The 288,358-nt window shown below is 40.8% G+C and overlaps 1 protein-coding gene, 1 non-coding gene and 1 pseudogene across 7 annotated transcripts; 2 read left to right on the top strand and 1 right to left on the bottom strand.

The window, feature by feature from the left end:
• Window positions 1–71,288: 71,288 nt before the first annotated feature.
• On the bottom strand, window positions 71,289–280,766 carry Plch1 (phospholipase C eta 1). Of its 6 annotated transcripts, XM_085835856.1 has the most exons (24): window positions 280,471–280,766; window positions 252,930–253,048; window positions 158,169–158,315; window positions 155,554–155,797; window positions 147,903–148,032; window positions 141,709–141,879; window positions 129,986–130,079; window positions 127,908–128,111; window positions 119,216–119,336; window positions 115,292–115,463; window positions 107,740–107,847; window positions 98,565–98,726; window positions 96,966–97,037; window positions 94,968–95,062; window positions 91,741–91,838; window positions 86,230–86,409; window positions 86,026–86,133; window positions 84,584–84,708; window positions 82,797–82,881; window positions 79,571–79,717; window positions 79,181–79,260; window positions 77,610–77,669; window positions 76,828–77,182; window positions 71,289–74,508 (listed from the first exon to the last, which is right to left on the bottom strand). In XM_085835856.1, the coding sequence occupies exons 2-24, from the start codon at window positions 253,006–253,008 to the stop codon at window positions 72,443–72,445; spliced, it is 5,103 nt and encodes a 1,700-aa protein (XP_085691982.1). In that variant the 5' UTR covers window positions 253,009–253,048; window positions 280,471–280,766; the 3' UTR covers window positions 71,289–72,442. The 6 variants fall into 6 exon arrangements, with proteins under 6 accessions (XP_085691982.1, XP_085691978.1, XP_085691979.1 ...); XM_085835852.1 differs by lacking the exon at window positions 77,610–77,669; XM_085835853.1 differs by lacking the exon at window positions 77,610–77,669 and having other exon boundaries at window positions 94,968–95,059.
• On the top strand, window positions 144,456–144,558 carry LOC147005628 (U6 spliceosomal RNA). Its single transcript, XR_015046803.1, has one exon. It is a non-coding gene; the product is annotated as a U6 spliceosomal RNA (small nuclear RNA).
• A 5,901-nt stretch (window positions 280,767–286,667) lies between the features above and the next one.
• Window positions 286,668–287,270, top strand: LOC110290580 (non-histone chromosomal protein HMG-14 pseudogene; annotated as a pseudogene).
• The last annotated feature ends 1,088 nt before the right edge of the window (window positions 287,271–288,358 follow it).

Here is a 288,358-nt window from a genome sequence, read left to right as displayed (position 1 = left end):
ACTAGAAATGCTTATTTCCTAATAGAGATGCAATCTCTTGAAAAAGAAAGATTAGAACTGGACAACAGTTTCCAAAAGAATCTGCATTTTTAAGAAGGAGGTCTAAATATCCTTCTTTCCCTTTAGATGTTGTGCTTTGCCTAGATTGAAAACATTCTATCTTGATGAAGCAAAATTCTGCACAGAAAATTCTACTCAATAGTCTCAAACTACAGAGCTCATCTGGCTAGGTAATTAGAGATAGTCTAGTTGTCTAGTAGCCTGATTTAATAAGTGAAAGAAGTGGTAGGAAGGCTAGTGCCAGGCTTTTAGAAAAACAGGCACATCTCTAGTGTTGGAAGTGCAGCTGTTGCCATGGTATCCAGCCAGCCAAAGCTTGGATGCTGCAGAGGTTCCACAGAGACCAGAGCTTCAGAGCTGAGGGCAGTCAAAAGATGCAACCACTAATTATGTATTAAAGCAACAGGAAACCACCCTGTCCCTCTGACATGCTACAGATGATGTCATGATCTGGGGTAGGCTATGGCTAAATTCCATAATTGACCTTCAAAAATTCATAACACAGGTCATGTCTGGGGGAACAAGTCCAGCTTATTGGACCCTGAGTGTGTCTTTCTCTGGTTGTCCCCACAGTGTACACTGTAATTCTACTACCACTTCACTGTTCTTTAACTTCCAACACATCTGGACATTGTTTTTGGTTGATAACCTTTACACCTACTTGTTTAACTCCATCACTTGACAGATAAGGAAATCCATGTAGTGAATATTGTCTTGCCCATGTCTACACAGCTAGCAATTTGAAAGAGCCAGAATCTGAACTCAGTATGACCTGATTCTGAATAAAATCCAGGCTTTCCCCAGCAGTCTACATTGTTTGTCCTGCACGAATGAAAAGTAAACCAAGTCCCGTGTCAGTTAGAAAAGATTTTTGGTTGTAAGTAATAGCAACAATAAAAAACAAAGAATATCTTAGACTATAACAAAATTAATCCAGGATCTAAACAGGTGCAAATTGACCAACAACAAGCTTAGGGTCAGGGCCCTCATTGTCTGCAATTCTTATGAACTTTCTGAGATCTCAAATGGCTATAAAAACTAATATTAGTTTTTATAGCAAAATTCTGCACAGAATTACCTGCACAGAAATACCTCTAATTACCTGTCTATCTGAGAATGCCCAAAGCCAGGCCTATGGTCATCTGCACATCCAAGGAGGAAAGTAAAGACCCACTGGTGGGTGGTCTGTTGTCTCCTCAGTTTTTCCATACTCTCAGCCCACACCTCCCATTCTCCACTGATGGCTTTCTATTCTTTTCTTTCCTAAGAAATCAATTAATTTCTTAATTTGCTTACTTTGTGGTAGTATGTGTCTCTTCACAGTACAGGCTACCCTCAGTCTCATGATCCCCTTGCCTCACCTTACAAGGACTGAGATTACAGATGTGAGCCACTGTGGGAGTTCATTTGACTCTCACAAGTCTCACTGGCAGAACCAGGTTACACAGTCTCCTGTAACTGGAAGAAAAGCTGAAGGGGTGAACTCCTGGCAGTTCTGAGCCTTGATAGCAGTTGGAAGCTAGGAGAGGAGAAATAGGAAGACAGTACAAAGCTCTCCCCACTCCCTTGTCCTCACAGCTTCCTAGTGAACCATTACTTTACAGCAGCAACCTGGTTCTATGCACATCATCTTTTCCAGCATTACTTTAAAGGCCTCCTACCCAGTGTCTTGTCCATGATCTGTCTCAATAGTGGAAAGATTTGACAGTCTCTCAAATTGTCTTATCCATACCCTGGAGCTCTTTGCATCGCAAGACTGAACTAACCATCCATGCAGTTAATACACGAGCATTTTGCAAACTGCTGTTTAAATCTTCTATTCTTTGTGTAATTGGAAAATGTTCCTAACACACACACATACACACACATACAAAGAATCTGTTATGGTTTGGATGTCCCTCAAAGTCCCATGTGCTAAGGCTTGGTCCTGAGCTGTAGTGATATTGGGAATTGGTAAAGTCTTTAGGAGGTGGAACCTAAGGGTTAGAGACTTTCATTGGAAAGAGCACTGGCTACTTTCCCAAAGGACCTGGGTTTAATTCTCAGCTCTCACGTGGTAGCTTACAAACATCTGTAACTCCACTTAAAGATTACATCCTCTCCCAATCTCTGTGGGCATGCAAATGGTACACATACATAAATGCAGACAAAGCATTCATTCACAGAAAATAAATATATAAATCTAATAAATTCTGGCCACAATGTAAATAGCTTTGTTTTGACACATGGTATCAAGCATGTTATGCTGTTCTGCAACAAAACCAAACAATGGATCTACTAGCTATAAGAGGAAACCTCCAAAGGATGACAACATTTATTCCATTGTCTCTCTTTTCCTCCTTCCCTTAGTCCTGGAATTCTCATTCCAATTAAAGACAAACCATCTCATGTGAACTTTTCACATGAGTGAACTTTTCTCTATTAGTTTTCATTGCTGTGTTAAAATATAACCACCCCCCCCCCAAGTAAAACAGGGAAGGAGGGCTTTACCTAGACTTCTTATTTGGAGAATAGCATTATAATACTGCAAAGCTTCTTCCTTCCTAGCAACTAAGGACAAAGCCAAACATAGAGAACACAGAGGGTACTGGTATCAGATGTAGCCCTCAAAGATGAGCGGTCAGTGAACTACTTCCTCCAAGCTGGCTTGTGTCTGGAACTTTCCATCACTCTCCAATCCTGAATCCAGCTGTGGTAAGGTCAGAGTTATCATGTTCCAATCCCCTCTCAGTGGTTAGGTTTGGGGACAAAAATCTTCAACACATGAATCTTTTGGAGGAGGCACTTCATTTAAAACTAAAATATGATCTAAATCCCAAACTTCAAATTCTGTTAGAAAGAAGAAATAAACACACACACACACACACCGAAAATCTAAAATCAAGGGGAAGATTTTAAGTTACCTACATATTTATGAGTTGACTACCTAGGAACTTAAGGATTTGTTTCTTTCTTTTTAATATACTGTTTTGATATATTCCAGTACACTTCAGATGTACTGGAATAGTGTATGATTAGCACTCCATAAAAGCCCACACTCAGACAATTTCATTTTAGAAGCTGTAGGACTTTGCAATTTATTGTTTTATCCTCTAATAAGTTGGAATGATATACCAGAGAAAAGGCACAACACGGCCCCCTCTGCAGTGCAGACTTAAGAAGAAGCTGCTCACAGCGTTCTACATAACGGAGCCCCTGGAGCTGTCCTGACAGCAGCTGCCATGAGAAACAGCAGATGGCACACCGGTTAGCCTAACTGCTAGCTGCCTAAGCCCCTTGCTCAAAGTGATAAGACAATCTGTTCAGCCTCTCTGGATCACAGCATTGCCTAGAAATTGCCATGCCTACCCACAGCCCCCTAGACTGCACCCTGAGCAGAGCAGTCGTGCTTGACTTTTATTTTTAACTGTCCAAAGGGATGGCAACTTCAGTTCCCAAATCTCCCCGGACCCCCATAGTGAAGAAAAAACAGGATAGATTGGAGGAATGAGGATCTGGAGAGGGGAAAAATGCCCATTATTGTAAAACTCAGGGGCTAGAAAAAGCATGTACATGCTAGGTTGCAGAGAAAAATGCAGCTTATTTTTTTATTTTTAGGGGGAAGAAAAGGCAGTTTGGGTGTACCTGAGTAGAATGTGGTTGCACAGAGGCAAACATATGTTGTGTATTCACTGCCCCAAGCACTGAGCCGATGGAACTGAGAGGGAGACAGACATGGCCCTTGCCCTCAGGAAGCTTACAATACCAAGAGTGAAGTGTATGTTATTAAACAAATAGTACACAAATCAGTGTATGGTTTAAACTGTGATAAGCATCACAAAGGAAAAATGCAGAGTTGCAGAAGAGTGGGGAGAGAGGGCATCCTTAGACTGAAGATTCTGACTGTGTCTGCAGTGAAATGATGCTAAGGCCCTGGAGGGATGAGTAGTCAACCCATCTGAAAAAAGACAGGAACTCCAGGCAGAGTAATGCACATCTGGAGGAACTGAGTGCTAGAAAATTCTGTTTGCTTCCAAACAGAGAAGACCAGCCCAATCGGAGCAGTTCCCTCTTCCAAGACAACTCTATTCATGTCAAGCAGATGAAGAAAAGGTGGGGGGAGGGAGGCAGCACCCTTGACCCTTTGGACTTTCTCAACTCTGTACCCTCTACCACACAGCTGCTTGCCAACCTCCACCTCCATTGCTGCCCATTTTCCTGGACCCTAATCCAAAAGGCATGGCTACCTGGCTCTCTTCCTCCTTTTCACCTCTGTCCTTCAGCAACTGCAGGGGGGTGGGGGGGTTATTTTGCTTACCCTGATGTCTTCCTTTCAAATTCTAATGAAACTATCCTTGAGCTTCCTTAGCTAAACTCCTATTAGTAGGACTAAGAACCCAATAGAGAAACCCAGTCTTAGTTCAGGTTACTATGTCTGAGATGAGACACCATGACCAACAGCAACTTGGGGAGGAATACAGTCATTTCACTCATAGTTCCATGCAGCAGTTCATCATCAAAAGCAGTGAGGGCAGAAACTCATACAGGGCAAGGACCTGGAGGCAGGAGCTGACTCAGAGGTCATAAAGGGGTGCTGCTTGCTCTTTGTGGCTCTTTGTGGCTTGTTCAGCCTGCTTTCTTATAGAACACAGAACCACCAGCACAGGGATGGTACCACCTGCAATGGGCTATGCCCTCCCCCATCAGTTACTAAGTAATTAAGAAAATGTCCTAGAGTCTAATCTTATAGAGTCATTTTCTCCATTGAGATTCCTTCCTCTCTGATAACTCTAGTTTGTGTCAAGTTGATATAAAACTAAGCCAGTACACACAGTTTCTCCAGAAACAGCATGATCAAGAATTACGACCAGAGAGCTCTTCTGAGATTCAAAACACAATGACAATCTATTATACTTTGACATACTAAGAAGTAAGGGAACTGGACACTTTAAAAATTGCCTTAGAATCATGTTTCTCTAACCTCCCTAGGTCCTCCAAGCACAAAGGATTAGGGAACATTTACTGCACTTCCCTTATCCAACTGAAGAAGAATATTCTAAAGTAAATTCATATGTTATAGACTCTTTTCTTAAAAATCCCATTAACCAAGGATAAGGCAAAGAAAATAAAACCAGAAGCTTTCTATCTATTTATAATGATAAAATTTATGCTCGTGAGGATGTTACCAACATACTTTGTCTTAGCTACTTTTTTATTGCTGTGACAAAACACCATGGCTATGGCACCTAATGAAAGAAAACATTAAATTGGGGTTCAAGGATGAAGAGAGTTAGTGTATGACCATAATGAGGGGAGCCTGGCAGGAGGCAAGCAGGCATGACATGATTGGTAATCTGAAAACTTACATCCGAAAACAGCCACAAGCCAGAGAGAGAGAGGGGGGGGGTGGGGGGAGAATGAGTTAAGGGGAATGGTTTGAGCTTTGAAATTTCACCTCCAATTACACGTCTCTTCCAAAAAGCCAACACCTCTTAATCCTGCCCAAACAGTTCTACCATGCGAGGGCCATATATTCCAACTATAGGGGCCATTGTCTTTCAAACCACTACATATCTTATCTGAAAAATAAGACAAATTCTCAGTAATACCTAGCCACATATGCCTTAATTGCAGCCCAAGGAAGATTGGAGCTGGAGAATCTTAGGTTCAAGGCAAACCTGAACAGCAAAATCCTATCTCGATAAAGTTAAAAACAAGAAGACACTTTTTGTTCTTAGTAGAGTCCCGTTCTTCACCTTCCTGTGTCTTATTACCATATTGTTCAAAGCCCGGTACTTTGTCCGTCCCCAGATACTATCTATTCTTTGAGACCATTCACTACCTCTAAAATTTACTTAATATACATTCTAAAGGTGCCTACAATCCTTCCTATGATGTTTTGCTCTGTCTTATATAGCAGGTAGGACAGAGAAACAGCAAAAACTAGTCAGTGCCCTAACCAGGATATGTTGGTAACATGTGCGGACTGCTCTGTGTCTTTCTTCGATGTCATAATTTATTGAGAACGTTTTAATAGTTTTAATCATCAAATGGACATAATCTGGAATCACCTGGGAAGGAACTATCTAAACAAGGGATTATTTAAATAAGGTGGGTCTGTAGGAGATTCTCATGAATTCACTGCTTGAAATGGAAAGACCCACCCATTTTGGGTACCATTCCCTATGCAGGGGATCCTGAACTTTATAAGAATGGAAACTGTGAGCTGAATGTAAGCATGCATTCATTCATTCACTCTTCTCTGACACTTGACTGTGGATGCAATATGACCAGTGAGTTCAAGTTCTTGCTGCTTTGACTTCCCCATCCATGGGCTATGCTTAAACTTTGAAGTAAAACAATCCCTTTCTCCTTTAAGTTGCCCTTCTCAGGATTTTGTCACAATAATAAGAGAGGAAACTAAGTCACAAGTGAAGTCAGTTCCACTGGCTATTATTCACCAAGTACCCTTGATTTCACTTGGTACTCATAACTGTTGGCAACAAGGTTTTTTAATTCCATCGTAATTTAATGCTATGTCAATAACTCTTAAATCAGATGTTATGATTCAAACTGTTCTAGGTTTCAATCAGAATACATCAGGCACTTGTTGACATTTTCAGGATTTTATGACCTGGGACAAAAATTATACCAAGGGCACATGAAGTACTAGACATAGAGGCAGAAAAGGAAAAAAGCACTCTGAAGAAAAGCAAACTTATAAGCTGGGAAATGGCATTCAAATGCTCTTATGCAGGCATACCTCAGTCCTGTATAAATCAATTAGATAGTATTCATCTTCTTCTAAATTTTTATATCATGGACTTTTTTCTCACCTGCTCTGTTCTATGTGGCCCAGGCTGAGAAAGGACTCCAATCTTTTACTATTAATCTGCTCTTTCCATGCATAATACTTAAAAATTACTTATTACATCTTATTTATCTGGGGAGGGAGTATGCCTGATTCAGCACTAGGAGTGAAATGGAAAAATCCAGATGCCAAAAAGCACCACGTTAGTAGTTGTGATGGTTTATTGGTCGTTTACATAACACCCAACCCACATTCTCTGCAAGATCTAACAGGTCCTATCACACACATGTTCTGTTACATGTATCCCTTGCTTGGTGGGGAACTCTGGTCTTTCTGTCTATCAGTTTATTTCAGGGGTTAATCTTGATATTGCCCCTCCTACCTTCTGCCACATTAGCACAGTGAACTCTAAGGTGGGATAACATTCTATGCCTCAAGGGTAGGACATTTTGGGTTGTGTGCAATGTGGAATTGGGTACACTGAAAATGTCCTCCCTTCCCTGAAAAAAGATCATGAATATTCAAAACATCAAAACTTTCCCCAGACAATATATAAACATTTAAAATCTTCCTCCTAAGATGCAATAGGAATGTCTGTTCTAAGCTGTTCTCCCTGTGCAGTGGCCAGCTGTCCTCTTTGTAATAAGCTTTCACCTTGTACTGGCTTATATGTGATTTCCATCTGATACAAGACAAAGAATCCACATAGTCAGTCACAAGGGCACGTGCTTCAGTGATCTCGCCCTTCTTTGAATTTTGTATTCTGTGTGGTTCCCTTGTTCATGAATGCAGTAATGAATACAGCAATAAATTTGTACGCCCTTTTTTTCTAAGACATCTATTGTCAGTAAGATTTCAACAGATAACCAAGCCTTCAGAGGGAAATGGGACTTTCCTTCAGTTAGGATTGGAAACAATACATAGAGGCTTTTAAAGAAAAAAAAATCCTCTTTTCAATTCTAAAGTCCAGTTTTGTGCCCTGTCTATTTGCAATGTATTCTCACTGGACAACTCACTGCCTTCAAACTCCAACAGAGTATAAATTTGTATGCCTTGAAGTAATTCAGGCATTGAGTGGTGCAGCTCAGAGAGGACGTATGGCCGCTCTAACTGCCTGTATGTGACATGCTGTGTCAGGTCACTAGGGCCTTCCTTTAGCCACACACTGGAAACTGCTGATATCATCGGGTAGAGAATCTGGAGAGAAACACTGCTAGCTGGCACTGCATCCAAGCAGGTCCTCTACGGAGAGCTCACTTCCCTTGTTTTATCTTCTGTTAGCATCAGCACATAACCTAAGGCATCCTGGCACTCATGCTGTTGTTGTTGTTGTTATCATTTTTAATCTCTTTTGTTTTCTTTTCTGACATTTGCAGAAGGCAACAATTTTTACAGTCTGGGTTTTCAGGCTTCTCATTGGTCAAGTTACCTGTTGCACTGTAAACCCTCTTCAGCAGACAGAAGATGAAAGAAAGATGCTCGGAAAGAAAGCTGCATTCTTGGTTTTTTTTTTTTTTTCCAGAGGCACTTGATTGCCACCAAATAACAAGGTGTCTCCTGTGATCTCGAATTTGCATTGCAAATTCAGAATGTGAGGAATGAACTGTCAGCTAGGAAGCACAGTCCTGTACAGCTGAGTCTGGAGTTCCTCAGAAATAGGGTGGAGGCCTGCTTATTCCTCACATTCTAAGAGGCAGACAACAGGCTTGGCATTCATTCTGTAGCATTTCTTCCACCCAGTGTTTTCCTAATCCAGAGTGAGCATGGATCTGGGGAGAGCTCTGCAGTCAGTGTGCTGTAAGAGGGGCTGCGCCAGAGAGTTCTGGAATATTTGGCAAAATGGGAATGCAAGCAGCATAATTTTAATCTTACTTTTCAAAAAGGAAATGGAAACCCAAACAAAAAAGTACTCAGTAGTGAGAGAATAAACACACATATTGACCACAGCCAGATCACAGAGGAAATGGAACTCTGACCCCAGCTAGTAGCAACCAGATACAGACGGCCACCTACAATGCACATTGCCCAGTCCACAAGCCGGCCTGTTAGCATTTAAGTCAGATTTTTTTTTTTACTGAATATTTTATGTATTTACAATTCAAATGTTATCCCCTTTCCGGGTTTCCCCTCAGGAGCCCCCATTCCATCCTCCCTACCCCTGCTTCTATGAGGGTGCTCCCCCTCCTGCCCACCCACTCCCACCTCACCACCCTAGTAAAGGCTAGACAAGCTTCTCTACCAAAATCCAGAACGACAAAACATAGCCCCTGTAATCTTGACTTCCCTGCTTTTTGTTGCTGCCTTCTAGTTAGGGCTGGCATGCCTGCTACTGTGCTCCCTCTAATCTCTACAACATAGTAGACTAGGAAGGAGAACATCAGAAATTAAGTAATGGTATTACCTTCAAGGCATACTTTTAGTTACCTCCTTCCATCATCTACTCTCCATCCCAAGGGTGAGAACACTTCCTGTTCTTTCAGAGGAAGTGAGTGCAGTTCTCAGCTCCCTTAACCTCCATAATCCCAAAGCCCTCCAGTGGTCTCTGCAGGCATCTGAAGTCATGTGGAAGGCACGAGTGGACGACACACACACACACATGCACACACTCAAATAAAAATAAATCATAAAAAAACCCATAGTGCCACCAGCTGCATAAATGAGGGAATTCTGAAACAACTTCCCTTTTTCCTACAATAAAATATTCCTTCTCTTCTGTCTGCCTATTATGCTGTCAAAATACATGCAGTGGTGCTAAGTCCTTTGGTACAACACCTCAGTAAATACCCTTTGGGCAAAACATATACATGTCCTTTCTGAGAACATTACCCAGTGGCATTGGTTCAAATGACATGGGTACCTTTGAAAATCACAGAACTTTCTTAGAGAACTGGCACCCCAGCACCTTGATATCCATAAAAGCTGCACTGAGGCCTTGGCTTTTATGTTCTTGTCGCTCAAATTCAAACAATGATACAGTTTACAGAGTGAGTTTAAGAAAGAGAATTAGTATAGATTCATAGGTGGCAGTTCAAGATGGAAAAAAAGAAAGAGCTATGATGTTTGACTTAGTCACGGAGGTCACCCACATGGTAGATATGCAGCTGCATGGAAAAGCAAAGTGACTTCAGAGAAAGAGGAAGGGAAGCTCAGAATTCTATAAAAGGTAGACTTAAGCTCGGGCAGCAGCTGAAGCAAAGAAGAAAGAAAAACGATGCGCTTATTTTCTTCTGCATGGGGACTCATAAAGGCTGGCCAACTTAGCAGAAGCTCATGGTGGCTCCTAAGGACTGCTTAGAGGGTGAGAATTTGGAGGATTCCAAATTAAGTTATCTCATTAAAATGCTAAACATGGCTTAAAGGGAATGTGTTTGCCTGGCATAGCCCCCCCTTCCTGGGGCCTTCGCCAGTTCATTAACCTGACCAATCAGAATGTTAGGTCTTCCCATCATTAATGTGAAGTCTCCACCCAGACCAGACACTTCATTCTCTTAAGCAGGAAGAAAATGTTTGCCCTTAAGTGGTATTTACTGCTACTGTGGCAATCCTCTCTCTGAGAAGGCAACCCTAAAGTCACTTAGGAGTTGTGCTAAAATGGAGGATAAATATAACACATTTTGCCATGACAATCTAGGGATCCAGAGCCAAACCTGTTCCCTAGTAGCGATTAATGTCTAGACTAAAGTTTTAACATCTGCTCTCATGTAAAGCTTCCAGGCAGGGTGTTAATTGAGGTCCTTTGGAAAGGGATAAGAAACCAGAGTGTCTTTCCAGCATTCCGACCAGAGTTTTTGGGTTTGTTTATTTGTTTATTTGTGTTTTTAGGGGGATGGGGGTGGGGTGGGGTGGAGGATAGGATAGCAGATGAAGAAAAGCAGCAGATACATACCAAAATATCATCAAACTGATGTTTAAACACCCAGGAAAACTTACCTTAGGAAGCCCTGTTAAAGCTACAGTGCTGGAGTTATTGACTAAGGATTTTTACATAGAGTCCTCTCTATGGATCTGCTTTCCAAAAGCTTTTAAATTATTATTGGTTTTAGATTAATTAATTAATTAGTATATTACATGCAAGGGTATTTTGCCTGCATGTATGTCTAAGTACCAAATGTGTACCTGGTCCCACAGAATCCAGAAGAAGGCAAAGATCCCTTAGAACTGGAATTACAGCTAGTGTAGTACTGTGAATCAAACTTGATGGCTGCCGAAGACTCCCCCCACCCACCTGTGACTTTTGGGTTCTTGACTTATACATACATAGGATGAAATTTCATAGACCAGGGAGGGTTTGTTTTAGGGAGTTTATTGTAGATTTATAGGTGAAAGCTAAAGAAGGAGAGAGCCATGGTATTTAAGTTAGGCATGGTAGAAAGCCACATGATGATAATAACCACATAGCTGGGTATGGAGCTTTTGAGAACCTGTGGAAAAGCTCACAGTACCAGGGAAAGTATTGCTCTAACCAGCATCTAGAGAGAAGACAAAAGAAAGAGGAAGTTAAGTTGCTCTGAGTCTAGATTCAGAGATGTAGACAAATGCAACAGAACCTCATGGTAGCTTAAAGGAACTGCATAGGGGAGAGGATTCTGGAGAGATGGCTCAGCAGGTAAAGAGCTCTACAATAAACTCCCTAAAACAAACCCTCCCTGGTCTATGAAATTTCATCCTATGTATGTATAAGTCAAGAACCCAAAAGTCACAGGTGGGTGGGGGGAGTCTTCGGCGGCCATCAAGTTTCAAGACCCTAGCTTGACAAAAAAGACATTATTCTCAAGGATACCCCAAGATTGCAGTATCACTGTTCTGGAAAAGTTGAAGAAATGTGAATACATAGACCAGAGTTCTGTCTTCCTGCTTTGTCTTTGTCTTATTTTCCACCCTCCTCATTTACATTCAAGAGGCACCAGCAGCTCTATCTCCTGTTTCTCTTTCTTCTTTACATAGCCCTTTTACTCGAGACCTGAATACATTCATTTAAAACTAGGTAGCTGTCTCTCATAAGGCGTTGCCAGTGCCTGGCAAATACAAAGTGGATGCTCACAGTCAGCTATTGGATGGAACACATGGCGCCCAATGGAGGAGCTAGAGAAAGTACCGAAGGAATTGAAGGGGTCTGCATCCCTATAGGTGGAACAACAATATGAACTAATCAGTACCCTCAGAGCTCGTGTCTCTAGCTGCATATGTAGCAGAAGATGGCCTAGTCTGCCATCATTGGGAAGAGAGGCCCCTTGGTCTAGCAAACTTTATATGCCCCAGTACAGGGGAACTCCAGGGCCAAGAAGTGGGAGTGAGTGGGTAGGGGAGCAGGCCAGGGGGGAAGGTATAGGGGACTTTGGGATAGCAGTTGAAGTGTAAATGAAGAAAATATCTAATAAAAAATAATAATTAAAAAAAAATCTAGGTAGGCAGGTTTCTGCAGGAAACCTGAACTCAGGTTGCTGAGTGCTAGGAAGGCATCCATGGCAGGAGCAGCGTTGAGAGCCACGAAGGAGGAACAACAAATGGCTTCAGAACTCATGGACTCTGGCCCACCAGTTAGCACAACCACAATCGGTTTGTCTAGGAGAGGCAAGGCACAGTGACCTGAGGACTTCACGTTGTTGTGGAGTTTTGTTTTGCCTGCTGCTCTCACATCCCTCTTAATCTAAGAATTGTATGAAAACTCTAAGGGCGCTTCTAACCCCTCAATGAGCAGTATCACTGGCACTCACAATAATAATACTAAATCTTTCTCGAGCATTGCTGCTGGAACAGATTAATGATTCGATCAGCACCCTAGGAAAGAACTTAGAAGTGTAGATTGCCATCTATGACCACCACACTTAGAAAGCCTTTGGAAAAATAAACTTTTAGAGAAGTTAGGTAAAATTGTTTTTGCTAGTGGCTCTGATGCAGAAAATCTTAGGGAACAATCTGACGTTCAGAAAAACACACTCTTAAGAGATGAGCTAAGGGTTTTTTAAGGTCAGGGAACAAGAACAATGGCAGCACTGGAGACTGGACTCTGTTATTATTATGATTATTATTATTATTAATTACTTTTATTTTTTTGCTGTCCAGTCATTGTCTGCCCCCCCCCCGCTTCCGGTCTGCCCTCCCACAATTCCTCATCCCATCCTCCTCCCCCGTCTCCAAGAGAATGTTCCCCCTCACTCCACTAGACCTTTCCCCTTTCCACTCCTAGGGACCTCAAGTCTCTTGAAGGTTAGATGCATCTTCTCCCACTGAGGCCAGACCAGTCAGTCCTCTGCTTTATATATGTAGGACTGTACTCTTTTGCTGAAGCTGGGCTGGGGATTGAGGTAATGGATTTCTTATACCCATTTTTTCCCTCAGATTCATGATACAATTTAATAAAAATTGCTGATGAGTAGATATGCATTCTGTAAATTTAAAGTAAATATGACTTTTTATATAAAAGTTTAAATTTGTGATTCTTTTAAGATTTTTATAAGATTACTTTTTAAGGTAGATAATAAAATAGTTGATCCTTGCTTTGTAACCACAAACTGGTCCCTGCCCTTGAGAAAAGCTGGTTGAGAGAATTACCTTGCTTGCTCACACTTAGTCGGTCTATAACAAGTTGCTTAGTCATTGCACGTGGATTCTTAAGAATAATTTGTTTTCTTTATCTGTACTACGTAATGTTTTTCATGTAAAGGTATTGGGGGACACACTGTTTTTCCATAGCCATACACTAAAAGAAAAACAGAATTAATAACATTGTAACTCTATACTGCATGAGAGATTTTGCAAGTGTATAAGCTGTGGAGCAAAAGTAAGTTGTTAGAACTTAGCACCATCCATCAAATATGTATGTATGTATGTATGTATGTATGTATGTATGTATGTATGTATGTGTGAGGTTATGGGATCCAGCTCTTTAGAGTTTGCTCCATCCACCAAATGTATATATGTGTGTATGTGTACAATGGTTGGAGCCTGCTTATTGAAGTTTTGCTCATCTATTCAATATATGAATGTGTATATGTATGTATGTATGCATGTATGTATGTATGTATGTAAAATGGTCAGAGCATGCTTGTTGGAGCTTTTCTCCATCCATCCAACATGTCTGTCTGCCTGTACATGTGTATGTAAAGTTGTTGGAGCCTGTTTGGCTTCATTCACTCAGTGTGTGTGTGTGTGTGTGTGAGTGTGAGTATGTGTGTGTGTTTGGTTTTCCCCCTATTTCTTTTCTCTAATCACTGGCCATAGGCAGCAGCACCTATTGGTTACTATATGAACCAACCCCTGTCTCTCCATAGGCTGCTATTATCACTGACCCCAATCGCCAACTCCACACTCACTGCTTTCCTCAGACTAACCCTGTGGTGTCAAAGCTAGCTTTTGACAGAGCAGCACACTTGAGCAAGAGGAAAAAACAAAAAACAAAAAACAAAAACAAAAACAAAAAACAAAAAAACAAAAACAACCAAATAAAAAAGAGCTAGATTCCACAAGGTTCAAAAGTCTGTCATTTCGAATCAGCTTGGCCTTCTATAAGTTCAGGTTATTATGTACCCAGGCTTTTCTCCTTGGGAATATGACAGTATATTGTTAGCCTACAACTCTCTCTCTTTGAAGAGGGCATGTAATCGTTAAGTTTTTCAGCTTCTCTATTTTTACATACAGGCACACACTAAATAGTTGTGGATACAAGCTTTCAACAATCACCTCAAGTATGGACAGAGAGGATCTTAGGTGAACACTGGTAAAAACTGTCATCTTAAGCTTCTTTGATCTTGAAGTGCTGACTGCCCCACACTCATAAAATTATAAAGTTTAAAGATATCACAGGGCCATCTTGGTTCCGGGACTCTGCCGAACTTAGGAACTTAGTCTGCACAGGTAAGAGTGTGCACCACAGAGGCAGACAGCTTCTGGGACGGGCAGGAGCCACAGAGCCACTGAGCCAGCACCCTTTTGGGGCCGCAGACATCCGGCACCCTCCCAGCCGGAGGACAGTGGCCCACCCTGCACGGGAACCCTCTGCCTCACGGGCAGGGAGCGCCATCTTGGATCCGGGACTCCACCGAATTTAGGAACTTAGTCTGCACAGGTGAGAGTGTGCACCACAGAAGCTGACAGCATCTGTGACTTGCCAAAGCAACACAGCATCTGGGAATGGTCCTGTTTTGGGCATTCTTCTTCGGCCAGGAGGAGGTCCAAACACCAGATATCTGTGCACCTTCCCTGTAAGAAGAGAGCTTGCCAGCAGAGAGTGCTCTAACCACTGAAACTCAGAGGAGAGAGCCTGTCTCCCAGGTCTGCTGATAGACAGTAATCAGAATCACCAGAAGAACAATCTCTAAACAGAGACAACTATAACAACTAACTCCAGAGATTACCAGATGGCGAAAGGTAAACGTAAGAATCTTACTAACAGAAACCAAGACCACTCACCATCATCAGAACCCAGCACTCCCACTTCGCCCAGTCCAGGGCACCCCAACACAACTGAAAAGCTAGACCTGGATTTAAAAACATATCTCATGATGATGGTAGAGGACATCAAGAAGGACTTTAATAACTCACTTAAAGAACTACAGGAGAACACTGCTAAACAAGTAGAAGACATTAAAGAGGAAGAACAAAAATCCCTTCAAGAATTGCAGGAAAACATAACCAAACAGGTAGAAGACATTAAAGAGGAAACACAAAAATCCCTTAAAGAACTGCAGGAAAACACAACCAAACAGGTGATGGAATTGAATAAAACCATCCAAGACCTAAAAAGGGAAATAGACACAATAAAGAAAACCCAAAGTGAGGAAACTCTGGAGATAGAAACCCTAGGAAAGAAATCTGGAATCATAGATGCGAGCATCAGCAACAGAATACAAGAGATGGAAGAGAGAATCTCAGGTGCAGAAGATTCCATAGAGAACATCGGCACAACAATCAAAGAAAATGGAAAATGCAAAAAGATCCTAACCCAAAACATCCAGGAAATCCAGGACACAATGAGAAGACCAAACCTACGGATAATAGGAGTGGATGAGAATGAAGATTTTCAACTCAAAGGACCAGCAAACATTTTCAACAAAATTATAGAAGAAAACTTCCCAAATCTAAACAAAGAGATGTCCATGAACATACAAGGAGCCTACAGAACACCAAATAGACTGGACCAGAAAAGAAATACCTCCTGACACATAATAATCAGAACAACAAATGCACTAAATAAAGATAGAATACTAAAAGCAGTAAGAGAAAAAGGCCAAGTAATATATAAAGGCAAGCCTATCAGAATTACACCAGATTTTTCACCAGAGACTATGAAAGCCAGAAGATCCTGAACAGATGTTATACAAACACTAAAAGAACACAAATTCCAGCCCAGGCTACTATACCCAGCAAAACTCTCAATCACCATACATGGAGAAACCAAAGTATTCCACAACAAAACCAAATTCACACATTATCTTTCCACGAATCCAGCCCTTGAAAGGATAATAACAGAAAAAAAACAATACAAGGACAGGAACCACGCCCTAGAAAAAACAAGAAGGTAATCCCTCAACAAACCTAAAAGAAGACAGCCACAAGAACAGAATGCCAACTTTAACAACAAAAATAACAGGAAGCAACAATTACTTTTCCTTAATATCTCTTAATATCAATGGACTCAACTCCCCAATAAAAAGACATAGACTAACAAACTGGCTACACAAACAAGACCCAACATTTTGCTGCTTACAGGAAACTCATCACAGAGAAAGAGATAGACACTACCTCAGAATGAAAGGCTGGAAAACAATTTTCCAAGCAAATGGTATGAAGAAACAAGCTGGAGTAGCCATTCTAATATCTGATAAAATTGACTTCCAACCTAAAGTCATCAAAAAAGACAGGGAGGGGCACTTCATACTCATCAAAGGTAAAATCCTCCAAGAGGAACTATCAATTCTGAATATCTATGCCAAAATAAAAAGGCAGCCACATTCATTAAAGAAACTTTAGTAAATCTCAAAGCACACATTGCACCTCACACAATAATAGTGGGAGACTTCAACACACCACTTTCACCAATGGACAGATCATGGAAACAGCAATTGAACAGGGACAAAGTGAAACTAACAGAAGTTATGAATCAAATGGATCTGGCAGATATCTACAGAACATTCTATCCTAAAACAAAAGGATATACCTTCTTCTCAGCACCTCATGGTACCTTCTCCAAAATTGACCACATAATTGGTTCCAAAACAGGCCTCAACAGATACAAAAATATTGAAATTGTCCCATGCATCCTATCAGATCACCATGGATTAAGGCTGATCTTCAATAACAAAATAAATAATAGAAAGCCAACATTCACATGGAAACTGAACAACACTCCTCTCAATGATACCTTGGTCAAGGAAGGAATAAAGAAAGAAATTAAGGACTTTTTAGAGTTCAATGAAAATGAAGCCACAACATACCCAAACTTATGGGACACAATGAAAGCATTTCTAAGAGGAAAACTCATAGCTCTGAGTGCCTCCAAAAAGAAACTAGAGAGAGCACACATTAGCAGCTTGACAACACACCTAAAAGCACTAGAACAAAAGGAAGCAAATTCACCCAAGAGGAGTAGACGGCAGGAAATAACCAAACTCAGGGGCGAAATCAACCAAGTGGAAACAAGAAGAACTATTCAAAGAATCAACCAATCAAGGAGCTGGTTCTTTGAGAAAATCAACAAGATAGATAAACCCTTAGCCAGACTCACTAGAGGGCACAGGGAAAGCATTCTAATTAACAAAATCAGAAATGAAAAGGGAGACATAACAACAGATCCTGAGGACATCCAAAACACCATCAGATCCTTCTACAAATGGCTATACTCAACAAAACTGGAGAACCTGGATAAAATGGAGAAGTTCCTAGACAGATACCAGGTACCAAAGTTGAATCAAGATCAGGTTAATGATCTAAACAGCCCTATATCCCCCAAAGAAAAAGAAGCAGCCATTAATAGTTTCCTAACCAAAAAAAGCCCAGGACCAGATGGGTTTAGTGCAGACTTCTATCAGACCTTCAAAGAAGATCTAATCCCAGTTCTTCACAAACTATTCCACAAAATAGAAACAGAAGGTACTCTACCCAACTCATTCTATGAAGCCACAATTACTCTGATACCTAAACCACAAAAAGACCCAACAAAGATAGAAAACTTCAGACCAATATCCCTTATGAATATTGATGCAAAAATCCTCAATAAAGTTCTTGCTAACCGGATCCAAGAACACATCAAAACAATCATCCATCCTGACCAAGTAGGTTTCATCCCAGGGATGCAGGGATGGTTCAATATACAGAAATCCATCAACGTAATCCAGTATATAAACAAACTCAAAGACAAAAACCACATGATCATCTCGTTAGATGCAGAAAAAGCATTTGACAAGATCCAATACCCATTCATGATAAAAGTCTTGGAAAGATCAGGAATTCAAGGCCCATACCTAAACATGATAAAAGCAATATACAGCAAACCAGTAGCCAACATCAAAGTAAATGGTGAGAAGCTTGAAGCAATCCCTCTAAAATCAGGGACTAGACAAGGCTGCCCACTTTCTCCATACCTATTCAACATTGTACTTGAAGTCCTAGCCAGAGCAATTCGACAACAAAAGGAGATCAAAGGGATACAAATTGGAAAAGATGAAGTCAAAATATCACTTTTTGCAGATGATATGATAGTATATATAAGTGACCCTAAAAATTCCACCAGAGGACTCCTAAACCTGATAAACAGCTTCGGTGAAGTAGCTGGATATAAAATTAACTCAAACAAATCAATGGCCTTTCTCTACACAAAGAATAAACAGGCTGAGAAAGAAATTAGGGAAACAACACCTTTACAATAGTCACAAATAATATAAAATATCTTGGCGTGACTCTAACTAAGGAAGTGAAAGATCTATATAATATAAACTTCAAGTCTCTGAAGAATTAAATTATAGAAGATCTCAGAAGATGGAAAGATCTCCCATGCTCAAGGATTGGCAGGATCAACATTGTAAAAATGGCTATCTTGCCAAAAGCAATCTACAGATTCAATGCAATCCCCATCAAAATCCCAACTCTATTCTTCAACGAATTAGAAAGTGCAATCTGCAAATTCATCTGGAATAACAAAAAACCTAGGATAGCAAAAACTCTTCTCAAGGATAAAAGAACCTCTGGTGGAATCACCATGCTGGACCTAAAGCTTTACTACAGAGCAATTGTGATAAAAACTCCATGGTACTGGTATAGTGACAGACAAGTAGACCAATGGAATAGAATTTAAGACCCAGAAATGAACCCACACACCTATGGTCACTTGATCTTCGAGAAGGGAGCTAAAACCATCCAGTGGAAGAAAGACAACATTTTCAACAAATGGTGCTGGCACAACTGGTTGTTATCATGTAGAAGAATGAGAATCGATCCATTACTATCCCCTTGTACTAAGGTCAAGTCTAAGTGGATCAAGGAACTTCACATAAAACCAGAGACACTGAAACTTATAGAGGATAAAGTGGGGAAAAGCCTTGAAGATATGGGCACAGGGAAAAAATTCTTGAGTAGAACAGCAATGGCTTGTGCTGTATGATCGAGAATTGACAAGTGGGACCTCATCAAACTGCAAAGCTTCTGCAAGGCAAAAGACACCATCAATAAGACAAAAAAAAAAAAAAACACCAACAGAGTGGGAAAGGATCTTTACCTATCCTAAATCAGATAAGGGACTAATATCCAATATATATAAAGAACTCAAGAAGGTGGACTCCAGAATATCAAATAACCCCATTAAAAATGGGGATCAGAAATGAACAAAGAATTCTCACCTGAGGAATACCGAATGGCAGAGAAGCACCTGAAAAAATGTTCAACATCCTTAATCATCAGGGAAATGCAAATCAAAACAACCCTGAGATTCCACCTCACACCAGTCAGAATGGCTAAGATCAAAAATTCAGGTGACAGCAGATTCTGGCCAGGATGTGGAGAAAGAGGAACACTCCTCCATTGTTGGTGGGATTGCAAGCTTGTACAACCACTCTGGAAATCAGTCTGGCGGTTCCTCAGAAAATTGGACATAGTACTACCGGAGGATCCAGCAATACCTCTCCTGGGCATATATCCAGAAGATGTCCCAACCGGTAAAAAAGACACATGCTCCACTATGTTCATAGCAGCCCTATTTATAATAGCCAGAAGCTGGAAAGAACCCAGATGCCCCTCAACAGAGGAATGGATACAGAAATTATGGTATATTTACACAATGGAGTACTACTCAGCTATTAAAAAGAATGAATTTATGAAATTCCTAGCCAAATGGATGGACCTGGAGGGCATCATCTTGAGTGAGGTAACACAATCACTAAGGAACTCACACAATATGTATTCACTGATAAGTGGATATTAGCCCAAAACTTAGGATACCCAAGATATAAGATGCAATTTGCTAAACGCATGAAACTCAAGAAGAATGAAGACCAAAGTGTGGACACTATGCCCCTTCTTAGAATTGGGAACAAAACACCCATGGAAGGAGTTATACAGACAATGTTTGGAGCTGTGATGAAAGGATGGACCATCTAGAGATTGCCATATCCAGGGATCCATCCCATAATCAGCTTTCAAACGCTGACACCATTGCATACACTAGCAAGATTTTGCTGAAAGGACCCAGATATAGCTGTCTCTTGTGAGACTATGCAGGGGCCTAGCAAACACAGAAATGGATGAGCACAGTCAGCTATTGGATGTATCACAGGGCTCCCAATGGAGAAGCTAGAGAAAGTACCCAAGGATTTAAAGGGATATGCAACCCTATAGGGGGAACTACATGATGAACTAACCAGTACCCCGGAGCTCTTGTCTCTAGCTGCATATGTATCGAAAGATGGCCTAGTCGGCCATCACTGGAAAGAGAGGCCCATTGGACTTGCAAACTTTATATGCCCCAATACAGGGGAATGCCAGGGCCAAAAGAATGGGAATGGGTGGGTAGGGAAGTGGGGGGGGGTGGTATGGGGGACTTTTGGGATAGCATTGGAAATGTAATTGAGGAAAATACATAATAAAAAAATATTAAAAATTAAAAAAAAATATATCACAGAGTGATCCTTCAAAAATGAGTGTTCTATGTTGGTGCTTAAAAGGAAAACATTTTTTTTTTCTGTCATTTGCCAATCACTGTTCCCAAGGCACAACCCAAAAGATGATAAGAACTCTTATGGACAAATCTATGCAGGTTATAAGGGGAGCCTGGCCAACTGGAATGTTAGTCCCCCACCCCCTCCATGCCCCACACCCAGGCCAGAGATTTCCTTCTCTTGACCAGAAGAAAATAGTTTTCCATAATGGGCCTTTACTATTACTGTTACACAGTTCTCAATGCAGTCCTTACACAACCAAACCCTTACCCTCATTAAGTGCTAAATGTATTGTCCTATATCAGCATCTTATCAAGATCACTCACTAAGCTTTGCTTACAGCATTCTGAGGCCTCTGTAACTGTAGCGCACAGCTCACACTTTTCCACATTCTTCCCACAAATAAGTTCCAAAAGCATAAGAACAATGGGATCAAGGTTAGTCACAGCAATGACTCCACTTTTCTGAATCAGTTTTCCCAGTGGAGAATTACTGACTGGAGAGAAAGTTATTTTTCTTTCATTACAATGTCTATGTTGCCCCTCTATTATTTTTTTTTCTGCTCTCATCCCTTCTATTCTCAATTTGCAAATCACCTTCATTTTACACTTTAATTTATGATATATAAAACATGGAGGAAGCCACATACATAATTTTATTGGATATTTTATGTATTTATGTATTTACTTTCTGGTTTTCCCCTCTGGAAGCCCCCTATCCCATTCTCCCCTCTCCCTGCTTCTATGAGGGTGCTCCACCCACTCACCCACTCCTGCCTTCCTGTTGTTCTTCCTATGGTGTTGCAAACCCCTCAGCTCCTTCAGCCCTTTCTCTAACTCCTCCACTGGGGACCCCTTGGTCAGTCCAATGGTTCGCTATGAGCATCGGCCTCTGTATTTGTCAAGCCAAGTGGCTTATTTCTCCATAGCAGTATATCAGTGCCTGCTGTGTTCTATGGTGGTATATCTGGTACATCTGCTCTGCTCTGCCCACTTATGCAGGTTTCTTCTCCACACTATGGCTTTTGAATGTTGAGAATCTCTCTTCCTTTCCTCCTTGTTGACAATTCTTGTTTTATTAGTCTAGATCAAAAGAATTTCAATGTTATAAAATTCCACAAGTTTTACCCTATTGAATAGCAAGTGCCAGTGTGATGGGACTGAGGACATCTTTTAAAACATTCATTACTTCCAAAGACACCTCTATAACACCATAACACTGGTTGGGGGGTGTGTGTGAATGTTGTGCTTTAATGGATAAGAATTATAATTAGCCTATTCATTGTTGGGATGTGAATTTAGACTCACAAAAAAGCAAACATTTCCCTTGTTTGTGCCCTTAATTCCACCAGTAAATCTTATTTTCTTAAATGCATAACATCCCATCTCAGGGTAGTATTCATCCCCCAAATTAATCCCAGATTCTCATATAATTGCAAATATTAATCCCTGGGACCAGTGCAGTGCTTTGTTGATGCTATTACCACAGATTTTATACACATAATGACTGCAGACCTGGGTTGTCACAGCACAGGCGCCTTTGTGACCCCCCAGAGATGCATCCAGTACCATGCTGCTCAGACTAGAACATTCCTCAGAACCCCCGGAGGGCTCTATAGCACACCACACTGTCTTCAGCACATCATGAAGCACACAGCTCTGACCTGGCTGGGGACGTGGGAAGGATTTGCTTTTCTGAGAAGTTCCCTTAGGTTGCTGTGCTGCTCCAGAGACTAGGCTTGTGGAATTAAAAGATTGAATAAACCTGAGCCCTGTCAAATCAGCCCTCACTAGCAAATTCTACCGCAGTGGGAGACTTAAAATGGCAACTATATTTCTCTTCCAAAAGAAAAGGAAAAATCCGAAAGCCAGAAGGTACTAACAGCCTTAGCAAAATGTCAAGCTACAAAATTACCATTAAAACCTCAGTAGTTTTACAACATACTAATAGAAACAGGAAAGGGGAATAACATTTGAAATGTAAATAAATACAATAACCAATAAAAAAAATTCTGAGAAAAAAACAGGGAAACAACCCCATTCACATTAACAATAGTTTTAAACTTAATTAATTATAAAATACTTTGAAATGCATTTAACCAAGTAACTGAATGACTTCTATACTGACAACTTTAAAACACACACACACATGGAATTGGAGAAGATCCTAGAAAATGGGAAGACACTGCACATATATGAATTAGAGGAATTAAAATGGCATTCACCAAAAGTTATCTAGAGATTCAGTGTAATCTCCATAAAATTCCAGTATTATTCTTCACAGAAATAGGGAAAATACTAAACTTATATAAAAGCACACACACACACACACACACACACACACACACACAAATCAGAAACCCAAAGCAAGGCTGAATGAAAAGAAAAATGCTGTTTCCTCAATAACTAAGGATATTGAGTGTGTTTTCATGTCCTTACTTGATATGTGTACATGTTCTTAATGGGAAAATGCCTATCTAAGCCTTCTACCCACTAAAAATTAAGTTGTTTGTTGTTGTTTTATATTGTTGCATTTTAGTCTGGATACCAGAACCATATCAAAGATGATTTGGAAATATTTTCTCAAAGACAAAACCAATGCTGGTGGTATCAACATACCACAAGATCAAAGACCCTGGATGTCCACCCCAGAAATCAAGCTCTATCTCCTGAAAACCCCTTCGCCAGAGGGAACATCTCTGTTTGGCACAAGATTAAGAAACTCTGCTGTATTGTGGCATTGTAGTCCCATCTCCTCGAAGCCAGCCATAAGATCAAATTATGATCTACCTACCCAGTATCTCCCTCCCTATTATATAGGTTATTTCTCACTAAATCATGCTGTGTGAAATTTCCCACCAGCGTCTCTAAACTTTTAAGTCAGACATGCTTTTAGTTCAGGGTATTTCTCCTTCAGACTCTGGTCATGTTGCTTACGATGACACCCTTTCTCAGTCTGTAAGTTATCTCTTGCAATGAAGCTCTTCTTCGGGCTCCCAAGGATGGCCTTCCTTTCCCTTTAAGACCTTAGAGATAATAAGACCATAAGAGATATGATGCCCTATCTCTCCTAATGCTCTCCTACCTCAAGGCCCAATCATGGCCCCATGTCCCTGAGGCTCCCTCTCCTAATAAAGCTGATTCTGAAAGGTAATTGAGCTCATTTTCCTTTCTACCAAACCTGTCATCTATTCTCTTTGTTGTAAGATATAACCCATTTCCAGTTTGGTTATCAGAGCCATGGTGACAAAAGCAACATGGTACTGGCACAAAAATAGACTCATAAATCAACAGAATAGGACAGGGATTTCAGACATACACCCATGCAACTATAACTTAATTTTTAACAAAAGGGCTAAAAGCATTCATTGCACAAAGCACAGTGTCTTTAACAGTGGTATCAAGTGAACTGGATAGCTACATGTAAAATAATAAAACAAGACCGCTATTTCTCACTTCACTTCATATAGAAATCGCCTTCAAAAAAATTAAGGATTTTAAAACCGGAAATAGTAGGATGAGGGAAAATTTTCAAAATTAAGACAATGAAAAGAGTTTTTCAATACGACTCTAGGTGCCCAGGAAATAATGCATTATTATATATATAGCATATATATATGAAATTAAAAAAATTGTCCTAAGAAAATAATCAAATGAAAATACAGTGTACAAATTTTTTGTTAGATATACATCTGACAGGTTATTATCTATAACATATAAGGACTCAATTCAATAACAAATCAAACCGCCCTATCAGTGAATATGCTAAAGAATGAACAGAGAGTTCTCAGAAGATAAAATACATGTATCCCAAAGGAAAAAAATGATCAATATCATTGGCCTTCAGAGGGATGCAAGCTTAAAATACATCGAGATTCCTTCTTACACAGAATGGCAGTCACCAAGAAAATGGATAGCACAAGTCAATACTGTTGTGGACAAAAAGGAGCTCCATGAACTGCTGACAAAGACAATAAGTAGTGCTGCCACTAGGGAAATCAATACACAGTTTATTCAAAAACTAAAAATAGATCTACCAGATGGCCTAGCTACTATTTTGGGGTATTTGCCCTAAAAACTTCAAGCCAACCTATTACAGAGATATTTGTACATCAGCGTTTATTTCAGCTCTAGTCTCTATAGCCAAGTCATGAACCCAACCTAGGCAGCTATCAACAAAGAAATTGGTAAGAAGTTACATATATGCCATGGACTTGTTTTTCAGCTGTAATGATTAAAGTACTGGTATTTGTAGGTAAATGGATGCCACTGCAATTAATCACACTAAGTGGATTAACTCCATCTCAAAAAAACAACAAAAAAAAAGCATCAAACATTTTCTCTCATTTGTGGTGTAGGAATTAAGAGTTTATGTTGAAAGGAGTGAATTGGTGAACCAGGCTGACTTCATGACAGGCAGTTCAGGAGACCAGGCCTGAGTTTCTACTTCCCAGAACTGGGCAAGTCAGTTACTCGAACAACCACAGGCTTATGTAAAAGGGACCCCTCACCGGCTTTCAAAAGCACAGTTAGCCAAGCTTTCGGACAAGAGATCAAAAGCTACTCTTTCTTGGCTTGAAGCAAGACCATAACCAATCATAGCATTACCTATTTCCCCAGAGATAGAACCCACCCAAGATCTAGATCACCTACCCCTCCTAAAGTCCCTCTTTTTGGCTTTAATATTGAATCTGCAAATTCATCTGGGGTTCTTCCATCCTAATAGAATTGGGCTCCTGCATGCAGAAATTTGTTCAATACACTCTCTTGAGTCTGGGGCATCATTCTTCAATGATTCATGGATCCTACCAATGTAAATGCAAAAAAAAAAAAAACATGTAACTGTATATGTAACAAAGAGAAATTGTTTGGGATCAAAGAGGATTGATGGGTAAATGGGAAGAAAGAAATGGCAAGGGGATGACGGAAATATATGCCCAGAGCACATTATATATTTGTATGAAAAATTAATCCACTATAAAATGCAATGAATACATGCTCATAGAAAATAAAATAAACAAACCCAGAGGATAAGCAAGGGCTTAAGATTATGCTAAGGTGGGAGTGAGTCAACTGAAATAGTAAGACCAGTAGTGGAGGCAGAGATCAGTGAGCACTGAAGCCTGCACACCGTTTTATGTAGATCTCCACAAGGAAAAGTGTTTCTATTGCCATTACTTAAAATTAAATCGGAGCATAGAAGTGACTAGATAAATCCAGACCCTCAGCGCACCAACCTACCAGTCCTCTTAATTACCTGTTAGACTGGGCGTTTTTATAGTTCTGCCTGTGCTTATCTTCCTCAGAAATAATAGATTGAGAAATGAGGAAAGACATATTTGACAATCAAGTATGTTTTTGTTTAAACATTAACATGAACTGGAAAGATTTGCACTGGCTCCCTTGACCTGGAGTTCTAAAAAGGCTTTGATTCCTAAGTATCATCCAGCAGAAAGCACTGAGCACAATAAGGCAGTTGAGCTGATTGAAATTAGGTTCTCACTCCTCTGAGCAGTCTGCAAAATAAGCAAGAAAAAAATAAGCTAGTGTTGATGTAATGACTTCAGGTAGGAGGCCTGAAGAGAAAAACATTTATCAGGCTTGATGCAAAGTGTGTGTGTTGGAGGGAGCCCTAGACAGAAAGTTGAGTGTCCTCAGGAAAGCCCTCTTTTCAGATGTTGATTTGAGCCCCCAACTGTTGAATGTCACTGACCAAAGAAAAGCTAAGTCACAGATATATTGGCTCAGAGGTAAGTCCGGCCCCAGAGAAACACTGTGGGGATGACAGTAGCAGCTGACTGTTGTGCTGCGGGCAGAATTGCTACCTTAGCTGCCATCTCCAGAGTCAGAGTGTCAGAACACCTTATAGTGGATGGAAAATGTGAATTGTTGTTAGAACAATGATAAAAGTATTTTAAAAAATGGCAGCAAAACTTTCTGTAGCGGGCTCAATCTATTCCTTGTTTGCAAGTCAGCTCAATATAGAATAAGAATAGGTGCTAAATCCCCTTTTAAATATTGGTCATGGGGAATGCCCAAGATCAGTGGTGCAAAAGCCCAACTTTAATGCCAAGCTGTAAATGATCACATTCAGGTTGGAGTAGACTTGATTCTATTGTGATGATGCTTAACTGTGGTACCAAGAATGACATAGTTACGGACACAGAGCGGTTATGTCAAAATAGCTCATTTACACCGGCTATACTGCGACTACTTGAAAAAAGGTCCACAAATCCACACGAAGAAATACAACATCTACACAGAGTTTTAGCAAGCAGTTTCAAACCCAAACCCCTAATTCATCGGAAATGCAATTTTACTTGATGTAAAAGGCATATTCTGGGGGTGGGGGTGGCGCAGAGGGTATTTTGAGAGATGCTTCCTTGGTTAAGTTCCCCATGCTATCTCCCAGATCTGCTCGTGTAACAAACTAACTCGGCTAGCTGTCTCCTAGACAAATCCAAAGAAAGCATGGTACAGGAAGCAACACTAGCAGCAGAAATGATAAGCTAAACTATGGATGTGACCTTAAGGACAAGCCCATTGTAAGATGCTGTGGGTGTTAAGATATGAGCAGGCTTAAAATGTGGTTTAATTCTTCAGTGAAGAAGTCCTTTTATTGTCTTAATATCTATCAAGGGACATATTGAGGCTTTCAGAAGATCAGTAGGAATGATATATCCCAGGTATCCACAGAGGAGACATCACAGCTCTCCAGCTCACCCTTCTCATAATTCTTCACAGATCTCCAGAAACTTTCCCCCAAGATGTTAAGAGATGCATGAGAAAAGAAAAAGTGGGGTTTTTTTCCTTCCAGAAAGCCTACCAAGTTGTTATTTTTGCATAATCTATTCTGCATTTCTCCTCCCTCCCTCTTTTCCTCTCTGCTCTTAAAGAAAGAAAAAAAAAAGCTCTACCCACTCAAAATAAAATCACAGGAAAGTTCAAAGACTTAATGAATGACAGGTGTTATCTGGGAAAAACTGAATACTCAACTGACCTTTTACTTTTAGGAAAAACTTATTTTGATTTTTTTATAAAATGTGTTTCCTGAAGAAAATAAATAAATTATGTGCTTTGCAGAACCAAAGTTGTTTGTCTCGTTCCTCCAAGGTGACCCATACTATTTCAGTCATTTCAGACTAGCAATCATGTGACATTTCAAAATAAAATGTATTGCTGAAAGCTGAAATGGAGCTACGAGACAGGAAAAGCCACAGTGGTCACCAGCTTTCATGGCCCAATTTGCATCTGCTCATCCTGCTTATGTCTCTTCTTCAACTGATTAGAATGAGAATATGTTGTACAAGAGGAGTCTAGCCTTGGGGCTATCTGTCTCAGTTATATTGTGCATGGCAACAAATCAGGAGTAAAATATCTCAAATGTTTCCCTTCTACTCTTTACCCCCACCTTAACATCTCAGGACCCTGAAGAACAGCCAGAGCCTGAATCTTGTCTTTATGATAAGCACAGTTCTAACTGTGAGAAGTTTGCTTACTCCAAAGTGCTACCATGTAGCACTTCCTTTGACTGTCTGAACATCCTGTAAAAATAAGTAATGCAGATCCCATCCTCTCATTCTGAAGATATAGAAGAATGCACTGGACATTTTTAGCCACTAGATGATTTAGTGGCTAAATACACTGTATTTTCTAACTTTCTTATGCAATCAATTTAAAACTTTTTTCTTGAGCTTGTTGGTGGTGCCACATACCTTTAATCCAAACACTAAGGGGGCAGAGTCAGATGGATCCTTGTGAATTCAAGGCCAGCCTGGTCTACAGGGTGAGTACCATGACAGCCAGGCCTATGCAAAGAAATCCTGTCTTAAAAAGCAAACAAGCAAACAAAAAACAAATAAACACAAACAAACAAACAAACACACCCCAACAGCTTTCTTCTGTTCTCTTTTATTCCACAATAATTCATGAAAGCTTAGTTTACTTGTGAGCTCTAATCATTCTCTTTTCCTTAAGCAGGGGGTGGGGGTCGGGGGGGGGGACTCTGTTACTGATAATTAGAGTCTGGGGTCCCTCTATTATTGATGGTTAGAGCCAAATATTTCCAGGTTCTTGACCCTTTATCCAAAGTAGTGAAAATAAGGGTTCACCTAGATTAGTAAAAGAAGCAAGGTAATTTTATTTGAAGCTAAGCAATAATGCAGAGATTAAAGAGGAACTGGCAGTGGGCCATAAGTTTAGACTCTTTAGCATAGAGTCTAAAGGAAAGAAGGACTTTATTAAGAAGTATAGTTTGGGTGGTCCTCTATTTTGATTGATAGATTAGGTTATTATTTCTCTACTGTGCATGATCATTCCAATAATGCATCTGATTTTAATGATATATATGTATAGGAATGTATGGTAAATAGGGGTTCTCCAAAATAGGTTACTGGTTACTAGAGGAAACAGTTTTGTTTTATGGCACAGACACCTACAACAAGTTCAGACCACACTGGTCCTTTTATTTTTCATACCCAGATATATAGGGAACATGCTTGAATAGAAATTGTCTAAACCAGTTGTGGAAAACCTTAAACCATTGTTCAGAAAAGAAAGTATATACGACTTGATGCAAATGTTAGTGGAGGTGTTTTGAAGTTGCTAGGTGCATGCTTTGAAGGGGGGATGTGGGCACATAGCACATAGAGGTAAAGCAACTAGGCTTCCAAGTGCTTTATTACAGGAAGAGAGAGGTGTGTATAACCCAAAGCCAAATGGGTATCCAACAGTCCTAAACTATCTCCCGTGCTTCCCCTCCTTACCTCACTGTGCGTCCCTGAGCACAACACAATATTGTAGCTGTGTTAAGTAGCTATAGGGTTACACACTGGTTTTTATACTAGTAGCTTACAATTTGAAGGAAAAGAAGAAAACTGAAGAAATATAATTTCTTCCCATCTGAATTTTATTTATAGATCAAAAGTAACAGTTATTCCTTTTTTTGTTGTATTTTGAGTTGTTTCAATGAGATGATGTACATGAGACTGCTGCAGATGATGCTTCAAATATGATGACTGCCCAAATGTGAAACTTATTGATACAGCTATTGGTATAATACATGTCAGTATTGTACTAATACATATTAGTATATATACCATCAGATAGTCAATACTGATTGGTAACCTCACAGGATCTAGAATCACCTAGAGACAAGCCTCCATGCCTGCCTGTGAGAGATTAACTAGACTACATAGCCTTGGAGCATACCTGTGAGGGACTATCTAGAGTAGGTTAGGTAGGAAGATTTACCTTGACTCTGAAGTCTTGAAATAAATAAAAAAGAAGAAAGTGAGACAAATACTTGTATCCATCATCCTCTGCTTCCTGGCTTCAAATGCAATGTGACCAGCTGCCTCAAGCTCCGGCTGCCATGGCCTCCCATGCTGATGGACTGTACCGTGGAAGTGTAAGTTAACATAAACTCTCCTCAACTCACTTTTGTCAGGATAGCTTCTCAGAGGACAAGCAAGCAACTAATAGAGTGCATACTATACCATGTACTTCTTAAGGATAAGGAACATAATAATTTAGTCTGGACCAATTATGCTCATAAATATATAACTCAACAAAGTCTCTGGCACAGTTAAATTTTTAAAGTATTGTAGCAGAATGAGGGATCAGAGAGACTAGATATAGTGCCATATCTATGGTAGAGATGTTTGTTCTCTAACCTCTGACTTAGTTACAACAAAAACTTTAAGATAGCTTGCAAAAGTTTTGAGACATTCAGATCATTTAAAGACCCCAAAAAACATATTTTTACCAGCTTGGCGACTCATTATACTCTAGACACAGTGATAGTGACATTATTAAAAATAGGACTTCAAGAACAGATAGTGGGAATTTCAAATTTTAGTTTAGCCATTCTTTGCTTATCAGTATAATGATAATTCATACCACTTCACTGATTTCTTATGGGAAGTTACAAAAAGAATTCACAAATAATGTTTTGCATGAATCTTTGCATATATCTAATGTTTAACACAGAAATGAAATTTACTGACAGTAAATTCTGACTTGTATTTACCTTAGATTATTTCACCCTTATTCTTTCTGCTTACATACAAAACTGTAGGCTGACAAAAGCATTTTGTCTTTCAAAAAGCCATTAAATGGCCCTCAGCTTTTATTATTTCTGCTGCAAAGTCCGATGTAGTTTAACTCTTGATCTTTTGAAAGAAACATCATTGTTTCATGATTTGAGGATATCAATCTTTGAATTTAGAATTCAGCTATATTCTTACTTGACTGTAAGAGGTTTGAAGGTTCTATATTTCATTTGAAGTTGATGTAACTTTATGAATAATAAGCTGATTTTGTTTAGTAGCTTCTGAAAACTCTTACTCCTCATATTTTCAAATTTATTTATTTAATGCAAAAGCAAGAGGTTTATTTTCTCACAAGTTGGGGTTGACCTTCAATTAGCCCCTCAAGGGGAGTGACTAGAAGGCAGTGTGACAAGCAGTTTTTATACTTTTTAGGGGCACAGGTCACATCAGCAAGGTTACAGTTCAAACTTATTGGCTAAGTATATTGACCTTTAAGTCAATTGGCTAGCAAACATGACACACATTTGAACTCTACCTGGGACTTTCCAAAGGGTCAGGTGATTATCAGTCAGTACATTCTGAGAATTTTTTTTTAACTCAAGAATATTACTGTGAGTGAAGAATAGAACTTGGCCTAGCCTTGACACCAGGTGGGATGGGGAAGCTATAAGCAGGTTGGGGGACTCCTTAGAGTCCCTCATTTCCCCCATTTTTTTTGTACAAGCTCCAATCCTAGAGCTATGTTCAGGGGTCTTGAGTAACTAACTCAAATTCTTCAGGTCCTGCTGTCAGGGACTCATATTGTTGGCACAGGACCATCAGTTGTACTGTTCCTATTCTCTCTTTTATGAAGGCTATAAACTTGTTCAATATGCAGGGTTCAAAGGTCAAATTGCAGGAGAACAATTAGGGATCATAGATCAAAGACAAGGTCTGGCCACTGGGTATAAAGCAGGTGTTCCTCTGTAATGGACCAGGCTACATCCTCAATGGCTGAGAGTACTTGCCAAGTCACTTTGGTAGGGTTGAGGCGGGGGTGTGGTTCTGAGACTCAGCAAGGGAAGGAAGATACACCATAGCCATCTCCTGGTTTCTACAGTTAGCTACAAATATCTTATGAAGGATGGGTAATTACAGGACAATTTGTCTTTCCTAGGTGAAAATTTATATCAATATCAATTGGCTCTGGGTAAATTGTGTAGATATTTTGTGGAGTGAGAATTTACTGATATAAATATCTTCTTACTTTTTAAATATTTCCCAAAATACCCAGGCAGTTACTCCATTCATTTTAATGGCGGTTGGGGTAGTCAACACCAGGAATGGCCCTTTCTACTTTGCTTCCAAGTTTTCAGCATGATGCCTCTTAATATATACCCAGTCTCCAACTTGGCATTGCTGTGGAAGTACTCTGGGGTACCTGCATTATACAGGGCACTAAGCATAGAACACAATTCCTGGTGGCTTATCTGGAAAGCTTGCAATCAAGCTAGCTATAAGATCCTTGTCAGCCTGAAAAGTCACTTGGTAGGGGGAGGAGGGTGTCAACAGCTGGGGTCAAGGGAGTGGGGGCCCCATACAGGATTTCAAGAGGGATTAGGTTAAAAATGGTAGGGGTGCTCCAGGCTCAGAACAGGGTCAGGGGAAGGAGCTACACTTAGCACCAATCTCCAAGGATAATTTATTTAAGGTCTCTTTTAGGGTTCTGTTCATTCTCTCTACCTGCTCAGAGCTCCGGGGATGGTATGCACAATGGAGCTTCCAATTAGTCCCCGATATCCCTGCCAATCTCTGATTTACCTTAGAAACAAAAGCAGGATCATTGCCTGATCCAATTACCTTGGGCACTCCAAACCTCAGGAAAATTTCCTCCAATATCTTCTTGGCTACCATGGCAGCTGTTTCCTGATTGGTGGGGAAAGCCTCAACCCATCCAGAGAAAGTATCCACAAACACTAGAGGGTATTTGTAACCATAACCATATTTCCCTGGAGTAACTTCTACAAAATCAACCTCTCAATATACTCCAGGGTGTTCTCCCCTAGGTCTTTTGTCCTGTTTACTCTTGGCTGCATAAGCATTCACCTTACACTCTTCTACTATCTCTTTGGCCCAAAACCTGAGTTCCATTATATATATTTTAGATCCCTTAACTGCCTGGACAAGCTTTTTCTCCCCTAAATAAGTCCATCTGTGCATTTGGCCTAGTAAGTCTTTTGCTTGGTTTCTGGGGAGCATAGTTTTCCCTTCTTGTGTGTACCATTGCCCTTCCTTCTCTAGATAATAGTTGGTAGGGTGGCTAGCAACCTGAGTCCTGTTTTCTTCCATATATTTTAAGTGAGACCATCCCTTAGTCCAGACCCATCCCCTAGCAGGTGTCTCTTGCAGGACCATAACCAAGATAGGCTCCTGCATAGCCACTTTTCAAGTCACTTGATCTGCCTGATTATTGCCTCAGGCCACAGAGTCTCTTCCCTTCTGATGTCCTGGGCAATGGATAACACAGTTGCATGCTTCATCAGGGCATCCAAGAGATCCAAGATTTACTGCTTGTTTTTTATTTCTTTTCCCTCTGATGCAAACAGTCCTCTCTCTTGGTATATAGCCCCATGTACATGGGTTATGGCAAAGGCATACAATTGAAAAGCAAGGCTGTGTAAGATTTGGTCTTAAATTATACAGTAACTGGTTTTGTATAAATAATACACTACTAAATGTGTCATTAGATAGCCCTCTCCTGGTGGTATTTTCAATAGCCACTAATCTTACCTGGCACTATGGGATTGTAAATTGGCATGGAAATTTAAAGCAGGTTCTTGTTGGTACACAGCACAAATTAGTTATATATGGGAACAGTAGCTTGTTTGGTTGTTTGGTTGTTTGGTTGTTTGGTTGGTTGGTTTATGTTTGTTTTTTTCATCTTCAGTTGTCTGTGATGCAGCTTATATAAAGATAATTGTTCTGCTAACTGAATACCACCTTGTAATTGAAAAAAAAAATACAGCCACTGGCATTCTGTATGCTTGTAGGTAAATGCAATTATTTTTTAATTAAAAAGGAATATTTTTCAAGAATAAAAAGAAATGAATAAGATGTTAAAGTTTGTAAATTGCACTTGGCAAAAGTGTCTGTGTAAATTGACATTTTTTTTTTGGTAGAAGCTTGCAAATCCATTTAGTCCCTTATTAAATTCTTTCAGCATTCTGTATATGAATACACTCAGAAGAATAATACATTTTAAAAGTGGCTTAGGTGATAAAGATAATTAAATAAAATAATTCCACTGGAAGCTTTCTGCTTGAAGATTCATTAAACTTTCAGCAAAGAGGCAGGGGGTCCATTCTTTAAAGCTGCCATAGTGAAGCCAAGTTTGTTTGTTTGTTTGTTCTTTCTTTCTTTCTTTCTTTCTTTCTTTCTTTCTTTCTTTCTTTCTTTCTTTCTCTCTCTCTCTCTCTCTCTCTCTCTCTCTCTCTCTCTCTCTCTCTCTCTCTCTCTCTCTCTCTCTCTCTCACACACACACACACACACACACACAAACACACAAACACAGCCTATCTGAGGGTTTTATTGCTATGAAATGACATCATTGCCAAAGCAACTCTTATAAATGCAAACATTTAACTGGAGCTGGCTTATAGTTCCAAGGTTCACTCCTCTTTATGGTGTGAAGCACGACAGCATGCATGCAGACATGGTGCTGGAGAACAAATTCTATATCTTGATCCTAAGGCAGCCAGGAGGAATCTCTGTTCCTCACTGGGCAGAGCCTGAGCATAGGAGGCTCAAAGCCCACCTACATAGTGACACACTTCCTCTAACAAGACCACACCTTCTCCAATAAAGCCTCACATCCTAATAGTGCCACTTCTCATTTGCCAAGCATATTCAAACCACCACACAGCCCACGGAGATATTGTGAACAGAACTAAGGTAGGGTTGTGGCGTAGGGAAGAATTAAAGGGAAATCTAAACTCTTTACCTTGTTCAAATCAGGAAATCTTATTGAGCTTCAATACCTTCAAGATCTTCATCAAGAGAGAGAGAGAGAGAGAGAGAGAGAGAGAGAGAATGAGAATTACTTGAGGAGTTACACGAAGATCCATACTGTACTACAGATATGTAAACACTCACTGGTAGTCATCACACTTTTATCTTTGTCTATTTCTCAGCTGAACAAAAAATAAAAAATATATTGTGTCTTTCAAATATATACTTCTGTCTAGAGCTTTAAAAAGGGGTATATATGTTACATCCAACCAATGGACTGAAGTTGGGGACCCCTATGGTTGAATTAGGGGAGGAATGGAAGAAGCAGAAGATGAAAGCAACTCCATAGGAAAACCAGCAGTCTCAAGTAACCTGGACCTCTGGAAGCACCAAGACACTGAGCCACTAACCAGGCAGCATAAATGGGCTGGTCCGACCCCCTCTACCCTACCCCCACCATCACATATATAGTAGAGGATTTCCTGGTCTGGCCTCAGTGGGAGAAGATGTGCCTAATCCTCCAGAGATTTGAGGCCCTAGGGAGGGGGAAGGCCTGGGGATGGGAGGAGCACCCTCTGGGAAACAAGGGGAGGGAGGAATGTAATTAGGAACTGTGGGAGGGGAACTCGGAAGGGGGCAATGACTGGATTGTAAATTAAAAATGCTATTTTTAAAAAAGTGTGTGTAGTGTGTGTGTGGTGCTGAAATCTTTATGTTACTGATTTCTGGTGGGGAGGGTGAGTGTAGATTCAAATTGCCCCTATAAATTCGTCAGATACATACAGTTAAGAGCATCTAGCTAGTTTGTTTTCTGCTTTGTACTAGAGTGTACACTTGGTTCTTAATTTCTGGCATATGCACATGACCATCTAGGAGACCATGGAGAAGAAACTCTCACTCAGGTTCTTGATTCTGTCTTGATCATCTCCAAGATTCTTTGGGCCCTAATGGGGCTCCTCTTTGATCCTGAACAATTGGCACCATACATTTTCTTTGTACCAGTGTTCATCTGTTCACTCTATCAGATGCCATCTCATTAACTCTTTGAGGTAAAGCGGCCTTCACAAATAACTTATTTGGGATACAGGAGCTTCCCAGTGATGAGAACTTTCATGCTGCTCAGAAATTCTGTGGGAACCTACAATGAGTTTTCTCATCAATGAACATAAGCAAGGAGACTCATGACACTATCTCTTCTGTGGAAAGGCTCACACTCTCACCACCCCACTAAAGTATCTCCACTCACACTGTCTACCCAAAGTCTTTCAGCTTGCAGCCAGCTTCAGAGTTAACAGCTTATACAGAGCGCAGGGTTGCCCATCTGGACAATGACTACTATCATGGACACATACACCATGGTATCCATTTAAAGGAACCATTAATAGCCCCATGTGGGCACTGATATCTCAAGGTTAAGATCTTTATAGAGGGGAAACTTTTTCCCCATTTAGGAATCACAGATTCCACCTAGATACATATGGGTGGAATGGGTGGAGTAATTATTGGATTTTCAAGTTTCCACTTTTGAGATTCTTACCTACCCTGACCCACTTTTCTCACTCCTACCAAAGCAAAGATGGGTCCCTGGCTTTGAAATCTAACCTACTGACCTCCACCTAGATAATAGGTTCAGGCTTCCAAGACATGACAAATTTCTCCCCATCAGCTCCCAGATAAACAGCAGGACCATGTGCTAAGCTCCAGCTTGGCTCAATCTTCAAATATGCTTTATAAACTTGGGACCTTCTTTGATCTGTTTGAATGTTGAGTTCAAGTCATATTTAATACGCAGCTGTCAAGTATTCTGGATTGTTCATGCCTTTGTGAGTGATAATGAGATGTTCCTAGACTTTCTGAATATATTCCCAAATAATTCAAACCTTTTTGGTTTTTTGGTTTTTGGTTTTGAATAACTCTTAAATCTTATACCTTGATCAGAGTTTTTAAACTCTGAGGTTTGTTTTTATGAATTTATAAGATATGTGCTCACATTCTACTGTCACCAGGCATGTAAATTTGAAGAGGAAAATCAACGGTGAGCTAACCTAGGACTTTGTGCCTACTTTGCATGCGGGCTACTTTGGAGAATATTTTCCTTGAGTTATCAGGCCCATTGGTCTCATTTTGTTGCCAGAAGCTCCACCATCAGGATTTCCCAAACATCTCTGGTGCTTTTCTCTTCTACATGTGGCTGGCATCACTGTGGTGATCAAGTATTCTGTTTCCAAACGCCCCTGTAGCCCATTTTTGATGCCTTCTTATGACACTCCATTTCAGGAGCAGAAACTTCCCCACAGCCCTATAGCTTCTTTCCCCCAGGGGCAGCAGTGAGAAGCTTTACATTCCCAGCCAAATGTAAGCATCTCTACATGGACAGGGAACACTGTGAACTGTGCAGTGTCTGCCAGTAACTGTCTTTCTACTGTCCTTCTCAAACAGTTGTCTTCAATAATACTGTTCCTGCACGCACATGGTGTGTAAAATGCATACATGCAAAACACTCATAGACATAAATAAATCTTTCAAAAAATACCTATTGTTCCAATAAAACCTTAAAAATAACTACTTATCCAACAGTCTACAATATTTAAAATACAGTTTCATGTGTAAAAATTTGTTTTTATTCATTTGTTTAAGGTTACTATATGTAATTTTGGTTTGTATGAGAATGTCCCCCACAGGCTCATATGTTTGAATGTTCAGTCCCTGCTTGGTGGAACCATTTTCAGAAGGACTAGGACTAAGAGGTATGGCTTTGGAGGGATATGTTGCTGGAGGTAGGCTTTGAGGTTTCAAAAGCCCATGCCAGACCCAGTCTCTCTCTCTCTCTCTCTCTCTCTCTCTCCCTCCCTCCCTCCCTCCCTCCCTCCCTCCCTCCCTCCCTCATGCCTGTAGATCAAATATAAACACCCAGGTACTGTTGCAGAGCTCTGCTTGAATGCTGTCATGTCCACAATGGTGGTTATGAACTCACCGTCTGAAACTATAAGCAAGCCTTCAAATAAAGGTTTTCTTTAATAAGTTGCCTTGGTCATGGTGTCTCTTCATAGCAATAGACTAGTAAATAAAACAGTAATGATTTATCTTTGTTAACCTGACTGGTTTTAGAACTACTTAAGACATATTTCTGGGCATTTCTGTAAGTATGTTTTTAAAGGTTTGAGGAGGGAAGACCCACCATGAATATGCATGGTACCAACTCAAGGACTCAGAGCCCTGCATGAACAAAAGGAAGAAATCCAGTGCCATCATCCATCTCTTTCTTCTTGACAGTAGATACAATGTGACCAACTGCCTTGGGCTCCTGCTGCCATACTTTCAGTCTTCAATGACCGTACCCACAAACGATGTGACAAAAGGAACCTCTCCTTCCGTATGTTGTTCTGTCAAATATTCTGTCACAGAAACAAAACAAGTAATGGATGCAATATTCTTTCTCTAACAATCTTCTTTCTGTGTTCAAGGGAAGGAAGAAGAAGGAAAAAAAAAAGAGAACATTGAGAAAAGTGCTTTTTTCCCACTTAGACACAGGATCTAAATGGAACATTATATATAATTTTAGAATACTACTTTTGGACAATTGCTGTAACAGAATTTCATTAACGTGGTAGCTTTAACAACAGTTCTGAAGGCCAGAATTCCCAAGGTGACAGCCAGTAGGTTTCTTTTGAGATCTGTGAGGAAGGATCTGCTTCATACCTCTCCCTATGCCCCCCTCTCTCTTTCTCTCCTTCTCTGCGTTATAAATGAAATTTCCTCATTGCCTCTTGGTATCATCTCTCCTCTACAAATGATTATCTTTTAATCCAAGTCTCCATTTTAATAAGAATATGGTCAAATATATGGTCAAATCTTCTGAGGTTGTGTTGTAACAACATCACTTAATTTTCCTATAAAGACTCACTGAAGGATATTATTCTTCGGGAGAAATGAATAAAGCTTTTTTTACCTCAGATAGGAACCAATAATATTCCAAAGTAAAGATACCACCTGTCTTAATAAATGTTCTATTGATAAGAAGAGATAACATGACCACAGCAACTCTTATAAAGAAAAACATTTAATTGGAGCTTGCCTGTAGTTCCAGAGGTGTAGCTTTATCACCATAGCAGAGAGCTGCCACATCCACTCCAGTAGTGACCCGAGTGACAGGCCTGGACACAGTCCTGAGGCGAAAAATTCACAGAAAATTAGTTTCCTGGAATCTTGGCATTCCCATAGCACAACTGCTCCGAATTTGTCCCTGCGATAATGTGGAGGGTCTTGCATACTTTCTTACAGTATTTTACTGGATAAGAGTTAGAAATCTCAGGGCAAGCTACTCCCATATGCAAGAATTTACCATGGCCTAGGAAGAAGGAAGGTTGTGGTCTAAGAAGGAACTAGAGTAAATACTTAGAACTATAGATAGCTGAGTCACTCCCATACACAGGAATTTACAATGGCCTAGGGGGAAGGTGGACTATACAATAGATTAGAATTGGAACTATGGCAAGGGCATGAAGCCCTTGCCTCTGACTTCTAAGATTAAGCTGACCTTAGTGGGGCTGCTTTTGATCCCAGTTGTTAACATTAATTTTTATCCGAGTTGGTTCCTGTTAGATTTTTTGGAAGCATTCCTGTTTTGTGTAAAAGTAATTTATAAGACTGGTGCTCATTTTGAGACAAATTGCATTCAGACACCACACTCCATTGTGTCCTTGTCTGTTTGTTACCCCCTTCTCCCCAACTACTTGCTCGCCTGTAACCGGAACCCCCGTTTTCTTCCGCGGATTGAGGGGGACCGACTGAGGCTGGTCCACCACAGAGAGCATGCCATCCCACAAGCAGACATAATGTTGGAGGAGTAGCTGAGAGTTCTGCAACTGAATCCATGGGCTGGTGAGATGGCTCAGCGGGTAAGAGCATAGACTGCTCTTCCGAAGGTCATGATTTCAAATCCCAGCAACCATATGGTGGCTCACAACCATCCGTAACGAGATCTGATGCCCTTTTCTGGAGTGTCTGAAGACAGCTACAGTGTAATTACATATAATAAATAAATCTTAAAAAAAAAAAAACAAAAACAAAAAAAACAAAAAACTGTATCCACAAGCAGCAGAAGACAGAACAACACTAGGTCTGGCCTGAGCATATTGAAACCCAAAAGGCCACTTCCAGTGACATACTTCCTCCAACAAAGCCACACCTCAGAATCCCTGTCAAGTTACACCAATCCCTAATAACAAAACATTCAAATCTATGAGTCTATGGGAGCCATTCTTATTCAAACCACTGTCAAACTCCAACTTGGTGAATCAGTGAATTTATTGAGTCTACTTACAGGAGTGTAGATTATGGGTTACTCACAGGAGCAGAAATGACTCAAAGACAGTTAGCCATCAAAAGTCCAGTTTAGCATGGATGATCACTCACAAAAACTGGAAACCTAGAGTGAACTGCATAACTTGAAGGTATAAAATAAAATAGAATAAATAATTATCTCAACAGGTTAGAAAGTATCTTTCTCTGACATCTTAGCTGCTCGGTAACTCTTTGTGTATTCTAAAAGTGTCTTCAACCTGTCATTACTACTTATGTAGGCTTAGTGGATCTGCTCAGTTTCAGGAACATCCTGAGTTGCATACTTTCTGACTTCAATTAGCTTCCGTGCTAAATGATATGCACTCATCTTTCTTTAAACACCCTCTGTTTTAAGAAGCTTCCCTCCTCTTAGATAATTTATCTAAGAGGAAATTGCTACACAAGACTCAAATAAAGACATTGTGTAAAGCTTGAGTTAAGACTTTAGTCTATATTTTTTCACACATGGTTGCATGCAATCTCAAACATAGCACTAATATTAACAGTACAAGAATATTTGACTAAAACAATAATATGATATACCAGTATATTAATAAGCTTTTTATTGTTATGATAAAATACCAAAGAAATAAATATTAAAAGGAATATTCTTTGACAACCATTGTTTCAAAGATATTAGTCTATAATAATAGCAATCCACTTGCTGTGAGTCTGGGTCAAGACAGAGCATATGGGGAACTTGCAGGAACAAATGAACTCACTTCATTATGCCCAGGAAGTAGAGAAAGGGCAAGAATCTCAGCCTTCAAGGACACAGTAACCTGCCTCCTCTACCTAAATTCATGTCCAAAGGCTGTACTGCTCCCCAGTTCTGCCACAAGTTGGCAACCCAGCCTTTTAGCACATGGCTTTTTGGTGACATTTCTGATCAAGACTATAACAATCTGAGACTCTAGTCCATAGTTAGAAAATTATTTTGCCTGAATCTTAATGCTGACTCTCAATCAACAACAAAAACAAAACAAAACAAAACAGTATTTCATACTGGATCTTAGCCAGAGGCAGAGAAGATACTGAACTCATGTTTGACACACAGCCCATCAATGTACTGATCTCTTCAGTTACACAAACAATAAGCAAGTTTTATTTGCAATTTTTATATTAGTTGTAGACATTGGCACCTTAAAAAATCAAGCATTCAAGCTGGGCAGTGGTGGCACATGCCTTTAATCCCAACACTTGGGAGGCAGAGGCAGGTGGATTTCTGAGTTCGAGGCCAGCCTAGTCTACAGAGTGAGTTCCAGGACACCCAGGGCTACACAGAGAAACCCTGTCTTGAGAAACAACAAACAAACAAAAAATCAAGCATTCAAATGAGTTGAATTTAGAAGTGCCCTGATACTTTTCAATTATTTTGTTCACAATATTGTGTGTAATGTTGGAAATATTTTTTATTAACTAATGAATTGGTGTTAAATGATAAGCAAGTGCTGGTGTGATCAATGCTGCACTGGTAATGACTTACCCACTTGCAAATGCTTTTCTACATTGTGATACCTTAGCATTTTCCTACTCATTCTTATATTCAGACAAGATCTTTTCATTGATCTACCTGCCTCTGAGTCATAGAAACAGAGAAGCATCTCTCATTGGCACATTACCTTATGTAGCTTTCAGTAAACTAACAGTTATTAATAGTTAGCGTCACTGGATACCACTCCATGTTCCCAGTCAGCAGTCATAGCTGCATTGTCCTCAGTGGAATGTGCAGCAGATAACCCTTAATCACTTCCTTATGTTCTACATTACAACAATGGAGAAGAATACCAATACACTCATGTTCACATAAAACTTTCAGTAACAAAGGAATGACAGCACTGCCAAAATAAGAGAAATGAAATGGAATTAACGAACTAGGAAGCCAAACTCTGGCTGAAAGAGAAACAATTGCCCTCCTACAATTGTGTATAATTTTAAATACATCATAATATATATATAAATGTTAATATTAAAGATATATACCAACTAAAACTGCTGTATTAAAACTATATGACACATGGCATGGAATATACTTTCTCTGCCTTTAATTTTTCTGTTTTTGTTATTTTCCCTCTTGGTAATTCAGGACAATGTGTTATTAACTTTGCAACAAAATATACCTTTATGTTCCATATAGATGACTGTAAATGGAAGAATCTTACATACAGGATTTAAATCAGCAATAATGGATTTAGTCAATTATAATGGATTTCATGTATTCTTTCTCAGAATATTTACATTCTCATTAATATATAAGAGCTATTTACATATTACCAATAACTTTTTTCTTATACATGTAATACTTTTTTTAGTCTAGAAAATATCTTATATTTTGGAATATTTTTAATCCTGCAGATTAAAATTTTTACTACAAGTACTATCTTTCATTACAACAGTCTATTACATTCTTTGGAAGTGGTAAAAAAATTTTAAGTTACATTTTTAAAGTACTTTTTCAAATTTCATGTGATATATTTTGAGCACATTCTTTCCCCTCCCCCAAGTCCTTTCAGTTTCTCCCCACCTCCCTACCTAAACAACTTCATGTTCTTTTTCTCTCTGGGGCAGGGGGTGGGGGGAACAAACAAGCAAAAATACCAGTGCAACAAATGAAAAAACAATAAAATCAAATAACCTCCTATAATGTCCCCTTCAAAAAGCATACAAAATATATTGAATCTGTTTTGTGTTGGCATGGGGCCTGCCCTGAAGTGTGCTTAATATACTCATGACAAGCCTCTGGAGAAAAGTGACATTCTCACGCCACTATGTACCAACTGCAAATAGCTGCTTTGTTGTGGTCTTTGTGCCTACTTCTTCTCCCTGCTAGGATGATTTTGGTTTGACTTACAGGTCCTGAGTATGTGTTCATCAGCCCTGGTGTTAGGAAGGCACATTACCTTGTATTGTCCACCACCTCTGGCTGTTAAAACATTTCTGCATAGATCTCTGAGCCTTGAGGGGAGAGATTTGATGACGATATCTCCTTTAGGACTGTGTGTTCCAGAGTCTTTTATTGTCTTCATGTGGACTAGTTGTGGGTCTCTGTGTTAAGGGCTCATGTAACTTAACACTTCATCACCAGACTATAGCACAACTTCTTCCAAAGGGGTAGACCTTTTGTTTTGTTTTGTTTTTTTGCAGTTAAAGTATTTATAGGAAGTAAGGAAACACACAGGTACAGCAGAGACACAGGGGAAAAAGACCCTCTGAGAAACATAGGAAGAAACCAGGAAGCCCAAAATCCAGAAGAGTTCTCCCCTCCTAACTAATGGTTGGTCAGTTTCAAGAAAGCTAGAATGATGTGTTGGCCCAGAACTGTGGGGTGACATATCCTGACCCAGCCTCAGACTCCTCTGAACCAGTCTATCAGCAGGGAGACAAGTAGTAGGAGACGAAAGCTGCCATCAGGAGAAAGGGACCACCTTGGAATGCTACCACCTTTATCACCTAGCCCTTCTCCCTATCTCTGGCTGTCAGGGAATCTGTCTAATACCTGGCCTCTCTTTCTCTCCTCTCAGAGGTCACCCTGACTGCTGTTAGGGGTTTTAGGTGCGACAACCCTTCTTAGCTGCTTTGAGCTGACAACAGGTTGTTGATATATAGGGGCAATAATCACAGTGCCTCAGAGAATTTAAGGGGTCACAATAAAACTGAACTGACAGGGATGATCCAGAGCATAAGACAGTCATTTGTTAATGGTGTTTATCTTTGGAGTTTGTCATAGGAGTGAGGTGGCTTCTGTAACATATGAAAAATGAGACTGTTAGTAGTCCTATAATTGCTCTTGAGAACATCCCTAGAAAAATAGCTGGGAAAGCTTTCCCCTTATAGAAGAGAACGGACTTTGTCATGGGTAACAGTGAGATGGATGATTTCTATACCACATTGTCTACTGAAAAACACATACTGTGGGGGAGGCCATTTGTCTGATCCAAGGGTTCAAAAGCCTTTCATTAGCCAGCTTAAGTTCAAAAGTCAGTTATTGAGTTTCTGCCACAATGAAGTCATAGGAACATTAAGAGACAGGTTAATGAGGAAAGTTCCTCGACATCATGATTAACATAAGTTTTATTTAATAAGGTAAAATATAACTACATGGCTAGATGAGCAGGGCACCAGAGCCCTGTAGGATTGAAGGAGTGTTTGGAAACCTCTCATGAGAAACTGATAAGAGTAACTGTACTTTTAGTTTTTCCCTCCAAACATTATATCATTTCCCATGTGCCATATAAATTTCTGATGGGAATGAACACTAGAGGCTAAGGTGGATGAAGTCTGGTTCACATTTCTGCTAAAGTTAGGCCCTGCTTCTTGCTCCCAGCTCCATACTCCCAGAAATAAGACTCAGACTCAAAATGCATTTACAAAAACCTTGGCCATATAGCTAGGCTCTTCTCTGACTAGATATAACTTAAAATATCCCATTTGTTCTAGCCTACATTCTGCTATGTGGCTGGTTACCTGTGCTCAGGTACCACAGTTACAGCTTTCTGGAAAATCTCTCCACCTTTTTCTCTCCCCAAATTCTTTCTGCTCCGATGTCTCACCTTCTATCTCCTGCCTAAACCATAGGCCATAGGGTTTTTAATTGACACACCATACAGTACATAAGATCTTCTCTCTACACATTCCTGTTACGGGCAAAGCCAGATGGCATTTTCCAGTTTATACTCTGAAAAGAAAACTGTTTTGTTCCATAGAATTGGCCATCAATGGGTACAACACATATATTTTGAATACTCTCTCCTAATCCTGTGAGTTTAGCAATAGGATATTCAATTGCCTTGTTTATCTGGGGAACATGGGTGGGTGGGACACAGCATGCTCATTTCGGTTATGAAAGGTCATTTTCCAGAGGAGTGGGGTACCTTAAAGCTGTGAAACGTGGTGAGATTTAGCCTCAGCACTGAGAAGAGTGGGCCATTGGCCCACACTTAGTTCAGTTTCATTTCTCTAGAATGTCTAGCAGACCCCGTTGGGCTTGTGTATGAGCTACCTCCCAGGTCATAGTGGAGACATGTCTCTGGAAAAATCCATTATTTGGGTTCTATCCCTTTTTTTTTAAACCCCAAATTTTCTTCTGTTTATGTACTCCACCCTTTTCCTTCTTCTTGGAATAGTGTTGCAACCCTATGGTTCTATGTTAGACAGTGAGGCCTTTTCTAATGAGTGTTTCTTTTTTGAAGCGCCCCATTGCAATTGTCTGACATCCCCAAGCCTATGCTAACTCCCCCAAGTAGGTCTCTCCTCTTGTGAAAGGAGGCTATAGCCATAGAGGGAATCTCTTCTTTTAGGCCAGGTTTGAGATAGCAACCAAAGGTACTGGGTCTGCTGGAGGAGTATGGCTTGGGTACAACTGGGATAAAATTGATGGATCCAGAATCTGGAAATGTTCCATTGAAGGGTGAGAGTAGTCGAGACCATTTCCAGGTATGCAAAGTTTTGGGTAAGCCACAGGCACTGGCAGATCCATCCAGCCCACAGGGTGTTAGAGGTCTTTTGGGTCCTTTTAGTCAGGGCAGACTCAGCTTGGAAAGTGAGATTAGCTCCAGAGGTCCAGTGGGATCACCGGGTTATTCGTAGTAGCTTGATTGTTTATTAGAGAACTCTATAACTATACCACAGGTACAAGACAGGGACCTTTGGGGACAATATTCTAAGTTAGAGAACCTTACATATCTGGTCAGCCTCATGAACATTGCACATAGAAGTTCCAGATTGGGAGTGAGCTTTGCAATTGTTTAGTTATTCTTAGCCAGAGGCATTTATCATATTGATTGTGACACAGATTTGCCCCTGACAATTTTGTTTTTCTACACAGGTGTCAACTAGAAAAAAAAAAGTAAAAGGAGAATTTTATTAAGACTAGGGCTCAAATATGAGAGTATTCCCTAAAATATTACCTCTCACCTAAGAATAAGTGGTCTGCCTCAAGAGTGAGGGTGAAGGGACTGTCCAGTCTGTGCCCTTTACTGGATATTGGTATTGAAATGCATCTTTCAACAACACCAGCATCAGTGCTGGTGCAACGGACCTCCTTTCCATCTATTCTTTTTTAAAAAAATCTGGTCCAAAGAACTCTGGAGTCCAAAAGGGGCACTGGGCCACAAACAGCTCTATTAATCATATAAAATGATTTTGATTAAAAATAATGTCAACAGAGACACCTTAACCATCAGAGAATGGTACCTCAACAAAGTGCCTCATTTATGGGAACTTATCTAAATCCTAAGAGTGTTGACACTAGTGGCACAGTTGACACTAGTGTCCCCAGTGGAGGAGCTAGAGAAAGGACCCAAGGAGCTGAAGGGGTTTACAGCCCCATAGGAGGAACAACAGTATGAACCAACCAGTACCCCCAGAGCTCCCAAGGACTAAACCACCAACCAAAGAGTACACATGGAGGGATTCAAGGCTCCAGCCTCCTATGTAGCAGAGGATGACTTTGTGGGATATCAATAGGAGGAGAGGCCCTTGGTCCTGTGAAGGCTTGATGCCCCAGTGTAGGGGAATGCCAGGACAGGGAATTGGAAGTGGGTGAATTAGTGAGCAGGGGAGGGGGGATGGTATAGAGGGATTTTCAGAGGGGAAATGAGGAAAGGGGATAAAATTTAAAATGAAAACAAAGAAAATATCTAATATAATAATAATAAAGAAAGAAAAGAAAAGCACCCTGGTATTCCTAGTACTTCACAGGTGTACCTGGGACCCACAGTTTCTGAGAAGTCATGTACACTATAGTCTCACATGTGTCAATAACCGTCCAGGGCTTGATATGACCATAATGGACCCAGGCATCTAATCCTGTAACTTGAACTTCATTAGTTAGTACCCCTCAAAAAAATCCCAATTAGGTCCTAAAATGACACTCATTCTATGAAGAAGTGTGGAGACAACCCCACCCCCACCCCCACCCCAGATGATGCAATCTAGAAGTGATAAGCCAACAGGTCTTGATTGAGTTTGTTCCCTCTGCCAGTTAAAAAATTAAAAGTCAGGAAAAACCTGAAGCATAAGGGCACAGCAGCAGACAAACCTGCACTGCTGCCAGAATTAGCAATTAGGAAATGCATTCATTAGAAGTGAGAAAAAACACACAAGCAGCAGACACACAGAGAAAAAGACCCTTGAGCAACTGACGTGGGGTCTCGAGAAGCTGAAAAATTACAGGGGTCCATCTTTACAGGACAGACTTGCTGAAAGCTAGCTTTAAAAAAAAAAAGTATGTTGTTAAAAGGATGTTGGTCTCTTTCTCTCTCTCCCTTTTCATCCTCCCAACACTCTCTCCCAGCTGCTACGTGGTGAGCATATTTGCTTTATCCTGCGTGCACACACTGCCAAGATGCTGTACCTTGGCACAGACCGAAATGCAAAAGGCTAACCAACCATGAACCAAAACCTCCCAAACCAGGAGCCAAACATTTGCCTCTGTTTAAGCAGCTACTTCAGACATCTTGTCACTGACCAACACAACCTCACATCTTTCTCTTTTTAACTTTGGTATTTGCTTCAATGAGATTCCCCCCTTCCCATCTATTCAAATGTCTGATTGTGACATCTTCTGTCTTTCTGTCTTTATTTTAACATTTACTCCATCTGAAAATTATTTAAACTTAAAGTGTACAGTAGGAAGGTAGCGTTCTCTTCCCTAGGCTTGCTGTAACACATTAGCCCACCATGAATCATTCATGAGCCTAACCTAGATTTGACCCTCCTTATAACTCCTGCTTCTTAACAAAGCTAAACAGATGTCCTTAGTCATGGATCCTTTGTAAAGACTGGGGTGTGGTTCCTCTTCTTCCCGATTGTGTTTTACTTAACACCGTTGTTACATTATTGAAACAGTATATTTTCAGTTTCTATGAGGAAAGAGTCTGAGGGTTCCTCAAAACTGAATCTTCTCTTCAACAGTTCCTTCTGACTGCATTACATGTCATTTAATAGGATATTTGTGCTTCTTATATGGGCTAATTTATATTCCCAGGGATTGTTTAGTGTTGGATCACCTGTCCTCTTTTACTTTTGACCTGATTGCTGTCATGATTGTGGGTGAGTCTTTTGTTGTTTCTTTCATTTTCCTGTCTCAGAAAAGCTAGACATCTTCCATTTTAGGAGGAGGGGTGGCCATACTAAGGAACTCAGAGAATGATCTAGCTACTATGGTTCACTGCCAATGATAATTGGAAGAAATACTAGTTTCCCGTTTCAGACTTGTGAGACTAAGGATATAATTGTTTTTCACTCAACATATTTTTATTAATTATTTGGGAATTTCATACAATGCATTCTAATCACATTGGCTTCCTCCCAGGTCCATCTTCTGCACCCACAAGTCCATCAAGTCCAATTTGTGTTGCCCATATTCTTACTAGAACATGATCAAACTCACAATGGCCAACCCCTTAAAGAAGACTGAGTCTTCCCTCCCCATTCATCTGATACCATCAACTGTGAAGAGTTATACTTCAATATCTTTATCACAAATTTTAAGGACTCTCTTCAATAGCTGCCTATATGGACTCTTTGTTTCTTTGCCTTTCTCTCTCTCTCTCTTTCTTCTTTCCCTCCCCTCCCCTCCCCTCCCCTCCCCTCCCCTCCCCTCCCCTCCCCTCCCCTCCCCTCCCCTCCCCTCCCCTCCCCTCCCCTCCCCTCCCCTCCCCTCCCCTCCCCCTCCCCCTCCCCTTTCTTTCTTTCTTTCTTTCTTTCTTTCTTTCTTTCTTTCTTTCTTTCTTTCTTTCTTTCTTTCTTTCGGGGGTGGGGTGGTTGGGGTGGGGTGGAAAAGGTTGTTGCCAGAAGCCATCAATGTCTCTCATTCTCAGTTACTAGCTTGCAAAAGGAGATTCCCTGCCAATAGCAGCCGGCAGCAGCAGAATCACAGACATTAACCTGTTCCCACTGGCAGCAAGATCATAGACATCACCATGTCCTCCAGAGGCAACAAGGACTATGGAGATCAACATGGCCTACAGCGACTACATGGACCAGGAATACCAACATGGATCTGGTAGAAGCATGGCCCTCAGAAGTCTCTAATAGAAGTCTCCATCCAGAAAATGAACTGGTCATCATCTCAGCCATCCTGCTATTGCTCAGTGTCAGAGCAATCCTGCAGCTGGGCAATGTGTCCCGGGCAGTACCCGAGTAAGCTCCGGGAACGATACACACTACTCGACAACACATCCCAGCTGCCCTCCTGGCACATCCACAGCACCATTATGTCTGTAGCCCTTGGGCAATCCCGTAGCCCCCATGTTTCACCACCCTCTCCCAGCACAGGGAGCAACACAAAAGGTAGGAGAAGCAGCAGCAACTCTGTGCCTCGGTTCTAGGGAGCCTGGAGATGGTGCGAGGCAGCCTGTGTGGCCTGAACCTACTGGGGGGCTCTACCTGGTAATGACATGTTCCGGTATTTACTGCCCCACCCCCGCCCCCTGCTCCCGTGTTCCCATACTTGTTGCAGCTGGCATATCTCTAGTTCTCCATCTCTCTGCCTCCTGTGCTTCTCCATTGCTCCACCTTTCTCATCTCGCTGTCTTACATTCACTTATTAAAGTGGCTTTGCAATATGCGGGGAGTCACACAGTATATTATTTTGCCCAGACATCTTTGCATGCAAATGCTTATTGCAACGAGTCATTGTTCTGGCTCAAGGTTTCGGGAGCACCATAAATATCGGAATACTGATTAGACTCGGCTTGGATAACCTGTTGTTGCTCAGTCAGGTGACTGTGCATCTGGACAGCGTGATCTTGAATCTCTCCACACAATTGTTTTAAATGCCCTCTCCAGCCCCCGGTTCCTCAAGCTTTAGCTGAAGCAGATGAAAAGAAGCAGGGACATGCTGTACATTCCTTCATTTTGTGGTTTTTCTAAGTCCCGTGTTTGATAGCTCATATATACATTTTTTATGTTAATGTAATCTGAGAGTCACCGGTAATTATAGCATTCTGGCTTACCTTCACATTGCCCTTTTACCTTTTCTTCATAGTCTTCTGCTCTGTTCTTAGTATTGTAACTTATTTTTTCCTCTGCCCCATTTTTTAAATTTTATTTTTTGATGGTTTTTATTTATTTACATTTCAAATGTTATCCCTCCCTTCCGGGTTTCTCCTCCAACAACTCCCTATCCCACCCCCCCCCTCCCTCTGCCTCTATGAAGGTGCTCCTCTACCTAATCCTGCCTCACTAGCATTCTCCTACAGTGGGGCATCAAGCCTTCACAGGACCAAAGGCCTCCCCTCCCATTGATGCCAGATAAGGCAATCCTCTGCTACATATGTGGCTGGATCCATGGGACCCTCTATGTGTATTAGTTTAATCCTTGGGAGTTCTGGTCTCGTTGGTTGATATTGTTGTTCTTCCTATGGGGTCGCAAACCCCTTCAGCTCCTTCAGTCCTTCCCCTAACTCTTCCATTGATGTCCCCTTGCCCAGACCGATGGTTGGCTGCAGGCATCTGAATCTGTATTGTTCAGGCTCTGCCAGAGCTTCTCAGGGGACAGCTTTACCAGGCTCCTGTTAGCAAGCACTTCTGGGCATCAAAAGTGTCTGGATTTGGTGGCTGCAGAAGGGATGGTTCCCTAGGTGGGGTAGTCTCTGGATGGCTCTGTGCCTCATTTTTAAATCTTTCCCTTTTGTAAATGTTAAACATTTTGTAGCACCAAATTTCTAGAATTTGGTGAGGTTTACAGGACGAAGGGCACAAGCTGATGTGCACATGCATGTAATCACACACACTCTGTGTGTGTGTGTGTGTGTGTGTGTGTGTGTGTGTGTGTGTGTGTCTGTGAACTTGAGATTATCTCTGGGTTAACTGTTAGTAGCTAATACTCAAAAAGCACAAGTGAATTGTTAGACAAAATTCTGTTTTAATATTTTATTTATTTTATGTGTATTTTATGTATTTCCAATCCTTTCAGGATTAGATTTACATATAATCTAACTCTCAAGAGTTAGAAATCCATGGGAGCTTATATTTTTCTGTTGCTGTTACCAACAGTATTGGGAAGTACAGGTAAAGTGAGGTGTGTTTGACAGAGTGATTGTCTCTGTTTGTACATAGAGCTCCCACTGATCTATGAGGAGGAGAGCCTCTGGCAGCTGGCAGAAGCCCATCCTGTCCTTTCTGGCTTGGCAGCTGAGAATTTACAAGCACTAGACAAAGCAGGTTTGGTTACATTCCTTTAGAATTCCGGGAGCTTTACAGTCACTGACATACTGACAGCAGGGTGCTTCCCAGCAGACCCCTGCTGGCTGATGGGAAGACCTTAGTGCACTGCATTCCAGACAGTGGCTGTCATTCTCCTGGGCTATGTCTCTTGACCATAGGTCAGGGTAGAGATGGAGGTTGGGATCTCTGGAATAGTCTGGAGAAACAGGCACGGAGGAAGGCTTCTTAGAGAAGGCAATCTCCATTGTTTGGTCAGTGCAGACTCTGAGTCCCAGAGGCAGGCAGGAACAAAGTGTGCCTGAGTTACCCCACACCCCGAGTAAAATAATAGGACATATTCCCCTCACGTCCACTCCATTCACACTTCAAACATTTCTTTCCTATTTATCATAATACATTTAAGCTTTAGCTTTTGATTGCATTATAATCTTATCCCCTTTTGCTATGTCAATTGAAAGATTAATCATAACTGCCATCTTTTCTATTTTAAACTGTTATTAAAATAACTTATCTGATATATAGTAGAAGGTCATTTACTCTTTATTTATATATCTAGAATTCAGAAGTTAAGGCTATGCTGTCCTTCATTTTTCAAGAAGGCAAACTTTTACAAGCTGGACTCACTTTCTTATTTGTAGCCTACCATTTTGCATATATGTTCTGAAAAACTTGGTGTAGTGGAATCTTCTTTTAAATTATTCTGAATTTGAAAAGCCATGATTTTTATTTAATCAACCAAGTGGATAATCTGAGGTTGCTTTGATTTATGGAAATGAACACTCTTAGGAGTAGGATGCTCTGGTTCAATACAACTATTCTACCAGGTATTATAGTTTAGAGTTCCATAAAGCGGAGATTCAGTGCAGTGAGCTTCAGCAATATGGCAGGCACAGCGCATCCTGCTGACTTGACCTGGAGCCCCTCTGCCACCCCTGAAGAGGAAATTTTATATATATATATATATATATATATATATATATATATCCTTATATAAGCATGTAACAAAATCAAATTACTACTTTAAGTTATGATAGCTTAAGAGAAAATTTTGCCTAGAAACTATAGTTATGTAGAAGTTCATGAGTTAAAGTCTAACTTAAGAATGCTGATTTTTGCCTATGTGTTGAAGGGTCTATTACCTTTTATCTTGGGAAAGCAAACACTTGCTGTTCTTAAAGAACACATTACTACAGCTCTCTGGACAAAAGGCATACTGGATAACTTGTTTGCTAAGAAAATAACCTTTTTATTGCTACCAGCAAAATAAATAAATAAATAAAAATAAGAATCCTCCAACAAAATGTTTACCCCTGCAATTTCTGTCTCTGTAAACATGCCTGTGACAAAATGCCTTTTGGTGAGCATAAGACTCAGAAAACACCTGTTATCTGACCTATAAAAGCTGCAGGAGATTGTACCAGGCTGCTATAAGTTTGCAAAGAATTAGCTTGGGTTCCTGTGGGTAGGAAATAAAGAGCTGCTCTCCCATCTCTGCAAGAACATTGATTCTTTGCTGACTGAGATTATCATAACACCCTTACCTCTTTGAAGGTGACAGAACCTTATCTTTCATGAGTGAAAACGAAAATGTCACATCTTTCCATGTGACCCAATCCTGACTAGTGGTGTATAATGGAAAATCTGGTGTGAGACCCACGGGAGAGGCAGATGAGGGAAGAGACAGATGAGGGGAGAGGCAGATAAGGGGAGAGACAGATGATGGGAGAGAAGGAAGAGAGAAGGTCAGGGAGAGGAAAAGAAAGTCCTGTGCCGCCTGTCAAGAAAACAATGCAACATAGAGACCCCAATCTCCTCTTCTAGATTTTGGATACCGATTTAAGGGAAAGTGACATTAGTCACTTTGTGACAAAAAGATGTTCCTGACAAATCTGAGATGCCAGATTGAAATGACAGAACCAGGTAGAAAGGGGTGAGTCCCTTCTTCCCCATCACAAGGGTAACAGATAAAACTCCTGTAAATAAAAGACAAGTTAGCAAGAGAAAATCAAAACACATTCATTTGATTGTAGTTTTATGTGACATGGGGAAAAATACTTATTTAAGCTTAGGTTCAATGAAGCAGGTGCAACCAACCACGTGGAAATGTGATTGGACAAAAAAGAATACAATTTAATGGTAATAGCCCAGCAAGTCCACCTGTCAAAATTCTTCTGGACCTTTTGAGTGGTAGCAATTATTCTTCTCAGTCATGAGGCAGGACCCCTCAGAGAAAGGGTCTTGTGGCCTTTTATGATACAATGATGTGCACCATACAAAACTTTCACTGTCCATTTGATAGGACCTAGGCAAGGATGGGTGTCGTATATAACCTTCATTGCCCACTTGATGGTATCTATAATCTCCATAGAAATGAGTCTTTGGGCAAGTCTGTGAGGGAGTGTGTAGATAAGTTAATTATGGTGTGAGGTCGACCCTAAACGTGAGCAGTACAATCCCACAAGCTAGAGTATTGGACGAAACCTAAAGGAGAAAGGGAGCAAAGCACATGCGTGTACTGCTCTCTGCTTCCTGTCTGTGGCTGCACTGTGGTCAGCTGCTTCAGGCTCTGCCGGAAGGGACTGTACCCTTGAACTATATACTAAAATAAATCTTTTACCCTTTAAATCACTTCTTGTTCAGTTCTTGGACCACAGCAACATGAAAAGTAATTGATGCAGCGAGTAATTAATTCGGTAAGAAAGTAAGTAATCCAGTAGGCATGTCAGAGAATTTCCTTCTGGCCAGGGCTTAGAATGTTGAAGGATAATTATAATAATTGTGACTGACTTTGGAGAAGGTTGGTTCTGGATTTATAGTTGCCTTTGAGAAGAGGAATTTTGGCTTCAGAAAAGGAATACTGCTTCAGAGAAGATTAGGAGCCAAAGATAGAAGGGCAGGAGGGTAGAGAGACCTTCGATCCAAAGCTGCTCTTGAGGTTTCTCAGACCCTTTAATTCAGAGCCCTCAGCCTGGAAGGTTCTGTGCTTTGAAGTGTATTTTCCTGGTCCTCAACTCTAGTGTCCGAGTCTCTAATAACTGCTAAGCCACTGCAACAATGCTAGAAACATGGCTATTTACTACTTCCCCCAGCTTAAATATTCAGTTCCCAGATACCTAGAAACAGCATTTCAGTCTCAGCAAAGTGTGGCTACATGACTGTAAGCAAACAAAGGCCATGTTCAGCGAGAGAGTCCTTCATGCTTTCTTTTGAAGTCGTCGGAACTTAGGTCGGCTGACTTTCATAAGTGAGAAGGAAGGTTCTGCTATTGTTACTACATAATGTAGCCTGTCAATGCTTGATTGCATCCCTTGCCTTTTAGCTCTTATGGCTTGATAGCTTCCTACTTGTAGCTGAAAGATGCTGATTGAATGCAGACCATGACAACTTGACATGCATGCAAGCAAGCGTTTCTGTCAAATGAGAGTTGCCCTCCTGACCAAATGAGGATCGTCTTTGCCAGCTCAGCCTCCAGTCTCCTTGTTACCTTCTAAGTATTCTCAAGAAAACCACGACGAGAGTCAGCAAGATGGATTAGCAGGTAAAAGCACTTGCTCCCTAGCCCGATGACTGAGCTGCCTCTAAACACAGAGGCTGCTCACCCATAACTCCCAAGATTCTCTTATGAAGCTCCTTTGTCTGGCTGGGGTAGCACACTGATCTCACACAACCTCAAGTGTCCTGGGGTTAATGGCCCAGAAGTTCTTAACAAAATTCATGCAGGGATGAAGATGGGAAACAGAGTAGCTTCCATACCTGTCCAATTTTGACGTATATTCTAGTCTGTCTACACTAAGCACCTTCATCTAGACTGTGAAATGCTCAGGGAACCACATTTATTGGCTGATTTCCCTGTCTCTCTTCTCCACTGCCTTACTGAAGTTTTCAGATTGTCTCAGTTAGAATTCTATTGCTGTGAAGAGACACCATGCTCAAGACAACTCTTATAAAGGCAAATATTTAGTTGGGGCTGGCTTACAGTTTCAGAGGTTCAGTCCATCATCATCACAGCAGGAAGCATGGTATCATTCAGGCAGGCATAGGGCTGGAAAAGAAAGTGAAAATAAAACGTCTTGATCTGAAGGCAGCCAGGAGGAGGGCCTCTTCTGCACTGGGAGGCACTTCAGCATAGGAGGAGATCTTGAAATCTACCCTCACAGTGACAGGCTTCCTCTAACAAGGCCACACCTCCTAATAGTGCCATTTCCTGTGGGCCAAGCATATTCAAATTTTCACACAGATTTTTCAGTCCTATTTACTCTCTCCTCAGGAAGAAATCCATCTGGTCCTTTTTATTTATTTTATTTTGAGACAGGGTCTTTCTATTTGTCCTAGCCACCCTGGAACTTACTATATAAGCCAAGCTGGCCTTGAACTCATGGAGATCCTCCAGTCTCTGCCTCCTGTATACCTTGATTAAAGGAATGTGACACCATGCTGGGTCATATGATTCTGAATAATTGTTTCAGGAACTAGACGTTATACCTAAAGAAACCCTTACTTTATTTTTACTTTTTTTCTCTTCTCTTCTCTTCTCTTCTCTTCTCTTCTCTTCTCTTCTCTTCTCTTCTCTTCTCTTCTTTCTTTCTTTCTTTCTTTCTTTCTTTCTTTCTTTCTTTCTTTCTTTCTTTCTTTCTTTCTTTCTTTCTTTCTAAGGACCTTGCTATGTGTTGGTGTTCCTGCTTGGGTGGAAAGGTATCCTGGTACTTACCCCAGCTGAACCTGAGTGCTACAGAGTAACAGTTCTGCTCTATTGCTCCTCTTGCAGCTCCTAAACAAGAGTATCCCCAGCTGAGGTGAGGAGCTCAGTGCTGCTCCACTTCTTCACAGCAAATCTCAAAGAAGAGATTTATTGGTGAGTACAAATCCAGAGACAGCTGCCTCTGCTCCCGAGAGAAGACATCAGCAAACTGAACACAGGGCAAGTCTCTCAGCTATTAAAAACAATGACTTCATGAAATTTGCAGGCAAATGGATGGAACTTGAAAATATCATCCTGAGCTAGGTAACCCAATCACAAAAGAACACACATGGTATGTCCTCACTGATACGTGGATATTAGCCTAAAAGTTTAAAATATCCAAGATTCAATTCACAGACCATATGAAGCTCAAAAAGAAGGAACACCAAAATGTGAATGCTTCCACACTTCTTAGAAGGGTGAGCAAAATACTCAGAGGAGGAAATATGGAAACAAAGTGTGGAGCAGAGACTGAAGGAAAGGCCATCAAGAGACTGCCCCACCTGGGAATCCATCTCATATACAGCCACCAAACCTGGTTGCTATTATGGATGCCAGGAAGTGCTTGCTGACAGAAGCCTTATATGGCTGTCTCCTGAGAGGCTCTGACCGAGCCTGACAAATACAGAGGTGGATGCTCATAGCCATCCTTTGGACTGAGTGTAGGTTCCTGATGGAGGAGTTGGAGAAGGGACTGAAGGAGCTGAGGGGGTTTGCAGCCCCACAGAGGGAGCAACAGTGGCCAGACCCCTTGGAGCTCCAGGGGACTAGAACACCAACCAAAGAATACACATTGAGGTACACATGGCTCAGGCCCATATGTGGCAGAGGATGGCCTTGTTGGACATCAGTGGGAGGAGAGGCCCATGGGCCTGAGGGTATTGAATGCCCCAGTGTAGGGGAATGCCAGGGAAGGAAAACAGGAGTGGCGGGTGGGGCACCGAGCACCCTCATAGAGGCAGGGGGATGGGGGATGGGATAGAAGGTTTCCCAAGGGGAGACCTGGAAAGGGGAAAACATTTGAAATGTAAATAAAGAAAATATCCAATAAAAAAACAAAAACAGAAACAAAAAAAGAATTCTTCCGGGGGGGGGGTGTTGAGCTACTCAAGGTAGCTTGGGATTGGTGGGCTCTTGCGGCAAGCTCAGAGATTGGTGGGGTTTTATTCAGACTTTTCCTCTAAAACTAGTATAATTTGGGGAAGGTCCTTTTGAGGGGCTGGAGATGACATTTTTGACAGACAGACGCTAGAGATGCTGTTGACAGAGCGGTCTGGGGGGAAGGCTATTGACTCATGTCTCAAGGAGTTTATATAGACTTCAACTCCAAGATAAATTCTGAGGTAAAACAAAACAACTTTCCTCAAATAAACGGTGATTTTATACTGAGGATCCAGATTCCTGGTCCTGGTCCCTGTCTTACAGTGCCAGACCAGCTAAAACTCCCTTGGGGGAAAGTGGCCAGTTCTGATGTTTGCTTTGGGGGCATGGCTAGTTTTGATACTGTTACTACAGAGTTGACTCTGAAACTCACAGAGTGTTTTGAATTGAATACATCTCTTCCTCTTGAGTCAGTCATGACAACTGAGGCTTTTGGGTACTGCTGCCTTCTTCTGAGCTTCAGCTTCTTCGTTTCTCCGGGCCGCTGACCTAAGCTGTGAGGGTTCAGCCTTAGCAGCTCTGGAGTCCTGAGGTGTTGCTGTCCCGAGATGTAGAGAGGACAACAGTACAGGCTGAAGTCCCAGAGCCTTTCTCAGGAACCGGAGCCAAAAGTTGAGTGAGGGCACCAGAGGAGGGGGTGGCACCCAGGGGAGCTGAAGAGGAGGGTGCAGGGTTGGGGAACCTGAGGGGGCATCCAGATGCAAAACTTGAACCCACCTGGCCTGGCAAGGCCAGACACTCTGCAGTTAGGTGTGGTGCCAGTGCAGGAGCTGTGGTCAGGTGTCTCTAAGTCCACTAGGCATCTGGAGCCAGGGTCGTGGGGGGTTAGGAGGGGGTGATGGTGGGTTGGCTATACTATGTAGTCTTCAGCCCTCGCTGAAGGAAACTTCTCTTTGAAATAGACGAGATCATTTCAGAAAACCACTACCAATCAAAATATAGAGTCCTCGAGCCTAGTCCAGATGAGTACATCTTGTTGGAGTAGGTGTAGCCTTGTTGGAGGAAGTGCGTCACTGTGGAGGCAGGCTTTAAGTTCTCATATGCTCAAAATAAGCCTAGTGTGGCAGTCTCCTTCTGCTGAAATTGGATCTACATGTATAACTCTCAGCTTCTTCTCCAGCACCATGCCTGCCTGCATGCTGCCATGATGATAATGGACTAACGCTCCTAAACTATAAGCCAGCCCCAATGAAATGTTTTTGTTTATAAGCGTTGCCACGATCATGGTATCTTTTTACAGCAACAGAAACCCTAACTAAGGCATCAACTCAGGAAACTTCTTGTCATACACCAATCATACAGAATGAGCACATTATATTTAGGAATATATATCTATATACATATGTAAAAATTAATGAAGAGAGAGGCAATGAATTTGAAAGAAAGCAAGGAGAGGCAATGGGAGGGGCAATGGGAAGGAAAAATGGGGGAAATTATACAATTACATTATATTCTCAAAAAGAAAAGAAAAGGGGCTGGCTTCAAAACTGCTAGCCTCCTGCTATAGCTTCCCTACTGCTGAGACTATGAACATGCATGTGTTCATTCTTGGTTTTATATATATATATATATATATATATATATATATATATATATATATATATATATATATATTTTTTAAACTCCAGCCTTTTTATAGCTGTCAATCAAGGTACAATGCTTGCTTTGTCTTTGGTACTTGACTCTTGAATGGAATCACACTGAGACTTTTCATACTCTTCTCATTAGCCCTTCCTTTATGGATGGATGCAGAACTTTCTAATGGAAATGCCTTTTCTGAACCAGATTCTTTAGTTGTTCACCTCTTTCTTCGGGTTATCACATATCTATTCCATAAACTCATTTTAGAATGAGAGAGCTAGAGTGGCTTCCTGTGATTTGAAGTAAAAATAAAAGCAATGAATATAGATGAAATATTAATGCCTCTCTCAGCTACTAAGGCTTGGTGATCAAAATGAATGAGTTATAAAAAAAGGTGAGCATTAAATGCTACATATCTGTTATTCATAAAATCAGTCTATACAAATTACTTTAAAATGTCAATATTTTCTATTTTCTTCATACATTACTTTGAAGCATCTTTTTTCAAAGTGGTGAGAACATCTTTAGAACATGTCAACCCAAAGCCATAGGATCCAAGTGGTTATTGACCTGAAGAACAAAGTAACTTGGTGGTAAGAAAGGGTCACTCTGTGTGTGTGTGTGTGTGTGTGTGTGTGTGTGTTTTGGCTGTTAAATTATAATCACCCAGTGTAGTACTTTAAGTAAACTTTTTAGAAACAAAATATTAAAAGATTTCCATGCAAAGAAAGCTGTAATGTTGTAATCATGAAGAAACCTTGCTTATTTATAATAATCTTTACATGACCAAAGTAACTCTTATAAAGGACAACATTTAACTGGGGCTAGCTTACAGGTTCAGAGGTTCATTCCATTATCTTCATAGCAAGAGCATGGCAGTGTCCAGGCAGGAATGGCACTGGAGGAGCTTAGAATTTTAAGTCTTCATCCAAAGGAAGCTAGGAACAGACTGTCTCCATGAGGCTAGGAGGAGGGGTTCTAAACCCATCCCTGACAGTGATATACTTCCTCCAACAACGCCACACCTCCTAATAGTACCATTCCCTAAACCAACCATATTCCAACCAACACAGGTGCCCAAAGAGTTTATTAAGCCTTATTTATGGAGTGTTTCTGTGGTGTTTTAAAAGGGAATGTCCGAAATAGGGTACATATATTTGCATGGTTAGTCCCCAGTTGATGAATTGCTTGGAAAAGTTACAAGGTATGGATGGGATTATCAGGGAAAATATGGCCTTAAGCAAGGAGACATAGCACTGGGAGGGGTGGCTTTGAGTTATCAAGAGCTCATGCCAGGCCCAATGTCGAGTCTCTGCCTGCTGTGTGGCTCAGAGTGTAAAGTTCTCAGCTACTGCTCCAGTGCCATGCTCCCTGCCATAATAACGGACTACCCCATGAGATTGAAAGCAAGCCCCAATTAAATGCTTTCTTTAGAAGCATTTACCTTGGTCATAGTGTCCTTTTACAGCAATAGAGAGACAGTTTGTTTGCAGATTTCTCAATAAGGTTAGCACTTGCATTAACAGAATAAATAAATAAATCCTGACCATGTGGATGGCCTTCTGTCTGTCAAAACCTTAGGTAGAACAAAAGGCTAAGAGAGAATTATGCCTATCTTTGCTGTGGCTATGGTCTTCTCCTGACTTGACTCAGATTCACACTGGGATTAAGACCATTAACTCACCTCTATCTTAGGACTTCAGACTCAGGCTAGAGCAGTTACCACCAGCTCCTTGTGTCTAACATAAGTCAATCATTTATAATCTATGTCTGTCTGTCTGTCTCTCTCTCTCTCTCTCTACACACACACACACACACACACACACACACACACACACTGCCCACTAACTATGGTTCTCTTAAGAAATGTGGCTAATAACTTTCAACCAAGAATAATTGGTTCAGATGTCTCCTGGATTTTCTTACCAGTATATATAAAGAGAATACTGATAGACTGTGCCATGTTCTGGTCATAGAGATATCATACATGTCTCCAGTGGATAGTCCTAGTCAAGCAGTGTAGGAAGCAAGGACTTGAATATCACATCTATAATTTTGAATAGTTTTGGAAGGTGATAAATACAGTGAAATTGGTGACTTGTTTCTAATGTCACCAGGTACAGTGGGAAGACAAGGTAAAAGATCAGTGAAGCAAACTCCTACCTTGAGTGCTAGATGACTGACCTTCAGTCTAATATGTGTGTCATGGGGCAAAGATTGACAAATATTAATCCAGAATCTGTCATTCCATAATGAGTGCAATTATGAATTTCAAGAGTCATAGAGATGTAACTTAAAAGTTACGGCATTGATGAGGAAGTAACTGGCTTTTTAAAAATCAGAATGGAAACATAGAGGTAAAGGTGAGGCTATAGAGCCACTAGAGAAGTCTACCTCTGCCAATGGAAAGCCCTCCCGACTCCTGGTAGACATGATATTGTAGTACATATATGAGAATTTGGCCCATGCTGCACATCTTGAATTGGATCATGAAGAAATTACTGGGCAGTAGTTTTCAGAATTATCACAGTCATGAAATGCAAGTAAAAGCTTTTGAATTTTCTCAGAGTAAGGAAGAGCAGGAAGACACATCAATTAAGTACCACGTGAAATTCTGGTTTAGACAAAGAGTAGCAGTTGAACAACTGTAAAAGATGAGCAGTAACAAATGAGTTAACAGGACGATTTGAATCTTAACTTCGTATTCCTGATGACTGTGCTACGATCATGTAGGACGTTAACATTTAGGGAGACAGATGAAGGGTGTGCAGGAAATTTGCTGTGTTTGTTTTAAACCATTTTGCAAGTCTGAATTTACTTTTCAATGAAAACATTGAAAGTAAGAAATGAGCTAATAAAACTAATTAAATCAAATTGCACAGGCTACAGGGTTTCAGTAGTATGTAACTGTAATCCGAGCTATACGCGATGCTGAGCCAGGAGAATGGTAAGCTTGAGTCCAGTCCATGCCTCACAAGCAGCATAGCAAGATTCTGTCTTCTGTAACAAAAAGCTAGAAAACACTGTATATTGCACAAACCTGTGATAAAACAGCAACTGAAAGTAGAAGCTACACAGAGGAAATACATGTGGAAAATATCCAGAATACTGGTTATGCCTTCTCACATTACATTGTGTTCAGAGCAAGCCTTGTTTATTCTGAGAAAACCAAAAATGTGAAGGAAAAGTAAGTTGTAAGAAAATAAACCACAAGCCAGCATGAAGAATGGTGTAAAATGACCACTTATTCAAAAGAACCTCTGGGTAGGGAACTGACTGAAGAAGAGGCTGGAAGTATTAAAAAATATATAAAATACCGAGTGTGGTGGTGCACGCCTTTAACCCCAGCACTTGGGAGGCAGAGGCATGTAGATTTCTGAGTTCCAGGCCAGCCTGGTCTACAAAGTGAGTTCCTGGACAGCCAGGGCTATACAGAGAAACAAACAAAAAACAAAACAAAACAAAAAAAACCCCAAAATAAAAAAAAAACAAAAACAAAACATATAAAAGAAAATATAACTTCCCACAAATCAGCCATTTCTTTTCTCTGTTAATTTCTTTTTTTTTTTAGATTTATTTATTTATTATTTAAGTACACTGTAGCTGTCCTCAGATACTTCAGAAGTGGGCATCAGATTTTGTTAGGGATGGTTGTGAGCCACCATGTGGTTGCTGGGATTTGAACTCAGGACCTTCGGAAGAGCAGTCGGCGCTCTTAACCACTGAGCCATCTCGCTAGCCCCCCTCTCTTAATTTCTAACAATAAAGCCATTCTATTTCTTCTAACAAGAATTATCTATCTGTAACTTTTAAGTAGGAATTTATGTCTTCTCTTCCAAACAGGAAAGGAAAAGTAAAGGAAATTGTACATAAGTCAAAAGTATCTACAGAAAAATTGAATTGTGCCTCAAAGAAAAGGAAGGTTGGTTGGTGTATACCAACTACCCAAGAAGCTAAGCTAGGGCTAGGACATCATTTGAGTGCAAGCAGTCATGGCCAGCTCAGGTAATGGAGTAAGTCTCTTAAAAATCAGAAAGAAACTGGTAACTGGTTATAGAGTAGCTAAATGAAAAGACCCTTCTGTGTATCATAATAGTAATGATGATGGTGTATAGGAGCAGAATTTGAGCATTCAGTATATGAAAACCACTATTAAGAATTTCACGTGGGAATCTGGGTGATACTGCATATGAGGCAGGTGGGCTATTTCCTTTGTACAGATTGTGGGAAATGCAAGTGTTAAAACATAATATGAACACAAGCAATTAGGTGCAGAGGGGAAGCTTTTAACCACAAGGTTACTACTCTGCCTTGAATGTATAAGAAGATGATGAAACAAAACAAGGATTTTTCCCTTTTCCTGGGAGATGGTCCTTCTAATTTATAGTATTTTCACATCTTCATAAATGTACTGCCTAATGACTGAATGTTCCTGCCATGGCTCTCAGGGAGAAACTGGATATAAAGAGGGCATGTGGAACACTCACGCCCCTTGCCTCCTCACTGAAACTGAATGCGTCTCCCTGAAAACCAATGCTCTTAAAGACACTGCAGAATGATCCCTTCCTGCCACCCAGACACCACTTTGTCCTCAGGAGGGACTCCTTCATGCAAAATGCTTGGAGAGTGATCTATCAGGTAGAATTTGATTCTCTGCTCCAAATTGGCCACTGGGAAGACATGCTGTGGAAGATGGGGGTGCCAATAAATGCTTCAAAGTGTAAAGTTCAGAGACTTTAAAATACCCCTATTTCATAGTTTGTGTTCAGAAAATATGGACACTAGCATTCAAAACTCACTGATATTAACTGAACATGAAAAATAGCATGATGGAAACGTTGGAAAAATGTATCCTGGAGAATGGAATTTGCAAGTGCAAGTTGAATAGGGTTAACTAGAAAGTCTACATCAGCACATGTGAAATAACCCTGAGTCAGGCTGTTGTCATTGGAAGGGTCTTTATCTCCTTATACTAAGGCCATAGAATTTTCTCTACTTCAACAGAGGCTAGGTTCAGCGCTGTTTGAAAATCATAGGCTACCTTTTATTTCCTAGCCTTGATGGAGAGGTATATGTACAAACAATGGCATACAATGATATGACATGATGTCAAATGGCACCCACAAACCCTAAATAAGTAGACAAGAGTGAGAACACTGAAAGCTAGAGCAGGTGCTTAGCAAGTGTCGTAGTCATTGTTCTGTTGCTGTGAAGGACACCATAACCATGACACTTCCTATAAAGAAAAGGATCTAGTTTAGGCTTGTTTATAGGGTCAGAGGTTTAGTCCATTGTCGTCATGGTGGAGAGCATGGTAGCATGCAAGCAGACATGGTACTGGAGAAGCAGCTGAGAGTTCTAATCTAGAACTGCAGGCAGCAGGAAGAGTTAGACACTGAGCCAGGCATGGGCTTTGGAAACCTCAAAGCCCCATTCCCAGTGTCCACTTTCTCTAACAAGACCACACCTCCTCATCCTTACAAGTAGTACCATTACTTGGCAACCAAAAGCATTCAATTGAATCTATGGGGGTCCTTCTCATTCAAACCAGCAAACCATGTGGACAAGACTCTAACCTACTGCAACTAGTTGTTGCCATGAGAATGAGGGCTACACTTCTTTTTTCCATTCATCTGTTGATGGGTATCTAGGCTGGTTATATTTCCTGGCAATTGTGATAATGTAGCTATAAACACGGGTATGTGAGTATTTCTGTAGTATGATAGTGCAAAGACTTGAGTGTTATAGTTGGGTCAAATGGTAGTTCCCTATTAAAGTTTTTGTTACTGTTGTTTTGAAGAGTCCCCATGGTGACTCCCATAATTGTTGCATCAATTTACACTCTCATCAGGATAGATTCACATGAGCCCACCACCTGTGTCATTTCCCTGGAGGACCCTTCACTAAAAAGGACACCATCAATGAGGATGCAAGCAGCAAAAGGAACTTATTGCTTACTGTCTATTTGAGCCAATGGGTGGTAATGAATTAGCACTGGGCTTCCTAATACTCAGGGGAACATAGAGGTTCTAGCAAAGCAGAAGTCTGTTGGTTATAATCACCACAATGAACCATCAAGGTGCCTTGTCCCATGCTCATCTCTTAAGATGACTAAAAGACAATGCTTCCCCAAAGGTTCCACTAAGGTTTGAGACATCGAACCAGAGTTTTGCCTGATCTGAACAGTGAAAAATAGCATCACTGATGAGGAAACTCCAGTCACTACAGTGAAAAGTACAACTTCTAGTTACAAGATCTAAAGCAGTTCATATATCCAGAGCCATTACTTGAACGGGAAGCTTGTTTCCACAAGCCTGGTATATATTTCTCTACTATTGCTCCACTTGTCACAAAAGTATGCCCTTTAAAGGAACTGCCTAGAGTTAGTGTGTTGTGTTTTAAAGCCTGCCACACTAGACAGTCAGAAGATAATCTTGGATATTCGTCCATGACCCTTTTTTGAAACTCCTTAAACATCAGGATGACTGGTCCACAAGATTCTGGACTATTTCTGTCTATAGTTTTCACTTCCCTGTAGGAATGCTGGGATTACAGACACACACACCACCACCACCACCACCACATCTAGTTTTTGCATGGGTTCTGGAAATCTGAAGACATATCCTCACACTTACATGGTAAGTGCTTTCCCTGCTGAGCCACCCCCACCCCTAATCTCAAGCACCTGTTTGGGTTTTATACAGAAGATCACTATGTAGCCCAGGCTTGTTGAAAGTCTATAATACTCCTGCCTTAGCCTCCTGAGTTATGTGTTCAAGACCCCTGCCTAATATCTAGAAGTCAGTGAGAATGAGGTCACAGCTGATACAAGTACTAGGGGTCCCAAAGGATCACCATAACCTTCTAACTGGGAATTATCTCTAACATATCCCAGAGCATAACAAAGGTTTAGGCTAAAGTCTATCTCATAATGGATCCAATTTATCTAAGGGTCCACCTTGTGATTATTTTTCTCATCTAGTTTTCCATACATAATAGGATAGGCATATTTGTAAGTTGGCTTTTGGCTTCCTGATACATGAATTAAATGTTGTGATAGAGAAGACTATTAGCCTTTTAAAAAGTAAAGCACTTTCTATCCAGGCCAAGGCAGCAAATCCGAAGCATTACCTCCTCCCCGGATACTACAGAATTTAGTATCTAAAGGAACTCGAAAGCATCCTATGTCTCCCATATCATTCATTTGTCTGACTTTCCCATATAAAACATATAGCTTATGGTCTGTCTTAGTTAGGGTTTTATTATTGTGAAGAGATTCCATGACCAAGGCAACTCTTACAAAGGCAAACATTTCATTGAGGCTAGCTTACAGTTTCAGATGTTTAGTTTGTTATCTTTGTGGTGGGAAACCCGGTAGCATGCAGGCTGATATGGTGCTGGAGGAACCAAGAGTTCTATGTCTTGATCTGAAGGCAGCAAGGAGACTCTGATTCCATACTGGGTAGAGCTTGAACACTAGAAGATCTCAAAGCCCATCCCTACAGTGACACACTTCCTTCAACAAGGCCACACTTCCTAATAATGATACTCTCCGTGGGCCAAACATTCAAACACTTGAGTCTATAGGGGTCAAACCTGTTTAAGCCACCACATGGTTGTTATCAGTGAACTACTGTGAACATAACCAGAATCCTCCAATTACAACTTCTGTGCCAGATTAGAGTCTTATTGCAGCAAATCAACCCAACTTCTGTCACTTAGTTTGTGGCTATCAATCTGCCAAATCCTTTTTCCTGGCTCTTATCAGTTGAGAATATCAAGAGCAACGCATCTTTCCATTTAAAAAGCATGAAGTAACCCTCACTACTGTGCTGTCCAGGAGCTGTTTATTTTTCTGCTACCTGGAAGAAGACATTTGTAGTGAACGCAGTCATCTTCAAGGTGCACATTAATTGTGTTCTATATTGACTGACAATTTTTCTAATTGGATTCAATACTGAGGCTATGTTAAGTGGTCTCAAATGCCCAGATAAGTAGTGCCTGGTAATTCATCAGTGACATCAGTGAAACTCATAGGGGGCTGTGGTCTGTATCATGCAGGAGCATATCCTATAGAGAGAAGCCTATGGCACATCTTATAACTATTGCCGCCCTTGATGAGTACGGAATCAACAGGAAATGGTTAAGACGCATAGGGTTTGGCAGCTGGCTCAGCTGAGTAAGCAAAGTGCTTGCTATGCAAGTTTAAAGACCTACATTCTCATTTCAAGGATACGTAGAAAAGTATGCTTTGCTATGTTGTGTACCTATAATCCCAGTGCTGGAAGACAGAAACAGTAGGTTTACTGGGGCTAGCTAGTCAGCCAGTCTGGCTAATGGGTGATCCCTAGATTCAGTGAGAGACCCTGTGTCAAACAATAATGTGTAGTGTATTAGAAGAAGGCATGTTCTAATGACCAATAGGCCCCACTTCCCAGATGAATTCTACCTTCTTTTAATAATTCCATAGGCTAGGGACCCAGCTTCTAATACACAAGCTTGTAAGAAGCATCCCAGATGTTTATGGTAGAACTCATATATATCAAGGATAAGGGACTGTGTCAAGCCGTCAGAAAACTAACTTAGGGAGGGTAAAGTATTCCGTGCAAGTGTGAGAAACCAAATATGTGACAAGAGAAAGACATCGTCTATGGCTGTGGACTGGCTGCAGCAGCGAGAAGGACAGCAGCTCAGATTGGAAAGGATGAGACTGACCACCATACAGTGTGGAAGAACTGGCCATCTACCTCTTTTCTTGAGGTAGTGAAGGTCTCTTGTTCTTATATAAGATCTAGGTCAAGAAAATCCTGGTGAAAAGGTTACTGTAAACCAGACCCAGGTGTGATCACTCTAGCTCTTTTTTACCCCATCCCTCTCAATAACAAGTGTTTGCATGGCTTTTGGCTAGTCAGCTGTTCCCACAGCTGTTGAGGACAGACTATTGCAGCTGAGACTGTCATTGCCATCACTGAGCTGTCCCCATTAGCAACACCAGCTGAGGTCCAGTCCAGTACACCAAAGGGGCTCCAGCTCTGCTGGAGATGCCTGGAGGAGCTGCAAAGCACCAGTTAGAATCATGCAAGTAAATGCCTCGTGGGACCTACCGAAAAGTGGATAGAAGGACACATCGACTTCAACTTCTCACCTTCCTTCCCTACTGCAAACTGCTCTCAGGTGCAGCCTTTTTTTTTTTTTAAACCAGTCTGCACTACAGAACAAGATATTATTTCAGAGAGGGGAGGAGAGAGGAGAGGCAAGGGGAAGGGCGTAGAGAGGAGAAAGATTTATTTATTGATTTTGTGTATATGAATACATTGTTGCTGTCTTCAGACAACCATCAGATCCCATTACAGATGGCTGTGAGCCACTATGTGGTTGCTGAGAATTGAACTCAAGACCTCTGGAAGAACAGTCAGTGCTCTTAACCACTGAGCCAACTCTCCTAACCTCAGGTGCAGCCTTTATGAGACATCTTTGGAGAAATCCCATACCCTCACAGATGGCTGATCTTGTAAAGTAACTTATGCCCTTGTATTCTTTTTTCCTTCCCTGCCTAATCCTGTTTTCTCCCTCATACTCACTTCCCTGGGAATGTTTCCTCAGCTCATGGGTTGGTAAGATGGCTTTGAGGGTAAAGGTTTTTTTGTCCTGCAAGCCAGGAAAACTCAGCTGGATCCTTAAATTCCCCATAAAGGTGGAAGGAGAGAATTAATTACATAAAGTTGTTCTCTAACATCTTCAAAGGCAATGTGGCATGCACACACAAGGCAAAAAATTTAAAACAGTTCTGATTCATACATAAAGAATATATACCTTTTTTTCCCTATATCTTTAACTCCAGTATGTGGTGCTGCTAGTCATATAAACATGAAACAGAACCAGCTCACCTTGTCACCTCAACCAGCTGGGGGCCCCATAAAGACAATCTTTGCCCTCATATCAAGCGAGACACCTGCCTAGAGTGGTTCTTTACTTCTTGATTAAAGTCTCTTTAAAGGGCAGTGTGTGAAGGGGAAAAAGGCTCATGTGAGAAGAGATGGAATAGTCCTGCTCAGCTTCTCCCTATCCCACTAGGACATTAAGCTAATCACAAATGAGACTCACTTTTCTGAGCCTATGAATGGATATAACATCATCTCTTCACAAGTCTATTATGACCATATAAGATGCTCCCAAAGTAAAACATCCTGGGATGCAGAGTGCTGTGTGATGTCAGCTACCTGACCACAAGCAACTAAGTAGTCACTAAATTAAAAGGGGATTTAAAAAGCTGGGCTGGATAGGAACAGGAAAAGTAACTAACATGTAGAAAGATCAATGGTTGTAACCACATGGAACCACTTGGAACAAGGTCTTATGAGAATACAATCGGCAGATATCAGGCATGCTATTTTCTTTCCCATTTTACTTAAGCTTCTCATTCACCAATTTACTAACTGTACATATATGCTGGATCCTAGGCTAGGAAAAGGGCACAAGGCATGGTCACTGCCTATGGCTAATGGAGGAAACAGAAGTGTGAATATACCAACATAATACAGTGGAATCTAAGGTTCTGCAGTACATTGGAGGCTTGATCATTTTAGAAGAATGGGTCAAAATTCTATGCAAAGTTATAGGACCTTACTTTGTTCAGATAAAGGATTTTAAGTGGGAAAGTTGCTTGATCAGATTCACGTTAAGCACCGTTGCTTCTGTCCTCTGTGTTTGTCTTTACTGTTAAACTCTTCCAGCCACCTCATTGCTTAGACTTGGAACCTCAGTGCAGCCTCTAAGGAAAAAGCCTCAAGGAAACCAAAACTCCACAGGGCTTGTCCCAAGTCAGAGTTGCAGAAACTAGCAGCTCCTCACACATTCAGCACTGCAAAGCCTGCTAGCATCTTGATAGAGATGTCTCTTGTTTGGTTTCCTTGGGACTGACTCAGTCCCGCACCTGTCCTCTGAACAAGAGAAATCTTAATGAGCAGGATCTGAACATCAGATGCTTTTTATTAAAACGAAGCTTTACTGTCTCTTCTTGGTTAATACAGAAATCTCAAATGACTATCGTGAAACTGGTTTCTCTTCTTTTCCTGTGATCTGTCTCTTGGGAGATTGTAGTATATATATGGCCAAAAACATGGACACTGAAAGAACCCCTGTATTACCTAGCTCCTGACTGCAAACATTCATCTTATGACTGGATACATGAGTTTTCTTTCCTATTTTAATTTTTAGAGTAAAGAGTGCTTAAATCATAAAACACAGCTAAATTTTCTTCATAGCCATGTAGTTTCGAAATCTCTGTGTTAGATCAATGGTTTCTAAAATAAAAATGGTAACAGATGAACCAAGGTCACAAGAGAGAACATTAGAGGTTCAAAGGCCACAAGACAGAAGAAATGCTTCAAGCTCATTAAGAGAATTGAAATGAGTTTTGGTCCCTTCCCCCTTGATATTTCTTCTTCCAACAAATTTCTAGGTTTATGAATGATGACTCCTAGCATGGGAGAAAAGCTAAGAGTTGGGACTGAAAGGAGCAGGGACTGATGGCCTAATGGCTTCTCTCCCCATGACAGACACACACACACACGACAAGCAAAGCATCTCCTATACTTTCCTCATGTTTGTTCCTCCATAGCCACCTATTACAATCTCTGCCACTGGAGTAGTTGCCAAGAATTATTTTTAAACTTGCAAATCCATACTAAGTGCAGAAAAATAATTCCATTTGATATCTGTTTAAGGATCTTACAAATATACAGGATCTTCAATATAACGATGTCACTGGATAGATGCTTCAGTGGTTAAGAGCTCTTGTTGCTCTTGCAGACCACCCAGGTTCTGCTCCCAAAACACACATAGAGCAGCTTAAAATTGTGTAATTCTAGTTCCAAAAGATCCGCAGCTCTCTTCTGACCACCTCAGGCACTAGGCACATACATGCTCTACATATATATATAAGCAAAATATGTATGTGCATGTATATATATATATATACATGTATATATATATATATAAAGTATATACAATACTTTAATATATGTTTAAAACAAAAAATGAGTATAGTATTCAACATAATGAAAAAATTCAGACACATAAACTGCTGCATAAAACCATCCCTGACAATAAAAGTCCCCACTTTTGCTACAAGCACATAGAAAGGAGGACATAGCCTGGTCCCCCATTCAACAGTTATCACACACACTCCAGCTGCGGCTTTGTTTTTGTTTTACAAACAAAATCATCAAGTGTTCAAAAATCTGCTTTAATTATATTTTTATGAGGTCCAGGAAGAACATCATTGCAATTCATGGTACAAAAAGCAAATGACATCTGAACATGCAATAAAAAATGGATCCACAATGAAAATAATATATGTCGGTACTAAAATAGAGTTACTTGGTTCCCTAAAGGGAAAAGGCTTCTTTTAATTATCTATTCACTTGGATTATGAGAAAATACTTTTTTTCTTGATTGCTTTGGGGAAGTGTCTGTTTGTACTACTTTGGGTTTTAAGTTTAATGTAAGTCTCTCACTATCTTTTCGTTGTTGGGACTTAGTACATAGCTTTGATTGGCCTGGAGCTTACTATGTAGATCAGGCTGGCCTCAAACTCATCTGCTTCTACTGGGATTAAAGTCGTGAACCACCATCCCCAGCTGAACGTCTCTCATTCTGAAAGCCATTATTTTCAATATTCTATAATATTACATCATCCAAAAGAATGACAGATAGCTTGGCAACTGGATTCTTGTTACATACAAAGCCATTAGCAAAAATATGTAACAAAATTTCATGCAAAACAAACTAATTTGGCCTTATATACAGAAGTTTGCTTTCTTCCTCATAGTCTATTCTAAAAGGGAGTTGGGGTTGGCGAGATGCTATCCATCTTCATGGAATTCCTACTTTGGGTGGCACGTGGAAATCATAAAGGGCAATGTAACCACTTAAAACATCTCTTTTAAATGGATTATAAAACTGAATCTGGGTCTCTCAGTTCAGAAGGAAAATGTAACTTCAAATAAAGAATCCATCCCTTTATGGTTTTCAAAGTTTAATCTTAATGAGCTCAACACTTAGTGAGTAACGGTGACAGCCTCTGGGACTGTGATCGGAGGACATGGGGAAACACATTTTTTTGTGTGCAACATATGCACTCTATGACCCAAGCTGCTGAGAAGTTTCACATAAGGGCATGCACACATTTCATACTAACATAGTTTATAACACCTTGGGGGAAAGATCATGGATCCCTGGGAAAGGCCACAGAATCTATATACAAATGCATGAGGCAAAGGGAGACCAAAATACAAGTTTAAAAATACATTTGGAAATCATTTCAAAGCCCAGTATCATATTTCCTGACAATGGAAAAAATCTAACATCCTCTAGAGTATCATGTAAACAATGAAAATGCAACTTTATATAATTCAAAGCCTCAAAAGAAAATAAATTTCGGGTTTATCTTCGCTGCTTGGCTCAGTCTGCAGAACTGAATTATCTGAACAAAACTGGTCCATGTAGCCATAGCGAAGGGCCGTGCACGCTCCCTCTGGGATGCCTCGACCCTCTAGGCCACCAGCTTTCATGTTCCTCAGGTAGCTTGCAATGTATGAGCCTGTGGAGTGACGGTTCACGGCCAGAGCAGGAGCGGGCGGTTTACTTCTAAGGACCACTCCTCCTCTGGTGCTCTGGGCCATAGCTTTTTGCTTGCCAGCTTCCTGCTTCTCCTTGGCACGGCTAGCAATGTTGCGCACTCTGCTCTGACTTCTAGACGACAACTTTCTGACTAATGCCCTGGGACACTGATTGACATCCTGCTTTGCGTAGAGCACTTGACAGCTGTCTTCTTGGTCAAAGGACACCAGCTTCCGGAGCTGTTCAGTCAGGGCATCTAAAGGCTCTAATGACTTTGTCTTCATAGTCACACTCTTGTCTCTAATGCCGTTTGTCACAAAGCTCCTACTAATACATTGATATTTGCTTTCAAAATTGCAGGCGATGTCCTCTGATGTTAAGTCCCCCAGACTTTTGGATTTGCATGGGCTTGGCAGTTTCAAAGCAGCCAAAGGGGCATGTGTTGATGGTGTGGGTGTAGGGGCATGCATATCTGGAGCCCTAGGCTGCTGGGGCTCACAGATTTGGTTCGTTTTTGCATCTGAACTTGAGAAATGGTTATACACAAAGCCAGCACCCTGATAGGTTAGATGAGAAATACTGTGATTTTTGACACCTGGAATATTTTTGAATACTTCAGAAGGGAGGAGAGTCTCTTTACAGTAGCCATTCTTCAAGCCCCTCTGAATGTGTTCCACCATCTCCTGGCTCTGCTGCAGTTTTAGTGGAGAAACAAGTTGACTCGGAGCTTCTTCCCCGTAGTCACAGGTGGTTAGAGATAGGTTTTCAGATTCTCCATCAATTTCCACAAGACTGCTTTCTGCAGAATTTATAGAGAGAGCAGGGTCTGCAATTATATCTTCTATGGCCAACTCCATGGAGAGAGCAGGACTGTTCATCACTTGACTATGGTCCTCTTCATGGGTGGGGCTTTTGGGAAATTGACCAGGAGAAGCATCAGGGAACCCAGGCAGGTTGCCTTCAATGACTCTTGTCTTGGCCTTATCTGAAGGGTCATCACCTGGCTTTGGTGTAGAGATGGGAGAACCAATCACTCCACAAGGAACTGCGTTATTTGCCAGTTTGGTGATCTCAGCGCTAGAGAGCTTGTTCAGCTCAGGAGATGAGCACAAGAAGGAGGCCTTCTGGTTCCCCTGGGAAAGACCATGCTTGAAGGGTGTTTGGAGGCCCAATGCGATCGGCAAAGGAGAACTTCCTGATGCCCCACTGGTGCTGAGATGAGAAACCACAGTAACGTTAGCCGGGTGGTTGCTTTCTTCAAACTGGCCAATCAGTGCCGAGATGGAACTTCCCGACTGATTCTCATTTGTTAAAGTCACGTCATCAATGAGATTGGAAATGTCAGTGTCCTGTAGAATGGCAGTTGAATGTAAATCAGGGATGTCAGAACAGAGCGCGCAGACGTCTGAGAGAGAAAAGGAGGTTGCAGCTCTGGCCTTGGCTCTGCTGCCTTCTGGGTTCTCTACCTCCAGAGAACTTTGAGAAAGAACGCTTCCGGTCAGCATGCTTTTCCCTCCCGAGAAGCCCTCGGCATGCTCCTTCTCATTGGTTCTCATTCCATGCAGTCTCTCTTGCAGTCCCTTCGTTGCAGGATCCAGTGCCAAATGCTTCCTTGGAGAGAGGAATTTCGGGGGATTGTGGTTTTCCTGGCAATCATTTGTCATATTTGGTTTGAGCCTCTCACCCTTTGCACCTCGTCCTCCACACTGTTCTGGGTTTGATACACTGGCAGTTGGCCCTTGGTTGGCATCTTTGTGGAGGAGTGCACTGGAGGAGGAGGATAACTTTTTGTTGAAATTTGAAAAATGTGAGTCTTTTCTAGTTGCGGCTCCCTTTCTTCTGTCATCCTTGTCCCCTGCTAAATAAAGCAAACAGCATTTTAGGTCAAGGGTATCACTTTATGTAGGCCCTGGGACAGTCATGTTTGTCTTGACACAGACAAATGGAGAATGTAAATCTGAATTACATTGTGACAGAATATAATTATGGATAAGCAGAAGTTTGCAACACAGTGTCTGCGTGATGGATAAATGGTGAAATATATTTACAGGAACTTGGCTGAGCTTACTTTTGAATGTCTATTACATCAGCTGAGGATGTAATATTCATTGTCCAGATAATGTCAATGAGTTACTATGCTTTCAAGGTGAGGATTACCTTACGCTGCTTCCTATTCAGATCTGTACTACACAGAAGCATGGCAACAAAAACAGAACAAGACAGCTCTGTTAAACAGTGCACTATGGTACCTGTAAACAAGACACTAGCAGCTTTCAAAGTTACACATGTATTAGCAACAGGCAAACCACAGAGGATAGAATTTTAAAAAGACATTTTGGAAAACTGTTTACCTAACCAGCTAATTTCTAACACAATTGGAAGGTACAATATGTACACAAAACTATTCATATCTATCGGCTTAAAGTGAAAAGGTAATCAGTCATCAAATCCAAGTCACTGCTGATATTTAATATTCTCTTGGTAATATTTTTTTACTTCAGTACAAAAATATATGTTGCACTCTTCCCCCCTCCCCCTCCAAGGTGGTAGTAAGATGTTAAATAAGGAAAACTGTAAAACATACAATTCACAGCAGTCTAGAATACTGTATCCCTTTTGATGTGTGCCGAGACCATGCTCAGCATTTAATTATTTTTATCTGATTATTTGTCCTTTAACTCTTTCAAAGTTATAGTGTGTGGATAAAGAATTTTTTACAAAAATACTTTCTCTTCACTAAAATTTTATTCATCATCTAAAAAAATTAAGATTCCCAAATTGTAAACCATTAAATATTCCATGACATCATTTTCAGAGGCAGCTACTTTTGTAAAGACAGACTATTAAGAACTTTGTATTCTGATTTCTTCTCAATTGCTTTTTCTGTAATGTATCTGTGATCAGTGCAATGATGATGTATCATTCCATATTTGCTGCAAATTTAATGCATGTGTTAGTCCTTATATCTTTTTAAATGTAGGAAAGAAGTATTTTCTTTCTCTTGCTTCCCAGTTCGTGTCTTGGCTTAGCATCTTCTGCAGTTAGAAGACTACTTAGTATAGATCTCTACTGAACATAACTTTACTTTGCTGAAGCAGCTTTTTAAAATAAATTTAAAGCCACATATATCCTCTCTTCTCTGACACTACACTTTACAAAACTTTGAACATGTTCCCAGTGCTAGATAGACTCCAGGGCCATGCAAACTAGGAAATTTTCAAGCTTGGTTTCTCCCCTTCTAAAAAAGTATTAAAGAACTACCTTTTCTTTTCTCAGTAGAACACCTTACAATAAGAACCAATACAAGCAAAACAGCATTTGTGGAAAAACAAGTAGCTGAAGTTATGTCGTTCAGATAAAGTCTAATTTTGCTAAAATGCAAAAAACAAGGTATTACACTCTACTTGTTTGAGATAACTTCAGAGCCAGTCAGTCAATAGACACAGTTTTGGAATAGGAAAAGGAGTCAGTGAAACAGATTAAAGAGCTCCTTGTCACTTTGTAAAGTGGTCAATGCTCATCAGTAACTTGCTCAAATGAGTCCTTCATAGTCCAAGTTAAGGAGAAAAGATGGCTCCTAAGTCCTATACTACAAGAGTATACAAGCCTACAAGCAAGCCATAACCTTGGGCATGCCTCCTCCCCTGCCACCATCCAGAGCAGGGAAGTGAGATCACAGTGCCTAAACCACATCCTAAGGAAGAAAAATAATTCAAGTAGGACAGATGATGACTGGCTTTAACCGTGTCTGTTCACCATTAACACTTCCAACCACAAGAGTTCTTAATAGTGAAAAGTAATGCAGCTGTATTAAATGCCAGAAATGCCCATTCAACCCTGGGACAAACTCAGTACGATACCTCTTTAAACTCCTTGTTCTTGTTCTAACATCCTGCCTCTCCTCTCCCCAGGACGTGGAGAAAGAAAAACCAACACTATTTATATTTTGTCATTTCCTTCTCCCTCTCAGATTGCCATGCTCTAGGCCATTCTACGTGGTGTTCTCATTCCCCATGCATGGAAATGGTAAGGCTATTTTTCACTCTCTTACCCAAAGATTAAAATCTTCCTGCATAGAATTAACATTTTTTTCAGACACTTTACTTGTACAATGGTAGCACTGTCATAATAGAAAAAGGAACCAAACTGCAGCTTAGAGAATCTGAAAGCACCTTACCCAGACAGTTTTCTTTTCCATCCGTGTCTTTTGCTGCTTCAGATATGGGCAGCGACAAAGCCCCCAGAAGGCTCTTGTCAACAGGCATAGAGACAGGGCGTACTTGCAGACTCCGCGTGGTCCTCCTCAGGACACCATCTTGATCTCTTGCAGCCTCAGAGACAGAATCTTTTATCTCAACCATTTCTTGGAAGCCCACTTTGCTCTTTTTCCTGCCTTTGGCTGGAGCACTAGCTGTACGTCGCAGAATCCTATCTCCAATTGATCGCTTCCGAACATAATGCGAGTTGTTTTCTGAAGAAGCGTGCCTGGGATTCTTATTGAACAGCCCCTTCAGGCCTTGGAGCTGTCTGTTCTGAGGACACAAAAGGACCAACCACAAGTTAAGCACATGCTATCATAAGAAAAACTTGTGTTTGAAATGACAGCTCCATGAAGAATGACTATGAACTGAAATTTTATTGCCATTGATTGAAGGATGTTCAAAATAAGAAAGCAACTCACAGTGGGTCCATACATGCACACATCTCATCAGCTTTATTATGGGAGGAGTGCAGTCTTTCAATTTCATGGCCAACCTTTCCAGAACGTTCCTACCCAGAGATTAGATAAGATGGTGGAGAAGTTTCCATGGTAACAAACGCATAGGACTTTAGCAGCCTTGAAGCAGCAAATGTGTGTTTCATGGTAAGCAGTGGATGGGAAGATGTGAGGAGGCATGCCATCACAGTCATTTTAAAAGAACACACTATTGAGAGTGCAGGGCCATGCTGAGAAACTACCTTTGTAGCTCCTAGAAAGTGCAATATGGTATAACTGGGGTTGAGGATTAAAGGACTCCACTGCAGGGGAGAAAACAAAAACACAAGAGAACACAGTTTGGGCTCATTCAAATAGGCAGTACCAATAAACATAAAAGAAAATGTGCATACCTGTATAAACCCCTCCTCCCATTTCTAATAATTTTCTTTTCTGTTCATCCCTTATTCAACTCAATGCTGTCACCTTATGGTATGAGCATCCTAACTCATACATATGTTGAACATAATAAATGACTCAAAATTGGTCATTTATTTAGGAATGAAACAAAAATTATATAGAATATTTGTATTTTATTTCTTGGCTAAGTTTTAAAGAAATCCTGGTTTTCTGCCACCCTGGTGAAAGTTAAAGATATTATATGGTTATACTGGACTTTCTAGAATCCAGGCATTATCTTCAAATCATTTATATATGTCTCTATTTAGGTTAACAGAAAGAGCCCGACAAGCTGTGTAAATTGGAACTCAAGTTTGAAAGGCTTTACCTTCAGCATATTCAGAAATACAAACCATTTGTTCCCTTCGGTTGACTGGGCTACACCTACACTCCCAGCTCAAGTCCCAGGTGGTGGTCACAGAGATACTGACATTAGCCAATGCTATGCTCATTTACTCCAAGGCAGGCAGCTTTCAGAGAATAGCAAACTTATTTCTGAGGCAGGTCCTGTTTGTACCTCACAGTTACACATGGAGAGCGAATTCAGAGAGAAGGCCAATACTCTGGAGAAGCTGAAGGCAGCACAGAGCACACCGTAACAAGCAGCATGGGGCAGTCTGGGCACTGTTCCATTCTATAATCCCTCCAAGCCACACCTAGTCCTGAAACTCCATAACACTTGGCATGACCAGAGGACCACCTGCTGGTGTGCAAAGCACCCTCTCCCTCTATAGTGAAAGGAGAAAGAGCGAGCAGAACTAGACACCTGTTTGTGATCCTCTGTCTCCCTTCCCTGTGATTTCACTTTTCTATCTTCCTCTCCCTCTCTCTCCCCACTTCCCTTATCTTCTTCCTTACATCTTAACCCCCCTTCTATAGCCCTTCTCTTTTCCTCTCTCAATTTCTTCTGTAGGTACTTTTAAGTCTATTGATACTTTATTCATTGTTTTCAATTTCCAGTTGTTCCATATGAATGCTTCTTGCCTAGACACAGCTAGGATTATAGCTAGATTAACACAGGCCTTTCAATAAACCTCTGAGGTTCCACATTTCCGTCTGCAGAAAGTGCACCTTTTTTAGAATTACAATAAAACTCAAATTGTATTGGCCTTCATTCTTGCCATCAAAATGATAGCCTGAAAGTGTGACAGGCTTCTGAATTCTAGTAAACGTAGAGAGCACCCCTAGGAGGAAGGAACGAACACACCCCTGAGTTGACACAGGAGTACAGGTAGACATGGCTGGAAGGACGCCTGAGCTCACTGAGCTCCTGATGGAAAAAAATACTTGGTCAAATGTACATTCCTTTTATGGAATCAGTAACTTCCTTGAGGTCCACATTGTTGTTATATGCCTATGATCTGATCTTTCTCACCTTTCCAAAGATCTCATTGATTGTTATGTGAACGAAAATAGATGCTTCTGTGAGTCCTTCCAGGTAGACATGCCGGTAGCCTGAAAAAGTGAAAAGAAATGGCTCCTTCAGTTGAATTTCTATTTGGCTTTCTTTGCAGAAAGAAAGGGCAAGAGTATTAAGTACTGTCTTAACTATCATCCTTCACATTTTATACACCATATTACATCACATGTAACATGTCATATAATGAATTTGATGAATGTCCTGTTTGCCCTGGGTCATGTATTAAATCTTCCACAAAGAAAAGATTAACCTAGGATATGCTAGAACCTAGATACTCCTCCCCCACAGTAGAAAACAAAGAGACAGAACAGCCAATCTAGAGATAGAAAGCTAGCTTATACCTACCGGGCACGAGGCTACTGAAGGTCACAGTCCTTTGTCCGACAAAGTCTCTTCCAATAGGATCATGATCCCACACAAGGAACCGAACCAAAGCTATTTCTGGCATGTGAACTGTAAAAGTTAGGGTTTCTTCCCACACAGGGTTAAATCCTAAGAGAAATGGGAAAAAGAAAAATCAGAAAGAGCAAGGGGCTTAGCCGGAAATGATTTAGCAGCAATATCTGTAGAGCAGAGAGTGAAAATTGCCTGCAATGTTTATTAAACTCATGAAAACGCCTGAACCTCTCCAGGATGCCCTGCTGAAATAAAGCCTCTGAGTTTACCCCACTGTTAGAAAATAATTGGTAAAAAAATTGCCTGTAAATTATCACATCAATTCTATTAATCCCCAAAGCCCCATTGTATCAGGAAGCTTCTTAATAGTCATTAAAATGCTTCAATAAGCTTAAAAATTATAGTTGTATTCTAAGAGTATTTTAGTAGAAATGTTACAGAAAGTTGCCTCCTCATAGGATTGTATCTCTCAGCTACCAAAGGGTCTCCTCCTATTCACAAGGTGCCTCATAGCTTTCTATCCTCTGGTGTACATACAGTCCTCTTTAATTCCTACAGAGACACTTTAAGAGCAGCATGTCAAGGGCTTGTGGGTTTCCTTTGGTTTGATTTTTTTGGGGACAGGGTTTCATTCAGTAGTCCAAGTTTGCTTTGAACTCACGATCCCCCTAGCTCTACCTCCCATGCTCTGGGATTAGACAGGAGCCACCACACCTAGCTTGCTTTGTCTAAGTAAGAAAAACATTCATACTTTATCAAGTTTCAAACTAGAATTTTTCAAATTTGTACAAGCAACACATGCTTATACTTTTGAAAGTCCAAAAGTATTTGTCACTCACTATATAGTTTGGAGAATTGCTGTTCAAAGAAGTGTGTCTGACATCATAGAGTGAACAAGAGTCCCAACCTAGACTGTGTGCTACAGTTTAAGTGGCTTTCACGAAGCAAGAAGTTTATTTCCAGAGGTATTGAAAATGAACAAGAAGGCACATTCCTTTCTTCAAAGACTGCTATAGTTTGATTGTGGTTTGTCCCCTAGTAATTTTAAGTGGCAATCTTCACACCCATTGTGACTCTGTTATGGTGTAGAGCCAAGAGTAAAGCTGTCTTGCCATTGTGGTCCTATGCCAAGGAAACTTTGATGACTCCTTACTGAATGCTGCTGAGTTCTCACTAGAGCTGTTACAAAGTAAGTCTGTCTACCTCCAAGTTCCTCAGGTTTCTGGGTTGCCATGTGTTCTCTTACACATAGTCTTAACAGGATATCACCGGCCATGATCAGAATCAGTCAAGGCAGCCCTCACCAAAGCCAGTGCCATGTTGGTTAGACCTCCAGCCTCCAAAACCATGGGCTCTTTTTATAAATCTATTTCCTTCATAATGACTCCCCTCAAGTACTATGAACATAAGGGAAAATGCACAAAGGCTAAATACTAAAGGACAAAAGGTATTTATTTCTTAGTAAAATTTTCTCCAGCAAAATAAGTACAAAAACTACTAAAAAGTCTACCACTCTGAAAAGTTCTTTTCTGAAAGAGGAAAGTAAGTTCTACCAAACATACACACTCAGGAGGAGTCAACCACTTTCCTCTATAAAAAGCCTCAAGGTCATGAAATAATGGCAGACTGAACATCAGAGCGTCTCCCAGTGAACAAAGGAAACTCTCTTTTCTGTGACTTTGTAATGAGCTCTCAGTGACTTCTGCAACTAAGAAAGTGAGGAATAATTCCTTAAGTCCTGAGAAAATCCAACAGTAGAAGAACTTCTTTAAGAATGTTATATCCTAGGGCTGGAGAGATGGTTCGGAAGTTAAAAGTCCTGGCTGTTCTTCCAGAGGTCCTGAGTTCAATTCCCAGTAACCATATAGTGGCTCACAACCATCTGTAATGGGATCTGACGCCCTCTTGTGGTGTGCAGGCATACACGCAGCAGAACTCTGTATACATGATAATTCTCTCTCTCTCTCTCTCTCTCTCTCTCTCTCTCTCTCTCTCTCTTAAAGGATGTTATTTCCTCATAGGTTCACACCACTTTTGAACAACTAACATTTCTTCAAGGTCTCCCTATGAACCACTGATTTTTCTAATGTTTTGGTAACCATGACTTCCAATTATTTTTAGACTATCCATTATTCTAAATGAAGAAAATATGTATGAGATAAAACCTGTCACATATATGACACACAAATATAAGTCTATAAGATTATCCAGAAAAATATGCTAGACTTGGGGAAAGGTAATGCCACTATTTTTTTGCCACTGTTGAAATACTGGCCTCTCACCATATTTAAGAAATGAATGTGGCAGCACATTCAGGCCAAATCTTTAGCTATTTACATGCTCAAAAAGACAAACAATGACAGGAACAAAAGCCAGGAGGAATTAATTAAACACATGGACTTCACAAGCAAAAGCTTTGAGGAGACTTATTTATGAGAACACACACCTCACATAATAAGTAACACACTAGGAAGAATTTCCCTAGGTGAGTTCTGAGCCGAGGTCTTTAAGATGTCATGCACACCTTTCAGTAGAAAGACTTAGAAAGAGTCCCAGGAGTCTTGATTACAATAATGTCATCAAAATAGACAATGTATCAATCCCAGTTCATCAGTTGTTAAGTTCAGTAGCTTTTGTTCTTGTCCATATTTGATTGTTGTTGTTGTTGCTTATTTGAGCATAAAAATAGCTAAAGATTGGGCCAGAATGCCCTGGCATATTCATTTCTTAAATATGGTGAGGGACCAGTATTTCAGAGGTGGCAAGAAGGCATTACGTTTACCCAGTCTAGCATATTTTTCTGCATAACCTTTCTCTCTTAGTTGTAGACATCACTGAGAGCTCATTACAAAGTAATCAGAAAAGACAACCTCCTTTGTTCTCCAGAAGACTCTGATGTTCAGTCTGCCATTATTTCATGAGCCTAAAGCTTTCTATAGAGCAAAATGGTTGACTCCTCCTGAGTGCCTACGTGTGATAGTACTTACTTTCCTTTCTCAGAAAGGAACCAGAAACTTAGAAAGCGACTGACTTTTTATCAATGTGTTTACCATACATTCAGATGGCAGTTACAATTCAGCCGTCTTGCTGTGCTAAACACTACACTTGTCCCTGTCACTGCACACTGCAGCCGTAGCGCACATCCTCAAAGGGTGCACACTGACTGCCACCTTACCGTTATCATCCACCACACGAGTTTGGTCCTTGCAACAGTCTACTGGCAGCCCAATAATTTCAACTTCAACAAAAGGGTCAATGATCTGTATTAAAAAAAAAAAAAGAGGAAGTGCCAGTGTTACCTGCGCTCACGTGTTAATTACTCTGAGAGTAAACTAGCCAAATGTTCATATTTCAGCAACACTTGATTTTTACTACATGCTTACGAAAAAAAATTATAGAAACAGGTGATTTAGATATATGAGTGAAGGGTGGCATTAAAACTTTAAATTCCCTTCGCTAATGCTACCAAAACTCTCACTCAAAGAACCTACAATTTCAGTTCAGGGAGCATACCTAACTAAAGTGAGAGGGTCACCCATGCTCAAAACCTCAGAGAAGTTGCAATCACAATGGTCAAACACTGGAAGCAACTTAAATGTCTACCATGAGGAGGAGGGCTACATCATGCCAATGTCATAAAATCAATTTGATTTTGGAGAACTATTTTGTATCACAGAAGGCTAAAGAAAAATGGCAATAAAAGTTGCATGTGATTCACTTGAAAAATAAAAAAATAAGACAATTTAAGGATACTAAGAAAAGATTGGATTATAGGTGTTATATTAGACAATATTGCATTTTGCTATAGTTTTATAGGAGAATGCCTTTGTTCTTAATCAACAAAGTGCAATAGTCACAAATGACTGCAAAGGAAAGAAAACATATAACCCCCAACATACTTAAAAGATATGTATATATGGGAGCACAGCACAGTACATGCTAAAAAATTTACTAATTGAGTTAGTGAATTGAGGAGAAACAGTCATTATATTACTCTTGGAACTTTATAAGGGCTAAAGACTTCTCAAAATGAAAAGCTTTACAGACATAGGAAATGTATGTTCCTTTCGTCAGACATAAAGAAGTAAGCATAAACTTTCTGGCTATACCAACTAACTATTCCTGCTGTTGAACACTGGGCAGAAGGTAAAAGCAGGAAAGAAAAACAGTGATGAGCCCATAGAAGGAGGGACAGCAGACATGGAGGCAATGACCCTGTCCGATGCTTTCCTGTCTGAGAAGTAGGGCACTGTGCTATCTGTTAACAAGTGCAGAGAGATTGGAGAGAGCCAATACGAAGAATGTGATGAGGCCAGGAAGGTGAAGTATGTGTACTTTAGTACTACACAACACAGCACTGCGTACAGGTCAGATGAAGTATTCACAGAGGTTTGGACATGCAAAGCTGAGTGGTTCTAACCATGAGATCCAGATGTGAATGTAGAGAAGGTGAAAGTGAAGAGAAGGTGAAACACATTGAGACACTGCTGACCATGGGGGAAACAAAGGCTACTGCATCCTGCAACAAGGGGACAGAACTGGTGAGAGTGGCATGACATGTTACAAAGCATGAAGCAAAAGAGCAGGCAGCAGTGAGGAAGACTGCTGGACATGTGGGTTTCAGAAGTATGCTTTTGGCCATGTTTTTGTCACTAATGACCTTAGCCTTTGTTCTTTACATCCTGACGATAGTACTGCCAGCTCCACTCTTGAACTGTGCACTAGGATCACGCCCTCAAGCCTATAGTACTATGTAGAGACAAGAACTCCGTGTGACTGACAGAAAACCAGCTCCAGTCTGATTAGTGGAGGTCAGTGCTCACTAATAAACTCCCCCATCCCCTAAACATCTATACACACAACACACAGAGGCACACATACTACTAAAGACACTGAGATGATTGCTTAAACACAATCAAAGAATCTCATACTTAACTAGATGGGCAGTCGGGTGTAGCTTACCTCGCCTCGGTCTCCAAACATAGAGTCGGGAGGTTTGGGGAGTTGCTGTCCACTGATCACTTTCAGTATGAGCTGTTTTTTGGGGTTGGCAGGAAGTGGATCACCAGATAAAGGGTTGAATGTACCTAGGCCAAGGAAAACAGAGGTCAGTAGCATAGGAACACATATACAAATATACACAGGCATATACATAACCATACAAGTACCCACACTCAGCTTAGGTTTGTCAAACAGAGGACCAAGCATATCAGTTATCCCAGGGCTTGATAGAACAAAGAAATTCTCATGTAACCACCAGTATCACTTTCTGCAGAAGCAGCAGCAGCAGGTACTTCCAGAGTGTGGTTTCATTATTCTCTCTTCCCAAAAGCCAGGGGATGGGCCACTTTAAAGTAAATGTCTAAGGTGTAGTTGTGACTCAGATAAATAATTTATTTGAATGCCTGTGGTATCAAGGAGGACAGTTGTATCAGATTCCAATAATTGGCTAAGCTATCTCGGATCTAGAAAAAAAATACAAGGAACATAAAGAAAGAAAACCTGAAATTAAGTGAAGAAGAGAAACTTTATTGAAGTGGAAATTTCTAGTTTCTTTGGAGACTCAGTTGTGTCATGTGATGTGTTTCTGGCAGTCTCATGAGAAAGCATGTGGTCTTTTGCTGAGGCAGACATGTGAGAAGATGTTTTGCCGAAACAGGTGTGTGAGATGTCATGTGATGTTTTTCTGGAGCTGATGCTTGAGAGGGCACGGGATATTTGAAAAGAGTATAAATGGAACCCTCTAAACCATGAGAGGATGTGCGTGCATTGTTGGGCATTGCTGGGATTCACTAGCCATGCAATGCTTCACTGGTCTTGGCTGGTCTTCACTTCATAGAGAGAAACGCACCAAAGAACTTCTTGTTCTGTCTGATTCTTGCCACTTCCACTGACTCTTGCCAGTTTGGCAGAGCCTTGCGCCTTCTGCAGGATCAAGCCACTGCTACTGATTTGTGCTTGGTGTTTGCTATTGTGCTGGACTGCTGGTATCCTGATAATGAATAGTGGAATCATCCCGAAGAACTACTTCTAAACAGGTCCACACCCCCTTTCCTATTAACCTTCTTTCTCTTCTACCTCTGATCGGTGCAGTAGAAGGGAGGTTGAAGCATTTAAGAACCCTAAATAAAATAGGTTTAGAAAAATCTAAGCCTAAACTTTATTTTCTAACTCAGTGGATAATGTTCTTGCCATGAGTCTGATTAACTAAGCCCATCCCTGGGACTCATAATGGTGGAAGGAGAAAAAAAGACTCCATAAATTTGTCCTCTGACTTCTACTTACATACATATAAACATACATGCCTACATTAATAATGATGATGATAATAATAAATTTAAACATGTACATAGTGGAGTATAATCTGTTGTTTATGACAGATGCAATTAGAAACCAGTATTTACCTTTGCACATTTGCTGGGGCTTGAGAATATAGCCACAGTTGCCATTTGCCTTGAATTTTGCTCGATTGATCTGCATCATTCGCCCTTCAGACTGGTAGTTCAGAGCCACTGTGAAAATTGAACGTTTGAGAGGATTAGAAACAACTGACAATTGGCCAGGTGGAGAGAGAAGGCAGAGCACCACTCCTCTTGGGTCATACACACCGAGCTGGCAGCCTGCATTCCAGTAGGGCAGAGGGTTGAAGTTACTGGAATCGATGCGGTAGGCAGAGGGGTAAATCCTTGTGAGCTGTTTTTGGTTGTAGATCATGAACTGCTCTGACTTCTGCTGAACCACTTGATGGGCTCTTGTTTCGCTGAAGGACAACACATTCCCTGTGGTTCCTGGCAGACAAAGAAATAGGGAAAGTGGTAAATGCATCAAAGCCAACCCTCTCACAACAGGCTGGATAATGCCAGAGCCCACCCTTGGCCCAAAGAAGTGGCTCCAATGTGTTAAGTTCAAGACTTTAGACATTAAATCCACCAAGACCATTCACAAATTAAACCACCCCAGAACCAGAATGGGTTCAGTGACTCACCTACTACGTGGCAAGTTATATGTAGAGCCACAGAAAGAAAGTGACAAGAATGCCAGGCGTGGTGGCACACGCCTTTAATCCCAGCACTTGGGAGGCAGAGGCAGGTGGATTTCTGAGTTCGAGGCCAGCCTGGTCTACAGAGTGAGTTCCAGGACAGCCAGGGCTACACAGAGAAACCCTGCCTCAAATAACAAACAAACAAAAAACCGCAACACGTCCCCCCCCCCCAAAAAAAAAAGAAAAGAAAAAAAGAAAAAGAAAAGAAAAAATAGAAAGTGACAAGAAAAACAGAACTCAGAGGCATCCTGGCTGGTGGCTGGTGTATGCTGTCTGAACCCTCGTTAGGACAAGAGCCACTGTAACTGACTGACATTCTGCTACTTATTGGAGCAAGAGGGTAGAGCATCTTTGCCTATCACGGTATGCTGCAGCTGGCTAAAGACAGAAACTTTTAGACCAAACTTAAATAGGTATGAACAAAATTTTCAACAAAATTTGCTATTTAAGAAAGCAGAGTATAACCAACTCCTGACCAAGAAAGTCCTGAGATTCCACTCAGGACTCTGTTAACCAATGCAAGGCCATATACGAACTTCATTTGCTAAGGTGCCCCATTGTGAGGTCCCAAATTCTCCCAGAATTCAATTGTTTCATTGATTCATGTCTGGTCAGCAGGAAGAGGCAGGATGAAAAGTCATTTATGCATGAGGTAAACAACATCTTTGGCAAAGAGACAGATAACGGTGAATAAACCAACCTGCATATACAACTTACTCCTGACAAATATTAAAGATGCTCATTAAAAACTCACATGCAGGGCTGGGAGCTCTTCCAGTGACTGACTGCACACTTGCCATGCAACTCTGAGGGCCTGAGTACAGATACCCAGAGCCCACACAAATGCTGAGTGGGTGTGGTGGCCTGCCTATAACTCCAGCTTGAGAATGTGGAGACAGAGGGGCCCCACAGTAATCTAGCCAGCAAAACCATCCTTACTGGTGGGCCCTAGGTTTGACCGAGAGACCCCACCTCAGCGAATGAAGTCGAAAGGCAAAGGAAGATGCTTCCAACATCAACCTCAGGCCTCTCTATCCTTGGGCCTTGGAACTCCCTATGTGTGCCCAGCACTATGTGCATGCTCTACACGTACAAACAGCAACACATATGCATGAAAATGAAAAAATATAAAAAGCACGTACGAAATACATGTACTAGATGACAACATTAGGGGTCTAAGAAAATGAAAGAAAAAGAGCATTTTGATTAAAAAAGAAAACATTTGGATTTTGAAGGTCATTTGATTACTCCTGGAACCAATTAAAACCTACTAGGAAGAGGGGCGTAATGCAAACTTTATATGCCTCAGTACAGGGGAACACCAGGGCCAAGAAGTGGGAGTGGGAGGGGAGGAGAAGGGGGAGGGGAGGGGGACTTTTGGGATAGCGTTTGAAATGTAAATGAAGAAAATTCCTAATTAAAAAAAAAGAAAACAAAACAAGAGAGAGAGGGAGAGAGAGAGAGAGAGAGAGAGAGAGAGAGAGAGAGAGAGAGAGAGAGACCCTGTGGAATAGGCCTATGATGCCAGCAACTTGGGAGGCTAACTTTAAGGATTTCTTGCACTAGCAAGTAAGTTCAATGCCATGTCAGACAACCTAAATACTGTCCTAAAATCAACATAAGAAAAGATGCATGGACATAATTCACTGGTAGAGCATTTTCTTAACACACACACAAGTCCCTATTCCCAGTCTCTAGTTACTATTAAATAAATAGATTTCTTTTAAAATAATGTTTCGTTTCAGGAACAAAGAAGACTGTCCATACATGCAGGCTTATAACATACTAAAACGGAGAAGAGTAAAAATGCATGGGGCCTGCGCGTGGGTCTCTGCTTGGACTACAAAATATTGCCAATCCAGAATCTACAGATGAGATTATGGCTACAGCTATACGTTCAACTCCAGTCAGCCAATCCCTGTATTAATCTGAGAGCCACAGGCAGTCATCATTAGCAAAAATAGCTTGCTAATTGAGAGTCTGAAGGCTTCTCTGATTCTCACAGATGGTGTTCATTTAAATTTTATATAACAGCCATTGTTTTAAGAAGGAATCCAAACCCAGGTGGAAGAAAAGCCATGCAGAGTAAAACTTCAAACATCTAACATTCCCCATTTTGTCCCTATGCATCTCTTGAACCATCTCTACAATGCCACCGCTGCTACAATCCTACACACTTTTATAAACCTCATATCCTGGGCTCCAAATGCCTATTCCCATGTCCACTGGACCTATTGCAAAAGGCCATCTGGAAAAAAGAGCAGGCTTGCACAGAGCTTGTTCTCATTCAAACAAGGGGAGTGAGTGCCTGAATCCGTGGAAACAAGGAATAGAATGTAGGTTGCTGCGCTCAGACCATATGTCTGCTAAGCTTGCTGGCAATGTGGTTTGTCAGGTACTTATTGTCCTTGGGGCTACACGCCCTAGGTGTTAAAAGCCAGCCACTGAGTTGGTGGCACTCCACAACTGGAACTTGGATTGGTAATGGCTCAGAAGGAAAAGATAGGAAGACTATAGTTCTTAACCTAGTGATTTATCCAGTATGGACCCTTTCCTTGGAAATCATTATTAATATATATTACTGACAGAATACATAAACAGAGTTTACACATCTCCACAAAACTAAAACTCATTGCACGCCCAAAGTTCTGATGGAGAATGCTTTGCATAGAGTTGGAGAAAGTATACTTACCGACAAACCTAGTTCATATGGAGCACCACTGTAATCAATATCTGAGTTATTTTTCTGATTTTCCACATAAACAGATGTACCATGCTATCATTAAGATGAGCTTGCTTATTAAGCTCACATCAATTAGTATTTTGATGAGAATGAGTTGTTTTACATAAAGATAAGCAACATATTCATTAAGTACTGCTCATTTTGTGTCTTTTTAAAAAGTAAAAAACAAACCAGGTAAATTTAAGAGGTAAACAGTACTCAATATTATGTTCCCAAAGTTACTAGGCTTGTGATTTCCAAAGGTACTTATTAGTCAACATTGTCATTCTGCTAAGCAGCTATACCTTCAACTCCATTCAGACAGTCCCTATATTAATCTGAGAGCCACAGGCAGTCATTATTAGAAAGCACTGTTTGATAGTTGAGAATCTGGAGGTTTCTCTCATTCTTACAGATGGTGTTCATTTAAATTTTGTATTATAACTACCATCACCATAAGAAGAAGGAATCCAAACCCAGGTCGAAGAAAAGTCATCTTTCAATAAATAGAAGAAGATGTACTTATGGACTGTTGCTGGTAAAAAGAACTGAGTGAAGAGTCTGAGGTCTGTGAGGAGGAGGGCCTTGTCCCACGCTGCCTGCCATCTTTGTGCTGACATCACTGAAAGAGTGGACATTCTGATTTCCATTCCACTTCCACTAAAATTAACATTGACCTAAGTGCTGCAGGACTGTGGTACCTCAATCAACATTTGGTAAAGGAATAAAACTGAAGATGAGGAAAGATGAGCATGGCTGAGGCTGGAGCCTCTCTGCTTGATGTAGTTGATGTGGTTGGAAACAGTGAGACGGGACTGGAAGATGACTGAGTCAAGAGAGCTTGCCAAGGGTCTGGGCTTGGTTCCCGGCACCCACATGGTGGCTAATAATCAATCACCTGTGATTTCCCTTCCAAGGGATTTAATACCCACTTCTGGACTCAGCAGGCACCAAGCATGCATGTGATACCCATACATATGTGTAGGCAAAACACATATAATAAATACTCTTTTTTAAAAAAAAAGAACAAAGAAAAAAATCTATGAGAAACAGTGACAATGAACTATATCTATTCTTTTTTTTTCTCTATTTTTTTTATTACATATTTTCCTCAATTACATTTCCAATGCTATCCCAAAAGTCCCCCATACCGCCCCCCATTTCCCTACCCTCCCATTCCCATTCTTTTGGTCCTGGCATTCCCCTATATTGGGGCATATAAAGTTTGCAAGTCCAATGGGCCTCTCTTTCCAGTGATGGCCGACTAGGCCATCTTTCGATACATATGCAGCTAGAGACAAGAGCTCCGGGTACTGGTTAGTTCATCTTGTTGTTCCAACTATAGGGTTGCAGATCCCTTTAGCTCCTTGGGTACTTTCTCTAGCTTCTCCATTGGGAGCCCTGTGATACATCCAATAGCTGACTGTGAGCATCCACTCCTGTGTTTGCTAGGCCCCTGCATAGTCTCACAAGAGACAGCTATCTTTGGGTCCTTTCAGCAAAATCTTGCTAGTGTATGCAATGGTGTCAGCATTTAGAAGCTGATTATGGGATGGATCCCTGGATACGGCAGTCTCTAGATGGTCCATCCTTTCATCACAGCTCCGAACTTTGTCTCTGTAACTCCTTCCCTGGGTGTTTTGTTCCCAATTCTAAGAAGGGGCACAGTGTCCACATTTTGGTCTTCATTCTTCTTGAGTTTCATGCGTTTAGCAAATTGTATCTTATATCTTGGGTATCCTAAGTTTTGGGCTAATATCCACTTATCAGTGAATACATATTGTGTGAGTTCCTTTGTGATTGTGTTACCTCACTCAAGATGATGCCCTCCAGGTCCATACGACAATGAACTATATCTATTCTTTTGTTAAAATTCCAGTCAGTAAAATAAATAGACCTCTTTATTCAAAGGCAAAATGTTTAATGAGAAAATATGGTCTCTCCAGGGTATTGTTGTAGTGAATTAATTTACTCCTTCTTCTGGTCATTCACATTTGAACAGGCTGAACCATCTGTGACCTGGTTAGGAAGGTAGGTCAGGCCTCGACAGTTTGAGTCTGGGAATAAGACCTAGCTCTGATGCCTTTGACTTTTCACAATAATAAAATCTTCCACCCTGTAGGAAATTTCTGCAACCTCCAAGCAATCAGGCACCTACCAATAATCAACACAGCCCCACATGTGAGACATGCGAGCTCTGAACCATGTGAGCTATCATTTTTCTGACAAATGAGATTCCACACAGTCCCAGACAGCCCCACAGATCAGGAATGACCTGATCAGTGAAAACACGAGCTAGCAATGACGTAGGAAAGTCAAGCGTGTGGACCAGGGTGAGCGATTCTCAGGCCTTACCATCATCCACAATATCCTGGGCTGCCACGGAGTTTGTGTACACCACCAAGTCCGAGAGCTCTCTGCAGAGTTTCATGGTTCTCCTTCGGCGGCCCAGCCTGCAGAGCACACACTCACGTTAGTGAGTCTAGAGATGGAAGGGTTGTGAGCCTCTGGCTGCATCACTTTCCCTTTTAAAAGGGTGAGTAAGTGACTCTCCCTAGGACTTAATGAAAGCAGGTCTGGAACCCAGGTCTGACAGAGTGAAACAACCAACAGAGTGAAAGCTATCAAAAAGTTTTCCAACTACTGAATAATATGTAGAATAGTCATATGGCAGGTAGTTTAGCAATAAAATCAAACAAAGTACACATATATGCTACAATGGGAGTGAAGCTTGAAAACACAAAACTGAAAGAAAGAAGCCAAATATTGGTAAAAGGTCAAATATTGACAAGTATAAAGTCTACCCAGAGACAGGAAGTATACTAGAAAAAGGAGAGGAGAGTGACTGTTGTTGGATAAAAGATTGTATTCTTGGGATGATGAAAATGTTTGAGAACTAGATATTAATGATAAAAGTTGATCAAATCAGAAAGAAATCCTTACCTTAGTGGTGACATGAGATGTCAAAGCAAAGAACTATGGACAAAATGTTTCTTACACAGTTCATTTTGTTAGAGGCATGGACGCAAGCATGGATAAAAGCAGTTGAATGAATGTCTGTGTATTCTTTATTACAGAATTGGGAGACCCTATAGCCATTGGTGGACCTGTGAAAGGCTGATGATTATGAGTATGTGTGAGATCATGCTTAAAATTCATAAGTAGAATCCCTAAGACATGGGGGCATGGAGACATTCTACATTGTTATTCCTTTCTACTCTCCACCCCAAGAGTGAACTGGATTAACCAAGTCCCAAGGTGGCCATCTGAGACTCAGGCTCTCACAGGTATTATGGGCAAATCTCTAACTGACTCAAGAGCAGCATGTTACCTGATCTCTGATAACACCTGTAAAGGCATCTCATTGAATGCATGAAGAATAATGTGCCTTTTCAAACACTGTTCCCTCCTTAGCTATGTGTCAGACACTTTGATTTAAAAATTGTAAGTAAAGGTCTTCTGAAAGGTGTTCCTATCGCTGCTATATCTTTTACTGTAACTAATATTCAAATTTTCTATAATTTTCTTATCTGTCCTTACTAGCCAGTGTATGATACAAATACATCCCATTAGAGCTTAAAGAAAACCCTACCTAAACACTGATGCTGAATTTCTAGAAGGTCTCTGTGACTTTAAGTTCTCTGTTCAGTAAAGAGACATAGGTGTGTGTGTGTGTGTGTGTGTGTGTGTGTGTGTGTTTGTATATGCCTATGTGTGTACACACACACGTGTGCATTTTCTCACACATGTTTGTTTGTCTGTTAGTCTGTCCACCCACACCTATTAACCCACCCACAACATAGCTTTATGTTCCTTTGTGACTGTCAAGGAGTCCTGATCACACTATAGATCACAACTAGGTTCTGAAAACCATCATCATGAACACTATTGACAATAGCTTAATAAGGGGAGCAGGATCCTTTACACACCTAGTATCCCCCTCTATTTTCAGATCGTGTGTTTAGTTTTGCTTTAGTGCTCTGAATATTTTGGTTATTATTCTTCTGTCACATGAATAGCTGGCAAAGAGTTTCTCCAGACTCTGTTACTGAAGACACCTGGCTGTAGGGCGTGGAGAAATTAAGACACTGACTAGAAGCTTCCTTCTTGCTGAATAGCTTCCATAGTGCTAGTAGATGCTCTATAGGCCACTGTGGGAAAAATGTCAATACCAACTAAGGACCCTGTACTAGGCAAGATATGCTCACTGGTGCAGTTACTTGTGTATGGCATTACCAAGTGTGGGTAACTAAGAGTGCAGGTTGCTTCCTAAATAGCTTTGAGGACTATTTCATGAAAGGGAATATGTGTTGGCACTATAAATGTAATGGAAACTGGATAGCCGAGGAGATCACAGAACTTGCAAGAACACTACTCCTATTGTTTTGCTAACAGGACAAGTAGCCAAATTGCTATCTAACTATTCATGTTTCTAAGCATAGAGTATTGCTGCTCCCAGCCTTGAGGAGAGACGATTCCTTATGTAATGGTTAACAGTTAATAGAAAGACTTACAACTGTTAAGACCAGGGAATTAATGGCTGTTGAGGGTTCTTCTCTAAATGAAACACCTATATCACTTCCTCCAAGGCTTAGGGAACACCATGGAAGGCAGGGACGGAAGAATATAAGAATCAGGATTAGGATAATCAGAACAAAGAATTAGGAGGAGAGTTATGAAACATTGTGTTCTGCCTATGAGGTGGCCATTGCAATTATAAGCACACAGCAGTTATGGATAACAGCCAAAGACCTGCACTAGGCCTTCAGCATTCTGTTGTCATAGGCAAGGGAGGGGATCAGGAGGTCCTACCACTCCCTGAGGAGCAACTGGCAGTCAAATGGTTCTGGGAAGAAGGGAGTACCCCCTTTGTTCAGTGGTGGAGCAACTGACAAGTCTCCCAAGATTCAGCAAATGACCCTCTACTCATCCTCATGTCAAAAATCCTAAGTCATCTCAGTGGGTATAAAAAAAAAGACCTGAAAGCAGGAGGAGGCCAGGTTGGGAAGAAATGAATGAGCAGGAGCTGGATAGGGCTGAGAGAAGTCAGTTGATGGGTAGATATCACCAAGATGCAGTGTATATTGATGTAAAATGGTCAAAACTAATGAAGCAGTAACTAATATATTTGACCAGTTCATTACTAGAGTTGGAACCTACCATGCTAATATACAATTCCTTTAATGCTTTTGAGTCTTTAAGAGATGGAAAGCTTACCTTTTTCAGTACTAATGATGGTGAATGGAGGACTAAATACCTCCATTCTGGCTCATTACGTGCATATAAGTTATCCTGTCAGTCCCTCTGCCAGTCCTCTGTACATCGGCATGGGCATCTTCCTCTCTCACGACACCTTTCCCCTGACACCTACCGCAGCTAGCGCTTATTCAGGACCCCACTGGTGCCATGTTTGCTCTGTATAGTATCGCTAGCTTGATCTTCACATTTCCCTCCCACACCTTACCATGTACACCTCATTCTCTAGGCACACAGATACTAAACATACACAACTAAAACAACCAGGATAATGGAACGGGGAGGGTGTGGGAGTCTGGGCAATAAGCATGAAGATGCTTTCTTACCTGTACAGCTGGCCTCCCTCCTTGCCAGGATTCTGAAGGCTATCGTCCTCATCATCAGTACTATAGGATTTAGAACGTGATTTTGTAGCTTTCTGCTGGAAAAATCACAGTAAACTTACTAACTCACCACATTAGGCACATTCACAATATACAGAGATTGAATTGGATTTTAAAACATGAATGCTCATACACACACACACACACACACACACACACACACACACACACACACACTAGTGGGATGGGGTGGGAGCTATGTATACAGAAGGAGTGACCAGTTACTTGTTCAACCATTAAATTAAAGAAAAAAAATCTATAGACATCCTGTAACTATGTAAAATTTAGAATTTCATGTCCAGAAGCCAATTTCTGAGCCATATAAGATTGAGAACTTAGGAAAATTTTAGTTGTGTACTTTGAAGATGTCCACAAGAGAGAACCAAAATTAAATTATCTATTTAAACAATTATCAGGGGAAATAAGCTTTTGAATGGAAGCTTACTGTTGTGTAAGTGATAAAAGGCAACTTTGGTTCTGAAACCAGATTTGTACTAAGTTAAGAACAGAAGGACAGCACACACTCAAATCATCATCCAAATCAGATTGCTTTTTTCTGAGTTTGGGACCCATTTTCAGTTCTAATCATAAAATAAAAATTGCTACTCATAGGCCATAAGCTAAAGTCTCCTCAATTAATCTCCTGTCTTCTGGACAGGTGTTTTAGGGGGATGTCGTTTCATCTCCATATTGGAGACTGCTCATTATTTAGGTAGCTAAAAACCCAACAAAGCAAACACTGTCATTGAACCCAGTCATTGTGGGAAGCCTCGGGACCAAACATGTAGCTCCTAAAAGGTTACCCTTCTGGAAAGTACACTTTGGACATCTGAGCAGAATACCCTGAAACACATGACCTGCTGAGCCATCTCACTGACCCAATGGCTGATTTCTTGTATAACATTTTCACCTCTATTGAGGTATCACGGATATTTACAAAGGTACACAGTTTTAAGTGTACAAGTGTACAAAATGATGACTTCCGCATTGTGGAAGCACTCAAATAAGGAAGTTGAATCTTACCTGCACCCCAGAATCCTTCTGCTCTTCCCACTTAGTCCTTACTTCCTTCAAAGGTACTCACTATCCTCAATCACACGCTAACTTCTACCCTAGAGCATTTTTACGTGGTTTTGAATTTCATACAAAGATCCTCAGAGTGCACGCACTAGGGGTCTTACTTTTCTAGTTCAAATCATGTTTGAAAGATTATATCATTGCAGATAGATATATCTGTGTCCTTCTCATGGCTGTTCAGCACTCCAGATGTGTATATACATTTTCATTGATTCTATAGTTGATGAGAATTCGGACTGTTTACCACTTGTTCCATTACAAATATCAGTGTTCAACTGTTGCTTCCATCTTTGTCATAAACTTAAGAGTGAAGCTGCTAGGGAGAAACTGTCACACTGTGTGCTGGAGTGGTTTCTGTCCCCCAGTAGAGTACAAACATGTTGATCCTGATCCTAAGGCTTGGGTTCTGTGGTCTTTTTATGCTGTCAATCATGGTGTCCATGGAATCAAGGAATAATTGCGACTTGTACTTCCCAGATGCCTCCAAAGGTGAGTGAGTTTCTTCCCCTGCCATGTGTTATCTTCTTTTGTAATGGGTGCTTTTACACTTTTGATTTTGTTTTTTGTTTTCCCTAGAAATGTGAGCTGCCTGTCTTATTTATTGAAATGATTCAAAAATTCAGAATATGAATTTTATGTTGGACATGTTTATTTCAAAGACTTCAAAATGCAACTTGAATTCTGATACTTTTGATTAATAGCGGTACTAAGTTTCAAAGTTGTTCAAATTTCAAACTTTTCTCTTTCTGATGTCCTGAAGTCATCATCAGCCATTTCAAGATCATCACAATACAATGTTGCCCTGTTACTGACAGGATCTTCAAATTAACTGCAGTAGGCACATTTAACACTCTTAGTTTATACCTTGTGTTTCCCAAAGTTGGCCATCAGGGATCGCCCATGGGACTTCTTTCCACTTTCCTTCACATCCAGGTTCTGCATAAATAGAAGCATAACGTTAAGGGCTTTCAGACATTTTGTTCTGCTTAGCTCTGGCCGGTGGCAGGGGACCCTCTCTTCTCTTTCCCTGCTTCATTTCTTTCCACTTCCCACCTTGGATATCTCAAATATTGCTGTGTAGGATGCCAGAAGAGGGACATTGTCAGGGATGCCAGGACACAGCAGCTGTCTATGGCATCCCAAAGCTGGAGCCTAGCTCTCAGAACAGCCAGTTGTGCCAGCCCTCAGTTCCTATTTACCACGTGCCTAAAATCAGAAAGTGGTATTTTGAACATCCTGCATTGAGATAAATCATCCAGTTAAGAGGAGTTTAAATTTTGGAAAACAGCCAGAAGTAGGTAAGAGCCATATCTGCCAAGTCCAGAAAAGCCTCACAGCGAATACTGCTGTTTGGGGTTTTAAAGCATTATAAATAAAACCCAGTCATATCCCTTTCATTCACTTAGGGAAATCACTGTGAAGCTTATCTGTGCATTGAAACCATTGCCCTGGTGCCAAGCATCAGAGAATGGAATTTCAGCCTTTGAAGGCTTCTCACATGGGTGAATTTCCCAGGTAGAGATGGTGAGCAAATCTCCTTTTGTGCTAGCCCTTGTATGGGGCTGGAGGCAGAAATGTCCCTGCTGAAAGGGTTAGGATGCTTTTTCAGTTGTCCCTAAAATTCACTGTGTGGAAACCTGCAAACCCTACCTACCAAGGGCACTGGCTAAACAGAGAGAAACCTGTGAATACAATAAGGGTCCATAAGCAAGATGCAAAGAAGCTACAAGAAGTACCTGCTGAAGCCATAGACAGATATCACAAGTGTGATTCCTGGGAGAGATGGTAAATAAAAACTCGAGAGCTGGTTGGTGATAAAAAAAAAAAAAATCCAAAAATCGGTAAGGGGTAGGGGCTGGGTCTTACAGGGTTGTTGACTCATTTTTGCCTACTTTATGTGTGTGTGCTGCCTATGAAGACCTATTAATACTGATCACTAACTGTTCAAACCCTATGGGATTAGAAAGCTAGCTATATTGGACATTGGTCATGGGGATGACACTTGTATCCCTAAGCTAGGAGAAACAGTACTGCCACCAAAGCCACTACCCTTCTTTTGGCTCAGTTTTCTCATCTGATAAACAAAAGAAGAACGAGCCAATTAACCTGTGAGTTCCTTAGTACTTCTTCGAGCATGTCTATTGCTAGAAGGACTATGTCACTTATTGTCCCAACTAGAATGATTTAAGAGTAAAATTGGGCACATGTAATAGGATACCAGGACAACAGTACACAGCAGAGCTGTCTCATGCCATCTGAGAAAGGAGCTGACTTGAGTTGGAATGACTACCCCAGGGAAGCAGTACGGTACTGCGTACATTCTCACTCTGTACTAGAATTTTGTTTCTAAAACTTTATGAGGATAGATACAGAAGTTTGAGAAGCACTCCAGAAAGGAAAAATGCTCAGAAAGCAAAGAAGAGGGTATGTTTTGTCTTTCCTTGTTCAATAGGAATTGTCTACCTGCTTCAGGTGTGCATTTAAGCCTTCATGTGTAGCCTTGAGTAACGCCCTCACTGTGAAACTGTCTGGATCTTCTTTGTCTCGAATCTGAGACTCCTTCAACAGTGACTCCAGCTTTTTCCGTATGAAAGACTCTACCTGGTGCTCAGTGGTCCCGTTACTCTGCAAACAATCAAATCATGCAAAGAATCCCCTGAGAAACAGACTCACAATACTGAGTTTATAATCTCAGGATCTCTCAATAACCTGTAAGAAAATAAGATATTCATTGAACAACTTTGTTTCCTCCAGAGTGCCTGATTATCAAAAGCTCACCCTCCATCAGCACTGTTTACCTGGCTGTATAGGTCCTCACTGCAAATTCACATCGTTCACACTTACAAAGTTTTATTCTATTTCATTTCACTAAAATAGAGTCTGAAGCCTTGAGAAATTAAGCCAATTGCTTGAGGTTTACAGAGCTAGCAGTAACTGAGGTAAGAGACTAAAACACTCCTCCCTGACACTTCAAGATTTCACCAGAGGACAAGTCAGCGAAAACTTCTGGAGACTAAGCTTTCTAATTCTACCTAGTTACATTAGAGTAAAAAAAAATCTATTTTTAAAAAATGACTTCCTTCATTGGGAGGCAAAGAATGCTATGAAGTTCCAAGGCTGCTGGCAATTCCGGGACAAATTTTCTCTCTGGTTTCCAACTCCTTGATGTCATTAGAGGGCATACAATACTGACGGGGGCTATGACCTGTGATTATGATTATTTTTAAAATCACAACCAATTGCAAGGCTTTCAGAAGCAAAGCAATGCCAGATTCTCACACAGTGTTTAGATGGTCAAAGCACATCCCTTCCTGGAAGCCCATGCTGCACAGTGTCTAGCCTCTGTGTCTTCTCACAGACCAGCGGCCCCAGGCTCTGTGCACTGCCCTTCTGCTCTTTAGCTGCTTTCACTTCTCCCTTTGTCCAGATCTGCTGCAGTTGCCAACTGGTTATTCAACCTGTTGCCAAGGAACATCCCACCAAAGCATTCAGTGACAGTACCATCCCACAGAAACAAGGCCCACATTACTTATTACTAGGAGGCCTATCTATCTGACCCCTGTGGAATAGATGGCTCTTTAATTCTCAATATATTTCACAAAATCCTATAAGAACAAGGCACTATAAACATCATAGGATTTTTTTTTTAAAGAACACCTATGCCATCAGGGACTGCTATATTTCCCTACTTATATCACATACATTAATGTGTTTAAGATATTCAATCAGCAATGCATAACACCCATTATAGAATCACGCTCTGAAGGAGACACAAAGATGAAAAAGAGCATGCACTTGATCTTGGAAGCGAATGTGCACAGCCCACCAGTCACAGGGATGCTGGGAAGGACATACCATTCCTGCTAGATATGTTTTTGTGTACTTTGTATCAAATACTGATTTTTGTACCCAGAGGTCTGGTTGCAGTCTGGAATTTGGTATTATCATTATTATGTAGCATCTCCTGACTCAATATTCTGTAAACATTGTTCTGCATCATCTTCTGATTAGTTAAGCAAAGAGCTGAACAGCCAATAGCTTGACAGGAGAAGGGAGTCACCATCAGAACATAGATGAAGGAGGAGGTCAGGGCAAGACTAGGATGGCAGGTAATGACCACATGGCTGGGAAGTAGGCCAGGCCAGCATTGTCAGATTAAAATAGTTCAGAATCTGCCCAGCTATAGTGCCTGAAGCTTTTCATATAAAAATATAAAAGTCTATATGTTATTATTTGGGGGCAAGGGTGGGCATAGAAAGTCTAACTTGTACAGCTGGGGGACTGAGAAGTCCCCAGAGCAAAGGCTGACCAGAGAGCAAAGTGTTTAGCAGTGAGGAAGAGAAGGGCTTCCCTGAACAAAGGAATCAATCATGCCCTTTGGCAGTTCTAAAGAGAAGGACTTTGGTGGCTGAAGAACTTGAAAGCTTAGAGATGAGGCGACTAAGAGTCCCACATAAATACTACTTTAGGAATAACAGCAATATGGAAACATATATCAAAGGAGGACAGGGGTCTGCAGATGAAATTCCAGACATGCCAGTTGCCAAAACAGGTACTAAACAGTAGCCAGGCTCGGGTTCTGGGGAATGGAATAAGGATCAGAGAGAGTTTTGGAGGCAATTCACTTTGACTGAAACAAACTTGTACTGAATTTCTGCCATATGCTTGGGGAGAAACACTAGCAAGGGTGAACCCATGGTCTCAGTCCTTGATGTCATAAAGAATTGCTCATACAGTATGCGTCAGGCATATGAGTACCACCGGTTCACAGAGGAGAGACACCTCACCTGCCTGGGGAATTCAGCTTCTTGGCATGAAGAAACATGAAGTAAGCTATCTTAAAAGAGGAAAACATTGATATCCTATGGCAGCTGAAACAAACGACTCCAACTTAGCAACTGGAAACAACAAATTCATAATAATATTAGTCCAGAAGACAAAAGTTTGCAGCAAAGTAGGGCCACAGTCCCTTTGGAGTTCAATGTCCCTGAGCGGCTCCCTACAACCCCTGGCTTGTGGGAGGAAGCATAGCAATAGGTACCGAGGTCTTATGTTGTCTTCACCTGTGTGTACCCATCTGTTGGTCTTCTCATTTTAAAACATTTGCCATTGGATTCTGGCAAACCAGGTTATACCCAGGACATTCTCTTCTCAAGATCGTTAACTGAAGAGAGTTAGGACTTTGCTCTTGATTGGTCTTCAGCATACAGGAATGCTCTGGCTAGTTTATCTTTTATCCAGACCTCTAAAGCTTTCTCCACTATCAGCAGCAAGCCTGCTTCATTTTCTTTCCACCTGTATATATAATAGACTAGCACCCCAATGTCCTTCAACAACCTTTCCTTTGTATTTAAAACTTGGCCAACTGCTTAGTGTAGGAGGCCTTGCTCTTGATATGTCTGTTTCTGTGCCTGTTTCTGTGCCTTTATCCCTGAGATTCATCATCTCCTGCTTCAATTTGAAGAGAGAGGCATGCAACTCTTCCTTTTGCCTGAGCACTTGGGGGGGGGGGTATTGTAAGGCTGTAATTAACCTACTTTCGATACCAATGTGTATCAGGGAAAGCCCTAGCAAAGCCCCAAGCAGAATAATAAAGCTGGGGAATAGCCAGTTTGTGAATAGTCCAGAATACACATATTAACAAGTCAGGTGAGTTTCTGGTATCACCAAAACAATGCGAATACTAACATCAAATATCAGAGATCACCACATACGATGACAACATAGTCATCAAGCTTAAAATATTGTGAGAATTACTAAAATGTGCCTCAGAGACACCATGTGAGCACATGCTGTGGGGAAAACTGGGCTGATATGCTTTCTCAGTGCAAAATTGCAGCAAATCCACTTGTAAAAAATGCAGTATCTGTCAAACATAACAAATCGAAACTCAAAATATAGTATGATTGTCTGGAAAGTATGATCTGTACCAGCATACCTTACAAAGCAATGTCCTTTAACAGCACATTATCCAAACCACCCTACACCCTCCAAGGTAAGTACTCAGGCCTGCCAAGACCCACTCATAATGAATGACACAGATAAAAAAAGACTCAGAGCTCAACCAAACACAGCTCCGTGAGTGATGAGCCTGGGATAAGCTGCGATGCTTCCCAAGCAATGCAGCAGCCGTTCCTTTTACACCGCGGCAGAAAGAGATGAATACTTGAGTTGAGTTGATGTTGAGTTGGCTCATATTTTTTTAACAACCACAATTCCTATTGTAAAACATGGGAAATAGTCTGAAACCCTCTGCAGGAATCATTGAACATATTTCACTTAAGGTCATGAGTGGACCCAACAAAAGAGCTGTAAGCTCTCTAACTCCTCGTGTATTTGATCAAGTGCCCTGGAGCTGGAGGGGAGGTTTATAGAGACAGAAAGGAGAAGCTTGCAAATAAAAGCTTGCAAGAACACCAGGAATGCCTAGAGCCAGTCTATGAGTGCTCTCAACACCGTTTTCTTTCTTCCCTTGCTCTGGGCCTCACAGAAAGCTGGATACATGAGGAGCTGGACTCTGGGCATATCAGCAGAGTGGTACTAAAGGTACAAAGCCCAGGATGGTGGTAGCCGGAAGAATGATGACCGGCTAACTAACACAAGAGCTATCATTATTCGCTTCACATCCTCTAATCCTGGGGATTTGCAGAAGGAATGAGAGCCCTGCCTGGTGATCTTCTTTTCTTTCTGTGATTTTCATCACTACGAAATTTTCAGCCACAAGGAACAAAGAAATACGCAGCTGAGGTTTCATTACGGTATTATCATTCAGTCCTGGAAGCCAGCAGCACCACTAAAAGAAAATTCAGGCAGACACCTGACCTCCAGACCTATCTGCCACTGTGCAGCTGTGGCAGAGACCAACACCGAAAGCTGTGTGTCTTGTTCTTTTGTTTCCCTGGGCCTGAGAAAAGGATGCTGCAGTGGCAAGAGGGAGAACAGTCATTTAATGTGGTCAGGAGCAGTTTCTCCCAGGGTTATAATGAGGGCCCCACATTTAGTTATGAGAGATCTAGGAATGTCTTTCATACATACATATATACATACATACATACTGATAATAATAAAAGCAAACAAACACATTCTCATTTTCCCATAGCACATCTTTTCTAAAGAGTCATTTGGAAAGGAGAATTTGCCCCACACAAGACTAGAAAGCAGCAGGAGAGAGATTGAGCTAGAGACTGCTGATGTTTCACTAAACATGGAGTTGCTAGGACAGTGGGCAAGATTCCCAGGTACCACCCAGACCAGTATCAAAATGTCTGGGCTGGGACATAGGCACTAGGCACTTCTGAAAGCTCCTTGTCATACCAATATGCAGCTGAAGTTGGGGACCTTCTCTAAAAATAAAACCAAATGCCTTTTCTTCCATTTAGTGCTGGACATTGGCAACAGGAAGAAAAACATGTCATCTTCCCCTTCAAATGCCTTATAAGCTTCAAAGCTGTTTCCTTAAGGCTCGGGTTTAAGTACAGCTGCTTTTCAGCCATCTGAGTCTGCATTGACCTCCTCATACCAGTTTCATAACTTCCCATAAAATATGTTCTCCTTTTCAAGGATCATATCATAGGACAGAAAGAATTAGAAGCATGCAGGTCCCCTTCTCTAGTCCTTGTAATCGTTGCTAGGATATGACCTGCTGAGCATGTGACATTTTGTCTCAGAGTGGACACAGGGGTAGCAAGATCTCAGAGCCCCAATGGAGGACTCATGCATTCTACAAATGCTGTTATGTTGGAGACTGACAACGTTCATAAATCTTCTTAAAATGTCTCAAAGGCAAAATGATGAAGTTGCAACTACAGTCATGGGAAAGGGAAAGTGATTAAAATGTTCAGTGGGAGTCAGAGTGAATTGTGGTGTATAGTATAACGGAATACAATGGCTATCACATGTGATAGGTGCACTGGGGCTCAATTCGTGCTGGAAGGCTTGGGTTTGTGGGATGAGCTTCACGCAAGAGATAGCTGATGTTTATGATCAACAGTCTGGCTAAACACAGATTCAAAGAGTTTTAAGAAAAATGCAACTGAAAAACTCAACAAAAGAAGAAGAAGAAGAAATAATCAATGAAGTTGAAATTCAGATTTAGGAGTGGGAGGTCTGTGTGGCCCACTGGCATGGGCACAGAGGATCCCATAACTGTGAATAATGGTGAGCTGGCTGCCTGGAATCAAATCTGCTAGATGATTACACTGTGGCAGAGAGGAAATTGCCCCTTACATCTCTGAGCTGTGTGATTCTTGGGTCACTGAACACATTGGCTTTACCCTGTGGCTTACATATTATGAGCCAGATTTTCTCTATGGCTGAAGCTACAGAATAATACAAAGCAGAAGCTTAGAGGAGGCAAGTACAGCAGAAAACATTCATTGAATAAGCAAAAAACCAAACAAACAAAAAAAACCCCAAAATGACAAAAACAAAAAAACAAAAAACAAAAAAACAAACGATAAAAACCTTCATGGGGCTTGAGCAACTGACAGATTAGGAGAAAACCTGCCTCCTGTTCAGCAGGTAATGTTGGGTAAGCCACTATACCTACTCTATTCTTTGTCTTGCCTAGGACTTTCTCTCCATATATTAACCTGGCTAATTCTTTTTTCTGATCATTAGTTAAGTACAACTTCTAAGGAAACACTCATGTAGACATCGAAAATTCAATACACACACACACACACACACACACACACACACAGATACACACCATTTTTTCCTTTAGCACTTACAACTAAAATACTATTTATGTCCCTTATTTGCCTTGTTTCTTATCTGTCTCCTTCTTCATTCATTAATGTTTAAACCCCAGGAAGAAAGAACTTTCATCTTATTTTATCCACACCAGTATCATCTGACATCAACAAAGGTAATGACATATCTACAACATGAAGTGCTCAGTAAAAACTGGTGACATCTATAAAATATTTTAATAAGCTCATGAAAGTTAATGTTTAGGGTCCATGAATTGTGCTAAAAGCTTTATGTGTTACAAAGCTTTAGGTGGGGCTTATTCACCTAACCATACAGTTTCAACTTACAGCTGAGGTTAAGGGCTTCCCTTACAGGAATGGCTTTATAAGTAATGGCTGTTCCATATGAACAACCTACACTGTACAATGTTTTGTAGAACAACCTGTTTTGTAGAAATATGATCATAGGTCTTTAGTCTTCCATGGAGATAAGACAGCTGAGCTTCCTGTTGTCTGGTGGAGTATAAACTGACGGGTTACAATACTCTCAAATTCTAACTTAGGACATTCATTGTTTTTCTCAAAAGAGCTCAAAAATAGAGCACAAATGTTGCATAAGAACTTTTTACTAAATATGTTGAGTGTGTGTGTGTTTACATGTGTGTGTGTGTTAACATACTTCCTTCCTCTAAATACATAACAATAGAGCCCTCTGTAACGCCTTGTAAATTGGGGTGCTGCCCAGCTCCACTCAGGTCAAATAAAAGGTCATGGCTATTTCAGTGGAACCATATTCTAAAGCATCTACTCACATCAAAGTACAAAAAGCAGCCAGGAGATTTTGAGCATAAGCAGAGATCCCCAGAGTTTACAGGTGTAAATATTAATCTGATTCCAAAGAACAATGAAACTTTATAACCACAGATATTTATTATAGGAAATTAAATGTTTTGTCAAGTATGATTGTATTCTATCTATTGCAGGAAGACTGGCAAATTCAAGGCCAGCCTGGGCAGCAAAGTGAGACTGTATCTCAAAATACATAGTTTAAAGTAGGCTAGGGACATGGCTCAGTCATAAAGAACTTAGCGAGCAAATACCGGGATGTAGATTCAGTCCTGAGTACCACAAAAAAACAAACAAACAAACAAACAAAAAAAAACAACAACAAAAAAAACCAAAACAACAACAACAAAAAAAACAAAAACAAAACACCAGTCTCAACAGATTCAAAGAAAAACTAACACAGTCAAGAGGATCTAAAAGCCAGATCAGCTTCCTTTGTATGCAGCAGTCGATACTGCAGTGTCACAGAGACAGTAGTTAGAGCCCCCTCCTCCCATGTTCACAGAACAGCAGCCCCACACTGATGGCATGCAGGGCCTTCTGCTTCCTCTGTCAGTTGGTAGACTATGCAGCTAGCAACTGGGGATCTGGAGAACTAGATGCAAAAGAATGAGAATCAGGGAGCCCTGGCTTACTAAGTAAGACATTAAAAAGTTAAATTATCCAGAGTCAGAAGAAACCAGCCACAAAGATAGCACATACCTTGAGTGGCATAGAAAGAAAGCTTAATATAGTAATTAGACTTTCATTTAGGAAACTATCTAGGATTCTGTGACCCATTAGTTACAGTATTTCACTGAGCTCATAGAAACTACTAACAGAGAAGACATGAATTCGGTTCTCAATTTTTGCTTTCTTTTTAAACTGAACCTCCTCTATTTCCCCGCTTCAAAGTGCTTTAAAGCCAAGGAAGAATTGTCCATGGAGACTTCAGCTGTCATTAAGCTTTGTCTTCTTTGAAACTAATGTCAGTTCCCATTGTTACCTCTGCGGTGAAGCATCAGTTACTGTAGTTTAGAAGACTGTGTCTTGTTGTAACAACATAATTGTTGAATTAAGGGTAATGGTGTATATTAAATTATACAGTATATACCTGGGGACACAATAATGGTTCTGATTTCCACGAAGTACCACTTTTCTGTAGAAATGAAACTATACTGTAAAGCCTGCAATGTTTTGGTCTTTTCCCGTGACATGGGAAATCATGTGACTATTGACAGTGAAAGGGACAGAATTTCTTCAAATCTTAGAATTATACAGGTCAATTAAACTCCCCTAGACTACATGGCAAAATATACATGCAGACCCTTTATGTAAGGAAAGGTCCAGATCCCTGGGCAGGTGGCTAACTTCAAACGCCATTCTTCTTAGGATGTGGCTGATGGACCATTCAGCTAAATGTCCCAATCTTGGAAGGGCTTGGAGATCATATGGGCCAAGGTATATTTTCTTGGTGAAGAGTTTGGCATTTTCAAAAGCAGAACCAGTTGTAGCTGGGGCCTGAGGCCGGCCTAAGGTACCACAATGGAAAGACAGTATTTATTTGGCAGGGATGGCAAGATCTCATCTACTCATGTTCACCAAGAAGATTGACAATCTAACCACAGTTTGACTTCCAACCTGATTAGAAGGTGTGGCCTTGTTGGAGGGACAATGTCACTGTGGGGAAGGCTTTGAGGTTTCAAACACTTAATCGAGGTCTATTGTCCCTCTCTTCCTGCTTCCTACTGACTCTCAGCTACCTCTCCAGCACTATGTCCGCCTGCATGTCACCTTGCTTCTCGCCATGATGATAATGGACTAAACCTCTGAACTATAAGCCAGTCCCAGTTAAATCTCTCCCTTTATAAAAGTTGCTATGGTCACATGATAGAAAGCCAGAAGGATTCACTACTAAAATGGCTCCCAGTTCTAAGGCATAAGCTCCATGACTGAAGTGCCTCACCAACTGCTGGGTGCCAGCACAGAGTAATTTTAAAATAGTATCCTTTAGCACTACAGACGCCATATTTGTGGAGAGTTTCACATACCACCAATGGGGCACCCCATTCTTTCTGCAGTATGTAAGGGACAGAAGCGGTGGGGAGCCAGGAACTCACGTAATGCAGCTTGAACTTGCATTCATCTTCAATCTCATCTGCACTGTCCTCATCGGACACTTCTCCTTCCTCTGCATCATCCCCAAGGTGATACGGCAACTTCTTGCCCTGAAACAGATCAGAACGTCCCATTTGAAAATAAAAATAAATTCATGCCAGCCCCAAAGTAGAGGCAATCCAAGTGTCCACTGGCAGATGAATGGATCCACAAAAAGTACTCTTCCCCCACGGAACATTACCCAGCCTTTAAGAAGAACAAATTCTGATTACAAGATGGATGAACCTCAATGGCATTATGCCAGATGACATGAGCCACAGGCAAAGATTTCATGATTCTACTCACACAAGGCACCCAAACAGCAAAAACAGACACCGAATGCAGAATGGTGATAGGGACAGGTGGCATGCAACAAACAACTGTCGCTGAATGCATATGGAGTTTTGGCTTTCCAAGATGAAAATACTTCTGATTATTTTGTTCGCTATTCTAAGGAGGAATGAAGTATCCACGAGTTGGTCTTCCTTCTTCTTGATTTTCTTGTGTTTTGCAAATTGAATCTTGGGTATTTTAAGTTTCTGGGCTAATATCCACTTATCAGTGAGTACATATCAAGTGACTTCTTTTGTGATTGGGTTACGTCACTCAGGATGATATTCTCCAGATCCATCCATTTGCCTAAGAATTTCATAAATTCATTGTTTTTAATAGCTGAGTAGTACTCCATTGTGTAAATGTACCATAGTTTCTGTATCCATCCCTCTGTTGAGGGACATCTGGGCTACAGAGACAAAGTTTGGAGCTGAGACGAAAGGATGGACCATCCAGAGACTGCCCTACCCAGGGACCCATCCCATAATCAGCCACCAGACACAGATACTATAGCATATGCCAGCAAGATTTTGCTGTAAGGACCCGGATATAGCTGTCTCTTGTGAGGCTATGCAGTGCCTGGCAAATACAGAAGTGGATGCTCACAGTCACCTATTGGATGGAACAGAGGGCCCACAATGGAGGAGCTAGAGAAAGTACCCAAGGAGTTGAAGGGGTCTGCAACCCGATAAGTGGAACAACAATATGAACTAACCAGTACCCCCAGAGCTCATGTTTCTAGCTGCATATGTAGCAGAAGATGGCCTAGTTAGCCATCATTGGAAAGAGAGGCCCCTTGGTATTGCAAACTTTATATGCCCCAGTACAGGGGAACACCAGGGTCAAGAAATGGGAGTGGATGAGTAGGGGAACAGGGCGGGGAGAGAGTATAGGGGACTTTCTGGATAGCATTTAAAATGTAAATGAAGAAAATATCTAATAAAAAAAAGAACATACTTCTGATTATACAACATTTTGTCTAAAGGAAAAGAAAAGAGAAAAGGAGAATTCCAGAACTTGGAGGTTGGGCTTTTCAGCTTGTAGAAGAGGCTGTTCTGTTGCTTTTAAGTTACCCAGACTATGAAATTTTATTTTAGTGGGCCAAAGACACTTTGGCCCCTGGGAACAGCCTGCTTTCCTCAGAGGACAGGGGAAAGCTGTTCTTAGCAGTTGCTGTCTGGTTCCTTCACACCCAACCCTTCTTTCACAGAACAACAATGCAGCTTATACCACAGTCCCAGGACCATGCCATTCTCAAGTCACTAATACATTTCAGAAATCACAGACCTTAGACAGGGAAAACTCTCATAATGAGATGGGAAGAGATCTGAGTTACAATATTATATTCATGCCCAAGTATCCATGGGAGACTGGCGCTGGAACTCTTCTCAGACACCAAATCCCAAAGCTGTTTAAGTCCTTCCTGTAACAATTTGATATCTGCACACCACGATGTGCATCCTCCTGTTCAATTCAAATCACTTCTAGGCTACTTATCATACATAATATAACATAAATGTTATGCAACCCAAGGGAAAGAAACCTGTGCAGGTTCAGTACAGATACAGGAGGTGGACTGTCTGTACCCAATATGATCTCAAAGGTCTATAAAATCACCAGAGTAATTTGGAATACAGTCAATTGTTAAGAACAAGTATCTAGGGCTCTGGAGATGCTCCACAAGCAAAAGGATGTGATGTTGGAGCCCCAGAAGCCATATAAAGCAGGGTGGTAGTAGCCTGTGTCTGTAATCTCACAGCTTCTATGGCAAGAAAGGAGACATTATGAACTAACCAGTACCTTCGGAGCTCGTGTCTCTAGCTGCATATGTAGCAGAAGATGGCCCAGTCCACCATCATTGGGAAAAGAGGCCCCTTGGTCTTGCAAACTTTATATGCCCCAGTAAAGGGGAATGCCAAGGCCAAGAAGTGGGAGTGGGTAGGTAGGAGAGCAGGGTGTGGGGAGGATATAGGGAACTTTCATGATAGCATTTGAAATGTAAATGAAGAAAATATCTAATAAAAAATGAAAAAAAAAAAAAAGAAGAAGAAGGGAGACAAGACAGGGGAATTCCCAGGAAGTTCATAGGCTTGCCTCAAACAAGGTAGAAGGCGAGCACTCATACTTATATCTGTTCTAAGACAACGACCTGCACCCCTCTCCCCACATACAAACATGCACAGGCAAGCCCGTGCAAACACACATGAATGTGTTTTGATGTTGTTTTGCTTTTTTGTTTGTTTGTTTTTTCGAGACAGGGCTTCTCTGTATAGCCCTGGTTGTCCTGGGACTCACTTTGTAGACCAGGCTGGCCTTGAACTCAGAAATCCGCCTGCCTCTGCCTCCAGAGTGCTGGGATTAAAGGCATGTGCCACCACGGCTGTTGTTTTGCTTTTTTAAGAGGAAATACCTCTGTGGGTTTTCCCCCTCTTCTATGTTTCCCAATTTATGTTCAAAAACATCCAAAACACCAACAACAACAACAAAAAAAGCCAAGAGAAGGCAGGGCCCACGGCCTGATAAGAGCGAGCTCTAAGGTAGGCTTCTGACTTGAAAGCAAAAGGAATATTAATAGGATATTAAGTTGCTCCCAGAATATGCTGTAGGGCAGGGATGGTCAGAGACAGGCTCTGAGGCAAATGGCTGAGGCGGTTGCAGTGAACAGCCTCCAAATGTCATCTGTCTCTTCTGTCTCTTATCTCTGTCCTTCTGTGGTACTCTCTTCTTGAGTGTGGGATGGACCTAATAAAGATAAGAATAGAGCAAAACAATAGGGTGTCTATTCTTCCTGAACCTATCTTCCTTCTTATCCTTCCATATCCAGCCATCCTCCTAACCCCCACATCTCCCCCTCTGTCTGTCTGTCTGTCTGTCTGTCCTCTCTCTCTCTCTCTTCTCTCTCTCTCTCTCTCTCTCTCTCTCTCTCTCTCTCTCTCTCTCTCTCTCTCTCTCTCTCTCTCTCTCTCTCACACACACACACACACGAGTGAGCTGTTCAGTGGAAAGAACCACATAGCAAAGAACTAGAAGTCTCTAGTTAAACACCTGTAAGAACATGCCAATCACTGCCACCAACTGACCCTAGAATTACAGCTTTCTCCTCCCAGTCTACCCTGAGGTAACTGTGTTTCCATCTGACACCTTCACTGTAGCCTTTTAGAAAGCTTTGAGCAGAAAACACAGCAGGGAATATGGGATAATGCCTGCTACTTCATGTTGCTAATTTTGGGTTCAGTTTGCTATGCAGTCACAGATGCCTAACATACAAATAGAAGCAGAGGGTCAGACCTAATCTAGAGAAAATGCCTTTTGCAAAACTAAGGGGCAGAGATCACTGTAACTTCATCATCCATACAGTGGCCTTGGTAACTGCTGGCAGAATGGCTGGTACCATTGGCTTCTTCCACCATCCCTCAGCAGATGGCTCAGTTTGGACCTCTGGTTTCTTCTTCAACACCAGATGAAGAGTCGCCTAACTGGTAATTTATAGGCAAGGTGCACCCCATACTTTTAAGAAAAGTTGAAAAATCTAGCATTTTAAACTCAAAACAGAGATAGAGAAGTTTGAAGTATGGAATGAATTTGATAACTGATTCTGCACAGGAATGGATTGTAAGAGGCCTCTCTTAGTGATGCCCTGAAACCTCCTATATACCCAAAGCCCATGACCCTGGGCTTTAGCACTGTGATAATTTCAAAATGATTAGATAACCTATGTAATAAAAGCAAAATTAGATAAAATGTTTAGTATTTAGAGATTTAAATATGTTCTTTGACTTAAAGAATGGCATTTCTAAGACTCAAGTGGTCAGAACGTATTTGTGCATTGATGTTTTAGTCAAGGTCTTATATACCCAAGGCTGGCCTTGAACTCACTTTGTAGTGGAGGATGATCTTCAGTTTCTGATCCTGCTGCCTCTACTCCTGTAGGAGTTACAGGTGTACATCACCAAGCCCACTTTGGGTGCTGATGGGAATTGAATCCAGAGCTTCAAACATGATAGGCAAGCATTCCAGTAAGAACAACACTCCTGGCTCCAATTTGTGTACTGCTAATGGTGGGCCTGCTCAGAATAAGAATGCATATATAACAAAGTTTGGAGCTGTGATGAAAGGATGGACCATCTAGAGACTGCCATATCCAGGGATTCATCCCATAATCAGCTTCCAAACGCTGACACCATTGCATACACTAGCAAGATTTTGCTGAAAGGACCCAGATATAGCTGTCTCTTGTGAGACTATGCCGGGGCCTAGAAAACACAGAAGTGGATGCTCACAGTCAGCTATTGGATGTATCACAGGGCTCCCAATGGAGAAGCTAGAGAAAGTACCCAAGGAGTTAAAGGGATTTGCAACCCTATAGTTGGAACAACATGATGAACTAACCAGTACCCCGGAGCTCTTGTCTCTAGCTACATATGTATCGAAAGATGGCCTAGTCAGCCATCACTGGAAAGAGAGGCCCATTGGACTTGCAAACTTTATATGCCCAATACAGGGGAATGCCAGGGCCAAAAGAATGGGAATGGGTGGGTAGGGAATTGGGGGAGGGGGTATGGGGGACTTTTGGGATAGCATTGGAAATGTAATTGAGGAAAATACGTAATAAAAAATATTAAAAATTTAAAAAAAAGAATGCACATATATATATGTATATATATATATACATACATACACACACACACACACACACACACACACACACACATATAAATGATTTCAGGTATCTTCTATGTAGAACGCTCCCAGAAAGTGAGTTCATCTTCGTTGCTTTAGAGGATATCTGTAGAGCTGCTATGAGGATATGGTGAGCAGTCGCTGAAGCGGTAATCAGACACACTCAGCAACCACAGACACAAAGATACCAGCATCTCTCATGCATTCACCACTGACCAAGTTACTCAAAGTCAACATTTTGTTGGGCACAATGACAGACACCAAAGTCTACCTGTGCACAGACATTTAAATACCCCCAAAGCAGTTTTCTCTTGTAAAATAGCCTCAAAACCAATCCATTTAAAATAATGCTCAATAGAACAAAACTAATAAATGCAAAAGCATCATTGAGCTATGAATAACTCTTCTCAAATGATGCACATGGTTCCAGCTCCACGGGATGGAAGGGTGCCATGCAGCCAGGCATGAGGAGTGAGGTGAATACAGGCTTCAATTCCCCTTTGTTTCAGGGTGGCATGGGATGAAGGGATTAAAAACAAAAGGTAGACATCATATAATATCCCCTAGCAGAGCTCATCATTCCTTTTCATATGTTTTTAAAGAGGCTGCACACTAACTCCTATATTTTTGGCCAGCTTTTCCATACTCCTAGCTCTTAAAGATCCTTTACTCAGGCAGAAAGAAAAACACTTCAGAACGACATTGTTGCTTTGCCTTTCTTTTTGAGACACAGCCTTGCTCTCTGTAGCCTGAGCAGGTTTTGAACATGTAACCTTCCTGCCTCAGCCTCCCAAGTACTGGGATTACAAGCATGCAATGCCATGCCTTGATAAAAGCATTGCTTGCTTTAACATGTTATATTAACAGAGTTGCCCATGGAAAGAGTTAAAAAAATTAAATTAGGACCCTTTCTGGATTGAACTTGCACAGGTCCTATGTGTGCTACCAGTCTCTGTGAGGCCAATGTGCATCACCCTGTTGTGTGTGGAAGCCACTGTTTCCTTGGAGTCATCCATCACCTCTGGCTCTTAGAGTCTTTCCATCTCTTCAACATAGATCCCTGAGCCCCACTGGGAGAGGTTCGATGAACCTTAGATCTCTGATGCATCTGGGATACCTGTAGCCCATACTGCTGCCAATCCTTCCAAAGACTGCCTCAGACCTTCCACCTGTAACATTCATTCTAGTGCCCTTAAGCCCTAGGACAATCTATACTAAATGGCCATGGTCTAGTGTTAGAGAAAGTGTTCAATAACTGCACACTGAATATCCATCATGATCTCCACTATCCAAAAGCGGGGAAAAATGAGACATGGCCTGGAATACACTGTGCAGGCCAGGCTGGCCTCACACCCACAGAAATCCGCCTACCTCTGCCTCCCAAGTGTGTGCCACTGTGGCCAGCCAAAAGGAAAGATAATAATCAAACTGTCTGAGTCTACATTTAATTTCCTGACTGTTGGGTAAGGAATATGGAGTATTCACAATATTACAAAGATAACACTTTGATTTTGTATGCAGAAACCAGGTTTTAGCACAGCAGTTACCTCTAGCCAGACTTGGGCAAGTTGATTTTAATATTACCTGTCATGTTATTGAGATGTTTTTTTTTTTCACCATGCATTTACATAAGACCCTGCCAGCACCTCTCTGATGGACTCTGGATGGATACTTCTAATTTAATTGGTAGAAAAAAAAATCAGTTTTCAACTGACTCTGAAGATTTCATTATCTTTCCAAAAGTTTTATACTGTGGTGGGCTCTTTCCTTGACTTTGCCTCTCCTCCATCACGTATATCCTTTCTAAGAAGCCTTGTCTACTGCTCTGTTCTTTATCTAACCAAGATTTTAGTCCAAAGGAAAACACTCACTGGAGATAAGTGAAATCACGAAGCCGAAGATCTCAAGGAGCTGTCATTCTGGCCACCATTTGCATTAATGATATTCACTGCAGTAGGTTTCCTCCCTTAGAACATCTGTGATGCCATGCCATTCAGCTCATCCCCTCTTCTCTCAAATACACAAGTCCTGAGGGGCGCGTTATGTCTGGGCCCATGTTTCTGTTTAAGCAGAGTGCTTTCTCACACACATAACCAAGACCGATCAACCATGAAGATTTTTTTCCCCTTCTGACAGACAGTTATTGGAGCTTGAAATAGAAGAAAAGAATCAGAACAGAAGGCCTCCTACATGGAGTCAGGGAGCTTTCTCCTCTCTTGCACTCACTTTCCCATGCACAGCTCTCTGTGTGAACTCCCCCAGACTTAAAATAGCTTGCACAGCATGAACAGCCACAAAAACAAATCCATCGCATGCAGTCAGCAGTAACTTGCCTCTGAAGGGGTGCCTCTACATTAACATAAGATGCATGGACAGATACCCTTCACACATATGGATTCTAATTATTTCCCTTTTAAACTTTCTTTTTTTGTCAACAAGGAGGAAGAGGTAGGTTGATCATTACTGTTTTAACGTTTGGGCTGTAATCCCGTAAGTAGTTACCTTCACTAGGATTTTGCCTTTCAGACTCTGAGGGCTTGGAAGCTGCCTGCACTCTCCGGTGTCTACAGATGTCAGATCCAGTTTGTCCTGGAATATACCTTTCAGGTACTGAGCAATCTTCCTCTGCTGCTGAATGCTGCAGTGGTTCTCAATGGACAGGATAACCGGGAACCTGAGGGAACAGCAACAATGCCAAGGGCGGTCAATGGTGACAGTGCACAGGGATCTTGGAAGCCTGGAAATAGATACTGTACTCATTGCATCATTCAATTCCAGGCAACTGAATGGACAATACTACTAATAAATAATGCTAAAAGGAGAAAGAGTAAGCATGCTCTGAAGAAAAAGCTCCTCAAAGCAAATATACATTGCCAGGCACAATGCTGCAGGATGGCTTAGTTTAGTATCAAGCAAGAAGTGAGGAATATAATACATGCACGTGCACATGTGTGTGTGTGTGAGTGTGTGTGTGTATGTGTGTGTGTGCATGAAATCTGAAGCTTAAGGAAAGAAAATCCATGAGGTCATTTTTTTTCATATTTATTCACAAGTATAAACACATCAAAGAGGCAGTTGCTTACTCTAAAGACATACCGGTCCCAGCTTGAGAACTAAGGGGAAAAATAGTGTGATGCAAGTTTGTTTTAGTATCATTAAGTGTCAATTGTCAGGCCTCCTCCAAATTATTTTTATAAAACTGAACACCAGCTTTCAGCTAAAAAACCAAAAACAAAAAGCAAAAACCCTGTCTCAGTGAGATGGGTCTGCCTCAGCCAGTAAAGGCAGCTGCTGCCAGGCCTGATGACCTGAACCTGACCCCTGGCACCCACATGTGAAAGCAGGGAAGGGATTCCTGCTGGCTGTCCTCTAACACCCACACGTGCAGTATAGACCTCCACCGACCCACACATGTAAATGTCTAAAAAAAAACACCAAACAAACAAACAAACAAAACCCAACTATCCACTCTATAGCAACACACAAGTTTCAGTACAGAAAATGTAAGGTGGCTCCCAAAACCGACCACATGCTAAGAGGTTAGCAGCCAAAGCATGAAACAAACAGCAAACCAAATCCAACAAAACAAAAACAAAAACAAACAAACAAAAAAAACCCCAAAACTTAGTTTTCTTTCTAAATACACAAACCAATATTTGAATTACCTAATACAATAGTGTAAAGGGGGAAAGAAAGATTTCTTTGGGTAAGCACAAGCTCCACAAGATGGCCCATGACCTTTGAATTAAATTCTGCTTGAATTGCAACACTCTCAACACTCATGCTGAGGTCACAGAAAGGTGTCTTGCCTTTCTGACTGTGGTCTGCCGGCTGGTTGGGCTCCCACATTTCAAATCCTCAACTCCCATATAAAGAGTTCATGAGTGTCTTGTGCTGCCAAGCAGAAGGCTGGTCTCAACAAGAAGGGATTTTGAGCCTCATTTCACCAAGGGACATTGGTCAATGTCTGAAGGCCTCTTTTGGTAGGCACAATTTAGATAGGTTGTATCTGGTGACGCTGGAGAAGCTACCAAATGCCCAACAATACCAAGATGGCTCTCTGCCACATATGATCTTGCCCCCAAATGTTCACAGTGCCAGAGTTAAAAGGCCTTGATAAAAAGGAGAAATTGAAGAGAGGAAAATAAAAGGGCCAAAATTTGTTAATGTCCTAAACAAGTACATAATATTCTCATTTAAAGTATTTCCTACTTTAAAGTTGTATTTACCACTATTTTATGTGTATGAGTGCTTCACCTGAATACAGGTGCCCTCCTATTGCCCAGTGAGGCAAGAAGAGAGTATCAGATGCCATTGAACCTGGAATTAAAATTGGTTGCAAGCCAAATGGTGTAGGTGCTGGGAAACAAACTCAGGTCGCCTGCAGGAGCACCAAATGCTCTTAACCACAGAACAATCTCTCCAGCCCCTATAGAGCATTTTTTCCTAAGGGCACTGTCTTAGTCAGGGTTTCTATTCCTGGACAAAACATCATGACCAAGAAGCAAGTTGGGGAGGAAAGGGTTTATTCAGCTTGTACCTCCACATTGCTGTTCATCACCAAGGAAGTCAGGACTGGAAATCAAGCAGGTCAGGAAGCAGGAGCTGATGCAGAGGCCATGGAGGGATGTTACTTATTGGCTTGCTTCCCCTAGCTTGCTCAGGCTGCTCTCTTATAGAACCAAGACTACCAGCCCAAAGATGGCACCACCCACAAGGGGACCTCCCCCTTGATCACTAATTGAGAAAATGCCTTATAGCTGGATCTCATGGAGGCATTTCCCCAACTGAAGCTCCTTTCTCTGTGATAACTCCAGCCTGTGGTAAGTTGACACAAAACTAGCCAGTACAGGCACTTAAACATGAAGTCAATATTACAGGCACCAGATGATCCTCTGGGGTATGGAGTGGTACTATTTTATAGAATGTGAAATACTAACATGTAAGAGTCATAAAAATCAGAGTATCAGAGTTTGGAAGGCTTAATTTAGCACTAAATACTTCCACATAAAAGATGCCAGAAACTAAATTTGCTATGTAGCAGGAATAGCTTATTTGAAGGGCAATTCAATCTCATGCTTAATTAATAAGACCAAAATATTAGAAATTTTAAAGGCCAGTAGTTTCTAAAATAATTTTTGCAATCACAATTTTATTTTGCTTCTTTAGTTTAAAAATCCTTTCTTGTATGCTTAGTATATTTATGGAACTTGCTTAGTAGACCAGAAATCAATGATTACTGAAATACAGTGCCACATTTTCAATAAGTTTACCATCTCATATCTATATAAGAAGGCAAGTTATCAACCTTTTTTATCATGGTGCTACATGCTATGACAGATATATGTTCAGACAGCTAAGTATCAAGAAAGGGGAGATTCGTCAGCTGTGGGTCAAGATAGGCTTCCCAGTAGGGCAGTGCTTAAATAACTTGGTTGTATAAAAATGAAGCAGGTGATTGGCATTGTGGGAGGGGTATCGGGGGGGGATACTAGCACACTAGGTTGGAAGTTATAAAAGCTCCAGGCTTGTTGGAGAAGGTAGAAGGGAAAGATGGCCATTGTTAGCAGATGCTATGTTTCTGCAGAGCAATGACAGAAGAGGATGATACTGGAAGAGAGGGAAGAAGCCACAAATGAAGGACATGAAGACATCCTGGGTGCTGTGGACACTTTATAAAAAAACACCAGAACAAGAATTCCAGCAGCATTTGTGTTTCAGAAAGGAAGTATAGCATCAGTACAGAGTATGAGCCAAAGGAGAAATGAGAATTAAGAGAAGGCAGTGAAGTCAAAGAAAGGATAAATCCATGTGTTGGATGTCTTATGTATCCTGAAGTGTCTAACATTCAGCATTTTATTATATTATGATGCAGTGTCATAAAACCGTTATGGGGCAGGAAAGATGGCTCAGCAGATAAGGGCCCTGGGTGTTTTCTCAAAGAACTGGGGTTCAATTCCCAGCACCTACAAGGAGCCTAAGAATTATCTATAATTTCAGTCCCAGGGGATCTCAAGCCCTTTTGTGACCTCCACAGGCACTTCGTGAACATAGCACACAGATATACCTTCAAGTAAAACACTCATACACATAAAAACTAAAGTCTCAAAAGATTACAAACTATTATGTATAATAGCTTGTTTTCAAGCTTTATGAGTTTAGAAGTTTAAAAGCCATTCTTTGCAAAGATATTTTCAAAATGACAGGATGAGAGACCATGGTATTAAGAAATGAGTGGATCATAAGAATCCATAAACTTGGAAGCCATAGTACTTGCTTCCAATCGTTGCTGGGAGCTGGAAGAGAGCTGTGGCAGTAGGAGTGAAGCTGGAGGGTGTAAGGAAGGAGTGGAGCTCCGGCCTAGGGGTCTCCACAGGGCTAGGTCCTAGGTGAGGGAGCTTGGATCCCAGGTGTTTCTCTACTTACTCATTCTTCACGAATGCATGCTTGTTGATGGTCTCCACAACATCTCTGAAGAGAATTTTTGAAGTGAGAGTATAACCATGGTGGACCACTGGCTCTCCATCTGGGCCATCCCAACAGTCAACTGCCAAAAACAGAAGTTCACATCAACAACAGATGATGTTTGGAGTTCCTTAATATCTCTGGAAGTACCAGAAACATTTATGACTATTAGTAGAACTTATACATACTATAGTTTTCACAAAGATGTAAAGAGAGAGAATTGAACATTCTGGCATACTTTATGAGAATAAAGAGAGAGACAAAGGATTTAAGGTTTTTTTTTTTTTGAGTGCTTATAGTTTACAAAAATATCAGGCTAGGCTCACAAGTAGATCAACATACATCAATTTTTCTCTTGGAAATTTATCAAAATTAAACCAAATATATCTAAGAATATGATCTTTAATTTTTTTCTTCATTAACGAAAATGAATTGAACATCTCCATATAAATCTTTTTATCTACAGGTTGCTTTTGATCCCAGCAACAGATAGCAGTTCTGCCTGAGCCTGCTTTGAGGTCTTACAACTGCAGTGTCACGTTTTACCAAGGTCTCCAGCTAATGGTTAGTCAGTCTATAGATTTCAGACTTGCTCACCTCACAACCATGAGAGCTGGCAAACTCAGCAGAGATCAGCCTGCCTATGCTGTGAGGATTAAAGGGATGCACCATCATTCCCAGCCTGAAGTAGACATTTCTAAAACTTTGTGGCATGGCAGCTGTAGTGATCTCTTAGCATAAGATCTTCCTCACATGTTAGTGCTATTGCTGGTGTTAACAAATATTCTGCACTTTCAGTTGTATAGCATGCATAATTCTGTTTAGTGTCTAATAGTTGATAGTGATAATGAATAATGGTGTTACTAGTTCACATTATACTGTACTGTGCTTTTAATTATTATTTCAGAGTGCATTTTTTCAATTTATAAAAACATTTATTAGAGAACAATAGGCTCTTTTCCACAAGCAATAGTTTCAGAGAGATCACTTTTGCTGTGTCTCTTGATCATATTAAGAAGCAGACTAATCCACACCACTTAGGTTTGTGCAAGCCCACTCTGATATTTGGCAAAATTGCCTGACACATTTGGAGAATGTATCACTACCATCAGGCAGTGCATCACTGTGTGCAATTTCAACACCTCTTGCCCTGACCTATAATCCTATTTTTAAAGCAGAAATGATATAGCAGATAATATATTAATATCTTTCAAAGAAACAGTGCAAAATTAAAAAGGTGCATCAATACATGGTTTGTTCTTCACACCAACGTATTTTAACATCATCAGTCATGAAGCAGTATTCTTCTGCTAATATTTAAAATACAGGCACACGATCCACAGCTGATATAGGTAGTTTCTAATATTTTGTATCTGAACTAATCTGGTTTCTGTTAATTGGGGATAATAACACACCAGAATAGCACTGAGATTCAGACAGCCAGATTCAAGGCAAGTTTCATGTAAGAGCTAACAATGTGCTGGGGTTATTGGCAAAACAGAAATACTCTAACAAATCTAATAAGACACAAACAAGCCAGGGACTACAGGGACTGTTTTTCAACCATATCACACAATTAAGAGCCCAAACACTCCGATAAAATGTTTGTCAGAGTCAAAATCATTCTGAGGCCGAGTGGCTAGTCCAAGAACTTTTGTAATAAGGGAATGTACAGAGTTCCATCATGGTGGCTGTCAGGGGAAACAGAGAAGGCTGAGTGTAAATCCACTTTAACAGCATTATAGTCAGTCCATAATAGCAAACATTTCCCATATCATTAAGCAACTTAGGCTGGAAAGCAAGTGAATGAATGGTAGTATAGAAAAAGAACACAATCTGTTTGATTTTCTAGCAAAACCACCTAACCACAATGACTTGTCAGTCTCCACAAGACACCAAACACACTCTGAAGGAGAACATAATACAAGAAATGGAGATAGCAAAACACATCATCAAAGTAGAAGCTCGGAAGAAGATAGATGCCAAAGTCACAATATCATATATACATTGCTCTCCATTTTAAACTTTAATTCCCAGAAAAAGCTGTTTAAGAAAATATCTATACATTTAAACATCTCTATCTGTGACCTGTTAGATTCTATAGGACTGGTGTTCTCTAGGTCAGATGTAGGTGTTTAAGAATAAAGCCATCTTCATCCAAGTCTAAGGCAGATGAGTGCTTCTGGCATATAAAGAATTCAGTGTGTCCATACCCAAGTTGCAGATAAGAACTAAGAACTTCATGTCCATGAAACAAAGAAATTGTTCAGAAACTGTAGGGTATCCTGTGACCAAATTTTAAGCCTTTAGAAACAAGTAAATATTGGAGTGCTAGGCTTATACGTGAACAAAGCAAGTACTTCCTTTTAAGGCTAACCTCCCTCTTTTCAGTACGAGACATCTACTGTGTCAAGTCATTCTCTTGTGATCTGCTGGTCTTTACTTAGTCTCTCATGGGCTGTTCAGAAAGAGTACCAGTTTCCTGGAGAATACTAGATGAACAGGGCTTGAATCTCCAGCTTGCATGCTATAGGAACTACAGTCATTTACCTAAATCTGTGTTGAAGTTTCCTTTTAGTAACTTATCCCATACCTCCTGATACTCGAGGGCTTAAGTGAGAACAGGACCTGTCCACAACATCTAAGTAGAACCTGTTTTTCTTTGCACAGTCCATTGAAGTTCTAGGTGACAACCGAAGCTTCCAATATGAAAATGATAAAGTTCAAAGCTGATCAGGCTCGCCAAGTACGTATGAATAGTCTCCTTAACAAAGACTTTCCAGAAAGGGTAGTGGGACACTCACTATTCTGTTACAGTTTATTTTAATAAGAAGAATTTCAAATCAAATGCCAAGAGAGGCATTTACTGACAGAAGCTAGTGGAGAAAGACTTGGAAATGCAAAACTGCACCACGAAGCCCAATGTGGCTTGTAGTGCACTGTCACAGCTGAGGCAGAAAGATTGCAATGAGTCTAAGGACAGTCTGAGCTACACATTGAGTTCTTGAATAGTCTGAGCTACAGTGGAAGACCCTACCTCAAACACACACAAACAAAAAGGCAGCGAATAAGACAACAACATCCTGTGCTAGGGCTTTGCATACTCTTAGACTGTATGACTATCTGGGCCACAGTGACCTTTAGTCTTGAAAGGTCTCTTTGTTGATTGCCAAACCGAAAGAAGGTAAAGAGAAAATCCACATCCATGCCATCTGTGGCAGTGTTTAAAAGCTCCTATTCATCTGAAAGTGCTAATAACAACAAAAGCCATGCATCCCTTAACATAAATTGTCTTAGTAAGATAACTTTCCTTTTTCATATTCAGCCAGAGCTGGAAGATTAGACATTTTGGTTCAGTATATAAAGTCAAGCTTGGGAATAGTCAGGTTCATATAGTGTCTTTCAAATGAGAATTTAAATGCCTTCTCCCCACCCATAGGCTCATGAGTCTTGGTACATCTTTTGGTGGAACTGTTTAGGAAAGATTAGGAGGTGTGGCCTTGTTTGAAGAGGTGAGTCACTGGGAGTGGGGGAGTGGGCTTTGAGATTTCAAAATTTCATTCTACTCCTAGTTGGCACCACTCTGCCTGGTGATTGTGTGTCAGGATGGAAGCTCACAGATACTGCACTCAAATATGCCTTCCTGTCTATCTTCTTCCACATTCCCTGACATGATGGTCATGGACTCTAACTAAACCTCTGAAACTTTAAGTCCCAATAAATTCCTCAGTCTATAAGTTGACTCAATCTTGGTGTTGCAAGCAGAATACTGATTTTGGACAAATAGGCAAAAGAAGAGAAGACTTGGATCCAAAAGGCAGGAAAGGTAAGAGTAACAGTATAAAGGAAGGCAGTGGCAAGCTATAATGGCATCTAGAGTAGTCACTTTATGAATCCACAGAATGCCAATCTTGTCCTCCAAACAAATGTTGGCATTTAAATGAGGGACCACCCTCAGTTTGACTTCAGTGAGGCTAGGTGCCCAGGGCACATCTGTACACATCAAACCTGCAAAATTTTTGAGTGTTAAGTGGTCAAGGGGCTGAATAATAGTCAAGAGGAGAATGCCACCACAAGAACTGTTACTTAGATGGATTCTTCCATGTTAGTACTTTGAGCATCTTTAGCATTCAGTTATTAAGCCATCTGAGTTAAGTCATTATTATTAACAGTCTTGCAACTACTGCAAAGTTATTATTATAGAATAAAATATACATCTACAGAGCCATTTTGAAGATTGTTATTTTATACAGTTGTTTTACTTTTTAAAGATTTCTTTATACATATATATGTTTGTGTGTGTGTGTATGTGTGTATGTGTTTGCCTGCACATATATCTGTGTACCACATGTGTGTATGGTACCCATGGATCCAGAAGAGGGTATTAGATTGTTGGGAATTAGATTTCCATTGCGTTGTAAGCGGCTATATAGGTGTTGAGAACTGAACCCAGATCCTGCCATAATCAATCTTCACTGCTCCTATGTCAAAGCAGTTGAGTTTTGCTGGGAACATAGGAGGAACTAGGCATACAGATTTGCAGCACTAAAGATTGTTTGTAAGGTTAGTTCCATCCTCCCTAACTCATCACTTCCCATTCCCTGATGATTTTTTTCAATAATTTGTTGATCTTCTGAGCTCCCCAATCTCCACCTGCTGTACACAGGAGTGGGTGATGGCCTCTCCTATGTCCCTCAGAACAAAAGAATTATCAGGCAGGAATTTTTTTTTCAAAAGCTCATATACTCTTCCTCTCATTGAGGGCAACCAATATAATTTTCGTCTCTTTCAAGTCTCACCCCTAAACCCCCACACACATATTTACAGTATCAAATATCAAAAGAAATATATTCAGCTATTAGCCCACAAGTTTGCCTGCCTATGCTTGATTTTAACTACCATAGCCATAGAGATTTATGACTCCTTTATATGTTCTGGATCATTCTATTTAGTGCAGATATTGTTATCCAAACGACAGAGAAAAACATGGGTTTATATGTTGCAAAGTCACTCTCAACTCAGCACATAGAAAACTGTCCTCATTTCTGCTCTTCCCTTCAGATTTCCATTAGCACAGAACAGTACCACCATCCACTCCTAGGTTCTCCATTTCTCTTAGTGAGCTCTAATAGGCTTCCTTCCTCGTGATTTACTCACTGTTTTTAAGGTATAAGAGATTTTGAATTGAGAACGGGATGCACAAACTCATCAGTCCTCCCTTGCATCTTTATGTTGAACAGGGGCTCACTAGCTTATCCTACCTGGCCTTGCACTTGTACCTCCCAACCTCAGTCTCCCAAGTCACTGTGTTAGGGGCTTATATAAGCAGGGCAGGAGAGTCCAATATTTTTAATTCTTTCTTTAAATAATAACAGTGTTCCACCAGTCTCCTAATTCAGCTCCCACTTCCTCTCTCCCTCTACAGGGAGACATTGTGCGTGAGTGGGCCAACCTATATCTGCATAGATAGCACTGTCTTATCTATACCCTGAATACTATACCTGCACATTTAAAAACCCTTAGCTAGGGGACCACATTCCCCTTTCTCTGCTTCCTGATCTGTAGAGACATAAGCTAGCAGCCTCATGTTCCTGATACCATAACCTTGAGCTGCTCTCACTGCTGCCTTATCCACCATGATGGACTTGCATCCTCACACCTCAGAACCGGTAAGATAAATTCCTCATTTATGGTGCTCCTCTCCAAATATTTGATCAGAGTGCTGAGAAAAGCATTCACTACAGAAAAGTGGTTCTGTGAGGTACGCACACTGGTGTGATACGCCTTGATTATGTGACTCAGAGGCCCTAGAACAAGTGTGTGGAAAGAATGCGGAAGTGTTCACAGGGGCTGTGCAAGAGAGCAGCTCTCGAATGTTATTAATAGGCTGTTCTGGTATAGATTTGCAAGTCTAGGATGCCAATAGAAGGGTGGACAGTGGAAAACAAAAACTCTATTAGGAGCTATTCCCAGTATATGCTGGCAAGGAATATGCCTGTGTCCTAAAACTTAAATGAAACTGGATCCAAAAATAATGGATTAAAAAAAAATAATGGATTAATTGATTTGGCAAGGAAAATCTGAAGCTGGTGACATTAAGGATGTATCGTAGTTATTATTGTCCTTTACAGTTATCCAGATTTACAGTGAGCCAGAGCAGAAAGTGGAGCACAAAGATAGGGAAGAAATGCAGCGCAGTGAGAGTTCAACAGCTTACACAAAACTGTGGAAAACGAGCACAGTGCGGGCGGGGACAAACTGGCTATAATTATTAAAGAAGTTAGTGTCCCTCGGCTGAGGCGTAGCTCAAATGGTAGAGCACGTAACTCTCATATTGAGGTCCTGGGCAAACGCCTGCAAGGAGGAAAGGGGCACTAAGGAAAAACCAGAGCTTTGCACTAGTCAATAACAGGTGATATGAGGACAAGACATAGCACCATCCAAAGCTCCAGAATGAAGCATATGTAAACTCATTTGAAAACCTTTTGTTTGATGTGATAGTTTAAAAAAAACAAAAAACTAAACACCTCAGGACATCCTGCTTGAGTTAGGCTGATGAAGGAAATATTTTCTCAGGCTCAGCCACAGAGGACCCAGAGGTCCAACTGCACCAAGCTATATATCAAGCAATAGCAGAAATTAACACTAGTCACAGAGAACTGGCTTGAAGGTATGCAAACTTAAGAGTAAGGAGTTGTGGAGACTTACACCAAGCTTCTAAACATTCTTTAAGGCCTGTAGCTTGGTAGGATTCTCTAACTGGGGCTCCTGTGAGGGAGCCTATGTTGCAATGAAGATCTGGGATATTAGAGATTCCAGGGATGCAAGATGTACACTGGGTAAAGCTACAGAGGATGATTGAGTAAAACAAGCTCAAGAGAGAAACCACAGATGTAACAGGCAACAGAGCTTGCAGAAATGACTACTCAATGTTGCTTAAATCCAGATAAAGCCACCAAGACCTCCAAATGCAGGACAGGGTTTGCTGTTCACCCTGGTGGACTTCAGTCTTGCTTTGGTCAGATCTTTCTGGGTGAGGCCCCTATTTCTCCATTTTGGAATCATTGTGTTCTCTGTGCCACTGTATAATTTTGGGAATTTACAAGAGACTCCCAGTTCTGAGATAACTGAGTCTCAGAAGAAACTGAACCTTACATAGTATTGACTATTAAGACCTTGGAGACTCTTAGGAAACTAAATGCACTTTCTATTATGGGGTTAAAATATAGAGAGGTTTAGCTGGAAATGGGGGCCCCACTTATGTTGCAGGTTTTTCCCTGTCCAATTACATTAGGGGAGTAGGGGGCCTGTGATTGGACAGGGAAAAGGGAGGCTGAGCGAAGAGTTACAGAGATGGAAAGCATGCAGAGAAAAGGAAAGGAGAATGGAGGCAGACGTGAACCAGCATGGCTGGAAGCAGCCACAGGGAGTTATGATATCATAAGGTTAGAATAATTGAGATAACGCTTTTACCATTATCAATTGGCTCTGAAATTAGTGTATTGGCATTTTGTAAATTGTGATTTTACTGATACATAAATCTGATTGGTTAACTATAAGCATTAAGAGTTTTGATTTTACCAGGTTACTGGGAATTGTGATATCAAACCATGAGGTTGGTGGCTCAATTTGTTTACTGGAATGTGGGACCACTGATGGCAGAGAGGGACCGTGGTTCAGGGAAAAGCGAACCAAATTCTACTGGGGGGCTAGCTGGAGAGAGTTGCTGGCAGCTAGAGTGTAGGAGCGTGGGTCCGGCCCTGCCGGTGGCAGGATGAGAGAAGCAGGAGCGTGGAGAGCTGGCAGGTTCTCATTTTTTAATATTTTCTGCAACACACTTAAACATGGATAATACACCATCCATGAGTGTGGAGCCCAGATGGAATAACAAAGTGGAGAATGAGACAGCCTGATGCCTAGCTAGTGTTCATCTCTCTCTGCTTCCTGGCTGTGGATACAGTATGACTAGCCACCTCACTCTCTCACTGGCTTGCTGACCCCATAGTTGTGTTCTGGTCTTTTCAAGCAATAAGCCAAAATAATTCTCTTTCTTGGAGCAAAAATTTCTTCACTGGTCCCCCAAACTAAAATTTTAACCTAAAACCATTATACCTGACCCAGCTCTGTTTGAGAACTTATATTTTACCCCATGCTCTACTGGCCTACATGAACATCTACACCATGCCTATACCTAAAGCAATAGAATTCTCATCTCACACTAACAGTTTTATGTACATGCTCCCTGATAATTTGTAAGCTCTCCAAAGACTCATATCACATCTTACTTATATCTCTTTCCTCATCACTGGAACTGATTAGCAATTTAATAAATATAGACCACCAAATCTCTTCAAAATAAATAGCTCTGCTAAAGTACTTTTGCTGTTTTTAAAAATATCTTTTCAGGAAGGTTATTATTTTGCACAGTTTTTGTTTGTTTGTTTGTTTGTTTTTGCAATTCCAGATATGTTTCTCAAATATTGGCATATTTCTCTGTTCCCTATGATTGAAAAATAAGGAAAAAGAGAGAATAATGACTAATGATTTTGTAATGGAGAAATATCTCTAATTAGTATAGAAAGAGTTTTTCAGCCTCTGTCATTCAAATGGCATACTAATCAACCATACCTGAGCTTAGAAAAACTATACTTACCTTCCACGCATCTACAACCCTCTTGTAGCACCCGTGCATACATATCCACTTTAGATTGAGAAAGGAGCTGATCCCCAGTCAGGTATGTGTTGTGAGATGAAGCAATGTAGTAGTTGCACAGGGGCTGATCCATGTCTTGGTACACTTCATGGTGCAATGGGTTAAATACGTCACAGGCAGGGCTACGCATGAAGTTCGTGAAGCCTTCAAAGGAGAGAGAGAGTATCTACATAACTGGTGCCAACAGAGACAAAATGGTCAAATAATATTCATAAGCAAATATCAGGATAAAGCTTGTGCTGACACATGGGCAATGAGAGATATGGCTAATGACAAATCAAACAATATGACTTTGGGGAGCAGCCATTTAAATATATCCTTCAGAAAAATTAACTGACATCTTAAAAAAAAATGGGATGTTATGACAAAAGCATTTACTAACTATGAAACTCAAGTGATACTTATGTAATGTGCCCTAAAGATGATCAATGTCATATTATAGCCATATTAAACCTCAATCAACCAGCTGATAAGTTGCTACAATGTTCTCAACACCAACACATGATAAAGTCTAAGGCCAAACTTTAAGTATGGCCTAAATTCAGAGGACAACTAACTATTTATTATTCAAACCGGTTTTGGAAAAAATACTGCCAATGACTTTCACATAAATAACCTTAAAATAATGCTTTGTTTGTATAGGAAATGGACAAATTTTCTATAAGCTTTGCTAAAAGCCTGAGTAAAAGAGGCAGCCATCATCATGGAATTTATGAAGACAAATATAAGGGATCAGAAGTGGTCTTTGAGACTCATTTGGTAAAATCCAATCAGTAAATGTCCTCTGAGTCTTCATAGTTTCTTCCTGGTGACCTTTATGTTTATAACTAGAGACCACATTTAATTGCATCTTTCGGGGAATCCTCAAAAAAAAAATTCATATCTAAGCACAGTCTTAAGAAGCCCAAGTTAGTTTGTCTTCTGGGTTTTTTTGTTTTTGTTTTTGTTTTTTTGCTTTTTTGGGGTTTTTTTTGGTTATTTTTTTAGTTTAAATGATAGGAAATTTTAAATTATTCCTCTTCCTCTTAATTCTCTTCCACCCCAGAAAAGAAATGCTTGGCATTAAAGATTCCGTATCAAGCCAGGTATGGTGGTAGGGGCTTTATTGCTACATGCGTGCACATACATACATATGCTCACACATATACATACACATATGCTCACACACATACACACACACATACACACATGCACACACATACACACATGCACACACATGCACACACATACATACACACATGCACATACCTACACACATGCATACACACACTTGCACACATGCACCCTTATCTATACTGATGATGGGTGCAGGGGAATTCCTGAAGTTAACAGTCAAGTGTGGCTTTGCATGTTCTTGGGGAAAGTTGAGTTTCCCTGCAGTCTTCAGTTAAAAAAAATCTGTTCTGCTTGAGAAATCCCATAGCCTATAATTTATTTCTATGCATATATTTTAAAGGCATATAACATATACACATTGGATAAGCTATATTTATACCATGTTTTTAATGCATAAATCCTAGGGGCTAGCTTTTTAGAGCATAATGATAAGTAAATTATTTAATTTCTTTTGGTCTAGCTTTCCTTAGCTATTAAATGAGGTAGTAGTATTGATAAGAATTCCATTTCTAACAGTTTCTAAAATTCTACCATTTGGGAAAAACAAACCAATTCCTAACATTTTAGGTGGGTTTTTTTTAAATGTTTATTTTCAAGTCACGACTTTTGTAGATTATTTGTTTGGGGGCCAAATTTTCCTCCTGCAATCACCAGTACATGACTACTTCCAAAAAAAAATTGTCCAAATTGAGCAAAGTCCAAATATTTCTTGGCATTCATCACACACAATGGTAGCTTAAGGAGTACTGCAGAAATAGGAGGAGAACAAAAGCAGAGATCTACTTTGCAGGAACACATATACTTTCTGGGCTTCGACAACTATTTCCCAATTTTGCTTCCTAAGAACTGTAGTAAAATCTTATGTAGCAGATGGAGGAGACAGAGATAGGACCACTGATTACCTTCTATACCAAGGACGTTTTTCACTTTGTTTTCTTCAGAAACTTCAAACTTCATTATGATGTCAAGACAATAGTCCAGTGTCACATTACTCATCTAAAGAAAGCAGAATTGAAAGAAAGCACCTGCAACATCATGAACCATGTCCCTCTAGAGTGCAGCAAGAGGGACTGAGCAGTATCCCTGGCTTCATAGTTCAGGGCACTTCAGGAAGCACCGTCTGGAGTCTTCAGGCTCCTTTTTCATTCTGTCATTGGAGGATGATTATGATTTTACCCTTCCTAGGCACCTGTCAGCTTTAGTTAGCGAGCACACCCTTCAACTCTTGGAATACTCTCCATAAAGGAATAGAAGAAAATTAATGAAAAACCATTGTCCAAAACCCACTCACAATATAGTAGCTCTCTGCCAAATACGTGATTTTTACATAAAAAACTAAACTGTGAAAATCACAAATAGATGTGGAAAGATAACTATGGTCCGTCAAAATAGGATGTTTTCTAAGTAGATTAGGCTGCATGGGCATTCTTGAAGAGTCTTCCATGGAGTAGTCAACTATGGAGGGTCAGGCCACAAAAATGAGAAAAAATGTACAAAGAAAAGCTGGCTGAGGAGTGAGCATAACAAAGGACCCAGCAACTATGTGGCTTTTGTTCAGGTCAACCAGCTTACAGAAACCCAGTGACTACAAAAGCCACTTCCCTTTGCCATGACTAACAGGTAGTGCAGTGGTGAGGGACAGGGAATCCTATAGGAAAATGTTTAATAGGAAAACAACAAGGCGGTACATGCTCTCATCACTGTCGGTCTCAAGGCTGCTGCACGCATATATACACAATAAGGGAAAGTAAAGTCTTTAGAATTAGTTTCTTTAAACACCAATATAAAGAATGAGGGCAGCCTTGGGACTGTAGCTCAATAGTAGAGCACTTGCCTAACATTGAAAAATCTGTGATCCCTAGAACCCAAAAAAGAAAAAAAAATGACACTTTTATTTAAAAAAAAAAAAAAAAAACCTCAGTAGTCTAACAGTGATGTTTTAAAATACTTTAAGAATACTTTAAGAATAGGGGCTGGAGAGATGGCTCAGCAGTTAGAAACACTCACTGTTCTTCCAGAGGTCCTGAGTTCAGTTCCCAGCAACCACATGGTGGCTCACAGCCATCTGTAAAGAGATCTTCTTGTGTGTCTGAAGACAGCTAGAGTGTACGCATATAAATAAAATAAATAAATATTTAAAAAATATTGATGAATAATGATAAGAGAAGCCAATCTTTCAAGGCAATATGAAATAATAAATACTAAAAACATTGTATGTACTGTATGTTATAGTCTATCCCTCCAAGATTCCACTGTCTTTTACATTCAATGGGTTTTAGTAAAATCAAGGGTTTTTTTCCTTTATTAAATCATCTATTTAATAGGACTTAATACGAAAATATGGTTAAGTAAACAGAACTGGAGATCCCCCAAGGTAGTCCAGAGACCCAGAAGGCTGTGAACAGCTCCTTAGCTTGTCTACTATGAGTTAGACTTAACACACATACCCATTTCTCACAATCAAAGAACCACACTTTTTACACCATGGAAAGACGGAGTTCCCTTTGTAGTTATTCAGATAGGAGGCCTTTGTTCTAAGGAACACTCAGGAAAACCATCAGGAGCCCATGAGATCTACAGCAAGGTACACACAACAAACTCAGCATCATTCTAGAGAAAAGTTCACGGTAGATAAGCAGAGAAATCATTACCATGAGACACAAACCAGAAATATTTTTTTAGAAATCATACTTAAACATATTCACCATATTAATGAAAATATTAGTAAAGACACCACAAAACTAAGACACTTCTAGAAATAATTTTCTATCAATTACAGTGTGAAGTACTCCGATGATGAGAGTTGAAGGTCATGTGAATCCACTCTCATGAGGCCCCAAGCCTGCTCATGTAAGTAGCATCTCAACAGCATGACACAATTTCATTCTTAAGCCTCTCTTTATGATGCCAGTCAGATGTGCATATTGCTATCAAAGCAAGATAGTGATTACAATCATCTTTGTTTTTAAATGTGCACACCTGCTGTAGGAAGTGGAAGAAACCCTGAGCCTGTTAATTCGAGTCCTGAGTCAATGTGTACCATGAAGAGAGGCACGCATTCTTAATCACTAAGCCATCTCCCCAGCCCCTACAACTGTCATCTACACTTCTCAGTTTACAGATAACACAACTGATGCAGAGAATAATTAAGTAGTATCACAAAAGTCCCAGATCTGTAAGAGGCAAGAACCAAGGTTCACATTGGACCTTCTAGATTTTAAGTCTAAATGTTTTTCTTTCATATAAATCTAATCCCTTGGTGTTGTCTTCATTTCTACTAAAATATTTGAAGGCTGTTTGGCTTTTCAGTATAGCTGAAATTTATGAATCGTTTGATGGTATTACAATTTTCAAACCAGCTACTGGACTCTGGTTTGTTGCATTTTTAAGACTGGAGTCATTCTGTTCGGTTAACTACTATATTTTAAAGTCATCTCGAAGAGGAAAAGCCCTCACGTTATAGGTAAACACGCACAATATAGACGAGTTACAGGAACCAGCAATCGAGCTGTAAAAGTATCCCCATTGTGACCCCGCTTTTCCTCAGACTTGTTAGTTCTCTAGAAACTCATTTTCAGTGAGAGAAATTCCCAGAGTCAGTGGAATCAAGGATTATATTTCTCATGGCCATGCTTCCCTAGCACATCAGACACACAGCAGAGAGGGAATTTGCAAATTTTAATATTGCAGAATTTATTTTTATCTGAATACCTCAGCCTATTAGTGAGTAAGTCAAATGGTGGCATTAATGAGTAAGTACAATTTCCTTTGATAAGCTCAGACTCTTTCATCCAAAGGCAACAAACAAAGCTAATACTTAATATCTGGTTTTGAAATGGATTGTCGCCCTCCTGGTTGTGTTTATGCTCTTTTCCATTTTATACACGTACCTGTTGACTTACTGTTGTAAACAAGGCTTTCCCACTTTGTCTATCATCCCACTGTGTACCTACATAGCGATTACTAAATAATTTAGCCATTAAACTATTCCAACTATGCAAGTATTGCACACTGGTAACATGCTATGCAGTAAAATCTAATAGACTACCACAAATAATTCCGATGATTCTAATGGCACCTTGGTATATTTTTCCCATAACAGAAAGGAAGGACATAACCTCTGAATTCCACTGTCCCCTTTAATAACAGTCTCTCTTCTAAACTTGTCTGATTCAGAGCTCTAATGAGTTTCAGCCCTGACTTCCATATGAGATCTCTAACAAAGTCAGATGGCTGCATTTTGCCGCTGTTCTGTATATATTCAGTGACTTATCTTGCGCACACACACAGACACACACCTTTTTTGACGGTTTAGTGAGGCAAAAAATTCTAGGTTGGAACCACTGCTCCTGTGTTGTTCCTTGGCTTCCAAGTGGTTTTGGGAAAGTCCTGATGTAGTGCTTATGCCAACCCAGTTTATTCATCCTGCTTTGGCTTAATTCAGTTAGGTTTGGTCTTCTATTTTCTTCACTTTAGTTTTACAATAATGAATCTGATTTGCATCAGAGTGGCTTGTCTTCCCAGTGCTCATGGTCCTCAACTGGCTTCTCTTGAGATTTGTCTCTTTTTAAGCTCATCACTTCTTTTATTGCTTGATAATTTCCTCCCAGCTGCTAGTCTGTTCTTCTCTCTCTACTTCATTAATCCTCACTGTGTTTACCTCTCTGCTCTCAAGCCTAATGTTTCTTGGAACTCCTTTCCCCCCACTGAATCTTTTCTCATGGTGTCTCATTTTCAGCTTACAGATATAATTCTCTTTGTCTAATAATGTTACCAACCAGTTTCTGACATTTCTTCTTCCTGTGTTACACTGATTCCACTTCCACCAAGTTTCTTGTTTCTATTTGTTTCCAGTTTTTTAATAGTCTCACTCACACGGTTAACCTCTCTCAGTCTTAGGGTTTGAGTGTAGAAGCAGAGAAGATGAAAAGAATCATTCACAGAGGGGAAGGAGACAAAGAGCTTCAGAAAGGGCACAGTAGAACAAAGATGAGTAGGGGAAGGGAATAAGCAGAGGGAGAATTTACTGGGTAAAGGAGTGAGAAGAGGGGGGATGACAGATGACACTAAGGATGCTTAAAATTACTTCAAGACATTCAAAATCAAGTCAATAATCAGGTGGACAGAAGATTCATGAGCACAGCTCATTCCTGGCTTTCTTGCGGGGCTCTCGGCCATGTATTTGGCTTCTGATATAAGTTAATATCTTCTTCCGACGGTACCCTCCCACCCCCACCCCACCCCCCACCCCCACACTCTTTGGGCTGCTATGTTAGATATCTATGGCTACTATAACCTCAAGCTGCTGGCTTAAAAGCATAGACACTTATTCAGCTATGGCAATGAAAGCCAGAAGTCCAAAACTAAGGTGTCAGCAGGACTAGCTTCCCTGGAGGCTCCAAGGGAGAACCTGTCCCCACCTCTTCTCGTATCTGAACGTGGCACGCATCCCTTGGCTTGAGGAATACTACAGTCTCCACATCCTCAAGAAGGCCTTCTTCCTGTGTACCTTTTTCTACCATTCTTTTATGAAAACTCTTACCTTGACCTCTAATGCCTACCTCAACTCCAAGGTAATTAAGATCGTAATTGTATTTATCAACACATAAACATTCAATTTAGCTCCAACACATTCATGGGTACTAAAAATCATCACTTAGATCTTTGGGTATGAATATAGCTGGTAATACTGCCATAAGATAAATTTCTAATATTCTACCTGGTGAGGATGGACTTGGGAAAAATAAGAATCTATTTATGGGCCAGTGTTTGATATCCCATAATGTGTGATACGACCTGCGGCCAGTAGCTCTGTTTTATATTGGAACTAAGTATACTTTATAAGGTGAACAATCCTAGTGTTTATAACAAACTTGTGTCTTTAAAAGATAATGAATCAGTGGCACAGCGACCAAAATGCCTCAGACTTGTCCCACTGCATCGAAACTCAAGTGCCATTACGGTCTCTTACCGCACACTTTAGGTTGTCTTCAATTTTTATTCATTCTAATGAATGCTGAAATGCAAAACTTTCCATATTTTTCTGTACATACTTAGCTAGTTTTTATTAGAATAAATGACTGAAGGTAAAATGAATCAAAGTTTGGTAAATTCTGAAACATTTCAGACTTGTAAAAGTTCCATATTGAATGATTAGGCCATTTACAAGCTCAAGTAGTTACTATGACTGTTAATGTGCACTAAATTAATGGGTCAAAGTAATAAGTTTTTGGCTTACTTGTGCATTTTTGATGACCATTAAGGGCAAAAAAAAATGTTTATAGGGACACTGACCCATAAAAGCATTTCCCATTCTACAGAAACTCAGTATTTGTTCCCTACCTTGTGATTCAGTTCTATAGTTTTTAAAGTATGAGACCTTAAAGTTTTCCATACATTAAAATGTTTCTGTGTGGTTTCTGTCTCCTGAGGTACAGTAATGTAGATAGATAGATAGATAGATAGATAGATAGATAGATAGATAGATAGATAGAAAAATAGAAAAATAGATAGATAGACAGATACAGACATTCTTTCAAGCCCTACCCATGTGTAAGTAGCTTCAAGCTAATTTAGAAAATTAAACCAGATACAGATTCTCCAGGGCAGACTTCACACAGCACTGGCTTTTGTTTTCTCCCTCAAAAAAAATTCCTGGCAGGACTTCAACACAAGCAGAAAGGGTGAGGAAATGCATGCCCCTCAGCAAGCGATATGCACTATTGCCATTCAAATGGGTTGAAGTGATTCCACCAGCCTGGATGAAGTTAAAACCACTAGATTCATGTATTTTAATTCTCCACAAGGCTGCACTTCTGAATATCTCACTTACATTCACCAAGATCAACCTTTAGCTTGGCATTGTGAGGCGGGAAAAGTGGGTACCAGAGGCCCTTTGTATAAAAAAGAAACCAAGATTCAAAATCAAGAATGGGAATGAGCAGGTGAAGAACTACCTGGAGGGAAAGGGAACTCAAGCTAGATAGAAGGATTCCTGCAGAAAGCCAACCAAGATGCTCAGACATCAACAGGGCCTGGAGCAGGTACCAGGCTGAGGAGTTTAGGTGCTAAAGATGGGAATCCTGGCTTAGAGAACACCATGGTTTTTTTTGTGCAGGTGGATTCTTAGAACTAATGCCAAGAGGTGGACCTGTTAAGAGGGCTCAGAGAAGCCTATCTCAAGTTGTCAAGGGCTGATTAAATCATTGCCCCGACCCTCATTCAGGCTCAGTCTTTTGATAGAGTGATCCTGAATAGAGGGACAGTGATTTTTCTTCCTATTATCTGTGTATACTAAATGGCAACACAGGAACAGCCAAACAAAAGAAATGTATAGAAAGTGAGGTGGCTGCAGAGACCTATGGCTTCTCTGGACACCTACCCAAAAGATGGCTGAATGTGTTTAAGTCATGAGCCCCAGGACATTTTATTTGTGGAGCATTCATGATATAAGTATGAAGGTACAGACTGATGACATCATTTCCCAAAGTTATTAACTTAATCCCCAGCTTCCTCTCCCTTCCCAATGTCCAAAAGTGGAAATGGGAGCTCACACCTCTCATCACATGGATGAACTATTAGGAGGTCCAGCAAATTCAAATTTGAAGTGGACTGACTCACTGAAATTAACAAAAGTTATCCCATCACTCAGGAAATCCTAAGGGTTTTGATGGTTCATGATAAACATCAGGGGACAAAGAGCACTTATTAGTAGTAGTAGTAGTATAGTAGTAGTCGTAGTAGTAGTAGTAGTAGTAGTAAACTACATCATGGCAGATATGGAAATGATGAGCCAAAGGGGAAGTGACACAGAAGAAAATTCCAGTTGTATTTAAGTGATGACATTCAGGACGGGCTACCCTAATACACTGCACCTTGGAATGTGAAGACATAACAAATGCAGAAAGGTGTCTCTGCCTCCCCACAGGTCTACCACTTTAAGCAGGTATTTACTCCTGGGAAGGACCTTCTGGTTATTTTTTTCCCCACAAGTTTCAGTGTAATACTCTCCTTCAGAAGGTATCCTGTGTATCCCTATAGAGAAGGAGCCAAAGACACAGGATGCCAGAAGGATCTGAGCAGGCAGCTCTTGACAAGTTCCTCTTCTGCTTCTATTCAACAGCATGATATCACAGCCCTTATCCACCATTTGCACCTGCCCAGTCTATATGTCTGTCCAGGAGTTATCAGACCTGGCATTAAACATAGAAAGGCATTCCTACTCTCTCACATCCTCTTTCCCTTACAGAGTCTCCTAGTGTCATGGAAATTTATCACAGAAATCTGTGTATCTGTATTTTTCTTCTTCATAAAATATATTTAGATCCTCAAGTTGTTCAAAAGGTAAAGAAAATTTGTATTCTCTATGGAACTGAAAAACCTCACGGGTACCTGCTCACTTGTAACCCTATATAGGCTCCTTGGAAGTGACAAATCTATACAATTAAGTAAAATGATAATTTATTAGACAGTTATTACAGAAATTAACTAAAACCAACTATTTCCATTTCTACCCTAATCCTGCCAGGCCAATATGGCTATCAAAAAAAATTTTCAGACTCACAGACTTGTGAATGAGAGGTTGTGGTGGTTTGAATGACAACATGCACCCTGCGCCCATGCTCATGTTTGAACACTTGGGCCCCAGTTGGTGGAAATGTTTTGGGAGGATTAGGAGTTATGGTCTTGTTGAAGGAGGTCTGTCACTGGGGGCAGGCTTCAATGTTTCAAAAGACTTATTTTCAGTTTGCTCTCTCTACCTCCTGCTTGAGGGTTAAGATGTGAGCACCCAGCTGTTCCTGCCTCCATACCTTAGCTCATTCATCATGGATTCTAACTCTCTGGACCCATATGCCCAATTATGGTCTTGGTGTTTAATCCTGGCAATAGGAAAGTAGCTAATACAGAGGTAAATGTGATCCGAGTCAAAGAAGCAGGGCGTATATCCAGATCTGCTTAACTCTATACTACCATATAGTCTAACAACAAACAAACAAACAAACAAACAAACATAATGTCAACAATAAAAAAGTTCACTCACAACAAATAAAATGCTAACCAGCTTGAATAGAGAATAGAAAAAAGAAACATCAGAAATAAAGTTGAATACATTTCACTTTAAAATCAGAAACCAAGATAGGCTTTGAAAATAGTTGGTGGTTGAGTATGGCTTTCTTTGAAACAAGAGCTAATGGGCTGTGCCCAAGCGGGTTCTCTCAGCATTGAAATGGGGTGGGTCTATGCAATAAACTGGTCGAGTAACACCTTTGTCTGCTAGTTCCTTGTAAAATTTGTCTGTGTCTCTTCGTTATCTCTCTTACACATACACATCCTCAAAATGAGCACAATAGAAAACCAGGAAAGATTATGTGGGCAAATTTTTTGTTTTATAGAGGGCTTTAAAACAAAATTTAAAACCAATGTGATTAAAAAAAAAAACAAAAACAGAGCAATGATACACTTCTGCAGCACAGTCGGTTAGCATGCAGTACTTAGATCCCTAACAGGTAAGCACCTGGAAAAATAGGCACCTCTACTGCAAAGAAATGTCAATCAAGCAAACAGTGAGGTGTCATTCTATGCGTCCACATCCAGCACAGAAATAACCAATGACTTCCTTGCTGCTTCATTGAAAACAATCTTTTTACAGTATTATAAAGAAAACTTAGGTCTAAGACTAAGTAATAAGTAAATTATAGAGAGAAAACACATGTCTTGCCAATTCCTTTCTCTTTTTCTCATTCTCAAGCAAAAGGCTGAAGAATCTAATTAGCTAATTCATCTACCCATAAACTGTAATTCAAAACTTGCATGTACCCATCATAAAAACTACCTGTCCGGCTCAGGGAATAGTGAGACTTTTTGGCACTTCTGAGCCTGCAAGCAGCACTAGCCAGCACAAATTAAAGACATGAAACAAGTTTTGAGCTATGACAAGGAAAACTGTTATCTTTATAGTTTAAACAAGAGAAAAATTGAAGGAAGTTTCAAAATTTACTCGGATACATAACCCCTCCCAAAAACAACTGAAAAAATGTTTTGTTTTGTTTTTTAAAGAAATCATTTCAAAAATTTAATTTAGGATATATCAAACTGGCTCTGTGGGTAAAGGTGTTTGTTGACTGACCAGAGTTCATCACTGGAACCCATGGAAAGATGAAAGAAGAGAACCAACCCCAAAAAATTGTCCTCTGGCTTCCATATGCACACTGTGAGGTGTGTGTGTGTGTGTGAGTGTGTGTGTGAGTGTGTGTGTGTATGCACACATACAGACATCATGTATACACTGAGAGAATATATTTTTATTCTGATTTAATTCATATTATACTGACACCAAGTGAGCACGATTACATGTATATTAGTAATGCATTGCCATCTTAGCAAAGGCACCTTCTGTTACATTCATTCACTTCTGTTTGGGTCCTATGTTTTGTATCCTGGCTGATTTTATGTCAGCTGGACGCAAGCTGAAGTCATCTGAGATTGGGGAACCTCAACTGAGAAAGGGCCTCCAAAAGATATGGCTATAAGTAGGCAAGTCTGTAGGGTATTTTCTTAATTAGTGATTGGTGGGGGAAAGCCTCACTCACTGTGGGATGGGACACCCCTGGACTGATTCTAGGTTTTATTTAAAAAAAAAAAAAAGCAGGCTGAGCAAGCCACAGTGAGCAAACCAGTAAGCAGCACCACTCCACTGCCTCTGCATTTATTTCTTCCTCCAGGTTCCTGTTTTGTTTGAGTTTCCTGCTTGTACTGCTTATGGTGGTGGTGGTGGTAGTGATGGTGATGATGATGAAGATGATGCAGAACCATTATATAGAACTGAGAGTGAGATAAACCCTTTCCTGTCCAAGCTCCTTTTTGGTCATGGTGTTTCATCACAGCATCAGTAACCTTAACTAAGACATATAGATACATGCACACCACAGTGCATAGGTGGTAGCCACAGGACAACTTGTGGTTGTAGGTTCTCTCCTCCCATCATGTGGGTTTTGGTTATTAAACTTGGGTCATGAGGGCTAGTAGCAAGCAACTTAACCTGCTGAACCATCTCACTGGACCGCAAACAGTACTTTAAAAAAAGGATTACTGATGTGTATATGCGTGTCTCTGTGCATGTATGTGCACATGAGTGTAAGTGCCCACTGGGGCTGGTGTTACAGTCAGATGCAAACCTTCTGATGTGGGGGCTAGGAACTGAACTCAGTTCCTCTGTAAGAGCAGAGCACTCTCTTAAAAGCTAAGCATCCTCTCCAGCCCCCTACTCAGTCATATTTTAAAAACTGTTATGCACACGTGCTATGTGCATGTGTGTAATGGAGCCCATGGAGGACACAGGCATGGGATCCCCAGAGCGGTAGTTACAGGCGGTGTGAGCCACCTGTATGGGTGCTGAATATCAAGCTCGGTTCCTTTGGAAAAGCAGGCATGTTCTTATCCCCAGATTCATCTCTCCAGTCCCTTAAAGAGACTTTAATGGAAGCAGCCATTCAGGAAAACAATATAACATTATTTTTTTTCTTAATTCATAGTTTTATGAGCCTAAAAGGGAAAAACTTAAAAAGTATGCTGCTTTGCTATGTGTGTGGTGCATGTCTATGCTCCCAGAGCTGAGAAATTGTGTGTGTGTGTGTGTGTGTGTGTGTGTGTGTGTGTGTGTGTGTGTGTGTGGTGTAAACAGAAGTTCCAGGAGCCCTCAATCACATGAGAATCCTCTCTCAACAAGATCAAAGCAAAGTGTGTTGCTTTACTTCTTAGTGCTGTCTTCCTATCATAGACTCTGAAAATTACAAAATATCAAGAAATATGTCTCTCTTTATTTTGAGAGTCCTAAAGATATATTTTGCATGTTCCCAAAACTTAGCATAATGCCTTGGAAATGTACTTTGTGTCCATACAGGGAATGAATTAACTTGAAATGTCATATATCTGAGAGTCCATCTGTGTTTGAGATTTATACATGAAGCCTCTTTATTTATTCTCTGTACTGAGAAATGGAGTTTGAAGAATTATAAGGCAGCAATATAAAAAAAAACAAACCCTACATTTGTTTATTTTTAATAACTATTTTATATTAAAATTAATGTTTTTCCTTTAAGTAAATTTAAGAATCCCTGTTTTAGGCAAGGCCTAGCCTAACTTACTAGCCTTTGCACAAGATTTGATACCAATTTCCTGTGTGAATTACTAGTGTTCAGTTAGAGTGTAGAAAATGCAACTATATAGTGATTTTTATATCAATTTTTATTTTGCTAATATTAATTTATACCAGCATAAACCAATACAAAGTTTAAATTTATACCATTACGAGTACCTCCCAGTATAAGGAAACATTACTAGTGTATCTAAAATGAAATATGAGTTAACATTCACTCCTTTGTAGGAAATACACATGCCCATATCCCACATAGACAAGATAAAGCTATATATGCTAGGTTTTGGTTTACCACTTTTCTTAAAAGCTGCTAGGAAGATGTTACAAATGATTCACTGATATGTTTTCGATACTTTTTGCTATTTATCAGTGAATCCTGAGTTTAACATATAACTACACCCAATACCCAAAAGATATCCACAGCTTTCAAGTTCTTCTGAGAAAACAATCCCCACCACAGTGTAATGATACCTTTTGTTCCACTTTCAAAAACTGAGCCAGCTCCTCCACAGTCAGGTGGTCTTTCTTGTCACTGTAGCTCAAGAGCAGCAAATAGAGGTCTCGTCTCAATGACATCATTTTGTAAAAAACGCAGAACTCTTCAAATGTCAAGGTTCCCTGATTCTCATCTGTATCTGCTTCCTGAACAATACATGGGGGAGAAAGGTGAGTTGAGAATGAGAAAGTAACATTCCCAGTAGAAGGGCCAACACTTAAATCACAAAAATACATTTTTAAGCACACATGGAACGGTATAAAAGTTATAGGCAATGAAGAAATTTTCAACAAATTAGAGTCAACTTTATACAAACCAATTTCTCTGGCTAGGGTATATGTATAGTATATAAATTAACAGAAAAAAATCTTTGAGGCAGACACTGAAGTAACATTTCTAAGCAGAAAAGTACGTCCAAGTGAACAACTCTAATACAAGTTCCTATGACACTGTGGCTAGAAAGGTGGCTCAGCAGTTACCAGCACAGTGTGGCAGCTCACAACCATTTGTAAGCCCAGATCCAGGACATGCAATGCCCTCTCTGGCTTCCTTCAGGACTGCATAGACATGGTGCCCTTGCAAACATGTCCGTAAAACACAAATTAAAAAAAAAAAAGTTGCTTACATCTGTATGACAGCCCTGTTTTCAATGCCAGAATTAGAATAAAATTACAAATAAGCAAGCAGTAAATTGTCAAGAATACAGGTAAACATTTAAAGTGAAATGCGAAGCCAAATGTGTTAGAAGATAGATCTTGTTAGGAAACAAAGTCTGGCATGCAAGGGGCAGGAGGATGGCTACCTGGAGGCCTGCTTGGACCACATAAAGAAAGCCTGTCTCAGAGATACAGTACAATACAATACAATACAATACAATACAATACAATACAATACAATACAATACAATAAAACAACAACAGCAACAACAGAACTAGCAATTCATCTAAAAAGCTAAAAAAGAATTATGCCAAAAAAACCCAAGGAAACTAGAAATAAAATCAGAAAGCCTATCTTAAAAGAAAGTGAATTCAGGTGACAGCAGATGCTGGAGAGGATGTAGAGAAAGAGGAACACTCCTTCATTGCTGGTGGGATTGCAAGCTTGTACAACCACTCTGGAAATCAGTCTGGCGGTTCCTCAGAAAATTGGACATAGTACTACCGGAAGATCCAGCAATTTCTCTCTTGGACATATACCCAGAAGATGTTCCAACTGGTAATAAGGACACATGCTCCACTATGTTCATAGCAGCCTTATTTATAATAGCCAGTAGCTGGAAAGAACCCAGATGTCCCTCAACAGAGGAATGAATACAGAAAATGTGGTACATTTAAACAATGGAATACTACTCAGCTATTAAAAACAATGAATTTATGAAATTCTTAGGCAAATGGATGTATCTGGAGGATATCATCCTGAGTGAGGTAACCCAATCACAAAAGATGTGACTTGATATGCACTCACTAAGAAGTGGATATTCCCCAGAAACCTAGAATACCCAAGATACAATTTGCAAAACACAAGAAAATCAAGAAGGAAGACCAACGCGTGAACACTTCATTCCTCCTTAGAATGGGGAAGAAAATACCCATAAGATGAGTTACAAAGACAAAGTTTGGAGCTAAAACAAAAGGATGGACCATTCAGAGACTGTGCCACCTGGAGATCCACCCCATAATCAGCCACCAAATGCAGACACTATTGCATATGCCAGCAAGATTATGCTGAAAGGACCCTGATATAGCTGTCTCTTGTGAGGCTATGCCAGTGCCTGGGAAATACAGAAGTGGATGCTCACAGTCATCTATAGGATGGAATCCAGGGCCCCCAATGGAGGAGCTAGAGAAAGCACCCAAGGAGCTAAAGGGGTCTGCAACCCTATAGGTGGAACAACAATGTGAACTAACCAGTACCCCCAAGAGCTCATGTCTCTAGCTGCATTTGTAGCAGAAGATGGCCTAGTTGGCCATCATTGGGAAGAGAGGCCCCTTGGTCTTGCAAACATTATATGCCCCAGTACAGGGGAAAGCCAGGGCCAAGAAGCGGGAGTGGGTGGGTAGGGGAGCAGGGCGGGGGAAGGGTATAAGGGGCTTTCAGGATAGCATTTGAAATGTAAATGAAGAAAATATCTAATAAAAATTTAAAAAAAAAGAAAGTGAAGACATCAACAGCTGACTTTGGGGAGACCAGTCAGGAAGAGAACCTGAGCACAGTAGATGAGGAACAAGAAGGGGGTGTGCTTCACTGCACAGCATCAACTCTTGTCTCTCACTGGCTTCAGAACTGTAACATCTGAGGAGATGTAACTCTCCTACCACAATCTCTCTGGTCCCTCGTGGGTGGCCTCAGGCGTCGGGCTCTTAAAGCCACCGCAGCTGTGGTGCCAGCCAGCTTTCCTCCTGAGGGAAAGTCTGAACAGCTCATACAGATAGGTGTTTACTTTAAATTATATGTGCCTAATAATTACTGTACAAGAGGTGTTCATCACTGATCATGAACTAGGTAGAATTAATCACTTAAGTGCCAGAGAAGCACAATGAACAAGCAAACCATTTATATGATAGCCTTCATTCAAAGTGCACACAATCATAACCAAACAAAAACTGACGGGAAAGGACTGGCATTTTGAAATTTTGGGTTTTGGAAAAACACTGAGCTGATAAATAGATTTAAATATAGCCTTAAATTCAAAATGCTCGCAAGAATTTTGCTTATTGCTCATGCTTGCTTCAGTGGTGCATAGGCTAAAATTGGAACAATAAAAGACCAGCATGGCCTCTAAGCAAAGATAACATGTAGATTACTGTGAGGCATTTCAAAGTTTGACGGAAACTTTTGCTTACAGCTAACTTTGGGTTAAAAGCACACAAAAACATATTTAAACCTTGTATAGCTTCTATATGATGCTGCTGGTTCCTTCTCATTATATTCAATGAGGATGTACACTGGTTTTGATATATGGGGCCTATAATGAAGAGCCTTTGCATCTAAGAACTTGAGTATACTGTTCACTTTACATCTACAATTTTAATTTATACGAGTACACTGTAGCTGTCTTCAGACACACCAAAAGAGGGCATCTGATGCCTTTACAGATGGTTGTAAGCCACCATGTGGTTCCTGGGAATAGAACTCAGGACCTTTGGAAGAACAGTCAGTGAGTGATCTTAACTACTGAGCCATCTCTCCAGCCCTACTGCTACAATTTTAAATCAACATGTTTAACCCTGCTGGCCAGGCATGATACCCACTTTTATCTCAGCATTCAGGAGGCAGAGGCAGGCAACTCTGTGAGTTCAAGACCAACCTAGTTTAAATGGGTTCCAGGCCATTCAGAGCTACGTAGTGAGACCCTGTCTTTGTGTGTGTGTGTGTGTGTGTGTGTGTGTGTGTGTGTGTGTTTACTCCTATTTAACAATTTTTTTTAAATAACAATTTTTTATTAGGTACTTTCTTCATTTACATTTCAAATGCTATCCTGAAAGTCCCTTATACCCTCCCCACACCCTGCTTCCCAACCCACCCTCTCCCGCTTCCTGGCCCTGGCATTCCCCTGTACTGGGGCATATACTCTTTGCAAGACCAAGGGCTTCTCCTCCCAGTGATAGCCGACTAGGCCATCTTCTGATACATATGCAGCTAGAGACACCAGTTCAGGGGGTACTGGTTAGTTCATATTGCTGTTCCTCCTATAGGGGTACAGACCCCTTCAGTTCCTTGGGTACTTTCTCTAGCTCCTCCATTGGGGGCACTGTGTTCCATCCAATAGATGACTGTGAGCATCCACTTCTGTGTTTGCCAGGCACTGGCATAGCCTCATAAGAGACATCTATATCAGAGTCATGTCAGCAGAACCTTGCTGGCATAAGCAATAGTGTCTGCGTTTGGTGGCTAATTATGGGATGGATCCCTGGGTGGGACTGTCTCTGGATGATCCTTCTTTCCATCTCAGATCCAAACTTTGTCGCTGTAACTCCTTTCATGGGTATTTTGTTCCCCATTCTAAAGAGGAATGAAGTAATCACACTTTGGTCTTCCTTCTTCTTGATTTTCATGTGTTTTGCAAATTGTATCTTGGGTATTCTGAGTTTCTGGGCTAATATCCACTTATCAGCAAATGGATATCATGTGAGTTCTTTTGTGATTGGGTTACCTCACTCAGGATGATAGCCTCGAGACCCATCCATTTGCCTAATAGCTGAGTAGTACTCCATTGTGTAAATGTACTACATTTTCTGTATCCATTCCTCTGTTGAGGGACAACTGGGTTTCTTCCAGCTTCTGGCTATTATAAATAAGGCTGCTATGAACATAGTGGAACATGTGACCTTATTACCAGTTGGAACATCTTCTGGGTATATGCCCAGGAGAGGTATTGCTGGATCCCCCATTAGTGCTATGTTCAACTTCTGAGGAACCGCCAGACTGATTTCCAGAGTGGTTGTACCAGCTTGCAATCCCACCAACAATGGAGAAGTGTTCCTGTTTCTCCACATCCTTGCCAACATCTGTAATCACCTGAATTTTTGATCTTAGCCATTCTGACTGGTGTGAAGTAGAATCTCAGGGTTGTTTTGATTTGCATTTCCCTGGTGATTAAAGATTTAACAGATATCTTTAAGATTTCCACTTCTATGTGTTAAAATATTCCACATCCTGAAAAATAAAGTCTTAATACTTCTAGGTTCAGGAATTTCCCATGAGCATCATTAATCTGCCTGGCAACATCCGAAGCTCTCATTCTCACTATGAGCTTTTCTTTGCAGAGACTTGCTAGACTCAGGACCCATGTGGACTTATTTCACATATAGTGACATACTTGTCCCGCCACTTCTGGCTTCACACATTTTAAAATGTAAGCCACATATACAGTGGCTTTACTCTCTGACAACAGGGGACTGAGGCAGAAGGAGCTCTGCAGATTCTGAACCAGCCTGGGCCACATAGTATGACCCTGTCTCAGCATGTACAGAATGATATGAAAGTAGAAAAGAAGTTAGTTAGGGGCACAAGGTTGTAAGTGTGGGTTGGGGTAAGAGAGGGGAAGATCAACCAATCAAAGTATGTATGAAAATGCCATAATGAAACCTGTATTAATAGATGTTAATTTTAAACTGTAACTATTAAATAAGCTTGGCTAAAGAATTTACTCTAAGCCCATAAGTCATAGGACATAAACATTTTCTGGTTTTCCCTTAATTTCTCTTATTTCTTTTCTCCTTTTTTCTCATTCTATGGAACCAAATACCCCAATACACACCATCTCTAACAGGAGCATCTCCTAAGCAGGACCCCCTTAAGCAGTCACAGAAGGGATCCAGCCTCTGTCTTCCCATCAATATTGGAACACACGGTCCTTGTTATGTCTTTGCCGTTAAAAAAGCAGAACAGCATGTGGATAGGGGGGAAAAAGCCCCAAACATAAAACATTTTTCCTTTTTATGCTTACTATGCGTCTAAATTATTGACCTAATCACATAGAATGAAAAGTCTTTGTAAAACATGGATCATGCATATCATGATCTATCTCCAAATAAATGCCATTTTGTGATTTATCTCTTGGTCATTACTAAGAGTGTAATCTGGCCTTTGCCCAGCAAGGCTCACTTCCAAGTACAACCCAGCTGGAAGCTGCAGAGGACATTCCCGCCCAGCACCTTCCTCAGGGAGTGAGAAGAAGGAGCACTCACACCAACAGATCTCACACACCAACAGAGGGCTGAACTCTGACAGCAGCACTTCCGGGCCTCGTGGGCTTTCAATCTTAAATTCTTCTGAAGCAAAAGAGAGCTCTTGGGGCTTCTGACGGCACTGTTTTTCTCATGTTACTAGGTTTTTATTCTAAACAGCCTCTGTGGTAGGAGAATAAAACACTTCCGTCCTCTCAAAAGGACTTGATCAAGTTCACACCACTGTTCAAGTGTCAGGAATGATAATTCATTGCTCTCAAAAACTGCAGCAGCATAGGATTCGAGGGGATGACACCGGGTACTTAAGTTTATGAAGAATTTTCCCTTGATGAGACATAATGCCTCTCTTTATCAAAGAAAAATAAAACAGTACAGAGCAGGTAATACCAGCTCCCAACAAAATAGTAGATTTTAATGTGCCTAAGTACATCAGTAATTGCCGTGGTTAACAGAAGGCCAAGACAATTGTGAACACGTACCTGAAACATTTGCCTGACTTTTCTGCGGGGCAGATTGACATTTAGTTTATGCATCAGCTGGTGAATCTCTTCAATATTCAATAAGCCATCACCGTTCTTATCAGCCTCCTCAAAGGTCTGCTTCACCCATGTGCAGAAAGGTCAAAGAAAAGTTTTCCTCAGAATCAGAACTACTCACTCGTTGAATGTCACACGGACACTGCTAGCGATGTGGAAACAGAAGGCATGCTTTTGAGGAGACCCTGCAGTGCACAGGCTGTGAAGAAAGCCTGGTGGTGACAACAGGAGAGAGGAGATGGGGGTATGTGTACGTGTGGGTGGTGCATGGGTCACAAAATAAGAGTTTTACTAGACTGCTGAAAGGTTTAATTCAAACACTCTAGTCGACCTAATCCAAATTAAGTGTTAAAACCACCAGTGTTTCACCAGCTCTGTTGAGGACAGCACCCTTGCCGCCCGTAACATCACAAGTATTTCTACGTGACTTCATTCCATCCTTTTTCTCATGTCCTGACCTCAGCTCCACGATGCAGCCAGGCTAACCCAAATGTTCCTACACAAAGGGTTAGAGGTCTTGCACACCTTTGCCGTGTGTATGTGTGTGTGTGTGTGTGTGTGTGTGTGTGTGTGTGTGTTAGAGACAGCTCGAGCAGGAGCAGCCTAGTCTTAATGCTCTACTTCTTGACTCAAAGGTCTCACTGTAATAGAATTTCAAATTCAACAAGTCTAGGCTCTGCCTTCCCCTATGCTCTCTCCCATAGCATGTTTTTGTTTTTATCATCAGAATATCACTGTCTTTTCTTAAAAAACAAAAACAAAAACAAAAACAAAAAACAAAAAATCCTAGACCATGTCATTGAACATCACTATTGCTAGGAAAAAGAGAAAGCTTTCAGTCAGAATAGATAAGAGAATGAAGTCTCAACTCCACACTCTTACAACCTGATCTAGCATCTCTGTTGCCTGCAAATGAGAACTATTTCTAGCCTGCACTCCTTTGTTAGCAGTAGATGTGACAGTGCTCCACCAACAATTACACACTTCTAATCATAGTCACTAAGCTCAGATGTGGGACTCAGAGGTGACAATACAAAGTTGAGTTTATATACAAAGGATTCATACTATGTGTGTGGAGACTTAAATGAGAAAATTAAGTGGATATACTGAAAAAATCCCAGTTAACAGAGAGCATTCTAATATAACATATTTTTAAGGACATGTATACATAGAATATAAAATTGAGCTTCAATGCATAAAGAGTATTGGAAAGAAAAGGAATAAAAGTGATGAAAGAGAAAGAAAGAAAGAAAGAAAGAGAGAGAGAGAGAGAGAGAGAGAGAGAAACTGAAGAGAATCAAAGTCAGAGAAAAGCATGGGTTTAAAAATCAAGAAATGGCAAGGCTGGAGAGAATGTTGAGCAGTTAAGAACACTGGCTGCTTTCCCAACCAACCTGAGTTCAATTCCCAGTATCTACATGGAGGCTCACAACCATCCTAAGACCAGCTCTTGGGGCTCCAATGCCCTCTTCTAGCCTCCATAGGTAATATGCACAGACACACATGCCGGAAAACACCCCCCCCACACACACACACACCCACACAAATAAATAGAATTTACAATTTAAAAGGAAAACAGTAAGTGGAGAACAGAAGTGACTCACAGCAGAAGGCCAGTGGATAATATCTTAGCAAGCAGGCAGCAGTCCTAAAAGAGGTTTTTCTCCTTAGCTCAAACTACCAAACAACTTTCCAGTGATTAAAAAAAAAACACACTTGCATTTTCTATGTGAATTAAATTATGGCTGGGGAAGATTAATGCCTTAAAAAATAAAAATCATATGTGAATGAATGAATGAAGAAATGAACAAATGAATGAACACAAGGAATCCATTAAGTTACACAATGTATACAGGCTAGCTAGTCACTGCAAATGTACAAAGTAACAACAAACAGAAAAGGAAAATCTATATTCTTCCAGAGATACTTTACAGCAAAATCAACACAAAAGCCAAGCTCTTTCCACTGTTTCTGAGAAAGCTCAATCAGCAGCTCACTGCATGTTTTACCTAGAGGCTAAAGGGAGACCAGAGCTAGATGAAAAATATACAAAGAATTCAAAGGATGACCAGTTGCTAGTAAAGTTTATTTTTTCCTGTTTTCTGAACACACAACACACCCATCTTCCCCTGGAGCTCCATCCTTTTCAATTTGGCACTCTTCTGACCACAGCACACTCAGCCACATAACAAAGGAGTGAGTAAATGAATCCAACAATAGCAGTATTTCTATCTTTTTGTTTTCTACAGTGAACTACCAAACTCTTAGGACGAGACAAAGGATAGACAATCCTCAGCACGAGCACTTCCTGAAGATACAAGCTTATTGGGCTGGAGGCTGAGCTTCAAGGCTTCAGACCTATTCATAGCTGGCCTTGACAACTGCTTTAGAGGACAGGGATTGACAAAGCACAAACAGAATGGAGTCAGAACAAGAAATAAACGCCTGATATAGCTATCTCTTCTGAGGCTATGCCAGTGCCTGGCAAATACAGAAGTGGATGCTCGCAGTCATCTATTGGATGGAACACAGAGCCCCCAATGAAGAAGCCAGAGAAAGTACCCAAGGAGCTGAAGGGGTCTGTAACCCTATAGGAGGAATAACAATATGAACTAACCACTGCCCCCTGAGCTCTAGCTGCATGTGTACTAGAGGATGGTCTAATAGGCCATCAATGGGAGGAGAGGTCCTTGGTCTTACAAACAGTATATACCCCAGTATAGGGGAATGCCAGGGCCAGTAAGTGGGAGAGGATGAGTTGGGGAGCAGGGCGGGAGCAGTATAGGGGACTTTCAGAGGAAACTAGATACGGGGATAGCATTTAAAATGTAAATGAAGAAAATATCTAAGAAAGAAAGAAAGAAAGAAAGAAAGAAAGAAAGAAAGGAAGGAAGGAAGGAAGGAAGGAAGGAAGGAAGGAAGGAAGGAAGGAAGGAAGAAAGAAAGAAAGAAAGAAAGAAAGAAAGAAAGAAAGAAAGAAAGAAAGAAAGAAAGAAAGAAAGAAAGAAAGAAGCACTGGTCCTGATTCTACTGATGACACAGCCCCGTTACCTTGGGTCATCAGTGTCACCCTCAGTGCCCCTGTTTCTTCCTCTCCAGCATCAGGAAACACAACCAGATAACCATGAGCTCACTCATAACTTCGACATTCTACGAAAGAAAAACTCATTCTTTCCAGTAAGAGTGCGCATAGAAAAGCAGCTGAAAGGTTCCTGTATAAAGCTGTGCTTTATAACCAAGATATCAGTGCTCAGAAACCCCCCCGGAACTGATGATTCATTACCACACACAATATTACGAAGAACAAGTCATTCTACAAGGGAAAAATCAGAAGGAAAAGGAAATAGATGCTACCGTTGGTGTTTTCTATAACAGAACCAGAGGAGAATGAAATCACATCATATTCTTTCATATCACGGTTTCAGCAGGCAGACTTTCTGTGAAATGGCTGACACTCAACCTTTTGCTCTTTGCAGACAACTCATCTCAGGCACAGCTTCTCCACTCATGGGGCAGCAGCCTGAAGAACAAGTCCCGCAGGAATGCACACAGCTCTGTTCCAGTAACGCTCTGCTTGTGCACAATGAAGCTCAAATTTTAAGTAAAAAAAAAATGCCATCATTCCTTTAACGTTTTCAATCACATCAACTCATTCTTAGCTCATGGTCCTAGACAAACTCAGGAGGTGAGCTGCACTTCCTCTGCATTCTTACAGCACATGTAAGCGATCACCTTCAGGTGACAACTTCCTTCACAGGGTGAGTGGAGAAAGAAACAGGGAATAGGCTGATGGAGTAAATGCTGAGGTTATACACCAGCACCATTATCTCTGCATGGGGTAGGATGCTGAGACTTCAGAGTTCATCTACCCAGAGGAAGCAGGAAGAAAGCTTCCAGTCTTCAGCACTGCAGCAGCAAACAGCCTATTAGGGAAGTGCTCACAGTGTGAGTACATCAATTCGTTTACTCTCTATATTCTCCAGTGATGCTCTCCGTACCCTCCAGTGAGCAGGCTCCAGCATTAGCAGCACTGTCACCCTATACACATAGACTGTGATATGAAAGGGTGGAAGCCACCCAGATCTTCACAATACCTGGCCCACCATGCTGCAAAAATAACTCAGTTCCCACCTTAGGTGGATGGATTTTCTCCTTTAGCCAGTTAAAGATTCATTATAGTTATTTATTCATGAGCGTTTAAGTCCTAGGTGAAGCCTAATCATGAACAGCCTACATTCTTTCTCCTTGATTAATTAAACATATGTCCAATCAAGAATGTCAACCTGGAGCTGGAGATATGAATCAGTGGAGCAAGGTCCTTGCTGTCCACCCTTGATGACCTCACGCCAATCCCTGGCACCCACGTGGCAGGAAAGAAGTAAGTCCTTCATGTAGTCTTCTGACCGTGTATGTGTGTTCACCTTAGTATGAACATGCAGAGTGATGTGTGCACCTCCCACACACACAAATTTTTTCAAAATTGTAATGCCAATATACTGTTGTACGGCATAAAACGTTGTCAATTCTGAAAGATGCTGTCCTGCTCCACCCACTTTTCACTGTTTTTCTTGCTGTCTATTCATTCCTTTACTCTTCCTTGCCGTGCTGACACAAACACCAACTGTCTCTAAGTGTTATAAAATTGCTTTCCTGAGCAGTTGAGGTGTGCTTCCTTCCCAGATGACCTGCTGCCAGAATATGAAATGTCTTAGGCACCCTGCTGACTAATTCAAATATGAATACTTTCAAGCAACAGAAAGCATAAATGCATCAAGTTGAAAGAAAACAGAAAACAAAACAAAACAAAGCAACAACAACAACAACAAAAACACACAGACAAATAGTGCAAAGAGAGGATCCTGCCATCTGTGCCCACCTCTTACCTGTCTACGTCAAGGATTACAACCCTGACCTACAGGGTAAAGGTTCTGAAATACTCAAGGGGGTCCTAATTATCAGAGGGCAAACCGTGGTTTCTGGAATTGTTTCCCTTGTGACTCTTGCTCTTCCTTGTTTCATATAGAACTTTGACATATTAATGTATCCAGGAATCATGTGGTCTAGTGATGAGAAGAGAAGTGACTGTTGACTTAATCCAGCCATCCTCAGGGTCCATTGCTGAGTGTCTCTGATGAAAGCTTCCAAGTCTCCCATCCTATCTGTGTGAGGCTGGGTTTTCTTCCGTTTATTAAGCTAAGTACAAAATGGACATGGAAACTCATGTGCTCTCTTATATCTGACACTGTAAAGACGTGTAAGGTAATGAAGCAGCAGGATCCTTCGAGTTTTTGCTGCTTTGCTTTGAAAAATATAGTCATTCTACATGACGTTAAATGTAGTAGAAATTACTATGACTTTAAACAAATTGACTTTTTGTTAGTGCTCTGATTTAGTTTCTAATTTGACAAATATCAAAATATACACCTCATGTTACCATAGCATCATGGCAGTCTTCAAGCAGGAATGGATCTACAATAGGAATTCTGCCCAATGACAAGAGTTATCTCTGGAGAGGGTTCTACACAGGTTTTTTCCCTTTTGGCCTCTTTCATTTGTAAGATAAAACACTGTTCCCTTGGGCAGGACTGTGGCACTGCCATCTGAAGATGCTATACCTCCTTTGACCGAGAGGTTGCCAGCCAGCTGAGGGACCAAGCCTATAGATTAGGGATGTGGTGCTGAGACACTGATGCCATCACTGAACCACTGAATTAACCCAATCCTGGAACTGCCCATCTTAGATGTGAGAAAGCACATGTTTACCAAGAGTGCCATCAACACAGCCTTTGATGTCTGTACCAGAAAGTGTTCCCACTGTTCAGAAATGTTGCTCACTTGCGTTTTTCTAGTTTCTTGATTCACCAAATGTCAAAGCAACAGATCAAGGCAGAGATGTTTTAACTCATTCAAGAATCCCACTTGCACTCGTCTGCTTGCTGTGCATAGACATGAAAACCTGTGGCTCACCAGCTTTGCCTTCATACTGTTGAAATCTCTTCCTGGGCTGATTGTTCCCTTTATTTCAACAATAGCCTGTGTGTCGATCTATATAATTAATGAGTATGAATTTTCCTCACTTCTGCATATAATGAAGATTATAATGGTTTGTGGTAGGTGGTGATGGTTGTTATTATTGGTGGTGGTGGTGGTAGTAGTGGTATGGTGGTGGTGGTGTGGTGGTGGTTTGAGTGGGGGTAATGGTGATGGATGTGATGATGGTGGTGATGGTGGTGGTGGTAGTAGTGGGTGGTAGTGGTGGTGGTGGTAATGGTAGTTGTGGTGGTGGTGATGGTGGTGGGTGGTGGTGATGGTGATGGATGTGATGATGGTGGTGGTAGTGATGGTGGGTGGTGATGTGTTGGTAGTAGTGATGGCGAGGACAATGACCCCAGAATCTGATATTATCTCTGACAAAGACATAGACACACATATTTTAAGACCATTGAAGGCATGGAGAAGGAAAACAGACATGAACAAGCCAAATACTCTCACTTTACAGGCAGGGCAACTGAGGTCAGAAAAAGCACAGAACATTATCCACTCTACCCAGCAGAAATGCTCCACTCTGGTTTCAGAACGGAAAGTGGAAAGATGGTGAAACAGTATTTTCCAGACGTGACAGGGCCATTGCACACATAAATTCACAATGGCTGTGACTCAGTGCACAAGTCCTGTACAAGATAAAGCCAGACAAAATGCAAGCACAAGTGAGAAGGACCCACAAAGTCCTACCCTGAACTGAAGAGATATTGGCATTGATTCCTATGGGAGGAAAGAGAGTCGAGTTCTTCAGATGTGATCCTGAGAAGTTGCTCATGTACCAGTGGACAGCCCTACGCCAGAGTACTTAGTAGCATCACCAAATGGGCTCAATGGATTTAAAAAAGTATTCATGGTGTTTGGGGGACAAAATAGGAGTAGATAGAAGGAAAGATTTAATCAAAACACATACTTATGTGTGAAATTTTCAAACAGTAAATATACAAAATATAGTGTTTACATTTAAAAAGAAAGTAGGGGGTGGATCACATAAAGACTCTCATTCCTCAATCACTATATAGAGGGTAATAAGTCTACTAAGAAGAAAATCCTCCGTAGTGTTAACTATTTGGTGACCATGCTGTAAGTTCAAAAGGAGAAAAAAGCTGAGAGGTGCTTGATGTCAATGACACAATTAGAACACAAAAAGCATTTGTTAAATTAACCAAATTTATGTCATGTCAGGATTTCTATACATCCAAATTAGTGTTCCACTATAAAAATGCAACCATATCATATAGGGACTTCTCTGACTAGAGAGCTACATTCAATTTCTTCAAAATTCTGCTCCTGACTTCACACATATTTATGTCTCCACGGTTTTATTTTTGCATGCCCTCAGAATGACAGCAAAAGGATAGAGGACAATTCAAGAGACAGAAAATCAGACAGAAAGGAGACATGCTTCAGACCTCACAATTATGAGGAAAAGCAAAGTGCTTTTCAATTATCACTTTGTGGACATACACACATGCATAAGCACACACATACACACACACACACACACACTTGGGCACGCACAAGCAACTCAAGCATGAAGTTCTAAAAAGGATATTGGTCATGGGTTCTCTGCCTCTTGGCAAGGGAGTCTTCATCACTGATGCCAGCCATCAGATACTTGAGGCCCGTGATCCAGGTGCGCGCCTCCTCTGGGTTGGAGGTAATGAGGTCCAGGGACTCCATGTGGTTGCCATGGTAGATGGTGAAGCAGCAGCTGGGGTCAAAGTTCCCCTCAGCCTGTCTGTGGAATATTTCAGACTGCCTGCCCTCGGTGACTTTGTAGATGGAGTCAATAAGTACTGTAAGGGAAGTGAAATATACAGTTATATGGCAGGTAAAGACATTTATTGGTAAGAATTAAGAAACATGAAATGTAGAATTATTTGAAACATTTTAAAGAAGAAATAAATCATTGCCTGAAGGTAGTGCTTTTTAAGACCCAATGTGCAAAACTGGCCTCAAAAGAAATTTCCCAATAATTTACCTTTTGGGGCATTCGTGATCATGTCTTCCCAGGGCAATCATTTTTATAAGCATGCTGGGATTTATAGAAAAGAAACAGAAGTGCCTCTCAGGGCAAGAAGACTGGAAAGTAGCTAATAAATATTATAAATTCATTTACATATTCATGCAGGGAATTATGCACAAAACTTAGAATTGAATGTTGTTTTGCAAAATGTTTAAGATGGTTAGAAAATAAATAGGAAGTAGATTAATGTGACTCACAGGGGAAATATTGGGACAGCTCGGCTTAGAAAAGAGGGAAGGAACAGAATGGCTCCCAGGAGGAAGGGGTGGGATAGACAGAAACACTGGGCCCACTGCAAGGATGTTGGCCAAAAATGCTCAGGAGACAGAAGTGTGGGAGATGAAGCTGAGGAGATAGATAAACGCTAGGTCTCAGAGAGCCTGGTATAACAGGCAGAGAATCACGCTATTCAGGAAGCCTGGAAGAAAGACACTTAAGGATTACACCAGAGAAGTACTATTTATTATCCACTTTGCATGTATATTTTAAAGAAAGAATCCAAAATGTTCCATATGCTACTAACTGCCCTCTACCCTACTCCTCATTCTGCCTCAAGGTCCGGGTCCCAGTTGTACTTTGGTATCAAGTCACTCTCTGCATGACTCACTGGGAAATCAGCTGATGTTCAGTCCCAGGAAAAGTCCTGGCAGATCTAAGATATTGGGAGGAGGAGAAAGAAGAGGAGGAAGAAGAGGAAGAGGAGGAGGAGGAGGAGGGGGAAGAGGAGAAGGAGGAAGAGGAAAAGGAGAAGGAGGAGGAGGAGGAGAAGGAGGAGGAGGAGAAAGGAGGGGAAGGAAGATGGGTCCATATCTACTTCTACATTGTTATTGTGAGGCTCAGAGCAGCTGAGCTTATGTTTCTATGGATTGCAATGTCAGCACCAGGGACAGAGCTGAAAGCAATGCAGGGAACACAATCAGAAACAAACTGTCCCATGTTTAGTCTTGAGTTTTCTTGTTAAAGAGGATAATATACTTATTTATAATGTAAGATTATACTTTAAATAAAGTTTTCTGTTTCTGATGAAGACAGAAGAGCCTAGTAAAAATGAAGGTGGGTTAGAAGGCTCTGTGACAGGCTACCAGAAAAGCAGAGAAATTCCCAACCAATGTCATTAACACGAAACAGGAAGGAATGAGCTGAGAGCTATTATAGGGGATTCAACATGAACTTGGTGATAAATCCATGTGTGCCAGCATGCTTGATTAAGAGATACCCAGATACAAGCCACAACACCATTGCTGATAGTATGTCTCAAAGAGTACGACAGAAATTGGTATTTGAACAAATGGCCAGAATAAGTAAGAGTCACAGTCACCCAATGGGAATGGGTATCATCCAATCAGGAACAGCTCAGACAGAACAAAAAGTCAGAAAGGTCAATTTTCTCCCTCCTGGAGCTTGTATACTCATCTCCTTCTGCCCAAGGATATCAAAACTCTGTGGTCCTGAGCCCTTGAACTATGAGATTTGAATGTAAAGAATTGAGGGAGCTCAGGCCTTTAGCCTAGAACTGAGGTCACGTGGTGTTCTCCCATGGCTGCAGGCTGTACCATGACACTGATGTCTGTCGTTCTGCACATACACCATGACATTGCCTAAGCTCTATAAACATGGGAGTCACTTCCCCTAATGAATCTCATTTGCCTACGTCTAGCCAAGTAGCTCTCCAGCTACTAGCTCTACTTCTCCAGAATAATCCCAGTAATACAGGTAGTACAGATGGGAGAAAGAAACTTCAACCACTTAAAGATTGTTGTCAATTAATGAATCTGTTGATTGCTCAGAGAACAGCAATAGCTTTTACGTCCATTTGGATTTATAATATCCTCTACATTTTACAGGAAAAAGTCTCAAGCTGTGAAACCTGATATCCCAATTAAAAATAAAACGCGATGTATCTCCAACACAGCGGAAATATTAGCATTTTAGCGTTCATGGGCAAAAAAGCCTTCGTGGATTTCCTTTCCCCAAAGACTCATTGCCATTTATTGTTTCATAATCAGCTGACTCCAAAACTTGCAAAAGTATGACAGTTCCGCATCTATGAAGCTTCCGCGAAGCCTGCTCAGCACTTCCTATGTATTTCCATGCAAAACTATTTCGTCAATCAAAGCAAAGAATTCAAAGGTTGATTTTACTTTTTGCCTTCTCACTCTTCCGAGAGGGTCGCCATCGGAGGCGGGTCCGGTGCTCATCCAGGTAAAAGAGGCGAACGAGCCCTTTGGTGCCACGCTTCAGTTTGATCATCTGTGTCCCGGACTGCATTACACTCATGCATCTTTCAACTGCAAGAGATCAGAGCACATTGAGCTGTAACTGCACACATGGCGAGTAAGGGCATGCTAGCATGCAGAGCTTATACTCAAAAGAACTACTGATTCATTCCAAGACCCCAAGGATCAGACGGCACATTTGGCAGAGGTAAGTAACCTGAATAAAAAAGACTTATTAAGGAATAGATTTGTCAAACTTATGCCAGTAAACATCTTTATAATAAAAGTAAATTTTTTGGTGTTTGGGGGCACACAAGTCTCTCACTCTAGCCTAGGTTGTCCTGGAACTCCTTGTGTAGCTCACTGTGACCTTAAACTTACAGCAAGCCTCTTGCTTCAGTCTCCTGAGTGCTAAGATTACACAGATGAGCCATCACAGTAGGCTTGGATGATAATTATGGTTGTTGCCAGCATTTTCAGGGCAAGGGCATCGTGTACATTAAGTGAACATTTCATCACTGAGATAAAACCTTGGCTCTTTCCAAAATAAATTCTATTTCCATATAAATAACTTACGGCTCTTGCAGAAATCTATCTTTTGTTGGTTGTCTGTCTGTCTGTTTATATAAGACTACTACTGGATTGACAGATTTCTAAAGATTGTTTTCAAACATAAAATCATGTGAGTTTTTATACAACTGGCTATATAGCCATCCATTAAAATGCTGTAAAAATGAAACCAAAAGAAACACGATTACACAAGGCCAGTTGTTGAAGTTGGATGATGATTCCATGTGCATTCGTGTTATTTTTTTTAATGTGTTTGGTAAGTTGAATACTTGTTTCATGTGATCAACAAACACGTTTTTCACAATTGTTGCTGCATGGGAGCTGCTGAGATTTTTCCATCCAGAGGAATAACTTGAAAAGTTAATTTAGGTGATACTTTAACCATTTACTATCTACCTTCAAGCTCTCATTTATACCTAGTGTATCTTGAGATCAATTTTCCTGGAAGTAGACATCTGTCCGTCGACCCGTTTTCCCGGATTCAGTAAAGCTGTCCATCTTTTTCTTTAGAAACATTCCTCACAGATTTTGTGCATCTTTGGTAGTCTGTCCATCACCCCATCAAGGAATCAGCATCTAAGTTAAGCTTAGAGCAAATGGACTTTCTCTGAAGGAACTCAAACCTCAAGTGGATGGTTGAGTAAATTGCCTTGGGTCATTTTGACAACCAAGCTCTGATTGGTCTCTCCAAGAGGTCACAGCTGTCACATTTCTTGTGCTAAAAATGACAAAGAACTACATCATCTCCTGAATTCTGCAAGTTTTTTAATATTCTTCAAAATATTCCTTTTCATTTTATCAGCCAGAAACAGAGGACTTGACATATCTAGCTGAGTGCTTGTCTTGTCAAACAGATGCTGTGAGAAGCAGATTGTTTTAAATGATAAAAAAAAAAAAAAAAAAGAACTTCAGGCAAATTGCAACATGTCAAACCTGGACTCCTCTCTTCGGGGTGGAGAGTGGAGTCTTTACTGGGAAAAATGATCTGATTCAGTGGGTTAGGCTGCATGTGCAGGATACCCATTCAAGGTAACTTTAACACAGCCACCTTAGCCTTGAGGATCAAGAAAGAATGACATAAAATTATAGTTGGGGTATTTGATGGTGGGAGATGAATTAATAAAAATATTGCTTAGGAAAGCTGGACATAGAAATATATCTCAGTAATATAGGATACACAGGACCCTAAATCTGATCCCCAAAGAGAGGGAGTGGGGAGAAGAGGAGAAAGAAAAGGAAAAAAACCCCACTGAAACTTATGAAAGTGCAAGCCATAAAGCAAAACGCAATCCTTGTGGATGGGGTTCATAGAAGTCAGGTAAGTGTACCTGCCATCAAGTGTCATCCATTGCAGCAATTAAAGTTAAAAGACTGTTGAGTTTTGTTTTATTTAATTTGACAAAGCAATTTTTATTTCTAGAATGTAACTGGGTATTGTACTCATTGTGTGACCTGGATTTATATTTTAACCCTTAAGCAGAATAGTACTCTTTTCTGTAAGGAGCCAGTTCCGTTCAGGACCCACTCTCAACAGACACCCAAGGTGCAACACTACTATCATATCTGGCATCTGGAGATAACACACACATCTAAGTTAATTATTTTATAGAAATATTAAAAATTCAAGTCACTCAAAACTCAAAACCTATTAAAAGTTCTAATAGCATTTCTGCACCCACCTGTGTTAGAACTAGAAACTGCAACGAAATCTGTCCTGGTAAAATAATTCACTTATTTAGCAGGTTACCTAATTGTACTAATCTAACAGCCCTGAAATCTAATGTTCTTTTATGAAGAGGATCAGCAGAAGCCAATGCTGCTGTCTCTCAAGGGCAGCCTTCTTTGGTAATTTGTTCAAGAGTGTGTTGCAGCAAAACACCTTGCTTCTTTATATTCAGTGATGTGGTGTATTTTTCAATATGTGTGTGTGTGTTCTTCTGGCTGTGGTAATGTATCATAAAGCTACCTCACTGTGAAAAATCATGAAACCTGCCAAAAGAAGGCTGCATGATGACATTTCAGGTAGAAGGAAATATTTACAAATTGCTGGAACACGTGACATCAGCTTAGAATTTGGTAGAGTGGGCATGCTCCAGCTTAATGACTTGATGAAATTGCCTTAGCGTTGGGGATTTCAGTAAGGACCTGAAGACAGGTATTAGCTAAAAAAGTCACATTTTGGCTCATGTTCTGGAAGCTTTCTCCTACTTTGTTCAGGTGACTATGGCAGTGTGGAAAGAAAAGAAGGGGCCAGATGGTGGAAGGGAAGGTTATGGGGCAACCTTTGGCCTTGGCTGTAGAGAGAGTGGTGTATCCATGGTGGAGAATGTTTCTAGCAAGCCAGGAATCAGCAGCTGGGACTCCTGCATTTTAATTCATTTCACACATTGACCACTTCACACCAGGAATTAAAGGGACCGAGAAATGAGCCTTTCAAAGAATCAAGACAAAGCCATCAAGTCAAACCAACCAACACAGCCTGAGAAGAGCCCGTGAGGAGTTCCCTGACAGCAGTGAGGCTGGTCACAGATTGTGTTCACACACAGAGACTCCCAGAGCCAACTCCTGTCCTGAGACAGGGCTGTCATGAGTTATCTGTAGCACAGGAGGAAGAGGCTTTGACTTCAACCATTCAAATTTCAACATTACGAAACATTCAGGAAGATATTTGTTAGTGTTATTTAGATCCATGGATAAGAACATCGATGGCATTTGCCCAAAGATGGATTGCAGCACTTCTGACATCTAGTACTCCTGTAACTTCAGTACAATGCTCCTATGCCCTAGGCCTCCTTCTTTATATGATGATGTATAATCCTAACATTTACCTCTCAAATTATGATGGGGATCAAATGAGCTGATCTATGTGTGTCATACTGAAAACACTGCCTGGAACATTATAAATGCAATAAATGGGAGCCTTCACTTGAAGTGTGGGTGTTTCTTATCTTCACCCTCAACATGAGGGTGTCTGACATGGGAGCCTTTAAGAGGCCATTGGGCAGATAAGGTCTTAGGAGTGATGAAATTTGTGTTCTCCAAAAAGGAGTGCTTTCCCTTCCTCCCTCACCCCACCCTCCTCACTACCCTTTCCCTTTCTCTTGGCCATGAAAGGAGACAATGATAAGGAAGGACCTTCTGGCAAGCCAGGAAAAGAACCCTGCTGCGTAGCTAATTTCCTGTGTAGAAACTGTTCTTTGCTTATAAAGAGGCTTGTAATTTAGGGTAAGTTACTAGACCCACAAGGGATTTCTCCCCAAGTAGTAAGTACAGCAAATAATCACGATGAAGGAAGACTTCATTAGAGCGATTGAATGTTGTTCTGGGAGCCCCAGGGACAACTGCATTTCCTAGTCTTCAGCCATACTAGGTAGTCTTTACAGTGAATCAGCCACCTTTGCTCCTGCAAATAACCTCAATAACTACTAGAGTTGGTTAAAACTGTTTTGTTGTTCTGTGCCAGTGCCCTATCTGGGATGGACAGATGTCTGTTCACATCTTCCAAGGAAAAATCAGACAAAATCTCCCTAAGAACTTATCAGTTCATCTTGGATTTTGCAGCCCTAGCACTGTAAGAAATGAGTATCTTTGGTTTAAGCCACTTAGTCTGTAACATTTTGGTACAATCTCTGAGCCAATGCATAATCAGCTATTTTTAAAATCTTTGAACAAGAAGTTCACTATGCAAGCCATAGAAAAGTAGAGCAGACTGAACTTCAGAGAAGAGTGGTCTTAGCATCAATGAAGACTAAGGATCAGGAAAAGTTATGCCTTTCCAACCTTTGGCAGAGTAAGTAGCTCAGAAGACAAGCGATAGATAAGGCCCTCTCCATGGTAGGGAAGACTAGGCTGTGGGAGCTGGGAAGGTGGCTGAGTGAGATTTTTAATTCACAGGCAACAATCAGCAGATATTTCTGAGCAGATGATTAGCCAGACTCAGACATAATTCAATTCAGAAGTCTGTCTCTTTGGAGATAGAAAATACATTAAACCAAAGTAGAATTTTAATTTAATTTAATTACTGAACCATCCTCATAGTTATGTAACAGTGAGGACTGCCTATGCATCTGAATCAGTTTCCACTGTCTTTGTAGTACCACTTATTTGCTATTTTTTAGATAAGTTACACACACACACACACACACACACACACAAAGAGGGGTGGAGAGGGTTCATGTGTTAAAAGCCTTGGCTGCCATTCTCAAGCAATTATTGGGTTGAGAGAGGGATGCTGGACCTAGGAGAGGAGGGCCCTTGCAGGTCACGGAGGACATGCCCCTGAAGAGGTCTGTAGGTCCCCATCTCTTCCTTGGCACTCCATGGGTTGTAATGTGTGCAGTTTTACCCTGCTGCACATGCCTGCCATGACTTCCTGTCCTGCCAAAGGCCCAAAACAAATGGGCCAATCAAGCATGGGTTGAAACCCCTAAAACCCTAGTTAAGATAATCTCCACCTTTTGATATGGTTAGTCTCTGGCACTCACTACAGCAAAATAAAGCTAACACACTCTCCCTTCTTCTTCCTTCCTTCTGCCTCTCTGCCCTGAAAGGAGACTGCCGAGACTGTGCCACCTTTACAGGTCAGCAGGCATAGCACAGAGGTTCAAGAGCAAGTTCAGTCACTTTATTTCACCAATGTTCTCTTCCTGTTGGCAAGTATCACCCAGATAGCCCCCACATCTGGAAAGCTGAATTAAGTCTCTCAGTAAGGGGTATATTGGCACAATAATATATTGAATGCTCATTTAACCTCACATTTATCTACCTATTCAGCCTTGGGTATCCCATGAGCTAAGACTTCAAATCATTTGCTGCAGTGGACATACACATGTGATCACAAGGTATTCGGCCGTCAGAGTCTTAGTAACAGAAGACCTAAACTGCTTGTGTATCTGCTTTCTGCTGCCTCCCTAATTGTTCCCTGTCACCAGAAAAGTAATTTAGTTAAAGTTAAATGGAAAGAATGGTCCAGATGATATTTAAGAGGCATGGAGTCCACCCCTCTCTCCCTCAAACCTGACAGCATATAACCATTTGCAGGTGCAAAGCTAAGCAAATAAGGAACATTCGGTCATTACTAATAACACATTGCCATTAACAAAAGTAACCAATGATGAACACAAACTATTTCCCCAGTCTTACCAAAATGACTTTTGTGTCAGCACAAGCTAATCTTCATGTTCTGCTTTTAGTACAGTAGGGTACAACAGTTACCACCTTCCATATGAAAGGGTGACATAAACCCCATTTGTCTCCATTTAAGGACCAGGCCTGATTTCAAAAAGAAGTCAAGGCACCAGCTCCCAGAACAGACCATAAAATCCAGAAACAAGATCATAAAACCTCCTGAGGATAACCACAAAAGTGGGGAAATAACTTATCTCAGGATGGGCCATCTGGGTTGAACAGCCCTATGTCATCCTATGGTTAAACATGACATAGAAATGCAGACCACTGACCACCTGTGACCCCTAGAACACACCAATGAAATTTTAGATTACCTAATCCATCCAGTGAGTAATTCCAGTTCCCTATAGGAAGGCCTGCACCCCTCTGTCTGGGGTCTCCATTTTGGAGAATGGTTGGTCCCTGCTTACTGGTTGTTCCTGAAAAATAAGCTCTCTTTGTCTTTGCATATGATCTGAGTCTTGGGTCTTCCTTCAGTGATTTTGGACCCTTATACATAAAAGTCAGTCTCCACTCATGCTACATTGGAAGAGATCTGCAAGTGATTTAAAAGACTTCACCTGGGCATGAGAGATGGCTAAGAGGTTCAAAGCACTTGCTGCTTGCTCTTCCAAAGGACCAAAATTTGGATCCCAGCACTCATGTCAGGCAGTTCATATCTGCCCATAACTCCAGTGCCAAGGAGCCTAATACCCTTCTCTGGTCTCTGAAGGCACATGAACACATATGGCACTCACACACATACACACACACACACACACACACACACACACACACACCACACACACACACACACATACACAAACACACACACACACACACACACACACACACACCACACACACACACCAATAAATAAATAAATCTTAAAGAGAGAGAAGAAAGTAGGAGAGGGAGGGATAAGTAAGGGAGGAAGGGAGGAGAGAGAGAGAAAGAAGAAGAAGAAGAAGAAGAAGAAGAAGAAGAAGAAGAAGAAGAAGAAGAAGAAGAAGAAGAAGAAGAGGGAGGAGGAGGAGGAGGAGGAGGAGGAGGAGGAGGGTAGAGCACCACAAATGCCACAAACAGAAGGGAAAAGAAAGAAAACAAAGGCTTTACTGCAGATAAACAAAGGCTGCAGCCTTACTGAGTTTATTTCCTCTGCTGGAGATTCTCCACAAATGGCTGCAAAACTCAGACTATCAATTGAAGGAGCTAACAATGTATGTAAAATCTTTTTGATCCTACACAGTAGAGTTTTAGTATTGTTTAGAAAGCAAGTTTGTTTCACTACAATCTAGGGACATGCAAGGATATTGAAAGAGAAATAAATGCTCAGGGCCCCTTGCACCGAGTACACTGTTTTTATCTGCTAAGCTCCATAAGCATACATTTGCTCTTCAGGTTGGAACCATGGTAGTTAGGCCATCTGGCACCCTGCCTTTGCATTTTGTATCATAAAGCAGCTTTCTACATTTCTACAGACTTTACAATTATCATCTTAATGACTGCCTACCAGTTGCATAAATATTTAAAAAGCAGAACACATGAGTGGAGGACTATCTTAACTTTATTACATAATTAGGAGTTTTAAAACCCATCACAAAGTCTCAGCTATAAAAATGAAAAGCATCATAACCTTTTAAAGCATTAAATAAAACCTTGATGGAACAATTAGTTTAAAATATAGAAAAATTCCCTAAGGGTTATTAGTTCTCCAAATCCCACAGCAGAAGATGTTATAAATACATGTAAGTAAGTAAATACATACATACATACTACTTCTAGCCAGGTGTGGCAGTTCATGCCTATAAGTCCAGCAATTAGGAGGTAGAGAAATTTTGAGTTTGAGACCTGCTCAGGCCTCATAGTTAAAACTCTGTCTCGAACAACAATAATTATTCCACCTGTGATGTCTATATCAGACCCCTCCCCTCCTGACTTAGAGACCTTCATGGAAGAGGAGATGGGAAGACTGTAAGAGCCAAAGGATGTAGGATCTTGTCAATGATATAATGTTTAGCAGACACAGCATGACAATTAAACACACAAACTCACAGTGATTGTGAAACCATGCACAAGACCTTGCACAAACTCAAGCCAGACGAAACTACATGAGAGGGGCCCCAAAAGTCCCACCTCTAGCTGACGTGAACATTTGGCACTTGGCAGCTGCCAGGAAAGGGAGAGTTCATTTGCTAATGGTGTGATATCTGGTATGTTAACCACACAGGCCCCATACCCAAGTAGGCAGGTAAAAACCGAACTCAATCAGTTAATGAGGTGGAGGACGAGTCCAGGAGGAGTTGGGGGGAAGGCAATGAACATGATCAAAATTCACAGTATGAAATTCTCAAGGGATAAAAACATTACTTAAAAAAAACACTTGTGATTTGTGTGCTGAAGTTAACACGCTAGAAAGCTGAGCTAGGGAGATGGATGTTAAAGGATGTGCTTAATGGAAAGATGGGCAAGAGTAAGGTTAACAAAAATGAAGTATATATGAAAGAGATATGGGGGAACCTATGATCTTGTAACTCAAGGAAAACATGTAGTATAGGAGACAGTGGGACACGTTATGAACAAATAGGAAGGGTTACTTGAGAACGGGGACAAAGAAGGAAAAGGATTCAGGTTAACTAAACGAAAGGATGGATAATGAACCCTTATGAAAACCCACTAGTTTGTAAGCTAATTAAAAACATTTTTTAAAAGAAGTTTGAACAGTGTTACCTCATATGGATAATGCTGCTCTCAGAAGGCATGGGCTATTAAATGAAAGTCTAAATGCTAGGCATGGCTTACTTTCTACAAATTATTGGCTGGCAAGTTGGGGGGGGGCATGTCCCCGGGGTACCTAAAACAACACTGGTGACACCACACACTTAGGTTTCAGGGTATAGAGAAATCAATCTGGAACTAATCAGGAAACCCTCTCCCTGCTGGCTAGCTTTCATAATGCTAGAAGATGCTATGGAGGATACTGGCAGAGAAAAAGACATCACTGGTCTTACTTAGCACTTGACCCTCTATGCCTCAATTTAGATCTGCAATGCAAGATGTATTCACTGGTACAATGGTGGCAATATGGTTTATGAGGGTAACTAATGGTTATCTTGGCTAGATCTGAGTGCTCTCCACAAAAGGGAAATAATGCGTGGTACCATAAACATGTCCAAACACTTGGATAGAGGCTTCATCGCTGGGGCCTTAGCTGGGGGTTGGGGGAGGGAGGCAAGAAGGACTTAATATTGTTGTTTTGCTAAATACTCAAGTTGTCAAACTGCCTTCTAAATATTTATGTTTTTATTGATAGATTTGTACTGTTCTCAACCATGGTCAGAGAAATGTATTATAGTGGGTAGTTCTTAACGCAGAGACTCGTAACTGGTCAAAGTGTTGAGATTAAATGACTCAGAGTGCTCAGCTGTAGATGGTTTATCTATATCCAACCACCCAGACTCTAAGGCTCAGAGAATGTAGTCAAAAGAATGTAGGAGCAAGAGGATGGGGAGGTGTGCCAAGAAATGTTGTCTTCTGCATGTGATACAGCTGTTGCACTCACAAACTCCCAGTGGTTGTGGTGACATAAGACAATGCAATTTAAAAGTTCCAGCATGGATGACAGAGGGACCAAAAGAAACTTCGAAGCTGCTAGCAGCTGATGACTACTGAGAGTGGTAGGTTGCCCATGCTCCACTGGGATCCTACCCGCATGGCAGCACTAATTGGCTTTGGTGGCTTGAAACAATAACAATAATGATGAGGATGACAATTTTTTAAAGACATAAAATTGGAAGAGAGATATGTTGATGGAGAAGTTCTGGGGGTGGGGGATGGAATTGGAGGGGAGACTAAAAGTTGATTGTGACCAAAATGCATTGTATGTATGCATGAATGAAGTCACCAAATAATACATTTAAAATACTTTCAAAGTGCTTGCTGCACAAGTACGATGAGCTAACTCTGATCTCCAAAACACCTGAATCAATGAAGTGACTCCCAAAAGTTGTTCTCTGAAGTCCACCAAGTAGATCAGGCTGGCCTGAAACTGAAGAGATCTATCTGACTCTTTCTTCAAACCACCAACACACCTAGAAATAATATTATAAAAGCATTTCTGTCATCCTAAGAAGAAACCTCAGACCATTATAGTCATTCCCCATTTTCACACACTAACAATCGCCATTCTGACTTGAGACATCATTCTACCCTGTGCATTTTTTACACGAGGTCAGGTCAGTTTTGCTAGTGCACAGCTTCTTTCACATAGCATATTGTTTCCAAGGTACTCATGTCTCCAGTGGTGTACACTATGGCTTGTTATTTTTTCTCCATATCAATCCTGATCACACTAAAGACTTCCACTGGCAATTAGGGCAAAATGATCCTGAGAAGGGGGCTGTCTGGATACATACCATGGACATAATAGAGCACTGTGCAATAATAGGACTCATTATGAACTGGTTTGAAGTAACCTCTAGAAGACAGGAATAAGGGGACATGAAAAGAAGCAATGTATGTTAACTTTATGTAAAAAAAAAAGAGCTACAAAAATTACAGTTAGCTAAGTTGAGCATTGTGGCACATGTCTACACTCCTAGCACTTGGGAGACAGATGCAAGAGGACTAAGGTCTCAGCTACATATGGAAGCTGAGGCCATCTTGGGTGACATGAGACCCTATAAAACACACACACACGAGGGAGGAAAGGAGAGAGAGAGAGAGAGAGAGAGAGAGAGAGAGAGAGAGAATCTGTATAATTATAGTTGTATAGTATCCATTAATTGTTAGAAGAAAGAAACACAAGCTTATGCTAAAGAAACACGGCACTCCTTAGCTGTGTGTAAGCAAGGGAATTCATTAGGAAAGAAGTGATCCTCTGTTAGTTCATATATATATATATATATATATATATATATATGTATATATATATATGTATATATTTAAAATTAAAATTAAGTTAGCAAGTATGCAAAGGTGAAAGAAAAGCAAATACATATTTATGAACATACCCAAAAAGGCATCTACACACGTCTACAGGTCTGTACATTTGTCTGTTTATGCACTTAAATAAATTTCCTTTCTCTGTCCTTTGCCAAAAAGCAAAGTCATCTCTGCTCTAATGGTCACCTTGAGACAGATTTGCATACACAAGATCATGACCGATCCCCACTTCTATTCTGATAAGCTGACCACCAAACTACATTAGCAGACAAATAGAAAATAAACAATAACAACAAAAATCCCTGATCTTTTGAGTCAAAAAACATGTAAAAATGGTTGGATTTCTTTCCAAGTTTCACAGATCAGAGTAAATCTCAGTCACTGAAAGTGATCAGCTGCTGAAAACATTTCATTTCCATGCAAATATATCCCAATAATGCAGGCAGTCGCCCAAATAGGAAAGAAAGGGGCATTCCCTAAGATCATTGCAAAGGGAGTAGAAGGCTTCTTTGTAGAATCCTCACCATAAACCAGAAGGCTCTTCTAGTAGGGTAGGTACTGGGCAGTAGAGTTCCCAAGCACTGCAGCTGCCCACACGGAAAAGTGTCAGAAGAAGGACAAGAGGACTCTCATCCCAGCTCGGCCACTAACTGGCTGTGTGATTTTCCAGAAGGTCATGGAGTAGCCTTTCTTGGATCTAAAAGAGCATTTTCCTATAAAACAGCTGAGCTCTTTGTGTAAATGTTATTTTCTTTCAATCAAAGTTCTGGGGTTTCTGAAAAGCTTTTAGAATGATTATAGCGGGGCCGAGGGGCTGCCATCTCACAGCCTTAGTGGAGATTGAATTTTCAAAATGAGTTTTATGCATGAAATATAATAGCTCTTCACAGGGAATGGCTTCATTTTGAGAGCTACCCCTTGTCATTCACAGGCCTTCACAACAAACAACCTAGGCACACCTGAACTCACAATCATGGGGAGCTCAGCTCAAGGCAAGAGTCTCCCTAATGAACAGCCAACAATGTGAAGTACATTGATCCCCACTCCACGCTTCAAGCACCCCTGCCTTGACCTCCTCACTCCCCTGGAGAAGATAAGATTGTTCTAAAGCCTTTTATAAGCTAATTGGTCATCAACAGCATTTCAGAATTTGTCTGCAAGCCTTAAATGCATAGTGCAAGTAGATAAACACATTTGAGATTTGGATCAAAGAAAGAAATTAGTAAGTAAATCTGAAAGTGCTATCATCTTTTTTTGTTTACGTTATGAAAACCTTCCACTTAACATTTTTCTTCTTAATTATGTCTAATTCATATGCAATAATTGTTCTGTTCCAAGATTTTTAGCCCTGAGAAGCGAATGAAATACTAATCAGAATGTATTACAATATAATTTTGTTAGTTTTATTTAATGTTTTCCATGGGGAAAATAGATAAAAATAATAAAACATTACATTTAGTGCCATATAGCGTGTAAAGAGTTTTCTATTTGAATACAAGATCAGAAGTGACCCTACAATATGCTTTTTAATAAACATTGTTTTTAAAGAGAACCACAGACCCTGTTCTACGACTGTTAGGTGATATGACATTTTTCTGGATATTTGAGGACAAAATTTGTATGCCACAATAAATACTGGCCTTCTCATATAAAGAACATTACCATCTAACAAGGCTTATTTGTGCTTCTTACACTTGCTACATAAAAACAATCACAGAAAGACATTCTTCAATACAGTAAGCAGAAGCTCCAACATATGTCAAATCAGAATCTCTTGGGATAGGCCTGAGCATGTGATACATTTGCAGGTAGGTTTTAGCTTCCTAGAGGTCTGCTGTGCACCCAAAGTTATGTATTATCTCATTTATTACTAATAAGACTTCTATGATGTTAGTAAAGGTCAGTAATTGCCACTCTGTGAGGAATAGAAGAAACAAACTCTAAGCAATGAAGAACCTGTCTGATGTCATAATGCCAAGAAATGACTGTGATGAAGGTTGGAATCAGATTCCATCACATCACGTAAACATCCACTTTCAAGACCTATCTAGGCCACCAACTGGCTAATGACTGGCCAGTTTCTCCAGCAGCCATTATTACAATATCTGACCTCCTGGAGTAAAGAGGTTTACACAAGGTCCAGCTTTTACACATTAAGGGATGAGAGCTGTGGTAGTTTAAATGCCCTCCCAATAGGCTCATGTATCTGAATACTTGGTCCCCTGTTGGTGACACTAGGTGGGAGGTTTAGGAGGTATGGCCTTGCTAGCAATGTATGTCATTGGCAGCATATTTTGAGAGTTTAAGGACTCAAACTATCTCTAGATTGTTCTCTCTGTTTTGTGCTTATATAGTTCAAGATGTGATCTCTCCAGCTGCTACTCCAGCTGCCATACCTGCCATTTTCCTGCCTTGATCGACATCCCTCTGGAACTGTAAGCCCAAATAAACTCGTCTGTAAATTTATTATTCATGGTGTTTTAGCATAGAAACAGAAACAAAAGTAATACAGTATTATTATTACTTCATAGAAATGATGAGATCAAAGTGTGTAAACATTACAGTAAAATTGGTGGTAGGATGAGGGAAAAGTGTGATAGAGTGTGCTGGACATGATGGCTTATGCCTATCATACCAGTTACCTGAGGGAATGATGCTGGAAGATAACTTAAGATGGATCTGGGCTACATAGTAAAACCCTAATGTAGGAAAGAGAAAACAAAAGGGACTGAGCTAGGAGAGGGTAATTATGACCACCTGAGGCTCTGAGCCTGACTTTTGAGGGACACAGAGCATGCTTAGTGTCTTGATTGTCTTTGTTCTTCTGGCTCTTTGCACACTTCTTTCTCCCCAGTCAGAGTGTGCCAGTGGTGGCTCTGATAATTTTGATTATTATCAGAACTCTGCCACTATATTTAAAAAATAATTTAGACCTAGAAGCTGGGGAGAGCCGATGATGAGTTAAGGTAGTAGAGTGGTGGTTCTTCTGGGGACCCAAGTTCGATTCCCGACACCCATGTGGCTGTGTATACCAATTAGTAACTGAATAGGAATGGACCCTATATATTTGAGTGGCTCATAGACTTGAATACTTACTTACCAGGGAGTGGCACCATTAGGAGGTGTGGCCTTGCTGGAGAGAGTATATCACTAGCGGGTGTGCTTTGGGGTTTCAGAAGCTCAAGCCAGTCCCAGCATCTCTCTCTCTCTCTCTCTCTCTCTCTCTCTCTCTCTCTCTCTCTCTCTCTCTCTCTCTCTCTCTCTCTCTCTCTCCTGCCTGTCAATCCATGTATATAACTCTTTGCTACCTCTCCAGCAGCATGTTTGATCGTGTGGCCCGAGCTTGCTGCCTACTGCCATGTTAATAACAGATGAAACCTCTGAAACTGTTAGCAACCCCCAATTAAATGCTTTCTTTTATAAGAGTTGTCATTCACGTGGTGAATAGAAGTTGGTGCCAGGGACTGGGGCATTGCTGTGATAGGCTTGACCATGCTTTTGTTTGGAGAACTACGAAACACTTTGGGACATAGGACAAGAAAAGCAACTGGACATTGTAATTGTAAGTAGGGCCTAATGGATCATCCTAGTAGAAGTATGGAAGACCGTGGTAGTGAGATTGATTTGAACTGTAGGACCCAAGTCAAGAAGTTTCAAAGGAAAATAATGATTAGTTTGTGGCTTAAAGACCATTCTTGTGGTATTTTAGTAAACAATGTGGCAGTTTTTTGCCCATGTCCAAACATTGTGCCTGAGGCTAAATTAAGGAGTTTTGGATTAATAGTATTAGCAGAGATTTCAAGACATCCTAGTATTAACTATCATGTGGTAATTAGTGGTCAGTCTTATGCAGATATATAATGAAAAGGAGCAAGCTGAGCAAGGAAAAATACAAATTCAAGTGTTTGAAAAAAAAAAGGAACATCAGGAAATATAATGGAGCTAAATGCAGTGCTCTGGGAGGTATAAAAAGTTTGAAGAAAAGTCTGTTGCTAAATGGAATAGAGGGGATGATGACTTCAGGGCAAGACCCCACCCAGCTAAGCTTCCCAACTTGTGAAAGGAATTAAAGAAAAGCTTAGCATTGAGTGTGATGTATACCATTAACCCCAGAACTCCACAGGCAGGGGCAGGTGTATCTCAGAGTCCTGAGTTCAAGACCAGCCTTGTCTACAGAGTGAATTCAAGGACAGCTCTCCTTAGGCAGTGAAAGAAACCACCAAAACCAGAAAGCAAGTGAAAATGTATTTGAACAGAGAGCCATGTTCTAGCCCCAGGCATCAGCAGAAATTGGCAGCTTCAGCCATGTGGTTCTGGCTTTAGAATCAAGGATACAAAAAGGGGCTATGGAATCTCCTTCCACAACTAAGGAAAGCCACTGAGGCCAGGCACATAGCAGGAGTGCATGAAAGCCCAGAGAGGCCATTGTATGAAGCTGTGAAAGTAAAGCATGGATTTGCTGTGGAGATCCCAAGAGATTGGAGATGGCAGTGCTGCAGGACACCTGACATTGAAAGCTGCTAACTGGGAGTGGAGATCGCCCAAGAGAAAGAAGTGTGTTGTAATCAACAAAGTTGAAAGGCGTTGGAGATCTGAAGAGAGCTTTAACATCAGACATGGGGATGCAGAGTTTAGTGTCTGCCCAACTGATTTTCAGATCTTACTTATGTGTAGCTGCTAGCTAGGGCTAGGACTCTGCTACAGGTTCTGATGTCCAATTGTCGTGGGATCTGACCACCCACACTGCACCCCATGTCACCTCTGAAAATCAGAATTCCTCTTAGGTATGCAAAGAGGATACAGTATACACAGTAAACAAAGATTAAGTACTCAAAGTTAGTATTATCTATTTCATTTCTTCAAGTCCCTGAACTCTTTTCAGTGCCTCTTTTGTTTGTTTATATTATATTTGAAACAGGATGCCTATGTGTGTTCCAGCAAATTCATACCCTCCCAAGTAGGTCCCAGTTATTAACCTGAGACCTTACTATTCCTTCACCTATTATAGAACTATGTGATTGATACCTTTGTGTCAAAAACAGGAACAAAAAGCCCCAATAAAATCTTAACTTGCATGACGTCATGCAAACTGAGCTAGTTTTGCTCACAGATGTCCTAATAGAGTGGAATTCCTAAAGATTCCTGAGTGGAAAAGAATTCATCATGTCCCTGGGGAACAAAGCCATGTTCTCCTTTTCCTACCCTTTATTGCTTTCAGTCCAAAGTCTCCCTCTGGGGTTTTCAGAGACAGCCTGCTGTGCTGGAAGAAGCAAGCCTGACTGACACCTTCCAACCACAGCTATCAAGAAATCAAGTCAGGTGGCATTAAAAGCAGACATCTTTCTACAGCAGGGGAAAATACATGGACACATTCCCTCATGGTTTGTCTTTTAAAACCAGGTCCTAGTCTAACATTTGGTTCTTAATAACAAACGTTCTTACAAATTTAATGCCCCCAAAGTATCACTGTGTAACTGAGAGTCCTTGCTGCCTATTTGCAGCATTTTGATTGGAGATGTTATCCCAAATCAGTGTACTGTACTATGGGTCTTAAAATCATCTTTAAAAAACAAAAATAGTAGAATGTTCTAAAAATGGTAGAGAAGACAAAAATTACTGCAAACTTCTTATAATTCAAGTATGCAGATGCAATCAGAGCAGATATTCTCTCAAGTTCTCTAAATAGTGAAATCCAAGGGAGGCTAACATTAAATCCCTCCCGTCTACTACAACAGTTCTTGAGTCTCTCTGACTCCAAAAGTCATCACACATGCTAACACATGTAATGTTCACACACATTTGCATATATCCTAAGCTGTACAGGAATGATCATCTAGCAAGGATAAACAGAGCTAAAAACTAATAAATAAATGGTGGGCTATGTCAAGTGAAATGCAGAACTGTTATACACACACACACACACAGAAGCTAAGAGGAATGTTATGGTTTGAATATGAAGTACTTCCTCACACCACACTAAAGAAAAGGGTGCCCACTGAAGGCTGTGTACCATTTGGTACCTCTATTTAGAGAACTTCTGGAAACTTCAGGGGGTGAGCCATAGGTGAAAGAGGAAGATCATTAGGAGCATGCATGCCCTTGTTGGCTCTGCCCTTGCCCTGGTCCCAATGCTTCCTGGCCACCATGAGATACAGTATCTTCTCTACAACATACCATCTCCACCATTATCTATCCAAGTGCATGAGGCCCTACACTAAAAACGTCTCAGGCAGTGAGACAAAGTAATTCTTTCTTTAAATCCAGAGAGAACCTGCAGAGAGAACACAGAGGCAGCAAGGCTGAAGAGCAACAGAAGAAAAGCAGCCAGGGATGAAGAGGACAGCTAGTCCATCAAAAACACAAGCTAGGAAAAAGGGAGGAAGCAACATAGGAAAAGTGGTGACTCCTAAGTGTACCTCAAATGCTCCTGACAGCAGAAACAAACAAGAGGTGTGACCCTGGCTGCTCAGCATCACAGAAAATACCCACTTTAGCCACATACTTCCAACAGCACCACATCAGCATGTGCTCTCCTCGAGAGAAAGAACCCACCCATCTCCTCAAGCAAGCAAAACCAGAAGCTCTGGTGACAAAATCAGCATGGGCAAAAATTGTGACAAATAAAAAGGCATTGTGGGTTAAAACTTAAAAGTAAAACAGTATTTCACTCAGTATACAAATAGTTCAGTGTTGCTCAAAAAGTCATCATGAGGTCTGGAAAGATGGCTCAGCCATTAAGAGCCTGCTTATAAGTACCCACACTGGGTAGCTCAGAATAGCCCATAACTCAAGTCAAGGGGAAACCCTAAGCCTCTGGCTTTAACAGGCACCTTCGCACATGTGCACATACCTACACAGACTTACACACATGCACATAATTTTTAAAATGAAATAAAAATCATTGTGGATGAAGGTGGGGAATTGTTAATATAATTGAGGTGGTTGGGCAAAGGGGATGACTGAGTGGGTAAAGTGCTTACCTTGCAAATATGAAGACCCGAGTTTCATCCCTAGAACTTATGTACATGCATAATTACCCGTGAACCTACCTTATATACCCACATATGCACACATGTACACACACTTCAGTACATGTATTGTGTGTCTATACACATGCGAACACACACTTCGGGGGAGGCAATGGCATAATTCTAAATTTGCCAAAAAAGGAAAACAAAGATGTTTTAAGTGAACAGAAATGTTAGAAAACATATCTGAGGTATAGCTCAATGACAAAGCTCTTGCTTAGCATACACCAAGCACTGGGTACCACTGTGTACACACACACACACACAGAGAGAGAGAGAGAGAGAGAGAGAGAGAGAGAGAGAGAGAGAGAGAGAGAGAGAGAGTTAGGAATCATTTATGGCAGGATTCTGTTTGAATTGTTTAATTCACTGACTTTAACATGTGCTACACGCTGACAGAATTCAGGCCACGCTGCCCCAGAATTCAGCCAACAGTAGAAACAGAAAGTGCCAGCTGACCTCTCCTGTCCTAGTCCCACATAGACATCCATAAATAAATGACCTGTCCTTGCTCCAAAATGGGTCAAGCGACATTTATTCCAGAGGTACCTTCCCTAGAGGAAAGCAGCATCCTTCTGCATGAAGACACAGGGCTATCTAGAACAATCTGGCCAACAGGCCTTGCTAAGTTCCTCCCTACTGACCGCAACAGAGCATGGCCTTTGTTCTCTATTCACCCTTTACTGTGTCTTCCTGTAAAAAGAGACAGTTTCTAATGGCTCTTGTCACATAAAACTTACACTAAATAGACCATTCACCTGCCCATGGGTCTTAGCTACAAACAGTGAGCAAGGAAGAAACCATTTATGTCTCACAGTGAGCATGGGAATGTGTTGGGATTTATGAAAAGGGATTGGTACTTCTTGAGAAAAATCTTAGAGCACTTTAAATACCATCTTATTCTGTATTGTAGGACAGGCAAGAAGAGGGCAGATCAAAGAAGGGAGTATGGGGAGGAATAAATGACACTAAAGTCCTTCAGAAAAAGGAATATGAAAACCTATTGCTGTAAATGTTTCCTAACACACACACACATACACACACACACACAATGTGTGTGTGCATGCAACTTTAAATGGAGGTACCCTGTAATAGGACAGCAATGCCCCAGCTAGACATAAAAAGCTGACAAATTGAAGCCCATTTTCAGAAATGGTTAATTTCTTTGATAGTTATTGGCCACTGAGGCCCTATAGACCCCTATATATTACAGGTCATTGCTATTGCTCTTAGTTACCCTTCAGAACTTGACAAGAAGGCCTTATTGCAGAAGATACCACATAGTTGAGTCATTGGCCATAATGAAATCAACCTGGTGCAGATCAGAACACTCTATCCCTACTAGAGAACTTTAAGGAGGCTGGAAGGTGCTGTACAGGCTCCTGGAGGAGAAAAGTAATGGCCAGTCATTCATACACCACCTTGAACCTTGTGGGCTAGACCAATGGACTACCCTGACAAGACAAGCCTACTGTTGCATTAGTGACATGAACACATGATTGTTCACATCATGAACCACTGTCTGATTGGACATAAGAACCATGCCACAAGATGAAACCTATCCTTGCACTAAGAACCTATGGGTGGACAGGACATAGGCCCTTGAAGAGAGCCTACTACTATTATGCTTCTAAGTGAAAGCAGCGTTAAATACATTCCTAATGAGTTATCATTGTAGCCATAGATCAGTGAATCTCTCAGCCTCCATTTGAGAAGTTTCTATTTTCAGTTATTCATACAGAGACCCACAGCTGGCCAAAGAGCAGAGAATGAGAGACTATAGCATGCTCAGCCCTAAAGGATACACATACACCACACATACCCCCCAGCTCTTGGACTCAGGGATCATTTCAGTAGAGGAGGCAGGAAAGAGTCCAAGAGCCAGAAGCTGTGGATGCCAACAAGGAAACATCTTCTGGACACAGCACAGCAGAAGCACATATGAACTTGCAGAGATGGCAACAGCATGCACAAAACCTCTGTAAAACCAAGCCAGACCAAATCCCAACATGGAGAAGAGAGTAGGGTACACAATCCCATCCCCAGCTATGGAGCAAATGGCATTTGTCAGCTACTAGGAAATGGAGAGGTTTTTTTTTTTTTTCCTCTAAGAGTATAACCTCTTATAAGTTGACCATATTCTAGTAGAAAAACACACATCCAGGAATATTTGGACAATGCAATAATACACACACCCACATGCACAAGTTTGTGTACATGTATGCATATATACAAATGTGTATATATGTGGTAATAATATATTATATACATATTAAAATACAGAAAGTTGGGTAGGTAGAGAAGGTGGGGTAGTGCTGGGAAGAACTGGGGGAGGGCACATTGTACAAAACTGGAAACTCTCAAAGAACTAATTACACACAAACACACTCAATTTTCTTAAGGAATTTCATGCCTTTGCCACAAGCCAATGTATCTTTGATAATTTTAAACTATAAACAATATTTGTGGCATAAGATATATAGTTACATTCATTTTTAAATTCCACAAATTTTCAATAGCAGCTTTATAAAAGAAGATACTGCTACTCATTTGCAGTTCTGTCAGGTGCAAAGTCTTTGAAGTGGAAAGAACACCCAAAGATCAGGACTTAAAAGCTCAGTTGCTCAGTCACACTGTCCTCTGGTCCACTTAGTCCAATGGAAGCCAGCTCTTCACCTAACAGGAACAGCAACTATGGAGAAGATTGGATGAGATGATGTAACTTAGGCAAGGGTATTCCTCAGCTCTCCATACACACTAGATCTTCAACAAACATGAGTTTCTTTCCTTTGTCTCTGAGGACCAGAGCTCAGAAAGGCAGTAGTTGGTTAGGTACAGTACTACAACTGCAGAAGGCGTTTAAGACCATGGATGGCTACACGGCAAGCCCACCCCTTCCTTCCATTCAACTTTGTTGATATAATTGCTGCGTGAAAGCACCAAGAAGTCTAAGATGTATACATCCCATATCTTAAGCATGCCTTTTCTGGCATGTTATGGCTCTTTTCATCTAATAGTTTAAGTCTCAAATGAACAAATGTCACAGTTTCCTTTTTCTCCACCCTTCATAAGTCTGAAGAACACACAATTCAAGACCACCCTCTCTCTCCAATATGGCAACACCTTTTCCATGTTGGATCTACTGTGCTTTCTTAAAATATCAAGTAGATCTGCTACATGTCCTCATGGAGAAACTATCAGTCCTAAGCTACTCAACAAAGGCCAGCACATGAGTCCAACCCCAGAGCTCTGCATTTGCTGCTCGCTTCCCCTGGATAGAAGTGTGGAGCTCTTCCTCCTTTGACAGAGTTAACATTAAATAATTGAAAGGGCAGAATGTCCACCCAAGTTGAAGGAACTCCTGGTTACCAACTATTAATCTCCATTTTCTTCTCTAGCTCAGGCATAGATGCTTTCTTGTCTCAATTTCCTGTACCCGACACATAGTTACACGACCTCAGGCACTTTTTGGCTACTGGATTAATGTACTTGTGATTCCCAATAAGCAACTCTAAAAAGGACCCCCTTTTTTTCTGCAGTTGCTCTCAGTTAGATATGAAGAATACTCCATGGATAATAGCTAAGGACTAATCTATCCTCTTTAACGTTTAAATCTAAGATTTGGCAAAGAATATAAATGATGAAAATAGATAAGCATTCGCTTAAATGTCAATCAGTGTGTCCATTCTGCTGTTACTACAACCCTTGGTTTGGAGATGTTTATTAGACCAGTAAGAATACAGTGGAGCCATCAAATTGGTTAGAAAACAGCCAAAAGGATCTTCCGGAACTCTGGGAATTGAAACTTTTCAAGGGAGGTAGATTTCAGAGAAGCAGTCTTTGGACTGTCTCTGAGTCACAGCACACAGCACAGAGGAGGGGCATTATCAGAGACCTTCGAGTTCCAATGACTCATCTCCTCCTTGGGCACCCACCATCTCTGTAGCTTTTACTCCAGCACTACTGTGAATCACAGAGATTAGCCTAAAATCACATATGAATATTATGAGAGAAGTCAAAAAGACCAATAGGCTTTGTATTAAAATTTTAACCATTATTGGGGGTGGGGGAGTAACTGTAGAATTAGAAATTGCTGGAACAAAATCTAAGAATGAAGCCTCTTGAGGAGAATTCTGAGCACTTGTAAGAAAACTCCACGAAAACAAAATATGAGTCCTGTGACCTCAGTTTCTACAGAACATGGAATTGTTCTGGGAATGTGCTTCTGTGCCCCTTCCAGGTGTGTCAGATAGGAGTGAGATCACTCCAGCTGTTGTATTTCATGGGCCTCTATGGAAAAACATGTTTTTGACAGGTGCTGCTTGTGCCTGTGATTATATTCAGCTTGAAGTCATGAGAACTTTATTCGGGTGACCTTTCTTAACCCTCAGGGTGTAAACTGATGCTCTGAATAAAGTTTGCTAATACATGACACTTTAGTCCACTTCAGTTTTAGGCCCTATTCTCACAGGTACATGTCACCAACTGGTATGGTGACAGAAATCATTCATATCCTTTATGTGCTTCTTACTTAGCTGTGTGTGTGTGTGTTTAATTTGAAATTTTATTTTTATAAACTTCCTAATATGATATTGCCCATATGGAATGAAAACTAAATAAGAGACTTAAATCTGGTATGATGGTGAATATATATAAAGTTAGCACTTGAGAAGTAGGAGGCAGGGGAGCCCAGGAAATCAACTACATAAGTTCTAGGCCAACATGGTCCATGTGAGACTTTTCTCAAAAAACCAAAGAGCCATGTGAGGGTAGAGGTGGGTGTAGAGGAAGATTGATTTCATAGGCAAACAACAAAATATTTACACTACTTCAAATTTTTCATCTTAGAGAAAATTTTTCTTACTTATAAAAGTCATTTACATAACCCTGAAATTCTGACCCAAATTTTTATTCAAATCAAATTGGTCCACCTTTGGGTCACCTTTACCTGACTTAGAGTCAGAACATTATGTAATAGAGAAAGCAATTCTGAGAATTTTGATAAATTCTTAAAAACACAGCCACTTGGCAAACCACCAATTACAAGCTGTAAAACTGATCTTCAGGTGACTTGCCAGCAGCTCCAGGCGGGCAATGCTAGGGTCACTGTCACACTATGACATTTAAAATGCTGTTGAAACATGCTGCACCCCAAGGAGCAAGCAGACGGTGCAGTAACACCCAGGGGATGGACAAGCTCTGCCAGACTCCAGCTCTCTCTGCCCTGGATCACCAGAATGCTCCACAGATTACAAGGAGCAACAGTCCACATGGTGGCTTCCCTGGGGACTTATTCACAGAACAGTTAGGTCTCTGTTTATTTTGAAATTCTATAACTGCCTCATTACCCTAGTCACTGTTAAGTGCTGTAATCAGAGCTCTGTTTCCTCAGTGCAGCAAGGGCAATTGAGACATCATAGCCTATCAGTACAATCCCAATCTTGATGTTTAAGAATCTTGTTAGGTCTGTCCCTTCTTTAATCCCAGAAAACATCTGTTCTCTGCAAGGCAGTGAGTGATACTCTAATAGGAGAGGAGGAGACTACTGGTGATGGCACAGAAGCATCTGCGGTCTGTATGACTCAGTTCACCGCTGATCACCTCCAAGTCTACTCCTAGGTGAACAGTGATCAGAAGGACCCTGTTTCCAAATACCCAGGGCAGGATCAAAACCAATCAGCAAGGTGAGTCTAACTGAAAATGCGTTCTGACTAGAGCAGCCTTCCTGCAGTGCTTGCAGGGTGAGGAGCCAAGGCTTCAAGTTCCAGCCAGTCTTGGCAGCATGACTCGTCTAGAGTAATATCACAGTAGCCATCAGCTGCCAGAAGTAGACATGGCTCAGTAGGGCTACACCAACAAGTGTCTGAACGGAGGTATTCTCGGATGCTGCTGACTCCAGCTGCCCAAGAGCCAAAGGTGGAGTCCCCCCAAATCAACTGATTCTAGCCACTCTCACCCACATCATACCCTGGACCGCCTCTCAACAAGATTGAGTCTTCTCCACACTGGCTACCATGCTGTTATCCAGAATGGGGAATTAGTCAGGAAGCTGAATCAAGCACCTATTAGCTCTGCAGCCATCATCGTATCCATGAACAAATCAGTTGCAAAGCAGCTTATCTTCGGGGATTACCTCTTTGCCAGTTCAAAATGCACGTTTTAAAAAATACAGTTGTCTTCCACTATTCTGTATTCTAAAATGACCAGGCTTAAATCAATCTAATGATATCTCTATAAAACCATGTCCACGTAGGCACATTTAAACACTCTAGCACAATGATTTTTAAGGGCTTAAAAATAAAGATCCTATACAAAATAATTCCTGACATTTTGTTGTTTTGTTTTTGTTTCAGACAGGGTCTTCCTATGTAATCTAAGATGGCCTTGAACTCAGAGGCTCCCCTGCTTCTGCCTCCAAGTACAGGGGTGTGTGAGAGATTAATGTCTTTATTCTTATTCTCTCTTTTCTGTTTCTTTGTTTCTTGTGTGTGTATCTGTGTGTCCATGTGTCTGTAACTTGAGATTGAACTCAGTGTTTACTCACCCCTACCCCTAGCTCCGATTAGGCTAAAAATGCAGAGCTACACTCACAGTCCAGCAAAAGCTTTGTGAATATCCTATTGTGGTTTGTGGGATAACAGTCGTTTGCAGAAGACTGTGTGCTCATGAGAATTGTATTATAGAAGAAACCAGATTTTTATATCAATAGAAGTCTCACTTGCAACTTGTCAGATGCGAAGACTGCCCTTCAGTTGGTATTGCACTTGAGACATAGAAACATCAAAATTCTTTCCTGGAAAATAAATAAAACCCTGATCCTCTGTACTGCTCACACTGCCAGCCAGGCTGGTGGCTTCTTTAAGACAGGTGTTTCTTCCCCTTGCTGTGACGAATTCTTCAGTTTTCCTCTTATTCTTCATTTCTACTGAGGTCACTGAAGGAATAAAAGTATCGGTGAAATGCAGGAAGTCACCTTTGCTGAGAAGTGACTGCTCACACTGCAGCTCAGTGTCCAGAGTACACTTTCCCCAACACAGAGTCCAAACACGCATCTTGCTTGCCCAGTGAGGCAAGCATTCTAAATGGCCTAGAAGTCATGGGTGCACACCTGCAAACCTAGCACTTGGGTGGCTCAAGCAAAAGGATTGCAAGCTGAAGGTAAGCCTGAGCTACACAGCAAGACTATATGTCAAAATCATCAAAGTGTATACAGATAAGTAAAGAAAGGAAGGGAGGGAGAGGGAGAGAGGGAGAGGAAGAGGGAGAGAGAGAGAGAGAAATCATATTTGGATTTTTGGTTTCAAATTGTCTATCTCATCATGCCCTGGTAATATATTCATTGAAACAGTTAATTTGCTCACATTTCCTTCAGTTTCACATTTTCTCAACACTTGATATCTAATATTTGATGTATATATAAAGTATTTTATAATTATAATTCATAATTATCCATAATATTGTGTTTATAAATACATATACCACACACAGAAAGACACCTAATCTCTTGTTTTTATTGTCTATCTCTATTTTCCTTCAGGGAATTCTCTCTGAGAATACTCTCACAGACATATCCAAAAATGTGTTGTACGAGTCTCCTAGGCATTCCTTAGCCCAATCTTGATTTACAATCAAGATTATCAGCACACTGTCCAACATATAAACATGCAGCATGCCACACTAATCCGTTATGCTAGCCTTATAAATGAAGAGCAGATGTGCTCAACTAACCCATGTACAAATGCCTAACATGGAGGAAGAATGTCCAAGAATGCTCCCGCCACAGCCAAGTCAACAGTAACATCACCATTCTTGCTGTGTGAGGCTCAAGTGGAAAGAAAGCTGGAATGATGGGGCTACAGGTTACAAGGACCAACAGTGTGGAGTAGTACTGGCTGCTGAACACTACCAGGAAAACAAGGATTCTTCAAGGCAGAAAGGATCAAGAATTACCATTAAGACAAGCACTGAGCTAGTCAACAATGGCCAAAAGGAGATAACTCAAATAACTTTCAACCAATAAATACATCTCAAAACCATGGGCTAGAGCCTAGAGAGATAGTTAAGTCTAACATGCTTGCCTTGCATGCATATGGACCTATGTTCAAGCCCCAGAACCTACATAGAAAAAGCCAGGCATGCTGGTGAAATGGTTACACAGTTAAGAGGAAGTTGGACATTGTGGCATGGAGTTGTATTCCCAGCAACAAAGGTAGAGGCTGGTGATACACGCTTTTAATCCCAGCACTTGTGAGGCAGAGGCAGGCAGATTTCTGAGTTTGAGGTCAGCCTGGTCTACAGAGTGAGTTCCAGGACAACCAGGGCTACACAGAGAAACCCTGTCTTGAAAAACCAAAAATAAAAAAAAAAAGGTAGAGGCAGGTACATACCAAGGGATTACTGACCAGCCATACTTGTCTAGTTGATAATCTGCAGGCCCATGAGAGACCCTGTTGTAAAAAGTAAGGGAGGCAGGCAGTACCTGTAAAAAGACACCAATGTAGTCCTCTGACCTCTACATGTAGCTGCGCACACATGCATACACACACACACACAGTCTAGGCTATCCATATAACTGGAGCTATTTAGCCACAAATATGTGCCATCACATGCACACCTGTGAAAACAAGATGTTAAGTAAAAGAAGCCAGACAAGATGCCACATAAAATTCCATTCACATGGAATTTCTATAATAGGGAATCCATTAAGACAGAAGGCAGGTTAGATGTTACCAGGGCTTGAGGTGAGAACTCTACATTCAGAGATCCCAAAACCCACTGGAGAGTTTCTGTGGTGGCTGTGCAATATTGTGAACGTATGTAATAGTCACATGTGAACATAGGCAATAATACCACTGTGCTTTATACATTAAAAGGGGTGGGAATGTTAAGTTGTTATATTTAGACCACCACACAAAACATTTACCAGTAATGGGAAGGGATGGAAGGAAGAAGGAGTACTTAGGTCAATACCCCAGGCATGATTGTACTGACCCTTAAAATGCTATTAATAAATAAATAAATAAATAATAAAATCCCAGGCTGGAGAAATAGTTCAGCTTTTAAGATCATTTGTTACTTTCTCAGAGGACCTGAATTCAGCTCCCCAAAGTCAATACAGGAAGCTCACAACTGTCTGTGACTCCAGCTCCAGGGAGTCCAGTGCTTTCTTCTGATATACACACTCACACACACACACACACACACACTGACACCCCCCCCACACACACATACACTGACACACACACTGACACCCACACACCCACACTGACACACACACACACACATACACACACACACACACTGACACCAAGACACCCACAAACACACACACACACAAAATCACTCACTCACACACACACATGCAGAGAGAGAGAGAATATAATATAAAAAAATGAACTCTCCCCAGCTACATTGTCAGTTATACTAAAAATGGCTTTATTTGGCCCATTATCTGTTCTCTCCTTCCCATTTTCTTCCCATCCACTCCAGTTCTTCTGATGTTTAGTGGGCATTCCCTAGGTATATTACTTCTCAAACCCTGCAGCTTCCATCTCCATCTGTCTGAGCATTTCCATGAACTTTAAAGGCTGAGAACACAGTACTCAGGAGAAAACAAAACATGCAATCCCTCAGTCAGAGCCTCCAGCAGTTATTGATAGTCCAAATCCTGCAGTGAACTGGGAGGATTATGTTCACTGTACTTCCCTTCAACACTCAAACAAACTCAGACTTAACTTGACCTGCAGCACGCCAAAAGTTTGAATTGCCTAACATCTCAAAACCAAACTCTTTACAACTGTAGTATACCTTGCTTCACAATAAGTCCAAACTACAAAATAGCTTAGCCCTCAATAGATTTTCTGTTTCTAGGCAGAAATTTAGCTGTCACTAATGAAAACCTATCCTTTGGGGTAGAATATTGCATGAGAAATTGATTCATAATCAACATTATGAATATTATTATTACTGAGTCTCTTTAGAGTCTGAACTCTAAAGTAGTGTATATATTAATTGGCAAGTTACTGTAAAGATATACAAGAAGAAAGATGCTACACATGGCTTACGTAAGAAAGAATTTCTTATACTACAGAATACAAAGTTAGGAAGGCAGTCAGATGCTACTTGCCTTTTGGCTACTGTATGAGTTCCTATTTCTACCACTCTTCCCTGCCCTTATCTCTCCCAACCCTCTTCCACTAGGTAGGAGACAAAGGCTTAGGAGGGTGAGGGCACATCAATATGGTTAGACGACTTCCTGCTGATTTGTAGTATCGAGCTCCTTTGGTTAATTTTGATCTTTGTTGTCAGGATATCTTCAACCAGCCACCAACCTTCAGCCAGCCACCAGTCACAAGTCACCAGCCACCAGTAACAGTGGGAGGACCAGCAGAGGCTGTAGGTCCTCTCAGGGCTCTAGCTCTCACAAGAGTCCCCAGAATTATAAGCATCGCACACTTGCAAAACTACCTGCAGCTAGCAAAATCATGGCCTCCTAAAGTGGGAGGCAAGTCATAGTCAGCTGCTGTGGACAATCTGAAGCACCCCTATATTTCATACCTGAGATCAAAACAAAAACATATTCCCATAACATTTCTATGTTTTTAAAGAAACTAAAGTTCTCACTACAGGTAGATGGTTAGTGTGTTTAACACTTCAAAAATTCATTAGACATCCAACTTTCCTTGGGTATGGAGAGATGGTACAGCAGTTCACAGCACCTACTGCACTTGCAGAGGGCCTGGACTTGGATTCCAGCAGCCACATGGTAGCTCATGGTCACCTGCTATTCCAGTTCCAGGGGATCCAACTGCTTCTTCTGGCTTACATAGGCATGGCACATGCACGACACATATCCATACAATGCAAGCAACAGACACATAAAATGAAGATAAATATTTACTCTTTAAATCTCCATTCTTTATCTTTATATTGTGGTCACCCTAAGACTGTGGTTGCTAGATTCAGGCATCTTAGGCTCCGTTCACTTCACTGCACCATGTGTGAGAGCAAAGAAAACATCCCAAACACCAAACATGCCTGTCTAATTGCCACCTGGCTTCCGCTATATCAATCATCCTCAGGGAATTAAAATAATGAATCTGATCATGATTTCAAGGATTGAGCGCATAACCCATGCTTCCCTGGAAGAGGAGAAGCCCATTAAGGATCTTTTAGGAAATGAGATGCAGCGCATGTTCTATTGTTATTAAGAAAATATACTGGCCAAAAAAAAAAGAAAAGAAAATGTTCTGGCAAAGGACATATAGATCAAGATAAAATTTGGAAAATGTTTTTCAAATGGTTTGATTTTTTTTAACTCCAACTAAAAATAAGTACATTTGTATCTCAAAGTATAATCCCAGGATTTCTGCCAGTCAGTAAACTATTCATGATACACCTCAGGCCAGAAAAGTAGATTTCTCTTCCTGCGGGTGGAAATACCTTCCAACGATTTATATTCTTTCCCTACAATTTGAAAGACCAATTTTATATGTACTTGACTAAATAAAAATTGAAGGTCTTGTGTATAATTTTAATCTCAGCACTTGGGAGGCAGAAGAAGTCAGGTCTCTGAGTTTGAGGTCACCGTGACTACATAGTAAGATCCTGTCTTTAAAAAAAGAGAAAGATGCTGATGACAAGCAGTGCTTGCTGACAGGAGCCTGATATAGCTGTCTCCTGAGAGGCTCTGCCAGAGCCTGACCAATACAGAAGCAAATGCTTGCAGCCAACCATTGGACTTAGTATGGGGACCCCAATGGAAGAGTTAGGGGAAGGACTGAAGGAGCTGAAGGGGTTAGTAAACCCATAGGAAGAACAACAGTATCAACCAACCAGACCCCACCGAGCTCCCAGGGACTAAACCACCAACCAAAGAGTACACATGGAGGGACCCATAGCTCCAGCTGCATATGTAGCAGAGGATGGCCTTATCTGGCATCAATGGGAGAAGAGGGCCTTTGTCCTGTGAAGGCTTGATGCCCCAGTGTAGGGGAATGCTAGGGTGGTGAGGCAGGAGTGGGGATGTGAAGGGAGCACCCTCATAGAATCGGGGTGGGGGAGGGGATAGGAGGTTTGCTGAGGGGAAATCAGGATAGGGATAACATTTGAAATCTAAATAAATAAAATAACCAATAAAGCAATTTTTCAAAAAACAAAGAAAAAAAGAAAAGAAAAGAAAATGAGGCTTGTAACTTTATGCCTTGATTCATCTATAATAATCGATTTTAATTGTATTATACAAAAATATCCGTCTGGTGTAGACTAGAAATTTAAAATGTCAAAACACTCACCAGAAGTAGATTAAACCATGCCAAGTTCTTTCCTAATGTAAGAAGATAAGATTCCTTTGGATAAGCAGAATGTCACTGCGGTAAGGGGTAGATCCAGGGTCCACAGTTTATCCTTCAAATGGGAAAATGTTACCTACATACAATCAGCACTTTGACTCCAAAGGTATGGAAGATGTGTGTGCTGAGTAGTCTCAGGTCTGTCTCATCATTTTTGCTTTTTAGACAATGGCTCATATTAACCCCTATGCTTCTCCACAATAAAAGCCAGGTTCTTTCTGAAGATCAAATTACCATTGCTGCAATTATTACATGTCAAATTTTCCACACATCTACTTCTGGGAACTCAGTGGACTTTAACTTTTCAAATCACACACGTTAAACACAACACTCCAGTTTGAAAGATCCAACAAACTGGGACCTTGAATGAGATTATTAACATATATTCTTTCTTATGAAAGACAGACTTCCCTGAGAGCACTGCCAAGCAGAGGGGTGGGGGAACAAAGGACTCAAAAGGAACATAGCTTCCTGTAAAAACACTTGTCCAATCAAAACTCTTTCTGAGCCTTATGGGTGGCATTTGTTGGTAGATTGTGTTGCTTCTCTTCATTTCACTTTTGTCATGGTTCAGCTCTCCAAGTGATCCTTATATATTTCATCATAAAAATATACTGGAGCTGGACAGATGGCTCCGTGGTTAAGAGCACATACAATTCTTGCATAGAGCATGAATTCAATTTTCAGGACCCACATCAGGCAGCTGTGGGTTCCAACAACCCACAACATACAACTGCCTGTAGTTGTAGCTCCAAGGGACCTGATGGCCCTGAGTGACCTCCTCATATACAGTCATACACATGTGTAGATAAATAATAATAATTAAGAAATATTTAAAAATACAGTGTCAAGTATATACCACACTTTACAGGAAAAAAAAAGTGCTTCATGTACTCAGCACGTATGTTCCTCTAAAGGCCTCTCTGAAAGAGTCTCCTTTATAGCCTCACCCAACACAGGACACATCAATGACTTCAACCTTCCATAGTCCCCACCACTAAGCGTTAAATCCACGATGCCACATAAACCACCAGCCACTCACGTGCTCCCCTCTGGTATCACTCCCCACAAAGATCTGAATTTAAGCAGACGGAAAACAGAGACAAAACTGTTTTAGGCACTGCTACATACAATACGGGCAAGCAGCACAACTGGCTTTGCTCACCAAGCTTATCCCCCTTTTCCTGAAGCAGCCAGCTGGGACTTCATCTTGGATTTACACAATGACCTTTCTAGCTTTTCCTTCTGCATGTGATTATTTACTTGTGAATTCCTGAACTTTGAGCCACCTCCAACTCTAGAAACTATTTGGGCATGCTGCCATGTTCATAATCTTACAGCCTCCAGCTTCCCAGATTACTCAAAATCCGTCTCTTGTTATTGAATTAATGAAAAACACAATGTCATGCAACACTGCTGTTGGAAAATTTCTATTTTCCAGCATGCCTATCTTCCTAGTTAGTTGCTTCTAACTAGAATCAATAAAACTGCTGAATACATCACAGGCGTCTACACAGGCAAATGACTAAACTGTATGACCACCTGCCATAATATGGGGAAAAAGTCTGGGAGAAGATATTAATGAATCAAAGATTTTGACTCTGGAAAAGCCAGTAACTGATACTTGAATACTTAACATAACGTTTTCTAAGAACTTAAATTCAACTTTAAAACTATACGTGATAGCATACCACATGTATTTTATAATATTCTCAAATAACCTAAGTAATTAATAAATATTTATTAAACAAATGAACAGAAATATGAATTTTGTAAAATATACCACTGAGCTGAAAAATTCTTGGCTGCATTACGGTTCCCATAAACAAAGCATCTTTGTCACTGAAGATGTGAGTATAAGCCTATTGAAGACACCTGGGATCACAGTACCTAGGCAACAGGAAGGACCTTTGGTGAGGACAGCAACAGCACAGGAGAAATGAGACAAGGATGAATATCTATAGGGGCATCCTATGTTTTCTGGTTTGCTATGGTGCTAGTAAGTTGCCCAAGGATCCATCTGTATTCAGTCCAGCTCTTCTTGTGATGAAGGTGTTGAAATGACAGAACTACTAAGAGCTATGAAAAGATGACCTGGTAACTGGAATCAGCATGAATGAGAGAGAATAATGGGTACTCCATCCCTGTCACTATGGGTTATTTATAAAAGAGCAAGCCAGGTCTCTCCCTTTCTCTAGGTGTCTTGCCATGTTATCTCTTTTGAATACACTCCAGCCTCTGTTATAAAATCTTCCAAGAAGTTCCCACTAGTGGCCAAATCAAGAGTTATTCTAAGTACCTAGCTTTAATATCTTATTGTTATACCTTGCTTCAGGTACTTTGTTATAGCAACAGAAAATATACTAAGGTACTGTGTTTTTTTTTCACCCCACCTTGAAAACCTATAGGCTTTTCTCACAATCAGTGCCCACTACACCAGGTCATCCATGAGGCTTGAACTAACTGCAGGGGCAAATCTTACTCTTGCTCATCACATTAACTATCTGATAAAAGTGTGTAGGCCCTGTAAAATTAGGTTTTGTCTCTGATGAACAGTTGTAAGGAAAACATATAAACCAGGGAGCTGTGGATAGCCAGTTCCAAGCCAGACAAAGCAAAAGGCATCTGCAGAAAAGAGGAATTAGTCAGATGAGGGAGAGCACAGGGTTCAGAGCTGGACTGCCTCAGCTCCTACTTCCAGCCTCTTTGAAGCTGGGATTCTAGATGACTCATTATTGAAGCTATATGAGTAAGGTAGGGTAGAGCAGAGCTCTAAATGGGAGAGGGAGAAAGTGTGATAGTCTGGACCTCTTTCAAGGACTCTGCATGCCACAGAAGGGGGTGACCCATGATGGCCCACAATGAGATAACCATTGTTACGATGGCACCCTGACTGAGTGGAGAATATGATGGAATGGAGCAAGACTGCAACCGGGAGAGTGGTGTAATAACTCAGCGCTCATGGTCCTGGGATGTGTCACTGTTAAGATAGAACGCTGGCCACCAGCATAACTGAAGCAGATGAGCTATTTCTTTTCCAAAAGGCATATTTTATATAGCATTTAATAATACACGAACATTCTTTTTGTCACCATCACTGAGATATTAGAATTTTTTAGGCTAGAGCCTAAAAAAAATAAGAAAACTCCATGATTATGCAATTAAATCAATAAGACTAGACGTGAGATTAAGCTGTTCCCATGTTCCCAGTAGTCAGCAGAGCCTTAGTAGAGTACTATCCTGGAGAATGGAGAACGGTACTCTGCTGCTCTAGTCCAGCATCTGGAATCTGGTGGATCTTTTCATGAGTCTCTTGTGGAATTCCAACAAGTGAATCCACTGGGTATCAACACTTCACTAATTCCAGGAAAGCTTTTTATACTTGATCTAATCCCAAAGGTCAAGAAGTAATATCACAAAATCTTTCTAAATCCTTTATGGTTAGGATCTTTCTACACTTCCAAGTATGGCTGAATAGAAAGCTAGAAGGAGAGGTACTGGTTAGAAGTTTAAAGAGACTGTCAAGGCCCTGCAATAAGAAAGTCTTAACTTCAACACAACTCCAAAAGCACGTATCTGACATGTTCCTTGGAAAACATGTCTAAAACTGAATTTCAATTAGACAAGAGGGCTATGTGTATAACGTCAGTTTGACTCCCAGGACATAAACACACACTAAAGAAATGTGATCCTGTATTTCAAAACTGATTTTTACCTAAAACAGAAACTGCAAAACAAATCCTTTAAAATTACTTTACTGGCTCCAACATTTAGCCACTTGTTTCCTTAACTGATAATATTGACAATTCAAGTATTTTCTGCATTTTTCCTTACACTTAAATGTTTATACCCAAATATTTCTCTGTATGTAACAGACTCGAATATCCCCCAAACACCCTTGGTCTATCTTGTGTATGACTCTGCAAACTGATGAGGTCCTCACCAAAACTCAAGGTTGGGTTTTTTGATTCCGCCAACTGAAAATTCATATGAAGCCCTCAAAAACTAGAAATGAGATGGGAAAGGGAGGAGGGAGAGGAAAGATGGGGAGAAAGGAGAAGAAAGAGAAAATAATTTCATTTGATTATTAATTTATTAAATACTAGACCAGAAAACAGTCACCAATGTCTGAAGGGTACACACACACACACACACAATGTGTGTGTCTATTTTGTCTATTTGAAGAGCACTAAAGGCAGTAATACAGCAAATAAAAATTTACCAGTCATTACTGTGCATTCACAATTCTCTCATCATAGTGCAGGGTACGCTGGGAGACTTTCAAAAACCAAACACCCAGATGAGGCATGTACCACCACCATTACTATATTATCATGACTATATTCTGATAAGAAGATTCAAAGACATAAGTAAGTTAAAGTTCCCAGCCCATAAGTGGTGGCTCAGGATCTAGCATATATACTCTATTTCCCAAAGTAGGTGTTAGAGCAAAATCCACTCAAGATCATTTGTTGATTTAGTCCATGTTGTCTGCACCATTGCCTTCATTGAAAGGATGCTAAAAGGCTCCTCTTCAACAGTGAGCTTTATATCTCAACCTGACTGGGCCACAGGATAGCCATATATCTAGTAGAAAATTCTAGTGAAGCACATTGTCCCCTCATGGAGTTGAGTGCTTTCCAATCTGCTGAGGCTACACAGAACAAAGAAATGGATGAATATTAAACTATCTTACTAATCCCTTGAGCTGAGATACTTTCCCTTGGTACTTACATCATCAGTATCCTGGTTCTCTGGACCATTGGGCGAAGACTAGAAGTTACATCACTAGCTTTCCTAGGTCTCTAACCTGCCTTACAGATCATAGGACTTGTCAGCCTGTTATCATGTGAGTCTATTCTTTATAACAAATCTCACCTCGTATACATGTTAAAAATCCCACTTTATACCTCAGACTGTATCTCCATACATCACTAATTTTACTATGAAAAATAGAGCCAGATCTTTGGCTGAAGAAGAAGGGGAAACAGTGATATACGTTAGTAAAAATGTCATGAAGAAAGACATTGTTTTTTACAGTTAAAAAAATCATCTAAAACAGATTAAAACAAAATAAAAGAAGAAGAACAGGAGCCAGGTACTTGTAATCCCAACACTCAAGAGGCTGAGGTAGTTAAGTTAGAGGCCAGGCTGAGTTAAATAGTGAGACCCTGTCTCAATGCACACAAAAAGAAACAGTATATTTCCTGTTATTTCTATCCCTCTAGGCCAGTAGATCTCAACCTTCCTAATGCCTCTACCGTTTAATACAGTTCTTCATGTTGTGATGACCCAAACCATAAAATTATTTTTGTTGCTACTTCATAACTGCAATTGTGCTACTATTATGAATTGTAAATATCTGATATGCAGGATACCTGATATGAGACACACACCCCCAAAGGGTCACAACCCACAGGCTAAGAACAACTGTTCTAGACTAATACAAAATATTTCAATTAGTTTCTAAATTCTTAAGACAGAAAAAAATTAAAAACACAAACATACACGCATATGCACTCTCAAGATTTCCTGTGTCAAATGATAGTCAATACACCAATCCAGTGGCACCTGGAGTTGTTCTGTGTCACCATTAAAGGTCGCAAGAATTCCTACTAGAGCCAAAACAAACCATGTGTGCATACAAGGAGAGAACAGTAGCTAGCCACAGCATTCTTTCTGTGCCATAACTCTGCTCTAAAAAATTAAATTAAATTAAATTAAAAAAAAACGTATATACTTAAGATCATCACACACTTACAGAACAACAACTAGTCACAATACTGACATGCCAATCAGCCAAACACAATTAGCTGCTAAGTTTGGCATCCTTGGCAGAGGAATACTCCAAGTAAAAACAGATAACAGAAATTTAAGAAAAGGCTATCAGAATATTCACCCAGGAGCATCAATTTTCGGTAATTCATATTGTGGGTATTTGGAGCAACTCAACCAATTTTTGACTTCCTCCCCTTATTTTGGATCGCTCGATTTTCTTTTTCTGAAAATATGGCTCAAGCCTGATTAGTGTAAAGCCCTTAGATTGAATCTGAAAAGTTTCTCTACATAAACTGTCTTCCATGCTAACTTCATTCCTTTTACCCCACTCCCACAGCCCACTTTTTAAAAAGTATTCAAGCTTTTTACGTAAGCAGGAGATCAGAACTGGATGCAGAGAACAGACCAACGACCCTTATTTTCTGTTTCAAGGAAATAAAGCTTCAGGTGACAAGAACAAACTGCTGTGATAAGGTATCCCAGGCAACAGACACCACAGAGAACACACATATACATCCTCCACCCAAACTGTCGGGCAGTGTGAGGCATTCATGTAGAGACCTTTTCCTATACAATAACCCTCTCCACCGTGTTTAGATCTCTATGAGCATAAAAGGGAAGGAGATGCCCCTGCTACAGTAGCTACCATACCATGAAATCCTAGAAATCACTTCCTAAGAAGAAGTGGCCATGTTTATTTTGTTTTGCAGTATGTTTTCTTTTTTCCCTCCTTTAGAAAAATTTTATTTTATGTGTATGGGTGTATGTCTTGCGTGTGTGTGTGTGTGTGTGTGTGTGTGTGTGTGTGTGTGTGTGTATACCAAAGGCATGCCTAGAACCTGCAGCGACCAGAGCAGGCAGTGGATGCCTGGTACGAGAACCACAGATGGCTATGAGTCACCCTGTAGTCAGTTTCCCCAATACAGACACTCTGTCACAATATGCTCCATTAATTAGAAGCCTGAAACCTTCAGAATCTCACACCAAGCTAAAGTTTTTCTCTTTATAAGTCAATTGCTTCAGGTATTTTATTAAAGTAACATAGAAATCACTAATGTATATATGTTCAACTACTACTTTCATATTGGAAAAACAAAAATTATATCCAAATAGTTCCTTTTCTATTGGCATAAACAGCTTCTTCCTTTTAATATTAAACCTGAACACGGTACAGCAAAATGTGCCTATTACTCCAGCACTCACAAAGCAGAGCCAGGAGGATCCCTGTGAACTCAAAAACAACCTGATTGGTGTACGTACTGGTTTTTAAGCCAGACAAGGCTACACATTAAGACACTGTCTTGTCTTGGGGTAGGTGGGTAGGGAAATGGCAAGACAGACAATCAACAGTTAACAGTGCTTGCTGCTCTTCTAGATGACAGAATTTGGTTTCCAACATTCTCTTGAGGTTGTTCACAACTACCTATAACTGGTTCCAGGGGATCTGACACCTTCTTCTGTCCTCTCAGGGCACCCACACAGATACGCACTAATAAATGAAAACAAATATTTAAAAGCCAAGCCAAGTCATTGTGGCAGCAGGGGGTCAGGAGGAGTCCTGTGAATGGTTCTGTCTGAACAGGGATAGACAGGCTACATAGAGCTTGCATGTGAAAAGTTGGCTTACATATGACAGCTTTGCTGTCTCTTCGAGTTGGCCAACCCTGGGAAAGACTATCTGTCTTAGTTAGGGTTTCCACTGCGGTGGAGAGACACCATGACCAAGGCAACTGATAAAGAACAACATTTCATTGGATCTGGCTTACAGTTTAGTGGGTCCAGTCTATTATCATCATGCCAGGAAGCTTGGCAGTGTACAGATAGACATGGTGCTGGAGAAGGGACTGAGAGTTCTACATTTTGATCTCAGGGCAGCCAGAAAGAAACTGTCTCTTCTGCAGGCAGTCAGGAGGAAGCACCCTTTCCACACTGGGCAGAGTTCAAGAATAGGACACTTCAAGGCCCACCCTTACAGTGACACAAATCCTCCAATAAGGCCACAACTATTCCAACATTGCCACATTTCCTAATAGTGCCACTTCCCATGGGCCAAGCATATTCAGACCACCACATCATCCATCCAGGCTCCAAATAAAAATTTAAAAATAAAAAATAAAATAAAACATGAAAAATAAAAGAAACCATCATTTAGACATTGTTCTCTCACCCACATGGGTAATCTACCACCCACCAACCATGGCCCAGACAGTAACTGCAAGTCATCAAATGTCTCCATTCTCCCTTCTGTGCACTGCTTCTCCTGAAGCCCTCCCTCTCTGTCAACACTGCTGTGGTCCCATCTCTCACCTGAGCATCCTGGACACTTGCTGCCCTTCCTATCTCCCCTTTCCCCAGCACAGACCTTCCCAACGTGGAACTCCAGACTTTGCATCCTCACGCTCAAATCTTTTAAAAATGTTCAGCTTACCTTCTAATGGTATGTGAAGTTGCATCGCCATTTTCGGAGTCACCTCAAAATTCTTGTGACAACTATCTTTCTAATACTAGCTTCCCTTTTATCTCGATCACCCCCTCCCCCACACAAAACCTGGAAGGTAAAGTCACCAAGGCTGGAGAAGAAGGAGCTAAGACAGGAATAGAAACCCTTCAGCAGCACTGAGCAAATCCCTCCATGCTAGCCAGCTCCATATTCATTCATATGCTCTCCATTTCTCTCTCTGCCTCTCTGTCTCTCTCTGTCTCTCTGTCTTTCTCTGTCTCTCTCTGTCTCTCTCTCTGTCTCTGTCTCTGTCTCTCTCTCTGTCTCTGTCTCTCTCTGTCTCTGTCTCTGTCTTTCTCTCTGTCTCTGTCTCTCTCTCTCTGTCTCTCTCTCTCTCTGTCTCTCTCTGTCTCTGTCTCTCTCTGTCTCTCTGTCTCTCTGTCTCTCTCTCTCTCTCTCTCTTCCTCCCTCCCTCTTTCTCTGTCTTAAATCTGTGATACTCCTGGCTTTTATGTTACTAGGCTGATTTTTTTATAAAATATCTCAGTGAAGCAATGAGTCTATCTACAGTGGCTTTAAAAAATGTCTACAAATTCTCTGATGCCCTTCCCTGAAAAAAGTCCACCCCCACTTGGATGCAGGCCAGCCTTGGTGACTCAATTCTAAGAGATGTGTCAACAGAAGAAACAAATACTGATATAAAGACATGATTTGAGGCTGTATGAAACTACCTATCACCTTCATTCTTGATTTCTAGCTCTTCTCCCACAGAATCAAACAATTCTGTATAAATACTGTATCACCCAGGGCCAAACACATGGTGCTTTTCCTATTCAGTAGGCTGGGGATGTAAAAGCAGAGCTAATAAAAAATGCATGAAATCTTAACCTAAGAGTCAAAATACAAAATGAATGCACTCCCCTGTCATAAAAACAAGCATCAGTCCTCCATTTAAAGGACTCCCTACCTGCACCTTAACAGTTTCACGATGAAAGACCTGTGACTGCCTCACTAAACAGAATCCTAATAAAAATATTCTTGGGGACAGCTCTATCAAGCCCACACACACATTCCCTTTAGTTTGTTCTTCCAAATTGGGAGTCTTTTACATAGATCAAAAGACACAAGTAACAGGAAATTACATTTTCTTAGCACGTCAACAAAGCAGTCAATTTAGGAGACCAGGCAGAACAAAAGACAAACAGAGAGAGCTTAGGAAAAGCCAGAGGCCCAGGTGAACACACCCAGAAAGATTTTGCTTTAGAAAGATTTTAGTAAATGCCTGGCAAACACTTAAACCTATGCTGCACCCTGACTCTAAAACTATAATTTACTCAAAAGCCTTTCAAACAGTAAATAAAAATTAAAATTTCTTTAAAACCTGAGATGAAATATTTTAGTGAACGTGAGGATGAGTCTAAAGGTAGACTATGCACAAGCCAAGGACTTCCCAGCATCACAATCCACTGTCAAGAATATCCAACACTAACCAGTATGCTTCCCTTCTTCCCTTAGTTCCTGACACTATTATACATGAAAACATTGACGAGAGCTCTCCTTGCAAACCTGGAAGGTAAGAAAATTTGGCTCTTGGGGGGGGGGTGCATAATGTAAATATGTTAAAATCTTCAGTCCTGGCTGCAGCCAAGACTATTCACAGCTTTGAAATTTCACTATATCCAGTTCCAGGGAGAAACAATGGAGTGGTATTGAAGATTTCTCAATTACCAGCTTCAGCTTCAGCAACTCAGGCTCAAGACAGAAAAAGGATGGAAATACCATCACCAAATGATGCTGATAGCTTTGCTCAGAACTTGTGGGAATGCAGCCCTGACTGGGCAGGGCTACTGTCTGCATACTAGCTTCTGGTTTTGGAGTCCTCCCAGCAGGCTTCTCCCCTTTAGAAAGGCCTCCCCACTGGGGTAAATGCCAAGTTTCCAGCAGGGAGAAAGGCCTGTTCAGCTCACACCTAAATTTCCAAGGTGTCAATTATTCATAGACACAGTCAGTCTCCCTTTTTTTCAATGAAACACTTAGTGCTTACTGTATATATGGGTTATTCCTGGGTGCTAAGATACCACAGTGAATGTGCAAGATAGAATGCCTGTCTCCATTAGGAAGGCATGAGTGATATAAAACAGCAAATTAGGCGATGGGATGTCATAACATTTGTCACAGTGGCCCCAAAATGTCCAGCAGGACAGAAAGACAAAGACAAAAGGTAATGGACCCCCTTCCCAGACTTCTCTGTACAAGTGGCCTGAGGTCTGTGTTCTGAGGCCAAAGAGCAGAAAGATGGAGAAATTCAGGGTCTCACATTCCCTTACCAGGCACCCACAACCCTGAAGTGCTGTGACTGGGAAGGAGGGAAGGGAGGGCCCACTGAGCCAGGCAACTGAACTCCCCCAACCCCCAAGCCTTCCAATCAGGGAGTCTACCTGTGTAGCTCGTTCTTTGTTTTGTTGATATCCCGGTTGGCCAGTTAGTTGACTGGCATTTGAAAAGGATTTTCTCTATCCCAGGTTGACCTCGAACTCATTTTGTAGCCAAGGATATCCCTGAACTTCTGATCTTCCTGCCTCTACTTTACATGGGCAGGGACTACAGGTGTGGGACACCAGCTCCAGTTTATGAGGTGCTAGGGATGACACCCGAGGCTTCATGCATGCTAGAAAAGCATTCTGCAAACTGAGCAACAGGATAAGCCCTAGAATAGCCTTTTTTGTGAAGATCTTTCTGGTTGTGGTCTCAGAAGGCAAGAGTTGGGCTAAGAGGACAGTTGGAGCCAGGAGCTCACAAGGAGAGACTCAACTAGAACAGACATGTGGTACTCATGAACTTAATCATTGGATCATGACTCAAGCAGCTATATTGACCCTTGATTTAGAGATGTGCCTGAAGCTGCCTGAAGGGTGAGACCAAGAAGCCCCCAGCTGGCAGTTCCAGCCTTCCCTCTACTGCCCTCTACAACTGCATAATATCCTGACTAAAAATAACTCAGGCCCCTGGCATGAGTGTTCAGAGTAGGAGGACACAATTATCTCCAGCCAGCTTCTCCCATATGGAAATGTATACCTCCAGTTCATGGAAGATGAAATGAGCACAAACATGGGCTCTCGGAAGGCTCAAAATATCTTTTGGGATTTGTAAACTAAAGGCCCACAAAAGTTATCACTTTAAGGGGTAATGGTGAAACTGAGCATCTGTTATCATTAATAAAAGTCAGTTTAGGGGCCGAGGGCCAAGGGTAAATTATTCATTGTTTAGACAGAAGCAACAAACGAAGAAGGCAATCCAATCGAAGCAATACTGGCAATTTTGAAAATGTCTGTACAGTCAACATCTTTCATGGTCTATGCCTCCACAAAAGTGTTTTTATATTCCTTTTTTCCCTTTTTTTTATTAGGTATTTTCTTCATTTACATTTCCAATGTTATCCCAAAAGTCCCCCATGCCCTCCCCCTACTCTCCACCCCCCCCACTTCTTTCACCTGTGGTCTTAAGGTTAAAGTAGTACAGGGACTGCGCACACTTGTGGACAACATTTAGTAGTTATAGAGGAAGATGCCAGGTAAGAAGATGAGATGAGGAGGATGTATAACTTAAGTATGTCTGGAAAGTGATCTGCCCTGGAATAAAAAGCAAGATGAAGAAAAAGATGATGATGGTGTTGATGATGATGATTCTGATGATGAAAAAACTGAGAAAACTGAAGAAAAGCTTCAGTGAAGAATCTGTGAGATACTCCAGCCAAAAACACACAAAAATCAAACAAGAATGGAAAGACTTAATAGCATCAACACCAAATAGAAAAGAATCTACTACTGTCATTTTACTAAGGCAGCATAATGCTTAACTACATTCTAAATACTTAGCCTGATGCCACACAGAAATGGAGCTCTTTCAACTGAGGAATACCAAATGGCTGAGAAGCATCTGAAAAAATGTTCAATAATAATCCTTAATTATCAGAGAAATGCAAATTAAAACAACCTTGAGATTCCATCTCACACCAGTCAGAATGGCTAAGATGAAAACTTCAGGTGACAGCAGATGCTGGCGAGGATGTGGAGAAAGAGGAACATTGCTGGTGGAATTGCAAGCTTGTACAACCACTCTGGAAGTCAGTCTGGCGGTTCCTCAGAAAATTGGACATAGTACTACCAGAAGATCCAGCAATACCTCTCCTGGGCATATACCCAAAAGATGTTCCAACTGGTAATAAGGACACATGCTCAACTATGTTCATAGCAACCTTATTTATAATAGCCAGAAGGTGGAAAGAACCCAGATGTCCCTCAACAGAGAAATTAATACAGGAAATGTGGTACATTTACACAATGGAGTACTACTCAGCTATTAAGAACAATGAATTTATAAAATTATTGGGCAAATGGATGTATCTGGAGGATATCATCCTTAGTAAGGTAACCCAATCACAAAAGAAGTCACTAGATATGCACTCACTGATAAGTGGATATTAGCCCAGAAACTTAGAATACCCAAGATGCAATTTGCAAAACACAAGAAAATCAAGAAGAAAGAAGACCAACATGTGGATACTTTATTCCTCCTTAGAGTAGGGAACAAAATATCCATGAAAGGAGTTACAGAGACAAAGTTTGGAGCTAAGATGAAAGGATGGACTATCCAGAGACTACCCCATCCAGGAATCCATCCCATAATCAGCCACCAAACCCAGACACTATTGCATATGCCAGCAAGATTTTGCTGAAGGGACCCTGATATAGCTGTCTCATATGAGGCTATGCTGGTGCCTAGCAAACACAGAAGTGGATGCTCACAGTCATCTATAGGATGGAACACAGGGACACCAATGGAGGAGCTAGAGAAAGTACCCAAGGAGCTGAAAGGGGTCTGCAACCGTATAGTTAGAACCACAATATGAACTAACCAGTACCCCCAGAGCTCGTTTCTCTAGCTGCATATGTAGCAGAAGATGGCCTAGTCGGCCATCATTGGGAAGAGAGGCCCCTAGGTCCTGTAAACTTTATATGCCCCAGTTACAGGGGAATGCCAGGTCCAAGAAGTGGGAGTGGGTAGGTAGGGGAACAGGGCGTGGGTAGGGTATAAGGGACTTTTGGGATAGCATTTGAAATGTAAATAAAGAAAATATCTAATAAAATAAAAAATAAAAATAAAATATTCCTGGCACAGCCAGGAAAACAGAAAAAAAGAAAAAGAAAAAGAAATATAGCTATTACCCCCTGTCAAAGAAGCTTCACTTTGCAACAAATAGAGACCATTACAGAGAACCACAACTGACAAAAAGGCAGAGAACAATTGATTACGGATACATCTACAGCACAATCCCTACACCTAAGGCTCAAGAAGCATCAGAGAAGAGGGGATGGAAAGACTATTAAGAACCAAAGGACCAGGAAATGGGCTGTGAAACTTTCTCTCCTAGAAATGTCAGGGAAGCTTCACCCATAAGAACTTCAACAATATGGATGACTGAGCAAGACCAGAACAAGGACCACAGCAACAGACATTCCAATGTGGAACAGGAATCCTAAGGGGCCCCACCCCTAGAGAACAACTGCAGACAACTAAGGCATGCTGAATGTGTAAAGATAACATCTGGACACAGGCCTCACCCGGCCGGATCAGCGCCAGGGTAGCTGGAGCGCAGGGTTGCCTGACACCCGCCAGCTACCCACAACACCCGCCACAGGATCTTAAGACCTCTGGTGAGTGGAGCACAGCTTCTGCTCCAATCCAATTGCGCTGGACCTGAGACTGCATTAGTTAGGGAAGCAGAAACCGGCCTGAGTAGGGCCACAGGCCTCACCCGGCCAGATCAGCGCCGGGGTAGCGGGAGCGCAGGGTTGCCTGACACCCGCCAGCTACCCACGACCCCCGCCGCAGGATTTTGGGACTGCTGGTGAGTGGAACACAGCTTCTGCTCCAGTCCAATCACACGGGTCCTGAGACTGCTCTGGTTGGGGAGAGAGAAATCCGGCCTACATAGGGCCACAACCCTCTTCCGGTCAGAAAAGCACCGGGGCAGCTGGGGCGCAGGGTCGGCTGACACTCACCAGCTACCCACAACACCCACCACAGGATCTTAAGACTTCTGGAGAGTGGAACACAGCTTCTGCTCCAATCCAATTGCACGCAGGACCAGAGACTGCATTAGTTAGGGAAGCAGAAAAACGGCCTGAGTAGGACCACAGGCCTCTTCCGGCTGGACCAGCACCGGGGTACCTTCAGCTACCCACGACCCCCGCCGCAGGATTTAGAGACTGCTGGTGAGTGGAACACAGCTTCTGCTCCAATCTTTAAATAGTGACAACGATAACAACTAACCCCAGAGATTACCAAATGGCGAAAGGTAAACGTAATAATCTTACTAACAGAAACCAAGACCACTCACCATCATCAGAACCCAGCACCCCCACTTCGCCCAGTCCAGGGCACCCCAACACACCGGAAAAGCTAGACACGGATTTAAAAGCATATCTCCTAATGATGATAGAGGACTTCAAGAAGGACTTTAATAACACACTTAAAGAAATGCAGGAGAACACTGCTAAAAAGGCAGAAGACAATAAAGAGGAAGCACAAAAATCCCTTAAAGAATTGCAGGAGAACACTGCTAAAGAGTTACAAATCCTTAAAGAAAAACATGATAACATAATCAAACAGGTAGAAGTCCTTACAGAAAAACAGGAAAACACATCCAAACAGATGATGGAAATGAACAAAACCATACTAGACCTAAAAAGGGAAGTAGACACAAGAAAGAAAACCCAAAATGAGGCAACACTGGAGATAGAAACCCTAGGAAAGAAATCTGGAACCATAGATACGAGCATCAGCAACAGAATACAAGAGATGGAAGAGAGAATCTCAGGTGCAGAAGATTCCATAGAGAACATCGGCACAACAATCAAGGAAAATGTAAAATGCAAAAAGATCCTAACTCAAAACATCCAAGAAATACAGGACATAATGAGAAGACCAAACCTACGGATAATAGGAGTGGATGAGAATGAAGATTTTCAACTCAAAGGACCAGCAAACATCTTCAACAAAATTATAGAAGAAAACTTCCCAAATCTAAAGAAAGAGATGCCCATGAACATACAAGAAGCCTACAGAACTCCAAATAGACTGGACCAGAAAAGAAATACCTCCCGACACATAATAATCAGAGCAACAAATGCTCTAAATAAAGATAGAATACTAAAAGCAGTAAGAGAAAAAGGCCAAGTAACATATAAAGGCAAGCCTATCAGAATTACACCAGACTTTTCACCAGAGACTATGAAAGCCAGAAGATCCTGGACAGATGTTATACAGACACTAAAAGAACACAAATTCCAGCCCAGGCTACTATACCCAGCCAAACTCTCAATTAACATAGATGGAGAAACCAAAGTATTCCACGACAAAACCAAATTCACACATTATCTCTCCACGAATCCAGCCCTTCAAAGGATAATAACAGAAAAAAACCAATACAAGGACAGGAACCACGCCCTGGAAACAACAAGAAGGTAATCCCTCAACAAACCTAAAAGAAGACAGCCACAAGAACAAAATGCCAACTTTAACATCAAAAATAACAGGAAACAACAATTACTTTTCCTTAATATCTCTTAATATCAATGGACTCCACTCCCCGATAAAAAGACATAGACTAACAAACTGGCTACACAAACAAGACCCAACATTTTGCTGCTTACAGGAAACTCATCTCAGAGAAAAGGATAGACACTACCTCAGAATGAAAGGCTGGAAAACAATTTTCCAAGCAAATGGCATGAAGAAACAAGCTGGAGTAGCCATTCTAATATCTGATAAGATTGACTTCCAACCCAAAGTCATTAAAAAAGACAGGGAGGGACACTTCATACTCATCAAAGGTAAAATCCTCCAAGAGGAACTATCAATCCTGAATATCTATGCTCCAAATACAAAGGCAGCCACATTCATTAAAGAAACTTTAGTAAAGCTCAAAGCACACATTGCACCTCATACAATAATAGTGGGAGACTTCAACACACCACTTTCACCAATGGACAGATCATGGAAACAGAAACTAAACAGGGACACAGTGAAACTAAGAGAAATTATGAATCAAATGGATCTGGCAGATATCTACAGAACATTCTATCCTAAAACAAAAGGATATACCTTCTTCTCAGCACCTCATGGTACCTTCTCCAAAATTGACCACATAATTGGTCACAAAACAGGCCTCAACAGATATAAAAATATTGAAATTGTCCCATGCATCCTATCAGATCACCATGGCCTAAGGCTGATCTTCAATAACAAAATAAATAATAGAAAGCCAACCTTCACGTGGAAACTGAACAACACTCTTCTCAATGATACCTTGGTCAAGGAAGGAATAAAGAAAGAAATTAAGGACTTTTTAGAGTTCAATGAAAATGAAGCCACAACATACCCAAACTTATGGGACGCAATGAAAGCATTTCTAAGAGGAAAACTCATAGCTCTGAGTGCCTCCAAAAGGAAACTAGAGAGAGCACACATTAGCAGCTTGACAACACACCTAAAAGCACTAGAACAAAAGGAAGCAAATTCACCCAAGAGGAGTAGACGGCAGGAAATAATCAAACTCAGAGGTGAAATCAACCAAGTGGAAACAAGAAAAACTATTCAAAGAATCAACCAATCAAGGAGCTGGTTCTTTGAGAAAATCAACAAGATAGATAAACCCTTAGCCAGACTCACTAGAGGGCACAGGGAAAGCATCCTAATTAACAAAATCAGAAATGAAAAAGGAGACATAACAACAGATCCTGAAGACATCCAAAACACCATCAGATCCTTCTACCAAAGGCTATACTCAACAAAACTGGAGAACCTGGATGAAATGGAGAAGTTCCTAGACAGATACCAGGTACCAAAGTTGAATCAAGATCAGGTTAATGATCTAAACAGCCCTATATCCCCCAAAGAAATAGAAGCAGTCATTAATAGTCTCCCAACTAAAAAAAGCCCAGGACCAGATGGGTTTAGTGCAGAGTTCTATCAGACCTTCAAAGAAGATCTAATCCCAGTTCTTCACAAACTATTCCACAAAATAGAAACAGAAGGTACTCTACCCAACTCATTCTATGAAGCCACAATTACTCTGATACCTAAACCACAAAAAGACCCAACAAAGATAGAAAACTTCAGACCAATATCCCTTATGAATATTGATGCAAAAATCCTCAATAAAGTTCTTGCTAACCGAATCCAAGAACACATCAAAACAATCACCCATCCTGACCAAGTAGGTTTCATCCCAGGGATGCAGGGATGGTTCAATATACGGAAATCCATCAACGTAATCCAGTATATAAACAAACTCAAAGACAAAAACCACATGGTCATCTCCTTAGATGCGGAAAAAGCATTTGACAAGATCCAACACCCATTCATGATAAAAGTCTTGGAAAGATCAGGAATTCAAGGCCCATACCTAAACATGATAAAAGCAATCTACAGCAAACCAGTAGCCAACATCAAAGTAAATGGTCAGAAGCTTGAAGCAATCCCTCTAAAATCAGGGACTAGACAAGGCTGTCCACTTTCTCCATACCTATTCAACATTGTACTTGAAGTCCTAGCCAGAGCAATTCGACAACAAAAGGAGATCAAAGGGATACAAATTGGAAAAGATGAAGTCAAAATATCACTTTTTGCAGATGATATGATAGTATATATAAGTGACCCTAAAAATTCCACCAGAGAACTCCTAAGCCTGATAAACAGCTTCGGTGAAGTAGCTGGATATAAAATTAACTCAAACAAATCAATGGCCTTTCTCTACACAAAGAATAAACAGGCTGAGAAAGAAATTAGGGAAACAACACCCTTCTCAATAGTCACAAATAATATAAAATATCTTGGCGTGACTCTAACTAAGGAAGTGAAAGATCTGTATAATAAAAACTTCAAGTCTCTGAAGAAAGACATTCTAGAAGATCTCAGAAGATGGAAAGATCTCCCATGCTCATGGATTGGCAGGATCAACATTGTAAAAATGGCTATCTTGCCAAAAGCAATCTACAGATTCAATGCAATCCCCATCAAAATTCCAAATCAATTCTTCAACGAATTAGAAAGTGCAATCTGCAAATTCATCTGGAATAACAAAAAACCTAGGATAGCAAAAACTCTTCTCAAGGATAAAAGAACCTCTGGTGGAATCACCATGCCGGACCTAAAGCTCTACTACAGAGCAATTGTGATAAAAACTGCATGGTACTGGTATAGTGACAGACAAATAGACCAATGGAATAGAATTGAAGACCCAGAAATGAACCCACACACCTATGGTCACTTGATCTTCGACAAGGGAGCTAAAAACATCCAGTGGAAGAAAGACAGCATTTTCAACAAATGGTGCTGGCACAACTGGTTGTTAACATGTAGAAGAATGCGAATCGATCCATTCCTATCTCCTTGTACTAAGGTCAAGTCTAAGTGGATCAAGGAACTTCACATAAAACCAGAGACACTGAAACTTATAGAGGAGAAAGTGGGGAAAAGCCTTGAAGATATGGGCACAGGGGAAAAATTCCTGAATAGAACAGTAATGGCTTGTGCTGTAAGATCGAGAATTGACAAGTGGGACCTCATGAAACTACAAAGCTTCTGCAAGGCTAAAGACACCATCAATAAGACAAAAAAAACACCAACAGATTGGGAAAGGATCTTCACCTATCCTAAATCAGATAAGGGACTAATATCCAATATATATAAAGAACTCAAGAAGGTGGACTCCAGAAAGTCAAATAACCCCATTAAAAAATGGGGCTCAGAACTGAACAAAGAATTCTCACCTGAGGAATACCGAATGGCAGAGAAGCACCTGAAAAAAATGTTCAACATCCTTAATCATCAGGGAAATGCAAATCAAAACAACCCTGAGATTCCACCTCACACCAGTCAGAATGGCTAAGATCAAAAATTCAGGTGACAGCAGATGCTGGCGAGGATGTGGAGAAAGAGGAACACTCCTCCATTGTTGGTGGGATTGCAAGCTTGTACAACCACTCTGGAAATCAGTCTGGCGGTTCCTCAGAAAATTGGACATAGTACTACCGGAGGATCCAGCAATACCTCTCCTGGGCATATATCCAGAAGATGTCCCAACCGGTAAAAAGGACACATGTTCCACTATGTTCATAGCAGCCCTATTTATAATAGCCAGAAGCTGGAAAGAACCCAGATGTCCCTCAACAGAGGAATGGATACAGAAATTATGGTACATTTACACAATGGAGTACTACTCAGCTATTAAAAAGAATGAATTTATGAAATTCCTAGCCAAATGGATGGACCTGGAGGGCATCATCTTGAGTGAAGTAACACAATCACAAAAGAATTCACACAATATGTATTCATTGATAAGTGGATATTAGCCCAAAACTTAGGATACCCAAGATATAAGATACAATTTGATAAACGCATGAAACTCAAGAAGAATGAAGACCAAAGTGTGGACACTGTGCACCTTCTTAGAATTGGGAACAAAACACCCAGGGAAGGAGTTACAGAGACAAAGTTCGTAGCTGTGATGAAAGGATGGACCATTTAGAGACTGCTGTATCCAGGGATCCGTCCCATAATCATCTTCTAAACGCTGACACCATTGCATACACTAGCAAGATCTTGCTGAAAGGACCCAAATATAGCTGTCTCTTGTGAGACGATGCCGGGGCCTAGCAAACACAGGAGTGGATGTTCACAGTCAGCTATTGGATGTATCACAGGGCTCCCAATGGAGAAGCTAGAGAAAGTACCCAAGGAGCTAAAGGGATCTGCATCCCTATTGTTGGAACAACATGATGTACTAACCAGAACCCTGGAGCTCTTGTCTCTAGCTGCATATGTATCGAAAGATGGCCTAGTCGGCCATCAATGGAAAGAGAGGCCCATTGGACTTGCAAACTTTATATGCCCCAATATAGGGGAATGCCAGGGCCAAAAGAATGGGAATGGGTGGGTAGGGAAGAGGGGGGCACTATGGGGGACTTTTGGGATAGTATTGGAAATGTAATTGAGGAAAATATGTAATAAAAATATTAAAAAAAAAAAAAGAAAGATAACATCTGGGAGAAAAAGCCTATAAATCTGAAGGGGGTGGGGGGCATGGGAACCTTTGTTCGAATCTTCACATTGAAAATATTCTTGTGTAAGATAGAGCTGAAATGTGCAAGGTAAAGGAAGGAAGGAAGGAAGGAAGGAAGGAAGGAAGGAAGGAAGGAAGGAAGGAAGGTGTGTGGGTGGGTGAATTAGTCAAACATAATATATAACAATGTTGGTTTTCATTTTTTAAGGTACAGTATAACTGTCTGTGCATAAAGTAAGGAAGATACAAACCAACATGCCAACTGTGAGCATTTATAAAGCATGGAGTCACAGGCAGGGACTGGAAGTATATTACTTTATAAACTTTTAGATTTTATTTCACTTGCTTCTGCCTCTTAAGTGTTCTAATAAGTATACACAAATATTATAATTTTTAATAATATCTTAACATGAAGAATATCTGAGCTTAATGTTACCAAGCAAGGAGAGTGGAAAACAAACTTCTATTTCTCTTCCATTTGCTTCTGGACCACTTTGATTTCAACAGGGAATTAGCATCACCAGCCTTTTATGAACATTAATACAAGGATCCCCTACCACCTTTTTACAGTATTATTTAGAGGCAGATTAGATTATATTCCAATTATTTTCTCTGAGGTTGCTCTTAGAGATGAAATTCTTATCCTGAGTAAAATAAAAGAAACCCCAAATACCTCCTGGCTTTCATTTTTCAAATCCTAACTTCCTAGGCTCTCTCTCCAGGAATCTCTAACAACATGTAAATTATACCTCAGTGCCTTTGGAACCATGCAGACAAGCAGCCAGAACAAGCTTATTCGTTTGACTTTCTTAGGGAGCACAATGATCAATTAGACTGGCTGTGCAGAAGGCCAAAGTCTTAATCAGACGTTAGGGTTTATTTGGCTTTTGACCTACCCTACCTCTCCTCTCACTTTCCCTAGTACTCCAGGAGAGTCACAGCAGTAGGAAGCCAGTTAGTTAACTTTAATCATTCAAGCCACTACATCCATCAAGCAGCTGTACCATGTAGACTACAAAGCATTGTGTTAAACTTCTCAGACCAGATCAGTGGAGAGCTTGTTACTGATGTATATCCTTCTTGTACCATTTATCTGGTGCACAAAGGAAGGTGGCATCATACAAGGCTGGGTCCAGATTATTAACACCGACTTCTTCAGCATCATAAAGAGAAATTCACCCACAGTGAAAGCAGCAGCTTAGAACCCCCTCTCAGATTAGAAAAAAACCAACAATAACAACAACGAAGAAAAGAAAAGAAAAAACGATTGCATTTTGATTTTAGAGATTCTGTTTAACACATTAATATTTCATAAGCCTATTTAAACACAGTCTTGTAGTTTTGAGGTTATTCACTTACTAAACTGTAGCATTGGGCTCCATGTATCATTTATAGAATGCTAATAGAGTTTAGGAAAGCATCAAGTGTTTTGTCTTACTTAGGTGGCACAGCCCTGAAAGCAAAGGCGCATCCTCCACTGTAACTTCCATTACACCTTGCCTGCATTACAAAGCATCTGGTTGATTTCATAAGCGAGCTCCCCCTCTCCACTGACCCTCATTCCTGGGGATGCTGATTCAGAATTGGGTGATGCTTCGTGCTCTGGCTGTTTCATTACCACTTCATATGAAATGGCTTCCCTCAGCTCGGCTTCCTGCTTCAATGGTCCCACCCTAAACCTTTAATAATAGACTTGTTGTATCATTCTCTCAGTCTCCACTGCAAGGTTTCCACTAGAATGCTACCACCTTATTTGTAGTTTTCTTTTCCTTCCTCCAGCATCCTAATTATCCATTGCCACGGGGAAGATCCACTCTTTGCCTTTTTCTCTTTTTAAATAAAGGTGTGTATAACTTGTGTGTGTATGTGATACTTGTGTGTGTATGCAAGCGTGTGTGTGTGTGTGTGTGTGTGTGAGAGAGAGAGAGAGAGAGAGAGAGAGAGAGAGAGAGAGAGAGAGATGTGTGTGTGTGTGTGTGTGTGTGTGTGTGTGTGTGTGTGTGTATACCTGTGGAGGTCAAAGGACAATTCTGAGTCAGTCCTCTCCTTCTCCCATGTGTATTCCTAAATTTAAATGCAGGTCATCAAGCTTGACAGCAAGTGCCTCTGTCCCTGAGCTATCTCACCAGACAGAGACAGGCATTGTTTAAATGTTCACAAGCCTACAGACCCCACCAGCAATGGCTCCATGATTTTACACATGTACTCGGCTTCACCCCACTCTCCTTTACCCAGGTTACTTCCTACTCTCCACATCTCTGCATCTGCACAAAACATGGAACCAAGATTCAATTTGCATTTATCTTCACACTCTTCAGATGAGCACTCATTCCCATTACCAATTCACCCATGGAATCAGAAATAACCTCTATCTACATTCTCTCCTCAAACCTCCACTATGCTTCCCACACAGATGACAGTTCTGCTCCTTGTTTCAGCTACCGGTCAACATGGTCCTCAGGCACTTACCCTTTTTACCTTTATTTACATACCCTGCTTCCTGTCCTCCTACATCTGCTTATTTTCTTTTAACCTCATTGTCCATAGAAGTCTTCAAATATGTTACCAGACACCCCTCTAAAACTTCTTAAGTTCTTTTTAAAAATTGAGACCCAGCAGTAGACATTTGCCATTCTGGTGCCTCAGATAACTGAAGCAGAAGGATTCCTTGATCCCAGAAAGAAGTTCAGGACTGTGCCACACATTACTGATAGTACATTCATACCTATGGGCAATCAAACTGGAACTACATGACAAAACTCTGTCTCTTTAAAAATATTTTCATCTCTACAAGCCTTCCCCTATCTACTCTCTATCCCATGATGCTATCTATGTCTTACAGAGAATATTCCTCAAAACCAGTTGTCTGTCTCTCTGCACTCTCTACCTCTAACTCTCTCTTCAATCCATTCCTTCATCCAGGCGTCTACAGAAAGGTCACCCACTACCAAGGTTCTTAGTGATCTTTGTTTATAAAATATTCACCTTTAGATTCCAATTAAAATATTTAGCTTAAGTCACGTTGTGTCTCAGAATTTTTATTTTATTGGATTAATTTCTCACTTTCAGTGTGGTCATAGTATATAAGAGGCCTGAATTTCAATTTTTCTAAACATCCACCAAAATGAAGTAAATAAAACCGTCTGTACAACATTCCAGGGTATAACCATGGCTCATGAATACTAAAAATTGGGGATGAAGAGGATAAGAGCACACCCTACTCTTCCAGAGGATCCGAGTTTGATTCCCAGCACCCACATCAGTTGGCTCGCAACTGTCTGTAACTCTAGCTCCGGTGAAATCCTCTGACCTCTTTGGACACTTACATCACCTGCACACCCCCACACTCACATATACATATAATCAAAACAGGAAAAATACTTTTCAAGAAATAGTACAATGTTTACTTTATATGCAAATAATAAATTCAACACCAACAAAGCCAAAGTAAAATGGCTAAGTAAACTCGAAATTCACATTCTTGAGGGAAAAACCAATAGCGTAGAAAAGAGGGATATTAGCAAACTAAGAATGAAATGAAGAAGATCACAAACCTAACAGAAATGGAACACTGAAATAGAAGTTACATTTTAAATATCAAAAGATAATCTTTCACAAACTTAAAAATAGTGAAAATCTCCATAAAGGAATACTTTTCTTTAAAAGAGTATTTTCCTCTTTGACTCCAATGAAGATTATTTGAAACATTTTCATAGGGCAGAGAAATGGAGATTATTATCCTCCCAGATAAAAATGCTTCCAACTAATGTGTTTTTATGGGGGGAATCCAATCAAATCTTCTGAGAATAGATGATCCCTAAGCTATTTTCATGCCATTCACATTACTTCAGAGCCTAGAAAAGGCATAAACTGCCATCCTTTCTGTGAAGCCAATATAATTCTAGTACCCACACTCGATTTCATAAGAGGTTGAAAAGAGATAGCTACACACAAACCTTACTCATGATGTTGCTGCTAGATGTGTATATATATTCACACACACACAAATACAAGCATTCATACTTGCCGACAGCACACAGAATCCCAGCACATTAGCTAGTGAAACTTCTACCAAGCATAAAGATGTTTCTTCTCTGAGCAACCTGTTAATGCAGTTCATTATTTACCAGACACATACACAAAGGGAAAAGTGTGCAATTATCTCCAGGAATACTAAAGGGGTCTTCAAGGCCTTAAGGCCATTGTTGAGTCTTTAGTTCAATAAAATTGAAATTGGCCTGGGGCTGAAGCTTAGTGGCACAGTACTTGCCGGTGCCAAAAGTTTGATCTCCTGCACTACACAGGAAAATGCTGAAAGAATCAATGACTAGCTCTAGGTAGGTATACCCATGTGCACGTATAAATCCCTCTTATACAAAGCTAGCATCTTACTTAACCTAAAGAAGATACAATGGAAGAGAAATATCTCATATGTAAAAACAATAATGGCATACGGTTTTACACAATATTCCCTCTGTAGCTGAAAGAGCTTATCTTTAACTACACAGGAAAAAAAAAATGAACATTATAAGAATAGCGAGGAAATAAGCCTTCTGCTATGACCACCACAGAATAACCCACCCGAAACGAAAACACTGAATGGTATAAATGAAACTGTAGTTTAAGACTTAATGACTGTATTTCCTGAGAGAAGGAAATCAAATGGCAGAACCCTGTGGTTGCTTCAGCTTTATGCCTGAAGACATTTTCCAGACTCTAAAACAAAACGGGGAAATCTACGAACAAAACCAAACCGCTGGAAGACATTCCTGGAATTTGAGTTCACTGAACAGGTTACTGGGGAAACGTGAATTGCCCACAAGAACACTCTCGAAGTGCACACACTTTCTTCCTCTAGTCTTGAGTAATGATTTGAAAAGGTACGTGAGAAAACTACTTAATACCAGGAAGGGGGCATTCTAAGCCAAAGATCATAGTGTAACTTTAGGAATAACAATATGTTTACGAAGTATTTATTGTGTTATCAAACCCGAAAATGTACTTTACCAAGAAGGAGGTAACAGACCCTCCTTGCTGCTCATTTAGTCCATAAGCTTTCCCAGAAAAGTATGAATTATTCACTTAGCAAAGAATATTCCCTAAAACAAAATGAGACCTGCAGCAATTGGGAGGTAGAAGCCCGAAGAATTGAAGTTCAAGGTCATCCTCAGCTACTTTTGCAATTTCAAGGCCAGCTTGAGACTTCATTTCAAAAAAGAACGAAGGTAAAATTTCCATTAAAGAAGCTTATTTCTGGGCCAGAGAGGTGGCTGGGTGGTTAAGAGCACTTGCAGAGGAACTGAGTTCAGTTCCCAGCACCCATATCTACCTGCAACTCCAACTCCAAGGAATCTAACCATTCTTGTCTCCAAGAACAAACACACACAAGTCATACATCCATACAGAACACATAAGTATTAAGCATTTTTTAATTTATTGCTATGATCCACTTCTACTAACCTTCAATCCAAATGTTTCAATTTATCCTGAGCTAGTGTTCAAAGAACCTTACAAATCAGTATGCCTTTCATATCCAGAAAGAGGTAGCCACACCTTAAGCTGCACGATTCCTCCCTGGCTGACTGCCAAAACCCATCACATTTCAATATTACGACTTCCCCTTCAGTTGTAATTAAGAAGTTAATCTTACTTTGAAAACATCATTACCCAACAGACTGTAAAACCAACTTAGCTATTGGAGATGAGTGAAAGCTCAAAGAATCAGTATCCTATTCTGAGACAAAGACAGAACTGTCTCCCTGCCTGTTATATCATTACCTGGCTGTCACATCACCAACCATCAGTCACTGAAAACCAAGCATCTCAGTGTTATTAAAGTGTCCAGAGCAATGGCTATGAAAGCCACCAGGCACATTTCCATTCCCAGTTCATCGTGGGAATGGGCTTTGTCTCAGTAACCCAAGTGCCATCTAACCTCAGGAGATTCACTTATAGCTCCCAAACACATGCCAAAGATATGCCCATACATTCCTGAGCCGCTTCAGCATCAATCAGTAAGAAAAAGGAACTGGGACTAAAGATATGGCTCAGCTGTTACCAGTGTGCGCACTGTTCTTGCAGAAGACCTGAGTTCAATTCCCAGTATGCACATAAAGTTGTCCACAATCACCTCTAACTCCGGCTCCAGTGTAATTGCCACAGTCTCTGATCTCCTGGGGCATCTTACTCTTGTGTAATACACAGAGAGAGACACACATTTAAGTTTTTTAAGAAGAGGTTGGAACTTTTGCTTCATTCAACACTACTATATCAAGTTCCCATTGTTCTTTCCTTTATTTAACTTGGAAAGTTCTTTAATTTAGACTCATTACCTATTTCCACAGATGGGAAAGCCACATTAGAATGGACACATCTTTAGCTGAAGGATCCACACCTATACAACAAAAGCCGTTCACTCTATGTCTTCACTAACAGGCCTGCACTTGAAGTCAGACATTCCCAAACCAGCGTACCCATGACTACCCAGATCCTCCAGCTAGGGGAATGGAATTTCTGAAGTCTACAGCGTCTTTTGCCAACCCATTCTCTCACTGAGCTGGCTCTCAGAGAAGATTCTGAAGTACTGAGTGTGGAAGAAATGGAAGGTATCTGAGACTGAAGTGAAAACAGAGTTAAGGTCAAGGCTCTCTCTGGCTAGCTAGCCACCGTGGGTCCCACACAGCAAGTCTGGAATCCCACAGTGGATCCAGCACTACACTGAAGAGCCAGAATTCATAGAAGAAGAGAGATATTTCTAGATATGAGAGTATACCTCTTCTTACTGTCCTAATACTGAAGAGATCTAACTGCAACTGTGATAACTGAACTTTAGATAACTTATCTCCACTCCTGTACAGTTGGAAATAATTCTACATATTATCTCTTATCAGTCTCTTGAGTTTTGCCTCATCTTTTGTACATTTAGATTTTTGCATTTGTCAGAAGAAAATCAACAGCCCCCCTGCCTTAAAAGAAATCCCTTGTTGGAAAAGAAATTGACAATTTTCCTTTCCTGTGTACCTTTGAATGAGTGATCTCCCTGGGGTGACTTCATAGGTAATTGAATTTCTTATGAAATTTACTGAATAAAAAGGTCTGATGCGCTCTCAAAAAAACATTCTATATAGCCAGATCCTTGTCTGCCAGTCTGAAGCTTTTAAATATAATGCCAGATGGAGAACTGCCATATTGGAGAATAGTGAATATCACCCTCTGTGCACTTTGTCCATATCGCCCACAGTGGGTCATGGAGGATATCTTCAAACACTGTACCAGAAACACTGGTTAATCAAAATTTTCTACAACCATATAGGTCACACAGTACAACCTAGTTAATTCCTAGCTAAGGAACTAAAGATCCTCAATTTAGTAACTGGGTTCAGGCAGAGAGAGGTTGATTAGAGCCTTGGGTCAAGAACTCCTCATTTTGGTTTGGTGCAGAAGGAGGCCCATCTTGGAATATGAGGACGGTTTTGGTCAGCCCATCATGAAGATGTAGTCCAGCTAAGAGGGAGTCTCAAAGGCTAGAAGCTAGTTAGCAAAGTCAGCTTGCACTCAGGTTCTGAGCCTAGGCTCTTAAGTTCTATCACTCGACTCTTCCAAAGCTAGCCCTTCACCTGCTGTACCAAATCCCCTAGTCTGTTTCTTCCCATATCTGAAAAAGAACATGCTTTAAGGCAGAAAATGTAAACGAAGGAGGGGTAAAACCATCTGTATTTGCTATTAATAAACACATCTCCAGACCACCTACACAAAGAAGGGGAAAGACCGTGTGTCCAGCATATCAGCCACACTTGGCTTTTCTGACTTTTGTTTATTATTTGCTACCACTTTCCAAAGCCAGAAAGACAACTTACAAAGATAGGAACAAAACTGAGTGAAGATAAATATATTTTGGGTTGAATTCCACTTTTGAGATGTTTTGGAACTAAGGCAAGGTCACTCAGGGATCCACCTGACAAAGATTCTACCATGTGATTCCCAGACATGGAACTCAGAATACCAAGCTTAATGGCCTGTGCTTTTATTCACTTAGCCATCTTGCCAGCACAGTGTAGGAGCCAGTCTTAAGATGCAAGGATCCCCTCCTCCTTCCTGGGCTGCCCTCAATAAGAGGCAATTTACATATCTAAGGTTAGAGAGGCTTTAACAGTCTGGCATTCTAGAAAACCTTCTGTAAATGAGCAGAAGCTGAAGGTAAGGCTCAACAGCTACCCTGAGCTGGGGCTGCAGCCTTCTGCTTCCTGCGAGGGAAGACCCAATGCCTGCAAGTCCAGAAAAACTTCCTGAAGCTTCTGACTGGACAAGCTCACAAGAGGGACAGGCAATGGAATGGAAGAAACTAGCTCTAGGGTTTGAAAACGACATGTACAAGCCCAATCTATATTTGATCTTCCACCGAAAACTAAACAAGAGTTAACAGCAATGGACAAAGCATTGCACCCAATTCCCTTATCCACAACAAGAGCACTGTGGATTGCCTTTGCCTTCTGTGTTTATGTCTGCTTCATCCACAGATTTTTCTTTTTCCAGTGGCTACAAGATATACTAAATTTTGCTTCCAATAGAAAACCCCCAATGTTTTACCAAGAACAATCACTGAGCATAAACTCCATGTAGGGCACTGCTATAGCCTTAGAAACATGAAATGGAATTAAACAGCATTCCTGTCCTGCCAGTTTCTCAAGGATAATAACACTCTAGGATGAACGTCTGACACACATTGTTGTCTTCGATCCTTATAAAACCTAACTGCACAAAACAAAAAGACAAGAAAAAACTACCATAGTGTTTACTGAGCAGATCTGTAAAAGCAGGTCTTCCATAGTCTGTGATTTAATCCATTCAGACAACTGCCTCTCTGGCTGCATTTGGGTAACAAACAATGTGAATAGAAAAGTAAATCTTGACCCAGTTCTAGCAGTAATTAATTGGTAAAACCTTTTTCATCTGTTCCTACCCCTCAACCCCCACCATGTGCTGGACAAAGGGGAAGAGGCTACTGTTTCAGATATTAATGCCCACATAAATACTATCTCCAGGGCTGGGGAGGTCATTTTCAGGGTAAACTGCAGGCCACACAAGCTTAAGGACATAACTTTGGATTCCTAAGCACCCATGTAAAAACCCAGGGAAGGAGGCCATCTCTGCAACCCCAGCACTAGGAGGTAGGGGCAGGAGGATCCTAAGGATTTGCTAACCAGGCAATCTACCCAGTTGGTAAGTCCCATATTCAGCAAGAGATGGTCTCAAAAATAGGGATGGAAAGAAATAGAAGAAGATTTTTGGTCCCCACATATGCAAACACATACAGCTAAACACACATACATAGCATAATTAGCAAAACTCTAGAAAGGTAGGAGATCTGCACATGCCTTGGTATCTTCTCCCACTAAACTGTACCTGCCTTAGTCAAGCAGGGCTGGGGCTTATTATTTATCATTGGTGCCCAATATAGTACATGACACCTAGCAGCTCCTAGTGAGTCAGTAAAGGTGCACTCAGTGCACATCCTTTCTATCATCAGTCTTACTGGTTCTGCATGCTAAATCTTAACCTTGTCCTGTTGATTGATACAAGCTCTCTCTTGATCTGCCCAACAGTAGGGGAAGAATTATCAAGTTTTTACCACTACTGTTTGACTCTTATATGCTCAAACTAGCAAAATTCAAGCTGTGTGAATACAGACGCAAAGGTTATCAAGACAATGCACTTGTAATACCAAAGCATGCCTCAGCCACCTGGTTTTTACTCTGCATTTTACTCCCGCCATAATCACTACTTAATAGTCGCCAGCCATAATGAGCTCAACAGTGATGCACCTTACAGTCTGAGAACTGTTTCAGTTGCAAAAATAAGGCATAGCAAGTGCTTAGTCAATGAATCTGGCAGAGCCAATGCGGTAGAAGGGATTCGGCTGTCGTTGCTGAACTTGGATGCCTGACTGTCTTCACTACTTGGCTATTCAGAGAGCAGTGAATTTACAGTGCTTACTCACACCAGTGAGAAAAATCTTTTTATTGAAATTACCTCTCAGCTGTATAATGTCTGAGGTCCAAAAAAATATTTTAGCCCTTCACTGGAGATTCCCGAAGCTGAGTCTCAGGCGTTGCCTTAAAGACCAAGCACATAAAACCTCACACACTTGTGTCTAGTACAAAGCTTAGCAAATGCTTTTTGCAAAGAACCAGAAAACCAATGCTCTAGGCAAGTCAGCCTATACAGTCCCTATGGCAATCAATCAACTGTGAATGTAGAGCAAAAACAGCCATAGAAAATATGTTCACTATTAAACATGGCTATGTTCCAATAAAAGTTTTTATAAAATTGTCAGCTGGCCAAATTTGACTCACAGGACACTGTTAGCCTGCCTGTTCAAGGTTATCAGTCAAGCAATTGTACAAAGTGTAAAAGACGTGGGATGGATAGCTCTGTGGTTAGGAACATTTGCTGCTCTTGTAGAGAACCCGGTTTCCTTTTCTAGCACCCGGACAACAACTTAAACCATCGACTACTCTGGTTTCTGGTGATCAACGACCTTCTTCTGACCCTCAAAGGCAACAGGCACACACCTGAGGTACACATACAGTTGTACAGGCAAACACTCATATACATGTAAATCTTTTAAAATACATAAAATAATGAACCGTGTGAACAAAGCTCCTTGTGTTCATGTAACACTTCACAGTTTATGAAACTTGCCTTTGTACACTGGCTCAAACCATACACTATTATGTACTCAAACTGTTTGCACACTGACTCATACTTGTCCTTTGAAGCTAATAGATAAATGGGGAAGTAATAAAGTTGTTTATGAACAAAAATCTGAAGCAAAAATCTGGGCTTCTGCCTTAAAGACAGAGAATATTGCATGCTTATAAAATGTGCTTCTCTTCTACAAGGTTCAGAGCCAGACTATATTTTCCAGGTTATTTTCTCCAGTTGGGTATAGCCAGGTGTCTTAGTAATTTTTCTGTTGCTATGGCAAAACATCGTGACCAAAGCAAGTTATTTTTTAAAAAAAGCATTTGTGGGCTTATGGTTTCAGAGTATCAGAGTCCATGATGGCAGAGCAAAAGCATCTCAGCAGGAACAGCTTGAGAGCTCACATTTGGATCCACACGCAAACACCAGAGAGAGCCACAGTAGGAATAGTTCTTTTTTAATAAGGCTACACCTCCTCATTGTTTCCAGTTTCTGCCCACTGGGGACTAAGTATTCAAATACAGGAGCCTGGCTGGGAGGTGGGAGTGGGAGTGGGGGTGGGGATGGGGAGGGAGTGGTTGTCATTTAAACTGTCACAACTTATGATTAGGTTCTGGACAGTAGAATTGGGCCTTGCTCATTAAAATTTCTTCATTAAAATCTGCATTTGTGATCTTCTATTGCCTTTCCCTTTGCAGTTGGCTGAAAAGGACATGCCTCTAGGCTATGCCTAACTAGGTCATATGAAGGCTTCAGTAGAGTCATAAAACAGTAGGAATCTGGGCCCCTGATTTAACATTTTGGAAAAACTATCCAACTCAGAACACCTGCACCTGAATGTCAGCACAGTAAGAATCTGGTACCTAGCCAGTAAGCACAGAGCCTTATCCAGTACAGCCTTGCTTTTTGCTATGTCCAGTCCCAGTGTTGCTTGCGTGCAACCAGCAGAGCATGGGGAAAGGAGTTAACACAGCAATCAAGAGAAAGAACATAGAGACAAAAGGAGATTAAAAATTGGATTGACACATGAACATGAAGTCCCCTGCTAGTGATGCTGTTCTGCAACGTTATAGAACCTTTAGGGACCAGAGCCTTGTTGGAGGAGGTGGGCTACTGGAAGCAAACCTTAAGATTTTGTAGCCAAACCCCACACCCTGTCTTCTCTCTGCTTTCTGACTGCAGACACAATATGACCGCATACTTCTGCAGCCATGGCTCCCTCACCATGGACTGTATTCCCTGAAAGTATAAGCCAAAATAAGCCCTTCCTCCCCTAACATTGCCTCTTGTTAGGTGTTCGGTCAAAGCATTGAGATAAGTAACCTAGTTCTCCCACACCTAACTTAAGGAAAAGACTAGAAGCAGGGAGAGACCACTTCTAAGTCTCAACATCATACTGGCCTAATTGGAGAAGATCTGTGAGCTAGTAAAAAATTGTTTTTTCTGTGTGATGAATCTTTAAAAGACTTTAGTTTTAAGAATTAGCATATCCTAATTATGTGTATAAGGAATTATGGAGAAACATACCAGTATTATTTCAAAGTTTTATTAGTATTGTAATAAACTCTTTGGTTTTTCCTTTTTTATTTTTTCAATTTTGTTGTTGTTTTGTCTTGTGTTCAAGACTGGGTTTCTCTGTGTAGTTCTGGCTGTCCTGGAACCCACTCTGTAGACCAAGCTGGCCTCGATCTCACAGAGATCTGCCTGCCTCTGCCTGTTGAAGACTGGGATTAAAGGTTGCACCATCACTGTCCTGTAATAGACTCTTGACTTAAAAGTACCAATAAAAATGGAATTTTGGTGTAATATTTCCCACTGAATATACCCATAGACACTTTCTCTTAGCAATCTGCATCTCCACATCACCCTCGGTATCTGCATCACTTTCCACAGTATGCATGTACTGAGACTACTAAAAACCACATTTCCATTAAGGTCACTACCTTTTTCTTGCTATCACAAAACTCATTTCAATAAACTCTCTCAAATATATCTGCCTGGAAGTGTGCAAGTACTTTTATAAGACAGATTGGCAGAATCTGGAACTATTAGACAAAAGGCCTACCTATCAAACTGCTCTCCAGAGGGTGATTCTAATCTAGACTAGCAGAGTGCTCAAGTGCCCACGTCACCACATCTTTGTTGATATCATCACTTTTTAAAACTCTCTTGCCAACCTGATAAAGCAATTTCTCATCTCAGTATTAGAGCTGGAACACAGGGTCCCGCACACACTAAGCAAGGGTTCTACCACTGAGTTGCATCTTCTGCCTTCCTTTCATTTTGAAAGCACAGTAGTGAAAGTCCACCACCCTGAAAATGCCCAATTCTATCTGAAAGCACAGTTAAGCTATTTCTTAGTCTGCTCCCCTTGCATCTTTTAATGAACATTCTCCCTGTTTAACTTTTTAACAGATCTTGAAAGTATTATTGTTAACAAGGTTACCTGTGTTTAATTTATACAATTAGGCTAAGTGATGAGATGCAGAATAACTGTCAAGTTTCAAAGACTTCATGTGAGAGCAGTTGGTACAAATGATTAGATACTGACTCTCCTCATAGGGAACTGTACATTGTGGAATGAGATGGGATTATTGAAACTGTTTCTGATTATTAGTAATCTGTTTCTGTGTTTATGCCTCCTAAGTAAAGTCCTGTGTGCTAGTAAAATTCTGCTAAGGCTTTCATTTACTGCTTCCTTAGAGTATTTCCTACCTTTCTCACATGCTTGACTCATTTCTGATTTGGGTTATACCATAGGTAGAAGGCTGAGCAAAGACACACAAGTAGAAACCCTGATGTTGGTTGTCAAAACTAAAAGAAGAGATGAAACACTGACAGCCCTGTAAATGTAGAAGACAGATGCTAAATGCAACAGCCTACGTTGCTCATGGAAGGAGGTGATATTTCCTGTCCAACTATGTGCTGAGCACTAGGCAAGGAAGAGTGCTCGCCTGAGCCCCTGGGTTCTAACACACACACACACACACACACACACACACACACACACACACACACACTGTAAAAGTCATACCACTCAATAAATGCAAAGAGAATGTCAGTCAGCTGGATGTAACACTATAGCAACAGTTATCAACTCCAGGGATTTTTTTCAGATTCTTGCTGCATGATTTGAATAAGAATCTAATTGAATGCTTGGTCCCAGTTAGTAACACTGTTTGAGAAGGATTAGGAGGTGTGGGCTTGTTGGAGTAGGTATGGTCTTCTTTGAAGAAGTGTGTCACTGGGAGTGGGCTTTGAGGGTCAGGTTAGTGTCTCTCTGTCTCTGTGTCTCTCTGTCTCTCTCTGTGTCTCTCTTTCTGTCTGTCTGTCTCTCTCTCCCTCTCTCTCTCTCCCTTCACCCTGTGGAACAAGATGTAAAGCTCTAAACTACCATCCCACTTCCCACCACGATGATCATGAACTAACTCTCTAAAACTGTAAGCAAGTCCCCAATTAAACGATGTCTTTTATAAGAGTTCCTTGGTCATGGTGTTTCTTCACAACAATAAAACAGTAACTAGACAGTTGTTCTCCGTGAACTTCAGGGATTCTGCCTAGCCTGCCAATATTTGTCTCGCTCTGCTTTTGTTATTAATTATACACAGCTTAAGAACAACAGCAGGTTCCAAGACCTTAACGTTAACTCAGGTCAAACCTGGGTGGCACCAACTACTGAGTACCAATTTTATAAACCACACGTAGCTACGTTTAACTTTTATAAGAAAATAATACGGATTGGGAAAAATTGGTATTAAAAAAAAAAGCAAAAACAAAAGCATAAAATAGAACCGTCCATGAAAGAGAGATCATAAAACAAGAATGTTTGCCCAGAAAGCAGAAAGAAATAGAGGCATGGAAAGATGGGGTGGCTTCAGTCTGCATTTATCACATTCTTCCTTTATCCCCTTTCTGCACAGTTTGCTTCCATCACTGCTTCTTTGAGAACCAGGCATTTAAGAATTTAAGCAGATAAGAGACTATGAAAGGAGTTGTGAATGACTGCAAACTAGGACACACTCAGAGAAAGAGAGGTGGCCAATCATTTTGAAAATTAAGAGGTAAAGATATTTGAGCCATGACCTCTTTTCTGAACACCCACGGCACCATGAATCCTAGCCCTTACGCCGTGTCCTCGGACTGCCTCTCCCTACTGTCCTATCTCATGGGGTATAACTCCAGATCTTTGGAGTGAAATCATGAATTTAAAAATTGGATGAAAAACGACACATGAGGATTGATGGCCTTAGAGAAACAGTTTCAAAAAGAAATCAAGTGAATAATGGCAAAGCCAGCGTTCCCTCGCCCCACCCTCCACCCCCCATAGCTGACCTCACCATGGTTTTTTGCTTCTCTACTGATTATTGAACCTACATTTTAGTGGGGATGTGACAGGCCCTGCTAACATGGTCTCTCTGGTGTTATCTTTGTACATCTTCCCTGGAAAAAGAGACAGTGCATCCATCTTAAAGAAAAACTATAAGCAACAGGTCACTGGATTAGGCAAAATCTTTATGTCACACATATCTATAACCATGACATAGCATTTAAACAGATCAATAGAAGCAATCATTTGCCATTCTTCAAAGTGACAGCTGAAGTAACTCTAGTTCTATCCGGGTAGCTCCTGTTCTATTGACTTGTAATTAGAGAAGTAATGGATCATTTGTCAAAGCCGCAGTGACTAGGGTTCATGGCCTTGATACCCCCAGACCAATTTCTCCAGTCAACCGCAGGATCCTTTCTCCGGTTTTTGCCTCCCTGCTGTTCCCTGCACTTTCAGATCTTATTTCCTGAAGTACTTCTTTAACATCACCTATTCATTCCAAAGCTTATCATCTTCTCCTTTGGTCCCTTAAAGACACACAATGTCCTCAGAGGGATACAAAAAACCACACACCTCTCTCCCACCTTACTCATCCTTAAGCTGTTTCCCTGCATGCGGCTATGCAACCTGCTATTTCCTTTCTGTTCCCCATTCATTAACAAATGCACTTATTCAAAAATGTCAAGGAATCCTGTGGCAATGGGGAGCAAGGCACCCAAAAAGGAACTGAGGTGACATTACTGAGATAGTGAGAGCTCTTTTGCATGGTGCCTCCTAGGCCATCATCCATATAAAAATAATGCTAAATATCTCCTTCCCAATCAGGTGAACCAAGCTTCATACTTTCAATGAGAAATGTTGCTCATGCTCTTGGTAGAAAGCAGGTTTGTATGGTCTGATTAGTGCAAACAAGGTTTTTCCATGAAGCACAAGTTTCTTGACCCATGGCAGAATTCATCTGCTGTTGAGTAAGGGGCATTCTTGTTTTTAACCAAAAAGAACTGGAGAGAGGATGCATAAGACTGTTTAAAGATGCACTGTGTATGCCAATCTGAGTGTTCTTGATTTGGGTGTTATTTCTTATCTGTTTGTTTGTTTGTTTGTTTGTTTGTTTGTTTGTTTTCCTAAAACATGGTCTCTGTATGTAGCCCTGGCTTTCCTAGCTGAACTCACTTTGTAGACTGGGCTGGCCTTGAACTCACAGAGATCAACATGCCTCTCGGCCTTCCAAGGACTAGGATAAAGGCTTATGCCACTATGCCCAGATAAACTTGGTTGCTGTTTTAAGAAAATTAAAAATGAGGGCCAGACGTGGTGGCACACACCTTTAATATCAGCACTTGGGAGGCAGAGGCAGGCGGATTTCTGAGTTTGAGGCCAGCCTGGTCTACAAAGTGAGTTCCAGGACAGCCAGAGCTATACAGAGAAACCCTGTCTCGAAAAAAAACAAAAAACAAAAAACAAAAAGTAAAGAAAATTAAAACTGGACAGATCCTAGTATGCCTTGGATGTTGGGGTCCAAAGTAGCTAGAAGGATCTGAAGGCTTTTCTAAAGAATATTGTGTCCTTCAACATGTTGTCAGAAAGCCCTTAAACAAAGAAGGTAAGATACCCAGGACCAAAGCACCCAAGATTCAGCATCTTATTTCTCCACTACCCTGTAACACAAAGGCCAACGTGTTGCTCTGGGGAAAAAAATCACTAAAACAAACAAATAAGTAGGATGATGAAGAATGTGCTACAATTTTGCCCAAGAGAATGAAGGAAGCCAAAGAAAAAAGTTCAGGAAAAGACTGTCAAGAGTCTGTCCTTAATGAGAACTTCTGAGTCCAGTCAAAATAACCCTTTAACAGGGACAAATAAATCAGGAACCCTGAACCTCCAAAAGCCAAAAGAGCAGGGAAGTTTTAAAAAGAAGGCAATCCATAGCTCCCGCCTGTTCATGGGACTGTCTCCAAACAGAGCAGTAACCCCCCTACAACAGGAAAGGAAATGGTAAATCCAGGCTCCAAAGCCAAGCAGCAGGATTAAAGTGCCAGCTCCACCAATTACAGTATTGCCTAGGGCAAGTTCACGTTTGCCCTGTGTGTGCCTGCATGTCAGATTTGTCATCTCAGAAACAAAGATAACAACTGCATGTACTTCACAGAGGTACCATGAAGAGTGCTAGCTATCAAAATACTTAGTTTTGTATATAATGAATTTGATTTGTCATTTGCTATAGAATTCTCCAAAATCTGTCATTTTCCTTATATGCCATCCTCTAAGGCAGTATCCTTAAGTAATTTAGCTAATTACATCTCTCTGTGGCCATTAATATAGTCATAAGATGTGTGCCAATGACATGGTGATGTAAACCGTGTTTCTTGAAATTACTCTTTAAAAGTCAACCTGTGATCAAAACACAGGGAAACAACTTTGAACACAAAAGAATGAAATACATACTGAGAGACGCTGGGAGGATTTTAAAGAGGCAAAGAGGATGCTATAGCATTAGATGTGTTAGGTAAAGGGTTCCTGTTGGCAGAGCAGGAGACAGAAGTATAAGGGAGGGGTCTGGGGGTGCAGCACACACAGTGAGAGTGTAAATGAAGTGTTAAAGGAACAGAAAGGCAACCAGTGAAGTAACAGGACTATGGTGGTCAGTGAAGGGGTGTGGCATCCAGTGATGTTACAGAATGGGTGTGGTGACCAATGAAGGGGTGGGGCTAGTGAAGGGGTTTGATGGTCAGTGAAGGGGTGTATCAGCCAGTGAAGTAACAAAAGAGGTTGTGGAAGCAGTGCAGATGAGTAAATGCCTCATCTACCATAGAAAAGGTCTAAAGAAAAGGATAAAATCAAAAGCTGCAAGTGGGCAAGTCTATAGTTTAGACATAGGAAGGTACCCTGTAACCCCAAAGCCCCATAAAAGGGTGGCAAGTGACTAAAAAGGTTTCTTATGGGAAGCCATAAAAGCAGCTGGGGAACCCTGTACTCTCTTACTCATTCTGTTCCAACCCAAAGTTATCAAAAAGGACAAGGAGGGACACTTCATACTCATCAAAGGTAAAATCCTCCAAGAGGAACTCTCAATTCTGAATATCTATGCCCCAAATGCAAGAGCAGCCACATTCATTAAAGACACTTTTGTAAAGCTCAAAGCACACATTGCACCTCACACAATAATAGACTTCAACACACCACTTTCATCAATGGACAGATCGTGGAAACAGAAACTAAACAGGGACACAGTGAAACTAACAGAAGTTATGAAACAAATGGACTTAACAGATATCTACAGAACATTTTATCCTAAAACAAAAGGATATACCTTCTTCTCAGCACCTCAAGGGACCTTCTCCAAAATTGACCATATAATTGGTCACAAAACAGGCCTCAACAGATACAAAAATATTGAAATTGTCCCATGCATCCTATCAGACCACCATGGACTAAGGCTGATCTTCAGTAACAACATAAATAATGGAAAGCCAACATTCATGTGGAAACTGAACAACACTCTTCTCAATGATACCTTGGTCAAGGAAGGAATAAAGAAAGAAATTAACGACTTTTTAGAGTTTAATGAAAATGAAGCCACAACATACCCAAACCTATGGGACACAATGAAAGCATTTCTAAGAGGAAAACTCATAGCTCTGAGTGCCTCCAAAAAGAAACTGGAGAGAGCACACACTAGCAGCTTGACAACACATCTAAAAGCTCTAGAAAAAAAGGAAGAAAATTCACCCAAGAGGAGTAGACGGCAGGAAATAATCAAACTCAGGGGTGAAATCAACCAAGTGGAACCAAGAAGAACTACTCAAAGAATTAACCAAACGAGGAGTTGGTTCTTTGAGAAAATCAACTTCTTTAAAAAAAATTAAAATATCGTTCATTGGAGCTAAAGAGACAGCTCAGTGGTTAGGAGCACTGGCTGCTCTTCCAGAGGTTCGGACTTCAAGTCAGCACTCACATAGTGGCTCACAACCAACTACAAGAGATTCCTGTTGTAGTTGCAAACAAAACGTCCATACACATAAAATAAATGAATAAAATGTCATTCAAAAAATCTACTTGCAATACCAACTAGAAGCCATAAAAATACAAGAAACCATAGATTTGGGCGACCTACCTAGAAAAAGCACAAAAGAAAACTTTAGGAAAAGAAAACTTAGCCACATGTGGTGACTCATAGTTATAATCTCGGGCTCTCAGCACGGCTGTCATGAGTCTGTGGCTAGCTTGGTCTAGTTCTAGGCTAGCCAGAGAAGGAAAGGGAAAGAAGAAGAGGGAGGAGGAGGAGGAGGAGGAAGAAGAAGAAGAAGAAGAAGAAGAAGAAGAAGAAGAAGAAGAAGAAGAAGAAGAAGAAGAAGAGAACCTAAAATACAACAAATTCTATAATCTTCCTGCAATTTCCAGAATATAAATTTTCTGAAAGGGAAAGTATAATATCTACAGGCTATCCCCCTTCAGTTAATTATAAATCCAATTCAATTCAATTCAATAAGGAGAAAAAAAAACAATTTCAGCTGGATTAAATATGGAACTGGATAAGCAATTCAAAAATTAAAATTCAGCTAGAATAGAAAAGCAAATGAAAAGAGGTAAAAAAAATTGTTTACGAAGGGCAAGCAAGAAGAGGGCCAGGGAAATGGCTTAGTGGTAAAAGTTCTGCCAATGCAGAGTTCAAACCCCAGAACCCATGTAAAATGTTGGATAAGAACCTTTAAAATGAAAGAAAGAAAAAGAAAGAGAAAGAGAAAGAGAAAGAAGAAGAGAAAGAGAAAGAGAAAGAGAGAGAGAGAGAGAGAAAGAGAAAGAGAAAGAGAAAGAGAAAGAGAAAGAGAAAGAGAAAGAGAAAGAGAAAGAGAAAGAGAAAGAGAAAGAGAAAGAGAAAGAGAAAGAGAAAGAGAAAGAGAAAGAGAAAGAGAAAGAGAAAGAGAAAGAGAAAGAGAAAGAAAGAGGAAGAGGAAGAGGAAGAGGAAGAGAAAGAGAAAGAGAAAGAGAAAGAGAAAGAGAAAGAGAAAAAGATCTAAATTCCTTACCCTGGATTACCAGGTCTTTATTCTAATACCTGGCCTTGCCTACTCCTTAAGCACCAGAGGTAGTCTACTGGTCTTCAACCCCTCTCTCTCCATCATTGGGCTCTGTGCTGAGTAGTTTTAGGTCAACTTGACCCAAGCTAAAATGACCTAGGTGGAAAGAACCAAAGTTAAGAAAACTTGTCCAAATAAAATCCAGCTGTAGGCAAGCCTGTATGGCATGTTTTTAAATTAGTGATTGAATTGGGAGGACCCACCCCTATGTGAGTAGTGCTATCCCTGGGCTAGACTTGGGTTCTGTATAAAAGCAGGCTAAGCAAGCTATAGAGAGCAATCTAGTAAGCAGTACTCTGCCATGGCCTCTGCATCAGCTGCTGCCTTCCAGATTCCTGCCCTGTTTTGAGTTTCTGTCTTGACTTCCTTCAGTGATGGACTACAATGTGGAACTGTAAGCCAAATAAACCCTTTTCTCCCTAACTTGTTTTTGGTCATGATGTTTGATCATAGTGACAGTAATCTCAACCAGGACGGGCTCTAATTTGCTTTGAGAACTCTTTCTAAAACTAGACTCTACCCGGGTATCTGTATTCTACTGCCCAGCCTTGAGTACTCCTTAAGCTCCCATCCTTGCATTCCACCTGCTGCAATCTTCCTTATTTTAATCCTCCTTATTCTTTATTAAAGCTCAGTTAAACATCATCCCCAAAAATCTCATATTGACTTTGCCACACTCAAGTTCCTGTGACAGGTCCCACTCTATCACGGGGCTCTGAGCATGTTTGTGTACTAGATCAGCAGGTCCTGTAAGGGGCAAATAACTTCATTCATCTTCATACCCCTAGCCAGTGCCTTGACAAGAACCCCCTATGTCACTATTGATAGTATGAATTCACTATTAGCAGAGCAGATAATAACGCTACAAGACAACAAATAATATTTAAGGGGAGAAATGGAAGGATAAGATGGATCAGCAGGAAGAGTGTGATAATGTCACTTCGATCCCTGGATTCCACAAAGTGTGACAGGAGAGGGCTGATTCCTGAAAGCTGTCCTGTAGAATCACATGTGTGCTGTGGTATGCCTGCACTCACAGACACACATATACTAATAATAATACTAAGAAATCGTTTTTTTAAGAAGAATCTTCCAAGATGTTCCACTTTCCTATCCCTAAATAGCAGTTTAGGGCTAGGAGCTTAAATGGTGTTAACATAACTGACATCACAAATACCATAACAATTCGCATATCTTAAAAGTCAACAGTTGATCAAGTGAAAAGGGCAGGTCCATCTGCAATAGAAATCGGAAGACTTGGTCCTAACTGCAGATTTGCTCTGTGTTTACAAGAGAAAGATGTGTAGCCTCCATGCCTGTTATCTGTTTATGGATGAGGAACACTGCTGTGCTTTCTCTTGACTCCAGAAATCTAGGACTTGTTCCTACACTGACATTTGCCCTTCTATAGTCATGCTACGCAGAGTGCATACTACTGGCATGCAGGCTACTAAGCCACAGGGAAAATTACCAGATGGTACTCAAGTTCAAGGTCAAAGTGCTGTTCATTGGTATCCCCAGAAGAAATAGTTTCTTTCCTTTCTATTAAAGGAGATGAAATGTACATTATCCTTAATAATCTCTCTCTCTCTCTCTCTCTCTCTCTCTCTCTCTCTCTCTCTCGCACATACACATACACACTTGTGCACACACGCACATGCATGTGTCTATGTGTGTACCACAGTATATGAGTGGCGGTCAGAGGACAACTTCCAGGACTTGTTTCTCTCCTTCCGCCATGTGGGTTTGGGAGGTCAAACACAGGCTGTGAAGCTCGGCAGCAGGCTCCTTTGCCAAATGAACCATCGCATGTCACCTGTTGCCCATTTTCCTATTTCTTCATTATATTGTCTTCTATGTCTACAGTCCTTTTCCACTTTCCAAGTATTTTTAGGGATGTTGCACCATAATCCTCTTTACTGCTCTGCAAAGTAGTACTTTAAACCAATATCCAAAGCCAATATAACAATAATTTTCTAGGTATGCAACAAATACAAATATACATATTCACAAATATACAAATATAAAATAAATATGCATGTAAATACAAATGTACAAATATGCATTTGACATTTAATAAGAGAGCTTAAGAACTGAAGCTCCTCCACCAAAATTCTGGGTCTCTTTGATCTTTCTGCCTGTAAGTGAACATTTCTCAACTTTGTAACCCCGTCAACTAAAGCCACTTCCTCTGATGTCACTACTTAAAAAGGCAACTTAGACTTCAGGAGAATTCAGACTCTATCAATGTTACATACACTGTATAACCTAAGCTGCCCTTGTTAAAACTGGCCTAGGATTTATAAGAAATAGTTCTTCAAAAGTGGCCTTGCTACCAACAGGGACATTTCTGAAACAGATGGATTCAGTGAAGATTTTACTTATTTATTTACTTATTTTGCCTAGCAAAAACAAATTATTAAAATAAATTAAAAAAAATCTTTTAAGTAACACACCAAAAAGCTTAATTAAAAAAAAATAAAACAAAAACACTAGTGAGACTGTCTATATTTGAGAATACCTAGCCCAAAATGACACCTTAAATTATCTCTCAAAGTTTATATAACTGGAAAAGATAACCAAACATCTTTGATGTTTAAGAATTAGAGTTTATGTGGACTTCAATCTTAGAGATCACAGTATGTGTTGGGAGGAACAGAAGTCACTCTTATTACTGCCATGGCAGTTCTAAACTACGGAATCTTAACAGCATGTGACACAAAGCCTGTCACTCAGACCCTGCAAACAAGAGAGTTACTCAACACATGACTGCACAACTTTATATGGGAATCACCGGGACAACCTGAGTATCAAGTAAACCCATCCCTACTCGATTTCTGAATAAAGATTCCTTTTCAGGGTTAAAATATTCAGGTATATGAAGGAATCAACGATGAGACAATTTATCTTTTTGAATAAAGAGCAAGCACCAGGGCTGGCAGCATGAGCACAGCATGCTGAAGTGAGTCCCACAGGCCAGCAACAACCTCCAGACTGGCTCCTAAACAGAGCACTGGCTCGGCAAAGTTACATCTGTGTCAATACGCCTCAGTAATCTGGATGACACAGGAATTTCAACTTGAAGATGGCTTAGAAGACATTTGTTGACACGTCACTTGTTCTGTCTGAGCAGACAGCAGCACTTCTTTCAATATGAAGAACAATCTCCCTACATTCCGAATGTCCGAATCCTACTTTCCTTAAGCCCCTGGGGCTCACAGGTTCTCCAAACATTCTATTTGGATTCTGCCTCCATTTTATCTATGCTGAGCACTCGTGCCATTTCATTTTAAAAAGCTAAACGTTTTCTCTAGCTTGACTATCTTTAATTGACAAATATTAGAAATAACTTCCCTATATTATTGTAGAAAGTTAAAATATAACTATCGTAATTCAAAGAGAATAGGACTGGACAATACGTAAATCAAAGCCAACAGTTTGTATCAAACACATGAAATTTTTAACATGTCTGTGTCCTTGATTTATAGTCCTTGACTACAACCTAAGACTACAAATTATTTTCTCACAGAGCACTTTATGGTAATGATGCATTTTCAATTTGTCAGGAAGCACATCTGCCATTGTACAAATACACATTTACAAGCAAAAACCACTTTGAGCTAATCAAAAACACCTCTTCAATTAAGATTAAAATACACATCTCAAATATGTCAATCAGCAATTCAAATAAATCTTTAACTAAATGTGAAATAAAACTTGCCACCTTTTACCAGAGCTATTAACTTACCTTAAAATTAGTAGCATGAGTCTTACCTTTTTCTGGACTTAAGTTTTTATACACTTCAAGGTCTGCCATTAAATTTAATATTGCTACACATTATTGGCCAAAGCAATAAAATGTTTCTCTAAAGGCAAAGCCTTTTTCTGATACACATCTCCAAAAGGGGAGAAGGCAAAAAAAATCCTTAGCAGCCCCAAGCACTTGGCTCATGCTGCCTCTGATGGCATGATGACATCGTCACAGCCCAGGTTTTAAAATGTAGAGAAAAGAAATCCATGAGATGACTGTAGAACTTTGTCCTAAAGTGAAGAGTGCAGCCAGATAAGCACACTCGAAGCAACTGCTCTGCCTGCCGCTACTGTGGGAATGCAGGCGCTGTGCCTACTTAGACTAGGAGACGTGCATGCTTAGGGAGTGCAGTGTTTAATGCCCTGAAGGCATTATGCACATTTAATGTCTGGGAACCGTAGGTCTTTAACCATCAAAGAAACCCTCCTCACCTACGGAGGTCACTGGGAGATACTGATTACCATAGGAGTGACGCAGGCTGAATGCAGAAAATGAACATGCTCACACAGAGACACGTAGAGGCACACACACAGACTATATGCATGCTCTTGGAAACAAACATCACTCCAGCAGAGGCAAACACTCCCATTAAGAAATAATATGCATACTGTCTTCTGCACCATAGGCTACTTTTGTTCCAGTCTGGGCAAGTGCACATTTATTCAAATTGTTATGGCTTTTTGCCTTATTCCACACAACCATAGCAATGGTTACAGAAATGACTAGACTGTTTCCAACTTAAAAGGAAGGAGGCTAGTCTCAAAACATTTATTCAGTGGAAGCTATATCTCTGCCATATGGTTAAAAAAAAATCACAAGGTAAATACCACAGGTCTGAAGAAATCAGGAATTAGTGAACAAGCTACTACTATAGTACCATTTTCCCTGGGATGGATATATATATATATATATATATATATATATATATATATATATATATATATATATGAAAGTTTAATCAACTCCTTTGGATACATAGAATGTATTTATTGTCTTGTTTTCAAACATCTGAATTGGGTCTCTTGACCCTGAGTATTGATGCTACTACTCTCAGAATTTTTTCTAGTGACTAACCCCTATTGTCATCTTTTCCTCTCTAACTCCAACTCACCTTACCCACTTGTGGCCCCTGCAAGGGATGTCAATTATGTAGAGAACAGAGCTGATTCCTGCTACATTCCCATTAGGGCCATCCAGCCCAGACTGCTACCCCAGTGCCTCTACCACCAGCAGCCCTTTCTCTAAGGGTTGGTGATTGCAAATATCACTATCTTAAGAATCTCATTGGAAGGCTAAAGGTATTTGGGTGCTCATAATCAGAATATCCTTCTTGCAAGACTCAACCTAACATACATCCAATACACTATTATACAAAATAGCAGTGAAGAGTTCAGAGGTCTATGTACAAACCTTCCCTGACCCCAACTAGCTGTGTGGCTCAGAAAATTACTTAAGCTCTTTGTTCCTTGGCTTCTTAGTTTGCACAACTGGTGGACTAATACATCCGACTTCAAAATGTTCCAGTGAGAATTTATCCATAAAGACTTTAGAATAGCAAGATCATTGTCACTATTATTCTACTTGAAATTCCATGCAGAAAAGCAACAGGCTTCAAGGCTTAAACCAACCACAACTGTGAATACAGGATGCATACCAAAGCTTGAGATGTCTCAGAAATAATAACACTTCTTGACTAATTAAAATATTGAGTATTCACAGGTTCATCTTATACAAAAGACAAGCAAAGACTTGAAGGAATGCATATCTCCACCCAACGACTGCTGAACAAATGCAGAGAAAAGCTAAAAGGAGGGCCTGTTAGACACCCATTCCTTATCACTGGACAGATCTGGGTATACATTCTAATCAAAGAGCACACCCTACACACAGTTCATCTCTGTCAAAAACAAAAACTATTTGGGCGTCCCCACACTAAAAGCCTGACATATATCAATAGATAGCAGCTACTACCCATTTTAAAGCATCTAAATCTCTAAACAGGCTGAGGATTATCACCCATATTTAATTCTGCGACATTCCACTGGACAGAGATAAACCACTCTTCAGCCCAAGCCTCTTTGAAGTGACATCTCATTGATGATTTATTGATCTCGCCTTCAAGACTCTTGGCTTTAAAATAAGATGTCTTCATTGTTTTCTGAAACATTTATTGACTATTCCACTTTAAAATTTATAGGTTAGTATAAAAATTTACAGGCTCTGTGCGGGCGATGATAAAGGTGTCAATCAATATAATTCAAGGTAAAACTCATCCCAAGCAAATCAGGAAAGCAACTGGGACCTAAGGCAGGATTTTGCTCACAGGTTCTGGAAGATACCCAGAACTCACATTTAGTGAACACATATAATGCACATAAAACAAATTGCATTTGGTGGTGTCTCAAGAGAGGTGAAAACTCTATTAGCATTCAGATGTTTCAAATGCATATGGAGATATAAATAAAAATAGCCAGACTTTGACTCAACATGCACTTCTTAGGTTTCTCCCATCCATTCTATGAGTGTAAATTAGCTTAAGACAGGTAGTCACGTGGGAATCTCTAATGGCTGCTGACAGTGACATAAATTAATATAAATCTTCCCTAAGAGCTCAAACTTTAATTAGAATCTCAGAACTTCAGGAGGCAGATTTTCAAACTTGCCCCAACAGCGGTTGAGATGCAACTTTGCCTTGAATGCAGAAGCCCCTTTCCTCCTTCGCTGAGAGGAAGAACCAGACCGAGGAGTGGGGAAGCTAGGAACAAAACGTTAGTGGTACCAGTCTCCACACTCCTGCTAAAACAGCACACTAACCACTGATCATACCCACACCCAATACTTAAATCAGACCATCTTTTTCATGCTCTAACCCAAGATCTCGGAGTCCACTGAAAGGCAAGTAATACTAACTGCCCAGAACATCTTTGCTGACAGCCAGTTAAACAGGGCCTACATGGGTATGTTCAATGAGGATGGAAATATATAGCAATCATAATGCAAACTGGTGTCTGATAATGTTTCCTGAGGACACTGCACATGAAGACTGATCCCAAGAGCATAATATGGGTCATGAAGGAAAGAAAGGTAAAAGACACTAGGTTGTCATTGCTGTGACAAAAAACACCTCAAAGGGCGGAAAGTTGCCTTGGTCAGCTGACTCCACTGGGTTTTGTTTGTTTGTTTGTTTGTTTGTTTGTTTTTTTGGTTTTGGTTTTTTGAGAGAGGGTTTCTCTGTATAGCCCTGGCTGTCCTGGAGCTCACTCTGTAGACCAGGCTGGCCTTGAACTCAGAAATCCACCTGCCTCTGCCTCCCAAGTGCTGGGATTAAAGGTGTGAGCCACTACTGCCCGGCGACTCCACTGTTTTTAATCCTACAGCAAGACAGAAACATGTAGAAGGATAAAGCAGAGAGAAAGCTGCCCACCCCCTGACAGCCCAGAAGAAAAAAACAAAAAAACAAAAAAGGAAAAGTCCAGAAGAAGCTATATGCTTCAAGGAAAGTCTCCAATACTTTCTTTCTCACGATACTCTCTGCCCCCAAATATTGATGATGTGTGTGGTATCATGATCGAATCACCTCACAGGAACTTCTGATGGGACCTGGGGCAATTTATAACAAACCTTGACAGTCTCCATCAATACAGCTTTTCTGCATACAAGTGGCACTGGAAACACCCCAGAGGCTGAATGTGTTAGCACACACTTTAATCCTAGCTTCAATCAGGGGACAAGAAAAAGCAGCCAGATCTCTTGTGAGTTTGAGACCAGCCTGGTCTCCATGGCAAATTATAGGCCATCCAGGGCTACATGGTGAGACCCTGTCTCGAAACAAACAAACAAAAAAAGAAACAAAGCCAACCAGATTCACTGAACATCAATATACACAAAAGTTTCTGTAAGTCTCATCAAGCCACTCAACATCAAGACCTGGTTAGGAAGGTCCAAATTCTGAGGCTGCTTGGTTACCACAACCCCAGACTTCTAAGATATACATTTCTATGCTGGCTTAAAGGGCCAAAACTTTTCCAAAAGACTGGAAGGGTCACTCCTTTCAAAGGCCTAGTTCATGGTGCCTTGAAAAATTGCTATCACAACAAAATGTGACCTTTAAAGGAAGGGTTTAGTGAAGAACCACACGGGTCACTTCCTCCACTGTGTTTGGGGTAGCAGAGATAAAACAGATTTTAAAAGATGTTAACTCAGGAGTGCAGGAGGGGAGTCTTTGTAAGCAGAGGAGGATTAGAACTGCCCAGCCCTTAAGCTAGTCAAGGTATATTAAAATTAACTGCTGAGTATGCTTGCATGTGTGCCTGTGTGTGCATGCATGCCTGTGTGTATGGTGTGTGTGTGTGTGTGTGTGTGTGTGTGTGTGTGTGTGTGTGTGTGTGTAAAGTCTTTCATTCACAAATTCAGTTAGCTCTCAGGCATGTGACCCATTGGGAGCACAAAGTGGTTAACTAATTACCACTACACTCTACAAGAAAAAACAAAGAAAGAAACCATACTGATAATTTTGTAATAATTTTACATTATGTGAGTATGTCACAGCTCATAGTCCCAGTGCAGTACCTCAATCTCTAACCTAAAATTGCCCTTCTGAGAAGAAAATGAGACTCCCTTACCATTGCTGAAATAGCAATGACTGGTCCAGCAGCTTTGGCATTGTGTTTTTACAGATTTCAATGTTTGTGGCTGCATCTCTCCTCCAGATCACAACACTTCACCTTCTCCTTATTCTCAGGACTTTATTCTCTCAGGACTGTCTTAATTGATTTTCTGTTCTTTCTAATGACACCATGGCAGGAAGGTAAGGCACAGCAGCAATAAGAACTATGCAGGACAGTGACTACTCTGTTGACCTATGCCCCCAACAACTCAGAAGGGTGATCAGGACCAGAAAGTCCTGAGATCCTAAAAATTTGCCACCAGAACACAGATGCAGATAATTTTCCTAGGTTCTCAGGAAGATTTGTAGCATAAAGCAGGCTCCAGACGCCAAAGGATGAAAGCAGTTCTCAAATGCTAGGATCTTTCTAGCTTGTAGAATAAATAAGAGAAGGACCATAGACCAGTCTTTTCTCCATAAATCTGACAGAAGAGGAGAGGAGGCTATAGCATTCCCTTGGAATCAAACTGGGTCATTTATTGACACTTTGCAAGCAAACTTCTAACTTGCATCTCAGCCCAGGAGTTTCTGATAGAGACCTGTGGTACCACAGAGGGACAGAGAAACCACCGGGCAGCACTAAATCAGAAAGAACTAAGCACCATGGGAAGAGGTAAATGGTATGGAGTTGTTGGAATTGATGTCAGAGCCATAGGATAGGAAATTGGAAAGAATTGGGTCCCACCAAGTAGCTCAACAACATCAGTCAAATTATTTTATTTCTCCATAAGGTTCAGTTTCTATATCCACAACAGTGCCTACAATAACAAATGTAAAGTTCCTAGCTTACTATGTAGTACTACTACACGCAGAACTGGATACATAATCTACTACTCTGTTTTAAGACAAAAACTTGGGTCCTCCCCACAACTAGAGCACAACTTCAAGATGACAAAAGGAGAATGGTACCAAGGCTACACTCATTCAAAGCTTTTTCCAATCTTAAGAACTTGTAGGATTTAGGAAGCCTAACATTTACTCCATATTTGGAATTTTCTTGCTCCTATATAAACAGGCAAGTCAAAAACTGAAAACTTGGATGGGCAAGATTTGGGTTCATCAGGAAAAGGCACTTGCCAACCAACAATGCAAGCCTGATAGCCTGAGCTCAATCCCTGATACCCATACAATAGTGGAAAGAGAAACACACACACTAACACAAATATACATACACATGCATACGCACTTAAAAAATAAGTAATAATTATTTTATTCAGCTTGATGGTGCACACGTAGTCCTAGCATTCAGAAGGCTGAGGCAAGAGGACTGCTATGAATTATAGACCATCCTGGGCTACATAACACTACCCTTTCACAAACAAAAACAAAACTTTTCAAAACAAAAATTTAAATTATATATGTGGTGCTTTTCTTCTCCTATATATGTTTTCTTAGACAGATAAAGTGGTTTAAAAATAAAAATCTTTGGTGCTGGAGGAATAGTTCATCAACTAAAAGCATTTGCTGCTCTTGGGGAACTGAGTTTGGTTCCTAGAACCAACCCTGGGCAGCTCACAACCATCTGTACCTCTAGCTCCCAGGGATCTAGCCTTCCACAGTCACCTACACACACACACACACACACATACACACACACACACACACACACACACACACACATGTATGTAACACAGAGATGTGCATATACGCATAAATAAACAAAAATAAACCTTTTAGATAAGGAATTTTTCAAAAATAAGAAGATTTTTTTAAAACCTAAGGAGATTTACCTTAGGTACCTTTAACTTTACCCACATTTGAACTGGGTTCAATTCCCTGCGCACACATATCTGTGACTCCAGTCCCAGGGGCACCACATGGTACACACTCATGCACATGTACATCCATACACATAAAATAAACAAAATAAAAATAGATTGTTTTTTAAAAAGAAACCAAGAAGTACTCTCCGAAGCATTAAAGTTATCGATGATAGGAGTAGCTTTGAGGTACAGATTAATGATTAATATTAAAGTTAAAACATCAAAAGTATTTTAATTTTCTGCTTCATTTGTTCTCTACATTGATAGTCAACTAGCACAAAATGGCTATAAAAGCTAATTTTGTTAAAGACCTTGAAGAAAAGAGAAAAATATTGCATTTTCATGAATACTAATGATTATAAAATAGAAAACCAATAACATTTACCCCTTCATATTAATATAATTTAGAAATTATTTAGCATTATGACACATGCAGAATATATTCTCTAGCCAAGAAAGAACTATATATTGCTAGTATCAGAAACATGGTGGCTACAGATGCCGAATATTAAATATCTTCACTGAATTATATAACTTAAGAGAAACAGCAAAGGGAGAAGGAATTAGAAATATAACGAGATCAAAATAGGAGACATAAAAGCGTTATTTCTCAGATAGATTCACAGGCTCAAGCAAAAACAAATATCATTTTAAAAGTCTCTAACACAGGTTACCAATGAAAAGATTGACACTAGCTGTTTGTCCTTGGAAAACAACCATCTGTCCCTGACCAACATAACTCAGGAGGACCTGAACACTTGCCCACATAGACAAAGAAAGGGCTTACTTCAAAGAGCCATCTTTCACAGAAGCTGTGCATCTATTGTTTTATAGAAGTGACTTTAAAATATGTATCCTAAGATATGAAGTGGTCTAAGCATCTTTTGAATTCATAGTCAACACTCCAAATTATAAAATAGCAGAGAATGAAATCATTACTAGATCTAAGTGATACATAGATTATATTACTCTACTTGCAAAGTTCAGAATCCTGCCCCACGCAGTTTATTATAATTTCTTAGCTACAAAGACACAAAAGCTGGGGCTGTTGAGTGTTCCTAGGTAAAGATGGCCCCACAGCATTGAATTCTACTGCAATGAAGGATAAACCAGAGCCAGTACTCAAACCCACGGGCCTAGAACGGTCAAGATTCCTTGCTCACCTGGCCATATGCAGACAATCTAAAAGAGTTTGATGTAAAAAAAAAAATGTATGTCTGTATATTCTAGTTCTATAAAGAAGTCATTACTCAAAGACCTACACAATTTATCCTACTGAAAACTCATGTAACCTACCGTAATACTTAGCTCAGATCATGAAGGGCAGCTGGATTGGAATGGCAGCTTGTTGGCTTTTAGAATTAACTAAACCCTACGAGGTTGAATGATGCTCTCAGCAAATAACCTTATCCCCAGTGTCCTGGTGCCCAGCTCATCATCTGAGAATGTCACTGGGGTTTGATAGCCTGGGTTTAGTAGGTAGATAAAATTCTGGAGCCTCCTCTCTGCTCTCCATTGCTAGGGAGCCAGAGAGAGCTGAAATGCAATGCTGAAGGCAGGTCTTCTGCCTGCACCCATCTCAATGCTATGGGTTGCTTTCCACTTTCCAGCACTTGAGAGGCAGCCCTAGCTAAAGTATCAGTCAGTTCAGTGGTATAAACTGGGAGTCTTATAAGAGAATCTACCCAACACAAAGACTGCAGGGCCAATAGGCATAGCCAAAAGAGGCCTCTTGTAGACATTGAAGAAAAGGTACATAAATAAAGGCAGCTCTAAAAGGCATCAACAAGAATCAACCCCACCATAAACCACTGGAAAGACAAGAGTTAGCAGGATCCACTGACAGCCTCACGCCATAGTTTCAGCAGATTCCAGGTTTCAAGGACCAGGGAGAAAGATACACGTTTCATCTTTCTTTTTTGCCCCATGTACGTCCCTCTTTTTCCCTTTTGCTAAACACTTATAGTGTTATTTTTACTTTTATCATCATCTTAGTTTTTATCATTAGTTTTTATTTCTTGTCTGACGTTTATGTAATTTTGATTTTGAACTTTCTCATTTGGGGGCATTTTCTGACCTCTTGCTCACTCTCTTCCTCACCATATCCTTCTTGACTTCCTTCCTTTACCCTTAGCCCTACCCCTGCTTCTCTCCCCTACTTTCCCCTTTCTTCTGGCCCCCTTCATATCATTATTTTCGTATTTTAACTTTGCAGCACGTTCTGCATCTGCACTGCTATTTTCTGTTTCCTGATCATTGGTGACATGGGTAGGCTTTACCTTATTTTAAGCCAGTTTCTATATCTTATACAGTTTGACATTGCTGCTATCACAGCTCTTTCTTTTCCTGAATGATATCCAGGACTGAACCATCGAGAGTGAGCACTTTGATGAGAAGAGCCCAGAATAAAATCCAGAGAGATGTCCAACACAAAAACACACATAAGATACAAAAAGCAATGCAACAAGACTCTCCCAAAAGAATGTAATTCTTCAACTATTATATTCAAAATAGACTGAAGGAGGAACAACACTGGATGGAAATTTCAAATGTTCACTAGTAAAAAATGATCGACAGGAGACAGGCGAATGGCTCAGCTGATAAAGGTGCTTGCTTTTCAAACTTGGTAATATAAGAACCCAGAACCCATGTAAAGGTGGAAGGAGGGCACCTACTCCAAAAGGTTTTCCTTGGACCTCAACATATGTGGCATTGCATGCTCTTCTACATGTGTACACATGCACACATAAATGTAATATAATAATAATAACAATAACACTAATAATAATAATAATGATAATAATAATAGGATCTGGAAAGATACCTCAGTGGTTAAGAGTACTTGTTGCTCTTCCAGAGGACTCAAATTTGATTCCCAACACCCATATGGGAACTTACAACTGTATGTAACTCTAGTTCCAAAAAAGGTAAGGCCCTCTTTTGGCCACAATGAGCACCAGCCACGGATGTGGTACATAAACATATATGCAAGCAAAACATACACATAAAATAAAAAAAATAAAAATAAAAAACCTTAAAAGAACAAATATTGTGATGATCAGTGGCCTAGGGGATGGTTGATGGGTAAAGTGCTTGTCACATAAGCATAAAGACCAGTTCAGTCTCTAGATTACTCATAAATGCTGGACAAGTATGGTAACTGTCTGTAATTCTAGTACTCAGGAGTCATAGACAGGTCATATCAGAAAAATGCTGGTCAGCTAGACTATATAGAATTTGTGGTTTCTTGGTTCAACAAGAGACCTTGCCTCCAGAAATAAATTGGAAAGCAATGAGAGTCACCCAACATCTCCTACAAACATATCCATCCATACACGCACACATACAATGATCAATTATCACAAAGAGAATACAAACAGATGCATTCAATCTCAGACATAGAGAAGGATGCCAGCAAAACAGAAGATAAGATCAGAAAAATGAACAATAAAATCAGCAACATAGATTAAACAGTAATATAGAAGAAAAAAATCAACAAGGATTTTGAGATTTTTAAAAAAGTTAAAGTCAATGTATGAAATAAAAAGGAGAGTAAATACCTTCAACAGGATCAACCAAGCCAAAGACAGAATGCCAGGGATCAAGAACAGAACTAAGGAGTACTATATTAAAGTTTCAATAAAGAAAAAAATGCTGTAACATGTATCTTTAATCTCAGCATTTGGTGAAAAATAGCATTTGGTGAAAAATAGTTTGAGGTCAACCTGGTCTACATAGCAAGTTTCAGGTCGGACCCTGACTTGGAAAAACAAGAAATAAAGAATTTTCAGAACACTGGTTACGGAAGAAGGGGTGGAAGGACTGTAAGTTCCCTGGGATCAGAAAGCTTGCTGTGAGGCTCTCTCAAAGTGATGTCAGCAGCTTCACCCATAAAGTCTCACCAGGATGACTGTGGAAACATGATCTGAACAAGGACCACAGCAATAGATGTACTTAAGAAGACCAGGGGAAGCCTATGAGGCCTCAGGCCTACACAGAAAACTGCAGGCAGCTAAGAAATGCTGAGCTCTTTGAGAAATACTCTTCCCCAGAGAAGAGCACACTACTAGGTTATCCAAATCAAATGGTCAGACCGTAAAACATATACATACAAGTAATATTAAGCAGGTTGCATATATATATATGTATGTGTGTGTGTGTGTGTGTGTGTGTGTGTGTGTGTGTGTGTGTGTGTGTATGCAGCAACAAGTAGTGGAAAAAAGAGGCCATGAATTTGAAAGTGGGCAAGCAGAAGGTTTAGAGGGAGGAAAGTCAGGGAGAAATGATGTAATTATATTATAACCGCCCCCAAAAAAATAAAGGAAAAAAGAAAAAAGGATGCCATGCAGTGGTGGCACATGCCTTTAATCACGGCACTTGGAAGGCAGAGGCAGGTGGATCTCTGAGTTCAAGGCCAGCCTGGTCTACAAAGTGAGCTCCAGGACAGCCAGGGCTACCCAGAGAAACCCTGTCTCAAAAAAACGCACCCCCCAAAAAAGGAAAAAAAATTAAACTAGAAAAAGATATAGACCTAAACGCAAATGAATTACCAAATTTAAATCTAGAAGATATAAAACAGAGTCTTAAGAAGCAAAAAGATTGAAGCAACAGTAATGTGTTCCGGAAGAAAGAAAGAAAGAAAGAAAGAAAGAAAGAAAGAAAGAAAGAAAGAAAGAAAGAAAGAAAGAAAGAAAGAAAGAAAGGAAGGAAGGAAGGAAGGAAGGAAGGAAGGAAGGAAGGAAGGAAGGAAGGAAGGAAGGAAGGAAGGAAGGAAGGAAGGAAGGAAGAAAGAAAGAAAGAAAGAAAGAAAGAAAGAAAGAAAGAAAGAAAGAAAGAAAGAAAGAAAGAAAGAAAGAAAGCCCAAGACAGTAGGCAGATGGATTCACTGCCAATCTGTGTGCTCTGTAAGGAAGATCACTAAGATCAAATTGTTCTACAAAATAGAAAGGCAAACAGTATAGAACTCATTTACCAAGCTAGATAAGGGTATGGACAGATGGACACAGACCCACACACAGACACACACACTCACACACACACACATACACACACACACACATGCTCAAATGCATGAATGGACTGGAGGGGAGTAAAGACAACAAAAGAGAAGAAAGCATGAGAACCGCTTCTCACATAAACTGAGCAGTCAGCAGGGCATTAGAGGGGAATGGAGCTGATCATTTCCTATTAGATTCAGGGTTGAGACAAAAGCGCTGACTCTCTCCACTCTTAGTCAACGTTTGAATCTTGTCTCAAAAAAAGTAAACAAACAAGCAAACAAATACCTCTATTGAGATAATATACATTGATAGCCATAGGTGTGACCTACTCAGCCTAGAATTTCATGAGCTACCCCTTAGGATAACCTGGGCAATTTTGGAAATGCTCTCATCCCACAGCTACCCAACTATACCACATGTTAGTAACAGCCAAACCTCTAAGCTAGAAGGAGGAACGTTTTTGGTTTTGTGGTTTGCTTTTTGCTTCCCCAGGTGATTCCAGACCACGTCCCTTAGTGGGGTCCTTTGGCCAAAGCATTGATTACAAATCTCCTCGGCTGAACAAAAAGCTTCTTTCTGCTTTGCTAAAACAACCCAGGAAAGCTGGCGATGGCACCATTCCAAACAACTGCCATTTGCTAATAGACACTGATGTTCAATTTCAAGTTGGCACAGAAAGTAGGACACGAAACAATATGTCCTTTTAGTTGGGCATAAGCCACTATACTTTATAAAACAGGAAGAGCTGTGACAACGTGTCACTCGCGTACCAAAGAAACAAAGTTTTCATAAATTCTACACGTATTACTACACACACGTAGTGTCTATGTCTTAGAGCGATCCTGCTGACCGGAAGTTGAGACTGTGCTCTCAAGTTGCACACTCACACACTGTATGAACATTTTTCTTGTTCATACAGCTAACATAAAAGTGCGTCTTCTTAACTATCAAAAAAGTCCTGTGCTGTTCAATGACTCTCTGCATGTTCGCCAGACCATCTTTGTGCTGATACTGAGAAGCCCGTGCCCTTGTCATGGTAAGGTCTGTTCCACGCTGCCTGCAGGAAGAACTGCCCCACAGACAAGCTCATTTAAGACTCATACTGCAGAGAATTTTAATGGCATGCAAAATACCCCAGTTCAGCGCCTTTACTAATAGTGCCATTTTAATGAGAGAAAACTCCACTTTCAGAATTGAATGAAACACACACCTATATAACCAACACGGGACCTCTAGGGAGTATTATTAAATGAATTTGAACAGCCCAAGAGTTCTCACAGAAATAATTTTGCCTTAGTTCATTTGGAGGCTCTGCACATTGCAATAGTAAGGTATACTAGGATTCTGAGGAAAGACTTTCTCCTTAAGTGACAGGTTTATTGGTTACTCCTGGGTTTCCTATGGCAAAATTCCAAGTGAAGAAAAGAAGGCCTATAGTCACAGAACCACATATTCTATGGCATAGAAATAAAGAACAAACTCAACAAGTCCAGACATATGATTGATATGGCAGATGGTACTTATCTCCCCTGTTAAATAAAATAAGGAAATTCTATCTGTGGTATTTTGATGGAACTAGAGTTTGGGTCCCTAGCACCCACCTAGAAGATGGGTGGAGGTAGCGGGCAGCCCATAATACCAGCAGTTGGGATCCCCTAAAGGCAAGCTGGCTGGCTAGACCAGCCAAGTCAGTGTCTAGAGACCCTGTCTCACTGAAGTGGGGAGTAAGTAACAGAGGTACCTCATGTCAACTGCTAGTCCACATACACATACATGCATGCCCACACACATGCATACTACATACACGTAAACATAAAAGAGATAAGGAAGGAGAGGAGAAGAGAGAGAGAGAGAGAAATAGAGAAAGTTGGCTAGAGGAAGGAGGGGTTTTGTAGGCAAGAACAAAGATCAATGAAGCATGTGAAGGGGAAGACAAGAGTTGCCAAGACAGGGGAAGCTCTCCAGACTTGATACATCCTGATTCTTGGTACTTGATACAGAGGTTGGAGTATATCATCTTGCTTATTGGGTAAGCACTGAGCAGATCAGTATGCAGGCCAGAAGGACTCAGTTTGGCATGCACTTGCTGTAATGTGATCAGTATATACATGGGAACTATAGTTACGAACATAGGCTGAACTACTTCCCATTATGGACTTTAAATGAAGACAATCTGGATATCCCTTTGAACCCCACAGCTTGCATTTGGTAATTAACATATTTGCTGAAAGGAATAAGCCCTAATACAAACACATCATATTTCTGTTGAGATGGCTTTTCATTTACACATTATAAAGGGACAAACTGCAGTTTTCCATCTTTGTTTTGACAGAGGGAAGATAAGAGGTTTTCATGATTACAAATGCAACTGCTAATAATTACTATTGTGGCCTAAGGAAAAACTCCAAATCATTTGTGTAGCTAAATTAAATAATTATGGTGCCTAGAAGGACTCAGAGTCCACTGGTGAAGAGACGTCTCATCTTTCTATCAATCTCCGCATATATTAGACACAGAGTATGAAAGACAATTGGGAAAATGAAAGAGCAGAGGAAAATTAATTATAATTATGGAAATGCAGCTTAAAGAATAAAGGCTTAATTGTGTGGCACAGGTCTAATGGGAAATAATTCTCACTTAGTAACCACTTAACATGTGAGAATTCTGCAAGTCTGAAGGAGAAGCTGACTGTACTAAACACACTATTTCTTCCTCCTAATTGAGTAATTAGGAAATTGGGGTTCCCAAGTGTAGATGGATGAAAGGATCACAGCCCTTTTCTGTTTGCTGATGCCCAAAAGGCCAAAGGCATCAAAAAAAAAATGGATAATCTAATGGAAAGGGCTAGCCAAGAATCTTTCTTGAAGGTGACAGACTTGTTTGACACAATTAAACGTGAACTCTGCACCTTCTCTCCCACCCAGGCTGCCCACACATCCAGACCTTTGGTTTGCCATTTTGCTAGGCACTCAGCAGGGACTTTTCATCCCCTGTATTACTGTACAATGTGAATGTCCTTGTCAAAAAAAGCTCAGCCGGGAAATCACAGGGCTTCAGTTTCCCAGCCAAAAGCTTTCACTGAATTAGATTCCTGAAAAAAAAAGAAGAGGCTGAATCATCTCAACATAAATTTTTTAGAGACAAATCACTGCCTGGCTCTGATCAATGCAGGTATACAACAGTACAAGAAATAGAAACAGTAAATAATGCCAGTGTTTAGGGACATGAACTCACCCTAATCTAAAACACTAAAAGATAATCACAAGCTACCAGGAGATAAGAGAGAGCCATTCAAATCTATACCCTTATCCTGGGTGTCCTGGGTGGCAGGGATGGCATGCTGAGGAACATGTCTCACTCATGTGCCAGTCAGAGAATGTGCTACAGAAGATATGGTATAGGCTGCTAGGGGTATCTGCCACTTAAAAGTAAGAAGAGACATCTGTAGAGAGGAAAACACCACCTCTTACCCCACCCATCTTTTACAGCCTTGGAAATACAAGAGAAGACTCAAGTGAGGAAACATGGGAATATAGGAATGGATAGGGCAAGTTGCCCTAGTACCTTAGAGGCAAGAGAATACAAGTGCTAGAGATGGAAATGGCAACAGAGAAGTGATAAAGTTCAAGGGAGAGGAGGGATTCTCTATCTCATGGACTCTTGGTGACAGAGGAGGTGAAAGTGGAATTAAATATTCAGAACTGGTGGTCCTGATCACTCAGCACCAATCACATGCAAGTAGATATCCAGGTACAAGTTGAAAGACCATCTCTTGCCCATGTACCGAATTGGAGGACCGAGGCTTCACATCCTGAGAAGAGAGGCAAAGGCAAATGAATCTGCCTTCTTTCAGCCATCAACAGGCAAAACAGGGCTTAGGGTTTGACAGGTAAGTATAGCTTAGCTACTTTGGTATGATTTAAACCTGCTGATATTACTGACACTTCTTTTTACTTTCAGAGGGGAAAAAATCATATTAAATTTTGATCATATTCTTTCCCCTTTCCCAACTCTACCTAGATCCTCCCCACCTCCCAACCAATGTTCTCCCTAAAAGAAAGAAAAATCAACATTAAAAAACAGAAAGATAAAAAAAAACAAACAAAACAAAACATAAAGCACACACACAGAGAGTCCTTTAGTGTTGGCCAACTATTCCTGAATATGAAGCCTGCCCTGAAGTGTGGTTGAGATACCCTGTGCAACTCCATTGAAAAAAAACTAGTTTTCTCTTTCCAACTAGGTACCACTTGCAAACAGCTTCTGGTTAGTGATAAGACTTTGTATCTGCCCCCACCCCATTCTCTGTGCTGGCATTTTGTCTGGCTTAAACTTTTGCCATCACAGTCTCTGAATTCATACGTGTATCAATCCCATGATGTCTGGAAGACACTGTTTCTTTGTAACACCTATGTTGAGCCCTAGGGGGAAGACACTAATACAAGTAAATCTAGTTGCATAATTCCCAGCAGTTATGCGTGATTGCTGCTCTTCCAGAGGACCAGAGATCTCTTCTAACACCCATTTCAGGTGGCTCACAAGAGCCTTTGAGTCTGCTCCAGGGAATCCAATGCCCTCTATGGACTCTGAAAAGACCCATATACACACAGTCATACTCTACACACGTGCACATAGAAATGAGGACAAAGAGAGAGTAGAAACACAAAGAAATTATAATTCCTAACTGAGTCTCTCTTATAATTGAACATTGAACTAATTTAATCTACCAGCTCACCTTTGAGCTACGAGACATCTGCCAGCGATCCCCATACCTGCACCAGCCGTGTTACAAAGATGAAAAAACAGAGTTCTAATTCAATTTCTGTTACTGTGATAATCACCATGCCCAAAAGCAACTTTGGTTAAGAAGCGTTGTTTTGGCTTATACTTCCATGTTACAACCCCTCCCAGAGGGAAGCCAAGGTAGGAACTCAAGATGGAAACCTTACAAGCCAGAACCATAAATCAGAGAACCATGGGGATTACTATTTCCTGGCTTTCTCAGCTACTTGACTTATACCTGTCCAGGATCAGAACAGCCGACAGCAGGCTGCACCATCCCATAGCAATCAAGAAAATGCCCTGCAGACAGGCCCACTGTCCAGTCTACTGAAAGCAATTCCTCACTTGAGCTTTCCTGTTCCTAGGGTGACTCCAGTTTGTGTCAATACTCAACAAACAGAAAATAATTCAGGGCAAAGCAAGATGTTTGTTGGATGAAGGAGTCTCTTCAATTTGGCCTGTAACTTTTCTAAATCAACTCCAATGAGAATACATTGCCATTATAACCAGAAAATGAGTGTAAGGTGAGCTTTATGAAGAGCGATGCTACATTTTCAACTTTTATTCAGAATCTTAGTGTACCAAGTCCCCCATTTTAATGTAGTTATCTCATCTCCTGGGAACACTGCTCAAGTCTTTGTGGAAAAATAAATGTTAAGACATTTGTTCATTCAAATGGGCATATTTCGAAAGGCTATCATATGAGTGGAATGATGTTTTAATTTTGTGATATAAAGGCTTCTCTCTCTTTATCGTAGTTGACTTGGTTATACAAGAACTGCCATTAATATAAACAAAAAAGCCAATTGGTAAGCAAAAGTTGATTAAGGAGCATGCCTGCTCCAGAAGTCCCTCTCTCCAAATAAACATTTCTTCACCTCATCTTACCCTGGCTTGCTCCCTCCCCCGCCACAACCCCCCTCCTCCCTCAATGTTATTGAATTGCCCAAATATTATTATTAGCACTTTCTTACCATGAAACAGACCAACATGCTCACTGAACTCACAGCCCCAACCTTGATAGTTTCACTGTTCCTACCTCACAGGTGTTTAGTCCTGACTCAGACCAACACACTTGGTAGGTTCACTGTTCCTACCTTAGCCAAGTGCTGAGTTCCCACAGACAGATGAGCAGGGTGTCTTTCAGCCCTCAATCACTAAATCAGTTCAGGCAAAGAAACCAAGTTTGATGACTTGCTCTATCAGAAATCAATTCTTAAAGGCACTAGTTGCATTACAAATGAACAGAATCGTGGTTCTAACTGGCTTCAAGTCTCTTAATCTTGAGAGGATTTAATATTTCTAAACCTTTTGAGAAGTCATTCCTGAACCATGAAAAGTAACCAACTCACATTTTCAATGCGACACTGCCCCCTTGTGTATCTTGTGTTTGGTGAAAAGTCACTCACAAAAATGTAAAAATTTTTACTCTCAGAGAGAGTTCAAAGGAATCTAAGATGCCAGAAAATAACCTTGAAACCTGTCAAGACCAGAATGCTTATTTCACACTCCCTTACTATGAAACAGGCCAGCATGCTCACTGAATCCACTGCCCATACCTTGGAAGTTCACTGTTCCTACCTCCAAGGGTTGAGTCCTGACACAAGGGAGAGTTACACACCTGAAGGACTGTCTAATTTGTTCAAGTTCATCCACTACTGGCTATTGACAGAGCAAGGACCCTTAAATGGACTTCAAACCTCTCAAGGCCCAGGAGTGTAGCTGAGTGATAGAGTTCTGAGAACTCATCTCTCAGAACAGAATGATAGACTGGATTGGGCAGAAACACTGGGGTTGTGGAGACCTGAAGATCAGAGTTTGAACACCAGATCTCCACTTCAAAACCTCTAAGCCTTAGTTCCTCTATCCAAACAATGGGATGAACTATTACAAAGATTTCCAAAGGGCTCAAGAGAGCAGTGCTCACTATTAGGCCCTGCACATAGCATTCCTCGTGATAGCTAGCCACCATTGTCAACTTGACTCTTCAGACTCACCTAGGAGACATACTTTTGGGTGTATCTGTGAGAAAGCTTCCAGAGAGTTAACTAAGGAGGAAAGATTCACTCTAACTGTGGATTTTGGAACTCCAGAATGAATTTTTTATTTTTTTTTTATTTTTTTTTTATATTTTTATTACATATTTTCCTCAATTACATTTCCAATACTATCCCAAAAGTCCCCCATAGCGCCCCCCACTTCCCTACCCACCCATTCCCATTCTTTTGGCCCTGGCATTCCCCTATATTGGGGCATATAAAGTTTGCAAGTCCAATGGGCCTCTCTTTCCATTGATGGCCGACTAGGCCATCTTTCGATACATATGCAGCTAGAGACAAGAGCTCCAGGGTTCTGGTTAGTACATCATGTTGTTCCAACAATAGGGTTGCAGATCCCTTTAGCTCCTTGGGTACTTTCTCTAGCTTCTCCATTGGGAGCCCTGTGATACATCCAATAGCTGACTGTGAACATCCACTCCTGTGTTTGCTAGGCCCCGGCATCGTCTCACAAGAGACAGCTATATTTGGGTCCTTTCAGCAAAATCTTGCTAGTGTATGCAATGGTGTCAGCGTTTAGAAGCTGATTATGGGACGGATCCCTGGATACAGCAGTCTCTAAATGGTCCATCCTTTCATCACAGCTACGAACTTTGTCTCTGTAACTCCTTCCCTGGGTGTTTTGTTCCCAATTCTAAGAAGGTGCACAGTGTCCACACTTTGGTCTTCCAGAATGAATTTTTTAAAATGGGGAAAAGGAGAAAAGGAGCTAGGCACAAGCATTCATCTCTACTTCTTGAGGTAGTGCGACTAGCTGCCTCTTGATGTTACCTCCATAGTTAAAACACTTGACACCACTTTCCACCCAGTGGTGGGCTGTGCCTTCAAGCTGTGAGCCAAAATAATTTCTTCCTTGAAATAATAAAAAAAAGACAAATAAAGACCGAAATATAGAAACATGCTAACCGAAATATAACTATAAAAACATATCAGAATTTTATTCACATCATAACTGCGGTTTTAGCTCTCCAGATGAAGACATTTACAATAAGGAAAATGGCAATAAACTACATCATTTCAACAATGCAGTAAAACTCTGTCCCTTGAGACAGATAAATCTTAACAGAAAATACCATACGGCTGACAACATGAGTGTAGACACGAAGCAGCCAACAGCACTCTTGGGTGAGTTTCAGAGGAGAGCAAGACAGATCCTCACTTCTGAAGTAATAGCCCAGTTACTTCCCACATCTTCCCTGTTGACAATAACGAGATGACAATAACGAGAGAATCAGCCTAGAAAGATGGGCTGCAATTTAGGTGACAGTCTCAGCCTCCTTTCTTTACTTGTAAGATAAAGTCACCCTCTGCAGGGTCACACGAGGAGTCTTGAGAAGAGCTCCATACAACGACTGGAGCCAGTGGGTGGAGTAGCACTTGCCACAGACTTACCTTTAAAGTAATGATACACATTAAATCTGTTACCAAAATGAGGGATGAAATCTAAAATTTGTAAGTTGAAAATAAACAGTAGTGTGTTTAATTAAGCATCACTCAGGTCTCATGAAACCTCTGCATCTCCTGGACTTCTGATGGACATTGCTCTACAAATTCCAATACCCCTGAAACCTTTGGCTCACAAATAAATTACTCCCATGGGAATCTTGGTAGGAGGATGGACAAAGCTTATCCCTGACTATGAGACACTAAACAAGAAGCTGTCGCCTGGGTTAAAGGCAATGGTCTAAGATAATTATTATTTATCAGGAAAATGACTGGTATTAATAACTCTCTGTTCAGCTACAGTAATCCACCCAGCAGACATTCTGAAGTGTAGCAAAGTTCTCTGTTCTGTTTTCCTGTGGTCTGATACACTGGTTAAGTTTTCAAACCCCAAATAGTTATAACCATTGAAAAGGTACCTTATGGGAGTCAACAGGAGTAGAAAGGCTGAGTGGTAGGAAAGAAGAACACCATTGCTGTTGTTAAGGAAGTTCACGTTGATAAAAACTGCAGGTCACGGTCTGGTGGAATTTTAAGATAAACTCAAGCTCTTGGTTCAGCCTAACGATTAGACTATACTTGCATCCAAAACAGTACAATGCAAGTAATTTTCCGAAAGCAGAGTCTCAGCTACGTAAGTACAACAGCTCACCATGAAACACACGGTTGTCCACCAGAAAATGTCTGCGGTACTGCACGCAGTTCCTCTTCTCACCATTCCAGTAGTTCATTGTCAGAAGATGTCTGGCACAGCATCCAAATGAAATTGCCCTATCAAGAGAGACAAAATGAGACAGAAATGAAGAAAACAGCAGCCACACGCTCACCCAGGCAGCACATTGCCATGGGTTGCCTAGCACTGGGGGCAACACACAAGGCTAAAATTTAGACTAGGACTCCTCCTGCCCATAACAAACTTCCCACAGAACTTCCAAGAACCTGAATGCTGTTTTTTTTTCCCCATACCAAAACAATAACTCTTTCCAACAACATCGTCCTGCACTCCGCTACTGCTGTCTGCTGAGGAAAGCAAGCTATCATTAAGCAGGTTTCAGGACTGTATTTTGTCCAGGTCTCAATTGCATTCTATCAGGATCCAAAACAGTCAATACTGATCAATTTCCAGAGGTCTCACTAGCAGGTGAGCTATTATTCTCAACTCCTGAATTTTGTGTTGGTGACATCCGGGTAGGTTATGTAACCAACTCGCAAAATGTTAGAAATTATTGCAGAGTCCAACTGGGCACAGATACGCCAAACTATAACAAAGTTTACTTGCCTTCTTTTAGTTCGTTGGAGGTATTTATTTAGGGCCACTAATCCTTGGATCCACCCAGGCTTACAGATGTAACTAGAGCTGGCCAGGCCTCTAGCACAATGTGCTCACAGAACCTGCAGAGATTCCAGCCTCTGCAGAGACCAAACACTTGAAAAGCAGAGATCTGAGCCGATGAATTAAACTGCAAAGCCAATGTGCATGACCCTGAACAAGGAAGCCTTTGTTCACAAGGTTTGGCTAGTGATGGTTCAGAATTCCAACCTCCTTTCTGTTCACATCACAAGGCTGGAGGTGGGGGGAACAGCAGCAGGAGAAAAAAAAAAAAAACAAAACAACCAAAACACCAAAAAAAAAAAAAAAAAACCCAAAAAACAAAAACAAACAAACAAAAAAACATAACAAAACTGCAAGGCTGGCAAGAAGCAAACCCCACAGGTGGAAAACAGTTTTGTCATCTGTCCTATTGCAACAGTCTAGAGTTTTGTAAATGTACCCCAGTGGCTTAGTGAAAAAGATAAGGTATCCCAGTGTTGTCTGTCACACTGGGACAGCTAGTGGAGGCTCCAGGAGCTTTGGTCAGTTTCTCCTTTACCTTCCACAACGGGGATCTTATCTACCGTTCAGACTGCTTGCTGCTCCACACAATCCTGAATCCCTCCCCTTCTTTTTACTTCATCCCTGCCAGCTTAGAATGATGCTCCTGTTCCTTAAGGCTGAGGGAGTAAAGAAAAGCATGTGGGACCATGGAGAGACATGCTGCAGAACAGCTGACTACAGAAACAAGCCTACCTTTGCCCTCCAAAGCCAACATCTCATATTATATCCCAAACATTTTTAGATGTATAAATAATGTAGTAAAAGGTGGAGTGTGCCTTATAAAGCACGTGCTTAGAAGTACAGTGCCCTGAATTTGATATCCAGCAACATAAGTAAATTCACAAAAAACAATTAAATGTTATTAATTTTTTTTTCAAAACTGCAGTACTGAAGTACCCCCATGTTCTTTCCTGTTCTGGTATCCTCTTTCCTCATTGCAAATCTCTCTCCTAGAATAACTATTTTTTTTAATATTCATTATTCCAGCATTTTACCTAAATACACAATTTTGAAGTCCTCTGGATTATTAAGGGCACGACCTTTTCCAAGAAAATACGTTTTCCATAATTAACAGTAGTATCGCTCACTTACAAAAAGTGTGCATGTCACTTACACTTGCTAATGTACATGGAACTAAAAAGGAGACCACCCCCAGTGGAGAGATAAGGACACCAACCCACCTATAAAACTTTTCACCCCAAATTTGTCCTGTCCACAAGAAATGCAGAAACAACAATGGAGCAGAGATTGAGGGAATGGCCAACCAATTACTGACCAAACCTGAGACCCATCCCATGGGTAAACAGCAATCCCTGACACCTTTATACCTGTAGAACAAAGCCTAGCATAACAGTCCTCTGAGAGGCTACACCCAGCTGCTGACTGACACAGATGCTGAGACCCACAGCCAAACATTGGATGGAGCTTGGGGAGTTTTATGGAACAGTTGTGGGAAGGATTATGGGCCCCAGAGAGGATGGGAAATCCACAGGAAGATGAACAGAGTCAACCAACCTGTACCCTTGGGAGCTCCAGGGACTGAACCACCAACCAAAGAGCAAATGCCCTCTGTGGATTCTGTTCCCCTAACAGAAAAGGCTGCCTTGTCTGGCCTCAGTGGGAGAGAATTGGCCTAGCCCCGAAGAGACTTGATATGCCAGGGTGTGGGAGATGTGGTGCGGGGCAGGGGTGGAGGTGGGGGTGGGGGTGGGGTTGAGGGTAGATCCACCCTCTCAAAGAAGAAAGTAAGGGGGAGGGACTGTGTGAAGCAGGGACTGGGAGGAGGAAAGGCAGTGATCGGGATGTAAAGGGAATTTAATAATAAAAAGAAAAAAGCCCCTATCTCTATTCATGCTAATTTTCCCTTGCTAATTCAATTTTGTGGGGTTTTTTTTTGTCATTATCAGATTTTGTTCCCTGTGCTCATTGCTGATCCAAGGAAATCCTAAGATGTTTATAGTTAGCAAAGCAGGTACTCATGCAACCTTCTCATCCACGCCCTATTAATCTTCGGAGACAGGTACTGTTATCTCCTTCTACCACACCAAAGAAGAGGAGATCCTATTAGACTGATTTGTTTACACTGCCAGGAAAAGACAGAAACACAACCTTCAATCATATCTTCAGATTCCAAACGCAAGTTTCTAACCTCCATAGGCCATAAGGGACAAGGATGTTATCCAATGTGAAGGCGTGAGATTCCCTGCCTATGATCTCAGCACTTGGAATGTGGAAGCTGGAGGATATTATGTTCAAGGACAGCCTAGGGATAATAATGAAATCCTGTGCAAAATAATAAATTAAAACAAAAACTCATGGGTCTGTGTGGGTCTATGTGTATGGGATGTATTCTGCAAATTCACAATGATTATAGCTAAGATACTGGGTGCAGTGACTCCATTCTAACCATAAAATCAGCAAAACTGATGAAAAATCTTTTATTTTTAATTTGGCAAGGATATGGTATATATTATTATTTTTTCTTTTCTTTTTAAGGCATTTTTATTAGATATTTTCTTCATTTACATTTCAAATGCTATCCCTAAAGCTCCCTATACCCTCCTGCCCCCACCACCAACCCACCCACTCCCACTTCCTGGCCCTGGCATTCCCCTGTACTGGGGCATATGATCTTGGCAATACCAAGGGCTTCTCCTCCCATTGATGGCCGAATAGGCCATCCTCTGATACATATGCAACTAGAGACACAGCTCTGGCGGGTACTGGTTAGTTCTATAGGAGGAGCAAAATCTTTCAACATAAAAAAACCTAAAATGTCCTAGCCTGCTTCTTGGTTACTATGCTTAAACACTGACAAAAACAACTTGTGGAAAAAAGGGTTTATTTTATTTGAGCTTATACTCTATTGTCCATCATCCAGAGAAACCAAGGCAAGAACCAGGAGACTGAAACTTAAGCAGAGACCACAGAAGAATGTTTCTTATAGGCTTGCTTCTGCTCAGCTAGAAAGCATTAGACGAAGATGATGAAGAAGACAAAGACAAAGACAAGGAGGAGGAGAAGGAGGAGGAGGAGGAAGAAAAAGAAGAAGAGGAAGAAGAAGAAGAAGAAGAAGAAGAAGAAGAAGAAGAAGAAGAAGAAGAAGAAGAAGAAGAAGAAGAAGAAGAAGAAGAAGGGGCCTAGGTATGACACTACCTATCCACAGAGCTAGGCCTCCATCAGTTAGCAATCCAGAAAATGCCGCAGACACGAGCACACACCAGACTGATAAAAAGTTATTTGATTGAGGTTCTCGGGTGTGTCAAGCTAACAACCAAGGTCAGATTCACAAAGAGTAAACATCTTTTACTTGATTCCCTCTCTCTTCAGCACGGAGAATTTAACTACCAAGTTGTGATGGAGCCCTGGTTGAAGTATTCTAGTCACCAATATATCCCATGACCTCAACATCTGTATTTCCCAAGTTCATATGTGGAAATCTTTAATGGTGATTTCAGGAGGTGAAGCATTGGGGTTCTATCCTCTGAAGGGCTCTAGAAGGCATAAGCATGGCAAATATGGTGACTTTTACACTTCTCCTTGCCAAAAACTATTAGATTACATTCCTAAAGTTAGCCCCCAAGGTCCATTCTTTATTTGGCCACTGACTCAATCCTGGAACAAAACACCAAGGTCCAACAATCAAAATTTTTATTTAGATAATATGTCCAATCAGGACTTACCAACTCACTCTAGCACCAACTTCACCCTTTTCTCCTTAAAAACCTACTCCTGAAAAAAATTAAAAATCTGCTTTCTTGTTTGCTTGCTTGCTGCTTCAGTTATTGCTGTTGCTGCTGCGGCTGTGGCTTGCTGCCTGCCTTTGCAGCCTCCACTGCTTGACCATTTAGGATAATAAAACTCCTTTATGCTGAGAATTTAGTGTCAGGATATGTCTTATATCAGTTGGGAAGGGCAGCATCTCCCTTACACCCACCCTAGGATTTGTGTCTTTTATGTAAGAGGCATAAGAGCTAGCCTACTGTGTACACCATGTGAGGATACAAAAAGTCAGCAGTCTGCAGCTGACAGAGGGCCCACACTAGATAACAAATCTGACTTGATCCTGGAATCCCTAGCCTCCACAACTGGAAGAAATGATTTTCTATGATTTGTAAGCCACCTTGACGACACCTGTTCTGTTATAACGACTCAATTGGATCGACAGGATGAGAATAAATGAACAGGTAGTGGAGCCTGCACAGTGCTTGCTGTCCAAATATGAGGTCCTGAGTTCAATACCCAGAACCCACATTTAAAAAAATACAAATTAGGTGTGGTGGCAGTACACTTGTAATCCCAGGGCTGGGGAGGCAGAGATAGGAGGGAGGATACTGGAATTTACTGGCCAGCTAGCTTAATGAGCTCAAGGTCAGTAAGAGACCCTAACTCAAAAAAACCAAGGGCGATAGCACCTGAGGGACACTTGAGGTTGTGTAAGCATGTGTGTACATGTGTATATGTGTGTATACACACACACATGCAAGCACACAGAACTTTTAGTTCCAACCAGATTTACAATAGGCAGGGCTACTACTCACTTCTTATGAAGCCAAAAAGAAATCAAGACAAACCCCGAACTCAGGCTCTTCCCCAGAGATTACAGGGTGGGTCATATTGGCAAAGCTAGCACGTTCACAATCCACTTGCCTCTGCCTTCCAAGAGGTAAGATTACAGGTGTGTGGCTCCACACCTAAATACATTTCTTTATTTTTGCCATTTTTTTTCTATTTACATGACCAAAACTATCAGATGTAAAGAGAGTCAGAAAACAGGCTAACCCCAGTACCAAAGACACGTGTGAAATGCTAAGTTGGCACTTTAAACTAAGAAAATGAAGTATGTGGAATAACAATCACTTGTCAAACATTTTAAAGTCTACAGATAAAAAAGGATAACCTTCTATACCTTATCTACAAAATTAAGCCTGTCTAAGATGTGAGCATGTGGACACTCCTCACTACCTGTGTTTCCAAGAAATTCCTCCCACTTTATGCAAGAGATATAGGTGCTATGGACTCGGTTTAGATGCTGTGTGGCTTGGGCCAGGCAATACTGCCATCCTTGGGGATGTAATACAGGAGATTTTTATGGGCTCTCCTAGACCTTTGAGTAAGATAGGTCTAATATATATATGAGACCAAAAAAAAAATCCGTTTTCTGTTAGAGTTGAAATTGTGGAGATCTAGGACTCAAGATCTAGGACTTAGAGTCACTTGAATATAAAGGGAAACTTTGCTTGACTGAATCTCACACCTAGAGAATCTTAAGGCCTGTTGATACCAAGCAAGCCTGAAGCTAATGGACCCCTGAACCCTTGTGTTAAACAAGCTTTATATTTCCTTGCTGGTTTGCTTAAGTCTGTTTAATGGAAGTGAGTCTTCTACCTAAGTCCTAACTAATGAGATATGTCAGCATAGCACAATGTGGAGAGACCATCTGGTAGTCATGAGCTCTGTCTAGTTTCAACTCTGACTCACATACACCCTGCTTTTTTACTGGGTCTCCTTTGGTTCAGATATAAGAATATTTTTATTTGAACTTGGGAAAAATAACAGCAACAAAAATACACTCCATTCATGCCTTACTGAACTATGCCCCGACACCATTTGTAGGTACATTTAAACAAAGCCAAACCAAATGCCTTATCTTTAGCTTTAGAAAGTCTTAGCTGCCTTTAAATGTCTAGCAAATCTACAATACGGTTTTAACACATTTTATGAAACAGTACAAGTCTGTACCAGGAACATAAATGGCTTATTAGGCAGAGGACTATAGCTCACAAGCTTATAAAAGAGGACTTTGGGGTGAGGAAGAGTAGACTTTTTTTGTAATATGGGTAGTGAGATAGCTCAACATGTAATGTAACTGCTGCCAAATCTGATGGCCTAAGTGTAGAGGGTATCTTTGTGCACTATATGGATGCAACACTTGTCAATTAAAGCTGATTGGCCTGCAGCTGAGGCAGAAAATAGAAGGTGGTACATCCAATAGGCAGAAAAGATTGTAGGATAGAGCCAGGTACAGGAACAGAAAGGAAGACACAGGTGGGCGAACTTAGATTAGAATAAATGGGATATTAAATTATGATCTTATCAGGGAATAGCCAAAGTTTATGCCCAAGGTATTCATACATAGAATTTGAGTATCAGAGTTGTTATTCTAGCAACTTGGGGCTGTGAGAAAAATACCACATTATACCTAAGTTCAATCCCAAGGACCCACATGCTTGCCATGGAAGATACACGCGGAGGATGATGATGGCGACAACAACAACAACAATGACGATGATGACATTTAATAACAATAATAAATGAAATAAAATGTATTTTTCATATTTTTAAGATTTAGTTTATTTTTTTATGTGTAAGAGGTGTTTTATTTGCATGTATGTATGCATGTGCATTAGGAGTATGTATGTAATGCCTGTGGAGTCCAGAAGAGGATGTTGGATCCCCTAGAACTAAAATTGCAGTTGGTTTTGAGCCACCATGTTGGTGCTGGGACTCAAGCCAGCTCCTCTAGAACAGTAACTAGTGCTCTTAACCACTGTGCTAAAATATATTTTTTTAAGTGGATGCACTTATCTCCTCTACTTTGACGAGCATTTCTACCCCCTTCTCTCCTGCAACTCTCACAACCAAAGCTATGGACTCTTTCATAGGCTTCTGGGCATCTCTCTCCCATAAAAACCACACTCTCCACCCCATCCCCTCTACAGTATTTGCAAATGTCCCATGATTTCTACAATATTCCCCTTTGTATTTATTATTGTTTATTTTTTAATGATCCTCCCAATGGCCCTATGAGTCACACATTTTTTGAGCCTGAGTTCTAAGAGAATAAGAACCAGTGAGGTATAAACCTACATTTTCTGACCCTGAACCCCCAATCCCATCCCAGAACTCCCATCGTTTCTGTTCGCTGATACCCTATGTCTCTGTAGAAAGAGCTTAGGGTCTCCTTACTGATGACACTCAACACATCGACTTTTCCAACCTCTCCTGTTGTCCCCATCTCACCACAGACCAAGAAGAGAGGGAAGGAAATGGTTACATACTATTGTTACTTGTTTTTTAAATGTATATTTATGCCTCCAGCCAAGTGTCTCTAGAGTACATGGAATGGAATGGAGACGTGCGAAGTGTGAGTTCTTCCCGTATAAGATGATGAAATGCAGTTTTAAAATGAAATTTGAGTAAGTGTGCTCTACAAAGGCAAGGTTACTAGCCAGGCCTCATTGTAAACAAAACAAAACAAACAAACAAAAAAAACAAAAAACAAACAAACAAAAAACCAAAAAACTCACTGGCTCATGCCTTCAAATTGCTAACAACAGGAACAGGACACAAGGCTCTAGGCAGAAATTAAAATGCAGTGCCTACGCACCTGATCTCCTTTTGGAAAGAAATAACTAGCTAGTTCATGGACAGTCATAAAGATCTCCACCTCAGAAGACAAAAGGCCAGAGTGCAAGTGTGGCCAGCCCCTGCCCCTAAGGGTTTGCTCGGTCTGGTGTCTCCACAAGCTTGCTCTGAATAAAAGGAAGAGAAAAAAAAAAAAAGCAATGCAAAATAGGAGTGAGGGAACAAAGATAGGAAGAAGGAAGAAAGGGAGGGAGGGAAGGAGGGCGACCCAGTGGGCCTAACAGTAAATAAGATGCTCTCTGGAGCTCAACCTTAGGCAAATCCTCCCTAGCCTCTCAAGCCATTCATCTCTAATTATAAATTTGAGTAACCTTGAAAGCCCACAGGATTCTGCTGAGAAGGTGTTGACTGCACTTCTCATCAAGCCTTGCTGGGAGATAAAAGGCAAAGCTAATAGTCTCTGACAGTAATGTTCCTTCGGGGGGGGGGCAGCAAGCATCCAATAGGAAGGCCTGGAGAAGGAGTCTTTAAACTCAGTCCATCCAGCACCTCACAGCCTGACCCTTGATGCTTGAAGATGACTGTGCTCAGGCATTGCCAAAAAGCTGAGAATTCAAATGAAATCCTGTGAAAAGCTAAGAATTAAGGGAAGCTTGCCCCTCTTTCATTTCACCACTAATTTTAAGGTAACAGGATTACACGGGGGTGGGGGGGGGTGGAAGTGGGTAGGGTGCAGGTCTAAGCCTGGGATCCCCAAGCCACCCAGCAGGTGTCCTTCCCCATTGTAAATCCATTCCTTCTCTCTGTAAATCCAGTCACTTCTCTCTGGTTTCCAAGCACCACCAAGTAGATTGTTCAAAAGCTCTGCAAGTAGCTTAATTCCACAGCCCTTCCCCTCCCAACTAGGTAAACAAAGAGAAATAAATAAAATGACACTTAGTTCATTTTCCTAAGTCCCACGATTCTGCTGTGCTTTCTTTAAAGCCATCAGGGGCTTAACGTGCTCTGACCTAGCTGAGACCCCACCCTCCTAGGATCTGTGGTTGTGACAATTGAAAGAATGGGTTTAAAAGAGAATGAGTTGGCTAGAAAGATGGCTCTGTAACTGAAGATGCTTTTACCATGTACAGCTGATAGCAGACTCCTTGAGCCTTGTGAAGAAAGGAGAAAACCAACCTCACGAAGCTTTCCTCTGACCTCACCTACACACACATGTCCACACACACAAATAGATAAATAAATATAACTTTCGTTTCGATGATTCATATTTATATTGAAAAGGAATAGACAAACATATTTTCTGGCCGTGGTGAGGACGGCACCCTGGACCTTGTGCATCCTAGACAAGTGATCCACACTGAGTTACATCCCAGCTCGCTCTAACTTTTTTTTTAAGTTTGAAAACTCCTTTATTTTTTTTCAAAAGTAAAGAATACTGACAGAAACAATAAAAATAGCTAGTAATTAATAACTGCAGTATAACCAGTTCAAAAAAATACCACAGATCACAGAATTCTGACCTACACAGTTTAAGAGCTTTTCTGACTACTGTTGTCATTATGAAATGACTTATCCCATGCTATTTTATGCATACTAAAGTAATGCTTTGCAAATATTATGCACTGCTAATATCTACTACAACAAGTTTACTACAACAAGTTTTATGACACAGAAAAATAAGAACACTTAAATACTGGAGGGTTACCCAATTGCCATGTGCACATTATCAATTACATTTGCATCAAAGAATTTGTAAGTTTATAGAAAAATGTTCATGAAATAATGTTATGTGCAAAAAAAACTAAGACACAATACTCCACTATGTAATACAGTATTTCATAGAAATCATGCTAGCAAAGTGCTTCAATTTCTACTGCAAGTTATTTATAAATAGCCTTTAAAATGTTAAGAAAGGTCTAATCTGATTTCTTTAATGTTTTGCACAATTTGATATTAAACCTTATATTGTCTCTGCATCTAATAAGGTGATACTAGAATATTTCTATTAATCTGTTAATGTGAATTTCCTAGCTTTAATTTCCAGTCCAGTCAGACTGTATCACTTTATTATACCTTAGTGAGTGTGCACTTTTCACATCATGCTTAATAATGATTTTTACATGTGGGTTCCTAAGGAAGATTGACCTGTAACCTTTATAGTCCTTATTACCATCTCCTCTTGATAAAGTTTCTCAGTTCATCTAACCCGTACTCGCCAGGAAGTCATCTATTCTTTTGTTAAAGTTTAACATGCACTTTCCCAAGTCTAAATAATCAATATCTTTAATAGAACACACTGACCGCATTAGAGCTTCCAGCATGCATCGCTATTTCTCACTGAAGCTTCTGTGTTGTTTTCTCCTCTTCTTCAATCTCCATTACTTCCCTTTTCTTGATTTTTCCATAAATCTTTTCTTCTGTCTCTCTTACAGGGTTACATAAGGCCATTTTCATGCAAGTATGTAATGCACATTGAATTTATCCACTATACCCGACAACCCTCCCATTTCTCCCCTCTCCCCTCTCCCCTCCCTGTGTTCCCCTAGGTAGATTCACTTCTGCTTTGTTATCTGTACATGTATTACTTTACACATCTATGAAGTCTGGGGCTGACAAATTAAAGGAAATGTGGTATTTGTCTTTTTGAGACTGAAGTTACTTAAGTTTATCATTAATAAGTAGCACCAGTGGTTCTATAGTCTGCCATTCCTCTTTTCTCTGTCACCTCTGAGTACTTCTCTTTGTCATCATTTCCTTCTGCTTGATGTGAACCTCCCTTAGTGATGATCTGTGGAACACACTCTAGGTTTCTGTAAGCCTGAAAGGTCTGTATTTGGTCCTAGCTTTTTAAAAATATTGTGAATGACACACATAGTATACACTCACTGGTTCAGTGGATATTAGCCCAGAAGCTCAGAATACCCAAGATACAATTTCCAGACCAAATGAAGCTCAAGAAGAAGGAAGACCAAAATATGGATACTTCGGCCCTTCTTAGAAGGGGAAACAAAATACCCTTGGGAGGAGATACAGAGACAAAGTATGGATCAGAGACTGAAGGAAAGACCATCCAGAGACTGACCCACCTGGGTATCCATCTCATATATAGTCACCAAACCCAGACACTATTGTGGATGCCAACAAGTGCTTGCTGACAGGAGTCTGATGTAGCTGTCTCCAGAAAGGTTCTGCCAGTGCCTGACAAACAAGTACAGAGGTGGATTCTCTCAGCCAACCATTGAACTGAGCACAAGGTCCCCAATGAAGGAGCTAGAGAAAGGACCAAAGGAGTTGAAGCTTGCAGCCCCATATGAGGAACAACAATATTAACCAACCAGCACCACCAGAGCTTCCAGGGACTAAATCACCAGCCAAAGAGTACACATGGAGGGACCTATGGCCCCAGCTGCATATATGTAGCAGAGGATGGCCTTGTTGGATATCAATAGGAGGAGGTCCTTGGTCCTGAGAAGGCTCGATGCCACAGTGTAGGGGAATGCCAGGACAGGTAAGTGGGAATGGGTGGGTTGGTGAGCAGGGAGAGGGGAGATGGAATAGGGGGTTTTTGGAGGGAAAACCAGGAAAGAGAGGATTACCCAATTGCCATGTGCACATTATCAATTACATTTGAAATGTAAATAAAGAAAATATCTAATAAGAAATAAATAAAATAAAATAAATTTCACAGAGAACATTACAATCTAGGGGGAAGAAAAAAGGAATATTCTGAATGGGAACAGAATCCTAAGCTGACAGTTTACTTCTCTGTGCAAACCCTGTGTTTTCCTGCCTTTCGAATCAGCCATTGTTACATCCCAGGATAATTTCCCAAGCCTTTGCAAATAGACCGCCTCATCTCCCTATCACTCTGCATAAGATTCCCCCCTCACCTTTTTAGTTCTACAGTGTAATTATATTGTGTCCATTTTTTTTTCTTTACTTATACTGGTTAGGATTCATTACTTCAGGGATCTCATTCGTTATCTCTTTTTCTCTTTAAATACTATTTTTCAATCTTCTTATTCTCAAACATTAATTAAAATTTTCTTCAGATTCATTGGCCTATTCCCTATTCCACTTGGATCTCTCTGTTGTTAAACCCACTGACTTACATTAACTTACATTATTCTCATTTCGAGTTTCATTGTGCTCTTTGCTTAATCAGCATGGTTGGTCATTCTCATCTCTTGTCCTCAGCTCACTAGTGGGGGTGGGGGTCTAGAAGTCACTTGCCTTCTAACTTCAGGAGTTAGAATTCTCTGTAGTCAAAGGTAAGAAATTTATCAAAAAAGAGGAAAAACTTACCTTCCACAATTCGAGAGGCACTTCATACAAACAAAATTTCGTCTAGGGATTTTTCTGACCATGTCATTCATGTGATGTAAGTAGAACACCCTTAGGATCACAAATTCTCAGTCTCAGGTATCATACAGTAGCCTTGACTGGCCTGGCACCCAACTTAAAATACACAACTGCCTCGCTTATTGCATATTCCCTTCAGCCTCTGGATGATGGCTCCATATCTACCAAGAAATTTTGTTTGTTTTTGAGGGTTTTTATTTGGGACGGGATGTGTGTATTATTCTCTTTGCAACTTCATTCATGTATAATGCATTTTAATCATATTCAACCCATTCCCCTCTTATCTTCCCTTCCATTCCCACTGAACCCTGTCTTTTTCCAAAGCTCTCCTCTCTCCTCCCTCCTTCCCTTCCTCTCCCATGTGTGTGTGTGTGCGCGCACACACACACACACACACACACACACACACACACAGAGAGAGAGAGAGAGAGAGAGAGAGAGAGAGAGAGAGAGAGAGAGGGCGCATGTGTTCCATTGAGTTAAATAGGGTTACTTGCATAATCATGAGTGTCAAAATCATGGTGTGAGGGGCGTTAACTGGAGTGAGGGAAACTCAACCAGTGGCTACACTAGTAAAGAAAATGACTTCTCTCCCTCCACAGCCACTAACTGTCAATGAGTCACTAGGGAGGGCTGGGACTACAAGGCTCTCCTGAATGCTGGAATTTTCGTGGACTCCAATTGTGTAGCACCCATAATGGTGATTTCCTTATGAGCTTACAAAATTTGAAAGATAATAAGTGGGGTTTGCTTATGGGTTTGTTTTCCAGAGCATTTTAATTTTCCTTTCTAAAACAAGAACAGCTTTATGAAATTACCATTTCCCAATTAAAGGGGCCTTTCTTATGTACCTAGTCTTGTCTTTTTGTCTCATGCAGCTGTGACAACTAAAGTTAAAATAATTGGCCGAATTTGTTTGGAAAGTATTGTTTTTAAATGTTTGTTATATGTATGTATTTGTTTACTTATGTATGTGACAACTTGCAGGGCCCACCATGTGGGTTCCCCAGAATGAGCTCATGTTGCTGGACTTGGTGGCCTTTACCTGTGGTATCATCTCTTTGGCCCTGTTTGGCAACTATCTTCAATACAAAAGTCAACTTCACTATGCAATTGGCTCTTCTTATCTTTTGCCCGAGTTTCAATTAATTTTTTACTGGTTCACTGAATTTAAGAAAATAATCTATCTTACCTATTATTGTAAAATTACTTCTATATGTAACAGTATTGTAGAAAATGTTTTATAAATATTGTTTATTTAGTCTTTATAACTATCCAAAAGTCAGACATATCTATTGTCCATGTCTTATAGTTAGAAAAACTAAAACACAAAAAGGTTTCAAATCACCTAGGGTCAAAGCAACAGGGCTGGGGTTTAATCTAAAAATATATAACGTCAACAATTTACTCCTAAGCTCTGTGTGATTCTGAATAAAAGGGGGCAAGGATAGATGGTGATGGAGAGAGAAAATATATGAAGGAGCCCCCTGTTAGTCCTGCAGGGTCACTGAGAAAACCCAGATTCCCAGGTAATCAGTCCTTCCCCCTTTCCTTCCCTCACAATCAGGCACGGCCCTGATTTTAAAAGAGGGTAAACAAAGTGACTTAATACTAAGACTACACTGCAAAACTAATACCAAAAGCAATGGTCACTAGTAATTAGATTTTGAATTATCAGTAGACATTAGTCTTGAACTCTATCCCAATATTAGCATATTCAGCCACATATGCTAAAGTCTCTAATAACACACAAATCCTGTGCTGACTATCCAAAGATTCTTTGATTCACACTAATTGTCTCTAAACCAATCATTTGAGGGCTGAAAACGGTTCCGTGGGTAAGAGCATGTGCTTAGCCAGATGATTTCCAACTTACTCCCAAATACATAAGGGGCCCTAGTGTTTAATCTCAAAAATGGGTACCCAACCCTACTGAGAGGACAGATGCCTCAGATTCCCCCAACTCATCCTGCCTTCTTTTCTTCACTTCCCTGCTCACCGGTAAGTAAATTGAGCTTATCACCTGGGAGAGTTAGATTCTCTTTGTTACCTGCATTATTTTCTTCCAGCCTGAAGTGAGGAATTCAGCTCCAGCAAGGGAATGCCTTGCTGTGGAAATAAAGCCTCCAGTTAGTGTCTCTTCTCCTTCTAAACTCTGTAGCAGTATAAGTGGAAGAAGTACTTCTCCTATTTGTGCCCCAAAATAGGAGTGTCTGGGAACCCCATTTACTTTTTACCTGAATGTACTGCACCCTATAAAGACACTGCAGACACTGAGGGTCTGGGGAGAAGCCTGAACACAGTCCCAGCTACTGAGACGCTAACGGTGTAAATGAACAAAGAGGTTACAGAAATTGAAGATGTATGTAAAACTTGCACATGTGAGGGCAAAACACAAGATAAATGGAAAATGAAGCAGATCACAGTTCAATAAAAAGGAACAAAGGCAGACGGGAACGTGTTCCTGAAAGGTAAAAGGTTTTACTGAGATATCAAAAAAAAATTCCTAAGTTTAAATGAGGAAAGACAAAATTATACTGGGAGGGACATTTTAGAACAAAGAAATAATGGATGCTTTGAAACCTATTGTCAGTTATCAAGGGGAAAAATTCCATTATCTGTTGCTATAACATAGAACCTGAGTCTCAAAAATTTATAAAGGATAAGGGTTTAGAAACTGGGTATGTTGGCAATGCATACAATCCTAGCACTTGGGGAAAAAAGGCAAGAGCATCAGGAGTTCAAGTTTGAAGCCAGCCTAGATACAAAACAAAAACCAAGAAATAAAGATTGGAGGTGGAAAGAAAGGAAAGAGGGAGGGGGGAAGGGAGATAGTAAATTAGGATGAAAAGTCAATTTATCTAGGATCAAGATTCTGGAAGCTGGGATGTCTAGAAGCAAAGTGCCATTGAAGAAAACAAAGGGCAAGTAGGCACATGCAAAAGGCACAAGGTAAGGAGGGTGGACTGGCTCTGGCCATCTACTCTTAAACTAACTGCTTTAGTCCCACTAAAGCAAGAACTTAGTCTCACAATAATGAAACCAATCTCTTAATAATCTAATTACCTCTTAAAAGCCTGACTTGAAACACTGCCACAATGGCAATCAAATTTGAGCTTTGGCTCAACAGCCAAACCATAATTAGTATTAATATGCTTATTAAGTGCAATAGATACAATAAAGAATATATAAAGAAATTAGCTGGGTAGGGGTGTGGCTCAGCAGGGCAGTGTTTGTGTGTTGTGCACAAAACATTGGGTTTAATCCCCAGCACAGCAAAAAAGAAAAAACAATCCTTAATGATATAATTTTTTAAAATTTATCAAGCAACCCATAATTAATAGGAGAAAAGCAAGATTTATCTACACAATTTATCAGATTATTGAAAAACTGAAGTTTCATGAAATGTTGAACCAGCGAGTGGCTGTGGAGAGATCATCATATGCAATATATTTCCCATGGCAATAAAACTTGTTCAGACTCTACAGAGGCCAGTTTACCAATCTTTACCAAAGTTAGAAATGTACTGTCTCAGTTAGAGGTACTCTGATGAAAAACCATGAAAAGCAACGTAGGGAAAAAAGTTTATTTGACTTACATATACATTGAGGGAAGCCAAGGCAGGAATTAAGAATGGGCAAAAACCTGAAGGCAGGAGGCAGAAATGCAGATGTGAGGGCAGGGGAGCTGCTTACTACCTTGTTCCCATAGCTTGCACAGCCTGCTTTATTATAGAACCCAGGACCACCAGGCCAAGGGATGGCACCACCCACAATGGATTTGGTCTTCCCTCATCAATCGCTAACTAAGAAAATGCCCTATGGCCTGATCTTATGCAAGCATTTTCTCAACTGAGGATCCTTCCTCTGGCTTGGGTTAAGTTGATATAGAACTAGCCAGAACATATATTCACTCAGCAGTACTGTTTCTAAATATCTTATAACCATTCTTGGGCTTGCTCAAAACTGTGCAAATTCCTTGTTATTCACTACATTAGTTTGTGAATGATTGAAAGCAACCAAATTACCAATTAATACAGTTAAATTACAATACATCCATAAAGTGGAAAATATTTGATCATAAAAGAGATAACAAGATGGTGGGATAGAGGCTATGGAGATGGTTCAGTTAGTCAAGTGTATACAGAGCAAACGAGTCTGAGTTCAGAGCTCTAGGACCATTATAAAAACACTGGGTGTGGTAGCACAGCATTTGTAGCCTTAGTACTTGAAGGAGGCAGAGGTACGTGCATCCCTGGAGCTCACTGGCCAGCCCGTATAGCCACTAGTGAATTATAGGTTCAAGGAGAGGCCTTGTCTCAAAAATTAAGCTGCAGAGTAATAGAAGACACTAAATGTCAACCTCTAACCTCTACACACACACACACACACACACACATACACACACACACACCTGTATGTGGGTTTTTAAGATAGTGACTTTGGCTTTCTGATATACACCTAACCACAAATAAATCAACTTGAACAACTATCAATGCATGCAAATAACTCCCCAAGACTTAAGCCACATGAAAGATTGTAGCACCTGAGTGTAGCACAGAAGTAAGAGAAGCCACATTCAAGAGTGTGGCAATTTGAATGAAAGTGCTCCCTAAAGGCTCTTAAGGAGTGGCACAATTTATTAGAAGGCATGGCCTTGTTGGTATAGGTGTGGTGTCTTTGGAGGAAGTGTGTCACTGAAGGTGGGCTTTGGCATTTCTAGGACTTAAGCAGGCCCAGTGTCTCTGTCTCTTTCTGCTGCCTGTGAATCCAGACATAGAACCCTAGGCAGCAGAGAATGGAGACACCCTCTACTGAAGTGAAGATAAAGGAAACAAGCACTAGACTTCGTCTCTGCCACTAACTTTTACATCTGAGAGGGGCCTATGATTTCAAATTCTGTGCCAATGACACAGACTGAGCCTCAGATACTACTCTGATGTCAAACAAGCTTCTACACCCCAGGCTCTGAAGTACCAAGTGAATTTTGCTTCATACAATTAACAAGCCTGGAAGAATGACCCCAACAACTCTGGATGGACCCCAGTAATAGTAGGCTTATGCTGTTCCAATGCTCAGATTGATCCCTAGGGACTTAAGCTCTAAGACTATCCTCCTGAGCCTGGGCCTCAAACCAATACTAGGACCAACCCATTGAATCCGAGCTTTAGCTTCAACCCTGAGGAGCAGAGGCATGACCAGCCCTGTTGACCAACCAGTACCACATCAGCCTGGAGAAGGACTCCAGAAGGAAGCACACCTAGATACCAGACCACACCAGACAACCTGCCCAGAGTCTCTAACAAGCAAAATAAGTTCTCTAAACATGTAGATACCAATGTATGACCATAAGCATAAAGAACAATCAGGGAAGCAAGCCTCTATCACCAGAACAAAACAAATAAACAAACAAAAAGGAAAAAGCTCACAGCTATAATCAATCTAAAGAAGTGGAGACCTGTAAACTACTTAATAAGGAAACCCAGAAACTCAGTGAAAAGTGAACTTCAAGAAAATATAAGCAAATAACTCAGCAATACCAGGAAAATAATAAATGACTAAAATGAGAAATTTAATGAAGATTTGAATTATTTAAATAATAAAATATAAGAACTGAAAAAAACAATAAACTAAATAAAAAATAGTAGAAGAGATCAAGCCAATATAGATAGATACATAGATAGATACACAGAAAGATAGATAGGTAGATAGATAGATAGATAGATAGATAGATAGATAGATAGATAGATAGATAGGAATATGTGATCTGTAAACTCAGGGACAGGTTTATTGAAGTTATAAAGTCTAAGAAAAACAAACAAACAAACAAACAAAGTTTGATTGACAGGACAATACCCAATGAGTAAATATCCAGACATAAAGTGATACATCATAGAGATAAAGAACCCCAAAACTTATTGAAGGAAGTAACAGCCAGGTATGGTAGTACACACCTTTAATCCAGGCATTGAGGCAGGGGTGGGGCCGTCTTTTACATTTGAGGCCATCCTGGTCTACATAATAAATACCAGGCTAACCAGGGCAACATAGTAAGACCCTGTCTTCAAAGAAAGGAAGGTGGGAGAGAGAGGGGAAGGAAAAGAAGTATTAGCATAGACTTTCCAAATATAATATCCAGGTAGACAAAAGTCTAATGTCTCTAATCAGAGTCAACCAATAAGAGTATATATATACTATGATGTATTGTAAGCAAAACATCAAAAGTCAAAGACAAAAAAAGAGAATACTGCAAGCGGGAAAAGAAAGGAGTCTATCAATCGGTCAACAGGTTGTATGTAGAAGTGTCAATGAGTCTGGCAGCCAAAACCTTAGAGCTCAGCTGAAACCTTAGAGTTCTGAGGAGAATAAAATGATAAGTTAGAAGAGATGAATGAGTATATGGGAGAAATCCTACCAACCATGAATACTTTATCCAACAAAGACTTCCTTCAGAGATGAGGGAGACCTCAGCCAGTTCCAAATAAGTCTAAAGAAGCCTAGCACTACTGTCTGAGTTCTATTGCTAAAGAGACACCCTGACGAAGGCAACTCTTATAAACTAAAGTGTTTCATTGGGGGGGCCTGCTTACAGTTTCAGATGCTGAGTTCATTATCATCCTGGTGAGGGAACACAGCATCAGGCATGGTGCTGGAGTCCTTGAGAGCCACATCCTGATCCTCATGTAGAGAGACTCTGGGACTGACTTGAGCTTCTGAAACTTCAAAGCTCACGCCCAGTGACATGCTTCCTTCAACAAGGCATCTTAATCCTTGTAATCCTTTCAAATAGTGTCACTTCCTGGTAACTAAGCATTCAAATATTTGAGCCTATGGAGTCATTCCTAGTCAAGCTACCACAACTACCAAACTTATCTTTCTAGAAAGGCTAAAGTTATGGGAGCTCAAAGGAAAGGAGGCTATGTAGTAACATAAAAGCAATGAATGCACTGGGCAGAGGACTTAGCTTTAATCCCAGCACCACAGGCAAATTAACTGGCTTCACAGGGTGTCCTCGGCCCTACACACTCCTCCTTACTTACACCACACACACTGAGTAAATGTTCCTTCAATAAGAAGGCTGTATATAAATTAATATGGGATGAAGAACAAAATATATGAGAAGTGTGACACACAAAAATAGGACTGGGCATATAGCTCAATGGTAGAGTACTTGCCTACCATGTGTGGGGCCTTGGGTGAATTTCCTAGCAACACTAAAAAAAAAGAAGAAAAGAAAATGTGTGTCTGTTATGCTACCATTTGAATTTTTTTTCCCTGAAGCTGAATCTCCCAGTGTAGTCCAGAGTGGCCCTAAAGTCACAGTCCTCTGGCTTCACCTGTCAAGTTCCAGGAGTATAAGCACACCAGCACAGGACAGCCCATCTGCACACAAATGGATATAAAATATTTTATGTGGGGCTGGGGAGATGGTACAGAGGGTAAAAACATTTGTTGTTCTGGCAGAGGATCCAATTTCAATCCCTAGTACCCACATGCTGGTTTAAAACAACCGAGGAAAATCAGTGTGCTCTATTGACCTCAAAGGGCACCAGGCACAGGCACATATATTGTGTACATATGAACGCAAAATTAAAACACTAGTGCACATCAAATAAAATCTAAAAATAAGTGAATTAATTATATCTTTGGAAAAAAAACACAAAATAAATAAATGATGTTATTGCTCTGTGAAGGAACCAGCTAAAGGGCCAAGAGACAGAGTTACAAGACAGAAATGTCTACTAAAAACACTTTAATGTTTTCCTTTTAGAGCTGAGTATTGTGGTAAGGCCTGAAATCCCAAGACTCAGGAAGCTGAGGCAGGAGGCTCATGAGATCAAGAGCCTTCCTGATCTATACTGGGAAGACACTGTCAAGTATATATATGTATACATATATATATATAATCATATAATCTGTTCCCATAAAAGTATGCAATCTACTCAAAATTAAAACACTGTTCTTTTCCAGAGAGTAAAAATTAACATAGCAATGAGAAGAATTCTGTGTGAGAAAAAATACTGAACCAAATCTGACATGAGAATGTTCGAGACTTGCTCAGAACAGTTTCTGCCTTTATTTCAGACTTGGACACTGAATAATAGATGTCACATTTTTTTCTCTTCTGACAAACTAAAGGGAGGCAGGCACACAGTTACTGCTTACTTTCTTCTAACACTGTATCTTAATGATTCACTCGGCAAACAGCAAATGCTTCCAGCTATTTTAAATCAAGAAAAGCTGTGGCTCAGAATAAAACATTTGTATACATTTTTTTCTTTTGCTTTTGAAAAGATTTCTGTGACACCCATTCAGACAGTGCTCAGGAAAATACAGGATCGACCAAGAGCTTCTTTCTACAGTGAGGAAAGTCATGGTGGGTGAGAAAAGAAGGAGGAGGAGGAGGAGGGAGAAGGGAGAGGAGGAGAAGTAGAAAAGGAGGAGGAGGAGAGGAAGAGGAAGAAGAAGAAGAAAAAGAAGAAGAAGAAGAAGAAGAAGAAGAAGAAGAAGAAGAAGAAGAAGAAGGAGGAGGAGGAGGAGGAGGAGGAGGAGGAGGAGGAGGAGGAGGAGGAGGAGGAGGAGGAGGAGAAAAGGAGGAGGAAGAGGAAGAAGAGGAGGGGGGAAGAAGAAAAAGAAGAGGAGGAGGAAGAGGAGAAAGAGACTTTCTAATCTTTCTGCATAAACACTGGTTTCTGAGTTTGCCTGCAGCCAATAGGCAGGCTTTGTGAGACAGGAAAATGTATTTTTTAAAGAGAGAGAGAAAGAGAGAGAGAGAGAGAGAAGGAATCAAACCAACCTTGGCAGTATCAAGAGCTTAGAGTGCACTAGTTTTAAAAATTGCTAAATATGGTCAGTATGGTGATGTGTGCCTGCAATCTAAATCCTCCCCAGACTGGGGCAGAAGGATTGCCACGAATTTGAGGCCAGCCTGGGCTTCCACATAGTGAGTCACCCAGGTCTACATAAAAGTCATTGTCTCAAAAACAAAAACAAGAACAAACAAAATTACTGAATATTAATTTTGATGAGCTTTTCAAAAAGAATAAGAATTCTTTTCACTTTTTAAAAAATTTCTTCCCCAGACTCTTATATCTAGGACTAGGAGGTTCTTTATTATTGAAAAGCAAAGGATTTTTTTAAAAGTCAAAAGCTTTAAAAATTCAAAAGTCACAAAAAGGTTTACAGTGAATAGCTTTCTCCTGCTCTGTCATTCAGCAAGCCATTCTACAGTCTCTTGTGTTTCTGTCCAGACCTATTTTATATGCATATAAGAAAAGATATTTTCCCTTTACCCACCCTTTCCACCTTCTAATATTATAAGGAACCATAAACTTTAAATTGAAATAAAAATCAAAAAACGACTCCACTACTACTAATACCTTATATGGACACATTACCTTTGTCTACAAAGCAAATCTCTTTTGAAAACTTATTTTCTTTTCAGTACCTCCCGTCCCACTGACGGTTAAGACGAACTGTTGGCAAATGAAAGCAGACGGTCTAGAGAACTGACTTGTGCACAATAACCAGCAAATGAACTCACTTCACTTCTGTTCCAGGATTCTGGCCTCTGACAACCCTTCCACGTTTCCACCAAGGGTGATTTTGCAGAGATTTTATTAGCGCTCCGTGGAGATCTGTTCTGAGGTCCTCAGGCCTCTTTACTACATCCAAGAGGCGGGAAGAAGGAAGTGGGGAGCTGAATTTGAATGTTTGATTCTTGTAGACTAGCAACCGGAAATAAAGACTGGTGAGAAGAAACCATGAGGTCTGTGGTTTGTTAATCAGTAACTCAGGGACACCGGCACTAAGCTGGATCTTGCAGACTTCCAGGGTAATTTGACAGGTGGGCCCTAGTCCCTGACTAGCTAGACAGGTTAGTTAAGTTCTTTTCGGAAGACAAAGCCACAGAGAAAAGAGAAAATAATTCAAGGTAGGCACTGAAGTGGACAATTGTAATCCCAGTTTTCAGAAGGTAGGAGGATCAGGAGTCCAAAGCCATCTTCAGCTAAACCCCGAGTTCAAGATCATCCTGGAGTACTTGATACCTGGGAGAGGTGAAAGGCTGGGACCTAACTAGAACCAGACAATGGGAAGGAAGACAGAGGGAGAACCGTATGCTGTACTATCAAAGACACTAGATACTACAGACTTAGGTTCGAGCCCCCGTCCAGCTGCAATTAGTCCCAGTGGGCTTTGTGGGCATGGGCATTCCTGAGCCTCTGTTTTTCCAGGGAAACAGACGCTTTACAAAGTAATGACTCTGCAATCAGCTTCATGCAATCGGATCACACTTTTCCAGCGCTCCAGCAGAGGCTTTAAGACTGCCAAAACTCCAGCTTCGGGCTTGATTTCAAGCCTTTTCAGCAACCATCCAAGGTTATTAGAATCCCAAATTTGTAAAGCATTCTAGTAAAACCTCATCTGCTCCATCCCTGAAGCAAGTTGCACAATCCATTTCAAGAAAAAGAGATAGGTGAAGGTAATCTCAGATAAAACCAGGATTTCTGTCTTGACATGTCAGAAAAAAGACTTCAAGCTGGTAACTGGTCCTCCCAGATCTGACACAAGAAGACAACAGACCAGAAGTGATAAGTGGGCTGCTTTGATGTGTAAGGAGCTCTGAAGAAAAGAACCTAAACATTACTCGCTTCTAAACAAATAGCCAACGCAGTTTATAAACAAAGTCTTGAACCAGACCCCCTAACCCCCAGAAGGAAGCTCCTCTACTCAGCTGGGGAGCAGGAACACTTCTACATATCTGCACTTTGCATGAAGTGTGGATTTTGAAAATAAAATCAACTGTGTTTTGCATATATGTGTTCTTTCAGGTCTGAGTTATATCTTGCATGACATAACATGGAGGTGGACAAACTTGGTCTCAAATTCCAAATCGCTTCCCAACTTATGTACATCATAGGCAAGAAAGTAACCTCGCTGAGGGATAACTGTAACCTCCTTGGATCACTATGGGTTGTAAAGAGATATATAGTAGAAGCCTACTTCATTTCTTCCATAACTCTTCAAGTTATTTACCAGACAAGAACCTACTAGAAAATTCCCAGTTGCTAAAGAACTCTTTTTCATCTATACAAATAAAATGTCTTTTCATTATGTATATATATATATATATATATGTATATATATATTTGGAACTAAATATATTATCAGAGCATATACATGGCCAGTTCTACCCACTCTCAGATGAAAAGCCTATTAAATGGATACTGTTTCACCATTTTGCTTCTGGAATTAAACTGACTTCATATGACTATAAATTGCAAGTCCACGAGTGAGCATTCCATGTATGCTTCTCTAGATTTCCAAACCGGCTAGATTAAAAATCAATAGCTCTGTGCTTTCTTTCATCCCTGGTCATTTGTTAGCCTTAAGAATTTAAGATCACTTAGTAGCTTCCTAATGTATGCAACACATATGGTAGAGTCATCTTTCTTTGCTCTGTAAGGCCTGCAAGCCCCAAGCACTTACTGTATCCAAAATGCAGAGCTGGAAAGAACATTTTTAACTTTGGCATAAACAGTTTTTTTTATTGCCCCTCTTTACCCATCCTGTCCTCTTCTACTTTGAAGCACAAAAGACAGAAACTTTGATGATAATAGCAAAAAGCTGTGTAAACTTCTTCATGGGCTTCCTAAAGTGCCCTTCCAATTTGGCACACCCTATCACAGCAATACTGGATTTCTCCCTAAACAAAAATGGTCACGGGTGTCAAAGACAAGCAAATAAGTGCCTGCTGAACTGTGTCTAAATGATTTTCCTTGTGAGCATAATTAGTCTGGAATACGCCCCTGCTAGGGAGAAGAGGTAACACACTTTGCAGGCAGGGAAGGCATTGTTCAAAGTAATGAGTTCTGCACCACTTGGTCCACAATTCACAGCTGAGTCTGGTTTTCCTAGACAAAGGGCCATAAGCAAATGGGGGGCATTCCTCAGCACATCTCTGATCTTATAATCATTATTGAATGCATGAAGTGGTGAAGAAAAAGGGACCAGAATCCTCTCTACCCTTCTGTTCAAGAAATGGCAAGAAGAAATGTCTCTCAACCATGGTCAAGATTCTGTAGAGCTCTTCTAGTGAACTTAGGGATTTCACTGTCTGGACTCACTAAATGTTACCCTACTTTAAAAATTAAAATTTCCAGGTATATTCCCTTCACCCATTCATAATTTTGTATCTATACTTTTTTTTCTCCTCAGAGAAGTAATAGTCATAATTATTCAAGCATGAAGCCCAACTCTGTTCTTCCAAGGAAGCTGGCAGCAGGTTCGTTGTGTCGTGACACATGGAACCAGAACAAAGGAGTGCAGAAGTACTCACCTAGCTTCCCCTGGGAAACCTGAGCTGAAGGCTTCTTGGTTTCTCCCACACTAAGCACTGCACTTGCCAAGATCACAAGTGTGAGGGCCGTGTCAATGTTAAATACACACATGCAAAGGGTAGACTTAACTAAATTGCCCCCCCCCCAAAAAGCGCAATCAGTTTTTAATAAGATGTTAACCATTTATTTGATTCTAGGCATCTAATTAGGGCCAAATTAATTAACAATTCTCTTAAGAACACCAAAGGCTTCAGTTTAGGTGCAGCTAGTGGTAGCATGCTTGTATATCATAAGTGAGAAGTTGAGTCTGGTTTCCAGCACTAGGGGACAAAAGGAAAAAAAAAAGGAAAAAACAAACAAACAAAAACCCACCAAAGATAGTATTGCCACCCTGAAAACCAGAGGCTGCATTAGATTTATTCCAGAACCCAGAACTCTTAAGTCAATGAAGCCAAGAAACTGAATTTATTCATCTTGCCTTACATATAAACTCTCCATAAATATTTGTTGACTGGATGAATAAATTACATACAAAACATTAAGAATTTTCACAAAAGCTAGGGCATATAGCCTGATAGAAGGTGCTTTCCTAGCATGCAAAAGTGGGGCCTTGGGTTCAATCCCTAGCAACGCGCGCGCGCACACACACACACAAACACACACACATAGTGCTTTATATTAAGGAATCCTAACACAAATCACCTTTATCACCTCTGTTTTTATAACTCTATCTCTTATAATTATGTAAGAGACTAATTTTTTCAAAACAAATTTACTTGAATTCAATGAAGCGGAGACTATGTCAAACAGAAGCAAGGATAATCCGTTTTATTACAAGCCACTATAAATCTCACTCTGCCTCCCAACCTTCCCTCCCTTTGTCTCCTTCCCAGCCTTCCTCCAGGCACTCCCAATCTCATTACTCCAGGATCTGCTAAAACCACAGTTTACCTCCCGGAACCAGTAGAACACACATCACTGAGAATTAGGGAATCCGAGACAGTTACAAGCCACCAAACAGGGTCATAAAGGACTTGAACCTGAAAATAAAGTTTTTTCTAATTTTCAAGAGAAAACAGTTTGTTTTGTTGTTTTTTAACATTAGAGCTACACAAGTTGCACAGTGTTGACACTGATGGGAAAAAGGATGGGTGAGAAAACTTAACTTGGATGTTATTTACAGACTATGTGAAAAATAGTATGTTGGTGTCTTTGACTGCAGCTTGCTGTTGGCACTAGAGAAAATCATCTTTAACTTCCTGGTACAAATAAACACTCGTCTTACTAGAATGCATAGTGTTCAAAACCAGGATGCAGAATCCTTAAGCTACTTCACTCAAGTTATTTTAAGCCCTACTTGATCCCAAGAAAAGCAACTCCATTTCAAACTTTTATTAACAGTGATCTGAATTCTAATCAGTTTATTTACACAGCAAGTAGCTCTCAATCGCGCTGCGAAATAGGGATGTAGTCTAAGAAAACATAGTAACAACAAGTTACAGCATCCACTAGGAACCGCTGAAGATATGTACTCTTGCCAAATGCTCCCCTGGGTGCAAACAAATGAAACTTAAAAGACGGGAAGAGGTTTTTCAAGACACAATTTTAAGTCGTCAACAGACGGCTTAAGAAAGACTAGTCTGCAATAATGCTTCTTAAAACATTCATTTTCTGAACAAGATCATAATGCCAGCAGTAAGCAACCCACATCTTAAAAAGCAATGTCTCTGTTGACAGAGAGAACCTTTGTTTCCCTTCACCGGCATTTAACACACTAGTTCATTTGGAGAGCATCAGGTTCTGTACGTTATAAACAGGCTGTATGCAGAGTACACAGGAGCTACGATGTCGTCCGCACACTGTGGAAACCCAAGCTGAATACAATTGTTTAAAAAAGCCGCACCAGGAAATAAAGTCTTATTCATATCTTCCTTTTCACAGGATAAAAGGAGGTAACTTGAATGCTCCAATGAGCAGTTTCTCAGCATTATTTTTCTACCATGATCAAAATGATGACGGAAAGTTTTATATTTTCTATTTCATACCGTTGGCTATCACTTCAATGTTAAACTCTTAAAAAACAAAAATGAGATCGTAAGTTGATTCCAAGCTACAAACAAACAAACAAACAAACAAACAAAAAGTCTAGAGAAAGACTTGGGCTCCACAGTGAAGCAAAGCAAAACAGCTCTGCTCTTCAAGTGGCGTCTCCGACCCGGTACTGTTGCCATGGTATCCCGCGCAGGCGCAGAGAACGCCTTCACAACCCGGGCGTCGCTCCGGTAACCCATGATTTGTCGCTAGGAAAGGGCAGTTGGAGTAAATCCTTCTCGCATCTAATGCCCGGAGCTTTATGAACAGTAAGACTCGCACGGGCAACTAAGGACGCGCTTCTGGGACCGCAGAACTGCTTTCCCGGCGGCCAGAGCCAGGGGAGCTCTTGTGGGATCATCCCGCAGCGATGCGGGACCCTCCCGGTGGCTGGACCTCTGCCACCAACCAGGGCAGGGAAGGTCTTGCTCAGGCACAAAAGCCCACGCGCTCCATTAGGAGCTCACGAGCTACTGTGGTCCAGTTCCTCGGCCGAGGCACCCTGGCACACACTACAACCCGGGTGCTCGCGGCTGAGATTGCCCAGAAAGAATTAGAGCACCTGCTCGCGCCACGCTGGAGAGGCAGTCCGGTGGTCCTCTTCCTGCTCCCGGCCCTCTCCCTGTCCCCCACCCCCACCTCCTCGAAAGCACTGACCTGCTCAGCTCTGAGTATCCCGCTGATGAAGGATCCTCGGAGTTTTTGTAACCGGCTCAACTTCCCAAATGCTGGAGTGATCTGCTAGTGTCCTGGTGTGACTCCAACCCCAATTCCTCCAAAACAGCCCCCCAGCCCAAGATGGGCACCACTACACACCAGCCAGCAGAACCCACAGAGGAGCTCCAAGTAAAGACCAGCGCTGCCGCCACAACCTGCTTTCTCATTCAAATCCTCACGCTCACATTGGAGCACCCTCCCTCTTAACCCTCAGCTCAGGGCAAATCCGGAACTGGAGCGCGCGCGAGTGGACTGGAGCGCCATCGAGGAACAGGAGCCAAGAACTGGACGTGGACCCCTTATGAAGATGCTACTGCTAGGCATAGGCCAGAACCCCTGTGAATAAAGATCTTCTTCTGTCCTACCTCGCAGCAAATTTCAAAGAATTCCAAGACCAGGGACACCCCTGATAGATTCTCAGTTTAGGTGGCTGGCGGGTTAAAGACGCTGCTGGAACAAAGTTGGAGTTCAGGGGAAGCAAACTGTGCAATGTTCTTACAAGAGTTTGAACCGCTTCGAAAATAAAACGCCAAACGACTAATCCTTTCTTTCCTCCCCCTTCCCCCTTCTCCCTTTCCAATAAATATAGCAACTGTTATTTTCAACTATCCATTTTGAGTAAAATCAAATTGAGGAACAGGGAGTGCAGGTTATAGAATGCTTTGTTATCCCTCAGTCTCTTCCAAATATCACTGGTTGGCATTAATTAACAAGCCAGTTAATTGTCAGTTCACCCGCTAGCGGGCTGGAAAAGCTAATGTGCTGTTAAAGAGCACACCAGCGGCAGCGGAACATTTGCACCCAGCAAGTGTTCAAAAGCTGAGTAAAGATGAGATCTGAGCGCACTAACAGTAGGAAGGGAATAGCCTGCTGGTGCTGCGGAGTGATCCCGCTTCGAGATTCCAGGACTTGGATTTTATCAGTCTTCATTCAACCTGTCCTATTGTTAGTTCAAAGCCTAACTGGGAGGAACTGAGGACAAGACCCTCCGTGTACCTTTCAAAGTAAAACTTCCCTCCAGTAAGAAAGTCAGGAGCTCTGGCATGGCAACATGGAATTAGCAGGGGTTGTCTGGGCCTGGTGACAACATAAACAAAAGTCTTTTTTTTCTTCCATGAGTGAATTTGTTCAGGAAGTAGTAAAGGAGAGTCTGAGGCTGGAGAGATCACTAGTCCTCCTTGACTGACGGTTGGGGAGTGGGAGGAGGGATGCTCAGTGACCTCTCAGCACAAGATATAGTATTTCACCTTTTCATCCGTCTTAGCCTAGCCGATACCATAGAAACAACCCATTTGTATTATTCAGTTCAACAGAGGCAATTACAATGTGACTGCAAAGCATCATGGGCAAAAAGAAACTTTATCCTGAAAGCTATCCTGGACTCTTGGAAAAAAAGATAAAAGCCACCAGACTAGTTACAGACTACAAGGAAGAATTCAATTTAGAAAAGGAATTGCAAGGTCTTTTGGCTTCATAAGGAAAAATATTTAACTTACTAATTTTTCTTTCTTCCTTTACCCCCTCCCTCTTTTTTTCTTTAACCAGATTGCAAACACCTAATTTACAGGAAATTAAGTAGGGTTGAGGTTGTAAATGTGAAGTATGCTTTGAGAACCTGAAATCACCAGCACCAAATAGATAGATAGATAGATAGATAGATAGATAGATAGATAGATAGATAGATAGATGATAGATAGATAGATAATACAGAAGAAAGGAAAAAAAAGACAAGCATTGTCTGCCTCGAAATTGCTTTTCTTTGTGTAGAAAAAGGCCTGCTTAGAGTTTCTCTTTGGTGGTAATCACCATGGTGAATAGAAAGAAAAAAAGAAAGAGGCAAGATAATTAAACTCCCCATCAGTCATGGTTATCCATCCTTTAGCCTCCTGTGTTTGTCTTTCTGGAACTGAAAGATCACAGATGCAGGGGTTAAAATAAACGCAGACACAAACTTCTTGACAAGTGTCTTTGTATGTATTCTTGGTTATGGTGCTGTTTATTTCTGTAACACTGAAGTTTAAAAATTTGAAACCGTGCAACATTTCAAATACATGAAAAGAAGGACAAGAACATGTAATAACCCCCTTCTTTCTTTTAGAAATATTTCTATTGTCTTATTTGTATTGGTGTTTTGCCTGCTGCTGTGTAACAGTTCTTTTCTAGGGGAGATTGATATATTCCATCCTTAGGAAACTCCTAAAGCAAGAAGATTAACAACTCCGGAAGTCCCTGAAACTAACCAGATTCATTAGGCCTCTATCTGCCTGTGTAAGTAATAAAAGTTGAGAGTCCCTCTCAGAGGAAATGAAGCTCAGATGCAAGGAAGACTCTCAGAGGAGAAAGGCTAGAGAGATTGTGAGACCACAACAGCTGTCTGGAAGAAGCTGAAACCGGTCAAGCTGTCTGCAAGAGGTTTAGACCAACTGAGGCACCTGGAAAGGACACTCTCCAACCTGTTGAGCAGCCTACAGGCTGTGCAGTGAGCGCTATGAGCTGTCACCTGTACTGAGATGGGCTTTGGTGATACAGCTGTACGCGACCCATTTCTGCTTCTGCAAATATTCCCTCACCCTTATTCCTATGAGTCACCCAAATAAAACTTTTTCAATTTGGACTTTGGTGTTATCTGTATTTTGGGTTGTCATAGGCTCCCCCATTTTTCTTAAGTGGGACTGGCAGAAGGCACCTTTCCTCCCTCCTCCTCTTCACTCTCTAAGCTTTGGAGTCTAAGGGATGCCTCTCATTAGTTATGCTGGTGCATCTCAGCCAGGCCTCCCTTTTAAATAGCTGCCAGATTTCTACATATCACCGCTGGCTTGATACTGAATGTACACTGACAATCAGGATCACACAAAATCCTGCAAGCAGTATCTGATACACTGAAGTTGATTAATATGTCTTGACTGAGCCCATTTGACTGTACATTGCAAAGGATTTTAAAAGAAAACTACACTATTAATACATGTGTGTCAGAAGATTTTCCCAGCTGAGCAAAACCTAGTATTTTTGGTGGGGGATAGTGGGGTGTAGAAAAGAGCTCTATTTAAAGTACTCCAATTTAACCAGCAATAATACAGAGTTATATCCAGGAGCAGGAGCCTAAAGGAGATAAATAATACCTCTAATCAGTGCACCAGAAAATCAGAGAACCTGGCTTAGGGGGCTTATCAAGGAGGAGTCAGTTTCTTTTCAACACATATTTCTCAAGAGCCTGCCAGGCCAAGACCAGCCCTAGGTCATCAGTCTTAGCTGAAATACAGATGACACATCGGAAATGATGAGCAGGACATGTTCTTATGGCCTGACTTTCTGTATTGTTTAAAAATTTTAAGAACAAATAATAAAATCTTGCATCAAATCACCAAGCAGGAGAGATGTTTCCCCATATGTGGTCAACTGCCATGCTGAACTCAAGATGGGGGGAAAGGGACATAAACAAAAAAGCTGACCTATGAAAACGTTGGGTCTTATATTTTTCACTATTTGTGGAAGGAGTTTTGACACATTCACAAAAGTAAAATAGCATAATGAAGCCTGTGTATTAGTTACTCGGTATAAACTGTTAGATTTTGACAACTTTATACATCCAGGATGTGGTGGTTTGAATATGCTTGGCCCAGGGAGTGGCACTATTAAGAGGTTGTTAGAGTAGGAGAAGCCTTTGTTGGAGAAAGTGTGTCGCTGTAGGGGTGGGCAATGAGACCTGCCTCCTAACCATATGGGAGCCAATCTTCTTCTAGCGGCCTTCAGATGAAGATGCAGAACTCTCAGTTCCTCCTGCACCATGCGTCCCTGTATGCTTCCATGTTCCTGCCTTGATGATAATGGACTGAACCTCTGAACCTGAAAACCAGCCCCAGTTAAACATTGTCCTTGATCATGGTATCTGTTCACAGCCATACATCCTAAGACACAGGAGTTGGGTTGGAGGGTCTAAAATAAGTAAATTCGTGCATTTATATGCTTTACAGAACTGTGATCTTCATTATAGACAGAAATTCATGTCGAGTAACTAAATAAGACCGATGTATCTGAAGCCCTTTAGCAAAGTGCCAGGGTTCTCGAGAGTCTATTTATCTGTCTGTCTGTCTGCCTGTCTGTCTGTGTCTATGGAATTGGGAATTTATTAGAATGACTTACAGGCTGTAGTCCAGCTAATCCAACAATAGCTACCTATCTAACAGAAGGTCCAAGAATTTAGTAGTTGTTCCACCCATGAGGCTGGATGTCTCAGCTAGTCTTCAGTATATACTGGAATCCTGAAGAACAAGCTTCTAATGACAGTAAAGGATTGAACTTGCTGTGGATGTAGGAGCAAGCAGACAAAGAGAAAAACCTTTGACCTTCCATGTCCTTAGATAGGCTTGCAGCAGAAGGCATGGCCCAGATTAGAGGTAGGTTTTCCCAGCACAAAGGAGTTGAAGTAAAGGTATGTTTTTCTACCTCACAGATACAGATTAGAAAGACATTTTCCCACTTCAAATTAAGCAAAAATCTCTCACAGTTGTACCCTTCATTTGGAAATTTAATTCCAGATATTGTTGACAAAGAAAAATCGTCATCACTGCCAGGTACAAAATAAGTTTGCAAACAAACTAAAATCCCATATACTACTATCATATACATACTAAACTCTATATACTACTATCATATGCAGAAATGCATTTGCTACATAAAGGGAAGTGCATTTTAAGGCTTAACTCTTCCTGTTCTTCTTACCTGCACTTGTAACATCTTGAAACAATCCATTCTTTGAATGGGATGTTCATATTCTTTCTATAACAAAACAATAAAATTCTTTTCCCTTTTATATGGCAATGACCAAGTTATTATATTATTCACATTAAAATATACATTTCTCATTTTAAAGATAAAGAAAAGACAGGAGCTTTATTGTACTCTTTTGCTCTTGTGAATTATGAAAATGCCTTTGATGAACAAGGAAAAACACACAAGTTTTCCACACGAACATGTCAGTTGTCTGATGTGGGTTGCAGAAATCAACTTTGTGTCTCCTAAAAAGAGTAGGAAGTGTTATAAATTAACTCATGAGTCACCAGCACACCACACGTGCATGTGGAGGTCAGAGAACAACTTTCAGGAGTCCTTTCCCTCTTTCCACAGTGGTTCTACAGATTTAACTCAGGACCTTAAAGAAGCTCCCTCCATAGACCTGGAAGGGTGGCCTGAACTCCCTCTGTAGATTTGAGTGGCCTCTAGTTTAGAGGGATCATCTTGGCTCCATAGTCATGGTATTAAAGACTTGTACCTGGACGCCTGGGCCTCTAGCTTCATTTTTGTGTCTTGGTGAAACAGTGTGTTCTGTGATTGCTGGATAAAGACAAAATAGTAGGTCTTGCTAAAAGTAAGTTCAAGTGAACTCCAATTTTTCTTAAATCCAGCTATACTTTTCACAGGATTCTAGTATTTACAAGTTAAAAATATATGCTAAAAAAGTGAACTTTCCCCTCTGCCCTCTTCTTTTCCTCCTCTTCCTAGAGGGACTGGAGTATTTTACAGGAAACAAAAGTGTCTGAGAAGAACAGAATCCTTTCCTCAAAGGCCCTTTGGGCATTTTGTTTTCAGAAAGCCCTCCCACAGAGCCAGTCTCTGCTAGCTAGTGCTTGGGGCTAGACAAGATGTCTAAAGGAGGTACATTAGTCAGAAGAGCAAACAATATTAAAACTTTAAGACTACAGACTTCTGTCATGAAATACACTGTGTCAATACTGTGGTACCTTGATTTCAAATAATAAAAAAATTGAAATAAATGTTGAAAGACCATGAAGAAAGTACTAAACCAGAATGGAAATCTAAAGTTTTGGAAAGCTGCAGGAAACAATTTATATAACACAAGGAAACTTTCTATTTCCCTTCCATTTGGAATTCAAGTATGGTGCACTTTTTAATCAACCAACACCTGTTTTGCTTTGTTTCCTTAACCAAAAAAAGCAAATGGTTAGATTTCTTTTTTCACACATAGTAAAGGTGAAAGTGCAGTTTTTAAAAAGAGAAAGAAAAAAACAGGATTTTTCCAGGAAACCAGGGATCTTCCACCGCCCCCGCGACGGGGCGCAGTAGTTCATGTGGTGGTGGAGGCGGCTTGGCTGTGCGGCTCCTCACCCCGCGCTGCCACGATGCCCAAGAGGAAGGTTAGCATGGTTGGAGCGGCCAAGGCGGAGCCCAAGCGCCACTCTGCCAGGCTGTCGGCCAAGCCCGCCCCTGCCAAGGTGGAAGCAAAGCCGAAAAAGGCCGCGGGAAAGGATAAAGTATCAGACAGAAAAGTGCAGATAAAAGGGAAGAGGGGAGCGAAGGGCAAACAGGCTGATGTGGCTAACCAGCAAACCACAGAGCTGCCTGCAGAAAATGGAAACCAGAGTGCAGCCTCTGAAGAAGAGAAAGAAGCTAAGTCCGACTAAGCATCCATCACGTCTGTCAGTGGTCCCGCCTCCCTTCTTGTACAATCCAGAGGAATATTTTTATCAACTATTTTGTAAATGCGAGTTATTTTAGTAGCTCTAGAAACATTTTTAAAAGGTGAGGGGATCCCACCTCTTCCCATTTTTTTAGGTGTAAATGGTTTTTTTTTAAGAGGTTAAATCATTTGCTGGTTGTTTATTTTTTGGTACAACCAGAAAATAGCAGGATACTGAATCAGGAGAGGCTGTGACTGTCTCGGGGGTCACCATAACATTCCGTAAATGGGGCTAGTTTTATATCCTATAATACAAAGCATACTAAATGGCAATTTGGCGTCTCAGTCGTGCATTTGTGTCTGGAGTATTTTCAGTTTTATCTGGTCCCGTGTTTCTAGTAGAACCGTTTTGTAAGAAAGCCAGTCCTTGGCCCTTGCCGTCTCAGAACTGTGATGTCTGTGGTCATGGCATTCCATTTTCCTAACAGTTGTGATAATGTTCTGTGAAAGATGGAAATCCTGAGTCTGTTCTGTGTGTGGCGTAACCTTGTGAATTGGTGGAGCTGAGGATTACAGGCATTTGGCTGTTATGAGAGGTCTTAGGGAAACTTGCCGAGTTTGAGGCTGGAACATCACTGGAATAAGTTCAAAGAAAAACAATACGTAGCTCTTCATTTGTGTACATGAACACAATGTGACTCTTCAGAGTTTGGGTACGTGAACACAGAATATGGTTCTTTTTGGGTACGTGTAATAAGAATTGGAATGTCTGTACTCTGCTCCTCGACCAATGAAATCTGTTGTGAAAGAGAAAAAAAAACATATGTTAGTTTTATTTATTTACATTAGTTTTTGGTTTTGTTTGTTTGTTTGGGTTTTGGTTTTTTTTTTTTATTTGTTCATTTATTTATTTATTTTCTGGTTAGAAAGATGAAACCAAGGCCCTCAAACATGCTGGGCAACAACTGAAGTAATTGTTATTTTAAACTTAACATGGTTTTCTTTAAATGACCACTTAAAGAATACTTTCAGATCATTTAACGAAAACTAGTCTTCACTGTTTAGCATCATGGGAGTTGAAGAGGAAAGCATAGGTCTTTGGGCCTGAGGGAGCAGGTCCAACAACCACATGAAGGCTCACAACCCTCTGTACAGCTACAGTGTACTCATATACATAAAAATAAAGTAAATAAATCTTTTTTTAAGATTTATTTTTTTATTTATTATATATAAATACACTATAGCTGTCTTCAGACACCCCAGAAAAGGGCATCAGATCTCATTAGGGATGGCTGTGAGCCACCGTGTGGTTGCTGGGATTTGAACTCAGGACCTTCAGAAGAACAGTCAGTGCTCTTACCAGCTAAGCCATCTCTCACCAGCCCAAGTAAATAAATCTTAAAAAAACAAAAA

The sequence above is a fragment of the Mus caroli genome, unplaced genomic scaffold (assembly GCF_978045245.1).
Source record: "Mus caroli unplaced genomic scaffold, Mus_caroli_1 scaffold_3, whole genome shotgun sequence".
In the NCBI taxonomy this organism is placed as follows: domain Eukaryota; kingdom Metazoa; phylum Chordata; class Mammalia; order Rodentia; family Muridae; genus Mus; species Mus caroli.
Note: the sequence above shows the minus strand (reverse complement) of the source record. Positions and strands in the feature narration are given on the sequence as shown.

Excerpts from the sequence above, each read along its gene's own strand:
- Plch1 (XM_085835856.1), bottom strand. The coding sequence starts at position 253,008 with ATGAACTACTGGAATGGTGAGAAGAGGAACTGCGTGCAGTACCGCAGA. Across the intron at positions 86,134-86,229 it reads GAATGCAGGCTGCCAGCTCG|TGGCTCTGAACTACCAGTCT; the intron begins GTGTGTATGACC and ends CAATTTTCACAG. Across the intron at positions 79,718-82,796 it reads TCGTGTGGTGGATGATAACG|GATTTAACCCTGTGTGGGAA; the intron begins GTAAGGTGGCAG and ends CATTTCTCTTAG.